Below are 241,293 nucleotides of genomic sequence, written 5' to 3' on the forward strand. Positions count from 1 at the left end.
TTTCAGTTGGCCCCTTGAGCTCACAGTTGAAACTCATTAGTGGAACAACTGTGATGTCGGAGGGCTAGAAAAGTAGCTCTGTACCCCAGAATTTCCACAGATTCCACATGAGCATAGGACCCTGCCTGCCTGAGAAGGGCTGCTTTGCTTCACTGGACTTTTTCATTTAAAATACCAGCAGTGTGCTAGCTGGCTATGGATGCTGCAGAAATTCTGCAAACCATATTTCCCCCTAGATGCCTGTCAGCAACCTCCTGCTGTTATGTGACAGAAGCAGTGTGGCCGGCTCAGAAGGACTTTGCAGATCCTTCCCAGATAAGGCAGTGGAGTACAGCTCATGTGCCAGTAGAAAGTATCCCCTCTACCAAATGAAGTGCAATAAGGCTATTGCTGTGCAGCTACACAGCTATCAGACTAGGAGATTCATTTACTCTCTTAAAATTTTGTAATAAAATTAGAAATATATTTCAGGCAGGGTACTGCTTATTGGACCCAGATCAGTAGGGGTATAGGAAAGCTACTGTGTAAACTCCAAGCCTGAACTTCTGCTGATGTAAACCAGGAGTACTTTGCTGAAGGAATGCAGGTACGGTGCAATGAAACCAGCATCCTGAACTGATACAACTCAGAATGGTAAGCCTAGGTGTCAACACTTGTCATGTCTGATTTTGCCATCTCCTGTGCATGCATGGAAGCATGGCCATCCAAGAGATCATTTTTATGACAATAACAGGAACTCTGACACCAGATTTTGCGTTCAGAACTCTCTGCCTGTTTCTCTGGGACAGCTGCAAGGTGTCACCAGCTACAAGAAAATAGAAGGGATGGGACAATGCAAGGGAGTCCCAGACTATCCATACTACGGTCAAGAGAGGGCAAGCCTTGTGCGAGTCTGTCCCTGGTACGTGACAGCACTTCAACCTGCCCCCAGGTAGAAAGTACCCTAGTATGATGGTAGCCAGAATCAGGCTGCAGCTGTTTGGGCTACCTTTGAGGCATGTCCATTTTGTCCAGTCTTTAAACAGGGCTTTGGTGAGTAAAGAACTGAGCTGTGTTACAGACTACGCATCTGTCAGAGGCAGGCATGGCCAATACTCATGGCTTGTGTAAAAGGAAGTATGACTGCATGTTAAAAGGTTTCTGTGTTGTCTCTGCAGCCTATTTGGATGGCAGTAGTTTTCCATTGTTTGAGAGATTGTCTAAACATAGTAAAAGCCCTAATAACTGGCAATGTGCCATCTGCTCTGTGTTGAGGGGGGCTGAGTCCCTGAACATGGCAGAAAAATACATTCCAAAGCCCTGTTCCTGCTTGGACAGAGGAGCATCCCATGACTTGTGCCGCACTGACAAGATGCCATTGTGCAGTGTCTGCTCTAGTGCCTGGCCACCAAGTGACAGCCATGAACAAGCTGCTTTGCACAACAAAGAAAATCCTGTGAAAACCATTTTAGAAGCCTGGAGCACAACTGAGACTAGAGATATAATGATTTCAGTGTGTACAACAGATGGAGACTTTAGAGCATGGAGCCACTAATCTATGGATTACAGACTCCCTAATTATAAACTGACACTTACCATTTCTGAGAGGCACTACCAGCTGAGGGAGGGATCTTGCAGATCAGTGCTCAACAACCGAATGCCATGTTAGGGATAACTAGGGAAGGAACAGAGACTGGAAAATGTAACTGTACCAACCTTTTGCTCATTTGTGTCTTGGAGTGCTGCATGGAGTTCTGGTCTGCTGCAGATCTTGAAAAGAGGATAGCAGTGCTGGAAAAGGTCTAGAAGAGTCTGGCATGTGTGCTCAGAGACACGGACCACAGCGGCACCCAAGCAGGCTCCTCAGCAACAGGGACTTCCTCGAGGGCAAACCGACCATCAGTCAGTCAGTCGCACGTTTCTCAACTTAAACAGGGGAGCCTGTAAGAACCAATAACAAAGTCAGATCTTCAGCACCTCCAAACATGAACCTTGATATTAACCATAATACTAATCCCAGTATGGTCCTATCTTATTAACTCCTGACCTTGGAGCAGATGAAAACTCATTATTCCTGCTACTTTGTACCTGATTCTATCCCAGTCAGTCATACAACAAATCATACACTGAGATCTACAGATCCCACAAAACTGGACCTTGGTATTTACTCTAGCAATGCACTTAACTGATACCTTTGAACCCTGGGACACAAGAACTAAAGCAATCAGCAGCCAAGCAGGTGATGCCGTTGTCATTGGCATGGGCCAAACACGGGTCATCTATAAACTAATGTCATCATCTCTTTTATTCCATCCAGATCCCTAACCCTAAGAACAATCCTAATCCAAGCTGTCAGCCTGTCCCTGTGACAGTTGTTATTTCCAGATTTAGCTACATGATAATGGCTGGGAGAGAAAACAGCTTCAGCACAGATGAAACTGGAGGGCTTACCTAGAACCAGTGGTGCTTTAAGTCTGGAGTCCTAACTGAGATGCAATCACCCACCCTGCTTCCCAGCTTACCCAAATTAATGCAAATTCATTTGTTTACTTCTGGCCTTATCCTATACCAATCTATCTAGTAAAATGCAGAAATTAACTGAGTTCCACAGCCATCGCTAAACTGAACACCAGCCGTAGCCTGGACCCTAATGCTGTACATTGCCTGAATTCCTCAACTGCCTCAGACACAGGAAAAACACCCGTGTTTGAGCCAAAAGAGCCTAGCAAGAGCAGGAAATGCAAGCTCTTCGACTTTATACTCCAGTACACCAGTATACTCATGCCTTGGAGGCATCTCTTACCCACAGAAGTAAATGTAAGGCAATTGCAGAGATTAATAACAAAACCCCGGGATCTGGCAAGATGCAGTCGTCAGATAGGTTTTCAGTGCCTCTGGTTAAAAATGCTGCCTTTAACAACCAGCCTGACTTAATTGCCTGTATGAGCTCTAGACTGCTAGGAAGCCAGTCGCTCTTGTACGTGCCAGGCCTCCTGCCACCACGCCAGCAACCTGCAGCAAGCCCGTGTTCCCAGGGTCCCTGGGCAGCCGAACCCCGTTTGTGCGCGCACTCTGAGGTCGCTCGCTCCCAGCTCACGGACACTGACTGCCATGTGGGGCCCGCCAGCTCCCCCCCGGCGCAGCCTTGGGTGCCAAACGCAGCACCCTTGGGCGTTCCGCCTGCCGCGCTCGGGTGACACTGCCGCTGTGCCGTGCCCACGCGCCATCGCTGCCGGCCCGTCCCCAGGCTAAAACTGGCCTGGCACGACTCGTGTGTGGCGGCACGCACAGAGCACGTCTCCCACGCTAAATACCGCAGGGGTTTGGGAGGAGAAGGGTCATCCTGCCTCTGGACCCGGACCAGGTTTGGTGTCAGAAGGGCTCTAAGCTCTGCCCTGGCAATATGGCAGCAGTGGTTTACATGTAAAATATTCTCTCATCTGGAGGAATCACAAAATTGTAATCTTACTGCTTACATTAATGCAGCTCTCATCCTGACTGATAACACGTGGAGTAACCATCTGGCCAGTGGAAGGATGTACCATACTCTCACCTCGCTGCAGGTGACAGAATGATTTATAAATACCAGTTCAACTGACAAATGCCACTGTGTTTCCTGTGGATGGGTTTTCCACAGGTGGCTGCTTGTCTTTGTTATTCAATAGCTCCACGAGTGTCTTCAGCAGATAATCCTGACCTGGAGCTTACTCATGAAATATTTATGGAAAATTGAAGTTGGACCTCTGTAGTAATTATAAATTCTATTACACAGATCACATATAATTTTTTATCTAGATGGAACACGTATAGCAAGCCAAAAGAAAGTTCAAATTTCAAACTGTGCATATGACTGTTATGTTATACTTTACCGTCCACAGATTAAAATTCACATAGGTATCAACTCTAAAAATGCTTTAGGTGGAAGTCTTAGGCCATTCAAGCTTATAATTCACTGTATATTAATACACGTTCTCCTCAATTTTTGAGAAAATCAAACAAAAAAGAACATCTTATATTAAAAGCAAGTCATCAGCATTTAATTATTAAAATAAATATATTACAGCATTTGCCTGGCTGTATGAAACAGGTTTTCGGGGCCTGGTAACTAATCTGCTGAAGTGAAAGCCAGCAATCATGAGATGGGGATCTCTAAGAGTATGGTATTTGAGGTGTGTGTGCCACTGAATGGGTGAAGATTATTGCATGCCGTAGCTACTGGGAAGAATCTTGGCAAGCTGGGTTAAAAGCTGAGACTTAGTAAGTGAATCTCACTCGGCTCATAAGACAGTGTTTGTTCTGCGAATAAAGAGCGTCCAGAGCTCTCATGCCAAGCCTAAACTAAAAATCATGCAAATATGCACATTTATTAGATTCTGATCCTCAGAGGACTCAGGCAGAATGGTTACTTATAAAACAAGGTGTCTTGCAGAAAGAATCTGGATATTGTAAAAAATTGCATAGCTTCATCTGGTTTCCTTTAGACTCCTAAAGCAGAGTTGCTGAGTTATTGCATTCTTGTTTGATGTCCTACATGAAATCATATTATTAAGGCCAGAGACACAGCTGACTGCTCCCGGGTTAGCATTTCACTGTTGCTACAGCAACAGCCACTAACAGCCTTGCAAACCTTGGAGAATGGGCTTGTTCCTATTGGGTATTCCTCCGTCCCCAGGCCTCCCAGCAAAGCACTGGAGCTCCTTCCAGTTATGGCTGGGACAATTTCAGCCACCCTTGGGCACTGACTCTTCAGGTGCCAGGAAGTGTGGGCTTGAGGAGGGCAGGAGAATACAAGAACGGTGAGAGAGCCAGACAGACAGTGAGCAGAGTAAGGAAAATCTTCAGCATAAACTCAAGTAGGGCATAACTGGACCAGCACAAACCCTTGCAACATCTTAGGCTGGAATATTTCCCAGAACAAGAATATTATCTGGTGATTAACCTCTCCCTAGGCTTGTTTGAAGCTGAACATCTAATACCAGCTGAGTACTTTGCCGTTGGTGGGTTTCAGCAAGCGTGCGGAACAAGTCACCAACAAGACTGTATTTTGATCGTGCTTAAACCAGCAGGAACAGCTTAGGTGAGTGTTGTTGCTCCTGATTTACGGAGGTGTAACAGAGCTAACAGCCTAGCCTGCGAGTCCAGAGAAGGTGGGTAGAAAACTGACAGTAAAGTATTGCTGCCTGAACCCTGTGGTGGTGTGCTGCAGACCCCTGAAGCCAGGGAGTGAAGGCCTGGATGGGAAGTGTCTGTGTCTATCATTTTAGTATTTGAGTGCAAAAAATGTGGCAGGAAAGCTGTGATTTTACAAATTTAGACCAATAATGGAACAGGAAAAATATACTCACCTCCTATACCCCTTTTAAAATAGGACCACAAGACTCAAAGAAATCTTAAGCTACTCTCATAAAAATCAGACCAAAACCTTTTTGATGAAAATTATAGCAGAAATATGAAGACTGACTGCCAAAACTGTGAAAGGCAAAACTTGCCCATGCTTGGCTTTAGCAATTGTAAAATGACTGAAATGCTAGAAATCTGACATGAGGTTGGGAACTGGAAGACAAATCACTAAAAATTGTTCTGGAATTGGTTTCCTAATAATTGTCTAAATAGATAGCTCAATTCATATCATAAAGAAATGTAACATAGTGAGTAGTAAAAGCAGTTAATGAAAAGCCTTCTCCATTCAGAAGAAACAAAAACATCAGTTAAAGTTAGCAGTCTCACCAGCGAATGGGACAGACCCTGTCTTATGCCAGTGATACGCAGAGCCCTGCCTGCTCTCTGCTTTTTGCACTGGAAGTGCATTAGCTGTGGTCTGCTGTATGGATGACATTTGAATCAGCCAGCAACAGAGGGAGGGAGTTCATGACCACGGCAGACACCAGTTTCCTTCCTGCAGTCAGCCACCCAGTGATGATCTAACTGCTCTAGAATGCCTTTAAACTGCAAATGTGCAGCCTGGTACCCACCCACAAAAGACATCTGTTGCAGAGAAAGCCGCCTTGCTCGGAGAACGTGCAATCCTTTGCGTGAACTGTTGTTCTGAAATGCTTCAACTCAGTATCCAGCAGCTACACCCAAAACTGGCTAAGGCCGCCTATCAGTACTTCTTGGAGGGGAAGATGCTTCTCTCGATTGTTAAAGACACAGCAGAAAGTCTTGGTGTGCTTTCTTGCTGTGGTCTTGATTCAGGCTCTACTGAAACTATACCCACAGGTCAGAGTGTCTCCTTGGCTGAGCTACACATCTGCTCAGCAGCCACTGCTGACTGCCAGATGCTGTAAAGGCTCAGGTCTTCAGCAGACTATTTCCTTTATGAACAAACTGTGATATAAATGCAGTAAGGATCATGTAATAGCGGCTCATTAATTTTTATTTCTTTATAATAGCCCTAATTAGGTTATGTGCATTCAGAGATTTGAATGGAGAAGCTTCTGGAACTGGAAGTCTTTTGTTTGTACATTCTTTGTATGTTTTCAGCCATCCCAGAAGTTCAGTAATGTTAACCTGACACAAAACATACTTTACAAAACAAGATTATTATTCTGCTTTGCGTGGTCCAGGGGAAACATAATGAGCTTCACTTCCTGGAGACAGATAAAGGAGGTCTGAAAGCACTGCCTTTCCCCCTCAGTGGGGAATTTACTGCCCTTCCAGAAACTTCGCTGGCAAAAGACAACATTTTTCAACAGCAGTTTCCAAGTTAGGGATCCGAACTCCTGTCCAGGCATGAAGAGAATACTTATGTTTTTTAGGATTAATAGAGAGCGTACACTGAAAAAGGAGGAGGGCAAATGGCAGATTTGGAAGTACTCAGCACACAAGAAAATCAGTCCATTTTCATTAGGTACCTAAAAATGATTTTTATGAATGAAACCTGAGCAAATTCTATATGATCATTCTGACAAGTAGCATTGACTCTTAGGTCCTGAGTTTGCAAGCTGTCATACTATCTTTAACTTAAAAACATGGAAACATTCTAAACTACATAAATAGCATTAATTATCAGTGCAGAACGTGTGAAACATTTTTTCAGGATGAGAAGCATAGTATCTTGTAATTGTCTCAGTCAGCATGTTTTAGGGCTTTCCTTGCCACGTTCCCAGAGACATGTTTCTTCAGTTGCAGTATACCTTGCTGACACCTACACTGTCCCCAGCACTCCACTTCTGGTTCTGCCATAGCTGTCCTTGTTAAACCTCTGCAGAGAAAATCTGGACCTCTCTGATCCTTTCCTCATTGTCCTGGAAAGTGCTTTGCAATCCTCAAAATAAATATGCTAATGAGTTAGAAACCATTACTGTGCAAGTCTAAGTAAATGAATTGCAGTTTCAAACAAAGGAAAGTACACACTCCTTAACAGGGTTAAGGCACATGTATTACGCATCTGTAAGACAAGCCAGAGAAAGGCAGTGGGCAGCTATGTGAGCTGGAGTTCAAGTACCCCTGAGCTATTATGAGTTCCAGAAGGTAGCTATTATGAGTTCCAGAAGTGATGCTCAGAAGGCACTTCGTGTAAATCTCTTCATCCAGAACCAACACACACTCTCAAACAAGATTTCTTTTTAGACACAGCTAGAAAGCATTCATGTTATGCTTTCCCTGTAACTTCAGAGAATGAAGACAAAGAAGGAGATAAGAATGGCAATATCCACCAAGTATTATAATAAAAAGACAACAACCTACAGCAGTTTCAATTCCTTTGTATATGAAACAGGGAACTTTTAAAGTGACCAGTTCCCCAAAGTGCCTTCAAGCCCCAGGTAAACCAGCTAGTACAGTTGCAGTTGCTTAACTGATAGGGGCTGTGATAAGAATTCAAACATTCCGGCTTGGCAGGAAAGACAAGCCTCTGTTTTTACATTCTCAGCACAGAAATTTCCAGAGGTCACTGTGGTATCCGTTACTTGGATTTTTATCAGCTAGCCTAGGCACTGAATGAAGGATGTGAATACTCTAATGATGCACGGTCGCTTATGGATATCGTACATAAAACTGTTTGACCGCCTGCACGTATGTGTGTGTGACACACACAGGTCCTCACTTCCATATCACAATGCATATGTCAGAAATAGTGGGAAGGTAAAAGGCAAACACAGTGAAGCAGAAGGGCCACACTGCAAAAGTAACCTGCCATGTTCTCTCTTACCCATTTTCTACGAAGAGAAATCTGTAGTAATGGGGCAAATACAGGGAAAAGGAAAAGGATTTTAGCTTCACAGACTAAGTGGTTCATTTGGCAGTTATGGGTCTGAAATTCTTACAATACTGTATGTTTTATGGGATGAGCGAAAGCTATATTGCAGTTAAGGCATTAGCACATCTGGGGTGCAGACTGATTTCAAGCTCAGACATTCGAAGTTTATCATGAACAGATACAACGTTCATATGCTTTCCTAGGGAAATGACTAATATGCTGCCTATCACAGTTTTCCAGTCCAAAACACGTCACTGTGTTTTCCAAGTTCACAGCCATTGATGTTCACAACTCACTCGTGCTCTATAAAGGGCCCACATCAAAATGCTGCAATTTGGACCCTGGGTTCTAGCCTCTCCAGCAAGAAAGCATCTGGCTCTTTCATCGGTGTCTCTCTCTTTGGTCTTTATTTTTTCATACTTAGTAAAATTCATAGAGTGGTGACACTCAGCACAATGGTATTTTGTGGTGCACAACTCCCTATTGAACAGGAACGAGCCTGCAGTGTGATGAGTCAGTTTAATTCCTTTCACTGCAGTCTCCCTGTGGTGTGGCACTCACAAGCCATTGGTTTAGAAGTAAAAGCAGCTGACATGAAAGAACCAAGCCAGAAGTTAGGAAAAGCCCCTTCAGCCTGAGCAAAGGTGTGCATGAGCATGTATTATAAAGACATTGATGTTAATTTAGTGTCTGTGCAACATGGTAATCCCATAAAGTCAGATAATCCCTACCCCCTCTAAACTAATCTTCCAAAACTGTTAGCAGTTAGGTGGCAGAATGAAGGCTGCAGTGCCCAGCTGCAAGCCACCACCCCTCCGCGGCAGGAGGCCCCAAGACCTCAATCCCATCGCATCTTTGCCTTGGTGCTGTCTGCGCAGCACAAGCATGTAATACACACTGGGCTGGAAAACCAAACCAAAGCGGACTACAAAACAGTAAGTGATTCTCTAACCCAAGAACTGACTACAGCGCTGATTGTTCACGTGTTCCACCGCGGTGTCCTTGGGAGCCCAGTGCCAAGGCTGGAGAGCAGCAGGTGAGCTGGAGCTATGCACACAGGGCAAGAAGACTCCGGTGAGGTTTTTCTGCATTGCTGTCACTGACTCCTGTCTGTACCGGTAGCACTTATTGGTCTCCTGAAACTTTGCAACTGTCAGATGAACTATGCTAATTAAATGAATGCAAATTATTTTCATAATGTGCTTTGGCCATTACTGACCTCGTTAGAATTACATAGGTATATTAAAGCTGAAAGCAAATGTACCTTATTATTAATCCTCAGAGCTGTCTGCTTACCTCAAAAAACATGCTTTGGAAAACTTCTAAAGGACCTTCAGCTGATCAGAAGGTGACATGTCTGATGTTTGAGGATCTTTTTGTTTGGGCCTTTTTTCTGTTCTCTTTGATGCATAAAACTTAGAAAGACACTGTTTCAGTTTAAGCAAAATCTACAAAACTTATCTTTTCATTGAGATACCTCCCTCCTGCAGTGTCTTCTTTCAACAAATAGACATTTCAGCCAGAACTTAGGTTCATCCTCTGGCCAACAAGGATAAATCTCTCTCTCGTGATTCCTCCCCCCCCCCCCCCCCCCCCCCCCCCCCCCCCCCCGCTTTCAAACAGATGGAGGACAAAACCTTAGCAGTTAGCACATGGCTCCCTGGTGTGGCTTGGAAAGAAACAGAACTACTTGCAGACTTTCTTCTGGACTAGCAGCGTTCTGACCTTTGTAGCTCTGTCCTTGCTCAGTATCCATCACCTCAGTACATTAAGTTCTCTTCAGCTAATCTACTGTGACAGGACGGAGCTTTCAGCTCTCAATCTGCCTTGCCATGTCCCATGCACAGCAAGTGACGCTCCCCAGTCTGCTGCCTGGGGCACTCCTCTGAGCATGGCCATGCTGCCTGAGAGATCCTCATCCTCATCACTACAGGGACTTCCCTGATGACACGAGTTCCTTCTGCAGCACCGGAGGGAGATGTCATGTCAGCACCCAGGAGCCCGTCACTCCGCTCGTCCGTGGCTGGTTCTCACCTGCTGATCATGTCGGAATGAGCTGCCTGGTAAGACTGCCTGCTGCACGTGCTCTGTACATCACTGGCCAGTCATTTCTGTCTCCAAATACAGTTTATCCTAGTAAACTCATGACTCGCCAAGGAAAAGCTGAGTCCTAAAGCAGTGCTAGAGCCAAGTCTTTTTTTCTCTTAGATAGTAAGGCTTTGCTGAACTATTGCCAGTGACTCACCTGTGGCTAACACTGAGCCAGGACTGCTGCTAGACAGCAAGCAGTGGACTCATCTCTATCGGCACAATAAGGACCATGATACCAAGTTAGCACAGTCTAGCTTTACGCATCATTAGAGAACAACCGTTTCCCAGCCCAGTTATTTTTCATCTGAATTAGTGAAAATGAAGAAGTAGTCCTGGCCACGGCAAGCACAGGTTCTAGTTCCTGCAGGACATCAGTCACTCCAGTTTAGAGCATATGGTTTTCCTCCAAAGTGATAGCAAATGGACTGACAGGCAAGCAGACAGCAATCTTTCAGTCACAGCCTGGTTCCTGTGGTATTTACACAGCTAAGATCCTTATGTCATGGGTTAGAGGGCCATGACAGAAAATGCACACAAATGGCAGCCCTGCCTACTTCACTAGCCTGGCCAAAACACATTTCACCACTTGCTTCCTCACAGTCACAAGAAACCATATAAACAAACAAACAAACATAGTACCTTTAAATCCACTACAATTCTACTCTGTTGACATCTAATTACTGATTATAGGCATGTAATCACTGCATGTAATCACTAATTATCTCTAGATACACCACCTGTTTTTGCTATAGAGCATCAGTGTACTCTCCTGAAGCTATAGGCAGGGAGGTTGAAGGCAGGACCACTTTAGGTCCGCAATGGTTGATTAGGTCAAGTGCAACACCATGGAAACAAGGAAATCTCAGCTTAGTCCTCAAAAGTCCTGTCTGGGAATAAAAGCAGGCACAGAGAGGAGTAGCTGGTGATCCCTGGGACAAGTTGGAATAAGAGGGAGTCACAACAGCAGACTGCCATTTGAAAGCAAGTCAGCATTTGCCATCACAGCAAAGGCCAAGGATGGAGCACTTGAATGAGAACAGCCAAGCCAGGCTTCACAGCCTGGGAGAAGATGCTGGATGATGTCATCCAGGAAGCAGTGAACAAACAGAACAGGTGGAAGGAGACTGATTTTGAGAGGCAGAGAAGTGGGCAGGGAGGCAGAACATGAACTCAGAGGAAATGGGCTGACTGCTCTTGAAGTGAATCTGGCACAAGTCTGGCAGAATATTTTGGGCTTCAAACTGATCCAGAATGGGTGTTTTCTTACGTAAAACCATCTCATCCAGGCCCTAACAGTCCACTCCACACCAAGCCAGACAGCTCTTCCAGTGGCTACAGTCTCACCCTTCCCCAAACTTTCATCCTGAAAATGCCCACTGACCTGCAACCTACAGAAGATATCTACAGGTTTACTTGGTAGTTCCTGGAAGTCTTGGAGTTGCATCTCTGGGCTGGTCTTGAACTATCTCCATCTTCAGGCAAGGTGCCTGGAGCTTACCTGATGTGCAGAACTGCCTGGGTCACCAGGTGTTCCTCCTCAGTAGTGTGAGCGGGTCCAGCTAGCTATGGAGACTCTACCCAGGTTGGAATATTTGGGGTTTCGTACTGATGCCAAACCTGTACTTCTGAACCTCTTAAAAACATTACTTCTGTTGCCTTGTGAGAGGTTTATCTCTGGCACCTTTTGTCTCCAACAACTTCATGACTGACTCAGTCTGCATCTGATGGTGATGCCTGCAGCACCACAAGAGTCCTTGGGCATTGAGGAAGAGGTAGTAGTCCTTCCTTAGAGGACAAGGAGAGGGAGACGGAAGGAGAGGCTAGATTCCTCACAGGGAAATTTTCAGAACTCCTGTTCCACAATTATTATTCGTTAACATTTTGACTATCAGCTCATTTCAGGAGGAAAAACCCACATATTGAAATGTTGGAATTTCCCATAGATTTTGCTCAGCACTAAACAAATCTGGGAGCAAAAAGCATTACTCCATTTCAGAAATATTTTTTGAATAACCCAGCACAGAAGATTGTAACTTCCAACTGCTCATTGGAGTTGTGATCTCTGTTAGCATGACAGACTCTGACAGCACACTGAGGTCAGTCTATATGTGTTGCTAGAAGTTATACCCTCCAACAATACAACAGCATTTTGCAAAAGAAATTAACATGCTATAAATGCACTTTCCTTGTGGCTTTGACATGAAATACTGAACAGGCTTTTGACAGTCTCAAGTCTTTTTTCTTTCTAGCTCTGCAGTGGTTTGACTTTCATAAAGGATTTCACGAAAGACTCCAGCCTGCTGTACAGCAACCCATCAGATGACATCTGTGCCTGCAGTGAAACCTTTCCCCAGTACCCGATATAAAGAGTTGTTTGCCCCCAACATTGTTTCTGTGTTAGACAACCATCCTGTTCCCATCTTTTCTAGTTTATGACAACATAAACTATGTATGTCCTTCCAGTCTCATCCGTTAACTTATCTCATCCAGCATAGCACATCCAGGCGGGTAGGGCAGCACACTGGCCACAGCATGGAAAGCTGGGACCAGTCACACAAAATGGCACATTCACAGGGTGACATAAACTTGTACGTCTAGGAACAAAGATATACCTGTCAGTGCTGGAAACTCTGTTCTGGTAAACAGTGATTTTAAATCACTGAACATCAGCTCCCAGCATGACCTTGTGGCCAAGACAATGCTAGTGCTTGGGTGTGTAAGTAGACATATCACATGGGAGTACATATGGATGTATTTAACATCGCTGTACTATTGCCACGCTGCCTTCAGTTCTAGCTGCCTGTGTTTCCAGAGGATGACAAAACTTCCACTCCCTCCAGCCACAATTGTAGCAAAAGGACTAGAAAACATGCCTTGTAGTTTATTCTCAAGGACAACAATACATTTGTCATGTCAAAGAGAAGGTTAAGCAGAACTTGATCACAGTCTGTAAGTGCCAATATAGGGATGCAGATACTTGATACAGGAGGCCCCCGAAGCTCATGGATGGATGTGTATGAGAGGTCTACTGCTGGAACCTGAAGTTGAGCACGTTTAGAGGAAATATGGGATGCCCATTTTTAACAGCAAGGGTAGGATTCTGATTTAGGCCCTTATTGTGTCTGTCACATACTCCCCAGCACTAAAAGTGTAAATCAAGATCAGATGGTTTTCTGAAAGATATACAGAGTTGAGATGGAGAACCCCTTGATGTGCAGAGCAGCCTGGAGGATTACAAAGGTCTATTCTGACCTTCTAAGCTACTATGTCCGAAAGTTTAGAACCTGGAGCATGGTGATGGAAGCATCAGCCACTGGCCTTCCCTGGTCGATGGAGGCAGCAGGGTCATCAGTCGCCTCCTCTTCATGAATGTGCCATTTCTTGGGGAATGAAAGAACCCCCCCCATCTCTGACCTCTGCCTCTAAATGTAAGTAGGACAAGCAGATTTTCTTGTCAAGTTTGGCCCTTTCACTTTTTCTTCTGTGTTTGTCCTTAGCCTGACTTTCCCTGAGGCACATGAAATGCAGTGCTAGAGGCTGTCCTGACATTGCTGCAAGAATGAATCAGCAAAACAATCCTGTTTATCTGGCAGTCTCCTAAAACAGGACACTCTAGTAAATCAGGACTGCAGAGTAAGAGAAGGCAGCTCTAACTTTGCATGAAACAAGATAACTCTGACTAATTTCATCATTGCTACTTATCATGCATGTAATAAAGGGATGCAGTTTTACCAAACCCTGTAGGAAGCAGATGGGGATGAAGAAATCAGCATTAACCTGTCACTACCACTGCCCTGCTGCTTCTCAGTGCTTCTCCAGCTGAACCTACAGACCTTAGAAGAAAATGAGCTATGAAACCAGATGTGCATTTATCATGCTAACAAAGTTATGCTGTCATTATGTCCCTTTCATGCGCAATTAAAGATCTGCTGCCTCCAGGCCCACAGGAAAACCAGTGTAAAACCATTTTGTATTGATTTGGCATCAAGGAAGGAAATGTCCTCACTCAGGACACAGCTCTCCTTTGCTTGAGCCTGTGAGCGTTAGTGAAGGAGGGGGTCAAATCTCACCTAATGTCAACAGCCCACTTCCTTCAAGTAACACGACGTTCTCCAAGTCTAATGAGCATTGTGGTCACAGCTATGGAGCCCGAGACGCTTCCCTCCCACCCCCTCAACTTTCTTTAAAGGGGCTGAGTAACTCCAGGAAAAGAAGCAAGAATAACAAGCTAAACACTAAATACTGTGAAATTCTGGCAGGACTTTCTTCCTGCCAAAGCCTTTGTGTTTCTCTGGGATGCAAGGGGAAGATCAGCTGACATGCAATGCTAGAAAGCACTAGAAGTCATCCCATTCCCGCAAAGTCAGCTTGGCTCCTGTGAGGATGTCTGGAGCTTGGCTGGTGCTCAGCTGCCCGAGGAACAGGCCTAGAGCATTGGTGGTGCAGGGGGTGCAGGGACAGCTGCGGAGAGCTGTACCCAGAGCCGCAGCCGTGGTCCCTGTGCAGGTGAGAGCCCCTTCTCAGCGGGCTGCAGAGGGCTGTGCAAAGTGCTGCAGCACTGGAGAGGGCTTTGCATAGAAACCCCGCAGGTGGAGATCTGTTGAGAAGAGGTGCTGACCCAGCCCCGCAGGCCCCAGTGGTGACCTGTGTCCCCCGTGGGGCTGCCTGGGTGCTGGGGGGCAGCACGGCCAAGGGAAAACACCCCCAGGTCTGCAGTGACCTCGTGTCAAATGTCCTCACCGGTCACCCAGGAGAGCACATCAGGTCATTTCTAACACAGACAGCGGACAACAAAAACTTCAATGTTAATAATGAAGGGCATTTAGTTTACCAAAATGGAGGTTGAAATGGGGATGTGATTGCTGCCCATGAGACCACTGAGGGGAAAGAACTGACAGCAGGTGAGCGCTGTGTGCCGGCTCCCCACACCGCTCCCTGCCGCATCTGCCATCATGCGCCCGAGGCCTCTGGCGTCTCACGAACACACATGTGCCTCCGCCGTGGAAGTCACTATCGTATCGTACACAGAGGGAGGTCCTTCCTCTTGGCAGTTTACCAGCTCATGCTTTGAAACATGGTATGTGATTTCTGTTTACCAATAGATGCCCATGAAAATCACCTGACTAAAGAACTCCAGGTATTTACCATTGATCCTGAAATCATCCATTCCTTGATAAAATCCAGCTGTAGTATTTAGTACTGTGATTCTGCTTCACTAGCAGTCTAAAACAAAAGCAACGGTCAGTGGATTTCACCTTGTTAGTGAGACAAGGGAAACACAACAAGATCTTAACCTCCTGGTGTAGTGAGCAACTTCCAGTGGCGCAGGCAACATTTTGTGAGCAAGAAGCCACAATCTGGGACATGCTTCACTTTTTTTTAATCCTTTTCTGTTTTTCTTATAGACAGAATGACGTTGTGTAGAGCATCTGGGAAGCGGGAACCAGCACAGAAGTTTGCCAACAGAGGATGCAGAGTTTTTCCAATTAAGAAACTGCCTGCCGGCCTGACAAACGGAAAATGAATTAGCAAAATCATCAGAAAATACCCAGCAGAGAACAGTGGAGCCTTGGCAGCAGCAGGCAGGATGACCTAATATGACTTCTCTGTCAATACCTTTGGTGTTTGAATGATTCAGTTGGCAATTTAAATTCCCCTTCAAACATTTAAAAGATAACACTTAGTAAGTAGGCAGCCTCACGTAGAAAATGCTTGTGAAAGTTATACCGCATGTTGTGCCTCTCACTGGTTACTCAGCAGATTGGGCAGTCATCGTTTGGAGCCCACGATTCCCCTGCATAGGTACTAATGGGAAACCCAGCTGTTGCTTTGGCAGCAGACGATGAGAACAACAAAGGAAACCAACATGGGGGCTGAGTGCACAGAATAAGAAAACGCTGACCCCAGACAGGGTGATTATGTCCCATCTTATTAACTAATCCTTTTGCAGAAAGGGATTTGCCTAAAGACCATTTCCAAGAAGGCTGCACCACTCCCCCCATTCATAACTAGTGTGGTTCACCCTGTAACATGACTGATTTCCATTTCTGGGTGCTGCCTAATAAAAATAGTTCTTACTCAACTAGAAAGACATGGTCTAGTCAGACGTAAATTAGAAGCTTGCCACTACAAAATGTAATTTCCCATAAAATAAATTCTGTTCCCTAAATCAGAATACTAGCCTATTTATTTTCTTTCAAGATATGACCAGCAGTGCCCATCTGGCAGGCTTAGCTCAGACTCCTGAACCACAATGGACAGGCACCCTCATTCTGGGGTCAAGACATGAACACAGTCCTCGAGCCGAGGAAACGCTCTGCAGGGCTGACGTGTTGGTTCTGGTAGGTCCTGCGGCAGCACCCAAGTACATGAGTTCAAATGCCTGCCATGTCCATCCTCCCTGGGCTCAGGCTGGGAAGACAACCTTTCCGCGGGATCCCCTCCCTGATCTGTATCTCTCATCTGCTTTGCACAGGCAAGCGAGAGGAGATCTGGTTTGCCAGCAGGATTTGAAAATGCACCACTCATGACTATTTGCCTCAACAGCATTTTTGTCAACTAGCATATAAACATGTGATTTAAAGAAAAGAAAATGTGCTTAATTACAGGGGACAGACATTTTGTCATTGTATAATTAAAAGCTTCAAATCTAATCTGACATACATATACAGAAATATAAATAATGCATTCTGCTGGCCTCAAAAGCAAGGCTATTGCAGTGAACACACACCGAACCCAAACTTCAGTTTTCATGGTATTCTTGAACTAGAGGCCTTACAACACCCAAAAAAAAGAATCTTAAAAGCCAATGGCAATTTGAGAAATAAAATAAAGAACTGTCTTTTAAACAGATAATAATTTCCATTAAAGGTCAGATTTTAAAGCCTTCACTTCTTAGAAGAGCCTCCATATTCCTTTACTGGTGCAGATAACTTCAGTGCAACAATTTATGCAGCACGGCACCAGGAAAGATAAACATCAGAATCAGGATTTGAATAAATATTGCTATTAAAGTACAATGCTGAAACTTTTGCACATTTGCAGAACCAGACAAAGGCCAGGCCCTGTTCCAAGGAATTTTAATTCCCCATAAAGCTACACAACCATATGGAGAGGTCCCAACCAAAACAAGGGGTTCACTCTAACTTCACCGTGGTCAGTGCACAAAGCCATGAGGCTGTCTGCGGCTTCATCCCAAGAAAGGCTCACTTCAAGTGCTATTACTTGGCAACTAGAAGGCAGGGGCTCTGCTCACTGACTAAAGCATTCTGGCCACCGGCTCTGAAATCAGCAGATGTATGAATTTTTCCCCTTGGTAGGGGCAGAAGCTGGCTCTGAGATGGTTTTCAGGCTCTGCTCAGTGGGTCCAACTTGCAGTGGGAGGAGGGTAAATTCATTCAGGGTAAGGCAGTCCCTTAGGAAGTTAAAGACCTGGTGGGCAGCTGCTTTGTGCGCATCTATTTGGAGAGTACTGGTGGTCTCACTGCTAAGCATCCAGTTACAGAGAGATGTAAAACAAACAAACTCATTCTTGGCTATTTGAAGGAATACTTCCTCCGTTAGCTGCCAGGCTCTGCTGCCCCTGCACCTGAAACATGACAGCAAGCATCACCCAGGCAGCAGCACAGGGCTCTCCTCCCAGTGCGCATCCCTGGTCGGGCAAGCAGCGGGGCTCTGGCCCAGGCACGAACCCTGTGGTGGTAAATTCTGTGAAGCCACAAAACTGGGGCAGCTGCATATTAAAGCTTGTGCAAGATTGTGAGAACAACCAAATTTAACCCTCTCTGGTGTTGCTTTAGAGAAAGCAAGGTTAGACACTGACCAGTGTTTTACTCTGCTGTGTAACACAATGCTGTTAAAGTAACTCATCCCAGTTTGCTGACACACTTCGTTTACATTTAGTGCATCCTCTCTTCTCCTAACCCTTCAGACCTGAATAATTAGTCAAAAATTCAAGGTCAAGGGGACAGAGTTAATGACACTGGTACAAGTCCAGTGACAAAAGCAGACTGCTTCCCAAGTGCAAAAGGAAGGAAACAATCCCAAACCGTTTCCTCCCTTGTAACTTCAAGCCTCTATCAGCCAGTGCCCACAGACTCCCTCTCCAGGCATAATCACAGGGTCATTGTTCTCCATGATGGGTCAGGCTCCATGCGATTTTTTTCCGTGAGAACCACCAGCCCTCGGAGGACTGGCAGAGACAATGGCACTGCTTTGTTTTCACAAAAAAGGTTGGAAAAAGCGTAACTGACAACATCTTGTAACACAAGTATGTGGTGTGAGAAATTACTTGACAGGATGCTGAGCCCAGGTACTATGTACACTTGTTCTATATAAAGACATGACCACTCGGGAAAAGAATTCTAAGTCAAAACTCTAGCTTCGGTGCTGCGTAATAGATTTCACAGGCTGCTGCGCAGCTACATAGCTGTTAGCGTATTTAAGACTCAGCCTTGGCTGTCCCTCTGCCCTTCAGGCCTCCTGTACTTTTGAAATGAAGTTGCAACGGAGTTCTCAGAGCAACGCCTTCCATCAGCCAATACGTGGAGCTTGCTTGCGCAGTTGCGCCTGGCGGTGTTTGCGTGACAGGAACACGCATGCACACGCATGTGAACAGTCACGCCTTCATGCAGCCGACATTGCCGGTGTCTCGCTGTAGCGCGTGCCTGACCAAAGTGCCTACCCAGGGACTGTGGCCCAAGCACAATGACATGCAGCCTCGTGCCTGGGAACGAACGCCTGTTCGCAGGCAGCACCCGGTTCCCCGCAAGAGCAAAAGCCGAGGAGTGTGCCGAGCCAGCCGCCGGTGGGTTCACGCTCCAGCCCGGTTGCTGAGCGCAAGCGGCGGCGAGCCGCTCTCCGGGTCTCCCTGCCGAGCCCCCGCTCTCCGTCCCCGAGCGGCTGGCGAACGCGGCTGGTGGCATCTCACCGCGGCAGCCCCTCGGGGGCCGGCGGCGGCACCGGGGCAGCGCACCGGCACCCCGCCCTGCCCCGGGGCATCCGCCGCCCTGGGGGGCCGGGCCGGGAGGCGGCTGCTCGTGTCCCGCCCGCCGCCGGGGGCCCGCGTGGCTGGTCCCAGCCGGCGCTCGGGGCTTCAGCTCCCGGGCGCGCCGGGATCGGGCTCCGCCAGACCGGGGGCGGGAGCGCTCTCCCCGCGCCGGCAGCTGAACGCGACCGGCCGCGCCGCCGCCGCCCCGCAGCCCAGCTCCGCGCTGCTCCCGAAGGCGCCGCCGGTGAGCGGGCCCGCCCCGCCCCGCCCCGCCCCGCCCCGCCCGGCCCGGCCCGGCCCGGCGCAGCTGCCTCCCCCGCCGAGCCCGCCCCGCCCCGCCCCGCCGAGGAGGCCCCGCCAGCCCCGCCCCGCACGGAGCCGCCCGCGCCCGCGGCCTCATCCGATCCCATCCCGCCCCGTCCCGTCCCGGCGGCGCGGTGCGGTGCGGCGGGCATGGCGGCGGGCGGGCGGCGCGGCGGCGAGGAGCTGCCGGTGTACCTGGCGCGGCCCGGCACGGCGGCGGTGCCCCGGCAGAAGCGCGGCGGGCTCTTCTGCAGCGTCGAGGGCGCCTTCGAGAGCAAGACCCTGGACTTCGGCGCGCTGCGGGTTGGGCAGCGTCGCGCCCCGCCGCCCGCTCGCCCCGGCCCCGAGCCCGGCCCCGAGCCCGGCTCGGCCCCTGGCCCCGACTCGGACGCCGGAGAGCTCCGCGCCGCCGCCGGGGAGGAGCGGCTCCAGGACCTGGCCCCCCGCGGACGACACGGTAGGGGCCGGGCGCGGGCGCCGGGGCCGGGGCCGGTGCGGGACGCGGGGCGGCGGTGGGGCGGCTCCGGCCGCGGGGCGAGGGGCCGCGGGGCCGCGGGCGGGGTTCGGCCGCCGCTCGCCGCGGGGCTGGTGCCGGAGGAGCCGCAGGCGGCGCGGGCAGCGCTGTGGAGCCGGCGGTGGGCTTCCCCGCCCCGGCTTCGGCTGTCCGCAGGGTCCTCCTGCGTTTCCCGACGGGAAGGAAGGTTTGCCGTCATCCGCCGGTGTGCGGGTCGACCTCACCGACTGGTTACCGGGAGTGGTCCGGCTGAGCGTTAGACTGGCTGATTCGGTTCACTACAGTTGCTCTTTTTATACTTGTATGAAAGAATACTGGTGTGTCGCCCCCCGCCCCGAAAAAACCCGGGGGATCTTGGAGTTGTTACTCCAAACCAGGCTGATCCTTATCTCACATTGACACACATCAGAAGTGAGGGACATGATGTTGATCTGGAAGTGACATCCCGGAAGGTATCGTCAGGCACAAAGTTTCTCAACTTATGCCAAATTGAAGGTAATAATCAGATTCATCCAGCTCCGCAGTATAGATCCGTCTGCCAGAGATTGCGCTGGCTTGCTCTCTTGGTTCTGGTCTCACCAGCGTGAGTTTGGCAGAAAGATGATTAAGTTACCAGTGTTGAGTGAACGCCTCAGTTGGCATTCCAGTGAGCCTGTTGCTCATTTACATAGGAGGAAAGTAAGGCCACAAGCTGGCCTGTTGGTCAATGAGTTCATTTGGGGCTGAACTTTTTAGTAAATAGTCATCTTAAGGGCACTGGTTTTCACCAGTGAACAGGGCAAATTAATAAAGCCCATTTTTAAAAATGGAAGCAAAAATCACTGAAGTAGTAAGTAGTGAGTGAGTAAGAAGTGGTGTGGTTGTCTCGGGGCTCTGCAGAAACCTCAGCTTATGTCCAGAGTGCAAACCTTGATAAACAGCAGACGTTTGTGATTTGGAGGACTAACCTTACCAGCTAGAGCCTGATGGGAGCGGAAGCAGTGAAGTGCAATGGCTTGGCCTGTTTTGGTTTTGGGGAAAAGCATCAGGCTGTCCTTAATGTCTGCTATCTTGTGTAGGAACTTCAGCTAAGCAGTGGGTTGCTTTCAGGTTTCTTCATTGAATTTTAATTTCTTCAGCCTCTGCATTTTGGTTTCTTATTGGCACACTTTGGTTCCTGTTCTTGGGCTTTGTTCCTTTACAGCCCGATTTACAGAGTCAGGAACAAAATTGACATTATTCCTATCAGTACCAACCTTGTCCATATGGTTTGAATAGCAGCTGCAGAACTGACCACTGCATTAGCAATTTTATGCTGCTGCTTGTTGGAAAAGAAACAGAAACTCAGGATGGCCTGTCTGCAGACTTTGCTATGAGCTTTTCTTTATTAGTCTTACCAAAAATTTGAAACAGTCTTATTCCCTTTTAAGGTCTTGTGTAGACCCTTATCTCTGGAGTTTTGTAGCTGAGGTTTTCCTTCAACAGCTCCTCTCTCCCTGATGGTTTCTACTCCTAGATTTATTCCTCTGAGGCCTTCCACCTGATAAGCATCAGCAACCAAACCCTTTTTATCTGCACACGTCTTGCCTAAGAAGGTGGGAAGCTTCATAGATGTGTTCTTTCTTGTGCGTACATGGCTAGAAGGAATCATATGACTTGGTACTACAGCTTTCAAGCCCAGGAGCATCCCAGAGTGTGACGGTCCCGATGGGAAATGCCCGTCGTGCATACTGAGCCACACTCTGTGCCTGCACAGCCACAGAGAGTTTGCTTCTGTTGAACTCTGCAGATTCAGAGCACACAAAGGCTCTTTTGTCAAGGCAAATCGAACTTCTTTGAATAATTTCACAGATTAAGAAACAGAGAGAGGGGGATAAGTCATCTACCCTTGACCAAGCAAGTTGTTTATTAGGAAAGCTGAAAGTAAGAAACTTGCCTGTGCACAGGGCAGCAGACAAGACAAGAGATGTATCTCCTAATTTTTGCAGTGAACAGTTTCTTGGAAGTAAAGCAGACCAACACAACACACCTTTTTTTTTTTTTTTTTTTTTTTAATGATGGCATTAATTACAATTAAAGCACCAGCATTTCTACAGGAAGACAACTGCAATGTGTAACTGCCCAGTGATAATGTGATGTCTTACAACCTGCCAGTGTAATAGTACAGGCCCAGGTAGATGTTTCAACCTCACTTTGCTTTATCACAAAGTCTATTGGAAGGACAAAAACCGAGCTGTGCATTCAGGCACAGGGAAGCCATAGTTACACTACAGCGAGGGATAGGGCTAAGAGCAGTTAGGTGCCGTGCCTTTGCTTCATCAGTGGGAATTTGAGCTTTGCCGGTTGATTCAGGGACAGGGAGAGTGACCGGTTGTTGGGGTGGGGGGCTGGGGGTGCCTGCTAGAGGAGGCCCTGGCTACCGAGGCTGCTGCCTGCCTGTGTGGGAGGATGGGCTTTCTGGCCTCAGCCATATCCTGGTGCTCAGTCCTGGTGCAGGGCTCGCCCGAACAAGAGACAAGCCTTTCGGGTGCTCTTTGCTAAAAGCAGGAGGTTGCTTTCCCTGGTATGAGGATCTGCTGCAGCAAGGGTTGTTGTTGCAGAACACATAAGATTTAGAGGGGCAATGTTGGGGGCCAGATTCTGCTCTGACCTAAACTAATTGCGGAGACCTTATTTAACAAGAGCAATTTAACTTGGTGCAGGTTTCCGTCAGTAATAGCCTATGTGGACTCTACCCTCGTGAAGTTTCCTGCAGTTTTCCTCAAGAGCTGCCATGCCTTTTGTCTAACCAGAGTGGATTGCAATGCTTACTTTACTATAATGAAGTCAAAGGGAGTTTCTCTGTAGGTCACAGACAACACCCTCTGAATTCCTGTGGTAAAAATGTTCACTGAGGGCTTCTAACGTGTAAATAGGTACTGGAGAGCTGCACCACTGGGCATCTGCGGAGGTGACGTGGCTTTGAGGAGCGGGGAAGGAGCTTTACACTCTGTGCTCAGTGCCTGGGAAGAAGGTAAACCAGAAGTCTGTGCTAGCCTCCTCCATGTACCTCCCTGCTGCTTAGCCGTGCAGAGACCCCGCTTTTCCATCCTCCTGTTCAGTAGTAACACAGGCAGGAACACTAGGCTGGTTACGCTCACCCCCAGACATTTCGTCCTGTCCTGCTGCGTGGTTCTGCAGTGAAGTCGTCATTTCCAAGGCAACTGGCTGTGGTCCCACAAATACGGGATTGCAGCTTCACCACAGGCTGGGGCAGCTCCATCAGCCTGGCGGCTGGGAGGAGGAGGAGGAGGGGGCTCCCGCCCTTTGCAGGAGCCAGGAGTGTGAGGGAAACTACTGGGCAGCAAAAGCAGGCGAGGGGTCCGTCCCTTCCAGAAGACCTGCTGGAGCCAGTCCTTGGCTTTCTGCTGGAGGTAGCCAGTGTCACATGTGCCTCGCCATGTCCAGTTGTGTGACACCGCTCAGATTCAGTTTGTGATAAACCCTGGAAAGACATGCGGGGCTGCCTCAAAGGGAGAAGGAAACTTGAACTAACTCGATTCTCTCTTAGTTTTTCTTTTTCTGACACTTGTAAAGTGTGTTATGACTTCAGCATTCAGCTTTTTTGTTTCCATTGCCAGTAATTTATAGCAGAAACACCAAGCCAACTGCAGTCTTTTTCTTACCAGTGAAGTTAGCGTGATCTAAAAGTTGCTGTTGGGCACTGCCTTTTAGCACTGGTTAAAATCTTGCATTTGCGGAAGGGATCATAAAGCACTTTGATAGCATTAATTCATCAACTCAGTATCACCCCATTCAGCAGAGAGCTCAGGTTTTTGTTTTGGTTTTACTTTTCTTAAGAAACAGATTTGGAGTTACATTATTTCTGGTATTTCTACTAACAATAGGAACAAACCCAAGCCACTGAACTAGTACCCACAATGCAAATACAACAGTGAAACCTGTAATATAATTCATGGAGTTTGATGCTAAATACTCTGATCTTTACTGAAAAAAATCCCACACATTCTTGTTTGTGTTTTTTAAGAAATCTGATGCCTGAAGCACAACAATAAGAGGTCAGTTCTTTGGCTGTTCATGCTGGGATACAGATTATTACCAGCAGTTATGCAAAACTGCAAAGTTTGATAACACACACACCCCCCCCCCCCCCCCCCCCCGTGTAAGAAGACTCAGATTTCATGCGAGTTACGCAGTAGGGCTAGTTTTCTAAAGAAATTAGGGATTCAGTTGAAGAGTTCCAGCTTGCTGCAAAGAGCTTTCGTTTTACCAAAAAACTCACCCTAACATGGAAATAGTTGATTTATCACGCTACCTTGTGGCAACAGTGCTTGGTTTCCTCTGTCCTCATTCTCAGCTCTGGGTGGTCAAGGCTTTTTGCAAGCTCGCTGGCCCCGGTGTTGCGGGTGGTGCAGTCGGAGCAGGGAACTGGCTGGCAGACGTGGGCACCGGGCTTATCTGGCCACCCAATCCCTAAGGCACCACAACAGCATGCCGAGCTCACGCTGCTGGGGCGTTGGAAGGATGCTGCAATTGTTATTCTGGGTGATGTGTTCTTGAAATCCTCATGCTTTTCCTGGGAGAGTGTAGGTCTTTATGGAACTTTTATGTAGAAAGGAAACTAGGTTTTGCAGCCAGGTGTAAAAAAAGATGGGTTGTCTGATCACTCAGTCCTGCATTGATCCAGCCTTTTCTCAGCCTTCTTGAAGCAGATCTCTCTCCTCTGAAAAGGCAGGGGCACTGGGTGGGCTGGCTGGCGTGACCTGCAAGATGAGTATTTCTGCTGGTGCCTTTCTTTTGTGTCGTGACCCCGGGACGCGCACTGTTTAGAGGGATTCTGGCCTGGTGGTTTAGGAGAGGCTCATGTGCAGGGCAAGGAGTTCTTTTTATGTCCATGATATATGGTTTATAATGCTCTTTACCTTTGCAAAGTGATACCCCAAAAGACTTTATTTAAAATAAAAAGACAGTGATATTTTTTTCTCCACATTTAACAACTAATAGTAGATCCTAGCCATGGCACATTTTATGGGAGCAATGGGGCATCACCAAGCATGCCATGAAGTACACCGGATACAAGATGCTCTAGCAGTAGCCCATTGCAGCAGGTAGAAGAGGTGACGCTTCTTTTAATACTGTATATTTTTTCTGAGGTTATCAGAAAACACAGCAAGACCTGCACCTGCTGCCGCATCAGGAAAAGTCTGTTTTCATGAGTAGCTTCCAGAGTAGCTGAGATTGCTTCTCCCTTGACCACTGACCAGCAGTGGGCTTGTGCAGTGCTCTGGTGGGGGATGCCACAAGAAAAACACCTTCAGCAGGACACGGCATCGGTGATGCAGCAGCTTCTCTCCTTTGAAGTGGTTCTGGCCGATGAAGCCCAGCAGGGTACGAGGGGCCTCTGTCCCTGCCAAGCTGCTGGCTTTAGGGTGAGGTGCAGAAACGAAGGGCTGGTTCCCAGGTGTCTGTGGTCCTGACAGAGGTGTCACGGAGGTGTCGCAGGGAGCCTCCTGGCAGGCAGCATTCTGCCGACAAACATACTTTGGGAGCCAAACAAACTACATGAGCCACGTGGACTTTTCTTGTTCTTCTCACAGATTTGTGTGACTTTTGAGATGCCCATTTTAGGAAAGAAAGGAAAACAATGACAAATTCTGAGAAGCAGCTAAACATTTTGAGATTTGCAAGGCAAGACTCGCTGCTTTCTTACTTGGAAGGGGCTTTGTTGTGTTGGAAACTCTCTAAGCATTTTTTATGAACATAGTTGAAAGTGTCAAACACAAACTTCAGTAGGTTTAAATTGAAATGAAACATTGTGGTTTGGCTGCAGCAAAATAGTTGGCTCTGTCCAAAATAATCCTTTTCTTTCCTTTTTATCTAAGATGTCAGTACCTCCAACAGGCCAGAAAAACCACAGCTCTGCCTGCCCACTGGCTGGGAGGAGTGTTTGTCTCCAATATGTGCCAGGCGTGCCACCAGCAAGGTAGACTAGGCTTTTGGGGGCTTTTGTTTCCTAACGGACAGTGTCTCTCCGGCAGACAGGCAGCTGCCAAGACACGGGTCTTCCAGGAGGATTCAGCGGAGTCCCAGGACTGTGGCTCAGCAGCTTTTCGGTGTCACTCAGCTGCTGTGCTGCTCTGCTCTTCTTGTGCCACGTGCCCAGCAGCAGCCTCACCCCGGGCAGGGTGGGCAGGGTGAGCAGGGTGCTTGTTGGGCTCTCAGGCCACTTTGCTTTTGCAGAAAGGTTTTGCTTGCAGTCCCGCCAGAGCAGCCGAAGTCCCACAGCAGTTGGGCTCGTGGGGGCTGCTGGCACCCTCCATGCCTGACGTGGGGATCAAGGCAGCCTGGAAGAAGCTGAGCTCTCGTGTGTGAAGGGAAGGGACCTCGAAATGGCCTGACCCTGTGCGCACCCTGTCAGCTGGGCTGCCAGCACCGCAGCGTGAGCTTGCAAACTGACTAGGCGGATACAGCTCCATAGGAAAGTTGTATGGGGCTTAAAGGGAGGTTGTATGAATGGTTTAGTGGGAAGCTGTATGCATCTCAGTTAGAAGCGACTCTTCTCTGGTATCACTAGTGACCTGGAAGGAGAGCTACAGCATGTGTGCAATGACAGTGATGTTGTGAATGCCAGCTGGGGAGGAACGATCCCCACGTGGTCTTGGGAACCCAGAGGCACAAGCTGGGAATGACAAAAAGAGATTCAGCTCTGGAAAGTACAAGCAAACAGACCTAGAGAAAGACTGTAAAATGTAGAAGCCATTGCAAATGGCATCAAAACAAGGAGGTTTTGTGACGAGACCCAGAAAAGTCATTTCATATGTGTGGCCTGTTCTTCAGAGATGGTCTGGGTGAGTGCAAAGCTGGTCACTGACAGTTAGCCCTAATCCCTAGGAAAACCATGGCAGAGACCAGCTAGAACTGTGTTTGCTCTGTCACTTTACTTCGCAAAAGCAAAAGCTTTCCCTGCATGGACCCCTTTCATCGTCACCCCTGTGAAGAGGTGGAAGGCAGAGAAGGTTGATTTTTCTGCTGGGGAGCAGTTGCTATGGATGGCTGGAGGAAATGGGAGGAAGAAACAAAAAACAAACATGCCGGCAGCCTTCCTGGAGACAGGGCTGAGAAGCTGGAAAGTATAGCTGGACCTTGGCTTGTTCAGCTGGGCTGGCTCTCAGCTGTGGGTCAGATCCAGCAGCATCTTTCCCATTGCTCTGCTGGGAACAGCTGAGCTCCATTTTACAACACACGGATTTGGATCCTGTAACGGGCGTTTCCATTCAGCTGAGGGGGAGAAAGAAGTGATGCTGAGCAGAGAGCTCAGACCTTTCCAGTCTTTGCTCCGCACGCACGTTAAAGGGGGCGAGACGGGTGCCTATATTTCACAGGCTCAGGCTGGCCCATCCATGCTCTGAGGGAATTGAGTTATTTCAGCGGAAATCCAGGTGCTCTTGTGTAGCCAAAGCTCACTCCCTGCAGGGAGCTAAGTGTGAAGTGGAAGCCATCTCCCTCCAGGCTTGGCATTAGTGTTTCACCAGGGTTACGTTTTGGGGTGAGCGGTCTCCTTTAGCCCAGGCGCAGCAGGAAGGAGGGAGGGACGCAGCTGCCTGCAGCGGGAGCAGGCATCCCCAGTGGGTCAGTGCTGGGTGCCGTTGTCCCCGTTGCTACAGGCAGCACAACATCCAGATATCTCGCTGCCCCGTCCCAGGTGCTGGTGTGGCTGCAGGCGTGGTTGTGGAGGCTGCGGGATGTGTCCTAAAGAACAGGTTTGTCAGCTTGTGCCATGAAAGCCTGCATCCCCAGCCATGCTGCTATGGGTCGGGCCTCAAGAACACTGACATTGGATTAAAGATTGTGAGATGACAAAGCAGCCAGGCACGCTGTGCTTGCTTTGTTTACAGCAGCTGTGATTGCTAATAGTGTCCTGCTTTGCTGGTGCCTGTGACTATCACAGGACTCTGGGGTGGCACGCCAGGGAGAGCTTTAAGGCATCCCTGTGCCTGTCGTGGATGCACAGGGATGTCCGCTGTGTCACAGCAGTGACCCGAGATCCTTGTTGTGTGCTTGGGCACCTGCCAAGACCCTGTCCCAGCCATGGTCCAGCGGTGTTGGTAGCTGGTGTGCCTGGAAATGCTTGGGTAGCTGCTGGCAGTCATCCCCGGAGAGCTGCCTGCAGGCTGCCACATGTTGCACAGAGAGTGGGTCACAATGCCTATGGTTTTGCTAGGATGAGGTAAAGTGAGTTCATATTGCACAAAAAAGCTTCACAGAAGTTTTGTGTCAGTGGAGAAAGGAAGCAACAGGTAGCACCTTTCACATCATGGTGAAATAACTGAACCTAGTAAAAATCCTGTTTCTCAACGTACACGTTAAAGAAGTGAGGAAGGATCTGAATTTGGCTCAAACCTTCCCATCATGTCAGACTGATGTGTGAGGGAGTGGGCAGTGAGGCAGAAGGGACTGAGCTACCATCAACTGATGCAGCACATGCTCTGATCCCATGTGGGAGAAGAGCTGTGCCACCATCGCAGCTGCACTTACCCTGCACGTGGCACGAGTCTGGATCTGTTCGTGGGTGGGGTTTGGGTCCTTCTGTGGTTTACAGCATCTGGTTTTCTCTGGGATGTGAAATAGATGATGGTTCCAGTGAGCTGAGCCAGCCTGCTGGTGGGAGCCAACAGCAGCCGGGTACCTTCAGTTTTAGAGATGCCTGTGGAGCAGGGAGCTCTTGTTACCCTGGCTTTCGCCAATTAGAGAAGGGGTGCCTGTGTGCCCCCCGTCTCTGCTGGTTGGGGGTATCAGACCTCCCGCAGGGGATGCAGCGAGGTCTTGCTGTCCCTGGACTTTCTTTTTTCAGGGGGTTCTTTGCCGCGACAGCACAGCAGCCTGCAGCAGGGCCTCTGCTGGCGGCTGAGGACTGAAGAGTTATTTTTGAGCCCCGGATCGCCACCCGCTTGGCCAAGAGCCTCCTCGTCTTAGCGTTCCTGGGAGGATGCTGTCCAGGTTGGGTGTCTCATGTCCGTGGGGCTGTCGGGTGGGAGAAGGGCTGCAGGGAGGGACAGGGAGGGTGGCAGCGGCACCCTCCAGCGGCGGGTCCCAGAGGGCCTGGCCCTGTGCTCTGGTGACGTCCTGTGGCAGGAGCCCCATCACCGGCCCTGCGCTGCTGGCACCGGACGTCTCTGCCAGGCTGGGGGCCGGACGGGGGGAAGAACAGTTCTCCTGACTGGGGATGAAAAGTCTCTCGGGGCACCCCTCATTTTTTCCTGCAAGCCTGGCTGTATGCTCCGCTACGTCTGCTTGTTTACCGTACTGCTGCTTTAATTTGGACCCTACTTCTGCACTCGGGCTTTAAGCCCTTGAGCACCCGAGGCCATTTACAGATTCAGTTTTTGCTGCCACTTACCCTTGAGTTCTGCGAGCCCAGCGCCGCCATCTTCTTGCTCCTGCGTTTCTCTCCCCTCCTGTCTTTTCCTGGTGTAATTTCTGCGGTGAGCTTTCTGCTCCCCTCTGGCCTGTGTGGTTTCCCCAGCCCTTCCTTCCCCACCGGCTGCCGGGAGCACCACATCCTTCCCGCAGCTCATCCTGCAGCGCCTGCGGTGGGGCTGGGGGCTGCAGGGGGGAGCAGCTTCAGCCCCCCTGAGAGGCAGCGGTTCCCGCTACCAGCCTGCCCGGGGGGAGAGCGGCTCCCTTCATGCTAACCCTGCAGCTGCGGGTTCGGGGAGCCCCTGCCCCAACAGAGGCCACCTCTGCCGCCTGCTCCGGGAGAGGAGGGCGATTCGACATCCCCCGGGCGCCTGCGCTGGCTCCCAGCAAGCCTCACCCCGGGAGCGCTGCTGCGTGTCCTCAGCTCGGTTCTGCTTTTCAGCCTAGGTTGGCTCTTCCGAGGCTTGCGAGGCAAGCAGTGCAGAGAAGGAAGATGTCAGCTGGGAAGGGAGCCGGGGAGCAGAAACCCAGGGGCTTGGGTCAGGGGGAGTGTGAGAGAAAGGCAGGGAATCGTTAATGTACCTAATCAGTGACAAAACTGGGGCATACGTGCTGCTCTGCTGGGCTCTCTGCATTTCCATCGTGCCTTTGAAGGGAGGAACGGAACAGAGGTGCTATCCACCCAAGCTGGCAGGGGTGAAACCTCTCACCTGGTCGTTGCTGACACTGGCAGCGGTGCTGAGCAGAGGGACAGGGGTCTTGGCGGTGCCTGGTCCCGCAGCCTGCTGGGCCAGCCTCTGTGGCTGGCAGCTCCCTCCCAGCCTCAGCCTCCTGTGGGTCGCTGAGCGGACCCAGCCCCAGGAAAGGAGAAGCACTTGTTGAGCCACCCAACTCAAGGGCACTTCGTTGCTCCGCAGGATCAGGCTGTAATTGAATTAATTGGCCTTGAAGCAGCAGTCACTCGTGTACACATATTCGCATATTCCGGTTGACATGTTTGGTTTCAACATCATTTATTTCCGGCAAAGAGAAGAAACATCTTGTCCCTTGCCTGGACACCTTCTCTGCGTGCATGCAGGGTGCAGGAGCTGTTCTCCGGGGGCAAGGCTCCCCTGCTTTGGTGCAGGTTTGGGTCAGTCTGTTGCAGTCTGGGGTTGGTCAGCTCTCGGAGGCCCTGCAGTGCTCTTCGGACTGTGGGAATCCCGGGGGACGTTTGCAAAAGCACCGATGTCCTCTTGTCTGAAGGAGAGGCAGCCGCGAGCCGAAGGCAGGCTTGCGCCAGCACGGCTGGGTCCTGAAGGATGTAGGCATGAGGTTACCAACTGTGTTCCCACAGGCAGTTAGCCACATAAGTATGTCCATGCCCAGGAGTTCAGGTCTCTTTTGAAGGCAGCAGTTAGGTCCTGCTGTCATTAGATATTTTTTGAAATGTAAGTTTTTGTCACCATCCAACAGAAATTCAAGGTGCTCTTTTTTTTTTCCTTTCTTATTTTTCTTCCTTTTTTTTTTTTTTCTTCTCTTTTCTTTTAAGGGTAAGTAACTAAAGCTTGGCTGGCTTTTCCAGCTGAAACGTAGTTATGCATTGGGTGTCCATTTAATTGCTCTGTGAGGGGGCTGCTCACAGTCTGTGAGAATGAGCCTTGCCTGCAGGCAGATGTCCTGGGAGAAGCAGTATTGGGGTGGCGGTCTTGAATCCCCTTCCTGCAGCAGGCTTGGAGCAGGCAGGGGCAGGGCATGCTTTCTGGAGCTGAGTCCCCATTGTGCCTCCAAACACTGGCTATCCAGAGGTGGGCTTGCTCCAGAGAAATGAGGGATCTGGTCACTCACGAAGCCTGTTGAGTGCTGGGCCTCTCAGCTGCAACTGGTAGCACAAGCCTATGATGAATGCTGTGTCAACACCACCAGCTGCCCCTTCCCACCTTCCTCTCCCTCTCTGGCCACTGTCACACTTCAGCGTAGGTGGAAGTTAGGAGTCTTGTACAGCGGACTAAAGCACTCTGGTGTTAGGCCTGTTCTTAGTCGCCTCGTGTGGACAGCGTAGGGTAGTCCACAAACCTCAAGGTGTCCCAAAGCCACGGGGTGGAAGCTGGTATTTTGATAGAGACATTGTCTCGGCGTTTGCTCTGGGCACGCTGCAGTTGCTGTGGGCTCCTGACAGTCAAGGACAATCCCTTCTGGGGACTTGTGTTTTTCCAGAGCCTTTGTTCCGTGAAGCATCAATCTCAGATGAGGATTTTGTAGGTGGCATCACGTGTCACCTCAGTCCAAAGGAGAAAGAAAGGAATGGTCCTGAAATTGCTCTGACTTTAGTCCTTAAGAAGGCTGCAAATAAATTTTGGCTTGAACAATTACCCACCCTAATGTCAGTTTGGGCAGGTGATTGAAATCATGCAGTAATCCAGCTGGAGTGGCAGTAACACCTTACTGCTTTTAACATAATGGTTCCCTGAAAACATTAAATGCTGACCTAGAAGTTTAGTTTGTTTCAGGCCATACATCTGCTGATTTCCCACCTTGTTTCCGCTGCCAAAGCCTCAATTCTAGCCAGGAGAAAACTAAGCAGAGTTTCTCCACTGCGGAAAAACTTGTGTCACTGCCTGCCACCTGCCTTGTACAACGCGTGTCTCCTGCTGCCTCCTGGCAGACCTCACGTGTGTCCAGCACAAGCAGCTGAGTTTCAGATTCCTTCCCATTCATGTCTGCTGCAGAGTGGGAGTTTGAAGGGCTGCAGAGCTCCATGCTGCCTCTGGGAGATGGTGTGGGTGGTGGGAATGGTGCGAAAGCCAGTGTAGTTTTGAGTGTTTCTCAGTAACAGAGCCAGTGGGCTCTCTTCCCAGTTTCCTCCAGCTCTGGCTCTCAAGTTGAACATCAGAGATTGGGAGAGCTGGAGCCAACAGCACCAGATAGCATGATTGTCAAACGCTTGTGAGCGCTCATCACTTGGAGTTGCACTCTCCCACAGAAGTAAGGGTGACCCCATGGATCTCAATGGGAAGGGGTCAAAGAGTGTGGAGGGAGAGCCACAGCTCTGGGTCAGCAGCCCCCTTCCTCCAGGGATGGCATGCATAAGCACAAGAAAAGCTTCTCTGGAGTTCGTGTGTGGTGGAAGTTCCTCATGCACTGGGGTAGGAGTGCGTGACCAACCTCTTGAGATACCGTGTCCTGCCAGAGGTTCCATCTGGAGAGGGTGCACCAGCTGTGGTGTTTCTGTCCCTTGGATTCACTGTGCCCCGAGGTAGCTCAGCCCCTGATAACTCATCTGCTAGGAGAGAAGAAGGGATGGTTTTATGCAAAGAATACATGTGGGGAGGAGGAGACTGCATGCATGGGGATGGGCTGTCCTGACAGGTCTGCTGAACATTATGACATTTGAGCCCTGATTATTCCATGACTGGTTATATTCACTGTCCCTCGGTTGTGCCTATCTGCAAGAGCCATTGATCACAGACATGTAGGGCTGGTGGGATCTGATGGGTCAGCAGCATCCTGGTCTTTATGGATAGGTGTTGAGCCTGGCTGCTGAGCATTGGCAGACCACAGTCAGAGCTGGGTTTGTTTTGGTGACAAAGTCCTTGCAGCAGCGTGTGCCTTCTACTCTGTGGCTATTAACAAACATCTAGTGCCATATTATCCCTGTAGGTGTTTCCGAGGAGGTTATGAGGTATTGCTTATGAGCTGTAAGGGTATTGCCACTTTTAAATAACTTTCAAATTGACCATGCTGCTTGTTTTGAAGCATGTGAGTAACACCTTGCTGACTGCACCTGGAAGAGGTCCTATGGAAGAAAAAAATCTTTTTCCATTTTGAATGTTCTGGGCCCAGGGCAGCATGTTTTACTGTGTATTTGTGTGAGTATCACATAGCAACCAGGAGGAAAGCACATCTCTTCAAAAGAAGGGTCTGAAGTCACCGTGGTTGGCCAGCATCCAGGGGGCTGATGCAAGCTTGGCTCTTGAAACTGTCCAAGTGCTCAAGTCAGCAGCATCTGTCTGCATAGTCATTTATCTATTATTAACTAATTAACTGCTACTCCAGACAAGGTAACATGGTAGCCCCCGGCACAGGGCTACTTTTAACTTTCTGGAAAGTGGGTGAGTGACGTGTCAGGAGGTTTGGCAATAGGGGTCAAGGGTCTTTCTCACGTCCAGCCCCAGCCAGTCTAATTTCGGTAGAGACCAGGACCTCTTCTTGAAGCATCGCAGCGTCGTGGCAAGAACAGTACGGTCTGGTACCTTATCTCTTCCCCACACCCTCCCTGGTTGCTGAGGCTCCGGTACAGCACTGCTCCCCGTTCCTTTCCTGGTGCTTGCAGACACCTCCCTGCCCATGGGCCCACCAGGGAGGGGGAAGGCTTTCAGCTTGTCTCCGGCCGAGTGCTGGGGTGCACCAGCTCGCAGGCAGCAGCAGGGGAGCTACGGGAACAGAGGCAGGAGGCAGTGGTCCAGCTGGGCCAAGCAGCCCATGCAGATGCCCTCCTAGTCCTGGCAGTAATAAGGAGGTTATTGAGAAGCTGCTGACTTTCACTTTAAGCTGGTGAAAGCCTTTTTGGTTTAGAATAAATATGTATCCAGTAAAACTTTCTAAGAGCTTCAGCGGAAGCACACACAGAATAACAGACTCAGTGAGTAATAAAAGCTTTGGGCTGGGTTACTGAGCTAGTGGAGACATCAAAGTTTGTGGTAAGGGAGGGCTGCCATACCAATCTATGTGCTTAAACCCTTCAGCAAGGAGAACGTGTAATTAACACTATTGAGTGTGACCCTCCACTGAACCCCAGCAGCAGAGTACACGGTCCAGACAGTCCGCACTGCGATCACCCACTTCCCCAGAGCTTTGTAGCAGTCAAAGTTGGCTGCAGCGTCAGGGGTTGTGTTACAACGATTGCTTTGCTCATGCACGTAGTGCTGGGCAGGGTGTTCTTCGGGCTGCTGCAGCCATTGCAAACCATAGTTAGGTTCTAATTCGGAAAGCAAACTGAAAGGACAGTTGGGTGTTGATCATCCAGGTCAGATGGCTTGTTTTTCTAGCAGGAGCTAGAAATCAGATTTACAGCAATGCCTGTGCCAGGTGTGGCTGTAAGATTCGGGTAGCGGAGGACACGCCATTAGCTGCTGGCTGGCAGCAGGATCTGTAGGGAGGTCTCGCTGATGGTGTTCAGGGCTCTGCACATGAGAGGAGTCACAGCTGGCCTGGGAGTGAAAGAGAGATTCAGGCCTGGCCATGGCTCTGCAGGGCAGTGGACCTGCTGGCAGCATCGTGGATCGTGTCAGACAGGAGAGGGCAGACAAGTTCTTCCCATCACAGCACAACTCCAGCTGGCCCAGTCCTGGCTGTCAGTGGGGGTCCCAGGCCCAGCATCATCTGTCTCAGCACATGCTGAATACTTGTAACCAATTCCACAGTTTAAACCTTCCTACCAAGATCACAGCTGAGGAAATACAGCAGTCCTTAACACTGCCAGCACTCATAGTGTTTACACAGGACACGGAGCCAGATGCGTAGGGCATTTTATTTTTTTTAAATGTTTCCAATTCTTGTGCTTGCGCAGGAAAGTTTAAGGTGATCCAGATGCGCTCCAGCAGTACCAAAATACCCATTCTTTTAGAAATCTCTTTCACTTTTACTCACTAATATTACATGGAAAAGTTTCAGCTTAAAAGACCCCTGTTTGTGGCTTGTTCCCCTGGCTGCCCTCTCTGTAGGCTGGACCGGGGTGCAGACTGGGGCCCCTCCGCAGCCACCCCAAGCCCAGGGCTTCCCCGGCAGAGGGGCACGGGCCTGGAGGCTGGGCTCTGCCCGGGGCCAGCTGCCTGGTGGGTGATGCCGGGTGCCCGGCACCTGGCGTGCGGAGGGTGGCGAGCCCCGCTCGCTGCACAGGGAGTTGTGTGCGGGGAGTGGTGCGTGGTGCCCACTACGGGATACCCGGTGCGCTGGGAACAGTGTCCGGAGCCCAGTACCCAATACCCGGTGCGCGGGCAGTGGTGCCCGGAGTGCAGTATGGGATACCCGTTGCGCAGGGAGCGGTGCGTGGTGCCCGGTACCCGATACCTGGTGCACAGGGAGCGGGGTGCCCAGAGCGCAGTACGGGATACCCGGTGCACGGGGAGCGGTGCCCGGAGCGCAGTACGGGATACCCGTTGCGCGGGGAGCGGTGTCCAGAGCCCAGTAGCCGATACCCGGTGCGCGGGGAGCGGTGCCCGGAGCGCAGTACGGGATACCCATTGCGCGGGGAGCGGTGCCGGGAGCCCAGTACCCGATACCCGGTGGACGGGGAGTGGTGCGTAGTGCCCGGTGCGCGGGGACTGGTGTCCGGAGCCCAGTACCCGATACCCAGTGCACGGGCAGTCGTGCCCGGAGCGCAGTACGGGATACCCGTTGCGCGGGGAGCGGTACCCGGTACCCGGTGGCGGAGCGCCCCCTGGCGGCCGCGGGCGGCGCCGTGGGCGGGGCGGGGCGGGCGGCCGTCCCCGGTGGCGGCTGGCACGGCGGGCGCGGGCTCGGGCTCGCCTTTGTGCGGAGCCGGCGCGGAGGGCAGCGCAGGCGGCGGCGGCGGGTCGGGGCGGGCGGCGCCATGTCGTACCAGGGCAAGAAGAACATCCCGCGCATCACGGTGGGCGCCGCGGGGCGGGGCGGGCTGTGCGGGGGGCCGCTGCCGGTGCCGGGCGCCCCGCGGGGCGGGCGGGGAGCGCGGGGCGGGCGGCGGTGCCCGGGGCGGGCGGGGAGCGCGGTGCCGGTGCCCGACGCCGCGGGCCGGACCGGGGCGGCGGCGGCGCGCAGACAAAGAGCCGCGGCCCGGCCCGCCGCCCGCGCAGGTGTCCCGGCGCCGCCGGTGAGCCCGGGCTGGGCAGAGCCGCGCCCCGGCGGGCTGAGCCCTGGCTGGAGCTGCTGCGGCGGCCGGTGCCCGGCGGCACCCGCTCCCCGGGCACTGCCCGCGTCCCCCCCTGGAGCAACCCGGCAGCGGCTCGGGCGGCCCCCCTCCCGCAGAGCCGGCTCGCCGGGCGGGCGCGGAGACCCGCCCGGGCGCAGACTCGTCCGCCCAGCCCATCGTGCGGGCGGGCCTACCCTTCGAGCGGGGCCGGGGGCGCCGGCGGGGAGCGGGCTGCCGCGGGCGGCCGTTCCCGGTGCGCGGCGGGGCCGGGAGCGCGGGTCCCCGCCGCCCCGGAGCGCGGGCGGGGGCGCAGCCCGGCGAACGCCTGGGCTGGCCCGCAGGGCGTTCCCCGCGCTCGCTGCCCCCGCCGCATCCCGAGCCGTTCCCCTGCCTTGCCGCATCAGGTGCGGCGGGGCCGGTGGCTGGCGCGGCGGCGCGGGGACCACACCTCCCGCCGGCCGCCAGAAGAAAGAGGCTGGCCGACATGTTTTCTTGGACGGTGCGGGCAGCCCCGCTCCCCGGGGTCCCACCGATGCCTCTCTCTGCTGAGCTCGCCCCGGGGCTTTCATGCTCCGATCCAGCTTGTGGCCTCGCTCTGCTTTCCCCGGGCCCTCCCTAGAGCAGGCTGCGCGGGGCTCTCTTCTGGTAGAGCCGTCAGGTCTTTCATCTTGTTGATGGCTTTTTGCTGGCTTCCTATAGCTCTTGTTTTCACTCCTGAGGACAGCTTTGGCGCCTTGAAGAAAAAGGAAAAACAAAGCACTTGGGTTTCATTATTCCTTTTAATGTACAGGTGGGAGCAAAATCCTCCCAAAGAAGCACAAAGATCGTTACCACTGCAAAGAGAAATTCCTTTGTCAACCCAGATTCAATTGCTTTAATAAGCAATATCACCGCTTTACACGTCTTGCCTTTTCTGTATCCTTAGACCACCATGGTGACAGCGTTACTCCTGCAGGTGGGATTTCTCCTGTTCTCTGGGGCTTTTTCTACAAGGACCTTTATGATACGCTTTACTGATATGCAGGGCTTGTTCCTGCTCCTCTGGGATCTGGCAGGAACTTTCTCACCTCCATGGTAACAAAATCTCACAAGTTGCTTTCTTTCTCCCAATTAAATCCTTTCCTCAGCCTGCTGAAGCTGAAAATGCTGTGGGTGAGTGGTGTCTGCATAGCTGACACAGGTATTGCAGGTAGCTCTCTTCTGACTTCTGCAGCTTGGTGACGGCCCTCCAGGACTCACTTGCCCTGTTCTGCAGCATTATTGTGTCCTGGTCGGGGTGGAGGAGATTGCTCTGGAGTTCTGGTCAAATGACCCTTATGTCCTGAACCCATGTTTTGACACCCATGGGAAGCAATGAAGTGAAGTCAGGTTTCAGGTGGTCTTCTCTATTTTTATAGAATGGCAGAATGAAAATCTCAGCTATGGTGTCTCCCCTAGAACAAAGCCTCTTCTGTCCCTTTCCGCAGATTGTGTCCCCCTCGAGCATTGTTTTGATTGTTTATTCCTCCTTCCTAGATTTTCGCCCCAGAATCTGTTCTTGCATGTCAGGACACATAGCAACTTCTGGGGATGGCAGATTGTTCAGCTAAGCTGCGCTTGTTGTTAGAGATTTTTGGGACTGTGTTGCACCATTAGGATATAAGATATCTCAGAGAGCTTTAAAGCATCTAAAGCATCACAGCTGGGGGGAGGTCTGGAGTATGAGAGTATACAGAGAATTATAGGAGCCACCTTGTGCTGGCAGGTAACTCACCTATAGATCTCAAAGCTAATAGCACTGAAGCAATGACTGAGCCTGCAAATGAAGGGAGTGGTGCCTTCCTCGCTTCTGTCACCCAAGCAAGCAGCAGGTTTGGCTTTTTTTTGTGAAGTATGTATTGGAAATCTGAGTATTTTTACTTCCTGACAGCTATTGTTTGAACTGTCTAGTGTGATTCTGGAGATGCACAAACACTCCTTCCTGGTTCATCTCATACTCAACAGTGCTGCAGTCAGAATTCGTAGTTAGTTTCTGACAATAACATATGAAAACCCACAGTTTGCATGTTGTATCTGTTTGCAGCAATTTCTGGGCTTTTCTAGGACAGCTATTTCAGTGGAGAAGCCAAGAGCATGAGTGAAGGGTGCATGTGTTTGTGTGAGATGAATTGCTGTGGGAATTATTCCCAACCTGAATTGTAAAATTGACAACAAAAAAATGTTGTCAAAAGCTACATGTGACAGTGTGACAGGCAAGACTGTAGCCATTGAAGGAAGATTGAGAAGTATGGGCATATCTGTTGGTTGTGATGTGGAGAAAGCATGGAGAGGGGAGGTTAACTGTGTCTTTTGGCTTTCTCAGTGATTGCTTCATCAGCTTGGTATGGAAGTGTTGCTCTTCACTGTGCCTTAGGTTGTGCACAGTCCATCAGAGACAAGTAAATGCAGTATTACTTTCCAGGTGTGTGCTGATGCTGGAATGTCCAGCTCAGGAGAATAGTAATTTCAAACCTTGTGTGTCTATTGAGAGACTTTTTATTAGTTCCTTTTCTTTGGTTGTTTGGAGATATAATCAAAATACTTCCCCTCCTGCTGTCCACAGTATGTTTTCCTATCCCTAAGGAAAGAGAGGTGGAAGACTAAAGTGGTGAAATGCCTTGCCCTGGTTTCACAAAATAACTGTTAACAGAGCTGTTGGTTGAATCAAAATTGTGCAGTCTTTGTGCTTTGGTGACAAAAACCGTTCCTATCCCAGGTAGACTGGAGTTCCCGTATTTTTTCTTGGTGTGAGCCATGCCCATCCTGTTCAACCATCCTGTCACAGCCCACAAGCACCATCTCTGTGATGTCTCTGGCACCTCTAAAAAGAATGAGGTCTGCCTGGGGATTGCAGTTCTATTTTGTATCAGGTGCAAGTGGGGAGAAAAGCCTCAGTTACTGACTAGACAGATTTTGATAAACTGGCAGCTGTCAGGATGGCATTTCTTACCATGCCGACAGACCATGGGGAATCACTGACTGTAGCTGGTGGCTGGCCATCTATCCCTGTGATTCCAGCCAGGGGTTGTTCCGTGCTGTTGTGTGGTACGTTAGTAAGGAGGGGACATCAGCTACTGATGAAATGCCATTGCAATTAGTGTCTCTTCTTTTACAAGGGAAAGAGCAGTAAAGCCATACACCTGCTTCCATGCTACCCTAATTATGCCCTTGTGCTTTGTAAACAAGGTGAGCACTATTCTTGGCTGGATTCAGGAGCCTTCTGGAAGCTGCTGCCTCTCTTTCCTTCTGCAGCATCACACTGAGAAATGTTAAGAGACCCCCTGATATTTTTGGATCTCAAAAGGCCAGGTGATGCTTAAGAGCATCAGGAGCAGAGTGTGTGCATGAGGGAATGGGTAATGGTTTTGAAAGCTTGATCCCAAATGCCAACAGGCAGAGAGACAGGGAGTGTTCCACAAAAAGGCTTGCCAGCATGGCAGGGGTGTTGGGGGCCGGTGGTGATCCCACTGGGTTTTGGCAGAGCTGTGCTGGAAGGATGCTTCCAGGCGTGTCCTTGTGGGGCAGCACCTGTGTCTGCAGAAATGGGTGCTCACAAAAGGTACCACAGCAGTGACAAATGGGCTGTTGCCGGCTGCATGGAGACTTGTTGAGACACAGTCGGTGGTGGAGATCAGGCTTGCAAGCGTGACAGGTCTGTGCCAGCGGTCAGGTAGAGCCGTGTGCGTGCAGCCATGGTCTGCGTGGCACCTTTCACTCACGCTGTCGCTTCGGCCCTTTGCACAGAGGCTGGCCCCCGTTTGCCACCCGGAGCCAGGGGCTGAGCTGGGCAGCAGAGGCGGCCGGGGTTTGGGCCCTGGGCACGCTCGCCCAGTCCTGCAGCGCTTCTGCCGCGCTGGGAGGAAAGGTGCTCCCCGCGGTGCCTCCGCGGCTCCTGGTGCAGGAGGGTTTTTCCATCGGCTAACAATGGCTGATGACACAGCCTGACACTGGCTGGTGTGGAGACGTGGTGGGTGTGGAGATGCACAAATGAGCCCTGGCAGGGGAAACAGTGCATTTATTGTAATCTGAGGCTGCTCTGGCAGCGTGTGCTGCAGAAGCCTGTCTATTAAGTCAGGCTTGTTTCCTCGTAACTGCTTCATTCTCTTCCATTCTTGTTCCCCTGCCTCTTAACATCTGGGTGCACTCTGGAACGATGCCAGAGCCTGTAGATGTGGTGTCATTTGAATGTTACTTATTTTACTTTATTATATTTTTTCCTTGTAGCTGGTGGGTAGGCGCCGATGCAGCCCTTCTCTCTCCTGCAGGCGTGGGGGGTGTCTGGCAGCCGGGCTCGGGGCAGGCCCTGAGGCAGCGCCCGATCCCCTGAATGAGCGCCTTGTTTGTGCTCCAGCCATTATGGACCTCACAATTTTGTGTACTAACAGAGTTAGCACTGAGCAGCCCTTCACATCTGCCACAGAATGACCATTTGTGTTTGTGGCCAGGCATATTTTCTGAGTTCATATTAACAGTTTATTCAGTAATTGTCAAGTGCTGCAGTCTCCTGCCCCCATGCTGCCTGTGCCTGTCTCCCTTTGCTTTCTCTTGTCTGATGCGCAGGGAGAGGCAGGCCAGCATCAGTATTTGCTGGCACTCCTGTGCTCTAGTGAGAGCGAGCTCCAGGGGCTTCGGGAAAGCAAGTTGGGAAGGTTTAAAGGGTATGGGCAAAACAAAAAATACTGGAGGCCCAGTTGTGTTATTGGATCTGGGCAGGTAGACTCTTTTTTTCTCATCGTGTAGGCTAGGTAAAGCCAAGGAGGATCTGCCACGGCACAGGGGACTGGTTATGTGGGAGAAACTCTGTACAGTTGACTGAAATATAAAACAGGAATCTTCCTCACTGTGTTTCTAACTGTGGCCCTGATTCTTCCATAGCTGACACCTGATACTGTTGCTTGGTAGTTTCTATCTGCATTTCTTGTACCGTTACCTAAATACTCATCATTTGCATCCACAGGAGCCACAGCTCAACTGCTTGCCCTGTGTGACCGACAGGCAATAAGCAACTGGTTGTGGTCACACTTTGCTCTTTTAGGGGTTTCTGAATTTAAAATTACAGTATTGTTAGTGAGGTGACAACTGGATAGACACAAAAAGAAGGACAAGCGCCCTGTGCCAGGGGAGGAGGAGAATCAGTGGCTAGTCCACAGCATTTGTTTGTGCACAGGGTCCTCAGCCCCGAAGCCGAGCATCGCCTGGCGTGTGTCCATCGGGGAGAGACGCGGCACAGGCTGAGAGCTGGCCCGAGGACCCAGGACTCCTGGGCCAGCACGCACCCAGCTATCCTCCAGCCTTGGCTGTCCCTGAGGAAAAGGGCTGCAAGTGAGAGGTGGTAGTGGTCCCCCAGGTTGCCAGTCAAGGCCAGTATCTTCGTGTGCTAGTTGTAATCTGTTAAAGCTAGCTGTTTAAGGGAGCTGTGCGGGGAGGTCTGTGACCAGCAATGTGCCCTTGCTTCCAGACCCCCCGGAGACAGCAAAGTTCTGCTAGACCTCTGTGCCGATGTGTTAGCTTAGGTCAGGGGAGAAGGGGAGCTGACCCCGGGTCTGCTTGTCAGCGAGGACGGTGGGTGGGAGGGAAACAGAGGAACAACTCAGCTGTGTGCTTTTCTCGGTGGGAGGCAAGGCTCCTGATCGGCATTAAGGTGCGCTGAGTGGGGAAGGTAGATCCCCGTTGCTGGAACTCGGGTTGCTGGTCATCGGTATAGCCGTGGGAAGGCCCTGGTCTGGGAAGCAAGGAGAGACTGTGGCTCTTCCCCCTGCGTCAGCGCTGAGCTGCAGCCGGGGTTGAGAGCGCCGTGCATTCTGATCCTTTCCCCACCCAGTTTCTTTGTCTTGACTGTCTGTGGATGAGATTGCCGTAAAAACGCACATGGGTCTCAGGGCTTTGGCTGCTGCAAGCTGCAGGGACACGGGGGGATTCTCTTGCATCCTTCTGTTGCCAGGGAGGAAGCTGCAAATTAGCACCGCTGTGGTGATACTTCCAGAAATCACCCCAGGGGCGGCAGATGAAGAACAAACCCAGTTCCCTGTAGAGGACTTAAATGTGCAAGAGCTTCACAGGGTGAGGCTGGCCTGTGAGCCCTGCTGAAGGCTCCGGTCAGCCGTGGTCCAGGCTCAGACTATGGAAGGGGGGTGTACTTGTGTGCCAAAACCTGGGCACCGGCGGGGAGCAGAGAGGAAAATAAGGGGAGCTTGAGAGCTGGAGGGTTGTTGGAGCTGTTTTAAGCAGTCAGGAAGACTGCATATTCTCTGGAACAGTGCAGTCAGCTTATGTCACCTGAATACATGGTAGCCATGTGTGAGATCGGGCTGTTTGCCCCTGTACTGCCTGCAGCTGGTGTTTGGACTTGTGCAGGTGGAGGTAGAAGAGCAGGACCTCAGCCTTCCCAGTTCCTCAGGACAGGGTCTGTTCCCCACAGGACAGTGTCCATTCTCTCCCATCAGTGTATGCTGGGTTGTCCAGGTCCAGAAGCATGAATACAGGAAGAGCATAAGAGTTCTGGTCGGGGTGCTGCTCCACTGTCTGGCTGTGCTCCTTCAGAGAAGGCTGCTGGCCACTTAGGTCAATAGAAAGGAGAACAGAGGAGGTGGTAAACGGTGAGACGGTAACACAGTTCAGTGTCTCCTGGGTCGTGTGTAGACCTGTAACGTTGTGAAATACCTCAGAAGGACTACCCTGAGCATTGTAGGGGAGGGACGGGTTCCATCATCTTCAGGGTTGCCTCTCCTGTTGGTGGTCTTTGCAAGGTAGTAACAGTTGAGAGAGATTTAAATTGTCTTCTTTAATGCAACTTATTTTGCATGGTATTTGGATAAGATTTAAGGATATGCCCTTAGTAACAGACTTGCTGCAAATACTGGTGTGTGGCTTGTGCTGCCTGCAGATTTATGTGCGTAATGACCTGGTGTAGGAAGCTTTTGACTTGTCTCTGTATATTTTATGGAAGCATATTTGCTGTGTCCCCAGTGACTCTCCTTTGTACTCATTCTGCCTCAGTGGAGTTTCTGGCAGCACCTGTTCCATTCAGAAACAGCCCTACGAATACGATTTTGTCAATCCTTTCCTCTTGTCCTGTTGTTTCAAGTATTGGTACAGATGTGAACTTTCTGCAGTATCGGCTATTGGGGTGATCTGTCTGATGCGGTAGGAGAGCACCCAAGAAGGGCGCTGAACTGGCTGCTGAGGAGCACGTGTATTGCCTGCTGCTGACAACTGCTGTGTTCTTCCCTTCACAGAGTGATCGTCTCCTTATTAAAGGAGGGAGAATAGTCAATGATGACCAGTCATTCTATGCTGACATTTACATGGAGGATGGCCTCATAAAGTAAGTATGGGACTTCTATTATCTCTGTCTCCCTTAAATCAGCTTCAGGTTGGATGGTTATTGGCTTTTTGTCGATGTGGTCTGTTGCCAACTTGCCAGCCAGTAAAACTTGATAGCCCACTCTGGTTAGAGGGTCAGCTCTCTGCAGTGTGTGTGAGCACATATGTGATTGCCTGACGTGTTTCCATAGTAACTCCAGTGACTGAATTGCAGTCAGGCTGGTGACTTCGTGATACAGCATGCATTGTACAACAAAGCTACATCTAATTGCACCAGGAACAAGATTTATCTTTGACTCCTGTTTTGCCCTGTGTTAACAGTATTAGTATGAATGACCCCACACAAGATCCCATTTGTTAGCCCTAACAAGGACAGTGCTGTGCTGCAGGTCATCTGCCTCCTTGAGATTTTCAGGAATTGCAGGCAAACCTCTGGGGCCCCCCAGCTTCTTCGTGTGTGTTTCAGAGGTGCAGTAATAACTCCATTGTTCAAAGGCTGCAGTTCGAATGTGGCAAGTGTATCACGTTGGGACCAGCTCCAAGCTGGGTGAATTGAAAGAACCATGATAGTTTATAGCAGAGAGACTTGAAAAGCCGTTGCTTGCTCTATGGTAGGAGGAAAATATCCAGCCTTCCCAGGATGGTATATTTTAAAAGTCTAGCAGCAGAGAAGTACGTCAGGAAGTATTTTTATGAGGCTGTTTTTAGCTGGCGGACAAGAGCATTCATGATTGACTAGTACTTGTACCCAGGCAGGGATCAGAGCCAGCTTCAGGTCTTGCTATGGCACAGACTTTCTGGGTATCCTTGGGCAAATCACTTAGCCTCGTCTGCAGCCTGGAGGTCACAGAATTTCATTGCCTTAGAAGCATTGTTCTCGCAAGTGAATTCTGGTGAGAATACAGTAGGCAGTTTAAATCCTTTGCTGATGGATTCATCTCAATAAAAGCGATGGAAAGAGCTGCTGGTTTATTGCTGTGAGGACACTGGAGTGAGCAGTTCTGTCCACAGAACTTTTGTTACGCTAAGGAAAGAAACCTGCAAAATGACTAAGGTTGAATGAAATGCAAAAATGGAATTTGCTCCTCTTTTACCCCCCTAGCGTGCCAAGGAAACCAGAAATTTTCCACTAAAACCAACTTGTCTTTCATCTTGATTTATCAGGGAAGACTGAGGAAGGTTTGATGAAAATAGGATTTCTGAAAGAAGAGATTTGAAGGCTGAGTGCTACATATGGACAGATAAAGGGATTGAGGGGGCGGGAGCCTGAGTGAAGGGAGTCCTAAGGTTCAGGTGACCTGGCCTGCAGGAGGGCTGGGTATGTCTAGGGAGGACAATGTCGTGTGCTAGAACAGCACAAACTCCAGAGGACTATAATAGTATTTTAGGTTGTGAATAGATGTATACTGGAACTTTTTACATTTCCTGTTTTCAGAAGATATTTTTAGGTACTTGGGATTTTAGCTGCCTTCACTACAGCATGGCCCTGCTGATAGCAAAGATGTCCTTCAGGAGCATGAAGGAGACAATGTGAGAAGGGAGGTCCTGGGGACGGGAGGACTCTGTACTCCTTGGGAAGAGAGTGAGCCCAGTGCTTCCAGGCTGTGCCGTGAACCCAGCCAGGCTGCAGCCAGCCATGCTGTGAGCTTTGTGAGCTCCTCCCCAGCTCTCTGGAGGGAGGCTTCCCTTTACCCTTGGGACTTCGTGCTGTGAGCAGCATTACAAGTCCCTGACAAGCCCTGAGCTGGCCTAGCAGCTGTGGCATTACAGTGGGAAATCATCTTTCTCTGTAAGTAAGCCTCAGGCTTGAGCCTTACTTAAGGTGGGCAGAAGGATGGGGGAGAGGAGAGATTAGGGGTGCAGCTTACTGGAAGCAGGGCTGGTGTCGGGTTTTGTGAGCATGCACCCTGGGTGTACAGGTAGGACTGCTACACTGGAAACGCTTGCAGGAGTCTGACTCACGAGTCTGTGGGCTATGAAGTGTCCTAGGCAGCTTCTCACCATACACTGCAGAGATCTGTGTGCCCATCAGACCATACTCTTCAGCTGCCCCAACCCAGTGCCTGCCCCAGACAGCAGGTGCCATCATAGACACCACTAGAGCAGTCAGACAGATGGCAGCCACCCCTGGACTATGCAAATCGCAGGCTTAAGCAAGCCAGACAATCCTGCATTTTGCTGCAGTTAGGTGGCTTCACTCTGCTGGCTCCTGCAAGCCCAGGTGTGGGAGTGGGGCATTTCTGCCGTAGGCGGGAGTTGACCTGGCTGCTCCCTAACTGAACTGTTCGTTGATTATGTTGTGGCTGGTTTTCCTTTGTACCATCTTGGTATCATCTCATCAGGCAGATTGGAGACAATCTGATTGTCCCTGGAGGGGTCAAAACCATAGAAGCCAATGGGAAGATGGTGATCCCTGGAGGAATTGATGTCCACACTCGCCTGCAGATGCCATACAAGGGGATGACAGCTGTGGATGATTTCTTCCAAGGAACGAAAGCAGCCCTGGCTGGTGGAACCACCATGATCAGTGAGTGCAGCAGGCAGGTCCTGTACATGACAGTAGCCAGCACTCTTGGAACATTGCCCAGTTACCTGTTTTTCTCTTTGCTTTTCTCAGTCATCTTTGTTTTAAAGGTCCATGACAGTGTGCTCATCTTTTCTGTGATCTGTCAGTTTAGGCTAGAGAGTGAGGATTGGGATGAATCTTTGGCGTCCCTAGTCATAATGAAGTGGTGGGATGGGAGATTTGCATAGGACCCCTTGCCCTTGCAGATCCCATATTCTGCAGTGCTTCTTTGTCTACAGCCACTGGTGCCCCTGGGACCCTCAAAAAGGAATAACGGCATAACTTTTTTTCCCTGTTAAATAAAAATAGGGCAGCATGATGCTTAGAGGATTCTGAGCAGAGGATCAGAGCAATGTCCTGGCATCCTGCACTGCTTGGAAATAAACAGCGTTAATGGAAAAGGAAAGGGAATTCTCAGATCGTTCCCTGGGGAGGGCCATGGCTGTGTGCTGGTTTGAGGTCCAGGTTTTACTGCTGTGCAGTGGTCACAGCTGTGTACACTGCAGGGTTCCTTGGCATGCAGGAGCAACTGTTGATCCTTCCAGTAAAGGACTGGGTTTCTTGTCCTCCCCCCACTGTTTCTCCTTCCTCCGGGCCAAAAAAATAAGTTGTGTGAAATGGACTGCGGCAAGGCATGGGGATTACATGGTGGGCAATAAAAGGTGCATTAGTATGGCAGCGTGGGAGGAGGCTATGTGTTAATGGGATGGAAGTGTGGGTGAGGAAGGACGAGGCCCTTCAGCTTTCAGCTGATTTCTCGGCAGAAGCCTGTAAAAGCCCCTGGTCCTATGCCAAGGGCTGTTAAGCAAAGGCTCTGTGTGCTTCCCCGCTGATAAGTGCACTTGGAGGAGCCCAGGCACATGGCAGAGGTGGTGGGGGCCTCTTCGGAGCTGCCCTGAAGCTGCCGAGGAGACAAGCCTGGGATCGCGGAGATGCCCGGCAGCGTGCAGGGCCGCGGTGGGGTGGTCCGGGAGGGGAGCCCTCGCCCACCCCTTGCCCCCACTGTGCCGCTGCAGTGGACCACGTGGTGCCGGACCCCGAGTCCAGCCTGGCGGAGGCGTTGGAGCGGTGGCGGGAGCGGGCCGACGGGAAGGCCTGCTGCGACTACGCGCTGCACGTGGACATCCCCCGCTGGAGCGACCGCATCCGGCAGGAGCTGCACACCATGGTTCAAGAGAAAGGTTTGTTGCCCTCGGCTCCCCGCGCGCGGGCCGTGGCGAGCCGCGTCCCCTCGCCAAGGAGGGCAAGGGGCGACCGTGCTGTCGTCCGTCCTCTCGCTGTCGAGCGCCGGCTGGGGTCCTGCGCAGCCGTGGGTGGGAGTTGTGCCCTGCGGATGAGCTGGTGGGGAAGGCAGGCCAGAGCAGGCAGCCTGACCAGGCCGTCTGGGAGGGAGAGCCCCCGGCTCACCCCTCTCTCCTCTCTGCTCTGCCCCTAGGAGTTAACTCCTTCATGGTGTACATGGCCTACAAGGATTTGTACCAGATGTCGAACACCGAGGTGAGACCCCCTTCGCCGCCTTGGTTGTGTCGATGCGAGGGGCAGCGGGGGACGCAGCAGCCGTGCTGGGCGTGGGGAGGCTGGGGCGGCAGGCGGCCGGGCCTCGAGGTTCCTCTCCTCTGCCCTCGCTGCCTTCGGAGGGCTGCCCCCAGGCTGTGGCCATGGTGTGCCAGCCGCGGGCTGGCCAGACCCCCGCGCTGCAGGTGGGGGCAGAGGTCTGGCGTGGAGATCACTAAGAGCATGCGCCGGCGGCCATGGCCTTCGGAGAGCACCGTCCGGCACGGCCAGAGCCGGTCCCGGCGCACCCATGCCGGGCCCTGCCGCTGCCAGGGCCTTCGGCTGAAGGGCCGTGTGGGGTGCCGAGGCCGTACGCAGGCTGGGGCAGTCTGTCTGCTTGGTAATCGTTTTTTCTTGTCTCTGTTTTAGCTGTATGAGATATTCAGCTGCCTGGCAGAGCTGGGTGCCATAGCTCAAGTTCATGCTGAAAATGGGGACATAATTGCACAGGTAACTAACTACTCTTCTGGTATGCAGGGACTGAAAGTCTATCCCAGGCAGATTTGGCGTGGGGCATTAGCAAAATGGCTCTAAAGCTGCATGGACATCTTTTGCAAGGTGATCTCTTTGCTGCTCAGCAGCAATATCAAATTTACGAAGACTTTCTGCTGTGACTATGTGGTTCATAAGCGAATCTGAAATAGTGTATTAGCCATTATCTAAATGGAAGAGAGTGGGCCATCAAGTACGGTATGTTCATTCCAACCACAGCTCTTTTTCAGTGTGGAGAGGCAGAGACCTTTGCCTTGCACATAATCAGCTGAGAGTTAAAGTGTATTGAAAAGTGCCATGGCAAGAGAGGAATCTTCTCCCTGCTGCAAGTGAGCAGCTGGCTAATGGAGCTGGATTTGCAAGGGAATTGTTATGAGGGATGCGGTTTGGTGTTCAAGTGGGTAGTCTGTATTGGCCCGCTGTGTTGTAATTGGTGCTGGATGAGAGAAAGTCCAAATGTTTTGATTTTCATTAAGACAGAGAACACATTGCTCAGTTACGCTCTGCAACTAGTTTTTTCCTGTCTGTCTCATTCTTGGGAGTTGAAGAAATGTGAACTAAGAGGTCATTCTTTGAACATCCTCTCAGACTGCAACAATCAGTTTTTCTTTGGACTTTTTAGAGCTGCAGTGCACAATTGGATAGCTCTTTCACATGAAAACAAAGAGTGATCAGAGGAATTGTATTGGCTGGAGTTTCTCTACTTCAGCACCAGTCTAACCACAAAATGCCCCAAAACTATTAGTTGGTAGCACTTCACAGCCCTGGGAATTGCTTCCTTCTGTCAGGATTGATTGAAAAATCCCATGCTGGTGTGGGGCTCAGCATGTTGTTAGCACAGAGAATGATGCTTGTGGTCATCTGCTGGTGGTGGTTCCCAGGAAGAAGGCAGAGGATTTGTCCTCTCCATTCGCCATTTCAGTCCATTTTATTTCAGTGGTCCTGGCAACTGTGTGTTTCTCCAGTTTGGTCAACATAGGAGAGGAGGTTGCAGGGGAAGAGATGTGATGCATGGCCTGAACAGAAATAGACATGAGCAGAGCTCCTGACTTCAGACTCTGACATGCTGTAGGTGGTGGGAGAGTGCTTCGTGGTGGGTGAAGGGCAAGACGCGAGTATTGTCAAGTCTTTGCTTGGCACTATCACTTGGCAGAGAATGTGTCAGAGGAGGTGACACACAGCACTTACCTGCTGTGCAGCCTCATCCTTTGATACACTCCTCCAACAGCTGTGAACACATCTGTTATCATTGCAGGAGTTACACAGTCTTGACACAGATTAGTGGCATTATTTAATGCCCATAATATGCTCAGTACTCTACAAGGCACGAGAAAAAGTGCATAAAACTGCTTGCTTACAGGCTTAATGTTACTGCTGTTGTGCATCCACTTCATGCCCCACAACACCTCTTGGAGAAATGTTGCCTGTTGTGCAACTGCATGTGGTTTCTGCAAGTCAAGGGCAGGTGTTGGGTGAGAGCAAACACGTGCATTGCCACAGGCAGCGACAGCATGTGGATAAAGGTGTGAGGGTCGCATCAGAAAGATCCCCGAGTGCCTTGGTCAGGGAAGACCATGAAGTCCCCCTGCATGTTTCCTTTGAGCTCTGTCAAAGGGAGACGTTTGAAACGAGGGAATACAAGAGAAGTCTCTAGGGTACAGACAGGAGATAGGCAGGCCAGCACATGTGGTGCACACACACACAATTATCCATGGTCCTTAATTGTAACAGCAAAATATTTGGGATAATGTTAATATTGGAACTAACACCCTACACCACCAGCTTCTATAGAAATCGATACAGGACATGATTTAGCATTTGCTGATTTCCAAATGATTAAATAACAGCCCTGGGGACCCAGGAGTAACCTTGGGAGGAGAAGTTTTTATTGGCTTTAATGATTGTTTTCTCAATAGTTTCTACTCGGACTACTTGCTTTTCAGAAGGGAAGCCAGGGAGGGCCTTAGAAAGGGACTGTAAACATCAAGTGCTGTACACGGAGCTGGGGGGTTTTGTACCCTTTTTCCCTCCACACTGTGCTTGTTTCATTGAAGAGGTTTCAGTCAGTGTCTATGCTCCCTCCAAGCCCTCCTGTTTCCCCATCCTCCCTCTTTCTCTCTCAGACTCCTTGAGGGTGCAGCAGCCTCTCACTGTGCGCGGTGGCCCCACAGGATGCAGGGTGGTAGCAGTCCCGAGGGAAGGGCTTGACACGGGAGGGGTCTGCTTTTCTGTGTGGTTGATGGTTTCACAGCCCTGTAACATCCCTCTGTCCTTTCAATGTCCTAGGAGCAAACCAGGATGTTGGAGATGGGAATAACCGGCCCCGAGGGCCATGTGCTGAGCAGACCTGAGGAGGTAAGGTGCAAAGGACAGTACCAGCCTTGCTGCACTGAAGAGCTATCCCCACAAGTCACAGTAGGGCTTAGTGTATGTAGTGGGGCCAAGCAAGCATCGGGGTTGTGTGTGTGTGTATGCATCCATGGGTATCCATTTATACAGGCAATACTGTCTTGTTCATCATCAGCTCAGGAAAGAGTGAGGTGCATGTTTGTGACATTTTTCAGTCTTGCTGGAGTCTCCTAGCAGAGACAAGGGCTTCTGAGTCTCTCAGAGATTAATCGATCAACAAAAAGGTCTATATGGCTGTAGCAGTATTTGGGGCTGGTTTGGGGATATTTGTCTTATATAGGTGACTCCATGGGTGTGAGAGGCCTGAGGAGAATCAAATGGTGAGTTTTAGTTCCTCTGAAAATTCACTGTTCGTGTCTGTCTGAGTGCAGACAGATTCCAGCCTCTTCCTGCTTAATCTCTGTTTAGGGTCTAAAGTGCGTTTCAAAATCAGACAGGCAAAGCCATTGGTGGAAGGAGTGGGAGGGAAGGAGAGGGGGAATTCCCTGGTTACAAATCATTGTCAAGACACTAATTAGATTACTTCTAATTTTAGCTTGCAGGGTATTTTTCTGTTTGGTCCATTAATCTGAGTTGAGTCTAATTTTAGACAGGTTTTCTTGAGATAGCTCCCTGCTGAGAGGTGCTTTTAACTTTCCACAGCATGTGAAAGAAGAGAACAATAGGAATTTGGTACAATAGCAAAGCTGAGCAGGGGAACACTGGGACAGATTTGTACTTCAGGGTCTGCTGGAAATAAAATCAGTTGGCTTAAATTAAAAGTGTAGGAAGTTGACTGTATTATAGCTGGTAGCAACATATATAGCCTAGTGTAATACAGTGCTTATTGTCTCTGAAGTATGAGAGTGTAAAGCATTTACCTGTACAGGGAAGAGACTCAATGTCAAATACAATAGATCAGAGGCCCTCTATGTGTAAACTGCCATTTATTTTTATGGCTCTAGACCCATTGCCACTAGTTGGCAAGCTAACCCACGATTACGGGATGCTGTGGTTGTGCCAGGATTTGGGAACTGTCTTATTATCATAAGACAGCACTGCGGTTCTTCTCGTCCAAAGCTGGTAAAACGTTGTTGAGTGTTTGATCTTGAAATGCCATTAAAGCATAATGCAACTGAGAACAGTGCAAGAAGGCTCTAGATATCATCTGTCCAGCCAAATCCAGATCTCATTGCCTTTGAAAATAAACAGTGTCCCTCTTCCAGAACGTACTCTACCTGGGAAAATGTTAGGTAGAGCACAGATGACCCTGCTACCCCCCATAAAGCCTGCAGGTTGATGGCAAAGCGTTGGGAGAGTGGTCCATAGCTCCGTGGGTCTGCTTTGTCCCAGAGGGACCTCAGTGGGGGTTAAAGACATGCTCTTCTATCAGGTGATGGTGGTGACCTGGTGGGGCAGGATGGTGCTGCTCCAGATTGTAACCTGCTGTGAAGCGTATTCAGGGATGGCTCTGTTTGCTCCTATCCACATGTTAAACCCCGTCAACTACTTGAAGTCCATAAGTGGGCTGATAGAAATGTTTTCTGTTTAAATTTCTGTTTAAGGAGTCTTGAAGCAGAAGAGAAAAACCTCTTTTCACTGTGCAGCAAATAGGCCTGCAGAAGTATAAGAGGTGTACGAGTGCATGTGTGTCTGGGTGCAGTGGTCTGCTTCTCCTGCTACTGGGAGAATTAAGCTTGCACAGCCAGCTGCCTGGCCTGCAGGCAGTTACTGCGTTCCCTGCAGCTGGCAGTCCTGGCCTCCCCCGGGAGCTAGCTGATTGGTACATTGTCTTTTTAAGGCTTCTGTTTTGAACTTTCTCATGCTGAAGCTTGAAGCCAAACTGTAGAGCAAACACTTGGAGAACCTCGGGGGTTGAGCTCAGGCTGAGCACGGGCTGATGTAATAGTCCAAAGATATCCCTCGTGATTGAAATCCACCCTCTGCTAACAGCAGGACAGTGAAACATGGGGCGGGTGTCAGCAGGCTGGGATGAGCAGCAGCTGCATCACAGGACAGCCAGACCCTGATGCAAACAGCCTGCCAGCGCATAGCTAGTTGCACCCCAGCCACAGGCAGGGTGACGTCTGGTTAAACCAAACACAGCCGCAGGAGAGCCTGGATCCGTGAGCGGTCTGAAGGGGCAGACCCTTTCGCTGTCTGGTGTCAGCCAGTGAGCCATGCTGTCAGCCGCGGGCAGCAGTCCCTGGCCTTCTCTGGCTGTCAGGAGAGCTGGAACTAGACAGTGGAAAAAACAGCCGATGCAGCTCTGCGCTCGACCCCGAGCACAGTCCAGACAGCACTCCGCTGCTGAGCATTGTGTGGCTGTAGGCTGCGATTTGGGCCAGGCCCTAGGGAGACTGAAGCTTCACCCCTCAGGTCTCCCTGATTAACCTGTCCCTGGGGAGTCCAGGGTAAGAGCGAGGGCACAGAGTGTCAGCAGCAATCTGTGGTGTGCCGAGAGGAACAGGGGCTCCTCCCTGCTCACCCAGTGCTCCTCTGCAGCCCTGCACTGTTCTCTTTTCCAGCTGGAAGCAGAAGCTGTCTTCCGGGCCATCACTATTGCCAGCCAGACCAACTGTCCTCTCTATGTGACTAAAGTGATGAGCAAAAGTGCTGCTGACCTCATCTCGCAAGCCAGAAAAAAAGGTGAGTGGCAGCTGCTGCTGCACACAGCCTTGCTGTTGCTGCTGGGATCCTGGACAGCTGGATTAAGTGGTGCCCATGTCCTCATGGTTGTTTTGCCAAGACCGCCACTGTGCCTTGAGTGCAAGTCCAGTGCTTCCCCTTCTGCTGGGGAGCAGTTAGTTCAGGGATTTACCTGACTTGTGAAGGGCATGGGGACACTGCATCAGGCCACATGGAGCCACCTCCTGTTGTCACATCAGGTAACATCAACAACTGCAGGTAGGAGCAGTGCTTTAAACACCAAAGTTTGTCTGTGGCTGTGAAGGGCTCTCTGAGGAGACTTGTCTGATCCACATGCAAGTGGTTTGAGCTGCTGCATATAGCTCTGGCCTCCCTTTGAAATCCTGGCCCCTCAGAGGTTCCTGGGTGCCTTTTCATGTGGCTGGGGGCTCCATTTGTCACTGGTGGTGGAGCGCAGGGAATCCCCACATGCATGTGGGCACGTCAGATTGCCTGACCCCTGCCAGGTGTGCCTGCGCTGCTGGTCAGCTCTGAGATGTGGCTGTCACCAAAGTCAGCGGGGTGAAATGCCCCTGCTACAGCGTGGGACACCAGTGCTTGCAGGAGGGCCTGGAGGGACCGGGGGCCTCGATTCCCAGGAGCATGGCTGGGGCAGAGCAGGTTGGGAAGCAGCCATGTGCTGGGGCAGGAGGCCAGGTTTCCAGCATTGTTTGTCTCTCTGCGGTGTCTTCTGGGGAGCACAGCTCTGTGGACGTGCCTTCCTGTGCCATGCTCCAGCCAGGCTTGCTGTGCCAGCAGGATCTGTGCCCTTGAGCAGGAGGGCTCTATGGTGATGGTGGGCAGGTCTCGCCCTTAATGTGAGCCTTGCTGTCCCTCCTGCCTGCCCCAGCACCTGAGGTCCACGCAGGCAGCGTGGGACAGCCCAATGTGGGTCTGGCTGTCCTCTGCGCATGGCAGACTGTTGGTAGTGTTGTGGAACAGAGAATGTCTCCAGGCTCCATCAAACCAGCATCCTTTCTGTCCTCCTTTCCAGGCAATGTGGTGTTTGGTGAGCCAATCACAGCCAGTCTTGGGACCGACGGGACGCACTACTGGAGCAAGAACTGGGCCAAGGCTGCGGCATTTGTGGTCTCTCCGCCTCTGAGCCCAGATCCAACAACTCCTGACTACATCAACTCCCTGCTGGCCAGGTGAGTGACAGCTCTGCTGGGTGATGCTGCTAGCAGGATGAAGCAGACTCTGGCCTTGGATAGGGGAGGAAGAGGTTAGGGAGTGCCCAGGCAGCGTAGACCTTAGTCCAACCTGAACCACTTCACTGTAGGTATTTAATGAGCTGACTGATGAAATGGCTTTGGTTCAGAGCTGTGGTGGCTTATCTCTGAGAGCAGAGGAAGGACTGGGGAGGCACTATAAGCTTAACATCAGTAATGAGAAAAATACCAGGGCAAGTAGTCATGAACCATTTTAAATGCCCTGAAGAAGGCAAAGAAATGAGGACCAGCTAACACAGACTTGTCAATGAAAGCATTCACCAAGCTGGAGAAGCCCTTCTGCATGTGTGGGGTGGGGAATGGCTGCCTCGGTTGCAATGGTGCAGGAGAAGGTGGAGGGGTTACAGGTGTCACAAGCTGGTGGGGGCTCACCAGTCGAATACAAAGCAGACGTTTTCTCATGCCTGTACAGGTGAGCAGTAGTACAGCCTGCAGAGTGCAGGAGGCCTTTAAGAGCAGCTCGTGCACATCTGACAGGGATGGTAGGTCGTTTTTGCACCCTGAAGGCAAGGGGGTGGGGAGGGGATTTGTTGAAAATAGAGAGCAAACAATACAAGCACTTCAGCAATTTGCTTTGACCTTTCACAGTTAGACTCCATCCTCTCACTGGCAAGGCATGCGCAGCAGCTAGGGACGCAGAGCTCATTGCTGGCCCTGTCCACGCGCCGCGTGTGAATCACACGCCCCTCTCACCCTGTGTTTGTATGTCTAACTGTGCGCCTGGTGGCTGGTCTGTGTTAGCCAGGGAATGGCTGACACTGAGGGGGTTGTAAATGGAAATGACCTTTGAGGTAATGCTGTAAACATCTCTGACTAGATGAGCAAGGGATTGCTGGTCAGTAAGAGGTGTCTCGGCAGAGCGGCACATTAGGATAAACCTGCGTTGTGCCATGGCTGGCGTAAGAGAGGTGCCAGTGCGTTTGGGGCCTGAATATGCAGCTCACCCTGGATTTTGCTTGGTCAAGGAGCAAGAGATGCCTCTGCTCAGTCTGGATGTATGAAATAGGTGCAGGTCTTAGGGACTGGCAGGGAAAAGTGAGCCCAGCTCCTGAACTGGCTTTCTAATCCTTCCCTTCCACTTCAAATTTACCCCAGACCTCAGAGGAGAGGCCAGAGCACTTCTCAGTCCCTGCAGCCCACAGGCATCTGTTCTGACCCCTTTCCCATGCCATTTTCTGTGAGGCTTCAGCAGGAGCAGAGGCTGCGAGGCTCCAGCTGGGCTGGATGGCTTGTTTTCTTCCACCGGGATAAATCTGGTGGAGATTAGGAAGCATGTTGTGTCATCAGCCTGGGCCTCTGGCTGCGCAGTCAGTCAGACATATGGCAGAAATTATCAGAGGAAGATGGAGATTACCAGTGGATTAGGGCTGATTCGCAGCCCCGAGCAGAGCCGTTGTGTCCTCACCATCCTGGGTTCAGGCACAGCCTGTCTGGGAGCCAGGTGCTCAAGGCCACTTGCCTCATGCAGGCAGAATTTGGCCTGCTTCCTTTCGCCCAGCGGCAATGACTTCCCAGCTGCTGCCTATCCACTGCTCCCTGAGGACCCAGCAGCAGCCAGGTGACTTTCAGGGAGCCATGGGCAGCTCCTTGCCCTGCTTTGCCTGTTGGCAGCTTGAAGGCTCTGCCTGTTCCTGCCCTCTGCCATCTTTGTCAGGATCAGGATGGGTCAGGGCATGTCATCCGACCAGTGAGCCCTTCTGGGCAGAGGAGTCTGGATAACAGCACTGGGCAGCACCTGCTGTAGAGTGCTGCAGGGAAGCTTTTCTGGGCCTCCTGGAGAGAGCTGCTTCTGGGGAGTCCTGCCTCTCTTCATCCCACTGTCAGATTTACACGTGGCCATGGGGGGGCGTTTGCTTTTGTAGCAGTGATGTGGCAGAGATGCTGTAGCTTGGGCCAGAGGCTGCAGCTTGGGCCAGCCTGCACTTGCAAGCACACCTTCTTGGTCTGCACTGCTGGCTGCTGCAGCTCATGCTGCGAGTGTCCATGTGGGGCTGAGAGGAGCTTCTGCCAGACAAAATGTCTCAGGCCAGAGCCCTGGAGCCAGGCTGAGGTGCTCTCCTTGCTGGGGAAGGTTGGCAGTGCGAGTGGCGGGCAGCCCACAGGCTCAGCTCCCCATAAGCCCCCTCCTGCAGCTGTGTCCCCTCTCCCAGAGAGAGGGTGACATCTGCCCACAGCAGGCTTCCTGTGGGGCAGGGGAGGGCTGCGCTTGCCCCTCGGGGTACAGGAGCTGGCAGTACACAACGAAAGGACTGGCTCTGGGTACAGTCCTCGGGTGGAAAGGCCTCTTTCTCCCTGTGTGGCAGAAAGGCTGCTCTCCCAAGCAGACCTGACAAATTGCCAGAAATGATTTTTCTGACTCACACTGGGATGGTTTTTTCTCTTTGTGTTAGTTCAAATGATGGAGTCCGGTATGGAAGGACATCTTTTGGCTTGACACAAAGGCCACCCTGTTCCCCGGGAGCTGAGCTGTTGGCTCCTCTTGTGTGCAGGATGCTGTCCATGTCCCAGGCAGGCAGCGCAGTGTGGCGGAGCTCTCTTGCCCCCATGCCCCCAGGTGACGTGGCTGTCACAGGAGATGAGTCAGGTGGAAGGCTTCAGACTGAGGAGCCATTGAAATGAGGGTGCAGAGTAAAATAGAACTGAACCAGGGGCCACCCGTGCCCAGAGGAGATCCGTGTCCCTCGTGTCCCTGCTGTTGACTAACCACAAAACAACTGATGATGCTTTTGTTACCACCACCCCTCAGTGGTGACCTGCAGGTTTCAGGAAGTGCCCACTGTACGTTCAGCACCGCACAGAAAGCAATTGGAAAAGACAATTTCACGGCGATCCCAGAAGGGACCAACGGCATAGAGGAACGAATGTCTGTCATCTGGGACAAGGCAGTGGTAAGAGTCATGCCAGGGAGAGGGCAAGAGTGGGCAGGGTTGACGGACACTTCAGACACCCATGTTCTTGCCCCCACAGAGCTGGACACCCAGCTGCCTGTCTCCTCTCTGGCTTTGAGAGTCAAAACAAGCCAGAGCGGGAGAGGCAGCTGTCGCGGGTTCTGGCTGAACAGCCAGGAGCTGTGACTATGCCCCCAGTTTTCGGTCTGTCTCATGCCAATAGTAAGATTAGCTGCAGCGGTCTGGGCCCAGCCAGCCAGCAGCTTGTGTGGGAGTGAGTCTGGAGCTTCCTGGGGCTCTTAGCTCTCCCTTTCCCCAAAAGAGTGCTTAGTTCTCTTTGTGTCTGAGCAGGCCACAGGAAAGATGGATGAAAACCAGTTTGTGGCTGTGACGAGCACTAATGCTGCAAAAATCTTCAACCTGTACCCACGGAAAGGGAGAATAGCAGTGGGCTCAGACAGTGATCTGGTTATATGGGATCCTGATGCAGTGAAGATCGTCACGGCAAAAACCCATCAATCTGTAAGCCCTCTGCTCATCTGTGGCAATGCTGGAGGGTGGGGTGCGAGTAGCACTGTATAAAGGCTACCTGGCTGCTGGGAGCTTGGTGCTGCCCTGCCATGCTGGGCTCTGAGGAGGAGGACTGAGTCTGGGTGCTGGGTGATGCCAGCTGTGACTGTGGGGTAGGATGTCTGTGAGCCCTGGGCTCTGCACACAGGGCTTTTCTCACCCTGCTGTGTTGCTCTTCTGAGCCTGGCCCACGCAGGTGTAAGGACACGCATTTCTCCTTATCTGGGTTCCTCTTCCTGGTACAGATTTTTCCTGAGTTTGCCAGCATGCTTTGTTCATGCCTTACCTCAAGCCTAGGCCCTGCCCTCCTCTGTTGCTGGAGTCCTTGCTCACACTGAGCTCCGAAGCAGCAGGTCCTGGTTCATGTTGAGAGCTCTGGTGGGTTCTTAGTGTGATGGACTAGTGAACTAAAGGAGGCCTCTGGGGCAGGCGAGGCTGTTAGAGGTGTCTTCTCCCTGCACTGGTGACTTCAGCAGCGAGGGGGGACTAAACAGCCCTGAGTGGGCAGGCAGTGCTCACGTCCCTCCTGACCATCATCCCCTGGTTGCTGCAGGCGGCTGAATACAACATCTTTGAAGGGATGGAGCTACGTGGGGCCCCGCTGGTTGTCATATGCCAGGGGAAGATCATGCTGGAGGATGGCAACCTGCATGTGACCCAGGGGACTGGACGATTCCTGCCCAGCAGCCCTTTCCCTGACTATGTCTACAAGCGCATCAAAGCCAGGAGGAAGGTGAGGAGACAGGGACACCAGGAGAGACAGTTGGGACACTGTTAGCCCAAATTGCCCTTTTCCCTAATAACTGATAGGTTTTCCCTGGCTGTTCTCTGTGGACCCTGGAAACAGTACTGCAGACTGGTGTATTTTGAACCTACAGGTGGGATAGCTAAGGCCTGGGTAGAGAGCTTTGACCTTAGTGTTGATGGTGTGCCACCACTGGAGGCAGATGCTCATCTGGGTCAACAGCGGGTGATGCCTGCCCTTGTTGCTGTCCTGCTGCAGCAGGAGTCTGGAGGGAAGTGCTGAGTTAAAAATGAGGAGACTGGGCAAAATGGCCTTCTCCTCCATCCACACAGCACAAACCCATGCTGAGGGATTGCCTGTTGCACCAGGCTCTGCACACTTTGCAGGGCAGGAGTGAAGGGAGGCTGTCACACGGGAGGTGGGTGGTGGGGCTGTGCCAGGCCTCAATGCTGCAGGAAGGTCTCGGGCATGCAGGACAGAGGGGCACAGCGGTGGCAGCGTGAATTGCCTCTGCGGTGGGACTGGAGAGCCAAGGATCGCTGCAGCCTGACACTGCCATGGCAGGATGCTCCCTGGGAGCAGAGAAGCATCACTGTCCTCTTCTCTCCGGTGACAGATGGCGGAGATGCATGCCGTGCCCCGGGGCATGTATGATGGACCCGTGTTTGACCTGACCACCACGCCCAAGGGGGGCACCCCTGCAGGGTCAACCAGGGGGTCCCCCACGCGGCAGACACCCCCCGTCAGGAACCTCCATCAGTCTGGATTCAGCCTGTCAGGTGAACAAACGTGGCGGCTGGGCTGGGAGAATGCAGAGCCACTGGCCATGCTGTCCCAGCCCCTGGCCTGGGGCAGGGGGCAGCTGGGGATAGCCTGGGGCAAGCTGAGCACAAGAGTGGAGCATGGCAATGTGAGACCCTGTGTGTCCCTTAAAGGACATGGCCAGAGCTGGCCCTCCGCCCCTCTGCACCTTGCAGTAGAAGCAAGAAGGACTGTGGCCACGGAGGTGCCAGTGCAGCATCGGACCTTGCTCTTGCAGCATGGGTCTGTTCACGGAGGAGCATCTACAGTGACATTCAAGCCACTGCTGCTCTCGGGGTCTTTCCTGGAGTCAGAGAGGGAGCAGGTTGCTGTAGACAGCCTCAGGAGGCCCTTTGGCAAGACCCCAGGCTGCCTGACTGCTCAGTGCTGTGAAGAAAATGCTTTTAACTTCGCTTTCCCCCTTCACTTTGTGCTTTCTTGTCCACTCCCAGGTACCCAGATTGATGAAGGCGTTCGCTCAGCGAGCAAGCGCATCGTTGCGCCCCCGGGAGGCCGCTCCAACATAACCTCCCTGAGTTAAATGTCTCTGCCGAAAAGGAAACAAAATCCCTGTTCAAGCGAAGGAAGAAAAATGGTACATTGGTGTTTAAGAAGGAAAAGCAAATAAACCTGTTCTGAAGAATAAATAAGCCTCAAGCCTTATGTTTCACAAATGCTACTTGCTACCTAGCTTTAAGATATTGCTTCATTTTTTTTTATGCATAGCCTTAAAATTCTGTTGTTGTTGTTGTGGGTTTGGTCAGGTTGTGTTTTTACTCTTCCTTTCTGTATGCATGCCGCTCAGACAGGTCACTTGGTTCAGTGTGTTATTCGTGTTGAACACGTGTGGGATGCCGTGGTGTGGGACAGTGGGAACAACCCGGCGTGGGCGAACCGGCCAGGCAGGTGAAGTGACAGGGGCCGGCCAGAGGTGCAGTGTGGGATGGGGAGGGCAGGTTCACGGACGCTGGTGGGGGCAGGTGGGTCTGTGTCGTGTTCATGTCCGTCTCCACTCAGCGCTCGTTGGCGTTTCACCATGAGGGCCATGGTGGAGCCCAGATCATCTCTGTAACAGCTGTCACAGCGCCTCGTGTAAGGAGTTTTACTACTTTGTACTCTTTATTAAAAAAAAAAGTTGTTCCTTCAAACAACTCGTGTTGCTGGTTGGCTTTTTTCTTCCTCAGGCTGCTGCTGCTGGGCAGGGGTGATGCGAAGCTGTGCCCTCTGGGCGAGCTGGGCTCCAGGAGGGGCTTTGGACTGTGTTTGAGCTACAGTGCAGGGACAGGCTGTCAGATGGAAATGGTGTGGTGCTCGGTGCTGTAGGTGTTGGGGTATAGGTGTAGCTTTCAGGCAAAAGCAAAGGTATTGGCAAAACAGCGTGTTGCAAGTGTTTGTAAAAGCCTGTTCAGTTTGTCCGTGTGGACTCTGGCTGTAGCTGGACCTGGCCATCACAGGCTGTTAACACCTGGCAAGAGCTGTGCCTGTCATCTGTGTGGTGACAGAGACCAGCTCCACATGGCACTGCCTGGGCATGGTGTTTGGGTCTTCCCAGCTGGGGCTGGCTTGGAGGCTGTTTTCTGTGAGTACCTGTGAGTTAAATGCTCCCTTTCTATCAAGCAGTGTTTATCAAACTGAGGGTCACAGCCTTCTAAAGCTTGCAAAGCATGCAAAAAAAAAAAAAAAATTGTTTTTTAAGTATTACAAAAATTAAGTGTCAATTTAGGCTGTGCTAAATAAATACACTTTTTTTTTTCTTTCTTAAGTATTTGACCTTGAAATATTTATTTTTACATGCCTGCAACGCAGACAGGACAAGTTGTCCATGCAGCAGTCCTTAAGGGGCCATGCCAGAATAGTTGTGCCAGGGGTGGGGAAGGCTGTTCATATTTAGAAGTTTTGTGAAGTTCTGCTATCAAGTAATTAAAGATTTTTCCCTGTTGCCTGGTAGTGATTAAGCTGAGACTCTGCCTCTGTTTACAGAGGAAGAGGGGAAAGGAGAGATGGTTTTAGAAGTCTTTGGGGAATTTTTAAAGATGCGATGTTCTTACCATTTAAGTTCTTAAGGGTTTGTTTTTTCTTGTCAGCCACTACAACGGTATTTATGCAGCAACAGATTTTTCCCCAGCGAGGAGCAGGTCTAGTTTCCTTGTCTGGGGCCCCAGATAAACATATTTATGGTGTACGAACTTCTCCACTACGCACACCAGAGCGAGGCGATGGTAGCTGTGCGCTGAGTGGGGGGTTGGCACAGTCCCTCTTGACTGCGCCTGGCCCCAGACCCAGTGTAGGACTGTGCGAAGAACAGAGGATCAATGGAAAACACTGCAGGTGCTCTGGCTAAGCTTCCCTGGGAATGATAAGTCTGGAGGCAGAGACATGGAGAACCCTACTCTGCTCAGAGGTCTTACTGCTTGAAAGCAAGCGTTGCTGGGGAAGGGGAGAGCAAAAACAGTGATACTAATTTGGTTGTGCTGTGAAAGGTGGCTTTCCCATTGCAATGACCCTCTCTGAGGACTCTGATAACCACTTACTGGTGATCTAATTCCACTGCAGCTTTGCAGCTCCCTGAACAGAAGGGTTACGCTTTCCCGGTTGGTCGTTTCCACCCTAGCAGCACACAGCGATGCTGCTGCCCTCCGTTCTCCCCAGCCCTGCACACACACACTGTGCTGCAACTATGCCAAAAGCCTGACCTGAGCAAAAAAAAAAACCAGGCTACCAGGCACAGTGTGTGGAGGAAGGTGGTGGTACTAAAGTACATCAACCCGTGTGCCTGCTGGGTACGTGCCAGCTGTGCAGGGGAAACCAGGGCATGCTGCTCAGTGAGTCCTGCAGCCCTCAGTCCCTGCAGCCTTCGCCCAGAACGAGCTTCCCCTTACCCCAGCACCTTCATGTGATGGCAGCAAAGAAACTACTATAGTCCTCTAAAGCTGGGGGGCTGCTTATCTTTATTGTACAGAGGTGAAGGTACGTAGGGCCATGGCACCATGTCAGGAAGAGGATGCACAGTGCAAGTCAGAACAGGGCCCCTTTGAGTCTGGGGAGGTGGTTGCATTGCTGTGCCAGCATCCTCCCTGTACCCTATCTGTTAGCAAAGATATCGGGACCTACAACCACATTCGGTGCCACTCGCATCTCTCTCAGAAATTACTGCAAAAAAAGCCAGATAGGTGAAGGCAGTGCAGAAGCTGTCCCATGGGGATTGCAGCCGGCAGGGTGGAGGCACAGAGGCAAACACCAGACCTCTCTTAGCACAGTGGGAGCGGAGCAGGGGATCCCCCAGCATCACCCACCGCAAACTGCCCAGAGCATCCGTCCCCCAGAGGCGGTGGGACAGGGCCTGGTCGGGACCCTGTACAGACCCATTGTGACCGCACTGGACTGCCCTGCTCGGCCTTTCTGCAGCACAGATGTGCTCCGCTGCATCCCCTAAGAGACACTGCCAGCACAGAGGGGAGACCCAGCCATCTAACGCAGCCCACAGGAAGGCTCATGATCTGGTCTGAGCAGGGGAAGATGTGGCTGCTGCGTGCCGGCAGTAAACCCAGTAAGGTCGTATGCTAGCTAGGGAGCAGCTGGCAGTGGGACACCCCACCAGCACTGTTGTAGGAGGGACCAGAAAGTGGAAGACACCTTACTAAAGCTTATTTTTAGGGGCGAACTATGACTGAGGTGCTCAGTGCTGGGATGCCCGCTACCTGCTGCTGCAGAGGTGGAACAGGCAGACAGGAGACAGGCAATCCCCTGCCTTGGATTCAGGCTTGCTCAGGGGAACGGAGATGTTCCTCTCCCAGCAGTCACAGGGATGGCCGCTTGCCTGTGCACATGCATAAATCACACATTTCCCAAAGCATACCAGCCAGCCATCATCAGATCAATGAGAGAGGGATTCTTTGTGTGTCAGTCCATCAGAAGCAGCTATGAAGACCACGGGGAAATCTACTGCACACAGTCTGTGTCAGTAATGGACTGAATCCACAGCTCCATAGGCAGAGGGTGTCTGAAATCAGTCTTCAGCTGGGGAAAAGCAGATTTAAACTGAGACTCCAGTAAAGTCCTAGTGGGCTCTAGGCAGGAGGAACACCCATTCTAACTTGCTGTGCAAGTGACCTCAGAAGTAACATTGATTTTGGATCATCTGGGAGGGAGCCTTTCATTTGCTGTTGGTTTTATTCAGATTTTTTTTGAGTTGATCAGACTTAGCCAGAGAGAAAGATAGGAAGACACAGGGGATACAAAGAACACCTTTAGGTAACTGGGAGGCAAATGGTTCATCACACATTCATTATATTGCTGAGAATAGGAAAAACATCAAATAAGTAGGTGAAACCTCAGGTCTGCCAAAGCATTTAAATAATAGCATCGTTCCTAGCATTACTGTAATAGAAATGCTTTGGCCAGTCTCAGTCTTGGCAAAGACCACACCAGGAGTACAGCCATTCCTGCAAACAGTAGCTGCTTAAATCGAGCGTGATTTCAATGGTAGAGAGATTAAAAAATACACATTCAAATTCATCTCTGGTATTGGAAGCCAAAACCCATCAGACTCAGTGAACTGCAGCAGTTTAATGTGATGGTGAATGGGTTTTTCAGGCTGTCCTGGAAAAGCATCTGGACGCTGGTTATTCACCAGTGCCCGGTTGTTACCTTTTCATTTCCACATCTGTCTGCATGCTTTGACCACGCACCATGCCAGCCCCGCTCTCCAAGAAATGGGTACAGGAACCAGCATGGACAGAGGGGGGGGCGGACGGGAAACCTTTGCTGCCTCCTCCCAGCTAAGGAAGGAGCTCATCACCACTTCCAGCCCTCCATGCCCACACTCCTGAAACATTCCCAGGAGCGTCTGTAAGCAAAGGCCACCTCTGTTGCTATGCACTGGTGGAGATCCTGCAGCTGAGAGCAGCCTCTTCCATCTGGAGCAACCAGCTGTGAGCCCATGCGGGAGTCCCGACCTCCACAGAGCCTGGAGCCACAGTGCTGTTGCAGACCTGCCACTAAGACTGATACTAGTGATGACACCTCTGCAAATGATGCATGCTCAACCCTTCGGTTACGCTGCTGGCAGTTGCCTGGCAGGCAGCACTAAGGGCTGTGATGCTGGCTAGCCAAGCCAAAAGGGTGAATACTGGGTGGCGTCTCATCCATTTTCACACAGTCACGTTCCTGCCACCAAGAAAGGCAAAATAATAGGATCTGAGTCTAACTGACTGTGGCAAATTGCAGAGGCAGCACCCACAGCCTCTCCCCCGATGCGCAGGGTCTGCCGGCTGTGGGGTGGAAGGCAGAGGGAGCGGGTGCCCCAGCTCCCGCCCGGCCGCCCTGCCCTGGGCTATCGGCAGTGTCCTGGCAGCAGTGGACAAGTCCGGTGGCCCAGCATCGTGAGGGTGGGTGGGTGGGTGTGCGCTGGCCCCACGAGGAAAGCTCCAGCAGGGGCTGTGCTGCTCTCAGAGGCTGTTGTTCTGGTTGTCCTCCTTGTGCACACCTCTGCTTTTTGCCAGTGTTATGGTCTCCTGGGCGTGGTGGTGGTGTCTCACCCTTAGGGAGAGAAAGGGATGGTTGAGCTGTGATGGAAAGCCCAGGCAGTGCCAAGGCCCACGCCATGGTGCGGCTGCCTGGGAGCATCCCCTTCCCCAGCATGAGCTGCCACTCGCCCCACAGGGGCTGCGCTGAGCCCCCGCAGCCCCAGGCACCCGCAGCCCCAAGAGCCTGCCTGCACAAACGGGGCAATTACTGCAGTTCTTGGCTGTGGGACCAGCGCTCCACCTCAAGAACAGAAATGCCACGTCAGTCCCTGGCAGATGACAGATCAACCAGCATTCACGAGTACCTGCTCTCCTCAGCCACCTCGTTAGTAAGCTCCTAAATCTCCATCTGCAGCATTCACCAAGATGGCCCAAACCCCAAGTCTGTCAAAGGCTTTGACAAGGGCCAGAGTCTCTTAGGCTGCCTCTGTACCAGGACTTACTTTTCTCTGTTGAAAACAATGAAGTCCCTCTGGAGCATCTCTAGGTGCTTTTGAAGATGGCAGGCCTTTCACATTCAAATAGAAAAATAAAGAGAGAGGGAATAAATTCACAGTTGACACAGAAGGACATTACAAGGACAATTTCAAGGAGGTTTCTCTCTATCTTTAGGTACAGAGCATCTTTAGCACTGCAGTGGGGAGAATGGCGTTAAGACTCTCCTCTCCTAGAAAACTGGTGCATATACATGCTGCCTTCCATGAAAGGGAAGATGCGGAAGAGTTTTGAGAATAAAGTTGGTCACAAGGGAAAACATGGTCTGTTTAAACAGTTTGCTGTTCTAGCAGCATCTAGCTGGTCTTGCTAGATGGCAAACAGCTTGCTTGGAAAATGAGAGAATTCCTTGACCACATGCTTGTACCTGCTTGCTCTCACCTGGGAGGAATTGCTGTTGCTGTTGCCTTTCTCCTTCTTAGCCAAGCGCTTTTTTTTCTTATGAAGAGGTTTGGATTCCAGGATCATTTCTTCCAGTTCAAAGGTTGGGTCACAGTTCAGTCTGCCTTTCTGGAGGGGAGAGAGAGGTGGCCTTAAGTGATCAGAGCCTGTCTTGAAGAATCTCTCATAAATTGGACTGCATCTGGGAGCTGAATTTTGTAAAAAATAACTACAACTGCACACATAGCCAGAACACCTGCTGTACTTCTTATATATTTTATCAGTTCCTTCAGCCAGGGGACATTGTCATGGTGTGACAACTGCTCTTTTTGTGCTCACTGCTTCTACTCTGCCCTTTGGCTGCTTCGAAGTAACAGCGAGGACGGTGTGTCTTGGCGGGGCTGCACCTTTGCTGGGAGGAGCACAGCAGTCTGCAAAACTGGTTTTGAAGCAATATATGTACACCCACCACAAAGAAAACCAGCAACAGAGGGGGAAAATACATACAACTGACAAATATTCATAGTTTAGCCCAACTTCTGTTTGGCTGAAAAACAGTCAGAGTAACACTGCACACAACAGTCCTTGGATTATTTTCTGTAAGTGTTATGTTACATCTGTGCTGTTTTAATCCAATTAAAAAAGGATCAGGAACACTAATCTACTGTATGTGTTATTTTACTATGAACAATGGGCTTGTTAGGGAGAGTCATTACAGGAAGAAACAATTATCATAAAATGGCAGGTGACCTCCAGGCTGCTAATGAGCCTATGTCTGTTCATCCTTTTTTTGCATTCGAAGAGATGCTTTCAGCCTGGTCTGAAGCCAGGCTGCTAAGAAAGGCAGTTCAGTGCAGGACAGCTCATAAGCACTGTCTGCATGTGTTTCATCTACCATGCCACAGACAGTCCAGAGTGTGTAAGACCAGTTCTGCACCCAGAAATTCTGGGAATATTATAAACAGAGCAGATCAATTTTGAGGCACCCACACTCTGTAGTCATCCCCCACTACTCTTTATTACACCCACAGGAAAGTGAAAATTTTGCCCTTGCCTGTCTCTTTCCCTGTCCCTTATGACATCTGATGCTCTTGTGGAAATTTGTAAGAACTTCCCATGATCTGCTGCGAGGTGCGAGGGCAAGCTGCAGCGTGTCACACTTGGGCACATTGAGAACCTTTCAAAATCAAATTGCCTTACCGTGGGAATGAATTCTGGCATTATCCTTTTCTGGAGAACAGCATCCCAGTTCACATCTGACAGATACGGAAAGTCCTGGATATCTTTCAGCTGAGAAAAACGCTTCTCGGGGTTCAGCTCAAGCAACTGCAGCGCGAGTTAAATGGAAGAGGTGAGAAAGTGAGACTCTGAGATGTGAAATCAGAGATTAGGTACATACAGACATGTCTGTGGCAGAGTTACACCAGGTAACGGCTGGGGCAGGAAAACGACCGTCAGACTTTCCAATGTCTATCTGTCCGTAGCTGCTTTTTGAAAAGGAGCCAGAATTGCCCGTGGCGGGTGGAACTATCAGAGGGTGCCGGGGACCCGCCGAGGGCTGTGGTGATGGCTGCGGTGATGGCGTGCGGTTGGAGACCCCCTGGAGACAGAGCTCCAGGACAACTTTGCCTGTCACCGCCAAGCGTGAGGCCGAGGCAGGTTTCCAGTTTGGGCTGGACCGCAGGGTCAGCCCAGCCGCACCCTGTGACAAGGAGCAGCTGCTGGGGACACCGCGGCCACTGTCTCCATCGCCGGGGTCAAGCACGCATCCTGCAGACACCCCAGCGAGCGCAGCGCCTGGGGCCAGCCGCCCCGCACCATCCGCCATCCCTGCGGGCGGACGTGCCGCTGGACGGGGCTCAGGACACGCAGCGCTGGTGACACGCTGCATTAATGCTGGCACTTCGACCGGGTGCCTCTCATCCCTTGCTCAGGCTCAGATTCCCTTCACCAGCATAAGCAAGGGGCTCACAATCTTTATTTATTCTCATTTTTATGAACAACTTTTATCCCCGTTTTAGGAGCAAGTGACGAGGCAGCACAGTGATATTAAACAATTTGTCCAAGGTTAAAAATAAGCATTATTTCAGAATGGGGAGTTACACTCATGCCTTTGTGTTCTCAATTTAATACCTTATCAGTAAAACAGCCACTGTTTTCTCACTCTAGTAATGGAATGGTCATAAGTATAATTCCAGTGTGAAAAAATGTATTCATTTCCATTGCTGCTTATTTCCAGCATTTTGTTAACATTGCCGTAGGAATTACTTGTGTGGAGGGAAATGATTGAGGTTTGTCTCTGAACTTCAAGGATTCAACATTGCATAAACTCCTGACAGTATGCCCTCCAAAAATCTAGCAGGAAAACCAGATGATCCAAACCCTCCGGGAAGGGGTGGATAAGGTGACCCCCCTCAGCTCCCACCTCGTGCCAGCGTGCAACTGGCTGTGGGCAGCAAGGGCTGTGCAGAGTGCATCACCCACAGTTCGTTTCCTTCGGTGGAGCTCTGTGCTCCAGCCCTAATGTGAGCGATGCGGCTCTGCTATGAATGATAATTTGCCTTGAACATTAATAAATACAAAAAGTCACAAGAGATGTTTGAGCCAGGACAGAACCACAGTTGGCCTCATATATAATACATCTGGCTGTTAAACCAGATGCGAAGGGGCACTTGGAAATCTAAATAATTGTGACATTGCATTATTTATTCACAAGGGAGCCTATATGGCTTGCGGCATGTTGTGGTCCAGGGAAAAACTTCCAACATAACACCACAGAGGACATCCGCAGTCCTATATTACTGTTAGGCTTAATGAAATATTAGCTCCATTTAATTTTAAGCAAATGGAGATATTCTTCAATTTTCTTCTTGGAAAATATGCCATGATTCTGTCTCAGCAAAGAATTGATGTCTCATTTTTATTAAAAAGTTTGAGAGCATTTCATTAGAGATGACAAAATACTTCTACATACTATTTGGAACAAAAAATAGATGAAAGCTACATTAAGAACTACTTTACTGCCTACACTTAATTGAAAATTAGAAAACTACTTACATACTTCCCCAAATCTGCAGCTAGTGCTGTTATACAGGGTTCAGTATTTCAGCTTTGCTGCCACTGTATGCAAACAGTGTCTGACACTGGCAAGCAATAGTTTTGTTTACTGAAGAAGACAGGACTTCACTTCAAACATGACTTCAGCTTCAAAATTATTCCAGTAATGATTTTGAAGCAATTTTGATAACAGCTTTATTAAAAAATAATTACAGTGGTGCATAAACCACATGGCATCAAAGGATTTCAATAGTATCGGCACCTCTTGCAAATCTTTTCATGATTGGGAAAAATGTTTTTTAAAAATAAAAAAAAATTTGCATTTTTTTTGCCAAATTTATTGACACATATATTAATATCTACTTCTGTCATTCCAGAGAGACAAAGTCACAGGAGAAACTCTGGAAGCAAAGACTGCATGTGTCCTTAGAAGAGATGCATTAGCAGCAGCTGCTCTTGCCAACACAAACTTCATTCCCATCAGTCCAGGATGCAGTACTGCTAGCTGGTTATTACATTAGTGCAGCTACAACATTAAAAGCTGGATATTTATCATATGGTACCATCTGAAGGTCACTAACACTGCGTCTGGACACAATTTGCAATGAATCCCCACAATTTACTGCAAAGGCTACAAGGCATGATGGAAGCACTCAGCTGCTTTCAGCAGGCGCCCAGATACAATACATCCCAGACCCTAAGCCACCCACTTCCACGGCTGCCCTCACCTTTTTTATTAGCGACACCATGTCCGTGGACCAAGCAGCAGGGTACATCACTGTAGCTGTCTTGAACACGTGAGCGATTTCATTTGTAGAAGTGTTGGAGCGAATATGATATGGCCTCTGAAAAATGCCACAAGGAAAGCATTTTAATTTATCTATTATTTCAGACTCCTTGGGAAATCTTTTTAGAGAAAAGAAGCTTCAAACAAAGTCTGTTTGTACATTCCCCAAGCCTCCCATTGAAAAGTCTCTGCCTGTGTGATCGTAGCTCAGTCAAAATAATCATGTCAGCAAGAACAACGATAATACCTAGATATTTAAACAGCATGACAGACAGGAGACAAAACCCGAAAGTTAGAGTCATTAGCCAGCTCGTTTTGGTTGGCCTTTTCAATATTTGTATCTTAAAGGGCTACCAAAAGGATTTTATATATATAGTGCTGTGGTTGGAACATTCCCAATATTCCCTGTAAAATGTGTCACTGTTTTCAGTTCTTCACTCATGTTGGAGATGACACAAGTAAAAAGGAGCAGGATTTCTCCCACCTATCCAATCAGCTGAAAAAACGATGTCCCAGGAAGGGTTGCAAGTCCCGGGGGGGACATCAGGCTGCAGGATGACCCATCCCTTCTGCCCCCGACCAGTGCCATGGCAGACGGGTGGCTGAGCCGTCTCTGAGGAGCACTTGGCCACACACTGCCAGCCGGAGCAGAGCCAGGCCAGCCCGGCGCCGCTGAGCACCGGGGAACTCAGTCTAAGATGATGTGCAACGTACAGTCAGTGTTACTGCGCAGGTACTCACGTCCATGTTTAACTCCCAACTACAACAATACTACTGCCTTACTTAGAAAGAGAATTTACAATGGTAGAGTGTTTCCATTTTGAAAGATTCTCGATTCCCAGATTTTTACAGTATTTTGGGGAGATGAGGGTGTTAAACATGTGTTTAAAAAACAGCAGCTATAAATTGTGAGATCAAATCAGGTCTGTTGTGCTTAATGTTCTTAATGTGTACTGACACTAGATGGACCTTAAGGTCTCCCTTCACTTCCCCCGTATGATAACCACCTCTGGTGCCACCATCTTACCATGGCTGTGCCATCAGGTTTGAACACCTAACAGTGTTTCTGCTCCCATCTTTGGAAATGGTGCCATCAAGTCAAAAGTCAATGTGATGAACAGTCCTGCCATTCATTTAACATTACAAGTAGAAAACTCAAATATTACATTAATATGTTTACAGGGGGCACACAGCTCCAATTACCCAACAGGTCGGACAACCACGTCCCCTTCATGTGTACTAACTTGATCACTCACAATTTGAGAGACGCAAATTCATTTGAAAATATGTTCTTTAAAATATATTCATCAAAACATTTTTTCAGGCATTCTGCAAAGACCGATGATAGAAGATCTTAAAAATGTGTTTTGCATACTCATACTGAAAGAAGAGGTTTCCTAGCCTCACAAGATTTTAAACAACCTTTTGCTTAGTAGAATGTAATTTAAATAATTTTGTCCCACTTTTTTTACACAACACTTCCAAAATACTAATGTAATCATCTGTCTACAAGGCCCCCAACCTTACCTGAGTTAGAAGCAGCACACTGACGTGACAGGCAGGGATTGTGCTTTATTAATAATTTACACATTGCAGTTTGCTTTTGCTCAAACTGCTCAATTGTATTACAACAGCAATGAGATTTTTTTTTCAAGTTTTCTTTTTTCCTTGCCGGATGGGAGCTCAAAGTAAATGATATTGCAGCCCAAAGTTCAGGAGTTGTCGCTCATTTGCCTTGCCCAGCTTACACCAACCCAGAGGCCCTTGGGCGCAGCGGGGAACTGTCATGACATGCTATTTTGTATTGTGACAGCTTCTCTGAGCCCTTAGCTGTGATCACAAGAACACTGGTGAAGATGTGGTTTCTGCTTCTTATGCTGTAATAACCCTTAAAGCCTTGAACTTGACTCGGCCCTTTCACCCCTGGTACAAGGCATTAACCTTTCCAACAGAGTGTTTAATGAAAGAGACGGACGGAGACCGGAGCCGCGCGCACAGTACCCGTGTCCTGAGCAGCTCATAGGCGGTGATTCCCAATGACCACCAGTCCACAGCGAAGGAATAGCCGGTGGGTTTTGTGGAGTTAAACATTTCAGGTGCTGTGAAACACAGAAAAAGGAAAGTTTGCCTTGCTGCAATCTCGAGTGGAAATGAGCAACACAGAATGCTTGATCCATGCCACAGAGAGCATCCCTGTTATTCTGCCTAGGACACAAATTAGCATATTACCCATCACCACGTCTTCGATAATTTCTGCTTTTTTCTTCAGAACAATGGCATATGGCTGGTAGATTGGGCCTTTACCAAAACACTGCTGAGGTGGACATGAATCAGAATGCATGGGTTTCCTTGCAGCAATTCATCTTTTGGTCTTTGTTAGGTTCCTCGACTGCTGTCTCAGCCTTGCAGTGCAGAAACATCCCACACCGAGAAGCCTCAGCACGGAAGGAAGAGCAAACACCCGTGTGTGCAAACCACCCTGACGAGCACGGTGCAGCCCGCTGTTGCTGCTCCCTGCAGCTGCATGGCAGGACCTGCCGACCTCATGTCCTGCTCGGCATGGAGCGCCGTCTCGGTGTGAGCCAGACCTGACCCGGTTCCCAGCACGCCAACTTAGCCCAGATATTTGCCTGCCCTGGGAACAGATACACCTTGAAACCTTGACCCTGCTGACTAACTACATGCGCAATTAGCACAGTACGAAACTTCTTCTACTGTGTTAAAAACCAAACAAGTGTCTCAGCTCCTCTGTGCCTTACTCTCCCCACCGGTGAAATGGGACTGTCAATAATTTCTACTTCAATGGACTGTTACAAAACTTAATTGATTAATGTGTGTAAATGATGGGATGGCCTTGAGAAACAGGTATGCTATCACCTTTGTAACTGGAATGTTTAATGTTCAATAAACACAATCCAATTCATTTGGATTATAGAATGTTTTATACAACTCCTGTAATTACTAAGAGATTCACCAATTAATTTCCTACATTGTACAAAGCACTAAAAATCCAACTGGTGTAGAGCCCTTCCAGCGCAGCCATGCTCCTGCTCCTGGGGCACCCGAGAGCCCCACGGTCCCCTCCACATGCATCTCCCAGTGTTCCTCTGCCCTCAAAGCCCAAAAAGAATAAAACTCCTTTTGCTGACACAGGACTTGCCTGTTATCCCACAGTAAATGTTCTTTGGAATAAGGACTAACCCTAATTCACTGAATCTAGGCATAAAATTGGCCTGAGTTAACTCCTCACGTCCCCCAGAAAGCCTCTCTGCCCTCAGCTAGTGCTCAGTAGATCTTCACATTGGAAAGCTGTTCCCGGTCCACTCATATCTCTTTGTTCATATTTAAAGTACTTCAATCTGGCAGAGCCTAAATACAGCCTCACACAGTGAATGAAAGCAGCTCCTTAGAAACATTAATATGCGGCGTAAATGTAGACATAGTGCCAACTGCACCCTTGGCAGGGAAAAGTAAATTTTAACTGAACGAAGCCTGAGACCACAGCTTTTTAGGAGGTTACCAGGCTAATAGGAAGTGGGTGGAGGCACAGACTGAAATGCTCTTTCTTAACCAATAAATTTCCCTTTTGAGAGTAAGGAAAAAAAATAGTGTAGGATTTTTGTGTGAGCTGGGAGGCAAGAATTGCTCTAAAAAAACAAAACAGGGAGCGATGCTTTCTTTTTGTGCATGTTTTCCTTTTTAAAAGGATTGCACCGGTGATGCAAAGGTGAAAGGTCAACTTGGTCATCTTGATAAAAAGGAGATTCCCAGGGGATCGCTCTAAGGGATTTGGCTATGCAACAGCTGTAGGGAGGCTCATTATTTAGGGCTGAGAGACAGTGTTACTGCATATGAAAGTATGTATTTTGTGTGGGAGGGGTTGTGTTAGCTGTATAGAAATGCTTTTGGGTGTTTTGCTTCAGTTAGGAAAGTTGAATTTATGGTTACAAAGACTTTTCTGTGTCATGTTTGCACAGGAGTTCTTTTAGCATTAGCTCAGGATATTTGTCTCTGGTTCATTACCTGCATGCTCTGGCCCCAATTCCTCCCAGGTATGTCAGTGTTATTTTGCTTTATGTTTATTAACTGTGCTTGTGTGGTAAGTATCAAGTGGGTCTCTTACTGTCTAGAAGTCAGCTGCTTCACTGATTTGGACAGTAAGCGAACAGAAGTAAGTTTTCTGTACTCCCCTTATAAAGCAGAAAAGAAGCAAATCTTTTTGAGTACTAGGGAAACAAGGTCTGCACAGGGAGCAATGACTGTGTGTCTTCCTTCCATGTGTGCATGTTGATTTGCTGATGAAAACTGTTCCTCCAGCTGACCCAAGGCTGCTGTGGAGTCATCCACCCACCCCAGAGTCACTTTGCCACTGGAGAACAGCCCCCCATGCACTCCTACAGCTGCCTGACAAGTGTTCTTGCCTGGGACTAGTCCCATACCATTGCCTGGAGATAAAAACCTTCCTAAAAACTGCATTTTTGTGAACTGAAGAAAGAAGGGGAAGGGGATGGTATGCAACCAGCCCAGATACTCAGCTCCATGGGCACCTGGAGGCTGGTACCATACTGCGATAGCACCAACAGTGTACTCCATATGGCACCAGCATGCAGATGGGCTGAGCACTGGGGAACCGACTCAACAGCCCTCCAGAGCCTGGCTGTGGCTTTCCCTTCCGTACACCTCCGTTTCCAGGGCTGCACATGGCTGGTTTTCACTTGTTGGCAGAAATAGCCATGTCTAATCTACTGGCAATGTAGGTACAATATCAGGGCTTTTCAGAAAGACTGAAAAATAGGCTCAGCATTTATCTTCCAATTGTGGCGGCCACTTCTGCACCAGCTGTGCCTCGCTTTCCTACGGGCAATGCACATCTGTCACCACTGTGCTCTGCAGACCACAGTTACAATAAATTGCCCTCCTGTCCTGCTGTTTGAAGACAGGACACTGTCCTCAGTGGTAGAGATCAGACCTAAAGCCTCACTTGTCTTTTTCTGTGTCAGCCTGACACTAGAATATGGGCTCTTCCCTACTGCACCAAACGGATGCTGCAGCCCAGGAAAACAGTGAGCCTTAAGTCCACTCACTTGGTGTAAACACAGAGTGATGCTAGCCTTTAAAGCAGCCGGTTTTATAAAAATTCAAATTATTGCTAGTGATGCAGCAGTGTAAGACTTGTGCTAATGTACTGAGGGACCAAATACAAGCCTTTGTGCTTCATTTTCCTTCTCAAGAGTAGGGTAGCAAGAACAATTCATCATTGCTACATGGCTTGACTGCTGCTTGTGAAATGCTCTGAGATCCCAAGAGTGCAACTATCTTATTTTATAATCAAAAACATGCTGTACAGTATGGCATAATGGCACTAAAATCTGCATTTGCAGTATGCTTGCTTTCGTCTGGTGTGTGAAATCAGTAGACGGATGCACATTTTCCAGCTGCATCAGGGTGCTACTGGGGAGGGACTCCCGCCACGCTCCCCCACAGCACCTCTCGAGGTTGTTCCTCATATCAAACAAATGCATGTGTTTTGTTACATACCAGGAAGAAAAGAGTTCAAACTCTCATCCAAAAGGACCTCATCTATATCCCACCACAGCTGGCAAATCAAGCCTATAAAATGGTAATTCAAGAATAGATAATTGTCATTGGTTCTTACCCATATACGGCTTTGTGCCAGCAATGGTGGTGACTTGTATTTCTTTAGTCATCATCGTGGCAATATTGAAATCGGTGATGTGCACGTGTCCTGAAAGACAGAGGTTAATATGTAACTTGATTTGCTTTAATTTTGCATGAGAAGCAGCTTTGAATCAGAAACTTAAACTAAAATACTCTATGGAAAGGAGTTTCCAGGAAGAAAATATTCTGGTGGGAGAACTGATAGAAAATAGTTCAGCTTGCAGGCTGCTTACAGATGGATCTTGTTACATCAAATATTCCCTTATTTACCCTTTGGGGAGCAAAAAAACCCGGAGTTCTCCAGGAAGTAATTTAATGATGATTGTTTTGAGTCTTCCTAAATTTGGGGGGGGAGGAGAACTGAACTTTTCTCAGAGAAAAAATTCCACTATGTTTTTGGGGAAAAAAAATCCTTGATATTTTTGGCTTTCTAGCTACTTGCCCTTTGGTGTTCCCAGGCACTAAGGACTCTCTCCATTTTCCTCTTTAGAGGATGTCTCTAGAATGGAAAAAAATACCTTTGGCAGCAAGCAAAAAAGCCTTGCACAAGAAATTTAAACATCATGAAAACAGCCTTGGGGGGTCAGAATGGTTTCTGCTGTCACTGCTACAATATGCACAACTGCTGCCTGCAAACTGGAAAGGAAATAAGAGAGATGGATGTGATTTGCAAGATTGAGAAAGGAAATGCTTCCACCTAGCTCTTGCCTGCGCTTTTACTCGCACTTTTTTTTCTTTTTTTGCAAGCTCTTAATTTATTATTCTTTATTCACTAAACTCATATCAGTGAGCAGACCAGCCATGTACAGCAGTACAGGTGATCAATACAAGGCTGGCTTCACTGAAGGGAATTTCTTTGAAACTTGTGGGTTAGTTCAGCCCAATTCTTCTAATTAAATGCCGGCAGTCTTTTCTTCTTCCTGACCTCATGCATCTTCTCCTAAGGCACTGAACTTGCTTGTCCCTGACAAAGGTAGGCTCATTATCAAAAGCATCAGATGTTTTGTATGTTGTGTTCTGCAGACTCATCACCCTCCTCTGCAATAATAGAGGGTGGCTGAATTGCTGTTGTTTCCTCTAACCACAGAGATCAAATCAAAGTGCTCTCTACTGATGGAGATGCTATGACAATACTTCCCTCAGTCATTAGCTTCAACAGCTAGAAATTCACTGCTGCTTTAGTTCATGAGTTAAGGTAGAGTAAGATCACCTTTCTATATCTTGAGCTTGAAGGAAGAAAGGAAAACTTGAGATCCCTCTGGTGAGCCGTGGGCACTGCTGGGAGAGCATGAGCGAGGTGTCAGAGCTCACCTCTCACATGGCACCCAACTGATCTCTTAAGAGCACGTGTCCCTCCTTGCAGCTTAGCCTGCTTTACAGAATCAGCCGGGCCCTCTCTTCTTCGGTCTGCCCACTAAAGAATAGGCGTCAAATTGCTGGAGAGTACTCGAGAGAAAAGAATGACACACAACTGTCTTCTCTGGATATGTCCTCTACATCCTTGCATTGTTTTTTCTTTCATCTCCAGCTCTCTTTCCACTTTGCAGGGAGCTGTTTTCATAAATATGAATCATAAAGACTTATCAAGAATTTGATATTCCAAGCACAAACATGCCTTTCCCTGGCTGCACCTTTTAAATTATTCACTTCAAATACATCACAAGTTTTGTAAACTAGCCCACTTGGGAAATTACCAAATCAAGCCAATGAGGCTGAGGAAGGCAGCTCCGGATGGTGCGATGAGGCTGAACAGCGACGGCAGTGTTACAGAATGGGGTGGACTGGGCTGCAAGGGATGGCACCTACTGGTAACCAAGAGGGATGTGCTGGGTTTTGCTGCTGGCCTTTAGGGTCAAACTTTAAGGCAATCTCCTGATTGCTCAGCATCTCTAACTGCAGTCAGTTTCAAAACAGCACAGCCAGAGCTGTACTCTGGGCACCGTGTCCTTCCCAAAGCTCATCCTGTCTGCCTGAAATTGGCACTTTCAGACCAAGCCTTTGGTTCTGCATTAAGGCAAAGAATTTTCTTATTATATTCAGCACTTCTGTTACTACATAATTCCTTCACCTTTGGTGCAAAAAATATAATGCTTCTGCAGATTCAACTAAGATATAACATTTTAAAGAATATGAAACTAGAGACATTAGGAGCTGTGGAGTATGGAGGCTCTTGGACAGACTGTGCCGTAACTTTCTGATCTGAGATAAGAAAGCAAATGGGCTATGCATGCAGTGCCTGCATTGGCATTAACTCACCCATTTTTAGCAGTGCCCTCAAGAACCTTTTGGCAGTGGTACAAGAAATAATACTGAGCAAAGCCATTACAGGGCTCTTGCAAAAAACCTCTCAGTTTTACTAGAGATAAAACTGAGCTTTTCTTCAATTTTATTAGACAAATGACCTGGCCAAAAACTCCTGATGAATTAGTCACAATTCCTGGAAACTGCCATCTGTTATATCCTTTTATTCCCAGGTGAGCTGTGCTGTCATTGAGCCAAATCGATAAACTTACCATTAAAGAAGGAAATCACTTTGTGCTTGGAATGACTGTTGAAGGTGGTCATCTGCTGAGGATTTTTTCATTTTGGGACCTGATCCCAATCTCTGATATTGAACAACAACTGCTTTATTTATTGTACAGAAAGACATTTGCCTGATATTCCACTTTATTTATGGCTCACTTTAATTTCTTAGCTGAAACTGATATGGTAATACAGAATGTCACCAACCAGGGTGACAGAGGCAAACGCATGAGGTGTGTACGAAGTTCAAGACAGTCAGCAGTAGAACAACACATTTCAACACGTAGCATCAAGAGAGGCATTTGTACTATCAAAAACTTGAACCAGCCTCCTACGCAAAGATCAGATGGCGTGCACAAGGGCTCCCACAGCCTCGTCAGTGATTAACACCAGCAAAAAGGGTGCTGAGGTTTGTAACAGACATGAGCGCCTTTTGATATGTAAATCTGAAAGGGTGAAGGAGTCACAGCTGGAAAGGAAGATGGGCCAAAGGGCAGAATTATGGGGCAAGAGTCTGAAAAATGAAGGACTGAAGTCTGATTGCTGAAGGTCTTCAGGTGCTTCATACTCTCAGGGGACTGGTCTCAATCAAGAACATTATAAAAAAGTTGATGTTAGCAAACAGCATATATTTTGTGATCACAGTTGTGAAAGCCCGGTAAAGGGAGAGGAGAGAGAATGGGGAGCGGCAGCTCCGTTCCATGGGGAAAGAGATACTGAAGAACAAGCACAATCTACTAGGCTAAATATAGATAAACATGCTACAATAACAGTTGCTCTGGGGACAAGAAGAAGTTGAACTGTGTGTGCACAAAGCTTTCTGTAGGCATGAGAGGACACACCTTTGCTGCCATGGATGAAGAAAAGAAATACTACAAGTCATAGTCAGAAGGACACTGAAGTCAAGGGTACATCCACAGAAAATAACTGAAACCTCTGCAACAGACAGTTAAAACATCACAGCGAGCAGAGAATAGGCTCAAAAATCAACCTAAATTGCAGTGTCATTACAGAAGTTTGCAGGTTACCTCCTGCTGAGCTGAATGCAACTGCAGAGGCAAGCAGAGCTTTTTCCTGTCTGTTTTTTTCCCCTCTTTGGGGAATGCTGACCTACATTTCCATGGCTCTAGTGCTCCCAGCTCCCTCCCGGGTGGCCATGTCACCCCATTCCTACAGGGCGCAGAGGTTCTTGGAAGATGGTGGGAGGTCACCCAAGAGGGTCTGCTGGTGAGGACCGACTGAACGCGGCACCATGCAGCGCTGGCTGGCAGGGCAGCCCTGGAGCCACGGCAGTGCCGGGAGCCTGGCCCTGGCCGGCCGAGCAGGTCCGCGGCACATCGGTGGACACGGTGGGACAGAGGAGGGAGGAGGACAGGTCTCCGCATCCGTCTGTGCATGGGGCAACAGCAGGAGAAGCACTGGGAAAGGCAGGAGAGAGGCTACTGCACTTGGAGGCAGAAGCAGCTTTGCTGACAGCTCCTAAATAAATAATTAGCTAGCACTTTGAAATTAGAGGTCATATGCAAAACTGGTAGAGTCTGGGCTCTGGTGCTGCCAGGCAACCCTAGTCACACACAAGAGCCACGGCAATTCCTCAGGAGCTTCAGCATCTCTATTACAGCCTCTGAAATGATAATGAATTCAGATATGCCTTGTCCCTGCACTGACTTTTTCTCTTCGAGTGCCTTGCTGTAGTTGCTAATGAAGATTTCTCACAACAAACCAGTTACATGGATTTTTCAAAAAAAATGAAATGACAAAGTGTTTTTCTAATGAGGTAAAAGCTAATAAATATCAGACAATGCTTCACTGTGAGAGCTTTGCCAGGACAAAAAAATGTGTCTAGAGAGTAATGCAAGAACACAGTTAGAGTTTTGCCTGAGAAAAAGACTAAAGAAAAAATTATAGTAACACCTATAATATACCCAGCCCCAAATCCTCTTTGGAGCTCCCTCCCAATGTCAAATACTCAAGGAAAAAGAAAATACCTGAATGAAGATTATCTATTCAACTATAATTCATTCTGTTTGCGAGCATACATTACACACAGCCTGCAATTACATGAGCATTTCCAGTCAAATGATTACATTTTGAGTAAGTTTTAAGCAAGAGCCAAGAAGGTCTTAAAATAAGGTCTGCTAGGCAACTGACCACAAGCAGCACAAAATGTGTCATCCCTGCCAATGCCTTCTAGGGACACCGTGAGGTCAGTCAGTCAGAGGAGGTGTTGATCAAACACTAATACACCCCCAGAAATACCGCAGCATCACAGGGTGCCCAGTGCCCTGAAGGTACAAGACACCACTGCTCAAAAAGCAAAAGACAGCAACCAAAGCACAAAAGGATGGTCCCATTCCCAAAGGAACTGAGGGATAGAAAGCAACACAAAATGAGGAGAATAGCAGGCACCTAAACTTTAACTTGGATGTCCCATTTCTGACTCTGCTTTTATGCATATGCATGACCACAAAGCAACTGGCACTTACCATGCTCATCCAGTAAAATGTTGTCAGGCTTGATGTCTCTAAGAGAAAAGGCAGAGAAGGGGAGACAGCCATTAGCCTAGAAAAATGGCATGAAACAAGGCTGCAAAGACTTTAGGAAAGCCCAGGCTCTGGAGGACACACTTCCAGAGACATCATGCCCTAGAAGGTATCTCTGCTGGGGCATTGTCTCTGATATGCCTAAATTAAACCCTGCAGGAACAAGAGAATGACTAATCAAACAACAGAAGCAGAAGTGGTGGTACAGGGCTATGGCTGTGAAGGCTGCTGTGGTTTGGACTATCAGCACTCAGGTAGTCCACCTACAATGTTAGAGCTTCTTTTTATCTTTTTCCTCCTTTTACTTCTTAATCTGTTTCAATAGTATATTGAGAGCTGTTCCCCATTTACTCAATAAAAATAAAATTATTTTAACACCTTTGTTGTAGAAACAAATGGGTTTCCCACAGTGTTTGTTCCTGAAAAAAAAAAACCAACAACAACCCCAAAATGATAATACCTATAGCAATGCTGTAGGGAAATGTTTTCTGTTGAAGGGAGAAAGCATACACCTGATACACCTACTGTATTCACCTGAGCAACTTTACAAGACATTACCTGGTTTTAATGAGCTCATTACATCAGCCCCCATTCACCTGCTATCAGCCTGAGCCAGGCACCTGGCAATTTAATGCCCCATAAGGACACTGTCACATACACAAGGCAGGCACACATCCAACAACTCTTCACTGTCCTGATGCTTCCCACCAGGCCCTGGGGTTCAAAGCAAAGAAATGAGCAGGTTTAGGATGTTATCTTTAAAAATGCCATCACTAAGTTAAAGTTTGAATTCACCTAGCCACCTGGAATCAAGAAAAGACAATATATCTAATTATCATATAATAGCTTACGGTTCTCCAGCATCTTCTCAGCCAAACTACTTCCAGTGGGTTATAAATACCAGTTACCTTCCTTGTGCCATCCCCTATCACACAGGTAAGCACAGAGACAGGCATCTTTATCAAGAGAGTACGGGGCAGCTTCAGGTAAGTGGCTGTAAGTTTTCCCTGTAAGCACAGCAAAACTGTGCCACAGGTGAGAGCCAAACAGTCCAGATGGTCAGAAACACTGTATTTGATAGCAAAAATGGTGATGCCACACTTGGTATTTTTGAGAAAACACTAATTTAAACAAAAACGTTAAGAAATGTTTCAGCAAAAAGAGTTTGAAAAAAATGGATTCTTTGAATCCCTTGATACAAAAATATTTTCAGAGTTTTGAAATGAACCACAAAGACAGGGTTTTGTTTCTCATCCAGTTTTCAACCTTTTTTTAATTATTATTTTTTTAATTTCCACTGGGGCCTTTTCTGATCTCACTCAGTCTCCTATGCAGCCTATGGAATTACACCAGCACAGTGAGATCACTCCCAGGATACAAACAATGAACAGGGATAATTTTGTTTATTGATTATTTGTATATTTATTTTTATAAACTGGTTATACTGTTTCCTAGCCTGAAAAAATTAACAAATATTTCCTACTCTTCTACATGTAGGTAGGAAATAATTCCAGCCATCAGTCTGTGTTTGCTGTCTCTGCACAGCTTTGTTCAGACAAAATAAGCAATCGCTCGCCTGTTTCCTGGTGTTCCCAATTACAGATGTTGCAGTGTAATTGACTCAGCTCAGTCATTTTATCAATCTAATACTGTCCCACTGGGTTACAGTGTTAATTAAACAACTTGCAAATTTTACAGACCACCATACATGTTTTGTCGTACTCGGTTCACCTTAAACACGTATAGCTGCTTGAAATACACATTGCAGCCTAAACTTTAGCTTCTCCCAGCTATATTTACAAATAACTCTCTGGGAAATCCCAGAGTTTTGCCCTTTGGCTGTCCTCTTCGTGCCTGCCCTTAGGCTGCAGCCGTAGTGGGACGCCAGCCCACCCCTCGGCGATGCCGACGCCACGCGACTCAGAACGGGGACCGCAGCCCCTGGGCACCCTGCGCTCCCGTAGCTATCGCGTCTTTCCTCATTACGAGGAACAGTCTCCTTCTCGTGCAGACTTGTTCTTGCAGCATCGAATTGTGAAGAACCTCTAGCCCCTTAGTCCTACAAACACTACTACTAATCGTAATACCTTACTAATAGAGAAGGATTTCTTCCCTGTGCTTCCCTTACGCCTGTGCCCCACTCAGTTTGTTCAGGCCAAGCCGAGAGCGTGAGGATTTACCCCTCGCTGCCCAGGACAGCGACAGCTGACTCTGCATTTCACAATATTTAATTCGTGCTCATCCATTATTTGGTGCCGGCGAGCAGGTGCTGGGCGGAGAGGGCCAGCGCAATGCCCCCATCACCGCACACCAGCTTTGAGTCCCAGACCACAGCAGTGCCCACCGGAGCCTGAACGGGGCAGCTGGGATGGCCTGCCTGCCAAGATCAGGTGCATCAGAGTAGAAATCTATGCAGGTATAAAACAAAACAAGCAGCATGAAAGGTGAGACTCCTGAGAAAGTGGGAGCTATCCCCAAGGAGGTCTGGCTCCAACCGCAGTAGAGCAAAACCGCTCTGGGGCTCTCTACAGCTGCAGCGGACATGCTACGGGCATGGCAAGCATCAGCCTTTCTGCTTTCACATCTTGGAAACGGCAGCCAAATGCTACAGACATGAACAGGTATTAATCTTCATCAGCCCTTCAACAGCATGTTCCTTCCCCTACTAACAACCAGGATCATTTCAATTTTAAATTTTGTACCATGCTTTACTGTTACATGTCACAAGAATGCTCTTCTGGAGTGATGTTTATAAATGAGATAACCTCCTCCCCACCTTTATTAACCCTTTGCTAGTCCCTCCCTGTTCATAGCCCCTGTTAGCAGCTACTAAGTCAAGACCCTTGGACCCCCGAGGTTTGCATTGCCCAGTACCGCAGTGGGAAACAGCTGCAGATCCATCCGTCCGGAACCAAACCTGCCTCTCCAACCAGGGAAAAGCTCTACCTTCTCTGTTATTTTGCAGGTCTTCAAATGTGTGGGACAAGCTCAAATATTTTTTCACTGGCCATGAAAAATCTTGGTGGCCAAAAAGAAACTCCCACTACTTCTAGAAAGTGATTTAACCTCATACAGAAGAGAGCCATGTTTGGTCCCATTCCTTGTCTTTCAGGGCAGTACAGAGAGAGGAGCAAAAGAGAGACACCTTCAAGTGTGACAGCAGGGGAATTCTGAATGCTGATGCCTACCCTCCCTGGATCAGGACGGATACTAATGAGCTACAGCTAATTAAACCTATTAGAGACAGCTTTCTGCAGGATCAGCAAACAAATCAAACATGCTATATCATAGCTATCTCAGAGGGAGAAATAAGATGCTCTCTGTTGTATATGAAATGCTTTTCTTTGGGAAGCCTAGTGTTTTACATAAAAGCAAACACATGTGGGAGAATATTTTGCTTAGCTCTTAAGCTTCTATTTGTTCTTTCATGTCAAAGAGGAACAAGTCCCGCCCCTACCGCAGTCTACAAGCATCAGTCCACCTGTGAGGTCCCCAGCTGACCTGTGGATGATGTGTCTGCTCTGGAGATAGTCAAGGGCCAGCACCAGCTCACAGATGAAGAGTTTCACGGTGCCTTCTTGGAACCGCACGTTTTGCTGGAGATGGTAACGCAGGTCCCCTCCAAGCAACAGGTCTACAACCATGAACATATCTTCTTCATCCTGGAATGAGTACCTAAAATGGCATAAGAGTGGTTCAAGGATGACAATATTGAAAAAAGACAGGTTGTAAAGGGTCATATGGTACCTCTGGGAATACTCATAATTTCCTGGAACTTTTTCACTTGGGAAATAATAATTTCCTGACCTTCCCATGCTCCATTTCCCGCTGCGACTAAATTCGTATTGTCATACTTGAGATGAAAATAATTTAGCTTCAAATCCATAACAGAGTCAGAGCAGCTTGTATGAACAACTACCAGCAGGCCCACTAGAAGAACAGGAACCCAACGTTTTTATGTTGAACTTGTTACTACCAGCCACTTCAAAAACAAAGCCACATCCAATCCCTCCCAAACCCATTACTCTAACACAGCTTGCTGCCGATTTCGTCCCCCTAAGCGTTGTGAAGGGAGATGGACAGGAGTCTGGCAGGCGGGCACAGCTCTCAGGCGTGTTTATCACGGGGTGGGAGAGCCAGCGACTGACAGCACAGACCAGTAAGGGCCCAGGAGGTGTGGACCATGCATTTTTATTTTGGGGAGGACCTCACCCTAATGCTTGTTTATTGCTTGCTTCCCAAGTCGCCGGGCAGCGTACAGCACGCACCAGCTTCGTCTGCTCCGCAGTTAACAGCTGGTGCCAGCAGCTGCGAGCTAATGAAAGTGGTCCTCTTAGGGCGCGCGAGGAGGGAGACGGCACCCCCAGCACACCGCCAGGAGAGGCCGGCCGCAGGCTGGAACTAAACCAGCCGCCACTCAACTGCGGAGCGGTGCAGCTCCAGAAATCACCCACGGCACGTCTGTGCTGGCACTCTGTGAAAATCGTCCGCAAAGCCTACGCTGCCCCAGCCAACACTCACGTACGTGAGATCCCTCCAAGGAATCTCGGAAGATCCCTTCACTTGCTGCGAAGTCCCAGCTGGCCGAGCAATCGGTAACTCAATACAGCAGTGGAAATCCAGCTTGGAGCTCTGGATGAACGCTGTCTGTTCCCCTTGGGGTTCACACTCAGCTCTTCACGGTGGACATTTCGTCTTCTCTGAGCACCCAAGGGAACTGGCCATAGGAGCAATGTAGAGAGGAGCCCTAAACCAGCAGGCACAGCCCTGCCCAGACTCACAGCCAGTAGATTGTGCACCGGAGGCACTCATAACCAGGCTCTGCATCTCCTGGCAGCAGCCTGTTAATAAACCCATTTGCTCAACACAACAGGGGATGCAGCTGCTATCTGCTGTTTCTCTTTAAGTGACCTCATTTGATGCAATTGTTTACCAAGTGTCCCTTTGAGACAGTCTAACAATCAGCTATGAGCTTTTTTCTCATGGATTTTTTCTTACTGATACACCGGCTTCTTGATGTGACGAGCAGCACCATGAACCAGAATAATACTCCACAAGAAGCTTATAGTCTGTGTATCATTCAGAGTGCCAGAAAGTTAAAGGCTATACCCGAGGCCAGGGATGACATGATAAGAACAGAAGTAGGGAAACTCAGATGATTTGCTCTGTACAGGTCTATACATAGGCTGTTTAGTTCTCAGCTGCTGAGTGAGTTTTGCCTGGAATTGCTTGTGCAAGTAGAAGAGCAGTTTGGAGATCTGTCCAAAGCTTTGGGAGGTCTAGATGCATGTTCTCATTCATACCCTAGTTAGAACAACACTGAATGGCAATACCATCAAAGTCATGAGAGTTCACCTAACAGCATTCAAGTTACAGGAGACTTCGAAAAGGAACACAAAGTTATTCAAAGATTTGTGATCTTCAATGTGTTTTAGCCTCATTTTTTTGTGTTTAGCATTGATAAGTTCTACCTCATTCTAAAAATAAATCCAATATCCAATAAATGTAATTACTCACCATCCCAGAGGAATCCTGTAACTACAGGATATTGGCCACTGCATCACGTGGTGCATGAGACCACACCACTTGAAATGTTACTGATGTCCTAACAAAATTAACCTGGCAGACTCTAACAGTAATAGTCTTATTTAAAATTCCTTTCTACTGCCCCACTGCAGGAAAACATGCTGAATCAAACAAAGGGGGAAGAATTAATGCATCTTTTATCACTCAGCTGGTCAACCCCATTGCTAATGGTTGAAAAAGGACTATAACCTTGAGCACGTATGTTGCATTTATCAGGTAATCTTAAAGGAAAGAGACTCTTTTATGTACACATTCCCCAATAGATATATGGGTTGCTCTAATAAAATTTGAATGGTATTATTTTTCTGTCAGTAAATTCAACGATAAATTGCTTTTATCTTTGCTGATTAGCATCAATTCAGTCAAATAGCAATAAGGTATTACGGCAGGCTGTTTAAAATACAAAATAAATCACAAAAATCAGAATCAGGAGGTGATGAGAAGAAAGCACTGCCAAGGCAAACCCTGCAAACAGAGCACTGCTTGGGTATCGATCCTGTGCTGTTGCTGTGTGGTTCTGGGAGCTGCTGTTTGTTGCCAAAAGAGTACTATTAAATAAAACTGGGTTATGGCAACGAGCAATACCTGCCTAGGAAGAAACCACAAGGGAACACACGAATAAACTCTCTTGTGCTCATCTGTGGGGGACAAGGGAGATGATAGCTGCTTGTTTAATTAAACAAGATTCCCCTGAAACCAGAGCCCGGCTCAGGGGAACAGACGAGGAGTCCCACAGGACCGGTCCACCATGCACACACGTGCATTCTCCAGAGCAGTCACGGGCGACAGCTGCCACTCTCCCTGCAGACAGTGCCTCGGGCAGCCCACCCACCGCCAGCAAGACACGCGTGCCCGGCTCGGTGGGCAGCATGACACCCGTCACCCTGCGGATGGCAACACACCAGCTGCTCCCGAAACTGGCTTGCAGCAGGGAAGTGGGCAAGTCTGGTCTCAAAGATGTCTCTAACTGATGATGCTGACTTAGTCAGTAAGCAAAGGTGCAATGTCTTACCATAAATTAACTAAGAAGGGGTGTTCCAGGCCCTGCATAATCTGCAGCTCCTTGAAAACGTTTCTCACTTCATTACGCTCCACGCACTTTTGTTTATTCATGTATTTCATGGCATACATCTTCTTGGTGTCGTTCTTTTGCACAACGCAGACCTAAGTGAGCAAATCAAGGGATGAATCAGAGATGATTTGTCAGCAAATTTAGGCAGGGAAAACATGGTCACACGAGTGTTCTCCAGCGGCTTTAGCAAAGTGCACACTGCCAAGTCACCACTCCAGGCACTGACGCTGCAACACTGGACATCGCCAGTAAATCTCTGGCCCAGCTTTCAGCCAAAGAAGAAATTTTGCTGGGGGGAAGGTGAGGGGAAGGAATTTATCACCACAAAGATAGCAGATAGGGAATCACACAGAAGTCAACATTTTATTTAATAGCACTGACTAATCTTGGTCACGTCCAACCCTCCCGCATCAGTTACTGTTTGGAAGAGTCCTTTCCACCACAGAACTACAGGTTAGAAACTAGGGAGCAGCACCTGACCTCCCCCTTCTTGATAAGTTTCATTCATCTCACAATGAACCTTGTGCTTTGTTTGAGGGGTATTGGGGGTTGAATTTTAACCTTTCTTATATTTCATCAAATCTAGAAAGAAACGTGGCTTCAATGACAGACTCAGAGTTTGTAAGAGCACAAAACAAAACAGGCTGGTTTTTCAGATTTGTTTCCACAACAGTTTATGAGCTTGGGATGAATTTGCAAAGTTTCAGTCAACTTTTTTTGTTTCACCATCAAATAAATCTCTTTGTCTAGAGGTTTTTGTCACACTGCACCTAAGGCACGGCTCATTTCTGGCATGAATGTGCCTTTACGTGAAGGGGCAAATGACCTTCTAGAATTCTGTTAGCATATACATGCAGGGAATTCCATAACAGCATAAAAATAAAACGTATGACCATAACCTGATGCTTAATAACAAACACTGTGTTTCACAGATAAATATCCTCTTTAAAAAATTGCCAGGCCTTTCTTGTTGATTGTAGTTCTTTAATAAAGATGCATTATGATGGTCAACGTTGATTTGCTGGGAAATCTTAGAAAATGCTTATCCAGAAACATAATGAAATTCAGCTCATTTGATTTATCAGTTTCTCATTTTAATCTCCAGTAATATAATTTGTGGCTACGGGATGGATGAGGAATCAGGCTCCAATTTCTTCTTGATTACCAGGAGTTGAAGCTCAGGTCAAAGCTCACTGACAATGCAGGGGTTTATTTCTTTACTCTCATGTGAGCCTCTACTTCACCCATTTCTCAATCAGTTACATTTCCAGCTGTCCAAATGGTGATTAGTTCACAAAATACTTACTTTTCCAAAGCTGCCCTTCCCAATAGCTCGCAAAATTTCAAAATGGTCGAAGGTGACTGCAAGAAAGAGCAAACATTCAAATATTAGATGGCTGAGCAAACATTTGATATCACATTATTTCTGCTTTTTCTCCATAAGGTAAGAGCTGAGAAAAACAAGGGATACCCTAGCAACTTTCTGTTGCTTTTGGACGTTTGGGTGCTCCTTAAAACTTGGTGTTTAACAGGCTTTTTTTCTTAGCAGCTCAGCTGCAAAAGCAAGTTCCCTGGGTCAGCCTGTGTCAATGGCAGATCAGGCAAGGAACCCTCAAGTGAATGTTCTCGCTCTGCCCTGCCTGTTAAACATGAAAGCCTCATCTTGTTCCTGCTGAAACCAAACGCAAAGAAGTTCAGTCCATCGAACGCTTATACCATGTGAAGACATAAATGGGCAGCTGGATCTTCATAACGTTGTGGTATTCTAGATAACCGTTTGATAACTGTGCGAGATAAACAGAGCAACCCTGGACACAAGCTTCGCTGCCACTCAGCATCCAGAGGGCTGTTTCTGCTCAGAAGGGAAACAGAAGAGCAGCAGTTTTGCAGACCGTGCATTGGAACAGGGAGCGAGGAACATGAACACACATTTCACTTCACCTTCTGGCCTCCAGGTGGAAATGGAGCTGGGAGGTGGACATCTGCACTGCAAGGGAGAATGTTTTGTAAGTGCTAATCTGAAGGACCCTACATATCAAGTGTTCCTGATCAGCCAGGATGAAGCTGCCTGTGTTTCGTCTCAGGCAATAAACAGATCCAGAGAAACAGCAAATCAAATTACTGTACAGCAAACACAGATTAACTGCGCTGGGATCAAACCCTGCTGCCAATTGCTGGGTAAGACACCATAGCAATGATTGCCGAGTTGAACGCTCTGAATCCTGCTAACGCTCCCCCAAGATGCTGGTGCAGCAGGGCTGTGCCCAGCAGCCGTCAGCCAAGGGAAGCTCACGCTCAGGGATACGCTCCTTAACCAGCCACTGCCAGCTGAACCAAACTGCACCAGAGAAAGGCCTCTGATAGATTTATAATAACTCATCAGCTTTAATTAGTGTGACCCCTGGAACGGAGAAATACCACCGATGTGATGGGCTTGAAATTGCAGAGTTCATTTGCCTCGTGCCCCTCTTATTTCGCCGCTGGCAGGAGTCAGGGCTGCCTGCAGCCAGCACGGGGCCGCAAGGGAGGGATGTCCCTGGCACGGGGACCACGGGAACCGGTGAACACCGAGTCCACCTCTGCCTTGCGGCACCCCCATTCCTTGCTGAGGCTGACCACCACCAGCTCCTTTAATGACCATGGCCGAAGGCAGCCAGCTGCACTGCTCTCGGGGCTGGTGCCCGGGTCTGGCGGGCAGGTTCGCCTCTGGGAAACACCCGTCCTTTGTGACCCCCAACCTCCCAGCCTTGGGGCTGTTACTGCCATTACCCTGCATGAGCACAAACAGCGGGATGTTCTGCCACCAGACAAGACTTCACACCACCTCCAGCACTTCGCGAAACAAGACAAAAATCTCAAGGCCTCTTCCCCTTCCAGCTTCAAGTGAAATGAGAACGAAGGCACTTGCTGTACAAAGAAACACGGCTCTGCCTGCACGTGTCTGCTGACAGCAGCCTCAGGCACACTCACCCGTAGGTGCCTTTCCAGCCGCAGTCGGCAGCTCCAGGCTGGGAAACCACAGGCTGGGCTGGGCTGGGCTGGGCTACCAAAGCCGACCTGGAGCTCCCTGCGGGCTGCTGACGGCGTCTTTCTGAGGCGCAGGCTCCAAGCGGATGTCTGGCACGAAAGCGCTGCCCAGTAGCTCCATCAGGTGCGCTGGTGTTGCCCTCCCAGGCTGACCTGAAATACTTCAATTACATTCGCACCATCCCCAAGCAGACAGGTCTGAGCGTGCCGAGCCCCCGGCCCCCTCGCTCTGCCACGGCCCACCGCTCCGGCTCCAGGCTCCGGCTCCAGCAGAGCTGGAGGACTGGGCTGTAGCCTGGTCAAATCTTCCCAGACACAACCGTAACGTAACAGAGAGCTCGGACGCACGCGGGCTCTGGCCATGCCAGGCGCCAAAGCCAGTACTGGACCCGTGCACCGAGCATCTGGGGAGCGAACGAACAGGCGCAGTCAGTTTGAAGTCCTGTTTTCACAGAAACACTGGCATGTGAGCAGCTTGTGCTTCAGGCTACAGAATTTTCCTTCTCTGGGCTTTCTGACACCACAGGTTGTCTTGAAAAGTGCAGCTCTCAACATAATTGTCATCTGCTGCTTTCTTCATTAACTGAACTGAATGGCACAGAAACCAAGAGGCATTTGTCCCCAAAGCTTTTTATCAGATGGGACTGCCAGCAAGGAAGCTGTTGTTTATCACTCTGCCACAGCAATAGACGAATCCTCCATGTTACAGACTTGTGCACGATACTGGTCAGAAATAAACCCCTTTTCCTCGGGACACATCCTGCCTCTAAGCTAATGGCAGGATAACAGGACAGACACTTGCTAGATTCTTGCCATCACACAGCTATAGGGAAGTGCACTCATACTTTGCTAGTGGATTTTTTTTTTTTTTTAACGTAACGCATGTATTTTCCAAAGAAATTAAGCAGGTAGACCGGGTTTCATTCAACATAAACATGAGGGTCACCAAACTGCCTCAGCCATATGGTACACTGAGCCTGCCCAAACTTCCTCCCCCAAAAAGGTGAAAACAGCCACTGCATAGCTGGCCAAGAGTGTAATACCCACTCGGTAACCCATTCTCAGAATAATTTTTTAAAACAGGCACACTAAATTTATAAAATTTGTCCTTTTCGTTGCCATTATCTTTTCAGGTAGAATGCCACAATCTAACCAAAGCAAAGTTTATATTTTCCAGCTATAGCACTGGAAAAAAGACCAGCTTTTAGGCACAAAAGCCCTTTTTCAAACCTGGAATAACAGCTGCAAACATCAGAGCTAAATACAAGTTGATAATGATGGAGTTTAACTAGATTTGTTTACCAGTTAGTTAGACCATCTGATAGAAGGGTAGTGGATACCTGCAGAATAAAAAGGGAGAGTGAAGATGCTTATCACCTGCAGGGAAAAATGAGAGGGGAAAGAAACCCTCTGTGCCCACTACGGAGAGGTTAGCTGCAGGAGCTACGTGCTGTACAATGCAGCCCATGACAGCGGGGAAAGGGGAGTCTCAGGTCCCAGGTGCTTGGATTCCATGTGAGGCTCTGCAAGAGCGGGGCAGACCACAAAACGCAGGGGTCCAGCCAGACGTTAACATCTGGAACAGCTGCAAATCCAGAGGAGTTAAGCCGGCAGCCAGATTTTGCATGTTAACACCCTCTATCCCTATTGTCTTTTAATAGGAATGCTTTCGTGAACATGTTAACACCCTCTACCTCCTCGTCTTATGTCTTAAAAAACATATTAATGTTTTCATTATTTTAAACACGGGTCTATAACTGAGCTGGTGGTAAGAAAGCTAAATTGCATACTTTTTATTTAAGACTCTCTAACTAGGTACGATCACATTTTAACCCCTCTCTGTTTTGGCTTTCCTACCATCCCCAATTTTCACAGTGAGCCCATCCAGAGTCTCGCTTCCAAAGAGTACGGAAATCCGTGGTGTCCAAATCAGGAACCAAACACATGCTCTTCATCCTGAATCCACATCTACAGATTTGACAAGCCTCATTTCACTGCCTGATGGCATCTAAAACAATGAAAAAGCCAAAGCATTTGCCCTTCAGAGACAAAATTCATGTGATATGCCAAGTCAGACAAATTATGTTTAAGAGATGTCAAGGAAGATAATACAATTGCTATAAAGAAGCAACTGAAGCATAAGCATGAAATACCATTTTGAAAGCAGGGGCTGTATTTCTAAACAGGTTCAAGGAACAGTATTTAGATAAAAAAATACAAAACCTAACCAGCCACAGAAAACATCCTTATCAGAGACAAGTCAACGCTGCCAAAGCCCCCAGACTCCATCTGCCAAGTGGAATTCAATGCTTCGGGGGGCTCAGGTCCTCCCATCCCCATCGCCCACCCCAGTACAGCTAGCACAACACTGCACGGTCTGTTATGACTCGTCTTCCTTTTGTCACTGTAATTTCCCCCATTTTCAGTATATTTCCTCCTTCCCTTCCTTCTCTGCTCTGCAGCCTCAGGAAAACAAGTGCTACCACAGGATCAGGAATGATAACGCAAGTCCCTCTGTATCAGGGAGCTGAACTTGGTGCAGATCCAGGCAGAGGAACAAAGATACGTCTAACACTCTTCTCAGTCCCGGGGCAATTTAAAGACAGAACAGCTGATGGTGGGCTAGAGAGGACACTGGAAAAGGACCACAGAATGATGTATGTCCATCTCACCCAGCCATTGTCCTCACCTACTATCTATTTCTGCTTTACCTTCCCACAGTTTTGGCCAGCTGGGGAGAACATCTGGCTGCCATCCTCTGGGATGCTTTCCACACCCTTTTGCCCAGAAGCAGCACAAACAAAATCCAGCTTTTAACATGGTCTCATCCTGACTACACTGGGAGTTGAGATCACCTTGCAGCACTGAACCTTCTGTCTGGTTATTACATTTTCTTTTCATCTCACTAGCTTATTATCCACCACTGTGCCTACTCAGAGGAAACGCTGAGAGAAAAATAATACTGTCATCCCACTTCTGCCGAAGGCAAATAAAGCCCCTTTGAGAAGTCCATCTTAAAAAAAAAATAATAATAAAATCATGGTGCCACAGAAAATAGTCAAATTATAGCAACAGCAATTTGGAAAAATATGAAAAAGGCATTATATGTGCATATCAAAGGACGCCGCGAGCTCAAGCGAGGCGTAAGCCCTACTGTCCTGTTGCGTGCCACCTGTGTCTGCATGGCAGAAGGTGGCCCAAGCTCCGCAGAGTGAACGGCCGAGGTGTGGGAGGAGAAGGGAGCCCACTGCTGAAGGAGGAGGCACAGGAAAGTGAAGTAATTTGCCCAAGACTATTCAGAAAACTATGGCACACTGTAAATCCAGGTGTTTTCACCCTTGAGTTAGCTCCTTAACAACCCTGTTTTGCAAAACGTTTCACCTTGTTGCCCGAGTATTCTCCAAGACTTTTTTTTATTTTTAAGTAGTAAAAGAAGTACATTCTCAATTACATTGAGACGTAATGAGAGAAATGAAATCACTGAATGTTACAGCACAGTTCTCTGAGAAGCAGACCCAATTCTTGGGTACAATGGCAAAACACTCCTTAGACTGGGATGTTTCCTCATCCCCCGGCAGTGGGTCCCAGCGATGCCCCCAGGGAGCAGCATCTGGCAGCTGTAGCACTGAACTGCCAGAGGTGCAATTTGGGCTGTGAAGAATCGGGTGCCTTCCTGGCACCGGAGCACTTATACCACTCACACTGTTGCTGTTTATATTTACGCTGGTCCCAAAGGAAAAGTCTCTCTATGGCACAGCCCAAGAGCTGGGACCGCTCTCCACCAGCCGCAGCCCAGTGAAGTGACCTGCCAGTGTCACGGAGCCAAAGAGCCTCTGTGCTGCTTCCTGCTGTACCCAGCAGCTCTTAATTCATTTCAGTTGAAATTAGAATAAGGAGAAGATTGTGACATCTAAGGTGATACAGTCTCTGGTCACAGATTTGCCAAGGTAATGGAAAAGTTAATAGAGGACATCCCCACTTCAGCTAGGTTTCTCTTCCCCCAGTACATTAAACTACGACTAATTAGAGAAAAAAAATGTGCTACCACTTTTTAAATTTGGGCAGGGCCATGAAAGCACAACTGCACTGGTCTGGACACTGTATCTGGGTGCAGGGGTGACCCCTGAGCCTATCGAAACTCAACAGAGCAACACTGAACCCCTTGAGATGGTCAGGACTGGGCCCCTCCCTTGACTTGCCAGCACGACACGGGGTATGACATTTCATACTGGGAAAGCCCAGTGCCCTTTCCCACGGAGCTAACAAACAGGGGCTTCACACGCTGTCAGGTTTTGTTTGCTGAAACCAAGCCCTTCCCAAGCACAGAACTGGCTCTCATTAAGAAATCACCTGTCCGAGAAGATTTACTGCCCCAAGGACAGTCACCCTGCGCAGGTCACTGCATTGCTCGGGGTGTTATTTATTTCTCAGTCACAGGAGCTGATACCACACGAAGCATGTCGAACCCAGAGAAAGACAGCAGAGAGACCAGCCACCCCGAGGAAAATTCAATTTGTTACAGTCAATCTCACAGCCCGGACATATCACCCCAAGGAAGGTGATCAGGAATGTGAAAAGTACTAGTCATCCTGAGCTAGCACAAGCAGTTATTCATGAGAGATGCCAATACTGAGCATTTAGATGCACCAGGAATAAAATCTCCAGGAAAACCTCACAGCACGGACCTCTTTTGCACTAAAGTAACTGGAAAAAAAATATGAAAAACAAAGAAAATTCACAAGCAGTTGCATTCATAATTTGGGAACCACAGCCAATTTAGCCCAACAGCCACACACATGCAGCTGGCATTGCATTGCAGGCACAGCAGCGCGGAGCGCGAGGACGGAGCGATTCGCCAGCTCCCTTTGCGCCTGGAGGGTGACAACAGCGAACGCAGACCCCAAAGTGCGAAATCTTCTCTGCGGGATGACAAACCAAGGCGCACAGGGAAGGGCCGGATCACAGCAGGGTGGTTCAGGACAGCGAGGGGAACACGCTGCTGTGCAGAATGACTCTTCCCTTCCCCAAGCAGCTGTGCACATCGGTAGCTGCGCACAGAGACCAGACTGCGGGCAGGAGGCTTTCGTCCCACGAGCACTAACGGCACTGCTTGGGATACAATCACTGCATTTCCAGAATGAAAGTGCGTTCCTCCAAGACCTCTTTCCTAAAGGAGCTGAGTGAGAAAGACCAGGTTTCAGCCAACGTCCCCTCCTTTTCCCCTGACTTCCCCAGTAATCAGGATTACGTCCTCCCTGACTGGAGTTCTTACCTTTGGGACAGCAGTTTATGAGTCATCTAGGTTCTTGTATATTTTACTTTTATTCATATGTATTTGTATTTATCTATATATGCATTTTATGATTGTACTCAGGTGAAAGCCCATATGGCAGTTAGCAAGCTGACTCAGGCAACAGGAAATAGATTTATGGAACAATCTTTTAATGACTGTCTCTATAATCTTGGCAGCATAGTGACACTGGCCTCCGACACTGCTCTCAGCAATGTATTCTCCTTTTCCAGCCGAGCAAGCCTGTGTGCTGGTCTCCCAGTGCCAACGGGTAGAGCTGCCCAGCTGGGCAGTCACTAGGACCCTCCACCTCTGCTGCTGCCCAAAAGCAGGGATGGGAGCATGCATCGCTCAAGCTATCTTCCCACCACACATGATACCAGCCCTTCTTGTGTTGTGATCTCCAGAACAAGCCTCCCCTGCCGCCAGAACAGCAGCGTTTCTTCCCTGCCTTTGAAGCGCCCAGCAGTGTCCCAGAGACATCTCAAAGCCAAACCTCTGCCAACAGTCATTCTCCCAGTGCCCGGCCGCAGAGAGGGGAGGCAAAAGGACCATCTGACACCTGACCACAGCTCTGCAGGAGAGCAAAGGCTCGCTGCTGCTGCAGACCTTGACACACCTTTGCTTAACCAAGATGTCTGGGTGTTTGCAAGCCCAGCACGGGAGCTGGTGGCGACGCTCCGAGTCACGGTTTCTGCACTGGTGGACTCTGCAGTCCCAGACAACAACTAGGAAAAGCTCTTACCGTCTTCATTTTCATTGAAGGGTGGTGACTTGCTGGAGGTGTTTGCTCCCATGGTGCGTTCAGCCCCAGCTCAGCTCTCCCCACTTCTCTCAGTTACGTTACCACCCTCGAAGCTGGTGCCTCCAGGATGGTGTTACCCACAGATCGCTCCCAGTAGACCTGGGCAATGTTCTGCTGGTACACCCTGGAGAAGGCAGGAGGCAAAAAAATCATCATCATTCAGGATTAAGAAGCATTTTGCAGCTTGCAGATTTCTCACTGGAGGTTCACTGCTCTGGAGGCAAAACTGAGTATCAGGGAAAGAGCACATTATAATGGAGTTTACTAAGGAAACCCAGTAACATCATAACCTTGTAAGCTAGACCAGGACTGCTGCCCACTAAGGGAAGTGCAGAAACAGACCAAAAGATGGGAGGATCTGGATCATGTTTGCTGTATCATCCAACACATTATATTTTGTAGCTCCAATGATGACTAATTTTAGTGAGGTCAATATCCAAAATAAACGGACATAGTGACTTGGCTAGATAAAATCAGAAAGGCACTTTTGACTACTAAGGTCATGTGGAAGTGTAAAAGCTATTTAAGAAGAAATTCAGTGTTGACCTTTTGATTTAAGCTGTTACAGAAGTCTTTTATTTGGGACAAAATCATACCTTTTTTTCTTAAATGAAAAATTTCATGGAAAAATCAAGGTGTGGTTACCATTCAGTTTCTTCAAAAAAATTTTTAGATATGAACTATGAGCAAAAAAGAAAACCTTCTGATTTATGGTTCAGTGCTGGCTGCAGTGACTGGTTTTCCTCTTACCCTGCGGAAAGACAGGTCTGTTCATTAGCAGACAACACAGGTTTTAATTTTCCAATTCTCCCCCGAACATGTATGTGTATACTGGAGCATATGATTCTATATAGTTTAGTGGCACTCAAGATAGCTTGAATGATCTTATATGGGTACAGTAACAATTTTATTTTTAATGAGTTTACATGGAAAGCACCTTTATATGCTTATTTTGATACTGACACCCCTGTGAAACACACATTTATTTCCTGTTGGAAGTACAAAGCCTCAAAAGAATAAAATGAGGGAGCAACAGTGCAGCACAGTCTGGACTTTGCCCAGCCTGGAGTGTTCTTCAGGCATTTGTATTTTCATTGAACGTTTAAGGATGCAATGTAGCCTTACTCATTTTTCTCAGATCTACACTCTGGAAACACAGCTACTGAGTAGCTTCACTTTTTTACTTTAAGGTAATAAAATCATGTTATTGAAGCAGAAAAGGGAGGAATCATAAAAAAAAAAAAAAAGTTGGAGAAAAGAGAACTACTGGGACAGCCTTGGGAACCGGGACTGCCCTGGGATGCTGTGGGTTCCCTGCACCAGCACATGCAGCTCCTTCTCTCCAGTTACCTTTATCTCCACTACTCAGTCAAGAACTCAGCTCTAACCTCCTGCCCTGGGTCAGGATGATTACCTTAAAGCAACTGCCAAAGCTTGCCTGAAGTTTCAAAGCAACCCCTACATTTGGGTGTCTTCCTGAATTGGGCTGCAGTGATGCAAAATTCATCTCCAATACGACAATCCTGGGAATCCAACTGTGGATCAAACTGCAGCAACTGCCAAAGCGATGTATGGCTGACTGCAATGATACCCATTCTCCCCACATCAGCTGGAGTTGAGAGGTCTCCCAGCACTCCCCAGAACCTCTCCCAGCACTACCAAGAGGCATCCAGAACGGATCAGAGGCAGCACACAAGGCACTCACCCTCCAAGGCGTTTTACAATCTCAACTGCAACCCACCCATGCTGCTGCTGTGGTTCACATAGATCTCACTATTCCCAGCAAAGAGCAGGGGAGTTTGCAATTCTCAAAAGGCCAAAAAACCACAGTGCAAACTATTAAAAAAACTAAAATCTTGATTTCTCATCTCAGAGAACTGAAACAAGATCCAACAATAAAACAAATGAAACAGCAAATGTTTGCGATCCCTACCGGTGCCTCTGAAGGGAACAGAAAGAGCCTTCAGTTGGAAACAAAGCCACACCAGCACCTCTTTTCAAACCCCAAAACCTATTCTTCAGAGGAAAAATACACCTTCAGATGTAATAGCCATAAGCAAGGTTTGCATACTGATGCTTCTACATCACAGTGATCTTATTGGTGTCAACCAAGGTCAGCTGCTCAAGGAAATTTTCTTGTATAGGAGTCTGTAGCTTAATTTATTTTTAACAACACGTCAATACATAAAAGCTATGGGGAAGGAGCACGGATATTGCTTGAAGTTAAGCTAGTCTGAGTGATAATTACTAGGATTTGTATCTTTATAAAGCGTACCCAGGGTACCGTAATGATACATCTTTCCCTGTTTCACACTGCAAAGTCACAAAATTATTAAAATCAATTCTTTCCCTCGGGCCAAGACGACTAACGCTTCCACATTAACTTCATGCTCGGTCGGACCACTCGTTGTTCCACGAGCAGCGTGGCAGCAGCTCCACTCGTCAGTGGTCCTGGGGTCTCATCAGCCAGCCTGGCAGCCCCAGCAGAAATTTTCTACGGGCGTGAGAAAGCAGCTGCTTGGGAATGCCCAGGCTCCCACCTATAGCACACCTTCACATTGCCAAGCGTATTTTTTCCTCAACAGATGAACGCAAAACCAAAGCAAAGCGGAGGAAATGTAACCACTGGAGTGCCATCGCCGGGGTTTTACACTTACCCTGCAAGCAGGCTGTGCTCTCTGATGAGGAAAAGAGCTCAGCAGGACCAAGGAGAGAGTTAGACGTTTCGACAAAAGGCCAGCAGCCAGTTGCACTGTTAGAATTATCACTGATGGGCGACTACCGTGCTTCCTCGGAAGAGGACCACTAACTCGGAGGGGTTCACGAACAATTTCTCTTACCACCTCTTCGTTGCTTCAGCACTGCTCAGGGGCGGGGTGCCGCTGCTGTTGCGTTGAACAACCGAACCCGGGCAGTAATACGGCAATGCAGGACATTATCCCAGCACTCCTCTCCCAGAGAAACCAGAGCCTTGTTCCGAACTCTTCCGCAGCCCCAGGGAAGCTCAGGAAGGACGACGGCAGGTACTAGCGGTGCCACCTTCGGTTCTGGCCCCGCGGGAGCCCTTCCTCTGCCAGCGCGGCCGGGCGGCTTCCCAGCCCGAAAACGCTCGCCCTGCTGCAGGCAGGGACCAAGGCATTGCCTGCAAACCCCGCGGACTCCAAGCGGCCGCCAACGGCGAGCAAGCCCCCCCCCGCCCCGCCCCGCCCGGCCCGCCCAAGCCGCGGGGGAAGCCGACGAACCCGGGGCCGATGCAGCCCCCGCTCGGGGGAGCACGCCCGAGGAAGGCACCTACCTCGGGCCGGGCAGGGCGCACCGGGCACCCGCCTGGCCCGGGCGGCAGCAACCTGCGGCGGGAGGAGAGGAGGAGCCCAGGGGCCGGGAGGAGCCCGGGGGCCGGAGCGGAGCCGGAGGAGCCGCACGCCCCCGCGGGGTCCGGGCCGGGGCGGCTGGGGACGCGCCCCGACCCCGCTGCCGCCCCCACGGGGCCGCGGCGCGGTGAAGGCGGTGAGGACGGTGAGATCGGTGAGGACGGTGTGTCCCCCCCTCCACCTCCGCTCCCCCCCCGGCGTAGGCGGCAGCCGCTCCCGGCTGCAGAAGCGGCGGCGGCGGCGGGCGCTCCGGGGCTCGGCCCTGGCACGGCCCCCGCGGGCTCTGCCGCTCCCTGCGGCTCCCGGCCGACCCCCCCGCCGCGGCAGAGAGAAGCGCTCTGCCGTTTCGCCCTGTGCTCCCGAACCGTTCCCTTTGCCGCGGGCCAGCCTGGGCTTTGTTCCTTCTTTTTAACGCCCGTCATGCCACAGATTTTTATGGCTCTTGGTAAGGGAGGGGTCGGGCTCTGCCCGGTGAGCCCCAGGCGTGCCCCGGCTCAGAGAGAGGACCGCTGCTGGAAGGGGTCAGTCCCGCAGGGTGCTGAGCACTCTGCCCCCAGCTCAGCTAATAAGTCCCTGACTCTAACGGCTGCCAGCCCCCCTGCCTTCGGGGGCACAGCTCCCACCCTGAGTGCGGCGAGGTCCCGTCTGAGCACAGCCCCAGTTAATCCGCTCTTTGTAAGGCCGAGTCCCAGTGGGCACGCCGTCCCCTCTTGCCCGGACATATTCCTATTTGAAAGGATCCCGTAGAAAGGCAGACACCACATTTCCCGTCCCGTTGTCCGTGTTCTTTGGACACTGGCTTTTCCTCTCCCATTCTTGAGTGCTTGGAGCAGGCTCAGATGCCTGGGACTCCTACGGAGAGCAGTCCTTGCCCCAGGACAGCTAGAAGTCAGAGTAATTATCCAATTTTAGCCATATTCATGTGTTAATCGGAGAAGAACCAAAGAGCCGAAACACACCTATCTGAATTTTAGTCAAATGCACCAAATCAAATTGCCTGAAAAATAAACACATGGGCTGCGGAAGGAGAAAGAGGCTGGATTCACTGCAGAGCTGAACCAGGGGACACTCATCCTCCCCCCCAGCCTGGAGGTAAGAACACTTACCAGGGCTCAGGAGACAGGCCAGCTCTCCATCAGAAGGACCCCAACACCCATCCCTGAGAGACAACCTGCACACCCCTACAACGAGGATGGGCATCCAGCAGTTGCTGCACAGAAATAAAATGACAAAGTGGCTGAAGTAAAAGCATCTCTGGTGGGTAGAATAACAAGTTCATGCTGCAGGGAATGTTTAATGATTTATCTACAGCTCCAGCAACAGGAGAGGCCTGAGATTCCCTTCCCTGCCCAAGGTCAGACTTCACCTTTCAGAGCATCCACCTGCAGTCTTTTGCATGTCCAAAGCACCTTTTCCTGAAGGCACTAAAATTTGCTGAATTGAGGATCCTTTCTATTTGATCTTTCACATTAGCGATTTAAACAAAATTTGAAAATTTTTACCTTAAGTCATATTAGAATTCTTTTCTAAACGTTATTCTTAAGATTTTCTTTTCAACAAAAGCTAGAACCCAGGACAAAACCAGTACCGTTAGTGGCATCAGAAGTGAAAATGTTACAAAAGTATTAATTCAGAGTTGTTCTCTGCAGAGTGGGTCATCTGGAAAGTTTCAGCAGCTCTGTATGTTGACAGAAATAAAATGTTAAAGCCGAATTCCAGAGCAGGCCAAGGAAACAGCAAATGAGAGGGCAGAAGGCAGCTCTCCTGCAACAGCTTCTGAGGAACAGCCACCCTCTGCCCCCCAGACGAGCAGTGCCGCACGCTCCAGCCCAGCTGCGGCTGCCTGGCCACCGCTGGGAAACGGGAAAACACCGTTAGGCTCAGTGCTGGCCGAAAGCTGGCATGGGATTCATTTTCCATGGTAAACTGAGAGCCTCATCTCCTTCAGCTGGGGCTTTGTTTGGTCTGCAATAAAAAGAGGGCACACTTAAAAAAAAAAAAATTCAGTAGAACATTTCCCCCAGTTTTCTGAAAAATGGAGCTTTCCTACTCTGTCAGCTCAGAAACAGGAGGCATGTCCCAAGTAGAGGAATTTTTTCAGTGGGAATAGGAAAAGGGACTTTGTTCCATTTACTGAATTAATTCACTTACCTGTGTAACATGCTACCAATCTACTGCACAAAATAGGGGCATTGTATACAGATGGGTTAGGGAATAATGAACTGCAGTTCTCTTTTCTGCTACCCACAGTCACACTCGCACAGCCTGCCTTCATTTCTACTGACACCCATTTGTCCAACTTCAAAATTTAGGGGAAGTGCTGGAAATTTCCTCATGTATGCAATATACGGCATACAGAACTGTTGCAGCTGAATCCAGAGAACTACCTGCCTGAAAGGAAAATGAAGCTACCTCCTGGCCTACGTGTACCTGTGAGCTACATATGTCCAAAATATGCTTTAAAGTCTACATCAGAGCCATTTGTATAGATTTTCCTCAGGTTTCTTCCAACAAAACCAACACTTCCTAGCAGGTAGACCCAAGAGCAGCAAGACCAAGAGGAGGTCAGGATCCAGGCATGCGGCAGCAGCAGGTACCCTGTCCCACCACAGAGTCCCACTGCGCAAGGGCATCTCTGGGCAACAGATGAAGATGTGCACCTGGTGACAGATCAGAGCTGGGAAGCAGAAGTGGAATTCCTAGGTGCAGCAGAGTTCACTGAAGAGAAGAGGCGGCAGTGGGGCATGCCTGCATCAAAACATGCCAAGCAGAAACTCGGGGAAGAGAAGTGGGCTCACCAAGGCACCCGTCATGCGGAACAGCCACCTCCAGCTTTCCCCGGCTGGTGACACAGGAGAACCACGGTAGATCTCTGGTGCCTTCTAACGGAGAAGAGGCAAGGCTGATCCCTCTCCTCCGAGAGGCTCCTGCGACAAATCAAACGCTCTCTGTGCCTCCACCCGCACACCGAAATCCTTCCTTCCCACCCCAGCCCGTGTGTGCAGGACAACCCCCCCCCCCCCCCCCCAGGCTCTGCAAAGGGCAGAGGGAGCAAAGCACCTAATTGCTGCCACTGAATTTAAAAAAAAACCAAACAGTTTTACTCTCTTTTACTCTTTTACAATTTTAACTATTCAGCCAACTCTATTTTTGTTTCACGCACCAAACTAATTTTTAGCAATGGCTTACAAAAATAGAGAAGTTTAGCCATATTTGTGGTACATATTTCCCGGAACCTTAAACCCTAAAAGAAGTGAAATTATACTTAGCAGCCGTATCTCGGCTGTAACCCTCTGGTGAACTGTGACTTTATGGTATGTCTCCCATGTGTCAGATTTTAATATCGATTGCTGGTATCTCTTGTGGTTAAAGTGGGCTCACTTTCACAGGAGTGCCCAAAACTTCTACTGAATTAGATGTATTTGGTATGCTGTGCAGGTGGATGCTTGTTCAAGAGCATAGGTATCGATATATGTATTTAATCGAGCTTAAAACTGGTATGTTGAATATTTTAATCTAGTTCATTTAGTTTCCCCAGTGCTTTCAGCCCACCAAAAACTCCTGCAGCTGCGTGTCCAATGCTGGAGGGACGAGGTCTCCACCCGGAGACAGCAATTCTGCCGTGAGCCACAGAGGGTCACTGCTGAGTGCTGCTCTCCTGTGAGGGCTAACACGGAGAGCAACGTCTTGGTTCAGGTACCCACACCCAGAGCCATCTCTGGAAGGTGAAGTCTGCTCGTGGGGAGCCGATGGCTCACGCTTCCTTCAGGATTTATCCCCAGCAGCGGCAGCTCCTGGAGCCTGTTTTCGCTGCGCAGGGCGCTGCGCGGAGGCTTGGACCACCCGAGGCATCCCCCAGCAGCACTGTCTCTCCCACAAGTAGGGAGCCAGGTTTTTCTGGATGGGCAAATCTGCCCCTGGTGTCAGTTGACCTGTGTAACCCATATAGAAGCAAGGACTCATTTATTCCAGCTGAGGATCAAACTACTGTCTATTAATAAACAGACTGCAAAGCTCCCGGGGAGCGGGGAGGAACGATATTATTCCTCTGAAGGGACCTTAAAAGTCATGAAAGATGAGATTTGCTTAAGAAAAATCACAAGAGCAGACTCCTTGTCCAAGGACACAACTTCAAGTGTGACAGTGCACAAAAAGATCGTTGTCTTCAGCAGATCATGTGAAACAGTCCCAATATCATACATTTGCTTGAATGAAAGGCTTTGGAAAGCTCTAGGCAGAGATGGATAAGCTAAACAATGAAAAGTCCTGTTAGGGTTTGGAGGGTTTTTTTAGTTTATATTTGACAGATGTAACTGCTACCTTTATCCTCAAGAATCAAAATGGTCCACCCTAGGGAGATGTAAAGTCCAAATTCCTCCCACAGACAAGGGGACTTGGGTATGGGTATTTCCTCTCTATTCTGGGTCTTAGCTTTAACCAGAAAAGAAGAAATCATTAAACAATTTGGGAGATGGGGAAGTCAATGTAGCAGAAGTTTTGCTGCTGGCATCATGGCATCTAGGATGTCAGCTGTATCCCCTGGGACTTCTTGTGTCTCTGGCCCTGGGTCAGTAATATGTCATCCAATTCGTGTACCAGGACTGTGTTGCAAAGTGCTCCTTTACCTCACCAGTGTGCCAGAGGAATCCAGGGCCCACGAAAGAAGGGACTTTCACACCACCGGTTGCTACTGCCAAAAGTAGAAACCATTTGGCTTCTGTTCACCATATGCACAGCTCGCTCACAGCTCTTCTAAACCCTGTGCAAACGTCTCTTTCAGGCCTTCAGAGAGACAGCACAGAAGAAGAAAGGAGACACTCAAGGATTCGCCCTGCCACGGAAGGAACTGAACCAACCCCTGCTGACTGCAGCACAGAGCTGGAGATACTGGTTAGACAGTATTCTGCATACTTCTTATTTTTAGACAAATGTTTCCTTTAAGGTGAGAAAGGTGCACTTTCAAAGCGAGCAATCTGGAGCAGGGTCTTCCCTGGAAGAGTGTGGGGCCCATACACATGCTGGTCAGCTGGTCTCATTCGCCTTCACAAAAGAAAACAATCTGTTCTTGTTAATTTTTTTTCATAATCACCTTGCATTACAGCTTGATCTTTTTCCTTCTTTAATCCATTGTTCAGCTTCCTGAGTTCATACAAATGCAACTTAATTATTCCCTAGATTTTTTAGCAGGAAAGGCTCCTCACTGGCTTTTAGGAACTGTACTTTGAAGCAGCAATGACATGTCTCTGCTCCCAGCTCCTTATGCACTATACACAATAGGGATTCTTTAAAAATGCTGTTAGAGTAACACTAAGTAAGGGACCACGTGGCATTTCATCAGTGACCACGGAAGAACCACTAAGACGTGCCTGGGCTTTTCCGCATGCAACACTTTATGCTGCACATGTTCATATTAGAGTTCAGCTAAGTAAAATATCAAATAGCTGTTACGTACTGGAATAAAGCATACCTCTGGGAAAGCTCCTTAAACAGGCACAAGGCTTCATCCTCAGTGATACCCTGCATTCTCCATCTGGTTTCTGTAATAATGGTCCAAGTAAACTGAGCTCGCTTTTTGACAGGCATCATACCGTATCAGCCTCAAGCTGGTTTGCTCTGGATGGCTTCGGTCATCCTCCACCCTTTCAGGCTAGGACTGACCCTTCTCCACTGCGCATTACGCTTAGAGCATGCTGTTAGCTGGATTTGGTTGACAAGTACCAGGTTCTGTCCCTGGGCTGACTGCTTAACTGCAGGTCTGAAAGGCAAAGGAGGACATTGTTGGGGTTAAACTAATCTCCTCCCGCACCGTCTCAGCTTTTGACATGTTAACGAATGCAGTTAGAGCCCATTAGCAGTACCTTTAAAAACCTAAACCATCTGCTAAATCATCATCAGAGCACAGCCACGTTCTCCCCTTTAAGTTAAACTGCCTTTAGAAAAAAACAACCCCAAAATAACCCCAAAACCCTAAAAAAACAAGAAAAGATCTGGCAAACTCTTTTGAGCAAAAGACAATTATGTCACTTAAAAGCTGCCGAAGGTGAAACTGGCTCTTTTGTAGACAGCCCAATTCACTTCAGGGGTTAGATCTCATTTACGCTCGTTTAAGCAGCAAAGTATAACTGACAGTGGGACTGTTAGCTGGTCCCCTGCATAGGGATGAATTTCTCCCTGAAGCAGGACAGCAACTCAGGCATGCTTTTTCAAAACATCAATAAAATAAAAAAAATCCACTCCTGAAACCTTCTTTTATTGCACACTCAGAGGTACAGGAAAAGAAATTGAAGCAGGCTGGATGCTCGTAAGCAGAATTTCAGCATCTCAGGTGTCCAAAATGTCATTATGTGGATCAGTCCAACAAGGACAGAAGCCATGGCTAGAGATTCAGTTGCTTCATCTGGTTTTCCCAACTGACATACATCCCACCACATTTGCATATTGTCATTTAAGTGCTTTCCTGTGGCAACTGAATTAAGCGCTCAAGCTCTCTGTGCAAGATTCCCTTTATTTCACAAAAGGATCAAACTTATATATGTTTCAACAAAGATCTAGAAAGAACTAGCGGCATACAGCCAATACTACTAACACAGGAGGGCATATCTGGCTCAGCTGGGACGTTTGCCAGTCCTCGGAACAGTTCAAGATAAAAATATTCCATACACGTACTCGTGACTGTCTTCAGCCACATCTTCCCAGGCCTACACAAGGCCATCCTCCAACCTGACCTTGTAAAACTAGTTCTTCAAAGGCTCGGCAAAGATGCAGCACAACAAATTCTAACGGTCACTCTTGGAAACAAATGCCAGGTGTTCCGAGGTGCTCCCACACTTTCCTCCTGAGAAGAACTAGAGATTCAGGTCACGCTGGGTTTAACTCCTGGCTCATGTGTCCCTGGTACCAAATGTGGCTGCTGAACTGACCTACCCAAGACACCATATTTCTCCCATACACCGCCCAGCCAGTGCTGCTGGTCAGTGAAGCAGCAGACCAATGAAGAACCAATGTTATCTCCTGCCTCTGAAGTATTTGTGGCGAATGGAGATAAACCCAGTTGGCAGCCGGTCACAAGTGGTGTTCCCCAGGGCTTAGTATTGGGGCCAGTTCTGTTTAATATCTTTATCAATGATCTGGACGAGGGGATCGAGTGCACCCTCAGTAAGTTTGCAGCTGACACCAAGTTGGGCGGGAGTGTTGATCTGCTGGAGGGCAGAAAGGCTCTGCGGAGGGATCTGGACAGGCTGGATCGATGGGCCAAGGCCAATTGTATGAGGTTCAACAAGGCTCGGTGTCAGGCTCACAACAACCCCATGCAGCGCTACAGGCTTGGGGAAGAGTGGCTGGAAAGCTGCCCGGCAGAGAAAGACCTGGCAGTGCTGGTCGACAGCCGGCTGAATATGAGCCAGCAGTGTGCCCAGGTGGCCAAGAAGGCCAATGGCATCCTGGCTTGTATCAGAAATAGTGTGGCCAGCAGGACTAGGGCAGTGATCATCCCTTTGTACATGGCACTGGTGAGTCTGCACCTCGAATACCGTGTTCAGTTTTGGGCCCCTCACCCCAAGAAAGACATGGAGGTGCTGGAGCGTTTCCAGAGAAGGGCAATGAAGCTGGTGAGGGGCCTGGAGCACAAGTCTGATGAGGAGTGGCTGAGGGAACTGGGGTTGTTTAGTCTGGAGAAAAGGAGGCTGAGGGGAGACCTCATCACTCTCTACGACTACCTGAAAGGAGGGTGTAGCGAGGTGGGGGTTGGTCTCTTCTCCCAAGCATCAAGGGATAGGACGAGAGAAGATGGCCTCAGGTTGCACCAGGGGAGGTTTAGGTTGGATATTAGGAGGAATGTCTTCACCCAAAGGGTTGTCAGACATTGGAACAGGCTGCCCAGGGAAGTGGTTGAGTCACCATCCCTGAAGGTATTTAAAAGACGTGTAGATGTGGCACTTAGGGACATGGTTTAGTGGTGGACTTGGCAGTGTTAGGTTTACTTGATGATCTTAAAGGTCTTTTCCAACCTAAACAATTCTGATTCTGTTTCCAGAGCTCTTCTTCACACCAGCACTCAATAACACCCAAGTTATAACTTTAAGCCACAAGATTTGCCTATGGCTGACAGGGTCAAGAACATTGTCCATCCAGACACAGCACATCTCTGGCCTTTCTCTTCTGAAGACAGCAGAATGAAGAACACCATCTACTTGCTTGTAAGAGAATCAGTAGGATGCAGCTGTACACTCTCATGAAGGGATGTAACTGTGCCTCCAACAAATTACGTACCTTGCCTGTAGTTTGTTAAATTGCAACAATTATACCTGTACTAATGAAGTAACTGGCAGAGGTGGGGAAAAAAAAAGCATGGCCAACTCTGTCATACTGAAGCATTCCTACACAAAGTTCATCAATGTAGCAGAAAGCATTCCTGGGTCGAGCTAAGGTTTCAGCCACCAAACAACACAAAACATCTAAAGCAATGCACAATTGCTGATACCCTGGCAGTATCATAGGTTCATGTGATTTTAAAATTGCTACTATCAAACAGATTCAGCTTAAAAAAGGAAAGTGTGTGTGCATGTGTGCAAACCACAGTATCCGCGAGCCCGAATTAAAAGAGAATTCTTAGACACACTAATCCCTGCGAGATTTCTGTTAGGGTCTGAGCTCCAGTTTGGAAAACACGCTGAATAATGGCTTTTCATGGCTGCAGTATGTGAAGTGCTATGACTCTTCAGCTAGGGGTCACTAGAATTTAAGGCAGAACAGGATTTCAGACCAAAGTTACTCCTAGAGGGAGGACATGCTCTACAGACAAGACTACTGGATAAAAGCTTTTCTACATTAATGGCAGGATTAACTGAAGCTCCATATTCCTTCTATAATACTGCTGCTGGCAAAGAGATTGAAAAATCATACCACTTTTCACGAATCCACTGGCAATGCAGTGTCCTTGTCCCTGTCTTGCTATGACATATAGTCAAAGCACCAGGCTCTGTACATTACCCATTCACCTTCTGCTAACATGCCATTAGGGTACAGAGCGTGCTGCATTTTGCTTTGAAAGGGTCAACACTGAATCTCAAATACATACAAATATACCCAGACCTGAAGGACAAAAAATGTTTCATGGAGGGCTGATCAGTACGTTACAGTTCAATAAATCAGTTTACATTATAAGTTAAATTTATAAGGATAAAATGTGCATCTCGTGCTGCATGCGTTACTTCACAACATTAAAGAATGCTGCCAGCAGAAGAACAAAGTTCTGGAAACTCCTTTCCTACGCAAGACAATAGACGACAACCTAAGCAGTTTAAAATACAACTTTATAAATCTATAAACAGGATTATACAAGTGGGATGCACTGAAAGCATCTGGTTTTTGCTGACCAGAGTCAGAGAGTACTACTTGTCAGGGAGAGGAGTACTTGTCAGGGAGAGAAACGTCTGCTTAGTGCTCTTGCTGCAGGGCAGCAGCTTGGGGCAGGAAGGACAGAGATGGGACCCGGTATCAAACACACACATGCATCACACGTCCTTGTTGACAGCCAGAACCTCAAAAAGCAAAAGCACAGCTATGTGTTTGCCAGTGCTGTCCCCTTTGCACTCAAGCAACAGTCACACAGACCGGCACCTAGATTTCTCCTATTTTAATTCACAGAGGAAAGAAAGCAAAAAAGTAACTCATGTGGATACTACTGAGACATGTCCTGGAGTTCTCTCTCCATCCTTTGCAGAACAACTTGAAACTTCAAGGAGAATGTTTGCTGAACTTGCTTCTCAGCACATATTTATGTACCAGCATTATCCAGGTCCTCCCCGTTTCCTGCTCCACACTCACTGAAAGTACAAAGCCAGCACAAAGATTTTAGTCCCCAAAAGCAATAACTCTGTGGCTACTGGACAAAAATTAGTTTTTCATAGATGGAATTTATTTCACTAACCTGAGCTTTGCCAGCGGCAGCTTTTGGAGGATTCACTGTGGGGCAGTGGTCTGTACAAACACACAGTAAAATTCACTCTGCCTTTCTGTTTGTCTGCAAGGTTAAAAGGTCTGCAACTCTAAAGGCTTCAGTTTTCCGCCCAAATTATCACAAGACTCCCTTTGTTATTCTCACATCTCCCCATTCTTCTCAACCTATTGTCAACTGGTTCCAACTTCTGGAGTACTGGAATAGAAAGAACTCTGAAGAGAAATCTTGAGACGCAGACCTGAGGTTCCCAACTACCCTTCAATAAATAGGTCCTCCTTACACAGAAGTCTCTATACTATGCTGGTAACTGCAATTTTAAACTAGTGAGATGAGGTATTGACACTTCTGCAAAGTCGGCTGCAAAAATCCATGCAAAGAACAGGGTGTATCAGCTTCTGTCAAACTCATTTCCCTTCCAGCTCAGTTCTCTCTACATATTATTGCACTCACAGCTACAAATGCACTGAAGACATTTAAGAGCTGTAGATGAAGTAGAGTGGGAAGGGGAGAAATAAGGAGCAGACCATAGTGGTTTATGGAGGCTGTTCCCCCTCCAGTGCTTCCCACCCCATGTCCCTCCTTGAAAAGCTGTGCTCTGTTTGGTGCCGGGGATCCTCACCAGCCCTTTCACACTGCCATGGCTTGTGCTCCCAGTACCGAGGAGTTTCCCTTAACTTCAGCCTTGCTTTCACATTTGGTTACGCTCCACACATTCCCTTCCTCCAGCTCTACTTACACCTGGAGTAAGGGGAGTCTATTTTCTGACATAGACAGATACAAAAGGAAATCCACTTCACGTCACTTACATGTTTCTCTTCTTTTGCCACAATGAAGACCACCCAATCTTCATTTTCTTGATTTTTTTAAAACTTTCCCATAATATTTACATTGTGAAAAACAACTAGGGGAAAATCATAGTGTGGAAACAAAAGTTTTAAGTATGTTTCTGCAGAAACAAATGCTTTATTAATAGCTTTGTGCACAAAAATAAATAGCGAGAGTGTCACAGCTCTCCTCCAGGGAACTGGAATGTTAACAATAACTCTAACAACTAATGAGCTCAGTTTTACAGCAGTGCGAACAGGTGCACATAGAAGTTAACTCTGTTTTATGGTCACCCAATGTGTCAATAGGTGGGCTGGGAAGTAAAATGTATTCCTACTCCCACTCCTTTTAACTAGTACATATCATAACCTCACACACCAGGAAGTGTTCTCTGTGTACATCACCCAGTCCCACCAATATTAATAGACTGTCATATGCAACTCAAACAGATGTTCTCCCGCCGCTATACAGCATTCATGACTCATTTCATTTCAGGACTGAATGCAATGCAGTTAGCAGCAGACATCATAAAACTAATCAATATCCATGTGCAGCCTTTCCCCAGGCGTATTTGATTTTTAAAAGAGTTCTCAAAATTCTTGGAATAAAACAGCATTTAATTTGCATGCAGGGAAGAGAGAGACCAAGCTTGCAGGCAAACTCTTTTTATACATCAATATCGCAAGACATGTACTTCATTAGTGAAATCCTATCCTTATAGCAAGAACTGGAGTTTTGAAAGAAACAAGTCTAAGAATTACAGGTGATGTCTACATGGTCCACAGAGAATTTGCAGGTGTGAAGTCAGCAATAAAACTTAAAAAACACAACAGCATTCTTTAAATCAATCCTCTCCAACATATCAAATGGGGGGTCAGCTACTACAGGCTTTTTGTCCAACCTGGTTCCTATGATACTGCAGTATTCATGCTCTAGAGGTCAGGAGGTACCAAGGGCCAAGAAACCCTGTCTGCTGCTCTCAGCACTTCCAGCGCAAAGCAGGAATAAACAATCCCTGGCATAAATGTGAGAACTACAGTAGTGAGGACAGGAACAAATCCTGTCAAAGCCTGCTGGGCGAAAAATTTACTGAACAACGTTTATGACAGTGAAGATCCGAGGCAGAACCCTGCAAACTGCCCAGATGTTGAAGAGACTCACTGCCACTCTTACGCAAGCTTCAGTCTGATCTCCAACAAGCATGACAGAGCCTCTGGAAAACATCAATCTTTTCATGGCCCGTATGCGGATATTTTGTCCTCAGCCTCTCCCTTTCCCCCACGAACAGCTTTCCCTTGAATTTATTTCCTTCCATACAAACTCCCTTTCTGTGATCACAGTCAGACATTAGTAACTACAGCCGGCTGCTGTCACGAGCCCCGACAGAGACTGCACCGCACCACTGCCGGGCTCACGGGCACCGGATAGGCACAACCATCGCTGGCACAGCATCTGGCATGGGACTGAGGACTGCCATGCCCTCTCCAGCATGGGCTACCTGGGCACGACCAGGTTTCAGGGGTACTCTTTGACAAGAGAGAATACAGGTTTTTTTCCAAGACACTGTTGTGGATTAAGGGAAGTAGTTCTTGGAAGTGATTAATAAAGCTTTGCTGGTACGTCTTTAACCAGCTCTCGTATTATTTCTAGGCCCACAGCGAAATTCCTAGCAAGCTTACACCCAGCCATAAAGGATTGCTTGAATTCAAACTAAGAAGATGCTGATGCTGTTATTCAGGGCACTTGTAATGTATCTGTCTGGACTCAACTATTAGAGAAGACAGGAGGCCATGCCACAGCAGACAGAGATTAAAATTGGAAATCAGGGGTTCTGGATAATTTTTCTCAATGCCTTGGACACCTGTGAGACAGTTACATTTCAGCTGTAAAAACAGTGTGCGTAATCATGTGCTCATGACCATATATACACACACACCCCCCTTATAAATAACTGGCTTTTCTTTCGTAGGTGCTTAGTATTTCGAAGAGTTCAGATGTCCAACTTCACATTCCCAGTGCCAAAAACCCATGAGTGTCTTCAGCAGCAGCAGTTCCTGAGAAACGCTTTGAAAACATGGAGAAAATGTCCTCAAACCCGTGGTTGGTTGTGGCTTCTTCAAAACAATCATATGAAATGAGACGGATGTGTTTATAAGCGTAGAAATCTTTGCCAAACACTCGTAACTGAGCATCGTTAAAGCCATTAGCCCCCTATCACCCGCAGACGTCAACCTGACCCTAACCGAGCCGCAGCGTCCCGCCGCCGCAGCCGGCGCCCCGCCCCGGGCGCGCATGCGCAGCTCGCCGCTGGCCGCCGGGCCGGTGGGCTGGGGCGGGGCTGTGGGGCGGCCGTCGCCGCCAAGAGGCGGGAGCGTTCCAGTCAGCGGGGCTCTGTGGAGCGGAGGGCCGCTGCGCGCGAGCGGGGCCGTGTGAGGTGCTGCCTTTGTTCGTCCCCTGAGCCACAACGGGGCCTGAGGGGCCTGTGTCGGCAGCTGCCCCGACACACGGGCCGGGGGCTGGCGGGCGGCCGCCTGGCCTCACGGCAGCCCGGCCGGCACAGCGGCAAGGGTGGCTGGAGGGAGCTGGGAGTTACCAGTCACCCCTCTAAAACCTCGTGTTTGCCTCTCACGAGCCTCTCGTTTTGCCTGCTGCGGTACTGAGAAGCGTTTCTTAAACAAGAGCCGCAAACGACGCTGACTGGAGCGGGGCGAGCGAGGAGACCACCGCGGGGTTGTCGTGCTGTCTGTCCGTCCGCCTGTCCCCGTCCGCTCCTGTGAGCAGCCAAGGTACCTGAAAACACAAAAGTCCCTGTTTTCAGAAACCCGTTAGGCGTCATCAGGCTCCCAGACTAGGAGGAAGAATTTTAACTCGCAAATCCTTTTTCCTTTGAGGAGTTTATCTGAGTGGAATTACATAACAATAGAGAAGAGCTTTCTGGAAAGGGCATCATGATATCGCTCCTCTCAACCACCATGTTGTCTGCTTGCTTCTGAAACACTTCAGCAGAATTTATGAGACACTGAAGTTTATGCAATAATGTTAAGACCTGTTTTTGTAGATGTTGTTTTTTTCACATCTTCCTGTCATATTTTGTAGGTGTTCCCATTGTCCGGACATCTCAAGTTATGAATCTCACTAAACTTAATATTCTTTCATAGTCTTATCAAACTGTCTCATACCCTCAGATTCCAGATCTTTTCATACTCTCAAAGCTCCAGTTTTCCCTTGTATTTGGCTCGAAGTATGCAATAAAGCTCATTCTGGGCTTTGTATCTATTAAGTATTGAAGATGATTTTATTACTTTTAACATATATGATATATATGGACCTGTATTAACATACAAAAACCTATCATGATCTAAAAACCAGACAGAAATCTCACAAAGACGTTTGGGTAGGCCATGAGATAGTCCAGTTCACTCAGTTCTATCTCCAGCTATACATTATCTCGCAATCCCACGTTTTCCTTCTCTTTTGCAGGGAAGTAGCAAGTTTGAGTCTCCCATAGCACGACCCCTTGACTGAATCCCGTATCACACTTGCTGGCTGCGAAACAGTCACATTTTCTGTGCCACGTCTCAGCTGGGTGTAAAACGGGTAAGATGACATTCCCTGTCCTCATGGCTCCATTGTGCTGCTTTCTTCATGTCTGGAAATTGCTTTGAGATAAAATGTGTGTTAGGATAAAAGGAAGCAAGTTGTCCTTTGAGGCAGTGAATTTTTTGTGCTACAGTGAAAACCGCATTACAGAAAGGGAAATTCTGCTGAGCTGTCACGAAAAGGAGGAGCAGCAGTAGATAAAATCCTAATTTCTCTCAGAGTGGCTTAACACTACAGCAGCAAGCACAGTTGAGAGTGCTACAGCTTAATAATATGCCCTGTAATAGAAATGCCTGTAGTATTCTTTTAAAGCAACTACAGTGCACTTCTAATTCCACACAAATTTTGATTATAATATTACGATGTCCTGTAAAGCGGCTTCATTCTGCTTGGATTCATTGCCAAGCAGTTCACACCTATACTGACCACAAATTGGAAAAAAAATTATTGTGGTAGCAAGAGTAGTTCTCTTTTTCTCTATTTCACTCTCTCTTTAACAGTGCTGGAAATGATTGGGGGCATTAGTATTCTGATGAAGAGAGCCTGTGACAAAGACCGTGACTACAGGGCCTCCTGACTCTTCTGTGATGCTGCCAGTGATGTAGAGGGGACTGACTCCAATTGCACCGTTTTCAAAATAGCCCTACCATGGTACGGAGAAAACAAACAGACGGGCAATTCATAACGCGGGCATAATGTTTTCAGTTTTGCAGTGTTAGCTTTGCACTTTGTATGGAAGAATGATACCAGGTGAGCAAATATTTATCTTTGTGCAGGGACTGCAGGTATTTGTGTGCCAATTTGTATGTGCGTGTGTATGTGTTTGTTTTAAAAAGGACAAGCTATATACCAATGTGATCGTGTCTTATCTTTTTTCTGCATATGTTTCCCTGGCAGGATTTGGAAACCTCATGCAGGATGTGCTGTGGTGCTTTAGTCAAGTAAAAGGAACTATAGATATTGGGGTGACAGAAGGTAAGTTTATTTTTCCTTTTGTTGCTGTGATCAGAAATAACTTGTTTGTCATGTACATCTTGCCTAATCAGCGTGCAGGGGGGTTGTTCGCTTGTTGTTGGAAACTGCTGGCAAAGAGCTAAGTTGCACTCTTTTCGTTTCTGCCTTCATTATGTACTTACGCATTTGAAAGAGATGGGGCTCTAAAATTAGCTATTGATCCAAAAAAGTCATTTGAAGGCATTATGGCTTAATCATATCAATAATCTTTGAAATAGATTTCCTTTTGGTTTTCAGCTGTTATTTACAGAATTTTTCAGGGAATTACGAGACAGCCTCTCCCATTGTAACATCCTTTACTGGAATCAGTTGGATTCTGTTTCTGACTAACATAAGTGTAAGTTGGTGCTCATTCTTGTATATGGAGTTAAAATAAATTGCAGCGCATACACTTGTACAGATATGTATGTACCTGTGTGGGAGGGATTGATGCAGGCAGTTGGGGGATTTAGGAGCACAAGACATCCCCTCTCACACTCAGTAGCTTTCAGGGCGATTTGTGCTCCTCAATCACTTGGGCACTTCTCTCTCTGCAAGCGCATCTGTTTGGCATTTAGCCAACATGTGGACTGCAAAAACATGGACAACTGAAAAGAAATGCATTAATTTTCCTGACGTTAAGGTTGAATTTATTCATTCAGTTCTGTTCTTCCTATGATTGTTCTGGTTAAACTTCTCAACCGGGCATTTTCCTACATTTTCTTATTCTCATTTCACACTTTCCTTTCTCTTATTGCATTGCCCATTAATCCGTTAATTCCTTTCCCTTTCTATTTCACATTTTATTCCCTATATGTTCGTTATCCCTCAAAGATAACTGAAACCTTTATCACATCCCTCTTCTCTTAACCCTCCGAGTACAGGCAATGGTTTTGTGCCTTAGGGAGGCCAAACAAACAGTGATGAAATCCTGTCTTCCCCTGTGCAGAGCAGGTTGGTTTGTGTTACTACAGTGACCTTTTACATTTGCATGTAAATTTCTGTCATGTTTTGTTTGGAGCACCAGAGGACACAAGCTTTGTTCTCTGGGATCACACTGCTGATTGACTGCACGAGGGACAGGCTGATACCTGGAATATAGCATGTGAGGGTGCTGCCCAGCAAGACTTGGTTGCACTGGCAGAACTGTGCCAATGTTTTCTGCCTGAAACCAGAGTGTAGACACTACTAGTAGCATTTCATCCCTCCACCTGAATGGTTTTGGACATAAGAATAATGCTGGGGAAAAAGCATGCTAACAAGCGCAGCAATGCCTGGGAAAGTGTTGCTAAAATTGCAACTGCTTGCAGCTCCTTATGTGGAGATTAAGATAATAAATGCAGGAACTGAGTTGGCCTATTAGATATATTTCTTCTATTTTGTTATATTTCCAGAAGTGTGATGCTTTCTTTAAAAGCACAGTCTCGTAAGACTGAGAAGAGGACTCAGTCAGCCCAAGCCTCTGACAGCAGAGCTCTGACTTCTCCTGGTGGGAATGGGATTCTGCCTGGAGTACCGTCATCTGTTTCGGTTCAGTGGCAGTTCTCTGTTACACTGCTTTTGCAGAAGAGGGTTTCAGTCTGTAACCTCTAGAGACTACAGTGGGGGACAAAACTCAGGAGAATATTTAATGATTTGTTAAATCTCTAGGGAAAAAAAACACCATTGTGATTAAAGCCAAGATATTTTTTTTACTGAGGTGGTTTTTTTGCAAAAATGTTTACAAGTGTTTTAAGCTTTTACTGTAGAATCTGCAAATAATTTTAAATGGTCAAGAGTACTTGTTTGCTAGTTCAGGATTAATAAAACGGTAGGTTGCCTCTTCTTACTTACTATCCTTTTCTTAATGTAACCAGTTATCAGCTGAAGGCTATAAGCTATATTTTTTTTACATTTGAGATTCAATGCTGGAGGAATCCAGAGGCACGATGACAGGAAGGGCCCCCTGCGATTTTTGCTTGGGGTAACCTGGACTCGCAGAACAGTAAAGGCTGATAGATAATACTTAAAGGCTATATTCAGTGAAACCAGTAACAAAAAGGTGATCATGTTGGTCTGTTGAATCTGGTCAACATGTACAAACGGCCTCACCATGACTGAGCAGAAAGCTCAGGAGAGTATTTTAGGTACGGGATTGGGCTTTTGGTTGTTACGCTGTTTTTGTGTTTGTATGTGAATGTGTATGTGTGTGGATACAGATGTACACATACATGAATTACATGTCATAAAAGTGTTTTTCACAGATGCTTCACCTTCATCAGAGGTTTGTCCATAACTTGTTACTTTTATGCTAGTCTTTGTGGCACATTTTTGACCTTCAGAACTCTTGGTAACATTCAAGCATCATGAATTTACAAAATGTAATTTTATTAGTTATTGGAATGCATGCATTTGTGTATGGTCAGGTGAAAGGAGATGTTACTATTATGTTTAGAATGTTCTGCCTCTTTAAATGTAGAAGAGCCTGCCTCCTTCAGCAGGATGGATTGTCATTCTGGCTTTCAAATTATACTTAAAATGTTGCTGAGAAGAATTCTGTATTAATTCTCTGATAATATGCTTGCTCTTTTCAATGCACACGTAAAGCTGCACGAACAGAGATACACACAAACTTTTGCATTTTGTTCTTCCCTTGGTCATTGCTTTCCTTAAATTGGAATATGGTATTGTAGTGTGTGGTACTTGTCCTGATGAAACCAGTGGTGTAATGGATGCTTTAACTCTCTAATAACTGTGTGAATGAATGAGGTCTCTTGTGCGGAGATGGGAGGCCTGGGACATCTTTCAGCTGCTCAGACAAACACCGATTTCAATGTTAAATATGAAGTAAATGATGTTGCAGATTGCCATTGTGGTGCTACAGTGCTTTGAACTGTATTTCATTACTTGCTTTGAACTGTATTTCATTACTACTGAAAGGCAACAAATTTTAGAGATCTTGCCTTATTTTGGTATATTGATAATTAGCAGTCTAGTGTGGAAAACAGATCAGTGCAAATTTAAGAGGTGAAATTTCCTCTAGTCTTCTTGAGCCTCATGATGCACAGTGTAGAACTACCATGGTCATGGGAAGCTGCCTCAGCGCTTGCTGAAGGGCACATCACAAGGGAGTTACGCAGTGGCTGCACACCTTAGGAGGGCAAGGGCAGCCTTAGGAGATTTGGGGCTGCTGTGCATGTGGGCTGTGTGCTTCAGACTAGGAGTCCAGGCATTAAGCATTTAAATCTTGGTCATATTAAATTAGTCAGGTGTAAAGCACACATATAATGAAGTTATCAAATGGAGGAATATCACATAAATGTTAATGGCTAAATTAAAATGGTCCTAATGAAGTCAGATGTTCTGCCCCGTGTCTGGAATATTTTGCAATTGGAATGTCACCAGTTCGTAGCAAGCTCGATGAACAACAGTCATTTCCAGCAGGTCTGAGATTTTTATTATGTCTGCTTGCACATGCCTGTGTTTGCCACATCATCCAAATGTGTAACCAATAACTCCAACTCAAAGATTTCAGTGTTGAATGGTGGTCTGCAGGCTCACCAAGGTGGCTCAGAGCCTGGTTTGTGGTCTTGTACGTTGGTTTCCTTTTTGTGTTGCTAATTAAGCTCAAATATATATTCCGATCTTTGCATGTGAAGTGAAACTCAGTTTGTTAATGGAACATAAAAACTGAGTATAAATATTTAAATACATCCAAGCCACAATGAAGATAATTGGGGGGGGGGGGAATTGTACATTATTTTAATGAAGTGGAATTAATCTGTTTCTTAGGGAATGTTTGTGCCTATTTTTAAGTGGAAAAAGATATTTTTTCTGTCATGTACAATGGAATCTATTACATCCATGCAGATGGTGGAAGAGAGGCACAGTATTTGCAGATTTCAGTCCTACAGGTAGGTCTCAGATACGGCTTCTGTTTCAAGCTGACTCTGAGTTCCTGGGTAAACCTGAAGCAAGTTACTGCACAGCTCCGTGTGGATAATATTTATTCCAGAGGCTCACATAACCTCTGACTCTCTGTGATCTATATCTACATCCATAACATCCATAAGGAGGTGATAAAGACAGCCACAGAAACTAGAGGGGTGCCGTATAAACAGTTAAAAAGGCATAAAGGGAGGGGAGGCACAGGTTTACGAAGAAACACAGTCCTCCACCTGAAGCTGTAATGGTGATCTTTGTAAGCAGAACTGGGGCAAATGTCTTTCTGGGCTCTTAAGCACAGGACCAAAGAGTGAGTCCGGACAGCCGAGGGACTTGGACTGGTCTTGGAGCAGTCAGTTTTCCTCTCCTTTCCTTGAACAGCAGGCAGGTCAACACCTCTCAGTTTAGTTCATCCGTTCTGTTCCAGCAGTGAAATAAACTTCCAGTGCTCTGCTACCAGAGTGAGTTACACAAGCCCAGTACTGTGATCGTGAGAATCTGGGTTGCAGCGGGATGTGTTTGGCATGGAAATCCATGCTGGAGAATGAGCAGGTTGGTCTGTGCGCAGTGGATGACCATGCCTGAGGTGTGGCAGTGTGGCTCTGAAGATGCCGTCGTTGGGTACCACAGTGTGTGCTGCCTTCTCATGATATGCACCTGCATCGTGTAAGCCATGTGCTGAGAAAGGAAAGGTCGTAACTAGAACAGTAATATGCTCTCTTTTCCTTTGTATAAGGTGAATGGTTTCTCCAGAGCTGTTCTCAGCTGGCCTGACTTAGGGGTGGCCCTAGCCTTCTCTAAGGGCATCCTGGCTCCAGAATATTAGTTCATCTAGCTGCTTGGAAATTCACATTCTTTTCCAGGTTATGTTATGAAAGTGGTAACTGAGCCTGTGATCATTAGAGATACGTAGTTGCAGTTTTCACGTGTGTGATGTGGTTAATTATGCATACCGCACTTAACTTCCCTCTGTAATTTCAACTGGAGACGACATTCATCACTTTCTCAAGTAAACCTGAATGTAGTTTCTGGGTGCAGTTAAACAGCAGTGTTTGCTTCAGAGACAGTCGTTTACATTTCCAGGCTAGTATATGAAATAATCTCATTCTCTGAGTCATACATGAACACATAAAGTGACTTTCCATGAAGAGTGCTTTATAAAATACTGTCTCTTTATTTTGTATCTTGTTTCCTGGGATGGACTTGAGATACACAATAGTACTTGATCTTTAGCCTTCACTTGTTGTGATGCAATCAGAGTGAGCCGTCATCTCTGAGCAGGAAGGCTTTGCCATCTTGCAGCCCAGACCTGGATTTTTTTCCTTTCACATCCAGAGAGGGTGTTTTGAATAAAGAGAAAGATATTAAAGTGAAATGAAAAGCTTCTCTCTTCACTGGCACAGGTGCTTTGCACCTCTTTGGTACAAATGCAGTCATGCTGTCATCTGCCAATGACAGCAAAATTAGAAAGACTGCAGCCAGATGATGAAACCAAGCAGCAACATGACCCAGTGCTCCACACGAGGCAGCAACAGCAGGCACGAATGGTGAGTGGGTTTGGTCCTAAACCAAAAGCTTGTCCGTAGAGTAATTAAACAGCAGGAAAACAGGGGGTGTGAGCATCAGCAGCTTATCACATTATTTCCTTCCAACCTGTCCTCTTGCTACTGTGATGTTTTCCATTATGTGCAGCTGAGCAGGTCATGGCAGGGCAAGTTTGGAGCGCACTTATCGGTGAGAGATTTCTGCCGCAAAGAGTGAGTTGTGCTTGGAAAAGTGTTAGAAATACTGATGTAGATCTGCTCTGCTGCTTAAATGCTGCAGGTTCAACTGGGTATGGGAGAGTCCAAATTGAGAGCACTGCCTCGGAAGAATTCATAATACAGCAAAGTGTGTTTTTGTTCTGTGCTGTAATTTGCTGCAAGTTTGTAAGTGCCTTGCTGGGTCTTTTGGTTCCCCCCCTGCCTAAAGACGCTTTCTGAAGGCTTGAGGGAGCAGAGCTGTGCAGCCGCAGGCGCCCGGGCCGCCCTGGCCCACGGAGGCAGCACGGCTGCTCGGGGAGGGCAGCGAGACCTCGGGCACCTACCTGTCCTCTCCGTGCGGCACTCCGGAGGCTGGGCTGCGCCTTCGCCCTGGGAGAGCAGCAGAGTTTCCGAACACAAACCACCGCAAGCTCTTACCGTCCCGGCCCGGTGACGCGTGTCCCCCCCCGCACGGCCGAGACCCGCGGCTCTCCGGGCAGGGAAAGCGCTCTCCGCCGCGGCAGCGGCCGCCTCCGCCCCGCGGGGCGCCGGGAGCCGGCCCGCCGGCGCGGCGACGGCTGCGAAACGCCGTGGCTGCCGCGGAGCGGGCTGGGGCATCGCGCAGCCCGCCTGCCTGCGTTCCCGCCCGCCCGCCGGCGCCCTCGGCCGCGGGACTGCCTGCCTGCAGCCGGCTGGGCGGCGGGTCTGCGCCTGCCTGCGAGGACGGGCGGCCGAGGCGCCGTGCTCCGGGGGTGTGTTCGCGGGCAGGACGGGCTTAGTCAGCAAACCCGGCCGCGCCTCAGCCGATGCGGCGGCGGAGCCGGCCGGGCCGGAGCGCTCCGCTCCGCTCTGCCGCCGGGGCCGGGACCGGGACCGGTGCGGCCGGGCCGGCAGCATGGGGGCCGGCAGCACGGGGGCCGGCCGGCCGGCTGTCCCCGCCGGGCAGCCCCAGCAGCGAGCCCCCGCCGCCTCTGCCATGTAGGCTGCCTGGGCACCGGAAGGTTCTCATGGATTGAGGAGGGGCTGCGCTACCTTCTTTATTTTTTTTTAGCGTTGTTTTTTTTTTCCCCCTTTGTGTGGTTTTATTTCCCTCTTTTGTTTTTTTTTTAACCCCGGGTTTGGAAGATGAAATGCTTCTCGCGCTACCTGCCTTACATCTTCAGGCCGCCGAGCTCCATCCTCGCCTCCAGCTGCCACGCGGAAGGTACGCGCCGCGGGTGGGAGGGCGGGCAGGGGAGGGGAAGCGGCTGCTGCTTCTCACCGGAGAAGGCTGAGGAGGCAGCAGAAAGGCTGGGAGGGCGTTTGAGGGCTCAGGAGAAAATGACTTCGTTTATTCCCATCGGTGCTGCTTGGTTTACTGCTAACTCTGCACTAATAGTGCGACTAAGCAAGCAGGCTTAAGGAAGACTTCGTAGTTACGGTGCTGCACGTTTTTCAGCTTTATGTAGTTTGTAAACATGGCCTTTAATTCATCTGGGTATTCCCAAGAAAATGAAAAAATCATATCTAGTGCTGCCTGCATTTGGTTACCTGTGCCCTTTCCCTCATTCGGTAAAGCCTGTTTTCAGGTCTCGGCAAAACAGTTCTGCAGGTATTTGGGATAAATGAAATATTCTCAGCAGCGCTTGAACTTTGTATTTTCTGGGTAGGAATGCAAAGTATCAGGTCTGTGTTCACTGAGACTTCAGTGGGACTTCTCCCATAGGGAGTGCTTGTTCATTCTGATTTATAACCCTGTGTGATACGACTGTGTGCACATTTGCTGTGTGTGAACCATCACACAGCTTTGCGAATCATCCGCAGTCGTCCAAACAGCTCCGCAGGATCAAAATTTCACACCACTGCTACTCCCCTATGTGGAACCACAGCGATTTGCCTCATGCGCCCTAACCAGAGTTAGTTAATGAGGAAAAACACACTTCCTGTCACCCAGCTTTCTACGGACTCATTCATATAACTTGAGTCTGTGTGCATAAACTGAAGTAGCAACCTCATCCGTGAGCAAGGGGAAAATCCAGACAAACACTGTAGGGATGTATGCTTAACGGCTGGTTTTGAGATGACTGGCTTCAGTCTCTGCCCACTGCATGTATCTAGTGAAAAAGGAACACGGTGGGGAGTACCTTGCCATGGCTCCTGATGCCTTGACCAAGAATGTTGCAAGGCTGAAGATACGGAGTGGAAAGGTCAAGCAGGAAGGACTGGGCAGTAGATGATGACACTCCAGGCTAAATACTTAGGTTGCTATATTTTAGTCCAAGCAGACAGTGTGAACTTATTATTTTCTCTGAAGTTCTAAGCAGATAAAATTATCCCAATAGATAACTCAGATTAACTCTGGAGTTCTTTCTTTGAAAATTTCTCTGAAGATTTCTTTTGTTTTCGTGTTGACTTTGTCCAAAGGCACATCTCCTTAAGATATTCTGAATAACTTTTGGATTGTTCTACTGGAATAAGTAATTGCAGGGAGAAGCAGACCTCACTGTTTTAGGGGAGGTCATATGAGACTACTGAGAGAAAAAAAAAAAGGATTAAAGAATGCCACACCAGTGTGCTATCTGTTCTTCTCCATTGCAAACAATATATGAAGAATGAAACTTGTACAGAACTGTTTCGCAGACCAATTATCAGATGCATATAATTAACTTGGGGTGAAACTGAGGTCTGGAGAGTTTACATGACTCTGTTGCAGGCTAAATCACTAGCAGAACTGAGAAGACAACCCAGGTAAGAGCCTGACTCCTGCCTCAGTCCTCTTGGAATTGCTAAAAAGGCCAGTGTAGCATACAAGAACCCTTAATATACGATGCGCAGCAGGAGCAGGATCTAGTGCTCGTACCTCCATGTTTTGAAGTGATGAAGTTGCGATTTGGTATCTCTGGTTCACTCTTGATGGAGTGTAGACTCGCAAATGGACAGCACTATTCAGGGGGTGAAGCTGCGAAGCCTCAGGGACCAGATTCAGTCAGAAGCTGCCCTGGCCAGTCTTTCAGCCAGGCTTTACTCCGCAGACAGACAGAAGGCGCAGGACGGCTAAGCCTGTCAAAGAGAAAAGGCTCCTCTCCTCCCCCAGCCTGGCAGAGGTGTCCTCCTTAACCAGAGGAGAAACTCCTTTGTGCCCCTGCACCACCCTCTGTACTCACCCCTTCCTGGCAAAGGTGTTCCTCCAAAGACCCTTCAGAGCTCGGCTCTGTCCAGACCGGGACGTGAAATCCGGATGTATTCTTTATTACCTCACTGTAAGAATTCTCTCCTTCGTTCATCCGAGGTTCCCAGAGTTGTAAACGAGAGATCTAGGTCAGCAAAGAGCCTGGAACAAAGGCTGTGCACCAAGCTGTAATAAACCTGAAATTCAAGTATGCTTGTTTATCCTCTCTGGCACTGCCTGTGAAATGGTTTTAGAAAGTTGCAGCTGAGGTCTCATTTATTTCGTCACAGCCTGGTTTGTTGCTCGGCTCTGCTTTGCTGTGAAGTTACCGTGCTTGAATGGCAGTGCCCATGGAAATGATCCAGCGTTGTTATCATTACTGTGGAGGTGCGGGATTATGGTAATGAATGGGAAGGAGAGGGTGCATCTGGAGAAAGCTGGTGCAAGTGAAGTGCCTTAGGCGGTGGACGTGGTATGGCTGAGCAGGTGACATGCTGGCTTCTCTTGTGTGACCTGTTGTTGCCATCATACTCCTGGTGCTTTTTGTCATCCAGAAACACCAATCCTCCTTGTACCAAGGCGTGTGGCTTAGGATGCAGTATAGCACGTGTGTTTTGAGATCTTTTGAAAATATTGACTACTTGGGCCTTAATAGCACAGCTCAGTGATGCATTCAGGTGTGGGGTTAGTGTCGCATGTTGGAATTCAGTCCCACTCAGCAGCACGTAAGAACACACGCTTGTGTCCCATTGACCTTAAAGGTATGCCTGTAGCTTGGCTGAATAATAGCAGTTTGGCAGAATTTGAGCCCACAATACTATTCTTTGGACCTTGATTGCTACTCCTGAACTGTATTTGAATGAGGAATATTACTATAGAAAAGCATTTCTTGATCTATTACTTAAGATGCAAAGGAGGTATTTGGTCTGCCTTGTTCTCGCAGTGGTGTGTGCACTGAAAATCGATCCAAATATATCTTTTGATGTGGAATGAGCACTGTGGGCTTTCTATCATTTATTATTTGCTGAAAAAGAGTTAAATGACAGCAGGACCGATGCCTTAACAGAAGTATGTATGTGTAAGCATCGGATTTCCTGAGAACTGTGGATAGGCTGCAGCAGCTGGCAGACTTGGGATGTGTGTTTACAAAATAAAACACTTCAGAATGGTTACATATATACTGATCAAAATAACTGCCTGTTTTTTTAAATGCGAACATATTTTAATTTGTGCAACATGTCCAACTCAAGGATTTCAAAGATCATTTAAACCCTTAGCAAAGTAACCTTCAGAAAAAAAAGCCTTTGAATTAAGAAAACAATATCCTTTCCTGCAGACGAGGAAGCAAGCACAAAGATGGGAAGTGGGCTCTCTGAGGTCATACAATTACCAAACTTTGAGTCATGCATATGTTTTTCTTCCAGAATTTAAACAGAAATGTATTTTTGTGAGCTTTTCTGAGAAGGGTTTGAAATGTTGGCTGTTCTGCAGAAGTATTAATTCTTTTGGGTACTTTAATTGATGTTTAGACATGTAAGAGTTATTTCCTATCCTTAAAATCTGTTATTGTGCTTAGAAGATCCTTAACTGCATTATTAATTTGACAGGCCAACAACTCAAATACATTTTCAGTAACTTCCAAATTTTTCCAAATTTGGTTGACATTGAGTTAGGCCTAAGGTCTTGAATCACTTTGTATTTCATGCTGGTAAGTGTAGCCATTCATCGCTGCAGCTGTGGGATCTGTGTGCAATAGTATGTTAGCTTGGTGCAGATACAAAACCGCAAACAATGCAAATGCGTCTGCTTTTAGTTCACTCACTAACATTGGAAATGATAATTAAATTAAATATTAAATATTAATTAAATATTATTAATATAATAACATAATAATTAAATATTAATCTTTATTTAATATTAAATACTTTATCCAATATCTGAATTTACTGCTAAGGTCTAGATACAGGTTTTTAATTGTAACAGAAAAATAATGATGCACATTTGATATTGCAATGCTAAAAATCTGGACAATACAATGAAAACACGTTTAGGAGGCATACGTCAAAGAAGCACTGCTACTTTCATGCTAGGGTCAAAACAAATGTATGCTGTAGGTTTTCTACTATTTTATTAACTCTAATCACTATAACAATGTAATAAGAAACTTTAGCACTTCTTTTGCACTTCCTGTGCACTTCTGTGAAGGACCAAAAGAAAGTGTCCATTGAGTGTAAGTCACATTAGGCCAAAGGTTTGGAGTTCAGTCATTGCTCTGAGTAGGCTCAAATAGTACCGAAATAAGCAATAAACTCACTGTCTGTCCTGCACCAACAAGTCTTGATATTTCTTGCTTTGAAGAGTCCACCAGGAGCTTGGTATTACGCTGTAGCTCATTCCTGCACATTCTTTATTCATGCAAATAATTTAGAATGACTAAATCAGTAGCTTATAGAAAGTTATGGCAGTAGTGCATTACAAGTAGTAGTAGGCCAAGCACAAGGTTGTAATCATGGGTGTGGAATTCTGATGCTGGATGGTTTTCTTTCTCATGGGTGAAGAAACAGCTTCACACTGTACTGTGAATAGATTTCTGTTTGTTTGGGAAATAGAAAACATAGAAATAAAAGAAAACTTCCTACATCCAACATACCCAAAACTGAGACAGTACACAACAGGTACCGCAGGTCTGTGTGTGCGACACCAATGGGGAGGAGCCGCGGCTGGTGATGAAGGGCTTTGAAACCAGCCATACTTCATCCTAGCTGCTGTCAGATGCAGATGTGAAAGCAACACTGCTCAAATGTGACTTATGTTGGAGAACAACAAGGGGTGGGGGGAGCATGGGAAGGTCTTGAATCGCAGCTGCAGAAGTGAAGAACAATGGACTGGCTGTACAATTACCACCAGCCATGAACTGGGTTTAAGTCTCGTTAGTTAACATCTCAACTGTCTTTATCACGTTATTGTCGTGGCTGCACTCGCTGCCCACCTGGCCGTGCATCTGGTATTTCTACTGGGAACCCTGGCCTTCCTGGGAGATGTTGATATTTTACCTACTCTGATCTGTGCTCAGTGAGACTGCTGGCACAGCAGTCTGGGATTTCACACATTCCTCCAAAATGAGAGTATTGGGTCAAGGCTGGAAGAAAACATAGGTAGATTTCTTAGCAGCATTTTGGAAGGAATAAAAAAATAGCACTGACAAATCCCTTGGGAGTCATCTAGCAGGATTAACTGTACTTATTGGTAGTATTGACATAGTACAGGAATTCTTGTAAAAGATCTTCATCCATGCCAGATTTGGTCTGGAATTTTACTCCCATCCAGCTGGTCTCTAGGTTCTTCTAAATCAGCAATTAATGAATTAATAAATCGACTTAAGATTTTTGAATGGGAGGAGATATACAGGAGAAAACCATCATGCTGTATTGCTTCTCCCAAGATTTAAATGACAATGTTTAAGTGATTTTAAGTGATAATTATTACAGTTAGCATGGAAACATACAGTCAGAGAAGTGATGAGAGGCTGGAGGGCTGATAAAAGCTAAGGAGGTCTCTTAGAGCACCTTTCCATTTGCAGCAGGCTCTAATAAAGCAGCTACTTAACAGGTTCTTGTCAAACATGTCTCAATCCTTAAAGGATGCCACATTGCTGTCTTTGCTGGTAATCGGTTCTAGGGCTGAGCTGTCTTCATGGTTTGTGTTCATTTATCTCTAACAAAACTGTCTGCAAGTTAAAATGATTCCCAGTCTCCACTATGTAGCCTGTGGAAGAATTGCTCAGCATTAGCTTCATTGTGATGTTGTATCTAGTCTCGTTCAGTTAAATTCCCTGTCTGAGCCTGTCCTTACAGGTGAAGGTTTCTGAACTTATTACTCTTGTTGGGCCCTTTTATTTTCCCTTAATGTGGGATAGCCAGGAAGGGAACTGGTACTGTGACTAAGAAAATCATCCACCGTTAGTAGAGAATGTGTTTTGTGTATTTACTGTATGGCAGCCTGCTGATCTGTTGGTGTCTGTGTGGCCTTTGGGCCAATGGTGCTGTTAACTTAAATTCAGTTTGTGCTCTTTAGTGTATCTGTATCCTCCGCTGCAATGAGTTTTCTACGCACAGCAGAGGAATTCTGGCTGAAGTCATGAGTTTCTGTATTGCTGAAGATAGTCGGTCATGGCTGGGTCAGGTAATGCCCTACATCGTGAAAAATGAAGGTATGTTATGGGTTAAGCTGTCAGCCTTCCTCACCTCCACCCTCCTGAAAACTTTATTTTAAAGCCAAGCTGTTGTCATTTCCCCTACTATCTTTTCCTCTGGGGAGAATCTTCAATCCTCAGTACGCCTTTTACCGTTAACATGTAGGGTAAGATTAATTAAGAAGCATGCCCAGGACAAGGAATTCTCTCTGATGTGGCTGGGTCAGCTCCGTGAGTATGTACAGCTGCTGCAGCTGCAGGCAGTCGGTGGAGCCGGTCCAGGTTTCCCGGTGGGAGCGGAGCTGAGCCCGGTGGTGCCCGTGCAGGCTGGGCTCCCGGGGACACGCTCGGGGCTCCCAAAAGGGCTGGGCAGGCGCAGCCTTCGTGCCGAGCCAGCGTGCTGGGACCTCCTGAGACGCCTGCAGAGCCGCTGGCTGGGAGGCAGGTTATCTGCCTTCGAAGGGCCTCCCTGGGTGCTCCGCGTGTTGTGCTGTCAGCGCTGTGAACCGGCGGCAGCTGCCCTGGTGACACTGCTCACACCTTCCCTGCTTCGGCCGGCCGGCCTGGCCTGGGCGTACTGCTGTTTGTCCTTCTGGACAGCTACCTGGGGGAGCTGTGCCGAGTGCAGAGCAGCCCTATTGCTGAGCAGAGGAAAAGAAATGAAAAGGCAGTTTAATAAATAGATTTTTAAACATCAGTGGGGTAAATATTACGTATTTGAAAATGAATGTTTTCTTTCAACGCCTCTGAAGAATGGCTGGCGCCCGTCCCGGTGAGGGGGGCTCTGCCTGAGCTGCAGCTGCAGCAGAGGCACAGGGCAGTCACTGTCTACGGTGAGGGTGGGCACCAGCCCGTGGTGCAGCCCCGCTCCACCCTGCTGCCGGGCACAGAAAGCCCTTGTCCCCGATCCCCGTAATCCCCTGAGAGAGGGCAGAGCCTGCCGGAGTTATCCCGAGGGGATGCCAGGATGACCCACGGCTGTCAGCCCAGTCCCAGCGTGGTGCCCGCTGCTGCTGCTGTACCAGATGTGAATCTGCGGGGAGCTCGGTCAGCAGCAGTGACCTCTCCTCCCGCCAGCAGTTTAGGTCTTTCCTGCGGGGAGTTTTAACAGAAAGCGTTACCTACATTTGATCTTTAGAAATTACGTGTACTTCCAAATGACAGACTGCGTGTGCAGAGAGCAAGGGAGGGCACAGACTAGTTCTGATCTCTGCTGCTTGATAAGTCACAGCAACTCCTCTGTCTTCTGTTAAGTAGTTCCTATGTCTCCCTGACCCCGGGGCATCTCAGACTTGGCTTCATTGCCTCTGTGGGCAGTGGGAGTCATGCAAAAAGCACGACTGCCCGTTATGAGCCTGTTGCTGAATGCGTTAGCACTGTGATGCTGCTGGAGTCTGCCAGACTTGCCTGGAGGACGTGGCAAGTCCTTGCGTGTCCTTGTAAACCTCCTTGTGCTTGGGTGTGTGTGGGCTCTGCTCCTCATTCAAGTTTGTACAAACGTATGCAAATACATTTTACAAACGTGGATCCTGTGCCCTCTATTTGGTACCAGTATTTTGACAAAGACTAAGCTAGAGAAGGTCATACAGCGTCTGCTTTGGTATGTGAGGCCTGGAGCTAACTTGGTTCATTTAATGTCATTACTCGAAGGAAGTTAATCTATTGCTTTAGGAATACCTTCACCTTTAATTTATTAATACTAAGTGTTCAGACTGCCCGGTTCCTGATTTATAAATTTCTCGATGGCAAGGTAAGCAACAAGCACCACTCAGGTAATTGGTGCTGTTAGTGAAACTGACTTTTAGCTCAAAATTAAATACTGTTTTAGTGGAAAAAATACACTAAATTAATGAAACCTGTCTTTAAGCAGACTGATTATTTCCTGAATAGCTTGATACTCACAGGATTTGGGGTCCTTGAAAGACCAAAATGTGACTTTCCTTTAAAATAAAGGATTTTGAAGTTATAATTCCCGGAGTATTTGTATGAATAGTTCCCTGGCTAAGAAAGGCTACCAAAGAGTGGAGCAATTCCTGTGTTGAAGTAGCCCTGAGGTAACAATCTTTTTGTTTTCTCTGAAGCCTTTCACAGTTTTCTGGTTTTCTGCATTCCTCAGTTTGTGCCCAGGCTTTGCACTAGCATTTTTGGAGGTTCCAGCAGAGGTGACAGGAAGGCCAGGATGTTTAATCACTTAGGTTTGAGCCAGTTTTAAAGCTTAGCTCAAAGGGGCCTTAAGCTAGAGGGTTAGCTTTTTAGGGGTCTCTTAACATGAAAGCTCAGCCAGAGGCACCTTAAAACTAAGCTCTTTACCTTAGGGGTACTCTAGGCTAAGCTTTTGGCCTTTGGAATACTTTTGAGTGATGCATGTAAAAAATAAAAATAATTATTTCCTCATACGCTCCAGACAGCAGATTCCTCTATGGAATCACAGAACCACAGAAAGTATGTTCAGGTTTTACCTTTTACCATATTTAGATCAGTGGAACAGGGTAATTAACAAAGTGAAGAAAAGTCTGATTGGGAACTGTTTAAAACGTATCTTAAAGTTCCTGATCCCAGACGTTAAACCATCAGTGGTATAGAGCAGTCGCAGAGACCAGCTGGCTGGTGGCTAACTTGCTCCTCTGGCTGTGGTCGGTCTCTGCACCATCCTTTGCAGAGCAAACCCCGGTCTGGATGCTGGAGGACACTCAGGATGGCAGGACCCCACAGCCAAAATCCTTGGCCTGGAGTGAACCTAAAACAGCCAGTTTTCTGTTCGTTCTTTTTTGAAGACTTTAACTTTGTTATTATGATGACCCTTATACTTACCATCAGCCTGTCAGTTTTGTCCCCGCTGTGTTGACCATAAGTGGGTTTATTTTTCTGGTGAGTCATTCTGATGGCTTTGACCTGAGTTAATCAGGCACCAGCAGTTGGGAGCTTCACTGAAGTCCTGAATTACCCTGGAGTAAAACCCACATAAATTAAATTTGAAGCAGCATTAATACTACAGAATGGTATGTGCATTAGAGGTACAGTAAGATGCCGCGATTGAGAGACGGAGACCCGGCTTGATGCAAGTCAGGATCTGATTTATTGATTACAACAGTCATTTTTATATCTTTAGACGAACAATGAGCAGTATGCGTCTTAAGTTGATTGGTACAACAGCTAATCACCTAATACATATTACAAAAGCTGAGCTCATGATTGGTTAGCAGTTAAGCAACAAGATTTATTACTACTTCCCCTTTCTCTCGGCCCCTTCCGCGTATCCCTTGGCCACTGCATCCTGTTACTGTGCAACTGACAAGGGCTCGCTGGCCTTGTCCCTTATCAGTACAGAGCCTTTTATGTTGAGTTGTTTATATCTTGTGCAGCTCTCGGCTTGCAAGGTCTAGCACATCCTTCCTTATCAGTTGAAACTCACTAGGAGTCCTTTTAAGAGAGATTGAGTCACCCCCGTCATCTCCCCCTTCTTGTTGCACAATAAGGACTTTCTTCACCTAGTTGGCTATTAGGTTCTGCATACACTGCAGGAAACAGGGTAAACAGAGTAACAAAAGGATAAAAACGACCAAAGCATACACAATCATTTTTACAAGGCTTCTTAACCATCCTGATAGGCCCCAACCTCCAAAAAGTTTGTCCAGCCAATCCCAGCTATTGTCTTGATGGAGTTTGGAAACCCCATCCTTGAGTTGCTGTATACTAGCGTGAATCGATTCAGAGCGTGAGGCTGTCGAGCAGGATTCAAAATGATCAAAAAGAAAGGCAACTCGGGGGCACATCGGTGTGCCTGTCTTAGGGTAATAGCTGTAGCAACCTTTTGTAGAGAATCAACAGCTGCAGAATTAAGAGCGCGGGGAGAACATAAATCCGTGCTCCCCTTAAGCAGGTCAAATAAGGGACTTAAATCTGTATTGGAAATTCCTAATAGAGGTCGGACCCAGTTAATTGTTCTCAACAGCTTTTGTACATCATGCAAATTCTTTATGTCCGCTTGAATTTGTAAAGGCTGTGGAACTATAGTTTGAGCTCGTATGCGCCAGCCTAGATATTTCCATGGTGGTATTTTCTGAACCTTTTCCGGCGCAATACAAAGACCTGTTGAGTTAACAGCAGTTATGACAAGGGCCACAGCTTCCTCCATGACCTCGTGACGTTGCGCTGCCACCAAAATATCATCCATATAGTGATACAGCAAAACGCAGGGCATTTTTGTTCTAACAGGGTTAAGGACCTTGGCTACATACCATTGGTATATTGTGGGGTTATTTTTCATTCCTTGTGGCAGCACAACCCACTGGTATCTTTGCAACGGGGCTTGCATGTTGACGCTTGGAACTGAAAAGGCAAATTTAGGAGCATCGTCTGGATGCAAGGGAATATTAAAAAAGTAATCCTTGAGGTCAATGACTGTCAGAGACCATTCCCGGGGGATCATTGTAGGAGAAGGGAGTCCTGGTTGTAGGGCCCCCATATCTTCCATAGTGTCATTAATTTTTCTGAGGTCATGGAGCAAGCGCCACTTGCCAGTTTGTTTTTTAATCACAAAAATAGGTGAATTCCAGGGGCTTACAGAGGGCACAACATGTCCCTTGGATAACTGTTCATTAACTAATTCTTCCAGGGCGCGAAGCTTTTCCAGTGGCAGGGGCCATTGATCCACCCAAACAGGGGTATTAGTTTTCCAGGTTAATTTCAGGGTGTTGCGCACCTCAATGGCCCCTCCTAAAAATGTGTTTGAATAGACATTCCCCATTGCGACAGCACATCACGTCCCCATAAGATCATAGGCACAGGTAGTACAAAGGGCTTAACAGAGGCCACATGTCCCTCCGGGCCCCGTATCTGAATGAGCTCTAGGCTCTGGTGACTACTTCCCGTACCTCCAATTCCTGCTAAGGTTTGAGAAACATTGGCCAAAGGCCATTGTGGAGGCCATTTAGCCTGGGAGATCACCGTGACATCGGTCCTTGTGTCAATGATCCCATTTAGTATCACTTGTTGTCCCCCGCGGGTAAGGGTACATTGACACATGGGTCGCTTCTGGGAGATAGACTGCACCCATAAAATCTGCGGGTCCCCTGTCGACCCGAAGCTCCCTTGTCTTTGTTGAGATTGGGTAAAAATGGGGGAGCCCGTTCCTTTAGGTATCAAAATTAACTGGGCTATACGGCTACCTTTAGGTATAGTACAGGGAGGGAACGGGGTCCATGCCATAATTTTAATTTCATTGGTACTATCAGAATCAATAACCCCTGGTAACACAAAGAGTCCCGACAGGGTCGTAGACGACCTTCCCAGTAATAACGCTTGCGTATTTAGGGGTAGAGGCCCCGAAACATTTGTTGACAATAGATGAACCGAGGAATCAAGTACCGTTACTGTGTGGCTGGTTGCCAAGTCCAACCCGGCGCTCCCGGCTGTGGCTGGGCGAAGATTTGAGACACTGCCGTATCCCTCTGCGGCATCGGGGGGTTTGGCTGCGGAACTTGTGTCTGCGCGCGCCGCTGTCCCGCGCTCCGTGACCGGTTTCCCTGTATCGGTTGTCCTAGGGAGTCATACTTAGAGCGACATTGGTTAGCATAGTGGCGCCCTTTTCGGCACCTAGGGCAAATCCCCGGTGCCTGGGGCTTGGCTCCGATGTTAGTAGCCACACAGTTCTTTTTTAAATGGCCAGGTTTGCCACAACCATAACAGATCCCGGGGCCCGCAGGGCCACGCATGGCAGCAAAGGCAGCGGCCATTGCTTCAAATTTATGATCTACAGTGCCAATTCTATTACAAGCTTCCACCATTTCCACGAGAGAGGGATTGGGGTTCGGAAGAGATTTCAATAATTTCTTACAATCCACATTGGCATTTTCCACAGCTAACTTCAATAACAGAATCTCCCGCGCCTCCGCATTATCTATCTGGCGCTCTAAGGCCTGCTTTAATCTGTCAATAAACTGCATGTAAGACTCTCGAGGTTCCTGAGTAATAGTAGTAAAAGCCTTTTGCGGCTTTTGTGAGTCAGGGACCTTAAACAGAGCCTTTTTCGCTTCCTCCCGTATCGCATCAAGCGCTTCCCGTGGGATATCCCTCGCCTGAGCCACCGGGTCCGTGTGTTGGCCAGTACCCGTGAGATGCTCAATAGTTAACGCGGCGATAACGGGATTATTGTGGCCCACATAGGTTAATAGAAGCGCCTGGAGTCCCCCTCTCCATTGCGATTCCCACAGCGAATACTGTGTGGGGGTTAACAACAACTGTGCAAGAGATTTGAGATCGTGCGGAGTCATTACATAAGTATCTAAGACAGAGGACAACAAACTCGCAAAATATGGGGAAGAGAGGCCATGCTCGGTGACAGTGCGGCGCAGTTTCTTCACCACAGGGAAGGATAGTGCCTCCCATTGAGCCCCCCTCCCTTGATAAATAACAGGAGCAACTATTTTCTTTGCAATTTGTAAGTCTCCCTCTTTCAGAGCTTGTCGTCTAATATTTGCCCACACATCATGAGGATCGGGAGGATAAAGCTGCGGCTCCTCCTCTGGGTCCACTGGTCCTGGATCAAAAGGATCATCCTCTGGGGGGTACCCCGCGGCACACACCTCTAGCGGCGCAATGGATTTTTGACCCTCCGATGATAACGGAGGTATCGCAGAAGAGTCTTCCTCTCTTTCTGCTTTGTCTTTGTGACTTTTTTCCTGGGCTTTTAAAGTCTCAAAAATACCTCTCCACCATGGAAGCATGCGCTGTGCCTCGGCATTCCCCGTAGTCGCCGCATCCCATAGTTTCACCCCCACATCATTCCAAAGCTCCCGCGTGAAAATAGTAGATGCAGTTACAGTGGGCATTTTTACTTGTACCCATTTAAGCATTGTCTTAAGATCATGCCCGGAAATATTCTTTCCATGCTTTTGAAGAAGAGCTTTCATAAGCTCATATACGTCTCTCTCGGGGGAAGACGCTTGATTCCCCATGTTTCCCACAGCTCACCTCTCTACTCCGGAGGGATTTCAGGCTGGCCGGCTCCTGCTTCCTTTCAGCAGCTCATTCAACGTTCTGTGGGACTCGCAGCATGCCACGCAGATAGGTGGTTCTTAATCCCAAATCACGTCGGGGTCACCAATTTGCCGCGATTGAGAGACGGAGACCCGGCTTGATGCAAGTCAGGATCTGATTTATTGATTACAACAGTCATTTTTATATCTTTAGACGAACAATGAGCAGTATGCGTCTTAAGTTGATTGGTACAACAGCTAATCACCTAATACATATTACAAAAGCTGAGCTCATGATTGGTTAGCAGTTAAGCAACAAGATTTATTACTACTTCCCCTTTCTCTCGGCCCCTTCCGCGTATCCCTTGGCCACTGCATCCTGTTACTGTGCAACTGACAAGGGCTCGCTGGCCTTGTCCCTTATCAGTACAGAGCCTTTTATGTTGAGTTGTTTATATCTTGTGCAGCTCTCGGCTTGCAAGGTCTAGCACATCCTTCCTTATCAGTTGAAACTCACTAGGAGTCCTTTTAAGAGAGATTGAGTCACACCCCCCCCCCCCCCCCCCCCCCCCCGTCAGTAAGATTGTGTAAGTATGCAAATATGGTTTGGTGTAACTAATAGTCTATAATTACATGAAGAGAGGCCATTAGTTTAAGGCTGATGGAGGAGAACACCGAGTTAAGATTGAGCTTTCTACAGTAATTGCATTGCCTGATTTAGCTGTTCTTTAATTTCTCAGTCTGAATGCCATATCAACCCTTGCTTTTTAGTGAAGAACATCAGACTCACTCTAATCTCAGTTCTTACATTTATCAGAACTTGCACCATGTGCAGGAATCCAACTGCCTGGTCTGTTCTTTCCATAACAGTAAATGAGGTTAATTTTCTGCAGCCATGAAGAAAAGGATTGTTGCTAGGGGAAAAAGAGGCAAATTCCCTTTCCAAAATACTAGGGGTAATGTCAAAATGCAGCACAGTATGTGAAAACTATTTCTTTTCCCAGTGAGCTTAATGCCTTGTTTCTGCTACATCCATTTCTCTTAATTCATTCTTGTTTACTTGGAGGAGGTAAATCACACAGCACTGCCCAGCTCCTCCCACGGTGCCAGTCGTGCGGTGGGAGATGTGCTGCAGCTGGAGAGAAGGGAGGGCCGCAGGCACATCTCTGGACTTCTTTAATATGAGAAATGATAAACTTTGTCCTGACCAGGTATGGTGAGGGAGCTCCGATAGCAGGCGTGCTGCTCACAAAATGGCAAGATGCCCAGCTCTCCAGCTGCCAGATTCAGTTACGGGTAATTCAGGCATATCGGTGGTGCAGATGGATCGGTTTTCTCCATTAGGGATGAGTGGTGCACTTGCATTTTTGTTGTGGTAACTCAGGAGCTGGAAATACCTTTCCTTGGCTGCACTGATTGCATTTCCTTTGCATTTTTTCTTACTCTGTCCATTTCAAGGTCTTTTAGGAAAAAATAACGTTTGCATTATTCATGTATATACTTACAGGGTTTTATTTTGCTCCCTACTAGCTTCAGGAAATTTATAAAAGAGGAAGAAGGCTATTTCAGCTGTCACAGATACAGAGCTTTCTTCTTGCAATTATATTCCTTCAGTATAATTTTTTGCCACAGAATACAGTAACAGTAAGATCCATGTTTTTTGTCTGAATGGTGCACTTTCATTGGGGAAAAAGTGTACAAGCCACTTTGAAAGATGTTAGTGTTTCATTAAGAACTCAGCTTGAAGTCTCTCTTCTTAATGATACGTTAATTTTTGCCTTTTAAGGAGCAGAGTGTCAACGATGAGAGGGGAAACTCGCTCTGGATGATTCCTCTGTGCTTTGTTATTTGATCACATGCTCCAGCTCTTGGTGTCCCTGGGAGGGATGACTGGCTCTGGGGAGCCGCAGCTCTTTCCCCACGGTGGAGAGGGAAGAAGCAGAGATCCCTCCCCGAGCCTTCCCACTGTGTCACCTAAAGCAGTGAGGATTGCCCAGGCAGGAGGGGACCCCCTGGCCCAGGCTGTGGGCGGATGGATGCCTGCAGGGGATGGATGCCTGACCAGAGGCTGCGGTGGGAGGAGGAGGCTGGGAAGAAGCCAGGAGAAGGAGCGTGGCACCTCACAGCCCAGGGGCAGGGGAGCATGCTGTGGCTTTCTACCACTCAGTGCTCAGGCATTTGGAAAACCAGGAGCTGCTGCCATTGTCCTCAGCCTCTCCCTGCACTGAGAATCCCAACTGCAGCATCCTGGTGCAGGGTTAACCTCTGCTGCGGGAGGTGAGCTCTCGGGGCATGCTGGGGCTGATCTCATGTCTTGTGTTTCTAAATGATACCTACTCCACCGTCCAAGGAACATAGTGCTGTGGGCCCAGGAGACTGTAACAAAAAACAGACGTTGGAGAAAACAAAGATTTGCCTTTAGTGGTCTCAGCTCCAGGAGAGCCCAGATGCAGCCTGTGAGTCGGGGATGCTGCTTTGGCCATGGCCAGTTTGGGCTGACTTGGAAGGCAGCTGGCCAGCTGAGCAATGCTGGTTGTTGGGTTGGCAGCAGGCTGCCTCTTCCAGCCATGCTGACAGCCCCCAGCCGCACCGCATCGCCTTCCTCAGCTGCCCCACAGCTGGTCGTTCCTTGCTCTTGTCTCAGCTCTGCTGCAGTCGGGATTTGTCCAGGACCCCACAGATCCTTGCCACATCTTCTGTGTAAACACCTCTCTTGATATCCTGCAGATAATAACTACACCTTGACTGGGAGAGGTCCTCTGCCCGCTTCCCTCATGATGAGCTGCTGTCACTGAGCTCTGTGCTGGTTGCCTCAGTTGGAGGAGAAGGTTTTCCGCTCCCTGGTAAGAGCGGTTCTTGTCTCTGTGCGTATGCTGGGCTCTGAGCCGTTTGCTAATTGCAGGCCCTGCTGAAAGCCAGTATAAATGAGGACAGAGGTCTAAGCTGCACGCGATGCTCTCATCAGTTAGGGGTGGAATTTTTTAATTCTAGCCAGCAGCATTTCTAAACCTCTTAATGCAACATAAAAGTGCTTTGTATTTGTAAATAAGCTCTGATAGTATAAACATTTCTATATTGAGGCCATGATCATGATCTTACACTACTATAAGTTTACAACCATAAATTATATGACTATGCTGAAGTAGGTTTTTTTTTTTTTAAAACGAGGGGGGGAAAAAAAAAGCCTAGTAGCTCCTAGGCTCAGACAAGGCCCGAGTTGATCAGCTTTTATTATTACAAAAGTATATGCATTTGCACTAATTTCCCAGGCTGAAACATGACCTCATTTGTATTCTCTCAAAGCTATTGGGTAGAGAGTGGGATTGAATTTGGTTTTAAATTCTCATGGGTATGACATTGAGCTGCAATTTGAAATGAATTAATCTTCATATCCTACTGGGACTTCTGAGCTATCTGAATAAACACAGTTGAGGAGCTTGTTCAGGTTTTGCCTTTGGTTCCTTTTGGATGGGCTGTGGGCAGTCCCATGGGACTTGGATCGAGACCTTGGGGTTATCTTTGATCAGACTTTGGTGATTATTGACGTGGAGTAAGGGGTGCTGTGTGGGCTGGCTTGTGGGGCCATACACCTCAGGTGAAGTAAACTGGGACCAGTCTGTCCTAAGTTTTGCTTTTTAGCAACGCCCTCTTCATGCTGGAAGGCCAAGAATGGGAAAATCCCTGACCATGGAGTTCATTATATTGAGTGGGAACGAATGTTGAGCAGGAGACGATTCTGCTGAGTTTGGAGTTTTTGAAGTTTTAATTAAAATGCAGTGGAAACACTGGGTCTAGATTAGCACTGCCAGCCGAGGTGGTTATTGGAGTTGCGTGCTGTTTACTTAAACAGCTCATTAAGGGTGTTGCATACGATTTCTTCTGAAGCTTTGTTTCTAGGCTTTGATGCTGCATATTTTCTCTTAAAAAAAAAAAAGAGAGATTACTTGTTTGCTGGAGACAAACTAATTTATTTTTTTTCCCTACAAGTCTATATTCCCTCTATCATCTAGACCTTTTGTCTCTGAGCATTGCTGGTTCCATTCAGGTTATATTAGCAAATAACGACAGGGCTGGGGACTGGAGAAGCTGGGAAGAAACAGAAGCTCCCACGGGTGCTAGTAAGGGGCAGCACCCCGTTGTCCCTCTTGGTGTCTCTATGGTCTAACGAAGGATTCTAGGAGAGCACGCAGCTCTCCTGTGAAATCACCGAAGCACTGACGTGTTATAAAGTCCTCTCGTTTTATTGCAGCACAGGAAAACTTGCTAGGGAGATGTTACCGGCTGCAAGGTGAAGCGCAGTGGCCAGCCCTATTCGAAAGTAAGGCTGGAAGAACCTCCAGCTTGGAGTTCTGCCTGGCAGGTCTGCTGAGCTGCTACAGTCTGGAGAGGCCCTTGCTCAGAGAAGGGTGGGCACACGCACAGAGCCAGAGACCCGCTCGACAAAATCACGGCGGGGGTGCGGCCTGGGCCGCACGCCCGTCGGCCCGTCTGCGGCGCGGGCAGGCCGGCTTCGCCGGCTCGCGCTGCCGGTGTCGCCGAACCGCGTGCTGTCGGGAGAGCGCGCGGGGAAACGGCGTGAAACGCGCGGGCGGTAGGAAACCCGCCCCGGCGGCTGCGGACTGCTGCTGCCCGTTCTGCCGGCGAGAGCCGAGGAGAACCGGGAGGCCCGCTCTGGGCGGTGCCCGCCCCGCCCCGCCCTGTTCTGCCCCGCCCCGCCCTGTTCTGCCCCGCCCTGTTCTGCCCCGCCCCGGCCGCCGCGAGTCCCGCCGGCTCCCGGGGCGGGTGCGCTCCCGCCGGCCGCCGGGCGGGGGCGGTGCCGGTGCCGGTGCGCGCCCCGGCCCCGCGGGGGGGGCCGGGCGGTGTCCCCGGGGCAGGGTCCCCCCGCTGCGCCCTGCGGGCGGCGGCAGCGGCGCGTCTCGGGGCGCGCTGGGCGGTTTTGGGGGCACCGGGCGCTCTGACTCCTTCCTTTCGCCTCTCCCCCGCCAGGGAACCCCCGTCGCACCGCCGACGGGACGCCCGCCCGGCGGGGGTTGCTCGGGGCGATCCGGCTTTTGCTGGTGGCCTCAAGGCAGCCGGACCGCCGCTGCACCCCGCGGGAGGAGTGGACGGGGCGGGGGGGGCGAGACTGCCGCTGGCCGCCGGCCTCGGGGTGCCTTGCAGCGGGCAGCACGCCCTGCCCGGAACGGGTCCAGGCAAGGGCTCCGAGCGGCAGCACGGCGAGGACTCTTGCTCTCAGGTGGCACGGCAGGGCGGGAGCACAGGTAAGGGGACGGCGGTCAAGCTCTCCGCTGTCTCGGGAAAGCTGCCGCCTCTGTCGCAGCCCGAGCCGGCACGTGTTGAACTGGCAGGGTCGGGCATCGGCCGCCCGTCCCGGGAGGGGACGCGTGTGTGGCACTTCTGCGGCCGGGCTCCGGCGCTGGCCTCTCTGCACCCCGGGGCTGGGACGGGGCTGGGGACCGCGCTCCTGCCTTGCGCCGGCGGCACCACAGCATCCCTCTGCACCACGGGCAGCTGAAACAGCTCGCTTCGTTCATACAAAAAGTGTTGCTGAGGGTTTTTTTTATTACCAAAAATACTTCTAATTGTCGATGTTCCACCCTATCATCATTGGATTTTGAAGATGATTTTTCTTCTCCCCCAGTTTGTGTTGGGAAGTTGCTCCCCATCCCGCTCCTGTGCTGAGCGGCGACCCGGTGCGACCGTCGGTCTCCAGGCTGCCCAGTGCTATGGCTTCCTGCAATTTTGCATGTCAAACCAGCTCCAACAAAAGAAAGAGCCGAATTAAGAGCGTATTTCCAAGGCTCTAGAGATATTTCCGTGATGTGACTTATTTCACTCACTGCAGATGGGTTCAGCTGTAGCTTCCCAGTGTTCCCATGTCATCTATATTTAGTTAGTGCTTAAATCAGCACAAAGGTACCTTCTGTCATCCCTCCCACTCTGAAGAGACCTGATTGAGGTTGCAGGGTTGTACAGCTAGAAACGCTTCAGAGTGGGAGAGAGGGAGAGCAGCTGGCTGGGAGGATGAGCTTCAGAGCAGATCTCTCAGCCTGCGGCTGGCTTGAAATGGAGCTATTTTAAGCACTTCTGGGGAAGGCAGGAGGGTGAGTATCGTCAGGGTGACCTACCTGTAAGAAAAAAACAGGGAAATTGTCTCCGTTTATTGTCCCTGCCATGGACAGCTTTGCCCATGAGTCAGTGGGCTTGCCAAATCTGTTCTCCCGCCCGTGGCGAGGGCATGCGTTTCCTCCAGCGCTATGGGCTGTGTTGGGCACAAACCACAGGCACAGCTTGGTGCCTCTGATCAGACCTAGAGGCGTGTTTAGTTGCTGTCCTGGGTTGGCAGACCAGATGGTAAATAGCCAGCAGTAGCCTGCAGCTTCTCGATTTTTGTACACTCTCTCCACTGAACCCACCCAGGAACGCCACGAATTACCACGCTGGCAGAGGGCACGAAGGGCCACAAGTCCACCTGTGTTGACTCAACAAAAATGTTCACAAAAGCAATAGTGTGAGGTTTAACCTTTCTCTTCTCTGCAGGCAGCTTTGCTAAAGCAGGGTCACCAAAAAAGTCTCAGAAATTCCTTAAATGTTTTGATATTGTGGTGAAGCTGTGCAGGTGTATTTGCTATACACAAGACCCTATTCTTACCATGAAAGTCTGACAGCAAGCCAACAAACTGTGTTTGATACTATAAGTACTTTTCTAATGTGGATTATGAAAGAAAAACAGGCTGTCATAGGCTGATCTTGCTATATTTGGGAAATAAATGCACTATCAGCTTTGTGAAGCCATGTGGTGGATTTATTCACAATCAGCAGTTCCTTTCAAATGCAAGTTCATGGCATTTAGTAATACATTTTCCAGTATACAGCTCAGCACTCTTTTTTTTCTTTTTCCTTTTCCAGCATATGATTTGAGAGCGGTCAGCTGGCTGCGGCTGTAGGCCACCTCTTGTCTGGGCAACGCGTATTCAGCAATATAATTAATCACTTACATTAGTGAGTTCTTACAAACTCCTCTGTACTTCATCATCAGTTTTTGTCCCTGCACAGTTTCGTTTCCAGTGCTGCTGGCTGCTTTTTTTCCTTTCTATGCAGTGTTGCACAACAGTGTGACTTTTTGGCTAAGTTTCCTCTGGAAATGGGGCTTGTAAGACCACACTTGGAGTGTGTGTCTGTGTGGCCATCAGATTCGCTCTCCTCCATTGCTTCTGGCACTTGCTCCTACTCCACCAGATCTGGCTGAGGGCTGGGGGTCTTGGAGGTACCAGCTCTGTGGTAATGGGAACATGGGCAGAGGGAGATCCTCCTCGTGCCCTTTGGAGGGGGGTGGTCTTGTCCTGAGAGAGGGAGCTCTGCATCCAGAGCCGGTGCCAGGGATGCTGGGCGCTGGAGCCCTGGCACTGCTGAGCAGGCTCTGTGTGCAGACAGAGGTGTGCTCAGCACCTGGCCGAGGCACAGTCAATCCCCATCACGGACCTGGTGGGTTTAGAGGAGAGTGTGAGAGCGCGCGTGGCCACGAGCAGTGGGATGCAGTGCCGGTCAGAGATGGATGGACCTGAGATGTGACTCCTGGGTCTCCTCCTGATCCGACCTGCTCCCGGTGGAAGTAACCACTGACACCCACACGTGACTTCTGCTGTGGGCTGCTCTGGTCTCTACGGGCTGGGTCCGTGTGAGTACTGCGAATCACAATTATCCCTGGTGACCACCTGCGACCTCACTGGCTGTGCAGGGAGCAGAGGGTGCTCAGCTCCTCTTCCTTACAGGACTCAGTCCTTACCTGTGTATTCCCTTGGGATTGTTGCCGCGTATCAGAGCTCAGCAGATCCCAGCCTGCTTCTCTCGCTGTATTGTGGCTGATCTTGGCCACAAATCTTTCCCTTGTGCCTATTCCAGCTGCTCTGCCCACCTGTATAATGACAGCACTTAGCAGTAAATAGCTTCAAAAAGGCCTTTTAAACATTAACTAATGAATCTGCTCAACATCTTTGTGAAGGAGCTATGCATTATTTAAGGAACTCAAGGAGAGAACAAAAGAGGGACTGCAGGTGGGGGCTGAGTTCAGGACTTGGTGCCTCTGATGTAGGCGTGCTTTGTACCTAAATGCTGAGCTGCTCTACTGGCCTATTTATTCCTTTTGTTGTCTTAGTCTGGAATGGAATATTTATTTTCATAATAATGCATTATAAAATCCCAGCTTTCTAAAACATAAGCAAGGGGCTTACCAGTTCTTAATCTCTGTTCTCACTAACCAGAGAACACAAGTTTACTCCTTTGATTTGTAACAGGGCGGGACCCTTTATTGGGCTCAAAAGCTTCTTATTCTGTCTCTTAACACACCTTCTGCCCAGAGACACAGCACACTGGATTGCCATCCACAGCTGAAACGGGAGGCTGGCAGTGGTTCGGGGATCTGTGTTTTTAGGTATTTCTGTGATGCACAGGTACCCGAAAACTTCCATGACTGCATATGCAAGCAAAACAGATCAGTCCCATGTCTTCGTATGTGTCTTTACCCTTGTGCAATCTTGCACCCTTTCATACCTGCATCTCCCGGTGCTGGTAAGCTGCTTCTTGTGCAGTGAAGCCTTAGGTGGACTTTGGAGCTCTTGGTAAGTGTGTTCCCTACAACCGGATCCTACAGCAGAAAAACAGGATCCCCAAGACCTGCATGGGCCAACCTGCTGGGTCGTGCCCTCTGCTGTTCCTGGAGCTCACGTGCTGTGCGTCCCCTACCATCTGGCGTCTAATGCTTGCTGGTGTTTTGGCAACATATACATGAGCAGGAGGAGAGGGGGAGGAGGCTGAAGATGGCCCTTGCTGTGGAGCCCTCATTCCCTTGGGGAACCTGGTGCATGACGATTAGCCAGACATCTCTCCTTGCTCTCTCTTGGGCACAGTAGGAGATGCTTTCTGGCAGCTGCAATCCTGGGAAGTGCTGCATACAGAGGGGCAGGAGTCAGCATAAAACCATGCTGCTTATATCCCAGTTTTTCACAGAGGAACATATTTGGCTGTTGGGATCATTTGTTTAAAAACATTTAGTAATGGGTACATCCAATTGCCTCTGCTTTTCCCTAGAAATTGGTGAGAAAGTGACATGAACAGTCAAGAGAATGATAGGGCAGCAGTTCACCATCACTGTGCATTTGTTTGGCAGCATGACACCACCAAATGTGGCTTCCCGCTGGTTTGGAGCAGTTGCTCCACGTCCATGGCAGCAGTGCGGAGGTCGCAGCTGTGCCCTGTGCCCTGGTCTGAGAACTGCCACCCTGCACGCATCCGAGCTGCTCCCACGGTGTGTACCTAGGTGTAACTCATCCCTTAACCCAGAGTGACGTGCAACTGCAGTGTACGGTTTGAGGAGGAAATTAAGCATGTGCTGGATGGCGTTGCAATGATTCGTCTGCGGAGTGTAATCATCAAATTATACAGCTGGCTTGGAGCCCAGCTGGAGAGGTCATTCAGGTGACTGAAAAAGAAGCACACTAGATATGACTTAGGCCACCCTTGACAAAGCATCGCTGTCTAGTGCAGATATTGCAGTGGACGTTTTTGTGCAGTGAGTGTGTCCCCATTAGAAACTTGGTGAAAACCCACAAACCCTACCTCCCAGGAGTTACTATAAAAGAGCCACAAGATGAAAATAACATCTTATCTCCTGCTGTGCTGGGCATGAACTTTTCATCTTGGGGAAGGAAACCTCTATCACCTGGCCCTCTGTGAGTATACTGGTACGTGTTTCCGATGTGTGGGAGGATGAAAGATTGGCTGTCTTAGAAAAGTGCAGTAAGGAGCTGGCATGGGAGTGAAGCACCTCCAGGAGGTGTGATGGATGAGGGAATTACTGTTAGTCAGGCTGTCCATCCTTTAAGCGTTAAGAGACAGTCTTGGGTTTCTGAGGAGTTTCTTGATTTTAAATACTTTTCTTCTTTTGGCTAGCTGCAAATTCTCTCCTGAATTCTTCTAACAATTAATGAAATCAATCTAATTTCTTCTTTCTTCCGCTTGGGGACCCCACTGCCTCAGTTACCTGGATACCTGGTCTGTGGGTCTGGGCTGCTGTGATGTAGCTGCGGAAGCATCTTGCTTTTTGTATATAAGTAGAAACCAGTCAATACCATGATCCTATTAAACCAGTGACTGTCTGAGCAAGGTTTATACTGTAAGGTTTGAACGGTGGTTTGTTTTTATTGGGAGCTATGAAAACTGAAATGACTTTGGGCTGTCATTGAGGACTGATTAATGGCAGCACACAGCGGCAATGCGAAAGGCATCGACGCCGAAGGAGGTTTGGGTGTGCTGAGCACTGAGGATGCACCGCAGGCAGCGTGGCTGCTCCAAGGTCCGGCAGAGGCTGGGGGTGAGTGCTCACCTTTGTGGCTCATTCCTGTGTTTTGTGCCTCCCTGCCCAAGGGGAGACAGCTGCTGTTATCACCGGCACGGCGTCTGCTGGCATTGGGTGTGATCCGGGTCACTGAGCTAGAGTGGTGGCAGTGCCGCTCTGCGAGGCAGGCACAGGCCAGGCGTGAGGCTGGGCAGGGTCTCACAGCCGCCTCTGTGTGAGCCCCTGGGCGGGTGGAATATGCCCTGCCTGTCTGCCCAGCAGTGTTCTCCAGGTGTCAGGAAGCAGCAAGTCAAGAAGCGTCTTGGTCCAAGAGAGATGTTGGTGTTCATCGCAGGCAGAGCTCAGCTTACACGTTTTTTTCATTGGCTGCTCCTTCTCAGAGCTGTGGGATATCCGTGCACATGCACATCCACACAGACAGGCAGACACACGTATGCAGATCCTGTCCGTACCAGCTTGCACGGTGGTGTTATTTCTCTTTAATCTGGTTTCTTAGTAACTCGCCTGAAGTGGAAATTTCACAACAAAACCAATGCATTCAAAGCAGGAGCTGATGAGAAGGCTTCCCTTTTATTTTTGCCTTGATTCTGCCTTTAAAGTCAACGTTCCTCAGCTGAAATGAAAGAGTAAGCAACTCACAAGCAGATGGCAACAAACCCACCATGCTAACCCATGAAGAAAAACCATCAAGGTGTGTTTTTTGACCCGCTGCCACATAGTTAGATGTTATTCTGTTGAAAGAGGCTAATTGACTTGACTGTTTAACCTAATAGCAGCTTAGGCTTCTCTCCATCCACACTGTTAATCTGAAGTCTTAGGTGACAGAATAATTGGAGAAGAAAACAAATAATCCAATTGATTAAAAACAGGAGTAGCCTAAGAGCAAGAGGCAAAAGTGTTTGTCGCTTGGTGAAACAAGAGGCAGTCGTGTCCCCTGTACAGTTCTTGTCCGCAGTGTCCCCGTGGGCACAGGCACTACCACGGGCCATCGCTCTCCGTGGCTGGGGCAGCCTGTGTCCCCAGGATGGGGCCCTGGGCATGCTCCAGGGAGCCTCCCAGCCTGAGGGTCTGGGAGCCCTGCAGCTTGTGGGGGGAGAGGGTCAAGAGTCGCCGAGAGATGCTCGGACTGCAGTGACAATTCCTGGTGCGTGAGCAGGTCCAGACCCAAGGATGCCTGCTGCAGAGCCAGGAGCGAGGCTTGGCTCTGTGTGGGGGTGAGCAGGGGCTGCCCGCACCCACTTGGTGCGTGGCCCCCAGGGGTTCCTGTGCCTTCCCTGTCGTCCTCTCGCCGTGGAGGCAAACAGCTCTCTGTCTTCTTCTGGGGGTGCTGTATCCTGAATGTGAGCATAAACACAACTACACAGCAAACACATTGCCTGCAGATGAGTCCATTTACAGTCCTCCACTGCTCGGGCTGCCCTCAAATCTTTATCTTCTCTTTTTTGTGCTGGCTTTGTAATTTTTCAAGGGTAGTTGTCCTTGAGAGGAAAGGCATTGCAGGTTTGCTGTGCTTGACATCAGTCTCTGTGTTGCCTGAACTTAAAAGCCATAAAATTCACACTGATGAAATTTCACATGTGTAAGACCGGGAAGACGACGGAGAATGTTTCTGATGGGATGTCACGGCCATATTTTTCTGACACAGATTATTTGAGGGCAGGAGTGAGGGGAACATTGCCATTACGCCCTTGACATTGACATTTTGTTCCCATAAATTTGGGTCTCGGGAAAATGGAGCACTGCAACCTCTTTGCCATAGTCTGTTGGCAGAAGTTATGTATGATGGTGTGTGGATAGATCTAAAATAGACTCTGCAGTCAGCACGAGTATAAATGACTCTCTGGTCGGATGTGGCAAGTTGGAGTGGAAGGGCTAAGAGAGATAAAGCGTGGGAAGTGCTTGGGACAAGGTGGTGGGGACCAAGAGCTGCAGGTGCTAATGTCTGCGGTTCATTTGGGGAGGAGCTGGGTGTGCAGTCTCTTATCCCAGGACATCCTTCTGCAGCAGTACGGGTGAGTATTGCTACAGAGTAGGTGGAGTGAGTTGCTAATGGGTGTGAACTCAGGATAATCACGTGAAATATACTATTCACATGCCTTTTTTTGATTAGCACAATTACTTGTTTTAGGTGAGTAATCATGGTAAGACTCCATACAAGTTGGCATCCAGTTTTGCATATATATTGCATGAAGAATGGGGTGTTCAGTGTTTCATGCCTCAGTACTACGCTGAATGTCCAGGGAACGTACTGATGGATTGATGATGCTCATGCTAATGAATCAATTACCCTCCGTGCGTGAATGTTTCTTCCTTTAAATGTTCAGAAATAATTCAAAAACATGACAAGAATGAAATCAGTTTTGTTTATTAAATTGGATTAAAGTAACTGGATTCCCATGTGGACAGGGACAATTGGATTTGATGTTACTTTGCATATTGTTCCAGTCTCATCTTGGTGGGGATAGTTATCTGTTTTAGGAAGTAATTTGTTTTAAAGGACAATAAAATCTTAATGATCACATCATCACATTTCAATGTAGACTTTTATACATAATGTCATGCTGACCTCATTGCTTATATTGTTATTATATGTAATTCAGAAAAAGGCTTTGGGAAAGGCAGGTATGTGTGTGAGCACATGCATGTGTTTATGTTCACGTGTAACCCATGTGCTAGACTGGGCTGCTGCTTGATTCATGATTTGGTCAGGGCTATTAGATTTCCTTCCCTCAGGCATTTTATAATCTATTTAACATAACACAGTCGTTTGTCTTGTTTGCTGACTGCTTAACAGATGGATTTGTGGTTTTCATAATTACTATATGAACGTTAATAAGACGTGATATCTTTTATTAATTAACAGTTTTCCAGGTTTGTTTTTCCAAATGACATGAGGTAGATTATATGTAAATATTAGTGACATACAAATATTAGTTTTACAACATTAGTGTTTTGAGAAGTCGTGCAAACTTTTAAGGCTCCCCATGGTGTCTTTTTTTTTTCCTCAACCCTAAGCTATACTTCATAATTATTCTCTAGTAGCACAACTGGTTTTATGTTTTGTTAAAGGTTGGTCTCTCCTTAGTGTAAGGAAAGCATAGACCTGGCCGATGTCCTAAACCATTCTCTATATTTATCCTGCCTATCTGGTGTTCTTCCATCCCATTTATATCCTTGTAAGGTACTCACATCCTATCTTTCCTCTTGGACATTTCCAAAAGTGGAAATCAGTGTAAACGAGTACAAAGACTGCATACCACACAGGAGAGAAAACTTCTCCCACCCTGGGATGCAGCCATTTCTGGGAGCTATTACTGTAAAACGGTTGAAGAGAAGAATAGAAAAATGAGCTCTGTTGTCCTGGGAAATAGCGAGAGGCTGGCAGGGCAGGGCAGGGCACTGCAAGGTCCATTTTCATGGGTGAGACCTCAGTCACGCCCAGCCCTCGTGCTGGGACTCTGAAAATGGGGACAGAGTCCCCTTTGTGATGGAGCAGCCCCTTCTGTTACCCAGGAGGGGACCAGCCGGGTACCAGGGCACACAGAAGGGTTGGGGACCCTGGCCAGTCCCAATGCCGCATTTCCCCAAGCTGCCATTTTTATTGGAGGCACCTGGAGGTCATGTGGAGGAGGAGGCATAGCCCCAGGAGCGATCGGTCAAATTTGAATGCTGAATTTCAGGCATTCACAGAGAATGAATGAAATGGGAATGACGTGGGAGGGAAGGGCTGTACCGGGGGCAGTGCCTGCCCGCAGGGCTGGAGCCGCAGATACTCCATTTGCTGTCATCTGCCGCTCCCTGTTTGTGGCTCAGAGTCACGGAGAAGCAGCATTACCAACTGAATTTAGGACCATGTGCACGTAAGAAATGTTGAATGGGAAAAACATAACACTCTCTGACCCTCCGTTAATGCTTAGATGCTTTGAACACAAACACAATTTAAGCTGAAAGGTTCCCTTCTAAAGGGATGATAACGTGTAATGTATTATATCATCATATAATGACAATATGCAAACACAGATGTGACGTGAGCGTGGTGCAGCGTCACCCCACCGGTGTGCAGCCCCGGGGTGCGCAGCCGCCTGCCTCCGAGTGCTCCTGTTCTGGTCTGTGGGCTCAGCCAGGTCTTGGCAAGAGGCTCACGTGCACCCTCAGTGCCACGGCTGCCATCTCTTGTGGCAGCTCATCCGTGCTTGTGGGACGTGTGACCATAAAATACCAAAGAGGAGGGTGTGATCAGAGCGTGTTGTGATGAATTCTAGTGATTTTTCCCATACCAAAATAGTTTCATGCTTAAAATACGTTCTGCGTTAACCAAAGTGTGCATGAGGCTGGGCTGGCTTTCCAGCACTCGCCTAAATTTCAGATTTAGGTTATTGCAATGCACTGCCAACAGACTGTATCCTTCTGCCAAGGCAGCTGAGGAAGAAATACAGTTATCAGGGGGCAGGCCCTTCGCCTGTGTTGGTTGTTGCTTTGTGAAGTATTACTAAAAATTCACAAACCCCTGTGAATGTTGAAACAGTCAGCAAGTAGATCAGGCTTACAGGCTCTCTTGGTTGTCCAGCTTTCAGCATTGCAGCCAACAACTGCTTTATTTTGCCTTACCCAGTTTTGCGTTATCCACCAGCCTGGTTTTGAGACCCCATCCATCCTTCTGATACTTGCGAAACTTCAACTGATCCTGGTACAGGTTGAGATTGCTGCTCTGCCAGACATGCAGTTTCCTTTTCTTCAGGGAATTAATCCTGTCTGACTGATTAGCCTTTGTGCTTTCCATTTTACAAGGATTGCCAAGCTGCATCTGGGTGTTCTCTTCTCTTCTGCTGCTAGATGACATTTGAGGACAAGCAGAATGATTTTTATAAAGTAAAAATCCCAGCGCCAAGTTTGCAATGCTGTAGAACTTACTGTGCTTGTGTTACAAGATGTGGGCAGCCCCAGTTGAATTTATACCGTGATTTCATTACTTTTTGATGTAGTCCATGTTCAAATTAAATGAAGGCAGTGGAGTAATTGCCGTTTAGGATATACAATTCAAAATGACCTAGATGTGTTGGTGTCTCATATTGGCATACATCCTTTCAAATAAAATCCACCTTTGGGGCCATACAAAATTTTCCATATTTAATGCTAATTTAACAGAAATAAATGCTAAATAGTCATTCTCACAAATGATATCTCATCCCAGGATACGTGGGGAAGCATCTGAGTGCTCAGTATAAATACATTATGTGACAAACTTGGCTTTTTTCTGCACTCAAACTGATCCCAGTTTCTCCTTTTGTTGCTTCTTCTGATCATGCAGCTGATGGATAAACAGTTTGCAGACTATTGGTTGTTTGATAGCTTTCCAGGTTTTTTTGTTTTTATTACAGTGGTGTGCGATTGTCATCTTTGCTCCATGGAATTGTTTTTTGCCTTTGGCTTGATGACTGAAATTTTTTAAGCAGGAGAGTGATGAATGAGAAACAGTTTTTGGAAGCCAGTTCTCACACACATACACGCCAGCAGCAGCCAGTCCGTGAAGCTGATGTAAAGAGCCCAGCCTGTGTACGTTACGTTTTGTGAACAGCACATAAAAAGGGGTGTGCACGGCTGAGGTGTGCAGCCAGCTGAAGATAAGCAGATGACCTTCAGTATAATTTTACAATATCTGTTCCACTCAGATGCATGTGCGAGTTCACATGTTCCCCTCCTATATGGTGACCAAACCTGATATAAAACATCTGGGGAGCTGTATCTCTGTATGAAATAGTGGAATTAACATGGTGATTGTCTTCATAACTGAAAATAAATCAACAGGGAAATCCAAGAAACAAAATATTGCCTTTATTTTTCCATTCTGCACTCACTAGATTTAGTTACTCAGCCTTAGACTTCCTATAATGGTTATCTCATGAACAATGTTCCAGTGTCATCTTGCATCTTCTTTATCCCTTGTATCACATTTCGCTGGAGCAGACTGTAAGCACTTTGGAGCAAGGAGCCAGTATTTATGTATTACACGGCGCCGTGTACATCGGCTGTGTGCTCTATATATAGGGCTCCAAGTCCCCAGGAGACCTTCTGCATTGGTGTCTCACGATGGTGTTTCAGACACCCAGCCAACACCCGTCAGGTTTTGGCTTTCCACTGTCCTGTGTGGTGGAGTTTGTAACTCCAGTTAAAAACCAAAACCAAAGGAACAAACAAAACCCCAACACTGACAGAAGACCTCATTTGCAGCACTGCTCGGAGTAGCTGTTTTCAAGCAAAAACTTACTCCTTAGCGTAGACTGTGCTCAACTGGTTCAGATGCACTGGTGCTGTAATGTGTGGCCTTAATCTTAAGAAATGGCAAATCCTATTTACTGTGTAAGTATTTAAGCTAATTATATCTCTGATGTGAGGAACATGTGACAAACAGTTCACACTGTATTCTTTAAAGGACACTGAAGTCTTGGACCCTCATTAAATATTCTGTGCCTCATTCCATTTTGGGGGTATTGTATGTGTTCTGCAGTGTATTTAGCAATAATATAATGTAGTAATAATATAGAGAAAAAGAGTATGTTATGGCTAGATCGTCCATAGTGTAAATGAAGAAATAATTAATAACAGTTTTTTCCTGGAAGCACCGTGTTTGCATTGCAGTTGCACAGTTATGGTATCTGTTGCATTATAGGAGTGATTTCGTAAACAGAAAGATGTTTTGGCTTTTCAAGAGCTGCATTTGAAATCAAACTCCTGTGCTGATGCCTTAAACGAGAACAATGTTGTTTCTCAGGTGAGACTGCTGTATGAAGCTCTAAACAGGCTTTGCAGTAGCTGCAGAGACGCTGGGAGATGAGAAGGCTTGTGCCCATGGAGGAGCAATCTGCAGCCGCGGAGGATTGGCCCGTTGGCAGCAGGACCCGATGCCATGGCAGGAACGTGGCGCGGGCCGGCGCAGCGGCGGTTGTGAGCTGCCTCCGGCTGCAGCAGCGCGGCCCAAGCCAGCCGAGCCGTCAGCGGGGATGCTCCACTGGCACTGGAGGGAAAAGCCCAGCTGGCTCTTCACGAGGCGTCGATGCGTCCCCCGAGGCTTCCCGGGCACAGTGTGGGGCTTTGTGCGGTGCTGGGCCCTCAGCCTCCCACACGAAAGGCTGCCCCGTCGCCTTGGTTTTCAGCGCTGTTCAGCGCTGGGGCAAGGATCCTGCGGTTAAAGTATGACCGCAGAGAGCGGGATGCCTGATTCCCACAGACACTTACTTGGCTTCGGGAGCATTTCTGCAGGCTTTCACAGACATAGGCGAGATCAGAGCCAGGCCCCTTACCTCCGTACTGGTTTTGGCCAAAGTCAAAACACTAGTAAGGGGAACATTTGTGTATGGCGAACTGGATGGGTGCTGGTACCCTGAGTGGCTCTGAGTACAGGGTGGCATCTGTCTGGATGGGTGATCAAACTGAAAAAGTCACTTTCTTAGTGGTGGGTTCGTCCCTGCCCTCACGAACCCTGGCTGGGGGAGCGAACGTGGGTGCGCGTGTGCTGCTGAGCAGTCGGGTTGCTGAGGCTGCGGGCCGCGCACCGGGCTTGGAGCAGGTCGCTGCATCTGAGGCACCCGCAAATCCAGCTGGAGCCCCGAAAAACCACGGCACCGGCGGTGGGGTTACTGCAGTGCTCTGCAGCGTCACCGCGCTCTCAGGAGAATGGCAGGGTGATGAACTGCAGAAAAATAAATCAACTTGCTGAGGAATAGCCAGTAGATAATCCACGTCTACTGCTTAAGAGACATAGAAATAAGACTCTTCTCTTTCTAATTTCAATGTAGTCCATTGTTATTTCTCCCTAATTTGTCACCTTTGTAATCCATAAGATAAATATGTATTTTCTTATATATATAAAGTCTTATATATATAAAAGCACCAGTAAACAGTATATCCAAAGTACGTGATGAGATAATACAAAGGAAATACCTGAAAACATGATTGAGAAAAGTTATTTCTTACCTTATATATATCTCTATATGTCTATATCTCTCACAGTGTGAACTTGCGGGAGGAGTTCCCACTGATTATTAGCCCTGATAATGCAATGGTTGTCAGTTATCACTGGTCTCAGAAGAGCAGAGAACAAATTGTGAAACCTTGATCATCTAGCACAAAAATGTTTCTTCTTCCAAATGGTTCTGATGCGATCAGAGGTGCCGAGACTTGATGGTTGCACTTGATGATGTGGAAGTGCCTGGCACTGTTTGGTGCATTGAGAGCTCTGTGCTCACACGACCTTTCCGTACCACATGTGCAGTGTGTGCACAGGCACACACAGGCACACTTACACGTGCAAAATCTGACACTACCTGAGCAAAATCTGTAGTTTTGCATGGAAAAACATGTCCCATTAGCTCAGTTGTAGCTATTGGGGTATGTAATGAACGGAGAGCAAAGTTTTGGCTCAGAAGAAAACGAGCGAGAAGCACTGGCAATGGGCTCAGTAGGGGAAGAGTAGAAATGAAGAAAGGCCTGCTAAAATGCCACAGAAGCACGTCAGTCTAATTGAAGATAGGAGAGAAAGCACTTGGAGAGCAGCTATTCCCAGAGCCGGGCTGGGTGTGTGGCAGTGCTTGTTCCTGGTGTGCTGTTAATCATGTACAGCTTGTACCAGTACCAGTAACAGTGCGTAGCAGGGGTGAAGGCCAAGTAGATCAATTTATCATAAGACCTTTGGGAGGCAGAAGTCTTCGCCTACTTTGCATTCGATGAACTGATTCTTCCCTTTTCTGCCCCGAGGTCCTGACCCTTGTTCTCTGTCATTCATGAAGGAGAAGGCTGCAGCTTGCCCTCTGCATGTGACCTGACTTCCCAATTTTCTTGATCTTGGTTTAATCCAGTAAATTACTGGTCTTCCTGGAGTCATGTTAATTAAGGTTCATGTCACTGGAACTCCATCCTGGATATGGGTTACAGCTTCCCCAGTTTTATTATGTGACTTATAGTTGAAAACGTGAGAAACAAACTGACAGTATAGTGAAATCACAGTCGACTCTTTTGGTGTGCTACAGGAGAAACACAAGGCTACGATTCCAGACCATGGGCTGGGGGATGTGCAGGGGGCTCAGCGAGCCTGTTAACTTGCGCTGGGATTCACAGATGTTCCCCGCAACAGCCCAGCCCTCCATCTGTGGGTCGAGAGGATGGGCCCATACAAGGTGTTCACCAGGAGGATGTTCATCCAGAGCATGTTCATCTGCACTCTGTGTCCCTTGATGGCTGGATGGGAATGGTCTTTGTTGGCCAGCACAAGCTGGCGCCCTCCCCGAGCCTTCCCCAGGCTCCCGGGGCTGTAAACAAGCAGCATTGGTCTCTCTGGGTGCTCAGCTATGCAGCGGGGATAATATTTATCCACCCGCTGTGAAGCGCTTGAGTGTCCGTGGTCCTCTGGAAAGAAAGGTCCCTGACTGGTGTCTGTGTCTCTGGTTCTGGATTGAACTACCAGCATGCTGGACGAGGCACTGCTTTCAGAAGGCGTCGGGAGTGTTGGGCAGCACAGGTCCCGGCATGCCCGGGACAAGCACGGGGTTCCAGGGTGTGTGTGGGAGTGGGGGTCGGAAGCACTGAGCGAGTGATAAAGTCCCCAAAGGCTGCTGAAGGAGGCTGTTTCTCTGGAGGCCATGCAGCATACTCGGCTGCAGGGTGACTGGTGTAATTGTCCAGTTACTGTTGGCGATATATTTCCAGCAAAAGGCCTTAATCCCTGATTCACTTCTGTTTTCCCACTGGTGCCTGAGACAAGGACTCGCCCTGCCAGGTTATGTTCCCCTTGCGTTGCTGGAAACAGTGTGTGTTTTGGTGCAGGGGGTACACGCTGCCTGAGCCCTCCAGCTGGGCGTGCGTGGCACGTGCAAGGGCTGAGGGTCAGTGATGCCCATGGGTTTGGGGCTGTGTCTGAAGGCAGGACCACACGCAGTCAGTTCTTCCCAACGCGCTGCTGGGCAATGGATGCTGCCAATCCCACGCTGAATGCCCCAGGCAGTCCCACATTTGCACCTCTGGAGGGAAGCCTGGCTTGCAGCTCAGCTCTGTCTTAGAGGAGGGAGCCACCAGCACCCAGACCCCTGGTTTCAGCAGGAGGCAGACACCTGAATGTCTGCTGGGGTCGCTTAGAGGTGCTGCTCCCGGCGGCAGCGGCCAGGGCTTCCCACCAGCCGTGGCCGTCCCAGGGACACCTTGCCTATGGTGTTGGATGTGTTCAGCACTGGGGATCACAAGAAGCTCTGGGTTCTTATAATGTGGCTCTTCCAGTGTGTGTAGCATGGGGGTCTCTGCTCTGGGACAGCCCCTTTCCCTTTGGGGTCATCCCTTAAATATGGGCCAGCCAGCCCCCAACCCGATTGGCTGACACCAATTACATGTGGGATAAGAGGAGTATAATTACCCCATTTTTGCTGCTTAATTAGCTTCTCAGATTTGAAGTGCTCTGTCTACTGGAATCTGCGAGCCAAAGGACTGGGAGCACATTTATAAATGCATTGGGAACTGTACATGATGAGAGAAATTGTACAAGAGCTTTTAAGTGCTCTCCCTCTAAGAATATTAATTTTATGACATGACCTTCACCCAGATCAAAAATTAGGTGCTGACTTTGGTGTGAGCTGCACAGTGCTGTCATGCTGGCACTGGTTTCCCTTCCTGTGCAGAGATGGGCTTTCAGTTAAGGCATGCTCTCTGACACTGAAGTTACGCAAACCTGGTTAGTGCAGATAGTGGTGGGCACCGATTGTTTTGTGTCCTTAGTTTGATAAGTCTACAGGCACTCCGTGGGAGAAAACTTCTTTCCCACATAAGAAAACAACAATGTGGAGTCAGCTGTGTTTTCAGAGTGACAGTGGCCTTTCAAAAGCCAATACTGGTCCAAGGGATTGCATCACTTTATGAAGTAATGATTGGCATGAATGTCATGAATTCCAATTAATTTACATATGCATTAAAGTGCCCCATCAAGAAAGATGGTATTTCAAACATATGCAATTAAATATTTATCCTCGTTGCTATCTCCTCTAGGCACAGTTAGTGCCTCTTCCCAGCACCCCTGCTCCCACCACGTGCCGGGTTTCTCGGGGAGCATCTGCAATGCGCCAAAGCAGCATTGGCTCCAGTGCTCACCAAGAACAGTGCGGAGAAACAGCCCACCTCGCTGTGCCCTCTGATGTGTCCATTTCCATAAAACACAGATCACAGCATGCGGGGAGGTTGCTCAGCAGCTCAGTCTCCAGAGAGCCATCTTCCTCCATGTGGCAACAGCAGTCGAAGATGCTGCAGGGTGGGAGCTCGTGCTGCTCCCGGGGAGCATTTCCCCATCCCGCCCCAGAGAAGGAGGGTGTTCCACCCGCGTGAAGGGGCAGAGCAAGGCAGCAGCATCGGCCCGCGGCCTCAGGCGGCTGTGCTGCCCACACGTCCTGCAGCTGGGGCAGAGTGGAGGGGATGCGGGGATGCCCACTGCCAGCTCTGTCCCCTGAATTGGGGCAGTGGAGCTGTGTGCACGTGCTGTCACCAGAGCTTCTCCACGCAGGCTGACCTCCCGGCATCGTCCAGCAAGCCAGCGCCTCAGTGACCACACTGCGCTAACGATCAGTTAATCAATAGAAATCATTCTTACAAGTTTAAGAGAAATTTTGTTATCTAATAATATATTTAACAGTTAAAAAAATGATGCTAGGGTTCTAACTCAGACCAGTAATTCGGAAAATAGATTTAGTGCTCATGGATGTGAAAGTAAAATAAATGAGGTGAAGGAAGTTTTGTGCTGAGCATAAAATCGGAGGTTTGATTCAATTATTCTTAACACACTGCCTAGGTCCCACAGAAACCTATGCACGGGAGCTCTTAAACCTATTCTAATTGAAGCAAAAATCAGTGGAGTGGAAAGTGTCCTGGCTCTTCAAGAGATGTCAAAGTATATAACATGGTAGACACCTGGGGGTTTGGAAAACAGTGACGGCTACAAGCTGACCTTTGGTGAATTTAATCTGCAAATGGATTCCTGCTTAGGACAGCTAATGCTTTTAGTTATTGTAAAGGCTTGTTCTTGGATTTTAAAAAGCTGAGAATAAATGGATTTCATGATGCAGCTCCTATGCACGTTGCATAACAAATGGGTGGCTTGTGGATGTATTTAAATGATACGGTGTATTGAAAAACTTTGCAGGACTTATGAATATATAATTATAATTCATGCACAATGGGGAGAATGATTTTTCCAGTTAATAAAGGAGAAAGGACTTGGCACTTGTTAAAATGGAAATACACTGAAGACAGACCCTGCTGAAAAGAAAGGGAAAGAGGTTGCTGACTTGTATTTATGTTTCTTAAATAATATTCATGAGCATTGCAGGGGCTTGTTATTCAGCAGGGCATTGCCTTTTGACTGAGGCAATCAGATCTGAAGGGAGGATGCGATACAGTAATGTTTACTTGTTAAAAACCTGTGTTTATTTTTCTTTTCTGGAGTTGGGATTGTTTAAGCTAGATCACGCCCATGTCTTACACGGCATACACAAGCGCACACCTGCAGGCAAACGCACATCATAGGTAGAGGTAATCTGATTCCTGGGTGTAGCGTATTGGTTTGGTTTTAACCTTTCTTTTCCTTCGCTCTTTTCCTATGGGAGGTCCGTACCCTTCCCTGTGGAGAGAGCAGGCTACAAGCAGGGAGGCGTCAGTTGCCTTGCCCAGAGGCAGGAGCAGGTCTGAGTCCTGCCATGCCGTGCTCGGTCCCGTCCCTTGCGCTGTAGCGTGTACAAGGAGCTACCAGCCACACAGAAGTTACTTTTAAAGCACGATGTTACTGCTGTGACTCTTCTTGACCTGCAAGAGAGCTTTGGTAAACACATCTCTGCACTTTGCCATGAAACCATGGCCAGGTCCTGTGCCTTGTCACAGTGAGTGAATTCAGACTAACTTGTGGATCTTGCCCACTGCAACTGAGAGGAGCATCAGCCACAAATATAATGTGTTTGCTTAACTTAAACGTGTGCCTGGTGATTATAGCAAGGAACTCACACTCCAGAATAATTCAGTGAAGGCTCTGGGCATAGAGACTTCAGGCTCATGCCTGTCTGATGAATGCTTCTGGCTTGTCACAACAGTAATCCCCGTATTAATGAATGGCCTGTGATGTGGTTGACTGACAAATCCTTGAAGTTATATATGCGTATGAGTAAGTGCCAGAGTTCTCCAAGGTGCAGTTTTACAATGCCTTATATCAACCTCCACATGACAGCATGTCAGAAAGTGTCCTGGAGAGGCAGGCAGCTGAGAGCCTGGGAATTCACCTTTCCTCACAAGGTCACGGCACGGAGCAGAAAGAGCTTTCCTTCTCTCTTGCCCCTTGCCTGAGAGGATCCACACGCTCCTCCAAATGGTGTGCGGCAGTGCTGTGGTGCTGTGGTGGCAAGGAGCGCCCTGTCCACAAGATGTGTATACTGGACATACTGGAGTCCTTGAGCCTTCTTGCTCAGACATGCTATCTCCTGCGCTTCCCCTGGAATAAGCAGCTCCCGAGGAGGCAGTGTGATCTCAGCAGAATAATAACATAGGCTGTAAAATCTTGCACCTTCCCAATGAGATTTTAATTATGATACTACAGTTAGGAGAGGAAATGGAGCTGCAGTGCACCACTGTATTTACAATGTTATCCAGCATCTTTGTCCGTTCCCTCTGCATCCCGGGTATTTCCCCTCCAGTCCCAGTAGCAGTAACATTCCTCACTGGTGTGGCACCGGGCTGTCAAGACAGCTGAGGTGGGCACCGAGCTCCGCGGTTCCTGTGGCTGATGCCAGCCCTGCAATGTGGGGGGCTCGAGGGACATGAGGCTGACGGTGCTGGCGGGTGGGTACACAGCGCAGAGGTGCTGCAGGGCCTGTGCCCCTGCATGCCCGGCTCCCCTGCTGCACCCAGCCAGTGCCCAGCACCAGTGACAATCCTGGACAGAGCGAGGGCTCTGCTGCTCCCGAGGGTGCTGGTGAGGTGGGTCTGGGCTGCGGGGCAGGGGTGCACCCTGGGGTGCAGGCCCGGGTCGGACCCCAGGCTGTGTCCGTGCACCCATTTCCCTTCAGCAGCCATCTGGGCAGAGGAGAGTGGGGACAGAGGGGGCACTGCAGGTCGGTTGTGGCACTGGTGTGAGAGCATGGAGTCGTGCCTGTACCCCCCCTGCTGCTGGCCAGGGCGCACATCGCTGCCTGGCTGGGGACGTCTTGTGTCCTGACACTGTGGTTGGGTTTTACCTCCAACTTCAGGTGCAAGGGCTAACAGAAGCGGAGTCGGGGGAGCCTGCCCCCTGTGAGTTTCTTCCCTGTGTCTGCCTGTGGCTCACTCAGTGCCAAGGATTATTTTTTTCCTGGACCGTATCAAGACACAAAACCCTCCCAAGGAGCAGTTGTTTCCCTTTGGCATGCACCAGATGACACGACCAGAATATGGCCTGTCCTTTCCGAGGTGTGCTCTGAAAAGGAGAGCCCTCCCTTCCCCCATTAGCTCCTGTGCTCCTGCACTTCCCTGGATGTCACCGATCCCCTTGCCTGCACTGACCTTCACAGTCATAACCACCGAGCATCCCAATCCCCTTCCACAGCTGAGATGGGCCGAGCCAGGGCGAGGCACCCATGGGCGCACGCCTCCTTATTGCTGCAGGCATGGCTACCCCCGCGGCCCTTGCTGCATCCCCGTCCCGGGACACCCGGCGTTTACACGCTGTGGCTCTTTCTGCCAAAAAAGGGCCTGGTGTCAGTCCCCGGCTCCGTGCTTGTGTTTGGGGCGGGCGGGTCAGGGAGCAGCACTCCTTCGGGCAGGAGCTTCGTCAGGGGCAGGGGGGTCCCCCGGAGGCAGGAGCATCCCCCGGGCAGGAGCGTCTCCAAGCAGGAACGTCCCCCGCGGTCAGGTGCGTCCCGGGGCAGGGGCAGGGGCAAGCGGCAGCGCCGCGCTCCGCCCGCCCGGGACGCGCCGTGCCCGACGGGGCGGGCGGAGCGCGGCGGCGGCGCCGAGCCGTGCCGAGCCGTGCCGTGCCGTATGGGAGGAGCCAGCGGGCTCCGCCGCCCCTGCGCCCCCCCCCACCGCCGCCGCATTTCGCGGCCGGCCGCCGCGGAGCAGGGCGCGGGGGGGGGATGATGGATCCGCGGCTGCGGCTGCTGACGCCCCGCGCCCGCCAGCCCGCCGTCAATGGAGGAGGACGTTGAGACCCGCAAGATCAGCAGCAGTTTCCTGCGAGACCACAGCTATGCCACGGAAGGTGAGCGAGTGCCGCGGGGGCGGTGGCAGCAGCCCCTGCCCGCCCGCAGCAGGTGGGGGCCGCCCCGCGCCAGCCTGCGGCCGCCGGCCCCCCGCCCGCATCGCCCCGCATCTTCCCCCGCGGCCCCGGCCGCGCCGGCGGGGCCGCCGCTGGAGCCGGGGCCGGGCACCGCTCCCCGCCGGCCGGGCCCGGCCGGGCCGGGCCGGGCCGGGCCGGGCAAGCCCCGCGGCGGCGGGCGCCGGGGAGGGTCGCGGAGGGTCCGTGCCGGCTGCGCCGTTGCGGCTGACCCGCTCCGGTGACTCAGCAGCGCCGGACCCGCTGGATTCCCACCGCCCTCCCGCCGGGGTGGGCTCCCCCGAACCGGGCTTGCGGGGGTCCGGCCCCCCGCACGCCGGAGTCGCGGCGCTCAGCCGGGCTGGCCCCTCGGTGGGCGCGGGGGCAGTCGGGGATCCGAGAGCCGCCCGCCCGCGGCAGCGCCCTGGGTGCAGCCCGGCCGCCCCCCCCCAATCCCCCCCAAACCCGGGGCGCCCGGGGAGCCGAAGCGGGCCGGGGCCGAAGCCCCCCCCCAGCCCCGCCTGGCTCCGCGCCTTCGCCCCTCGCCGGGCTCCTCCGACGCCGGGGGCGGCCGGCGGGCGCGGGGAGAGCCCAGGCCCGTCCACAGCCCCTTCCCCGCCGGAGCGGAGCCCGCGGGGCCGCGGCCGCTGCCCTGCCAGGGCCGGGCGCTGCTGGTGGCTGCTGGGCGCATGGGGAGCCGGGGGGCTGCGGGCGGCCGCGACTTCGAGATGTGCTTCATCAGCTTATGGCTGCATTAGTGGCTTCCACAGGCAGCCTGTGACTGTAGCTGTGTTTGTGAGGTTGGGAAATAACGGCAAGTGCTAGTGCAATTCTTGTTACAGAAATTAAATAGTTGTCTCAGGGCTGGTTTTTCTACAAGCCTCTGCAGGAAGAAATACGTACTCTGACTCGCGTGTTGCAGAGGCGAGGAGATGCCAGAACTGTTAGACGTGGATAATGTCATAGCCCCGGCTAAGCTTACGGGTGCATTTGAAGCCGATTTCCCGTAATGGCTCGGGGAGTGGAGGAGATGGTGTGGCCATGTTCAGTTCGGGCATCGGAAAGTGAGCTGCAGACTGCACATGACGCTGCAGCCTGCCACAAAGAGGCAGGCTCCACCAGCGGAGGTGGTGAAGGAGGGACAGGGACAGAGCAGCGGCTGCCTCTCCTGTCCTTCCTGACAGCCGAAGAGCTGTTGACTTCACATCAGCTCCATCACAACCTCCTTCTGCTCCTTCACTTCAGGAGGAAAATGCAGCTGCTGAAAAGCAAAACCAAATGGCCCCCATACCTCCCGGTAGCACTGACTCCTTACAGGAAACTTCAAAAAACAGTCTCCACGCCAGAGAGCCTCAACAAGCTTATTAATAGCTTAATTAGTAGCCAAAGAGGCTTTCCCTTACTGTTTCATTCTCCTAAGGCTCTAGAGGAAGCCAACGTAGGACCAGACTTTGGGAATTTTATGACTGCAGCACATGGCTAAAGGAGGGTTTTTCTAGTGGGAAAATCTTCAGCTTCGTGTAGTAATGGAAAGCTTTGGATACCTGATGAACCACAGAAAATGATCATATCCAAGTTTGTGTTGCTTGTGTGTAGCTGCAACATGAGTGCTCAGCGTTGACAAGCCCCAGAGGCAGGGGAGGTGATGCGCCGGGGCATCCCTGGCCCTGCTGCTCGGGGCTGGGCGGCAGGCGGAGGCCGCGCTGGCCTCCTCACGGCCAGTTTGCCAGCACAGGGGTGGAGGGACGTTTCTGCTGGGAGGGATGGCATGAGCCGGTGCTTCCAAGGGGGTGGTGCGGCCACGATGGGGCTGAGCTCCCGTACTTCCCAGTCGCCTGGCTCGCATCACCTTGTGCTGTGGTCCGTGGAAGGATGAATTTGCCGTTGCTGCATTATAAAAGGCAGCTGCAGCAGCCAGCAAATAGAAAATGGGACTGTAGCTGCCCTGTTGTGACCTGCTGAGAACCCGGTTTTCCTGGTCGGGAAGGATGGAGGGTTGAGGTGAGTCTGCAGTGATTTCAGCCCCTGACACCGGGAGGTCTGGGGATTTTCCAACCCAAGGTTTCAGTGATAAGATCCAGTCCATCTAGTAAGCCTTGGTGAATTTCCCCAAGCTGTATGCTGGTGTTTTCAGAAGAAGAGCCTTCTGCGTCGTACTAGAAAACTATAGCAAACCTTGCCATAGAAATGAAATAGCCAGAAGTCTTTGTGCAGTAGGTAGCTGACTAAGCCAGGGTGATCCCCGCTGCTGTGGCGGGGCTGGAGGAGGTACGTGAGAGTGTTTAATGGCTGCGTATCAGCTGGGAGTTTCTCTTCACCTCGTGCTGTTTAGGACTTCTGATTCTCCATGCAGTTGTTCTGCTAGAGGAGGGCTGAAAGCACTTTGAAATGGTAGGTCTTGCTAGTGTGGAAAAAAATAAAGGAAGGTAATTCACTTTTTTTTTTTTTTTACATGTGAAAGCAGCATATGCCTAAAATGATGTCGCTGGTAACCTGTCTTCTGTTTAAAAAAAATAATCTTTCCAAATCCTGTTCAGAAGGTGAAGACTTGCTTTGGAAATGAAGGTGTCTGGGGTGTGTCAACTGGGGGAACAAATGGGGTTATGTAATTTGGTTTAGTGAAGTGTTGTTGTCACTTAAATAGGTCTGGTATTTTTATGCAAATGTGGGGTGAGGATGGTATTTCAAAAGCACACACTTGAGTGCCTTGTTCTTGTGTGGTGCTCAGAAGTACTGCTAATGAAGGAACTGCAGCTATTGTGCTAATTCGACTTTAGTTGCCAGGGAATATTAAGTTGCTGAGATGCAGTGCACATTCCCGGGGGTGGTGTCTCACAAGGAGCCGGGTGAGCTGGTTCCAGGGCGATGCCAGCAAGGTTGTGTGCTGGCTCAGACCTCACAGCACTGCTCCAGAACGGCAGGTCTCACGTGAAAAATGTTCAGAAAATACGCTTGGTTTGTTCTGCTGCATAAATACATCTTCATTCGCAATTCTGCTGAGCGCCCAGCCAAAAGTAGGACAAATTGAGACTATTTGAATACAAACAAGCCGTTTGAGTAGCTTCCACTTTTAGACGTGCTTGCTAGAGATGTTGAAGGGCCCTTCACGCCCCCCCAAAGCTGGCCCGTTTCCAGTAGCTTGACCCAAAACGCCCATCTCCTGAAGTCTTCAAGCTGTGGGTGTCACCTTTTTTGTGTAGCATCGCCGTCCACATGGCAAGTCTCTGAGTCCTCTTGGTGGCTTATAGTTGGGTAAACACCTCCAAACAAAGGAGGAATGGCATGAATGCCCCTTTCTACGCTCCCTGCCTTGATGAGAGTGACAGTCATGACCGAGCCCGTGTGCTCAGTGGGTTCGGGTAGGACAGGAGCGGTGGCCATCATGGCTCAGCCCAACAGGACAACGCCTAATGAACGAGGGTGTTTCATGTCCGTAGACACACGCCCTGTTGCAGGGCAGGGTCTTTGATGGAGGAGGGATGCTGAGCACTGTGTTAGCCTGGGGGAGGTGGGTCCCTGCTGGGGTGGGTGGGTATGGCGGCAGGGCTGGCTTGGGGACGGGGCCAGGCTGGCACTGCCTGTCCACCACCTGCAAGCGTGGCCGGGAGCGTGGCCGCTGTGCGTGTCTCCCCTCGGGCGCCTGGCTGATGGGGACGGGATTCTCCTCTCCAGCTCAGTCCCTACCCACTTCTGATGCTGCAGGATGTCCTGGGCTCCATGTGGAGAGCCTGCAGGGCCTGGCCCCGCAATAGCCATGGTTGGGTGACCCTTTTGCATGGAGACATATCCCTTCCTGCTGGTATCTCATGGGGCGTGATGGGTGCCCTGTGCCCCAGGCACCACGGACCTGCTCTGGGGAGGGCTGCTCCCGCCCTGCGGCAGGCACCAGAAGGAGTCTCTGGGTGGGGTGTGCATTTTGGGGTGTGCATTTCGGCTGTAAAGGTAGTGCAAATGGCCCGAGGCCCACCGATGGGTGTAGGTGATACAGGCGTGGGTGCTTCCCTGGCACCTGCGGTTCCCAGCAACGCACTTGGAGGAGGAGGAGCGGTCGTCTTGCCTCGGGGCTGCTTGAGGGAGGTGGCCTGTGGCCAGGTGGTTGTGCTGTTGGAGGAGGACCCTTGGGAGGACCCTCATCCCACGGCCATGGTGTGGGCCTGCTGTAGGGCCAGCTGTGTCCTGGGGCCATCCTGGCACCCCCAGAGGGATGTTCCTGTCTCCTGACGGCTCTGCCAAGGGAGCGTCTCCCCTGCGGGCACGGGGTCGACCCTGCTGGGTCTGCGTGGTCTCAGGGATGTGCCGGCTGCTGCTGGGCAGGAAGGCCATGACACCCTGCAGCCGCTCCCCGGCCACCGCTCAGCTGCTCCCCACACTCCTTTTCCCGGGGCGCTGGCTGATGCCCCAGAGTCTTTAATCTCCTTGAGGAGTGTTTCCCAACTCGAATAGATTTTACCGTTGAGAAATCTTTCATTAAGCCTTCATTTCCTTTTCCTAGTTTAATCTTGTTACTTCCAGCTCTAACCCCCTTGCCTCTCTCTGTCATTCCCATCCCTCCTTTATCCCTGCCCCGCTGTCGTGCTGCAGGAAGGAGCCCTGATGCCGGTCCCCCTCCACTTTGATGCCGGGGACGTGGCCTCATGAGTCCCCCCACCGGCATCTCGACAGGGCCTTTGGGTACCCCGGAGCCCTTGGATGTGTAAACAGCCTCCACGTACGGCAGAGGACAAGTTCAGGCTCTTTTGTTCTGTTTTGGGGAGAGGGAAGCAATCTATGCGATTAAAACCTAACCAGTTGGTCACCGATTTCCTCAGGTAGCTGGGTGTGTGTCTGTTCCCCAGGGGTTTTCCCATCCCTCCCTCCCTCTGCCTGCCTGGGCTGTGGGGGTCCGGGCTGGGCTGTGCAGCCCCACAGCTCTTGCAGGCGTTCTGTGGGAGCACATTCCTGCCTCGTCCTTACGTGGGCAGAGTTTCAGAAAAAGCTTGGGGCCCTACCTGGTCTACAGCCTAGGCTGTGCTGCGCTGGGTGCCTAAAAGCTTTTTCATTTTCTGGGTCAGTTTGCTAAGAGGTCTTTGTGGCAGCTACAGCGACTTTTTAAAAAATCTATGTGTAGTCCCCAGAAAAGCATGAAGTGAGGTGTTTTTCCACCAGTGCTGGGTTCAAGGCGAGAGCTGTTGAGTATTTTTGTTGTCCCAAATGCTGTGAGTTGCTGTTTGGAGATCGTCTGGATTGGGATTTAATTAATCCGGGAACCTCCTTGAAGTTGTTGTTTTATCACATAAGTACTTTGATTACGAAACACAATCCCATCCTTTATGCTTTTTATTTATATACATGTACTGTGTTTAGACCTCCCTTCCTCTCCCTGAGCCTGTGCTCTAGCTGGGTCAGAAGGACCCACGGACATGTCTCCTTCTGTCTAATCTGGGGATCAATGCAAGCAGAGCAGTATAACTCAGCTGTTTGTAGTGCACTGCGTCAAAGCCGACTTGGGGATGCTTTAATCCACAGATTAATGACAGAATAGATGTGCCTGGGGACTCTGTAATCTAGGGATTACGGAGAGGACTGGGAGCAGGTAATGATGTGGCTTCAACCCACCCCAGATGGGCCTTGAGAGTGCCCAGTCACTGGTGACAGCATCTGCGGGGCTCGCACCCATCTGCAGGGGACGGGGCTCAGCGTCTCCCCCTCCCCATCTCTGTGCAAGGACTAGGTCAGGAGCTGCTCCCTCTGCAATGCTGGGGAAAGACGGGTTGCTCCCAGCAGGCACTGACAGCAATGTGGAGTGGTCTGGCCTTAAAACCCAGCGTCGCCCAAGTCTCTGTTGCTGTAGGGGTCTGTCTGCTCTGGGGACCAGCTGCATTCGAAACCCAACACGGGTCTTTCCCTCAAGCCTGGGGCCCTGTGACATGCTGTGGGTGCTCATACGGTGAGCCTCGGGGTGCCAGCACAGGACAGCTCGATCCTCAGGTTTCCAAATGGGATTGTGGGAATTGGTGAAGTGGTGGTGGAGGCCCTGGGGTTAATGCAGTGGCTTTCCCCATGCCCCTCCCGTCCGATCCCCTCTGTGCCTACCTCTGTTTTGTGCCTCCTTTTGGACATCCTCGCTCCTTAGCCACCTCCCACAGTGATGTATAGTCTCTATAGACCACTGGTGTCTCATCAGAGGTCTCGTTGGACACTTGGGGTGATCTTTCTGGGTCTGTTGCACTTGTGCTATCAGCTGCGAGGAGATTGGCAGGTGATGCAAAGAATTTTGCGCTCCTGCTCTGCCCTGCAGCCATCGGCGTGTGCGTGGGGCTGTGTGTCATGGCAGGGGTCTCCCTTGGACCACGCAGGGCAGAGGCACAGGGAGCTCCGGTGGGGAAACCTGCGAAGGTCTAGTGGAGCAGCAGTCACATGAAGGGGAGCAGATCTGGGAAGCTTTCCCATGGGATAGTCAACCCTTGTGATCTTTTAGCAGCTGCAAGAAGAGACTGGACAAGGTCATGAAAGCTGTCAAGGTTTACTAAACACAGAGGGACCACCTCTGGCTCAGGAGGCCCCTGAGCTGCATGTTGTTACGGGGTGGGAGAATATTAGTGGAAACATGTTAGGTGGTTGCCCTGTTTGTGTGCATCTCCTGTTGTCTGCTGGAGACGGGTTACTGGGCTGGATGTGCTTTTGATTTGACCCAGTATAGCCTTGCTCCTGGACAAGGTTCTTGTGGTCGCTTGTGTGAGCAAGAGTTTGCAGGGCTCTGCCAAACTCCTAATGCCTCCTCCCCAAAGAGCTGGTGAGATCTTATGCCTGGAAAGTCAGTGGGCGGTAGGGCTTACTGGCAAATGCCGTGGCAGACCAGGTAATCATCAGCTACCCTAAACTCTGGGAGTTAGAGCAGAGGCGTACCCCTGCCAGGGCTTGGTGGTGGTCGGCTGTGGGAATAAAGGTTCGTGGAAGAGATCCTTTGGGAACATAAGTCCCAGCTGCTGGGGTTGCTGGAAATGCCACTGGTGTGGGCTGGTGACTCCTGTAACCGCCGTGAGACGTGTGTGCTGGCTCGCGCAGAGGTGAGGCCCGCAGAGCCGTGCACACGTAGCAGAGCTGAGGCGTGTTGATATGGCAGGATGCTGATCAGGCAGGTTAAAAATAGCAGCTGCTTCCTCCCTGCTCCTCCCGATCTCGGCTGCGCGGCTGTGACCAGGAGCTGGAAGCGCTTACGCCCATGTGCTGAGCAGGCACAAAGCCCCAGCTGCAGTCGGGGCCGGCGCAGAGCTCAGGTACCGCAGGGAGCGCGCCGGGCAGTGCCACGCAGGTGCCCGCCGCCGCGGGGCTGGAACGGGGATCCGGGGGGTGCAGCGATAGCGGAGCTGCTGCACGGCAGGTCTTTCTGGAGCTGGTGGGTAAACACCAAAACACTCGCTGACTTCTCCTCTCGGCATCTCTGTGTAGTGCTGCCGTGACTCCCGGATACCCGGCAGCCCTGTGCAGTGGCACCTGAGCTCCTCGCGGCCCTCCCAAAGTCCCCATGAGTTAGGGGACTGGTGAGTGCCCTGCCCTGGAGCTGGGGAGCCGAGGCAGAGCAAACCTGGGGCCAGCCCGGGCACGCTGTGCCTGGCCCCAGCACTCCTGGAAAGGGTGAGGTGCAACCGTGGCCATCCTGCCCCGATGCCGGGGCACTGGAGCCCAGATGTGGAGACACTCGGTGTGTTGTTCGTACGTTGTCAGAAATGCTGTGCACAGCTTGCATCCCTGCCGCCCTCCCCAATAAAGGCGTAATTGAGCCATTAGAGTCAATGTCTCCATTCAGAACAGTTGTTCCAGCACTGGTTGTTATTTTTCTCCTGATGCATTGTGAGCCTGATTTCTTGAGGGGAAACATTTGAAGAGTCTTTGATTGAGCGGTTTTGTTCTCCCGTAGCAGCTGCAGTCATGGACGGAGTGGGGAATGGTACTGCTCCTCTTGCACCGTGCCGCTGGCCTTTGAGTCATTCTGGAAGCGCAGGCACAGATAGCAGGACCTTGCTCAGCAGTGAGCAAAGGGAGTCCTGGGCACTGTTGTTATCCTTGACATCCTTGTGTCATTCCCCGTCAGGTTTGCAGTTGCATGCGGCAGTTAACTGAGTTGGGGTGATTTTTCGTGTTGCCCTCGACAATCCAATTTGGCAGACGGTTCCTGACCTGAATGAGCTGCAGCCCCTCTGCCTGCTAGGCACAGCATGGGCGAGCATGGTAGGGTGACAGGTAGGTGAAACAATAGGAGGTGGTGCTCTTCATGGTAGCTTTGCGTTTTTGTTGAGGCTTTTCTATAACCTGGGTGTTTTCTATGAGCAGTGCAGACTTTATGCTTTCCCTGTGTCAAGTTCAAACCTGTCCTGAGCTGTTTGGTTCTCTGAATCCATCCGGTAGCACGGTGTTGCCCAGGCAGGGCTCGCCCATCGCAGAGCTGGGTTTCTGTCGCAAGTGCTCATGCTGGCTGGCAGAGGAGCACGCTGCCTGTCCCTGCCCACGCTGGAGGATGTCCCAGGAAGTCGCCCGCACCTTGCCTCGGGGATGGAGGCTCTGCTGAATTTGTGAGAGGAGCCACTTGGCCCCTGCCCAGAGCCCAGCCGGGCATGTGTGAAGGAAACGCCAAAGCAGCTTCCCCTCCTCGGTGTCGTACCCGCTCCGGGTCGGCGTGAGACCTCCCGAGAACCGCTCGACTGGGAGGGTTTGGAGGTGGAGCAGCCCTCGAGCAGGAATACAGCTGCCTGCTGAGGGGTGGCCCACGATGCTTCTGTTGCCTTTTAGTGTGCAGTGAACGCGAGTGACAGTTGCTGGGAGGGAGGGACGGGGCTGTGACCCCCAGGGTGTTTCTGTGTGGGAGGCGACTCTTTTTGGGAGTGGGAAGCGTAGCTGTCCCTGGCACAGCGGGTCCTGGGACCAGGCAGGTGGCTGTGCAATTTGTGTGGCTTTTCTGTTTTTTCAGTCTTTAACTGCTTAAGCCTCCTGCAATCAAGCCCTCACTGCAGCTTCAGCTCACTTTGTTTCGGGGTCAGCGAGGTGCGATATGTACCTTGGGAAGAAAGAAAAATGCCGAACAGGTTAGGAGCTTTGTATTGCAGCCCCGGAGTCCAGGCAGCAGGGCTGGGGTAGGGAGTGGAGAGTCGTTTCCAGGCGGCTGGCATATCCAGAAAGATCCTGCCTCTGTTGCAATGCTGTTTGTCTGCATTGCACAGAATTGTTCTGCAGCCTTTTTGTTTCCTTTAAAAACTGTTTCCTCACTTGCTCGTGTGCAGCGAGTCAGCTGTTCAACAGTGCGCGATGGACCATCTCTCCTAATGCTGCACTAAAGCAGATCCTGTGAATGGAAAGGTAACCAGAATAGAAACCAGGAACCAAAATAGACAACTAATCTCCCATTTCGATCTTCTCTGTCCTGCATTTCAGTTGATTCCCTAGTGCAGTCATAAAACACAACCATTATCTCAGCTTCCCGAGTATGCAAACAAATTGCTGTGATTTTCCTACCCTTGGATCAGTCCGTATCCATATTCTCTGAATAACAATAAAACGTTAATGGAGATAAAGACTGTTATCTCCCTCATGTCTATTTTGTCATTGGAATAACAACTTTAAATGTTAAGAGTGCTGAGATTTATAGATGCCAAGCCTGCTCAGCAAAAATAAATCATGTTCCATAGTGCACATTACCATTTATTGCTGCTATATTAGCTGAAGCCAGAATGGGTGTTAACCCTGTGATAACATCCTCAAAGGGGATTTTAAATAATTTTGTAGTTTAATTTAAAAATTCTGTTGGCTGCCTGGTTTGATCTGCAACTCATTTTAGTGCAGGGTTATCGAAGTGGAAACTGTCCAAAATGCTGATAACAAGCTCCCCAAGAAGTACGGCAACGGGAGAAGCCCCGGATCCTGAAACAGCCACTGTTTCAGCTGCAGCTTCAGTGAACCCAGCCCCACACACGTAGCTTCCCAAATATGGTCTTTTCCAAGGTTTTGTAGACTTTGGAAGACCACTGTGTTTTTTTTTAAGCTTCATCTTGGTGTTTTCATTCTTGATATAAAAGTCTTCAGTGACATACACATTGATAGCAAGATATGGGTGACCTGAGCCGGTGTGGCCCTGCAGTCAGCACCTCTTTGGGTAATGCCCTGCCCTTGCCCAGTCCTGGCACTCTGACCTCCCTCAGGGATGGAGCAATGCCCCGCTGCAGCAGCGCGCGGTGACAGCCAGCTTCGGACTGGCATTCCGTGCCCAGAGCCGGATGCTCCAGGTGTCCCTTGGTCAGCCCCCCAGCGGCGTTGGTGCTGCCTGCCATGCCAGCCGTGGTGGAGCCGAGGGCAGCGTTCAGGACCCTTCCCATGTGCTGCTGTGTCACCAGGCAGCCCCAAAATGAGCAGTGTAGCCTTGGTGGTGAGTCATTAGGCATTTCCTTGCATTCCCTTTGTTAGCTCTGTGAGTAAAGGAAAAGCAATCTGACTCTGATGAAAAGCAACCTGTCTGATGAGCACAGGCATTGGACCAAATACTGAGCACCAGCTATTGACAATTCATTTCTGCCACCAGTCTCGTAGCAGTTAGCAGCTGATGAGCAACATTAGCTGGGATGACAGATTGCTTCACTTGCAGGCTGAGTAAATTTTACCAAGTGAGAAGGGGAGGGAGGTCAGGGGAGTGCAGAGGAGCCAGTCCTTCCACCTTGCGTTGTTTACAGCGCACACTGATGAATCTGTCTCACCGCAGAGCTTAGGCTGATGGGTGCCAGATGCTGACCGGCATCGGGGGGGGGGGGGGGGGAGGCTGTAGCTTGTTCAACACCTGGCTCCTACCCATTAAACTTGCTCAGATGCATGGTGCAGAGCACTAAGTGCTTGTACTCTAGTGTGCGTGGTGCAGCTCCTGCAAAAACCTACTGCCAGGAAGAGCGCCCATCTCTAAGCATGGCATTTCAGGGGCATGGCAGCCCTACCGAAAATGCCTCGAGTGTGCAGGTGTGGGGCTGTTCAGCCAGCATGAAACTGCCTGCAAGAAAATGAGCTTTGCTTCCTTGGCACCCCTGCTCTGTTGCTGCCTGACATGGTGTCCTGAAAGTCGGGTGCGTGGCATGACCCTTGAGGCAGGAGGGGAGCACCAGTGATGGCTCTCCCACCGTACACTTGCCTCCAGACAGGGCATGTCCCTGCTGCTCCCAGTCTCACTGGAAACCTCTGCAGCAGCTGGGGGGGCTACTTGGAGAGCCCAGCTCCCTCTTTACTTGGTTTTATCACCATCTTGCTTTCTGGGTGCTATTGAGAGGTCATGCTGCTGGTGTCCAGCTTTGGCTATTACTCTGGTTTAAAAGTTGTAATAAAACTGTGATAGAGCAGTGAACAATCCAGGTGCCGCTTCAGGCCTTCACACATGTCTCCAACTCCTTTGTGCGGGGCTCAGAGAATTTTTTTTCTCTTTTTTAGCCACTTCATTTTAAGGGAAGCGCTTCATGATGTTCTGTCGTAAAATACTGTTGTGGGTCCTAGGTGCTGGGCTATCTGCATGAGCTCTCTGAATGTCAGGATGAGAGCTCTGCCCTGAGAAAATGAGGCACACTTGATGTTTCCTGAGCGAGTGAAATGGCTCTCGTGACCGTTGTTGGTCTTTGTTCCACTGAGACAACAGGGTTGTCCAGGGGAGGGGGAAGGTTGTCACCCAACCACCTGCAGCAGGAGATGATCTTAAGCAGAGTGTTTTAGTGGGGCGCATAATTCACATGAGATGTAGCAAAAGGGAGCTAAACATTTCACTTTTAATCTGAATTTTCTGAACACTTACAGAATACATATAAAATAAATATAAAATGAATTCCATTCTGAATCTATGTGTATCAACCGATTTCCACCTGTCTGGCAGGTAGAGGAAGCCTCTGTTATGAGCAGATTATTTTGTGACTCCTGACTCAGGACCCTTGCACTTGCTGTTTCAGAGCAGGAGGATGTGGTCAGCTGCTGGATGTTAGACGTCAGCAGAGGTGAAAGCATGGCAAGGTGTCCGTGGAAATGTGCATCTGTGTGGGATCGGGAGAATGGAGGATGGAGAACTAGAGAGGTGATTTCTGAGAGCCCTCCCTCACAATCCCTAAATAAACTTGGCCTTGGTTGCAGTAGGCTGACAGACCCTTAATTATAATAACAGCATGAGCAGTGTTGCATTGTAACTGGTTCCCCACTGAAAATTTCTGGCTAGCAGGAGTGGTATGCCAGATGTCTGCTTGTGATTGCCTCTGGTTGTGAAGATCAGTTTGGGGTAACGCTCTCAGCTGGAGGATACAAATAATGCAGGTATCCAGGGGTAGCTTGGTTTGTTTGCCTGGTTTCTTGGCAAAAGCCAGAGTCCCATCGCATAGGTCCATCAAAATCTTCACAAGCGTCTCTGCAGCAATTACCTTCTGCAAAAAGTCATTACGTTAGAAGACACTGGAGTGAGTGGGGATCTGTGCATCTCCAAACAGTGATGTACTGCTGAATTTTGGCTAAGTTTTGGAGAAGATGTCCCACCACCCCAGCCTTAGTTGTGATCTCTGGGCTGGGGGTTTGTGCAGCCACCAGACCAGTGTGATTTCAGTCTACTGAGAAATGGCCACATGAGGAGCATGGCTGGAGTCATGCACTGATGGGGTCCTGACCACCCCTGGCAATGCCTGTGAGTCCCAGGAGTTTTGCTAGGCTGGAAAACGCACTGAATGATGCTCTGAGGACTGTGCTTTTTGCATCTGCTATGCTCTTTGTGTCGGCGTAGAAAGCAGCCTGGTGGCTGGGCGGTGGGAGAGAGTTGGAGGCACAGTTGTGGTGAGGAGTCTCCGGACTGTTGCTAGCACATGTGTTAGGCTGTGGTGAGTGAGAAAGCCAGAGAGAAGCCACCTCTCAGCCAGCCTGGCCCAACAGCGGGCGGGCTGTCACGCTGCTGGCACCCTGAAGGTATCTACTGGTTTGTCACATCCAGCAAAGTGCAGCTGGAAGCCGCTCTCCCACAGTACCAGCTAGGTCTGAGTTTCCCTGCAGCCAGAGTGTTTTGGTTATGGAACTTGTTTCATACTGTTGTTTGACACCTTGATGTAATATTTTCATTAGGAGTCCTGCAAAATACAGCAGCTTGGTGTTACAGACAAAGCGCCTCCAGCTAATAACAGGTTATTAAGCTTTTTTCAGCAATGGAAGTAATGAAGAAGCATCCTTTATTAGTCATTGGGCATAAAAATAGTCAAAGGTCAATACTTGTGGCGCTAACTCGTTTAATTCACCTAAGACTGTGTTCGCGATGCCATGCAGAGATCACCTCGTAGTCAGGGCTGTCTCTGGTGTCAGTGGAGCCAGATCTATTTCTCCCCACAGGTCTCGAGATGATCAGAGTTCAGCGTTCACTGTCGGTGCGGTGCCCGTCAGGTGGCAATACCGTCTGCGGGGAGACTGGTATGGGGATCCAGCCCAAGTCAGGCACTTGGGAATCCGCATCCAGCTGTAATGTCGACAAGATAATAGCGGCTCCTGGTTCTCATCTAGCACTCCTTCACTAGCAGGTCTCAAAGCACTTCGTAAATGAGATGAAGCTTCTTGCTCGTATGTTACAGATGTATTTACCGATTCTTACCCGTTAGCGTGCTTCCAGGCTGGGTGCTGATCCTGGCGATGCTGCTTTGAAGCCAGAGCTGAAGTCTGTGGTGTTACCTTGTCTGTACAGGGCTCTTCAGAGGAGACAGTGAAGTCTTGTCATATTTGGACATTTGATCTAACGTAAGAACTTTATAATTAGGATGTTTATGAGTTAATCACGTGTGACACTTTGTTTGCTCCCTGCTGAAAGCCTGAGATCTGTGTGAGGATGTGGGGAAGTGGATCATCCTTTTTTTGGCTTTGTGTCACCCTAATGCATTATCTCCATCTGGTTGTCTCCTCCCCCCTCGTGTCCCTCAGCTGGAAGTAAGTGTGTACCAGTGGCTATTAATAGCTGAATCCTGCAACAGTCTGCTCTTGCAGATGGGATTCTCAGCTTCTGAAGCCTAAAACCCATTACAAATAAAGCAGTACGCTGTGTGGTCCTTAATACAATTAGGCTTGCTATAAGTTAGGTTCTCAGGGCCAAATGCTGCCCTCAGTTTCTGTGTGAAGGTTGCCCATTAGTGTCCTGGCCTGCAGATCCCAACCAGCACATCCCCTTGTCACTCGTGTAGCTAACGATAAGGACGCAGCCGCAGTGCTTCGTCACCAGCACTGTCTGTTAATACAGATGCGAGATCCTGGTCCCGATGCCTCTGGCTGTGCAGTCCTGATGTCCTGTGTCATTTACGGCACCAGGGCGGGAGAATTGTTGCTCTACAGCTTGTCTGTGTTGCTCGAGGATGCTGGCTGTTGAGGGCTTCGCCTTTCCTACCCTCTCCTTGAACAGCTAGAACCAGTCAAAGTGCAAGTTGCCCCCTTTGCATGAGGGTTTTCTATGTGGCAGGTAGAAGCAGTCTCTCCCTTTCTGATGGAGGTATTTCACCTGCGGGAGGAGGCAGAAGGGCAGAGCATTTCTGGGACCCCCTTTCTCAAGGAACAAGCAGCTGCGAATCCAACAGCCCATGCAGCTAAAGGCAGTTGGTTGTGTCTTCACTTGCCACCTTGCATACCCATCTGCTTGACTGCACGCACATAACACTTGTCATTACTGCTAGTAAACCTTCTCCTGCTTGCCAGGCTTGGCACTTATTAGGAGGAAAAAGGGAGAGAAAGGATAAACTGCCTTGGCCTGGGAGCGGTTGGGCGGCTGTGTTAAGTCTGTGTAGGACCGCTGAGGTGAAGCAGGTAGAACTCCCGTGGCAGGTTCCCGGGCAGGAGACCGTCCCCGTGGTTGGGTGCGCTGCCACAGGCAGCGCTGGGCGGCCTCACGAGGGGCACGTGGAGGGCATGGTGGGACAGCAGCGCTGCATCAATTTCAAACGCCAGTGGCTGATAATGTGACAGATTCAAAGCTGTGGACTTCTGCATTTGTCTTTGCTCTGCTTGGAGTCTTGGGAACTCTAGTTAATTTTATTCCCCAAACTGCATTTTGCCTCGTCTTTCCGTAACTGTGTCAATCTGTTGCTAAAGTTACAAACCCGTGACATTATACTACAGATCATTCATAGATCCCTTGCTTGAATTTCACACCTCCCTGAGCTGTTCGGGAGCCTGGAGGGCACCCTTGCCCCGCTCACACAAAGGCAGCTCCATCACTGTTTCTTCTCAGGGAGCTCTGGCCCACCCAAGGCAGCAGTGAACATCTCCTCAACTGACTGACAGCAGGATTAGGCCATTTGCTTCCACAGTACCATCAAGTGGAGCAAACAATGATGTGACTCTGTCCTCAATGTCTGTGGCTAGGGTCTGTCCTCACATAGACTGCCAGGCAGCACCCCCAACCCTCCTCCTCCTCCTCCTTTGTTCATTTGCAAAACAGAAAAAACCAGTATTTCTCTGCCTGGTGTATAACAAGTACGAGGTTCCAGTCCTGAGCTGCAAAACCGGGAGAGGTAGGGCTCTTGTGAATGTGTTCCTTAAAGTTATTCTATGAAAAGACAGAAAAATCTGTGAAACCTATGGAAATCCTTCCTGAAGGGGAGTCAGAAACATTGCAAAGTAACCGATAATGCATATTTCGAGAGAACTTCACCCACTGGGCCTGTAAGCTTCACAGAGTTTCTGTGGTGTAATATTCATTGCAAACAGGAATAGCTCAAAACACAAATGTGATCTGGGCAGAAGAAAGAAAGTCAATTTGTGGTTTGGGCAGCTGTCCCGCAGGGGTTGATGTGTCTAATCCCAGAGTGAGAACTGAGAATTTTGCTAAAATTTCTGTCGAAACCAGGACATCTGTCTTCTCAAATGGCAACCTGTATATTTTACTACTTCCCTAACCAAAATAGCAAGCTTCTCTTCTGCCATGTGTTAGAATAAAATCTTCTGTAGATATGGGAACAATGTAAACCAAAATTAGTTTTGTTTTGAAATGAATAGCAGAGGGCTGGCTGAGCCCATCGCCTGTGTTTGACTCGGCAAAACCTCCCAGCGCGGAGCTGGTGTGAAACCTCCAGGTTTGTGCGAATCCTCCCGGGTCTCAGGGGTGCTGGCCACCTGGACGAGGCCATGGTTTGGGCGCTCGGAGCTCGAGCACGGCGGGCTCCGTCCCACCACAGGCCCTCACCTCATCCACCAGCGCAAGCCCCTGCCTTTGCGGTCATGGCCGCGCCGGCTGGCGTGAGAGCTGGCGCCTGCGGTGACCCCGCGGTGCCGGGTGTGCGGATGGCGCAGCGGGCACCAGGGGAGCCTGGCAGCAGCCTGAACCGCAGGGGCACGGGGGGGCTGGCCCCGCGCCCTTCAGCCCCTGCCTGATGGCCGTAGGGTGAGTGCCAGGAGGGGCCGTGGGGAGAGGCGGCAGACGGGGCGGAGGAGACGGGAGGTGCGATGGCACCTCGACACCACGCGCCCAAATCGTGGGCTCTCGGTGTTGTGTCCTCGGAGAGCGCAGCCTAGACCGGCCCGGTGGGGTGGTGGCAGCCGGGCTGGCTCCGGCCCCGCGGGAGCGTGGCGGTGCTGGCTGCAGCCTTCCTCTGGCCGAGAGCCGGCCATCCTGTGGGAGGGCAGACGCCGGCCCCTGCGGTGGAGCGTTGTTTAAAGCAAACTCTGCAGGCTTGCTGACCTGTGCGTCCTCCCAGTTCATCTGTCTGACTTTCTCTGAGGGGCCAAGTCCTGTCCCCGGCAGAAAGGTGGGGGCAGTTTCTGTTGCTGGGGCACCAAACCTTACTCTTGGCCTTTTCCTTCACTCAAACTTGCCCTTTCCCGGCACTCCAGCTCCTCGCAGGGCAGGTGCATCCAGCAGTGGATCTGCTGATGATGGAGCAGCGGGAGAGCGGTGCAGGGTGAGACAGAGACCTCCTTCAGAGGCAGGAGGAGGGACTCTGCACAAAGCCGTATTTAGAGAAAAACTGCCAGAAATTGCTCCAAATTGTGCTCACGTCTGGTGTGCTTCCCCTTGCCAGGGACCTACACAGCCTTGGGAACCAGCGAGGCTTTGGAGTTTTATTCTTAAAGGCTTTGTTTCTTTAAATAAGAGAGAGCTCTGCTTTCTCTTAAGAGAGAAACCTGCTGTTAAAACTGCGAGGTTGGTTTTTTAGGTTCATTTTACCTCTCCTTGTACTTTTTGGAGGGAGGCATCTCCTTAGGGATGCTTATGTCCCCATGCGCAGGAGGCATCTGTCCCTATCGGGCTGAGAGTCCTGCCCTGTCTCTGCACTTGCTGGGGATGGGTGAAGCATCCTGCCCAAAGTCTTTGGTGTGTTTATATACTGCGGCTTGGCCGCAGGGAGCGATTACTGCAGTGAATATGGCCAGTGCCAGTGTTCTTCTCCTAACAGGGACACCACAGCTGCATGCTCTGCTTCGTGGCTTTTCCGTTTGCAAGGTGATAATGCGGCTAGGCTGAAGAATATGTAGCTGTTCACTTTGCTGGCTAGAAATGATTGTCATGACTCCAGACAGGAGACGTGCCCTGGTTTGAAGTACCACCTTACAGCACTTCGTTCTCTATCTTTCGAGAGCTACTGCCTCACTAAACCTCCTTCTTTCCTTGCAATCTGTTTCTGACAATGTGCGAAGTTACTGACAATGTGATGAAATCTGGTGGACTAGGATTTGCCAGAAAAAGAAGGCTTTTTTCCTCTGCATACGCAGTCTCAGGTCTTCAAATGAAACCATTCCCCCTGTAAAACCCATGTGCCGCTGCACGGCGTACTGGGTTCAGAGCAGCGGCTGCAGGCAGTGACCACCGGGCTGGCGGCCTTGTGGCCCATGGGTCCAGTGGTACCCTCTCAGTGCATGTGCAGGCCTCGGAAGAGATGCGGGTGATAATTAGCACAAGAAAAATACACTGTGATATTGTGCTTGGGGGTTCTCCTCCATTGGGTGCTGGATACTGCTCACTAAAACCTGTCCCTTCTGCCTGGTTAGGATAAACCTGCAGCAATTTTAGCACCTGGAAAGAGGAGTAATTATCAGTGCTGTTTTACAAAGTTAGTCTCAAGATGCATCTCTCTCATACCTGCCCGGCATCCAGGAGCTTTGTGTCGTGGTAGATGGTATGGGCAGGAGTCCCTGCGGTGTTCAGGGATGGTAACACAGACACACCTGTGGAAGTTAGTACTGATGCGGACTCTGCAAATGCTTTGCCATCCGCTGATGGACTTGACTTCTTCAGGGAGGTTACCATGAGAGAATATGAATATGGTCAGATGCATTAAATGGGAAGACGCTCCCAATGGATGATGATACTAACTCATCCAGATGAAGCTTTTGGGAATAGTTTGTTGGGAAAAATCCTGTCTTGGCAGAGTGCTCGGAAAGACTTCAGTTCTGGGAAGTTAATGTTTGGGTTTAGGTGGCATTTATTCTTGGCTGTTCTGTTGCCTTCAGTTGTCCTTGCAGAGATGCCTTACTGGGAGGCAGGGCTGAAACACCCGGTCGCTCTGCGGGCACTTGGGTCTGTGGGTCGCCTAGCCCTGGCCAGCCCAGCCCGGTGAGGAGCTGCAGAGGCGGCTCCTTCTCCAGGCTCTTCAATAGAAACAGGGGCTGCATTTTCCTGGTACGGTTTAAATAGTTTCTCTGCATGACAGTACATTAAAATAGAAGCTTGTTTTAACCATTGCACTCGCTTACCTCCAGTGTGAGAATGCTAATAGGCAGCTTGGCTAGATTGTCAGATTTAGCTTTTGTTACGTTCTTGGCAGTGCTATTTGGAGGCTGGAAGGCTATTTTAGGTATATTTAATTACAGTTTTTTCTTGCTTGGCGAATAGCTGCTGGTACAATTATTAACCTGTAGGGAGAAATGTTAAAGCAGATGGGAAGTATTCAAGGCATTCTTTTGTCCCATCCACCTCCAAAAGATGGGGAAAACAATATTTATATTTATTGGCAAGCATTGTTTTCTGGCTAGCAGGGTTTGCAAGCAGTTTACTGTGTGCGCTTCTTCTACTTTCCAAAAGCCATTGATTTTTGCAGCGTTGCAATTAGAAAACAAGAAGCCTATAAAATGATGTTATTCCTGTATTTTAAAATGGAGTTTCAGTCTCCTGCTGTCTTTTTATTGGTTTCCCCCCTTTCCAGGCCTGCTGAACGTTGCTTGAGTCAGCATGTTATAATTGGCCTGTGGAGATCCAGGTCTTGCTGGTATCACTTAAAACCCAAATGGCTCCGCTATGATTTCGCCATTCTTGTGCTTCCCATGTAATAGAAAGCACACACCCTCCTGAGCGGCTTGTACTGCAGCTGTATTGACTGGGAGCACTTGGCTGATCACTTCCTGTAATTAAATTCTTCACTAGGAATAAAGTTAATCTTCTCAGAGCATGTAAAACCTGACCCGCAGCCTGAGCAGGCAGAAACGCTGTTGTTTATAGGCACCTTTATCCAAGTATAAAGGGTCTGTTCCCAAACCAGAAGCAATTAGTATAATTAGATATTCCTTGTCCTGAGCCAAGGATATATGATAATAAACTGTAACTGATATGGCAGCTTCCCACTGAAGATTTCATAGACTTTCAAGGTCGGAAGGGACCATTTTGCCTGTTCCCTTTGACCTCTGGTAAGACACAGCTCTGCTGAAGCCCCATCCATCTGATGGGGTCAGTTCTGCCTGTCAGGGTGCTTGGGACTGATGGGGCAGGGGAGGCTGTTGTTTTTTTAAGATTTTTTTTTAGATTAACATTTTCTCAGCCCAACGGTGCTCAATAAGTTTGGCAGAGAGAAATCAAGGAGACTTTCCCCAACTCTTTTTCTCTGTGTTTGCATAAACACATTAATAAACTAATTGACCAAATCCTTGCTGACTGGTGGAAGCATTAAGCTTGCTATGGGTAGCTGACTTGAACCATATGGTTTGGTCCCAAGGCTTCTTTGGGTTTTTAGAAGAGGTTAAAAAAGTGGCTATTTGCATCATCTTGAAACATTGGCATTCCAAGCACAAATAGTTTTGCATAATTTATTACTCTCACTGTAGCTTTTCATACTCCTAAGTTCAACTTCAAAGTACTGCATCCTCACTCGTAATTATTTATGTGCAGCAAAACAAAACAACATTAAGTGCCATCCAGGCATTGGTGTGTTTCATTTGATGGAGAAGCTCAAAGTTCTTCCGTAGTCATAAAATTTCTTGTTCATGTATTAAGAGCCAAAGTCAGAATAAAAATAACAATTCCAGCAGCCATTAACATTTGCCTTTCCTGGAACTTAGACCGATCAAAATCAAGTGCTTATGGAAAGTAAATACGTGTTACCTGGATGATGCCAGGTACTCACCATCAGCTGTTTAATTTGGACAATTAAAGTGTATTTGTCAGTTCCACTTTCATTTAGAGTGAGATCCACTTGCCAGTTCTCACACACTGCCTCAGTGCAGCAATATTTCAGCTGCAAACAATGTCAGGGAGTGTTCGGATACAACAAGACTATTATTTGCTTCCCCCAATTTATTTGCACTACAGCACTGGAAAGATACTATTCACCTTTAGAGACTCATAGCTAGAAGGGTCAGCTTCTGCCTCGCTTTATGTTTGGGAGACTGCCTGTCGCTCTGGGATCCTCGTTGCTTGTGCGGCTCATTAGCAAAGACAAAGCTGCTGCTGGGTGTGTTGGGTAGCGAGCAGGCAGCGGTGACGGGCTCCCACTGCATGGGACAAGCCGTGCCGGCAGCGCAGTTGGGAGTGGTCCCATGGAGCAAGCGGTGGGGTAGTAAAGAAAATGCTTTGTTATCTTTGCAGCAAATATTATTATATCTAAAATCAGAAATGTAGGTGAAACATGCAAAAATGCCCCACTAAGCAGAGTGCTAGGGAAGCCCTGAAAGCAGGACTTCACCAAACCTGCTTTACTTGTGAAACCTGGTTTGCCAGTTGTTACGTTCCCCTCATCATGATCTTGGGTTTGCTGCCTATCGATTCTGCCCTAGCTAATGGACTATCATGGAGAGCAATGGGGACTTCCTCTCATGATCTGCATCTCTCCCATCGTTGTGTGGATGCTAATGAAGGGTACCAGGGAGATGTCAACCATTACAATAGACAGGGTCTGAATAAATCAGTGTGCATGGATCATTGAACATCTTTGTTGTAAAACAAATGGCCTGTGGTCAGTTAATCATATAAAGAAACATCTCCCAGACCTCATGGCATTATTCGTAAGTCCTAAATCCTCTTGCAGTTTCATAAACAGAACATCTGTTAAAATATGGAGAAATTACAGTCTGGAACAGTTGTTAGAAATGTGGCTGCTGCAGATTGCGGGGGAAAAGGAGTGAGAGATTTTTTTTTGCAAAAGGCTCCTCTCTCCAGTATTATTTGAACTGTCCTTTTCTCTTTAGCTTGCAGGTCTCCTTATACTGAGTCTCCCTTTCTCGCGGTGCTCACACAGCCCTGCTCGGGTGCCGCAGGAGCCCTTGGGCCCTGCAGAGCCCACATGGCTGTGGCTGAGACCCTGCTTGCTCGGGTATCCCTGCAATGGGCAGCGCATGCCCTGGGCTGCTTATCCAGCGTGCTGTTGTACATGGCCCATGTCGGTCCCTCAGTGTCACAGCTGATGGAGCGGGCTGCCTGCCGCTGCGGCGTGAACGAGGGCTGGCAGCAGCCCAGGGCCCCGCGCGGTCTGGTACATCTTGGCATTGCCCCTTCCATGTAAACAGAGCAGTCTTGAGACAGATGAATTGTCCTTGTTTCGTGCCCTCGTTTCTCCCCCACTGGAAGGGGAATAAGCGTGCTGGAAGGTCGCCTGCTCTGACGGTAACTCCCAAAAGTGTGTCCACCCTCCGCTTAAGTGCCCTCCCGCTGCTCCTGCTGTGAACGCTGGACAAGCAGCAGCGGCCGCTGCTGATGGGGCAGCGGGAGCTGTTCTTCCCCGGCGTGAGTGGCTGCAGAGACCTCGCTCGCTGGGGCTGCCGGTGGGTTCCCTGACCGGCTGTAAGCCTCTTCCCCTGCTCTTTCTGGACTAGAGGTGGGAGCCCCAGTTTGTGCCAGCGAGGCTCTCGCCCATGGTGAGCCGTGGGGTGCCAGCAGCAGCGCGATGCCGGCGCTCGGGTGCTCTCCCGCTGCTGGGTGTGGATGGGCTGGGGGTGAGCGGGGAGAGGTGGGGGCCTGGCAGGAGGGCAGGCAGCCCCCCTAGAAAGGTGGGGCAAATCAGGCAGTGAAGGAGTGAATTTGTGTGTGGAAGCAGCGTAAAAGGAATCAGAGAGGGTGAAGGCCAATTAGCAGATCAAAGGCAGAGAAACCAAGCCCCAAAGAAAGGGTTTGGTAAAGCAGAGCGCTCTGGAGAGGATTAAAAATAGGTGTTAATAAACCAGGGCTGGGCTGTTCAGCCATAAAGTGGAAAAGGAAAAGAAAATGCTTGAGGGTGACTGGAGAGCTTCCTCATCCCAAGCCCCCTTGTCTCGGCAGTTCACGCCCGGCAGCAGCACCCAGGGGTGCCCGGTGCAGAGGGCTTGCCCCCACCCGGCTGCAGTGCACAAGCCGTAGCCCTTCCACCCTTCCGAAAGGAGCTGCTTGGGGACGGCACTTCCTCTGTTACCTGCACCGCAGCTCTTCACACCCTTAAGATCAAGTGACATTTTGGAGGGTCTCCACCGCCTGGCCTGCTGGAAGGGCGATGCTGTGCAGCGGGGAGCGCTGGGCAGGGGTGCCAGTGGCAGCGGGGGCAGCTCCAGCTTTCCCAAAGTGCTCCCAGGTTTCACAGTGTTTTGTGGACCAGCTTGCAGGTCTGAGGCCCAAGGTGTTAGATGGATCTCCTCTCTGCCTGTGCGTATGGCAGAAGCCCTCCCAGGGACTGACAGGCCATTAATTACTAGTAGCAACTGATCCATGGGGGAAGCCTGGACAGTCAGTGTCGCAGTCCGTTTTGCTGTTGCAAAAACGAGGGGTGTGCATTAGAGCAACCGGACCTTCTGACACAGGCTGGTTTGGCACAGACCTTACACACTAAGTCCCTCATTAACTGGAGAATGTGTACACCTTTTTGGTAGAAAGTCACAGATTCACTGTGTTGTTTTCACCTAGATTTATCTAATTTTGCGTTAAACTGCTTTGAAGTAGCTCCTAGCCATGTAAAACTGGGTGCTCTGGGCCATGTTACAGCCTCACTCCAGAGGTGAAGCTGCCTTTCCATAGCAGCTCTCTACTTGGTCCTTGGTCCCTGAAAATCAGTTGCTTCTGTTGAAGGCCTAGAATTGATGTCTGTTGCTTTTCCATCATGATTTAAAAAAAAAAAATCTAACTGGCGGTCCCAATTTACAGTTCGTGTTTCAAGAAAGTGGCTCTTATGTCTTGCCAACCCTCAGCACGTTCACTTGTTAAATTATGCATATGCTAATGAAGTGTGAAAATCAGCCAAATAACAACTCTCTGTAATCGCTTAATGTCCCCAGAGCATTGTGGCTTTTTTATTATTATTATTTTATGATTTGTGACCCATTCTGAGTCACGTTTCTGCAGGGCATTCTTCCAACAACTGAGGTTAATTAGTATTTTCACTTTTTCCCCTTCTGAAAGAAGCCCAAACATGTGCTCACAACCCACAGTGCAGTTTTTGTTTTCTGTTTTGAATTAAGTAACCCCCAGATCTTCCTTAGAGTGGGGAGCAGCGTCCCAGCACAATTGCTAAAATCCACATCATTACCCTCGGCTTGCACCTGGGCGTGTTGGAAGGGACAACATCAGCCCTTGGGTGTCCTGTGGTCACTTTTGCTGCGATGGCCATTTTGGGGGAGTGATGCTGCTCCTCGTCCCCCCCTTGACAGTGTCCCCCATCCCCGGGATAAAGCACTGTCTCACCTTGCATGCAGAGAGCTGCAGCGGCAGCCTGCTGATCTGCCCAGAGCATTGCTCCAGAATATTAAAACATTTGTTGATTCCCCAGCTCTCCCGTCACTGCCACAGTGGAAGCCTACACAAACAATTACAACTGATGCAGGCTGTACCAGGCAGGCAACAAAACAGTGTAAGGAGGATGTTGCATTGACAGCATGTCATCTGTCACTAGAAACTGCTGTTCCTCCTTCCTGGCATGAAGCGATGTCGAGTGCCGTGTTTGGACGCTGCATCATCCTACCCGAGGCAGGCGTGTGTGAGCTTTCATGGTACCGATCCCTCTTTGTAGCAGAGATTGTCCCAAATTCATTAGCATTACAGGGCACCGCCAGACTTGAAAAGGCTTGACTGGGCTGGCAGCGATGCTCCGAGTCACCGGAGGTGGGTGACGCTGCTGTGTTTGGGCGGGGAGCTCTGAACTAAAGCTGGCTGTGATTCAGACTTAAAGCAGGGTTTAAACCTGTTCTACGTGCTATATGGCCTTACTCAAAAAATGTAATTCACTTCTTGGTGAACCTCAGCAGGCAGCAATGTGAGGAGAGGGAAACCCAATGCCTTGTCTTCGGATAAGCATTGGGCAGGCCACGGATGGCATATAAAAGCAATATTGCCTAACATCTGGTAACATCTGGTAACCTGCTTTCTCATTGACAACACGGGGAGGAATAGAGACGGGGTACCTAGCTCTTATCTCACAGAGGTGTGGTGGTGATTAATATTTACAAAACCTTGAAATCATTTCTAGAAGATGGTCTGTAAGAGAACATATTGTTTATCACTGTGGGTTTTCAGTGGAAATTGTTGGATGTTGTATGATTACGTCTATTTGGTGTTGACCATGGGCGCTTGAGACACTCTCGATAACCCTTCTCCTGCTGGATCAGAGCCATTTTTCACACTCACCCTGTTCCTCTTGTGTCAGTAACTGGCTTGTGTTCAAGACCTTTATACCCGTGGTGCCACACTGTTCACCTATGATATATGCGGAGTCGCGCTCTTCACCACTAACCAGGGCTTTGTTCAGACAAAGTGTGGACGATAGAAGAAAAATAGTTCTCCACCTTCTTTTGTGACAAGGTCCTAACTCTTGGGAAATTACATAGTTGTAAAAAAAACCCCAGACGTATGTAAAGCCCAATGTTTTCAGTGGCGGTGCTGCGGAAGACTGTTTAAATCCAGGCGATTTTGCCTTGCAGCCTGCGCCGTAAATCAGAGGTTGGTGTGAGCCTGTGGCCGGCCAAGGTCTGAAACGTCCCTGAGCCGTAGGTCACCGTGGGGAACAGCAAGGGACGTACTCGTAATAGGCTCTGGCCTCCCTGGAAATCATTAATTAAATCTTATCTTCTGCACGCCTGAACACCACCGGTGTGACCCTGCAGACCTGAGCAGCCCATTGGGCAGCGGGAACGGGTGCTGACCCCGGGGGCAGCCGCTGTGATCTGCCCCGGCCCGGGCCGAGGCGGTGAGGGGGGATGTGGGGGTGAGGAGGACGGAGGTGGGCGGTGGGTGACGCTGCTGCCCACAGGGAAGAGGTGCCCGGCAGCGCTGCTGGCCCTGGCCCCGTGTGGCAGCCCATAAATGTGGAGGAGGGGGGTTTCTGCCATGTAGCGGGGTCCCTGCGGAGCGATTTGGGAGGGAGTCAGATGAGAGTCGGGAGGGGCCCCCCGCGCCTGGCGTGGGGCTGAGATGTGACATTTGGGGGGATTTCCCCCATCTTCTGGCTGGTGCCGACACCCCCATCCCACCCATCCCAGCTCCTGCAGGCCACCGTGTCCCTCTGCCAAGGTGACGCTCTCAGTGGCTCGTTGGGGCAGGACAGGCCTGTTCCCTGCACCGGCTTCGGCCAGCCTCGGCCTCGGCCAGAGCTGTCGGCTCTGGTGTTTTCCCATGATGGCCGTGCCCCCAGCCCAGCACCTCATCCGCAGCCTCCTGGGAGCTGCTGTGCTCCCGGCGCAGGAGCTGAGAGCCCCCGTTCCCCATGGACCCGCGTGGCAAGACCGGGCAGGCCATTTGTTTAAGCAGAATTACTCACAGTCTGATAGAAAATCAGTGGACCTGAGAATGGGATGTTTTGCTAAAAGCGCAGCGGTGCTGCTGTTCGATGGCATGTGGTTCTTGTGAAATAGCAGTCGCCATGTCTAGACGAGTGATAGCTTTCTGCAACTGCTTGGCCGTATTGTGTTGTGGGATCATTTTCTGTATTTGTCTCTGCATTTGTCGCTAGTTTTAGAATAAACAAATCAGTTTTCCATGCAGTCTGATTAACTTTGCTGTGTTAACTGTGTTAACAATAAGACCTCACTAGGAACAGCCAGGTTCGGCACCAACTCTGGTTCCTGCACTGTGGCAGATGAACAGTGTCAAGATTATCTCAGTCTAACGATTTTGTCCAAAATATTTTGTACTAATAGTGCCTTGGAAAGTACTATGTTTAGCTTCAATGATACAGCCCTGACACCAGAAACCAAGCTCCCAGCAAAGACCTTTAATTCCCTGTCAGAATCAACTTAATTAAATCTCATCTGACTGGGAGAGGGTTTTCATTTGATCTAATGAATGTCCGTGCTTCCATTTGGAAGCGTATTACATCCTGGAGTTTATTCCCTGGTAACAAGCAAGGTTTGTCTGCCTGTTTCCACTAAAGATAGGTTAAAATAAATCCGAATGAATTTTCTTTCCAAGAGGACAAAATCCATGGTAAAATGATTAATTAAAAATGGAAAACAAGGGGACTGTAGTTGAATTTGCCAGCGTGCAAGACACGGCTACGTGGCTACCCCAGGCTGGCAGTGGACAGACCAGTGGGCTGGGGTGCTGGCATGGTGAGATGCCTTGCAGCCTGTTTACTCTGCCTGGAGGAGTTGGTCTGAACTGGTCACCTGGAGAATGGACACGAGCGTGTTTGTGTTGGGACGTCCTCAAATGCACATCGAGCCAATGGGTCAGTTGGGTGCTTTGGGGACAGTCTCCTGGGGTAGGAGCTCAGCCACCAAGGGTGGTGGGAGTTCAGGTCCCCATGCAGGGGTGATACCGCTCACACAGCACCTACCCTGGCCATAACCCTGAGATAAGTTCTCGTGATGCACATCAGCAGAAAAGCAGAGGAACTTTCTGAGCTCTCCAAACTGCTCCAGAGGATCTTTACTCTTTTAGCTCACTGAAATCCTGAGCGTTTGCACGCTTAACTCACAGTAAAAATTAACAGACTGGTTTGTGCTAATGAAAAGGCTTTGCTGGAGAGTGATCAGCAGGTACCTGTTGCCTCATATTGTTGAAGGGTCCTTCAGTGTTCCGCTATATATATTTCTTACAGATGATGGTGATGATTAGCAGCCTAGCTAGATGTGGACATCTTTAAGCTTAAAGATATTAGTTCTCCCATGTTAAAGATGAATTCTTGTTATCACAACCTAGCAGATCCTAAAAATAGCATGACCATGACCTCTCCATTTCAGATACAGATTGAGTAGTGATTTATCACCCAGGGAAGTAAGCAAGGTTATTTCTTTTTTGGGCAGACAGGAGGAGGTAATTCCAGCAGTGTATTAGTTTTTTATCTGAGTTGGGAGAAGAGCAGTACAGCCAGGTGTGTATGTGAAATTCCTGATTGGTTTCAAAAAGAAATATTTGTTATTTACACTTGCAATTTGTAAACCATGTATTTTTTACTCTGTTACTTACCAGCAAGAGACAGAATGCTTTCTTACTCAGACAGATCATAGGCCATCTCCAGGGTGAAGGCAGCACATGCAACACTAGAGTGCTTTCTGCAGCACGGCTTCAGGTTTTGCCATGTGGTGCTGTGCCGGTGAGCACCACGAGGGCAGGTTCCTCATTTGGTCAGCTGCTGCCTGCTTCACATTGAAATTGGGCAGGACTTTGCAGAGGCTGATGCCTGTTACATTTTCTGAACCATTACATCAAATGATGCTGAATGCTACTATGTACAGAAATGTACATACATACACTGCAAACTGACACCAGCAAAAACCGCAAAGTTCAAAAGATGGACTCATTTATAATCTCCTCCTTCAGCTGCTGCACAAATTACTTTTAAGCAATTCATTTCAGTGGCTCAGAACACCACTTAATGAACCTAACACTAAATTGAAAGAAAGAAGGTTTAATTAAAATACTGCATGGAAAATGTCTTGAGACAAGCTCTTCCAGGGGCAGATTGAAAGTGATGGCATGGACATCCAGCTTCCGTTGGAAGAAATGTTAAAGCAGGCAGAAAAATCTGGTTTATAATCAGTTTTGAACTGAGCAGACAAAATTTGTGTTGTGGACTGGCCCTATGCAGGTGCTCTGTCAAGCTTTTCCTGGGTTAGCGTGAGTTTTTGCACTGCTTCGTGAGGGCTTTGTGCCCCTGGGTGCGGAGCGGTGGAGCTGTGGCAGGCATCATCGTTGAGCCCTGCACGGTGGCAGAGCCCGAGCAGCCCTATGGCGGCTGCCTGCCACGGATGCAGCGCCTTTGCACGCCTGCGGGCACGGGTCACGTCCTGGAGGGAGGACCCCAGGTGGCACCGGTCCCCGAAGGCAGCGGGGAGGGCAGTGGTGGGTGCTGACGGGCCACACCGCCTCCTGGGGAGGGGGGCATGGGGTGGAGGATGAGTGCGAGGACCTACAGGCGATGGGACTTCACTGGGACAGACGCAGGAGGAATGCTCTTGGCCGAGCACTGTGGTGGCCGGTGTCAAATTGAAATGCCCTGTTTGCTTGGACATGGGGTGGCTCCAATGGAGTAGGTACAGGGTAGCATCACCCGGCACCGCTGGGCTGCAGCTGCTTGAGCCCAACATGAAAGAAATCCTTTTGTGATGCCTTCCTAGTTGATATAGCCCCAGATGTTGGATTAAGCCATCTTTAGCTGATTAAATTCAAATCTATGCAACAAATGCCGGGGACTGTCTGTACATAGCTTTAGTGTGTTTGCTTTCCCCTAAATATAGAATTGGGATATTAAGCACATTTTTTCAAGTATCGGCACTCTCTGAGGGCTGTGGCTTCCATGTATGCTTTCTTTAAAGGTAGATTATGGCTGAGAAGGCTCAGCTGCTCCATGCGGAAGGTGCTTATCTCCCGTCGGCTGCATTCCCTGTTTGCCTCCTCCCATTCCCCAGTGTGCACCAGGCCCACCCGCAGCTCACCACTGATCCACTGGTGTTTCTCCCTCTGCGCTGCCTCCCTGGCTGCCCCCGCACATAGGCTGCCCCAGGAGATGCTCTTGTTTTCAGGTGTCTTTATGAAAACTCTGTAATGGGTCCACTCTATTTACACAAGATATCCCCTTGCAATAGACTATCCTTTTCCCATTTTGTTGTTTGCTCTATTAGCTTTCTAAAGCATATTCTAAGCTGTGTCACGCTCATTAGGGCTTTTCAGCTTTAGAGAGGGAGTATCCTGGGGCCGTACTCGATGTGGGCCATGAGGGCTGCAATCTCCAGTTCATAGCTGAAGTGCTGGTGAAAAGCAAGCGTGTGTGTCTGGCCAGCAGTGGTATTTTGGTGAGGAGATGTCTGATCCCAGGAGCTTCAGAGGAGATGAAAGTGAAGCATCTCACCTCAGAGCTGGAGAGAAAGTGAACAGTTGTGATGTCCATCCTGTAAGTGCCTAACCTGGGGGTGCTGAGATCTGAAACGTGCCTGTGTGAGCACTCGAGGGCTGCTCCGTGTCCGGCACTGCACTGCCTGGTGCCTGTGACAGTATTACAGAAATGTCTGTAGAGCTGGAAGCACTAGAAGAGCTGACTGGCCAGAAGGTCTTTGGACCTTATGGCCAGGGGAACCCCGTTCTGGCAGACTTCGAGGGGAGCTGCAGGCAGGCAGAGTCCTTGGCTGGCAAGGGAGGACCCTGTGAGAAACCTCATGGGAGCTGCCCAACTCCTGGCTGCAGGCTCTCGACTTTACTCGGGTGTCAGAAAACTGGGAAGGGGGAGAAAACAGAAAAATTCTGAGCCAAGTAGCCCAGACGGCACTTATGGCTTAGGGGATTCAGGCAGCTCATTTAGTCATCCCGTGCCCGAGTTTGCCCACTGGTAAAATTGTTACTGTGAATCTCCATGTTTGTAAAGTACTTTATGATCCTTTAGGGAATAAGCCTCTATCAGTGGTGCTCGTTATTGAACGCTCAGTATCAATGTCCTGTTAGAAACTCCACTTGCAGGAGGAAATCTCTGTAGTCACTGCATGTTGTACCGCCTGTGTTCAGCCTAGGTGCTTGTTCCAGGGGCACTAAACTGGAATAATGAGACAGAGAATGACATCGGTGCAAGATGATAACAAATTTTGGTCATAAGCTGAAAACAGCTGCTATACATGAGAGGAAAGCTTTGCTGCTTCCAAATTTTACTTGCTTAGCTGACATTTGGATACTTCTAATTAAAATTTTTAAAAAATCAATAGGTTTTGCTGATAAGCTAACAGATGGCTTCAGCAAGATGACCAGAAAGACAGAATGCATGGCACACTGAGCGCTTTGGCAAAACATCCATCCTGGTGTCTGTACATGGACCCTTTTGCTGTAATAATTTAACAGTGGTGTACATGTATTAGGGTTTCCTGAGTTTGCAAGGCAACATCTTGAGAATACATGTATGTACTGATGGTCAGAACTGGTCAGCACGATGTTGATCTTGCTAGAAAAGCAGTCTGTATTGCTGCTGCTGATAAAGATCTTTAAATACAAAGAGCTAGGTATTGTTAATATCTATGAATTTGTGTTTCCTATGTCAGCTGTTCAGGTTTCAGCAACTAGTGATGTCACTGGAAACTACAGGTTTTTGGAAGGTATTTGGAAACCAGACCACTTTCTGGGTTGCTTATTCCTATATGCCCAGGAATGAGAATTGCCCAGATGGTCTTGTGGCAGACCCGGTAGAGAGCCCGAGGTTTGTAGAAAGCCTTAGAGTTTTTAAAGGTGTTAGTGTGGAAGGGGTGAAGTGGAGGACTTGATCGATGCTCAGGTGCTTTTTACAAAGTCTGATTTATTTTAAGAGTATATTTTTGCAGGTGGACTTGGATCTTCCATTACTATTCCTAAGCCCAGAGCAGCCATATTGAGGAGGTTTTCTGTCTAGTGTGCCTTTAGAGGCAAAAGGATGACAATGTAAATTCTGCAGCGAGCCAAGGTGCAGCATCCAGCCATGAGCAGAGGGGCTGGGGGGGAGAGGCATGGTCTGCGGGCAGGGGCTGGCACCGGGGAGTGGCGTTGGGTGCGGACAAACTGCTCTCGGATCAGATCGCTTCCCAAGCGCTGGTCCTCTGATCCCCTTTAACAGTAGAAACATCAGCATCTAATGGAAGGCTGTACTTCTGTGTGTGTGTGTGAATGCAGGAGGAATAATGTAGAAAGGAACAGTAAAAAGAGAAGAAAACTAATACAGGAAATGATGTAGAGCATGTTTTGTCATTATTTTAAGCATACTTACAGTGTGTCTGTCCTGCCACAATCAGGATTATTAAGGCAGCATCTTTAAATCTTTTCCATCATGCGTAGAGCTGTGTGCACATTTGCTTTCCATGAGTGGGTAGCGCAGCCTCCTCCCCTACTTATGTGTGTATTTAAGTTCGTATCTCAGAGGATGATGGTGTTCAAGCCTGGTGCCAAGCAGACAGGCCCCAGAAACTGCTCTCGCTATTTCCAGGTGCCAGGAGGGGCTGCGGGCACTCTCGTGGGGCACAGCCTGTCCTGCTGTTCAGCCGGAGGCCGGGGGTCTTCATGGGGGCGAGACCTGGTCCCCGCAGCAGAGGCTGTGCCATCCTGGCCGGGGAGCACCCACTTGCCTGGCGGAGGGCTGATCCAGGTCTCCTGCAAAGCGAGGTGCTCTGCGACACCGTAAAGCAGCTGTTAATTTTCCTCTCAAAGTGAGAAGGATTATGTGTGCTGGTAGAGAGATTCTCTGGGTCCCACGCTAATTGTCTTGATTAACATGCTGTTCAGCCATCACAGGTGTAATGTATAACAGCTCTATAAGGTTTTCATAGCCTGACCAATTAAAAATTGTAATTAATCCAAGAGCTAACGAGTTACACATCCTAATGCTGAAAGAGGAGTTTTGTGTTGCACATGCAAATCCACAACCAGCAAGAATTCATAGTGCACACGCAGGCATTTTGGGGCTGGCTGGGCTGCCCCTCCGTGGGCACTGCTGGGGCCGGGGGAGCCAGGGCAGCCTAGTTGGAAACCAGCCCTGTAGCTTTGCCCCCTGCTCTGTTAACCTCCTCATCTGCTTGCAGCAAGCCTGTCTGGTTAATGAAGGGACTCGTGTCTGGTTGGGAGAAGGGGGTCGCAAGAGCCCAGCGCAGGGGGTTTCACTGTATGCCAGCCTTCGCCTTGCTGCTTTCAGCCCTTGGCCTCTGCCTTTTCTATTTCTTCCCCAGAGCTACCATCTAAAAGCACCACCATTTTCTGAAGCATGCTCTTCTGCCCTGAGAGCGGTGACTACCGCATACCCCGTGGGACATGGCCCATGGCTGCTGCAGCACAATGTCTGCAGTCTGCTCCGGTGCAGCACCAAAGCTGTGAGCGGCTCCTTGGCGGCCGGAGGGCCACGTCCTTCCCCGCAGGATGGGTTTTCCCTGGGCAGGTCAGGATCTGGGTGTTCCTGCCCGAAGCACGAGAGATCTTTCCCACCATGTGGCACATGGGTATCCTGGTAGGGGTAGGAGGTTTGGCCCAGCCTGTCATGTAGACCGATCCCCCTGTACCTCTCTGCTTCGCCTCCTCTCTTCCCTCTCTGCTGTGCTCCTTGCTCGTCCCTGCAGGGCTTCGAGGGCAAGGGACAGCTGAGCTCCAGGACGTACTGTCACCTTCCAGCCATAGCTCTTTCCCCCTCTCCCTGTGCTTCCCGGGGAGTTGTCTGTAACCGCAAGGCAGAAGGTGCAGTTTGTCACTCCCGGATGCAAGTGTCACGAATGAGTGGTTTGGCCCGCTTAAAGAATCACTGTCAAAGGTATTAGCAAAAGTGATTTAACAGGAATTTATAAAAGTGCAACTTCACAATGGCAAGGTTCACTCTATTACTTAAGACATGGATGAAGTATACAAAGAAAACTCAAGTTAGAATCAAACTAGATTGATTTATCCAGAGACTGAAGACACAAAAGGGTGAGGGAGAAACATACAAAGGAAAATCAAGTTAGAATTGATTTTTTTCATGGTTTGCATGGAGATTGGAGATGTAGAAAGGTAGGGGAGACCCTCCTGTTGAGTCACGAGGTTCAGAGAAGACCCCCTTGCTTTCTGAACTCCTGATGGAACCTAGGTGCGGCTGAGATCCACTCCTAGTCCCAGACGTGGGCAACCGTTTATGTCTAAAGGGATTATGTGTGCAGCAGCAGTCTGAGGTTCATTCACAGTTTGAGGTGAATCACAAGATTTAGCAGAATTTGATCATTGTAACATTTACAAAGTGATTCAATAGAATTTACTACAATCACAACAGTGAGTTAGTTATAGATTTGAAAGGGCAGTATTTGTATTATACTTGCTATTGGATAACTGGCTCAATTCACACGCACCTGCGCAGACACTAAGATACATATATATATAAACAAACATATACCTGTTAAAAATTTCCCTCGAGTTCAGTGAAATATTAACGTCAAATGTCTTGGCATTTCTCAATGGTCGAAGGGTTGAGCCTTGAGGAGCGAAGGGTATCAGCCCAGTTCCTGTCGTTGGCTTTCAGCGACGGTCCTCTGATTTTCACAAACTGAAGAGTTTGCGAGCTCTGAGAGGCGTCTCATTCAGAGGGATATGCTGGTCGCAGCCCGCTGCAGCCCAGGAGAGCTCAAAGGGTCTCACTTGGTACCACTGTTCATAGGTTCATGAGATGATTGGCTTTAGTCATCAGCAAATTACTGGAATTCTAGTAACACTGGTACCATTTCACTCAAGCTACGATCCAGGTAAGGGATGTTCCAAGGCTGTCAGGGGATGACTAATTATTCCCGCTCTCGTTCCCCACCTCAGCCAGGCAACAGGAATTCTTGGTACAGTCAGTGCTGCTCCCCACCTTAGCCATGCAGACGTTCCTGGTATGGTCAAGGGATGCTTAACTGCCCAACTCATTACACAAAGGCCAAGGCCTAATGGGAATTCTGAGATCATAGAGCAGCCCAGGAGGTTGGGGGGGGGAAATGCACCACCACAGCAGGGTAATGGCCACGCTGTGTGGCCGGGCAGGAGGGGCCGGAGCCTTACATCTCCTGGGTCCCACGTTCGGTAGGGAGGATGAGAGCGAACACATTTCCGCTCCGTGCTGGGAGAGGTCCCTTGAGATGGAGGCTCCTGCCCTTTGGTTCACCACACCAGTCTGTTACAATCAGCTGCAATGGGACCTTCTAAAGTCAAGACATGTTGGGGTGAAAAAGAAGTGTCTCTGTCAAGTGCCGTAGTAAGTTTTGGTTCTGTCTGAAAGCTGTTGTTGGCTTTCTTTTCCACTTTATTACTCTGCTTCTGTTAATGAACCAACCCATCACATTTCAAAGCTGCATGGTTTCTGCTGATTGCATTCAGCTTTGGAGGAGTGTTTGATCGCAGCTGCCATGTGACGGGGACAGAGCGCGGCCCCGTGCACCCAGGCATCTGGGACCACAAGAGCCGCTGCTCTCCATGCGCCTTCATGCTAAACACTTCCATGACATTATTTCCTCCTGAACTCTCATTTCCAGCAGTTACAGTGACTTAAACCTTGCGAGGATGATGGGAGAGATGTAAATTCACATTCTTTCATGTAGGCACTCTGAAACAGGTGCTGCAGTGGGGGATGCTGCAGAGATGCACTGGGGGAGCTACCAGATGGAATTTTCTTTCGTCGAGGTTGGTAGCACTAAATTATTCTTTGCTGTAACAAGGGCAAAGAAATTTTGAATGTGCCAGTATTTTTAGCACTTAAATCTAGGAGAGTTATTGCATTTTGGGGAAGAGTAGCAGCTGCTGCTAGGTCTGCAGCATCACATCGTCGCGATGAGAAGCCGTACCCGGACGGCAGAGCTCAGCAGCACGTCCAGCCCTCCCCAAAGCTGCTGGGAGGTCCAACTCCAAGCTGCGACTCCAGGCCGATCCCTTTAGGAAACAGGACTTGCGATGGCGCAGAGGAATGGGCCTGGGCTTTCCCCAGGGCTTGGAGGTGCTCAGGCATGGTGGTTTTCTGCAAAGCCTGTCCTCCCTCCTTCGCCGCAGCCCTGGCCCAGCTGGGACGGAGGGGTCGGGCAGGCGCAGGTGCCGTGCCGTGCTGCGCCGCGCTTTGTGGTGTGGGCAAGTCATGGTGTTTCAGGCCGTTTTGCTGATGATACCAGATCCTTACTGGGCTTAATGCAGTGGAATTGATTTCTGTTTGCCAGGCTGTCATTCACCTCAGCAGGGAAAAATCAATGCAGATCAATCACATGTGATTTTGCATGCCATTAGATCCCAGTTTAACCTCTGCTGTCCTCTTCCCTTCCCGCCCCACTCCCCCCCTGCCGTGGACCACACAGTTTGGGGGAGGATTGATGGCCCTGGCTCAGCCTGGTGTCACCCTGCAAATCACACTTTGCCCTGTTCTGGTGGGACTTGGATGGCGCTTCCCTGTCCCCTTCCAGCTCCATAGCTTTGCCCAGGCTTTCCTCTTTAGCCTGTCTTTTCTGTAGCTGAGGGGCCCTGAAGTCCTCCTCATTTTGGTTCCTCGCTAACACTTTTTCACAGGCAGGGAAGAAAGCTGCATTCATGTCTTTGGATGAGCTTTTTGCTCTGCCTGTTGGGGTGGAAACTGGGAGGTCTGGCTCTGCCGTGGGCTGCCGGCTGTGCTGGGGGGGCACGGGACTGGGTCCCGCTCCTCCTGCAGCCAGCACTGCCAGTGCTGCTCTTGGAGCTGCTGGGGTGCTTCATTTCATGGCAAGTGTTTCCAAGGTGCCCTGGCTGTCTACCCAGGAGGTGAACCTGTAAAGCGTCCAAGTCCCTGAAGTGGCCAGGACAACTCCTCGGCTGCCTTCCTGATGCAGAGGTCCCTGTTGTGTGCAGATCAGGAGGGACTGGCCCCAGAAGCATTCTCCATTTGATGGCCAGTCAGCACCCACAGCAGAAAGGCACAGTTGGCCTGTCTGCATTTGGGACTGCGGTTTGGTTGGTTTGGGTTTGGTTTGGGTTTTTTCTTTTGTAAATCTGAACTTACAAAAGTGAGAGCAGGTCATGGCTCCTTTTAAAACGTCTTGCAGTGTTCAAGCCTGCACATTGGTATTTTCACAACTCTCCGTCAAAACTCCACAAGTCTGCATTTAAAGCTCTGACATGCAGCGTGAATTCCTCATTGCTGACAGCGTGTGCATTTCAGAGTTATTAAAAAAACCCCCGCTCACTCTCTTTTTTTTTTTTTTTTTTTTTTTTTTGAGAGGCAGACAGAAAGGGAAACCAAAGGGTTCTCTTTTAAACAGTGAAATGCTAAGAGTCTCAATTTCCTGAGCAAGATAAGACCCACAGGCTGTCACTGAGGTTCAGAGCCAGGAGTCCTCCTCGGGAGGCTGTGGCTGAGGACTGTGCTGCATTATTCAGTGGAAACTCAAAAGTTTGCATCCTCCTTGAAACCCCTCTCTGAGCTTGGGGTCCACCTCCTGCCATGGAGTGCTGGGATGCAGAGACCTGTACCGAGACCCCTGCAGAGGATCCATGGGTGGGCTTGTGATCTGGCTCTCCCATTACCAGACGTGGCTGTGTCCTTCATTTCCCTCCCTAAGTCCTTTAATTTTTCATGACCTCCTCGTGCTTTCTTCATGCACCTGAATGGTTTCAGATGTAGATTTTGTTCTCCAATTAACAGGACCCATTGGCGTCCCATTTGCTTTCTCCATCGCAGCTGAGCAGCAGGCTGGGCAGGGGGATAACCACAGCTCGGTTATGTTCCTGGTCGGGGCCAGCATCCCCGTCCGCTCAGCAAATCCCCCTCTGCCCTCGCTCTGTTTGAGGGACTGATGTGAGGGGGAGGAGAGACGTGTTTGCAGTGAGTTATTATCCCACACTTATCAGCATTAAACGGGATTTGACAACTCATAGCCTGGGATTTGAATATCTAAATCCTTCTTCATTTGGCAGCCTGGTTTGCCGTTATTTATGGTGCTTCCCAATTTATTATCATCTGCAGAGTTGGAGGCTTTGTGTGCGGTGCCATCCACCAAGTGATTTATACAAATAATAAAAAGAATGGGGCATCTGGAGCCAAGCTGTGGTCACGAGTCCCCTCCGCAGCCTTCCCGGGGCCCACGGCGCCAGGCCCCGGCTGGCAGGGCTGAGCAGGCAGGAGCATGCCGGCGAGCTGGGGACAGTCTGGTGTAGTTAAGAGGTCCGGAGCTGCCTGAGAAAGGCAGAGCTCCACCCTTGAGGAATTAGGGAAGGAACTGGCCTGATGGTGTCATCTGCACAGCTCCTGGACCTGTGTGTGGGTATGGGACCGTGGGCCTGCCCACCCTACCCACCCCAAAAGGGACCTGTCCCACTGAGAAAGCAGCCAGAGGGGAAGGAGATGCAGGAATAAGTGACAAGGGGCCGGTCATTCTTGGTCCTCCTTCCTGGACTCCCAGTGTTTGCGGATTGCCCTCAGCTGCAGAAAAAGTGCAGGTCTTGGGGACTGTCAGGTCTGAGGTCCGGAGCAGAGCTGCGAGGGCTGAAGCATTCCCCTCTGCTCTGTCCCAGGTGTCAGGGCTGAGGAGAGCCTCCCTGTCACTCTGGGACAGGGCTTGCCCAAGAAAAGCTGATGTTTTCATTCTGGGGAAGAACCGGTATCACCTTTTCAGTAGGTACATAAAAAAGTAAAGAGAGAGAAATAAGAGCAAAGCTCTGCATGGCTGGAAGGAACCAGATTGCCAGGGCTGGTGAAGAGGCAAATCCCTTCTGGGTTGCCCCTAAGTGTCCCTGTGGGATGGACCGTGGCTGTGACCCCTTCCAAGGAGCAGGGAGGCAGGGGCTAGTTCCTTGGAACTGAAGCTTGTCAAAATTTGAGGCTTTTGTTGGATTTTTGTCAACATTTTGGCAGGAACAAGAATAATCCTAAAAATAATTGAAAATTTTGCAGATTTACTTTCTACCTTTTTCTCTGCTGATTATTGCTACATGATGCACTTCTCTTAGATATTGCGAGACTGTAAATAGACATATCCTCTTGCATTCAGCAGGGCTCCACCAGCTTGGTGTCTGCCCTACAAAGTAGCAGCAAGAACACCTACTTGTCACTTGTTTTGGGGGAGTGAAAATCTAGGGTCGTTTTATGCATGAGGGGCTGAGCAATGGTGATCGAGCAGCAGGACTTGGAGAACACACCGGCTCTCCAATACCAGTGCCTGGGGCAAACGAGCAGGCTGTACGAGATGTTTATAGGAACAGACGAGCTTTAGGGTGAAACCTTGCATAGCAATGTGGAGATGTCAGCTCTGTGTCTTGTTGGGTTGGAAATTGCTAATTTTGCAGCTGTATGACTGACTCATTTGTGGACCTCAGACACAAAGTTTGCTGTTTGTGATCTTCTCACTGTACCCAATTTATCATAATGATGCTTACAGTAATGCTCTTCCTGCCTCTAAAGGGTTTTCTCTGGGGCTTGCAGAGAGCGAAGCTTTGCAGAAATGGAAAGGAGATAGTGCTCAGAAAGGCTGCGTGACTCTCGTGGGTGCGGAAGGCATGGGAGCAGAGGCAACCAGGGAAGACGCTGTCATGCGGTGACTCATGCGTTCCCTGCTTTAAGCTGACAGTGCTCTGGGCACACCTTCTGGCAGTTAGCATGAGGCCAGTGCCAGTGCCGTGCTGCAAGCCCTTGAAATGAGCCTCTGCCGACACCCCTCCCGGCATCGGCAGCAGAGCTGGTCTGGGCAGCAGCTGGGTCCCACAGGCAGTACGTGGGAGTGCCCACGCTGCCGCGCTGGGCAGCACCTCGCAGCCGGAACCCGCCAGCCTGCCCGGCCACGTCACCCAACGTGTTCTGTAGTCATTGTAAGCACAGTGCAAGTACGTTTCTGAAAAGCTAATAAAAATTGTGGATTTTTAAGCTCTGGATGTTAAACGTTGTCTAACACGTACCTCAGCTGGAAAGGGTATTCTCACCTGCAGACAGATTTTTCCGTGGCTTTCCCTACTTTGAACCTCTTTCTGGCTTGCTGTGCTTCTTCACAGCTGTTTTAGACTGTTGGATCAGTCCTGCAGTGCGATCCGGCAACGTGCAGTGGGCTGCACCATCCCGCCCCAGGTGAAATCGTTCTGCCCTCCTGGAAACTGGTCAACTTTGGAAGAAAGGGCAAAAACCCAGCACTTCTGTGCAAGGCAGGCCCTGGAAAACTGTGCCAGTCAGGAGGAGGCATGGGCTGTCCTGGACTGTGCCGGGTGTGAGCCATTGCCCTGCGCCAGCCGCACTGGCTGATGTGACGTGGGGGCACACAGCAGCGGGCAGAGCCCCCGGGACGACTGGGGGACACCCCTCTGCCCTGTGGGTTTGAGCCCAGGGATGCCCCTGCCACCGGGCTAATGGCTGTCCTGCTGCGGCTGCGACCTCACAGGCTGGACCATGGGTGTCATCCTGTGCGAATCGGGGGCGTGTGCTCCTGGTACGTTTGGTGGGACACGCGTAGCGTCCCCATGGCCTCCCTGCTGGGACAGGCAGTATCAGGGCCCTTCTTCTTGGAGCTGATGATGATGCTGGGGCAGACGGGATGTGCCGGGAGTGGGGACGAGGTGCCTGGGATGCACTGGGAGCAGGGACGAGGTGCCTGGGATGCGCCGGGAGCGGGTACAGGGCACCCGGTCAGGCCCCTGCACTGGTGGGCAGGAGGAGAGGGGCAGCAGCACGGGCAGCTCCCCGCTCCGGTCAGCCTGCTCTGGGGATGCAGGTCTCAGCACCGACTGCAGCTCCCCTGATTTTGTGTTCTCTCTTTTTAATAACGGGTTCATTTTACTGTTCCTCGTGGAGAGCATGCCTTCCCTCCACACCGGGAGAGGGGGAGGGGGGGTGTGTGTATTATAAATTTCCTATTTTTCTGATAAAACTGTAATGCTACGGCGGAAATCAAATCCCATCTTCGATATTTTTAGCATGAAAGCGTGAAGGAGCACTGATGCTGAGGGAAGGGAGGATGGGCGGGTGCTGGTGGAGGGGAGGGTCTCCATGGAAACTGTTTTCTTTAAATTCCCGCATTCTGGGCACTGAGCGTGTAGGAGGTGGTGAAGGAAATGAAAAAGCAAAAAAAAAGAGAAGCTTTTTTCCTTTCTGTTGTCACAAAACTGCTGTAGGAACCTTAGGAGAAATGGGCATAAATTATTGATCATTTCAATGTGAATACATGTGAATTTTAATTAATAATCGCCCTCTCATGTCTCTCAAGTGCAGCGGGTGGGGATGAGCAGGCAGCAGCCCGTGACAGACCAGCCTGTGCTGGAGGGGCCCAAGTTTGTCGAGAGACATCTTTGAAAAGGATCTGATGCTGCCCTGTGCTCCTGAATTGTAACCTCTTGAAGCCTCCTCCATTTTACCCCTCGGGGATGTTTTCCTGTGCAATGCCAGACTGTTGTTACTACCCAGAGATGTCAGAGAAGAGCCAGAGCCCAGCCCACGGGTGCCTGGGGTGATGCTCCTGTAGACAGTGGTGGGTTTTGGGCTGGGTTGAATACTTCCACTCATGAGAGAGGTTTTTTTAATTGTTAGGTTTTTCTAAGATATGAAAGCGTGTTGTTAGCCAGGCTCTGTTGTTATTCTTGTCTGAAATCCTGATGACAGGCATGAGCAAACGGTCAGTCTGGGAGGTCCTGTGGACCTGCATCCCCCTTCCCCGCAGGCGCAGAATAAACGGGTGGCAGGGCCGGGGTGGCATGAGGATCCTCGTGGTGCCCAGCCCCGGTGTTTCAGATGATAGCTCTGCTGACAAGGTGATGCATTAGGTAGCAGGCGCTGTCTGAAAAATGTCTCACTGCAGCACAGGAAGTTATTTTTAATTCATTGAAAAGTGAATGACCTAAAACCAGCAGCTGGTGATGGAGAAGATTAAATAGTGCAAAACAGATACATTTTCAACCGAGTAATTTTAGAAGGAAAAAATACCACTTAGTGTGAGGTGCACATTAACACTGCCTGGCCATGGCCTCTGCAGTTCCTTGGCTACTGCTGCAGCTTCTGTGCCAAGTCCGTCCCTGGCGCGTTCTCCGCATGACACCTCTGCTGATGCCAGGCTCAGCCGAGGACATCGCAGCGACGCTCACCGGAGTGGAGGTCACCCGCTACAGGAATGAAAACCTCTGCTTGAGCTGGGGCTTAGCTCAAGCTGCTGAGCCAGATTTGGTTCCAAACACAAAGTTTCTCAGTGCTTGAGCATGTTGGATTTTGGCTGTGGTATCTGTCTGCAGCTGTGGATGTAATTACCTGTGAGAATGGAAGATGGCTTTTGGCTTAACTTTTCAGGGATATGTTTTTTCTTCTATTTGTTAGATCCAATGTCCTTTCCTTGAAATGGCGAATTGGTTTCTGATTCTGCAGGATGCTTAAATGTTGTAGCAAGTCTGGCAGGTTCGCAGCAGCATGGGTGGGATTTGCCCTGTCTAGGTGTTCCTTGCCAGCCTTTATCAGGTGTTTAAAAATACCTGTCCTGCCCTTTGGGAGGCATTCACTGAACATGGTGATTGTACAAAACAGAACTATATCAGGTGGATGTTTTGTTCACTGATGTTTTGCTAATTTAATTTCTGAGGTTCTAACTTCAGTGTGGCATCTTTGCAAAGGTTTCCCTCATGCAAGGGTCTTCATGGGTCCTTGCTGTTCTGGCCCATCAGTCGAGCAAATCCAAGGTTAAAGAACTGGGTGGGTATGAGAGAGATCTGTTTTTCATAGTAGATGCTTGTTTAACAGCAACATCAAAAATGTGTCTGTACCGTGGGAGCAGGTTGTTGATCTCCTTTTTCGTTCTGCCAAAACTAAGGAACTTACTAGCTTCGTGTTACAGCTTAGTTCAGGAGCTGTGCGGAGGAGGGCAGCCCCTTGCGCACAGTGCGGGGAAGTCTTGGGCACACCAGGGATGGTGCCTGGTTGCCTCCAGTCCGTGTTGGATGTGAAATGGTAATCTAGAGGTCAGAGGCTGTGCATCACGTTATCTGATGCATTAATGGATTGTAAACCTATTGGCAGAGAGGTGATCTGTTAAAAGAGGTTTTAAAGAGTGTGCAAGAACAGCAGAAGCAACCAAGAAGTATGTGTAGATTACATTGCCTAAGGGAAACCAGAAAAAAACCAACCCTGAAAACCTTCCATGACCCGTCTTCCCAGCTGCTAAATGGGAATGATACTTAACCAATAGTTCAAAGCCAGCCAAGAGAGGAAGAACAGGTGATCTGAAGAAGTTCAAGATCCATCCAGTAACTTTAACCCCAAAAGACTGAAATCCCTAACAGTTGCTGTCTGTGCCCAGTGCTGCAGCCAGCTCTGCTGGAGTTAGCCTTGCTCTTCACTGGTGTAAGCAAGAGCAGAGCTCAGCCCTTGTGCATCTCTTTTCAGCCTTTTTATTAATGTTAGTAGCAGATGGTTAAAACCTGTCTGGCAGACTCCGCTGCCCACAGAGGCAGTCTGAGGCAGAAGGGCTCCATGCAAAGGAATAAAGCGCTTCGCCTTAGAGTTTTCCAGCTCAGTGCCAGCCGGTCCGGCCCTCGGCACACCCCCCCCTTTCTGCTTGCTCTGCAGGACGGAGGTGTTACCATTAGCCTCTTGGGTTTTGCTTCTGCAGCGCCATCTCCGTCTGTGGTGAAATCACCTCCCTAAATCTATTCACAGCAACCAAGTGTTCTAAGTGAATTAAGATGAACTTCTGAATGCATTCATGTGTCACTACAAATGTGCTTCATGCTGGAGAGGTGGGACAATATGGGGAAGATGCACGAATATTAATAGGAGCAGCCCAGAGTTCATCACTCACCTGCCTGCAGCCATCTGGGTTTTCACAACTCAGCAGATGTGGTGGGCTCCTTCCACACCATCGGGGACAGAGAAGATCCAGAGAGTGAGCGGGGAAGTCCCCTTGAAGACACAGAGCCGTGGGCAGTGTGAATAAATTTGGGGTGCTCTTGTGTCCCAGGTTTCTCTGTGCTGGAGGGTTGGTTCCCCCCTGGCATGGCTCAGAAGACACAACCCACCCACATGGGCAGCAGGAGAGGCAAAGCCTGTGTGAACTGAGGCTCGGCAGCCATCTGCCTGAGTGGGTATGCTTGAGGTCGGGGTGCTGCTGTGGGTGTGCTGGTGAGCACCGGTGTGTGCTGGTGAGCAGCGGTGTATGCTGGTGGTGTGTCCCCCACACCACTGGGACGAGGTGGCTGCCCGGGCGCTGCTGGCTGATGGTGGCTGTTCTGACTCCCAGACCCTCATGGAGTCACTCGCTCGGCTGTGGGAGCATCCTGCGGCGGAGGTGTGTTGTTTTGGGGGAGCCCGCGGCTGTGGAAGGGGCTCTGAGACGCCTCGTCTGGGAGACGCCGCGGCATGGGGCGTGCATTTGGTGGGTGCTATCTTGGCTGACATCCTGGGAGACAGACCATTAGAAGTGTTCCCAGCAGCTGCAGAAGTCTGTGCCACTCTCTGAATTTGGGTTGATGGCCTTTTCTTCCTTGTCTTTTCTAATTTGCTGTGGTAACTTTCTAGTAGGTGTCCGAGATGGATAAAAATCATAGGAAGGAGAAGGGACAATTCAGGTTATGTGGTTCAGATGTTTTCTCCGCTGGCACATGACAGAGCTAATAAGCAAGAGAAATCATCGCGGTGCTCAGGGGGCTCCAAGGGTGCCAGTGCCCACAGTCCGGCTGGTGCTGGTGGCCTGAGTGCCCAGCCGGTGTTTGCAGCCGCAGCTGGCACAGGGATCTGCCCCTTGCCAGAGCTGCAGAGGCTGCAGCCATGGGCTCTACAACCCTGTTAGTACAGGTGGACTGCAGAAATGAGAGGGAAAAGAAATGCAAATGCTGTCAGCCGTCATAGCAGGAATGAGCTGGTTGTTATCATAGCTAAGTGCTGTTTATTGCAAAATCAATCTTGTACCCAGCACTGGGTCTCTGAGGCTGCGTTCATTCTTCCCCTTCCCCAGCTTCGTGCTGGTGGAGAGCTGCACTCCAGGCAGTGGGTGAACACCAGTTGGGCAGTAATTGCCGTGGAATTAACCTCTGACATTCTTCTAAAAATAGGCCCAATAAATCCAATCATTAGCAGCTCTCCTGCTTTCTTTGCCTCAAGGGTAAACAGTGCAGATTAAAGCGCTTACAAGTTACAGGTCCATGCGCGTTTCCTCACTTCTCCCCGTTACTGCAGCCGAGCACCAGTCCCTGCTCAGGGGTTTTCCCTCCTGGTGATGGCACTTTGGTTTGTGGGGAAGGGGAGCAGTGCGAGCATGGTGGCTTTTGGGGTGACAGAGGGCTGAAAGGCATCACTTTAATTTACCTTGATAGACGATGGGAGATAGAGCAATGGGCAGAGAAAAGTGGCAGAGTTGGTGTGGTCACCCAGCCTGCTTGGCCTGGTGTGTTTGGGTGGAGAATACAAAAGTGTCTTCATCCATCTGCTCTCTGTCCTCCAAGGGTGAAGGCAAACCACCTCCCCAAGTGTCGGAGGGGGAGTGAGGAAGCAGAAGAGCCGGGCAGGAGCAAAGCCTGCCCCTTGCACAGGCGCCATTGGCAGGTGCTGGGGCGAGGTGCTGGGGTGCCAGGTGGCACAGAGCCCTCCCCAGGTCCCAGGAATCAATCGCATCACCCAAAGTGGTGGGGGCAGCTCCCTGGGGTGCGAGGGGAGCGTGCCGTGCTATGCCGTGCCGTGCTATGCCGTGCCGTGCTGTGCTGTGCCGTGCCGTGCCGTGCCGTGCCATGCCGTGCCGTGTTGCGCCGCCCAGCTCTGCACCCCCGCTGCCAGCAGCAGTCCCTGGGCTCTGGTCAGCACAGGCACAGCGCAGAGATGGAAGTACCCCTGAATTCGGCTGTTGGGGTGCAGGCCAGGACAAGGTGGCCGGCGTGCCAAGCAGGTCTTGGTTCACGACAGCAAAATTCCAAAATGCTGTGGCCATTATTATCATCGACAATAGAAAAACGGAGATTTATGGAGATCCCACAGGGGACGAAGCACTGACAAGGCATGTAGCTGTACAGGGAATGGTGCTTTCTAGATGCCTGTGAAAGCCAGTCTGCGGTTACTTAAATTGTCTTTGTCTTCTTCTTTCCAGCTGACATCATCTCTACAGTAGAATTCAACCACACTGGAGAATTACTAGCAACAGGGGACAAGGGGGGCCGTGTTGTAATATTTCAACGTGAGCAGGAGGTAAGTGCCAGTGAATGCAAAATGCCCATTTTATCCTTTTAAGAGAAGCTTCCTGCTGTTTCCTAATCCGTCTGTGTCACTCCTAACCTCAGGTCTCTTCTGGCAGACTCCAAACTGAAAAGCGACTATTAACATAAGCAGGACCAGATTTCATCTTGTAAAACACCCTCCAAAAACACGTTGCGTTTCCTGCATCCTTATGCTCTGGCTGCAGCTCTCTGCAGCTGTGTGTAACTTGGATCAGGCTGACGCATTTGAGCATGCCATGGGTGTCCATCTCATCACTAACACCTCCCTTCAAAAACTCTCTCACACCACCAAAATGTCCGGAAAGCATAGACGGGTGAAACAATCATGTTTCCCTTCCAAAACACTTTGCCCCAGGAAATTTTAACAAGCTCTTTGTTGAAAACTTGAGGTCATGGTCTGCCCAGCCTTCTGCAGGAGTGGCGAGTGCCCAGTCCTCAGCACGGGCGCCTGCGCTGGCGGGCACAAAGCGGGCCTGGCCGGGGGCAGCTGCGTGGGCCCCCGCCACCTGGGAGATTCCCTGCCATTTCCGAAGCCATCCCGGTTAGCTGGTCTGGCATGGTGCATGCGGTGTTGCATGGTCTGAGCCGGCGGGAGACGTTCTCCCCTGTGGGTGTGTTTGCTGACAGCGGAAGGGATGAGTCAGGCCTGGCCATGAAAAATGTCACAGTCCAATGGTGCTTTTAAATTTTTCTCAAAGTTATAGCCTCAAAATTATTTCTACATATGCTGGAGAGAACCGATCAGTTAAAGGTTACATGCATAGACGCTTCATCAACCTTTCCAGCACTATTTCATTTCTCATTTCCCTCTCATTTTATTATTCTACTGCTTTACTTGAATTTTAAGCTTCCTAGCATCACACCGGATGTATTCTGTTCAGCTCCTACTTTGGAGCAGTGCTGCACGCCAGGGGACAAGTGGGGCTTCACCGACCCAAACGCTTCATTTGCATGCGGGAAGTTCATCTCCACGATAGTTTTCATTTAATTACCTCAGCCCCATTCAGAGCCTGGTGCTGGGTGGCTCACCATGTGGGATTTGCAGATACATAGTACCTTACAAGCCTGAGCGCTGAGCCATGGCACGCAGCGTCAATTCCTACAGAGCTTGTGTCCTTTTCTTTGTTGCATTATTCTTGCTTTATATTTGTGCACCTGTGGGGCAAATGCTGCTTATCCCGTGCTGGCGGCATGCTGCCAGTGGCTCCTCTGGGGCTGGTTTTGGCACCCGGCAGGAGCTGGTGCTTGGTCCCAGCCATTCACCAGGGACGGCCGGCGTGGTGGGGTGCGTTCCCTCTCCATTCCCACTCTGTTCCCGCTCCATTCCTGCTGAGAACACCAGCGTGCGGGAGCTGGCACGCCAGAAGAGGCCGTGCCTTGGCTTTCAGACCTGCGCTGCGTCACCATGACCAGGCGCTCGCTGTCACTTAACAAACCTTAGAGAACCAAAGAGCCGACAGAAAATGTTCTCTCACTCTGTGCCTTAGACTCTTCTCTGTTCCCCTTCCTGCAGAGCAAAAACCAGCCCCATCGCCGGGGAGAGTACAATGTCTACAGCACCTTCCAGAGCCACGAGCCAGAGTTCGATTACCTGAAGAGTTTGGAGATAGAGGAGAAGATCAACAAGATACGATGGCTCCCGCAGCAGAACGCAGCCTATTTTCTGCTCTCCACCAACGGTACGTGGCCGCGGCCGTGGGCAGCCTGGACCGGCTGGGCACACACCGGCGCTGCTGTCCCACCGCCTCGGAACCCTGGGCCCCGACAGCCAGGCAGGGCCTTCTTTGTGGTGTTTCTTTGGGAAAAATCTATGTTAAAAAAATGTCAACTCCCTTCAGGGTAACACAGGTGTCACAGGGGAGCAGGAATGGGTCCAAACCTGTCTGGCAGAGCTCAATTCCTGTGCACGAGGTTTTGTCCTTATTTCACGGCAGCCGTTCCCTGCAAGGGAGGGAATCTTCCCCCTGCTGACAACTTTTATTTTTTATTTGTTGGATCCTGGGAACTCTTTTTTTTTTTCACTCTTTTTTTTTAAAGAAAAACTGCAGCTGATTTGTTTCAATTTGCAGCTGCGTTCAGCTCAGCAGTTCCATGTTATGTTCAGATAAATATCAGGAGGATCCAGGAATATTACTTGGGATGAATGGGACCTTAAGATGGATGTGACTTAATTACTTTAGGGAAAAAGGAGGGGTCTAATTATCTTCCGTAACCAACTTACTTTGTATTATAGAATTGACTCTATTGATCATTGTAATAAAATTCAAAGACTTATTAAACTCATTTGGGGGGAGAATCATTGAAATGCAATGAAGATTAATTATAGAGCATAATGTTCTGTTAATTGAGTTTTTAAATAGTTTTTTGATTAACAGGGATATTATCTTTCCATTTGGGATGGTGTTTCATATGCTAGCAGGTTATCAAAATGATTCTTTTAGAAACACTCCCGTGTTATGCTGTTTCTTTTTGTTCTTACTGTTAAACTAACATTATGTATAGAAACCCCCTGAAGTAAAGCAGGTTAATAAAAACAAAATTAATGGCACTCTATTGGAATTGCTGTGTAAAGGAGAAAATTAAGATGGATGATATGGTTGTGTATGAAACCTGGTGGAAGTGATGGTAAACTACTGATAAGAGTCTCTGCCAGGAGAGAGGAAAGAAAACACCATTGTTCAGAATAAAACCACGTGTTCCTGGGGCTCCTTCCCCTGGGCACAGGGGGCACAGGGTGGGTAGGATGCCAGGAGGGGACAGGGAACTGGGGAGGGGGAGTTCGGAGCTGCCTTCAGTCTGTGGTAAATGCTGGGCTTTGCGCAGTTTCTGGGTGGGGAAGGTCAAGATGACTTTTGAGTGAATTACAGGCACCATTTCACCTCCTTTGGGGAGCTTCCAGGGACAGCTTACCTCTGCATGTGCTTTGCTCCTTCACAGTGCCGTTGTACCAGCCAGCTTGCTGGAACCTCGAATCGCCCATTGCTCTGTTCCACTTGTTGCACACTGGATTTCTGCATGAACTCCACTGGAAGCAAAATGGTTTACCTTGTGGCACCCTGTGCCTGATGAGCTTTAAAGCCGTGCAGAGCTCCCAGCGCCTGCTGGCAGCACGGGCGCTGCTGCAGCTGCCTCCCCAGCACCCCAACACCTGCAGGGTGATACCCAGCTAGAGCCACCCCCAGGCATCCCCATCCCTCCTTTTGTGTTCCCAAAGAAGCCGGCGAGGCCGGCATGGGGCTGGGGCGTGGAAGGCCAGCACCCCAGTGCTGGGGGTCAGCAGGGATGGCCGAGGGGTGTTCGCAGCATGAGGGTCAAAGAGGAGGAGAAATATTGCAGCTAGCGGGGACAGAATTAGGAGAGCTGGTGCATCCTGGCTATTTAACACATTTCCAATTACTAGAAGCTAAATTAATTTGGAAATTACTCTTGAAAAGTAACCGTTGGCCCCTGGATAACTGCCATATGAGCTAGGAAACATAGGAGGAAAAATCTTATGTGGGAGTCTGCTCTCGGCTGGCTTTCCAGTGGGTGTGCACCTGTGGGGAAGGGGTGGTGGGGTGTCTGTGTATGTGCACAAGCATGCAACACGTGCATGTCGGTGGCAGGGAGGAGCAGAGCAGCCATGTGTGGCGCTGGTCCATTGCTGGGACATCGGTTTCAGCCTCCCTGTGCTGCCTGAGCTGCCCCATCCTGGTGCCAATGCCTCATCATCTCCTCTGGGGGTAACTCGGTCCCATCACTCAAAATAACAAATGCTAACATTCAGGGCATGACCTCTGAGGCTCTGAGCCCTGGGAAATCACTTCTATTATTTCTCCATTAATCCAATAGTTCTGTTGTTCAACCATCTCCCTATGTCTGGGATAAACGCACCGGTAGTTGTCCAGCAAGAACAGCAAAACCAGGGCTCTGGGGATAAAGTGCTGTGGTGACAGGTACATCTTCTGAGAAGGCTTTTCCCCTGGAACCATGTTGCTTCCAGGAAGCTGCAGGTGGGGACGCAGCAGGCTTTTCACTGTGAAACCAACCGGCATGGCCTTGGCGTGTCTGTCAGCAGACGGCTCAGGGAGCAGCCAGCCGTAATGCTCTCCTCTCTCCTGCCCCCCAGATAAGACTGTGAAGCTATGGAAGGTCAGCGAGCGGGACAAGAGACCGGAGGGATACAATCTCAAGGATGAGGATGGCCGGCTCCGAGACCCCTCCATGATCACCATGCTACGGGTGAGTGCGGGGAGACCAAGGCTGTCAAGGAGCTTTTCTTTTCAGGGTCTTGGATAAAAATTGCTGCTGGTGTCACCTGTGTGCCACAGTACTGGTAGCGCCATCCTGATGTGGTAGGTCAATGTCAGAGGGCAGGGAGGTGCTCCTTGTTTTGGAGGCTGGTGCTTTGGCTGGTGTGTGGGTATGGGAGTGGAGGAGGGAGCTGCCGCTGGAGCAGTGCCCGGGCTATGCCAGCGCTGGGCAGGCGTGCTGTGAAATGCTGCGTTTCATCTCATGTCAGGTACCCCAGTGTCCCAGCGCTGCTGCTGCACTGCCCTGCCCTGCATGCCTGTCCTGGCGAGGAGGCAGTTAACTAGCTCTCCCTTCTTAGTGCCTTTGCAAGCGCAACTTCTGCTTCGGGAGCATAAGTACTTTCTCTAAATGAGTTTTCCTCCCAGCCTGAGGAGATTAAAACCGGCCTCTTGAATCAAATGTAAACACCTAAGGCTACATTTTCCATTTAGTGCAAGGGGGATGGATGCACAGACCCCATTAAAGCAGCCGCCCCTGCGCCCCAGGAGTGCGTCTGTTGCTGCAGGGAAGCCTGGCAAGGGGAGGCACATGGGCACAGCAGCGCCCGTCTGCTGGGCATCGCTTTGCCTCCCTGGGAGCTGCCTGCACCTGGCCAGCAGCACGGGCAAATTTGCTCTTCCCCAAGTGCTGCCCTGGGATAGCTGTTTATGAACTTCAATTTGCATATAAAGAGCCAGCTCCGGCCCGAGGCGGTGCACGCCCTGTTAATTCAATCAGAGCTCACCCCGCACCCCCGAGGAGCTCCGGCAGCTCCGGTAGTGGGTACAGGCAGCGGGTACAGGCAGTGCTGGAGACCCCGAGCATGTGGGCTCCAGCAGTGAGCAGGGTGCCCCTCTGCAAATGGAGAGAAGCCATGCTCCCCCCTGCTTGATATTAGAGCAGAAACAGACAATAACTCCTTTAACCTGTAGGCCGAGAAATGCCAAGTATGCAGTCAGTTTGTCATTACATTAATCAGACCAGACCAGCTTGTAATTTATTAGCGTCCTGTCAGAATTTGCATTTTGAGTACTTCGGGGTTTTATGTTTATGTATATGAAATTGTTGCTATGATTACCCTTGGCTCACTTTTATGGGTTCCAATTCCATTGCAGATGAAGCCATTGAGAACCCCAAACAGGTAGTTAATTCTCGCCTCCAGACTGAGTTGCTTCTTGGTGGCTGGCAGGCATTTTTCTTTACTGAACAAGAAAACATTTTATTTCATGTATATATGTATCTGCTGTCATGTTTCAGGCAGCGTTTCCAGCCTAATATGCTGTTACCTAGACAGCCTGTTGGAGGAGTTTGCTTGGGATCTGGATGTTGGAGCTGGGGTTATCTATCCTCTGCAGGGCTGGGAGGCAGGTTTTAAAAAGACAGCAGTGCTCAGGGGTATACTGTAGTTAGTGCTTCCTTCTCTGGCTAAACACACTGGAAAAGCCCTGGGCTTACTGAGGAAACGCAGGTCACAGTTTTGCCTAGATCTGCTAGGCAAAATCTAGGTGCCCGTGACAAGCTCTGCTGCAGGAGGCTGTCAGTGTCAGTCCCGTGCCTGGTGGCCTCCTGAGCACCCCAGCACACTGCTGGAAACCTTGCAAAACAGCAAATGCAAGGTCAGCATTCTCAAAGGAGCAATTTTTGAATATTGATTTATTTTTATTGCTAGTGTATTCTTTAAGAACATTGAATTTCTGGGGGAGGTGAAGCAACTCAAGAGTCCAGGATAAATGTGATGCGTATTTCTTTTCTTTTCCAACACAAACTGTATTAAAACTGCCAAAGCATCAATGTAAGCTTTTAAGCAAAGCATTTCCTTATGGGAACACTGAGTTTTGACATTTTGAAATGGAACTTTTTAACCTTTGGAAAATGCATTTTTGTCTTTGAGGTTGACCTGGCTATCAGCTCTGTAGGTGTCACAAGATCCATCTCGCCTGCGGTGGCTGCCAGCCGGCCAGCCCTGCGCTGGCAGGCATGGGGAACGTGGGGGGATGTGTGCCACAGCCCCGTCTGCCCAGACATGCTGGTGGGTTCCCCCTTGCCCGGGCAAGTGGTGGCCACGAGGAGCACGGCGGGTGGCCCTGGCCATGTGGCACTGTCCTCTCCTGCGCGCGGTGCCAGCTCTGCTGCCCTCCCCGCAGCACTGCTCACGTTGGCTTTGCAGTGCTGTGTGTGCCCGGGGGCTTAACGCTATCGCTATCGCTATCGTTTAGCTGCTCCTCCTCCTTCTCTTACCTGGGGTACAGACACTCGGGTGGGAAGAACAGGCAGCCCGTGTGTGTTTGCTTGTGGGGGGGTACAGGGTGGATGCAGGAGTGCTGAGCTGGTGGGTCGGGCTCCCACCCCCGACCTGCCTCTGTGCTCCTTGTCTGCTCCCGCTGCACCGGCGGGAAGCGACTGTTGATCGATTGGAGCCCGCAATGAGGGTAATGACGCCTCGGCAGGGTGCACGGGTGAAGTGGTTATGAAAATAAATAAATAATTGTTGTGCTTATCTTTGCTATTGATTGTTGGTGTGAGCTGATTGCATTTGACCACATCCTGGTGCTAGAATTGGCAACCACAGGGCTGAAGCAGAGCTGAAAATCAGCATGGGTGTTCTTGCAAGCACTCGACCCGAAGTTGTGCCATCCAGCCCATCCATCACTGCTAGTGCCCAGCGGGGCGCCCCAAGGAGTGCAGGGATGCAGAGATGCTGCCAGCATGGCCGGTGCTGGGTCCAGCCCTGGGCAGTGCAGTGCCGGGAATTTCCCGAGGACGTGGGCCAGCCCCACAGCATACAGGGGCCATGTTTGGGGTGGGGGCAGCCAGCCCATCCCACCAGGCACCCACCTGCCCCATCCCTGCTCACCCCAGGAGCACCCCTGCACTGCTGGGGTGGATGGAGGTGGCAGCGGTCGCTGGAGTTTGTCAGGGAAGGAGGGAATTGTGATTTTTTTTTTCCCTGTAGAAAGTCATACTGAAATATCAGAGAACTGGATGGTATTTATTGGAGTCCGCTGTCTGCCTCGAAAGTTTCAGCCTTCGTTTTACTTTCAGTCCATTTATTCCTGGTAGCAGCTTGATGCTGTATGGCTGGAGGAGTTTGCTACTTGGGTGTCTTCCCTTGCACTATGAGATAAGGTGCTGTGATTTCCCACTCTGCAGCGAGCAGCCTGGCGGGAACATACGGCTCCTGCTTCATGGCAACAGGAAGAGGTAAAACATGATGTAAGTGCTCAGTATTATGGTTATGAGTATCTGCCTATGCAACGCCTGCTGTCCCTGAGGACGGAAGATTGAGGGCTCTTCCACCAGCACCAGTTTGATCTAATGTTTTGATGATTTTACTTAGACAGATATTTACATAGCTGTAACCATTTTGCTGCAGCTTCGTGTATCTTTGATGTTTAATTGTCCTGTGATGCTTGCGCTTTGGAGTAAAGCCGCATCCATCCACAGTTTAATTTTCAACCACAGACAAGCGAAAAATGGTTTTAAAACCAGCTTGCTGCAATCATCTCTTACCCATTTGTCGTAATGGTTTAAATGTACTTGATAAGCATTGTTCTCTGAGGAGTTTCTAACCCACATAGTGCAAAAGGAATATTTAACTCTGCTCAGACTGTAAAGTAAGGCTTTTGCTGTCATTAAAAGAGCTCTGCTTATTTGGATAGCCTCCAGTCTAATAGCTACAGCCCTTCAGCCTCATTTAACAGCCTCCACAAGCTCTTGAGTGCCACTCGATGTACAGCCGTACCTACGCCGTGGGATGTGTGCAGGAAATAATTAACACAAATAATATCCAGGGCTTAAATCTTTTTAAATAGAGAATGTGTTTGCTTTGATCCCTCACAGCGCAAGTCAGACTGCAGTGAAACACTGGTGTGTGTCCTGCCACCAGTCCCATCCCTCCCACAGGAGGAAGATGCTGCAGGCATCTGGGTGCTGTGTGTAGCAAGATGCTGTCTGTGCCTCTGATGAGCAAAACTGGGGGAACCAGCCGGGAGAGACAGCTCCTGGGCCTCCCTTTCCTATAGAGATGGTCTGATCTTTACATTGCTTGTTTAATGAGAAGCAGCAGCATGCTGTGCTGCCAGCGCTGCCTTGGAACGTAAGGCCTGAGCTCCAAGTGCCACAGGGACGGCCTTCTGCCTCCCCGATGTGCCGGGTGGAGGCTGCTGCTGAAGGATGTTCTTGTAACAGGCCACTGTGTGTTCTCAAGCCAGGCTGGGATTTCTTACTCCACCAAGTCCCCTGCTCCTGAGCTACATCCGCAGCAGGGAGAGCAGCTGGGGCTGGCGGGGGCTCTGGTCGGGGGCTCTCGGGAGGGGATGCTGCTGCCTGCCCTCCTCTGTCCCAGGGAAACCCAGGGGAGCTCAGATACCATCTGGGAACAACTTTCCCTGCTCCAGGCAGCTGATCTCTGCCCGAGCACTTTAAAATGTTGGTAAGTAAGGAAACACCCTGTAAACTCACTGGTGTGACCCTAATGAGCCCAGGGACCAATTGCTCTGGGCAGCAGGGTTTTGTCTCACGCAGGTTATTAAGGACTCGTAGATTGCCATGGTACGGAGGGTATTTTTTTGTGGTCTCCACTGGACACCTCCCTGGGTGAGGAAGCACCCTCCCAGGCCAAGTGCGACGTGGGTGCAATGAGCAGGTGCATTGATGTGCCCTGTTCTTGGTGTTTGTAGCTGTCACAAAGCTTGCTCTGATTAAGAGCTACCACTTCACTCTCTCAATTCCAGCAAAATCCATCATAAATTCTGTTTTATATCTCCCATTTTGCCAAAGCAGTCAGGTTTCTTGGCCTGTGGGCACAGTTTCCTGGGGAGGCTGTGCTGTGTTCCCGCTGCATCCAGTGCACCCGACAGGCAGCCCCAGAGCAGGGCTGTGTGATGGGAGAGGGAAGGGGATGGGGGATGCTTCGGAGGACTGCCGTGCTGCTGCATTTCTGCCCCAGCAAAGAGATTTGTCTGTCTTTTCCTTGTATACATTCTCCAAAGCATTATCATGTAAATGACAAGGTAATGTGAAACATTTGGCTTTTTTTGGCTATAAAACGCATATGGCAGAACTAATCAATTTCAAATGATCGTCATCAAACCATTGCCACAGAAATGGAAAAAAAAAAGGATTTTCCCGTTTTCATTAGTTGCTTACATTGCTCTAAAGCAGCTCAATGTGTAACGTTTGCATGCCCGGCTGCCCTTTGGTAGCCTGGCCCCTCTGCCCGAGCAGGGCACCAGTGGGCTCACCGCCATGCAGTGCCATCTCTGGGAAGCAGCTGTGCTGGTCTGGGACGTGCTGGGGACCTGTGGTGTGTACTCCCTTGGAGGTGCTTGATTTTTGTCACTCTTGAAGCAATGCCCTGCGTGAAGAAGGAAGGGCTTGGCTCGGTCTCCCGGTGAGGCACGGCCAGTCTGCAGGGCTCCGGCTCTGAAGTCACTGTGCAGGTAACGGTGGTTCTCCCAGGGACGGGCAGTGCCAGCACCTCGTGCCACGGCTGCGGGGCACGGGGGGCCTGGCTGGGCGTGGGGACGGGGCGCTCGTGGCACGGCCGTGGCAGGTCTGCGGAGCGGGATCTTCCCTCTGGCAAAGCCAGCGGCAGCAGCCAACCCGGCAGCGTGCACTGCCTGCACGTCTGCCTGCTGCATTCTGCAGGTACTTGAAAAGAAATGAAGGAGCCTGTTTTGCCGCTGCTTTTCTTGTTTTTTTTGTTTTTCCCAGGTCATGAGTTGAATTCTTTCTTTTCTGGTGAAAACTCATTATTCATCCTTTTGATATTTGTAAACTCGCCTTGAAATGCCAGTGACCAGAATTGACCTTTCAGATATTTTTTTTTCATTTCTTTTTCCACAGCAATTACACTGCTGGTATCTGTGTCTAGACATACTGTAAAAACAATGTGCCGAGCAGAATTACCAAATGGGTTTGGATTGCTTTGAATGTGTGTTTGGTAACATGGCTATGTTTCTACACACTCCTCCCAGGAAAAGTAGGAAAATTGTAAGCTGCCTGCTGGGATTTTGCTGACACTGGGTCTTTTTCAGCGGGAGAAAGAAGTTAAAAAATACGTTTTCAAACAATCACAACTTTAAGGAAATGCAATTCAAACAAGATTGGCATGCAGAGTTCAGGATTTTTAACTTCAGATAGGAAAAATGTACTGCTTGTTCTTTAAGGTTTCTGCAAACTTATTTCAGAATTTAGGTGCTGATAGTGAAAGTAATCCTGGAGTGTAATAACTGAACTAGGACAAAATCTCAGTTACAAACAAAAAAAAATCCTATCATGCTATAAAAATATACAAAGAACGGGAAATCTGGGAAGGTTTGGGCTCTCTGTGGAACAACACTTGCAGTCAATTCTCAGCCTTGCACTAAAAACCCTTCATGAACTGGCCCTGTTTTTTGCAGGGTGTGTATTTGTGTTGATGGCTCGAACAGTTGGGCCCTAGGGACTAAGTTCAGGCTTCGAACTCTGCACCTCGGTGCTGGTGGAGCTGAGCCCAGCAGATGCTCCCGTGACTCGGCCCCCGTTGTGGCTGGGACCTGCTGCCCACAAATGGCTCTCATCCTTCTGCTGGGACATGCAAGTGGGGTCAGAGGGATGATAGCCCCACTTCTGTCCTCCCACAGGGCTGGGGGCTCTGGGAGGGGGCATGGCGCAGGCGGTGCAGGGACCTGCTGCCTGCTCCTGCGGCCCCACGGCCCCTGCCCGTCCCCACGCATGCAGCCAGCTACATGCCACACCTTCTCCCCCTCCAGCTCCGACTCCTGCAGCTGCAGGCATGCACTGAGTGCCTGCTGGTACCGATGCCGGCGCCCTGCGGTGTGCCAGCAGCCTCCTCCATGACGGAGCAGTCATTGAGAAGCTAGACGCGGCTCCGGCTGGCAGGTCTGCTGGGCAGCACACGCTCCCGCTCCGGTGCCACAGCGCTGGCTGCACCATCCTCCCTGCAGACCTGGTGTCCATGGTCTTCCCCCTCCTCCTGGCCCCCCAGCTGGGACCCAGACCCTGTTGGGGCAGCCTGCACCTTTTGGACCTGCGCACGTGAAGGTGGATCTTCAGTTGGCAGCAAGTTTATGCCTGCATTTGACTGTATGAAAAAAGGCTCAAACAGGCGGCAGAAGAAACTGCGTTAGTGTGATGCTTAGCAAGGAGGGACGCGTCTAGGGAAAAGAGATGAAACCAGAAGCTCTATCAGCTACATGGACTGGTAATGAGATAGCAGGTTTATCCTCCCATGGGAAGGTACCTTCCACACTTCACAGGGAAGGTCCAATAAGACGACATCCTGAAAAGCATGAAATTGTCAGTCTGCCATGAAAATAGTGTTTGAAGCACATTTCATCTGCAAAATATTAATCTGCAGGCAGCATTGGCCAGTTACAGAATATGCCTTTTGTAGGTAAGTAATAAACATCGGGGAGCACATTCAGAGGAGCTCAGCTGCTGGAGCAGGTGCAGAACCTTGCCGGATTTATCCCTGAGCAGCTAGCTCTGCTCTCTGATTTGCCAGGAGCTGGATTACATTTTCCTTCTTGCAAACCCAAGGCTAGGGTTAATCTGGGCTTTGGCTGTGACTTAATCCCACTCGGCCAAATCCTGCCAGCTTGCCGGGGCTGCGCGAGGCTGCAGAGCAAACTGCGCGCCAGGCAGCACTTGTGTGGAGCTGGGGCAGGTGGGCTGGTGGGAGCGGGACTACGCCTGGGCATCCGCACTGGTCTGGCACCACCGCCGCTCATCTCGTGCCAGCAAGGGCAGGTTGTCCTGCAGTAAATGCAGAAGGAGAGAGGAAAGGTCTGCCCCGTCTGCTGGTTTACAGCATCACCGGTGAGACGTGAGCGGTGCCGTACGCGCCGAGCGGGCCGCAGTGGGAGTTGCTCTGCAGTCGGCATTACAGCCGCTGCGCTGCCGGGCTGACCTGCTGCCGGTCCCGCTGCATGTAGCAGGTAATTGAAGAGCTTCAACTGCAGTTAGTGCTGAGGCTTGGTAACCCCTGACGAGGCAGGGACTGGATAGCCATCTAAATGGATTATTTATTGATTTTTTTTTTAACTGCTACTACTCTGGGTCAGATTTGGATCTCGGTGTAAGTAAGTCCAGTGTGGCTCCATTGTGCCAAGAGGATTTCCATGGAGGTAACTGAGAGCAGACCCTCCTTCTCCATTACACAGAAACGGGTGTGTGGTCCCAACACTGACGAGTCTGCGGTTGCCCTCGGTCCCGTCTGCCTGTGGCCGGGAGCGCTGTGCAGGGGCGAGTGCAGGACCCGCACTGGGGCGATGCTGGGGTGCTGCAGCAGCTTTCTGGGCCAGAGGCGGTATTACTGTCTTGCTTGTCTGTGCTGGGCTTTCTGTTCATGAGCCAGCCCTGTCATATTCACACCCTTTAGGAATTTTTGGCCTCCAGCATGTCCCATGAGAAGGTTTCCCAGCAGTGCTTTCACCTCGCGTGTAGGTGGTTGAGTCCCATCTTGGTGCGGGGCTGTGCTGGGGGTTTCATGTCACTGGTCTGACCCCCAGTAACGGGCGGCTCAAACCCGGCACACGTTGGACTTGTGCTAGTGAGAGGTTATGTGACCATGCCATCCTGGGAGCTGAGGCCTTAATCGTCTTCCCATGTATATTGACTTGTGTTTTGAAAATGCAACATGCCATATAGCACCTCTGGGCAGAGGATGAGGTTTTCCCGAGAAACACCGAATCTCTGCATCTCTTCAGGCCACGTCCATCACAGCGGCATAAACGACAAGGAGAAGCTCTGCCACGCGAAGCTTTTCTCCCCGGGAGCAGGGAGCATTTGGTGACAGTTGACATGACAGACAATGAAAGGGGGAAACCTGATGGGAACAGGGGGCAAAGTAGTGAAGCGGCAGCAATTACTGCCATCGCATTACCTGTGCCGTGGTCCTTCACTCAGCGGCTGGAGGTGGCAGAAGGACACGCACCAGCAGCAGTGGGAAGGGGCCAGAGCACGCCGGCTCCCTCCACCCTCAACCACCGAGAAAATGAATTTTACAGCTCAAGGGAGGATTAGTGCCTCATTAACTCAGGAAAGGGGAAGCCTTCACCAGACAAGGAGAGAGGAATCGAGTGTCATGTGCGCTTTGAATGAGTGGGACCAGCTTTTTTGCGGGGGTGCCTGCTAAAGGCAGAAAGAAAAATTAAGACATATTTTGTTTTAAATTAAAAATGACTGGCATTCCCCCCACTTCCTGAAAACAGAAAGTAATTTAATTTATTAGTGGTTTATTTTATTTGACAGCCTTTCTATGTACTTGATGCGGTTTGTTACACTGAATTACCCTTTAATAATGGGTATATATAATACCAGAGCCTGCCCTGCAGGTTGGCTCTGTAATTGAAGAAGGGATGCACTGAGGAGGTCTCTGTGCTGTAGAGGATTGCCATGGCAATGCTGGTGGGAGCCGAGTGGTTTAGGCAGACACTGGCTTGGACTCTGCATGCTTCAAAAAAAAAAAAAAGACAAAGTTTCAGTTGCTGTCGCATTGCCCCATTTGTTGGGCGCTTTCTCTTCACCGTCACTGACCATTGCTGTCCTGAGCCGCTCCCTGCCTGCCCAGCTGGGCTCTGGATGGCGTGGCTGTGGCACCCAGAGCAGTCTGCGGGGTCTTCCCTGAGACCACCCTTTCTTTTCCTTTATTGTACGTTAAGCAGAAATGTAATGCGGGTGTCTGTCAGCTGCTGGAATGGGTCCCTGGGGCGCTGGGAGTTACATTGCTGGAGACCAGGCAGGGCACTAGGAAAGATGCAGCCAAGAACAGTCCCGTGGTGGCGAGCGGGATGAGGGAGATGGACGGCTCTTCTCTGCCTGTGGTTTGCGTGTTGGCGAGGGCGCGCGTCGGTGCCGGCACCGGGGTCGAGCCGTCGGCACGGACTCGTGTCGGCCTCCCCCGTGGTGGTGGTGTTCCCAGCCGGCTTCAGGGCAGACTTCAGCGGAGCAGAGACTAAGCCCAGGCGAGGGCCCAGCCTGCGCTGGGCAGCTGCTCCCCTTGGCCGTCCTGAGACGGGGTTTGCCATCTGCTGCAAGATTTCTGCTGTCGTGGGACAAGATTCCCAAGCCGGTGTGTGCTTCCAGCGCATTCCTGGCTGCTCCTGCCTCAAAACATCAGTGTTTTCAGGTTTAAATACTTACTGTTGATACCCTTAAGCAAAAGCTCGCAGCACATGGTGAGAAGGGACATGGACACTTGCTGTTTTCCATAGTCCAGTGCAGATTCTTGCCACTGTAGCAGATAAAAAATCCTGCCTTAACCAAATACTCACAGATGACCAGGTCTGTTCCTCTTGTGGGGTTTTACCTGGTGACGGACCAAGTTCCAGAGATAAAAAACTCCTCAGAATTTGGCTCTGAAGTAACGTCTGGAGAATTTTCTTAGCTGAAGAGTTTATATCTTAGCTCTGTGGTTGTGAGTAGCTGCCATATGAGAATTGGGTAAGGAATTGTGCTGGGGCACTGGAAGTTGCAGATGGCCACGCTGCTCTGGCTCAGACCCGGACTGCCCTGGTTGCTGCGCACTGCAATGCGTGCTGCTGAGCTCCTGCCGGGGACGGGGACTGGCCTGGGGTTTGACCGCGAGGTGCCGTCGGGCCGCACAGCATCATCTCGCTGAGTGAAGTCCTCTGCCAAAGTCTTTGCTGTACTTATTTTTGTGCCCAGGGAGGCCTGGTGTAACCATTGAACCCTTTCCCTTTGCACAACCGTTGTGTTTCTGACAGTCTGAATGACAACTCGGTTCCTGTAATCCCTGAGCAAAATGCGAGCCTCCATCCCCAGATGGCTGAGCAGAGTCCTTCAGCGGCAAACGATGCATCATTGACTATGTCAGACTGAATTAGCAGGCAGGCTCGTCACATTAAGCTCAGGCTCTGAGCTGGCAGTCCCTGTGCTCTAGTGTCACTCGAGCTGGCTGTCACACTCCTGTCCCCACCTCTGCAGCCATGGGAAATCTCTTTGGGCAGCACACAGATAATACACACAGTAATGAAGTAGCTTGAGGGAATAGCTTGCTGGCAAACGGGAGCACAGACTGACACCTTTCTAGTGTATTAAGTTGCCTTAAGAGCGTTATGCTTGAAGTTATTACACTGCTCCTTGCATACACTGTTCTTACTGCATCTCTCCATCCCCTGATGTTTACATGAGTTTTGCTTATTAATCTAAAGGCAAAAATGCGTGTAGCTCTGTTTCTAGTCCCTCCATCTGTCCCTTCCCTGTGCGTTCCCTTTCCTGTCTCTTTTCATCTCTTTTACCTCCTTCACTTCACTGTGAAGCAAATGCAAGAAAGTTAAAAGAAAAATCTGTGCTGACCTGGCTCTCTCAAGAAATATATTTCTGTCAGAAATACTCCAGGAATTTCAGACTCCAGTTAACAGTGACAAAACAAGGCAGAAGTGGGTTTTATTTTTTTTTCAAAGAAGGAACGGCTGCTGCAGCAGAGATCCAAGCCTGGTTTACTGGGCTCTCGCTCCCTTGCTGCAATCTAACCGTACTGGTGCCTCTTTCAAAAGTAAAAGGCTTTTGTGTCTGCTTGTCCTTCTGTTCATACACTTAGAAAGGCGTTAGGTTTCCTTGGTGAGAGCGTGGAGAGTGGGACGGAGCACTGCCAGCCGGAGCTGCGCGGGTGCCCACTGTGTCTGTGGGGACACCCCCCCCCCCAGTGCTGGATGCTGGCATGGGTCGGGTGGGACAGCCAGACCCTGCCCCTGGGTGATGACGCTCTGCTTCCCATCCCACAGGTACCCGTGCTCCGGCCCATGGACCTGATGGTGGAGGCCACCCCCCGGAGGGTGTTTGCCAACGCACATACCTACCACATCAACTCCATCTCCGTCAACAGTGACTACGAGACCTACATGTCAGCAGACGACCTGAGGATAAACCTGTGGAACTTTGAAATCACAAATCAAAGTTTTAGTATCCTTTGGCGCACGCCGCCCTGCGGCCCCTGGGATGGTCCCAGCCCAGCCAAGAGCAGGAATAAGGGAGGTGCCTCATCTGGCAAGTGGGATGTAAGAGCCCTGGGACCCCAGACGTGCAAATGTCAGTGGGAGAATGAAAAAGCTGGACAGGGAGACAAGTCCACGGCAGAGGGGGGACCTGCGAGGTCAGGCTCCGCGGGACGCAGCAGAGCCATGCCTGTGTCTGCTGTGTTGGTGACCGAGCAGATAGTGCAGCATCTTGCCCGGCCCCCGTCCCCGCACCCTGATCACAGTTCCTCAGTACAGGAGCTTCACCCTCTGGCAAAGGCTCGCAGGGGCTCAGGAGCACAAAATAGTGCTGTCTGCCATGCATCCAACTACAGAACTTCTGAAATCCCCAGTCCCCAGGTGTCATTACCAAGGTGCTTCCCTCTCATCTCTGCCTGTGCTGCCGGGCTGAGCCGTGCCGCCGGCGGGACACCGGGATGTCTCTGGCGGGCACATTCGGCCATCACACCCAAGCCGCTCCCTCTGCGGCGCAGGGCTCAGCTGGCATCGTCGCGACTGCTGCCTCCCAGTGTGGGTGACACGTTTTTGAATTTTGCCTGCAGCGTCTGCGTGGGGCAGGCGGGGGGGTTGGGGTCCGCGGGTGATGGAGAAGACAGATGCCTTGGGGATGACGGAGAGAGGAAATATTAATCGTGCAGTCTCCATTATACCCTGCAGCAGGGTGACAGGCTGCCAGTCACAGTTGTACAAATGAGGTCGTGCCAGTCACCCTTGTAACAGCCACATCAGAAATAATAACAACGGGGCAGTAATCATCGGTGATATTTATATAGTGTTTCCTACTGCGAAATCCCCAGGGCATGTGGCAAATTTAGGTAGCTGGAGAGGATTTCAGCAGTCACAGGCATGTGGCTGGTGGGAGCTCGAAGTGGGTATGGTTGAGCAGAGCTTCAATGTGTGTTGCGTTTCAGGAAGAAGGTAAGGAGTACTAAGTTTGGATAAAACCTCAGGGAGTTTAGATGGCCCAAGGGAGTTTGGCTAAGGTGCAAGTGCAGCACCCAAAATGCTTGCTAAGAATTGATGGAGAAACATCACCACCAGAGAGATGTCCCATTCCACCAGCCACCCCTGGGCTGTGGTAGTTTTCTGTTGGTTGTCATGCTCTGGCTTTTGTTTCCCCCCATATTGTTTTCAGTGCGGTTACTCACCGTGCCCTGATGCTGCAGTAAAAGACGTTTACTCTGGCCCAGGACAAATGGGCAGAGTCAGGTCTCGTGCCACGCTCCAGGCTGCGGCACCTGAGCTGCGGTCCCTGGCTGAACAGAAAACGTGACGGACGTTAGCTTTCCTCTGCACTAGCACTGGCTGGTCCTGGCTCAGCACTGCGGTTCTGCCCCAGGACGGTGCTGCTCTCCTGGGAACACCTGGTTTGCACAGGGCGAGGGGAGGCCCAGGTGCCCAGAGACATCAGCAGGAGGGGCAGCGAGAGGAGACCCCACGGGAGGAGCGGGGTCTGGGCCAGACTGCGTGGGGCTCCTTGACTTGCCCTGCCAGACATTGTGGACATCAAGCCAGCCAACATGGAGGAGCTGACGGAGGTGATCACGGCCGCTGAGTTCCACCCGCACCACTGCAACACCTTTGTCTACAGCAGCAGCAAAGGCACCATCCGGCTGTGCGACATGCGCACCTCTGCCCTCTGCGACCGCCACGCCAAGTGTGAGTACAGCCCCTGCCAGTGGGACAGCCGGGAGGGGGTCCCCTTTGGGTTAAAAGAGCCCAAAAAAGGGGGTGAGGAGACTGACCTGGGCTCAGGTCTGCCCTCCCACCTTGCCCCATCCTCCCTCTGGGTGTGCTGGGCTATGGTCCTGTCTGCCCCTGGGCATTCCCATGGCCACCTGCCCTCTGTCCTGCCTGTCCCCAAAAGGAGCAGCTTTCCCTGAGTCCCAGCCCCGTGCCCTTTGGGGGAGCATGTTAAAAACCACACGGTGATGTTTTGGCAGCAGTGGATCCGAGGGCTCACTGGAATGTCGGTGCACAGCGACTATGGAGCTGCCAATGCTCCAAGATAGGGAGTGCTGTGTTTCTTCAAGCTGTTTGTTCTGTTGTCAACTGTGGTTGATGCTGCAGTGGTCAGGATGTGCAGAAAAGCCCCCTCAAAATTTGGAGTAAGCTGGGCAGCTAGGGAGCTTGTCGTTGGTCCTCCCCAGGCTGAAGCGATGAGTGAGCTGCTGCTGAGGCAGCCAGCTAAGCTTGCTTTCTGCTCAGCCTATACGTGGCAGGAGGTCATTACTGGAAATATTCGCCCTATCAGCAACTGCTCAGTAAAATACCAGCACAAACACCTACAGCATTTATGGGTGGGCTGGTGAATACCTGTTGCTGTTCTTTGTGGCCTAGCAGTGCCTGGAAGGCAGCTCCGTGCTGAGCGCAGTGTTGTAACTAAGACACAAAGATGGTACAGACCTAAAGGAGTTCGGTATCTCCCTTAAAGACAGTGAAGTATGGCAGAAACAAGGGCTGCTGTGCTGTGTGACTGGACAGCTGAACCCCTGTGTCTCCTGTTCTTGTTAGAGTTTTCTTCAGAAAATGGCCAATACCTTGTGGGAAGTTAAATCTACATCCAGAGAGCACTTGGGTGTGTTTCAGATTTAGGTTTCCTAGAGGTGATAGGGAATTACATGCCAGCTATTGCTTCTGGGCTTTTGAGCTGCGGTTGCAGTCTGATACCTGTTTTTAAAGTGGAGTAAAGTGGGTGGAGAGGAAAGCTTACATTGCTGACTGGAGATTTGGAAAGATTGAATGGCAGTTTTCCCAAATTCTGAGCAAAACACACCTTTCTATTCTTGCATTTCCCAACTGTGTCTCGCCATCCTACAGTGACGGCTCCCAGCTGAGAATCAGAATACAATTAAGGAGCAAACAAAATTCATTTTCCTGACACTTCAGCAGCAGAACTGCCCCCCACCCAAGCCCCGGCATTTCCCTTTGTTTGGGTACTGCTGCGTCTCTCCAGCCCTTGGCGAGCACACCGGCCAGCGGTGAATCCCGGCTTGGTTTGACCTCTCCCGTGACATTTCCTTATTGATTTCCCTCCATCCCTCAGAAGCATCAGCCTCAGTCAATTGCAGTCAGCAGATGTGTGAGTCGAAATTGAGACGGTTCATCAAAGTTCAAAATGAAAAGCAACATTGGCTTTTGGAGGCGAATCCTCCAACGGAGACATTTAATAACTGTCAATATTTAATAAAAATGCAGAAGATAGCACTGCACATCCCAGTCATGTTTATTTAGATAGATGCAGTTTGCTGCTCGGGGCCAGCTTTTACTTATGTGCTTCTCTTATTAAATTTTGTTTGCCCATTTTATTTGAGGCTGTTGCGATCTGTGACATTGTGTGTGTTACCTCCAGCTGTGTAGCTGGCCTAAGAGAGAACATCAGCTGCTATATAGAAATGCCTGCTCCGCAGGGATGTGAAGATGCATGTGCTACAACACTAAGAGGGGCAGTGGTCCTGCGAGGGGCACACCATGCGCAAAGAAGTCGCATGCGTTGTCCGAAGCACCACAGGAGATCAGGATTCCTGCAGCAGCTGGCAACACCAGCAAAAGTAATCCTGTTTGAAAAGCATATGGGAAAGGGAGGAAAAACCCTGTTGGGGGTTACTACAGTTATTTCCCCGTAGCAAAAGGCATTGGGCTTTCCACTTTTTTTTTTAAGGAGCCACTTGTGATTGTACCTACCAAACTCCTGAAACAAAAGGCTCAAAGTACAGCCTGTTTCCCAAAGGGGGACCTTTGCCGCCTTGTCTTTTCACTGCTGACTGCCTTACAGCAACACTACCAAGCATTTATTCTTTGCTGAAAAAAGTTTCAGCTTTGGTTAGAAATAAGAAGCACACAAAGCAGCTTTGATAAGGTAACCGACAGCGTAAAGGTTTTACCCTCCAATATTGCAGTATTTCTAAAACAGACCTTGTATTTGGGCAGGCACTGCTGCCTTTTGGGGGAGCCCCAGTGAGGAAGACCCAGCCAGACTCTGCATCGCTGCGGCTTTCCAAGCACATGGTGGAAAGGCTGCCGGTCTCCCTGAGGAGCAGGATCACCCCGTGGGCCGTGCAGCCCTTCTTGGCCATCTCGGGGTTTTGTTTGGTCTGTGTCCTCATGGGGATGGGCTGCTGGGGAAGGAGGGCTGGCAGGGGGAGCCAGCGCGGGGAGGGCAGCTCCTGCTCAGTGTCAAGGGAAAATAGATTTGTTGTGTAACAGAGAATTAGTGCTCAGAAATCCTTTCCGTAAGCTCAGCAGCCCAGATCTGCTTCTGTGGCAGGAGCAAAGCCACACAAAAGCCTTCAGCCGGGAAGCAAAAATAGCTCTCCCAAGCCCCTGCCCTGCCCAGCTGCGCGCGTTGGTTCTCAGACCCGCTCCACTCCGCTGTTGGGGACTGGGGGGCACTGCCTGTGTGCTGTGACCCCAGTCCTGGCAGAGCCCTGCTGCTCCCAGCGCCAGGACCGGAGAGAGTCCAGGCATCCCATGGAGGAGCGGGCGGCTGTGGTCGTGCTGCCTGGAGGCTGTGGGGACGGTGCTGGCAGGGTCTGGGGACAGCAGGGTCCAGCCGCTCCGCAGACGGCAGCCTTGGGGCTGCCAGGGCCCGAGTTGGTGCTCAGAGCACGCTGCCAAAAGCACTTTGTTAATCTGTACCTCATCTGTGAGGAAGAGGAACACGTTTTGTTGCCTCACTACAGATAGGAAGAATGAGGCAGAAAAGCGAATCACTCAAGTTCATGGGGAAAATTGGCACCGGACTAGTAATTTCTGCTCCTTAGCCCATGGTTGCAAGGCTCCTGCACCTCTGGGCTGAAAGCAGGTTGCAGAGTTGATTTTTTCCAATATAAAGCAAAGCTCAGTTCTCTGCTTGTGCTAGCTTAGCTTTTTTCCTCAGTGATGATAGTGATTAATTTTGTGCTTAGGTGAACTATCAGTGGAGTTTTGACTTTTTATTTGAAGCAAGAGAAGAAGCAGACGGCTAATGTATTTGCCTATGCAAGCAGGGCTCCACTGTGCTTCCAGGTTTCCACTGGGGCCCTGTTTATTACCAGATTAACTGGAGCCTCGGCTGAAATCCAGAGGGGTCAGATGCCTTGCCTGGGGCTTACACGCTAAGTGACTCCATCACTTTTAGTGCACAGGGCAGACGGGCCACCTTGCACACGTGAGTGATATGCAGCCCCCGGGCCAGAGTCCCCCTCGCTCCCTGACCCGCAGGTGCTGCCCGAGGGTGGGCACCGTGCGGGGTGTGCGAGGGACCCCGCGGCACAGGCAGCAGCACGCAGGAGGCAGCGCAGGCGAGCCAGAGCCCAGCAGAGATGGCGATGCGGCTTTGCCCATGCCGGTGCTCTGTCAGAGGAGATCTGTCTCATACGGGTTAATACGGACCCGTGCTGAAACACAGCCACCAGTTAAACCCATAGCATGCTTGCTGGTGGCCAGTCCTGGTAACACCCCAAAAGCTCAGCAGGGAGTAACTACCGTGTAGGACTCGCCTGCTCAAGCAGAGCTTGGATTGATTGATCCAAAGTCCTTTTATCTGGCAGGTCACTTAATGCAGCTGGTCATCTGGTGCAACCTGAAACTCAGGATGCACAGAAGAGGGGGAGAGGAGGAGGAGGAGGAGAAGAGAGAGGGGAGCTGGGCTTTGCTAGCTCTGTCTTTCCAGAGAGGAGAGTACAGGGGGAAAATAGCCACATCTGGACTAAACTAACTTCTCCGACCTAGGCGTGTGGGTCTGGGGAGATGCTCCCAGTGCTGCTGTTGTCTGCAGAGTGCTGTGGCTGAGCAGAGGGTTTTCCCGCAGCAGCTGCCTGCCCTGACTTGAGATGCTCAACGTCCCGCCAGGTGATGGTCTGGCCTTGCCAGTAGGTGACCCTGCCGCTTGGCTAGCCGCTGTTCTCTAAACACCTGGAGAGGCTTGGCCTCTTCCCCTGGAAATCACCGTTGCCAGCTCGGAGGAGAGGCTCTGAGCCATGTATCCTGGGCTGCTGCACACCATTGGGACAGACAGGGTTGAAACTAAAGAGTGCCAACTCTGCAAAGCCAAACCAGGCTCCAGCAAAACACATCTATTCCAGTGTTCCTGCTAACATCATGTTCTTTTTACCTATTTTTTCAGCTAAGCCTTTTATAGAGGAAAAAGGTTATAGAAGTAGAGCACGGAGATCTGATTCCCTGTTAGAAAACTCACTTCTTTGTGTAGACAAAGCCAGCACTGGGAATCTGCGGGGTGAGCTGAGCTCTCATTGTCCCAAGTTTTGGCTGGAGCAGAGTTGAGCTGGTAGTGTCACCCACAGAAACTAATCATCTCCTTCCTCCAACCCCTCGCAGGAGTTAAGGGTGTCCTGATGCACAGAATAATAGGCCTGGCAAGACCTCAAGCTATGAATTAACTAGTCGGTTGTGCAAAATCTCCAGGGGAGTGAAGAACAAGCCTCTTGTGCCACCCTGAGCTCATTTAGCAAAGCAGGAAACTTCTTTGCCTTTGCAACACTCTCCTGTCTTCATCTGAAATCAAAACTTCCACCTGCTGAATCATTTGCTTCTAACAGGGTGAGTGTTGGGGCTGAGCTGAGAGGTGACACTGAGCCCAGAGAGGGACCTGAGTGACAGCCACGGCCCCAGCCTGGGCTTGGTGATGGTGCAGTGCAGCTTTGCTGTGCTTTCATTTTCCAGTCTACATTGCTAATTGTCATGATTAGAGTTTAAATGAGGAGCAAGAAAAGACAGAACTTGAATTGGTGTTAAATTTATTGATGAGTGGTTGAATTTATTGATGAGTAAAAAAAAGCAATTTGCTTTGAAGCTGCCCCTACAGAGGATCCCTCTGGCCGAGGGGTGCTCCAGTGCAGGGCGAGTGCGGAGGCTGCAGCTTGGGAAGATCACCTCCAGAAGTGTCGTTTGAACGATTGCTCTCTGCATTGGTTGGTCTGGTTTTTGCTTTCCAGTATCAAAGCCCTAGTATGGCCAGCAAGGTGACCAGTGCAGGGAAAATGCAGTTAACTCCTGCCAGACTTCACCTCTTAGCTGCTCTGAATTTTAAGTCATCGACGGCTCCTCTGCACTGGACGGCATACGGGACTGGATCCTGCACTGGACTCTGTTGTGCACGGCTGGATCCTGCACTAGACTCGGTGCAGGGCTGGATCCTGCCTTCTCGCCCTGTGCACAAGTTCCTCGGCACAGAGGAGGTGCTGCACGGGACCCCCTTGCTCTCCCGCTGGGCTGGGGCTGATGCTTCAACCCTGCCCCAGTCCTTTCCTGGGCATTGCTGCAGCCTGCGCTCCTCGGTGCCAGCTCCCCCACAGGCACGAGGGGACGGATGAGCCCTCGCTCCACTGCTGCTCAGGCAGGACCCGGAGGACGGGGAATTGCCGGAGGAGGGAGCAGCAGGGTGCTGGTGGGGAGCAGATGTGATGCCGTGCCAGGGGAACGTTCCCAGGGGGATGCGGTACCTGGCGTCAGAGAGCTGTTCCTGCCCCTCTTCCTACCGCAGTCATCTCACCCTTGCTGACTTGTCTCGGTGCTGCCTCAGCTCTTGGGTTCATTCTCTGAGGCCTTTCCTGTTTGATAGTTGATCTGTAATTTAGCATTTTCTACTTCTATGGTATCAGCAACAATTTCCTCTTGCCCCTGTACTATAAACTGAACACCTCCAGCCTTGACATAAGCTCACATACATGCATCCGTGACGGAAATGATGCAGCCATTAAAACAAGCCTCATGAAGCCAGCCAACCTGGTGTGAGCAAACCTGTGATGATTACAGCGAAGACAAGTCGTGGCATTCAGATGCTCTCCACAGACTGCCTCAGATCTTTATTTTCTCTTGTCGCTGTCACTTTTCTTATTTAAAAAACCTGATGTGTCATCAGATTTCCTGGTGGTGATTAAAGGACCCAGAGGTGGGTCCTGCTGTGGGCAATGCCATTTCTGATTTGTAGAGAGATCATTTATCCTGGCACTTCAGGCATTTTTTCCGCCGTACTCAGGAGTTCAGGCGCTGGTACCACAGGGCTCAGCGAGGGGATGATAAACCTGAGCAAACACCGTGCTTGGTGCGGCACTGTGCAGGGCACGCTGCCTCTGGGACGTGGAGCGGCCAGGCCGGCTGCTGGCACATTCCGTGTTCTGGTCACCGGTGGGTCGGAGCCAACAGCCGCTGCGGTGGAGGGTTTGTAGCAGAGCCTCAGCACTGGGGACAAGGGTCGGACAAATGCAGCTGGCGACTGGATTTTTCTCCAGTAAAGGAGTGGAGCAATGCGAGCTTCTCCATGTTACCCAGCAGTATCCTTTAATGCTGCACTGGAGAGCTGTCTGTAGAAGTGGGAAGAGGAGGCTGGACAGATGTCCCTGCATCGGCAGCATCTCTCTCGATGCATCTCTGTTTTTTAAAGCCATACTTGCCCAGCTGATGTTACTTTGAAATCAAATTTGTAAATACATTTGATTTGGAACTTCATCGGTCTCCCTCAAACTGTTCAAACTGTGATTTATTCAAAGACTGATCAGATTAAAACTGTAGGTTGCAGTGGCTATAAAATATTTACATTGACGTTCAGTTACACTGCACATTGATTTTTGGAGAGCAGAAGTGACGTGCAAGGCTCTAAATCTTCTGGGCTTCTGTGGTGCTGTTGCTTATTGCACGCTTTAAAAACAAAGGAGCTTCAGTTGTGCCAGGTCCTTAAAATACAGGCATTTGTCCGGTCTGGACCCAACCCAGAAGTGGGGAGCATTCACCCAGCCTGCTGTGGGGACGCAGGTGCCTCTGCTCGGCGCAGCGGGGCAGGTGGCCCTGGGGCCGGAGAGCATTTGGGTGTTGGCGGTGGCTGCCCCAGGACACTGGCTTGGTGCTGCCTGTAGGTCTCCACAGCCAAACTGGAGCCTCCTTTGCCGTGCAGCAGTGTGGCTGCGGGGATGCCCACTCTCCTCCCAGGAGCATCCTGCAGTGCTGGGGCAGCCTGCCCATCAGCTGATGCCGGGGCTTGTCTCTTCCTCTTCTGCAGTTTTTGAAGAGCCCGAAGACCCAAGTAACCGGTCGTTTTTTTCCGAGATCATCTCCTCAATCTCCGATGTCAAATTCAGCCACAGTGGGAGGTATATCATGACCCGGGACTATCTCACTGTCAAGGTGTGGGACCTGAACATGGAGAACCGGCCCATCGAGACCTACCAGGTGAGTGTGGCACGGCCGGGCACCTGCAGCAGTTGGGCACCCACAGTGCTCCTGCCCAAGCTGTGCTCCCAGGCCGGTGGCAGGGGGGATGGGTACAAACCTGATGGATGGGAGCGTCGTGCCATTAAATCACAGAAAGCAAACGAAGAACTGTTAAATGTGGGCTCGAGTGGCCTGGTGAATTGTAACCCCTATCCCCAGGTTGGGTGTCGGTGAGGAGGGGAAGCTCAGGTGCCGGCAGCCAGCGTGAGAGGCAAGCGTCAGGGCAGACCAGCAGTCCTTGCCACCCTCTGCCAGGGGACGTGCCCTGGTGCTGGCCGGTGCTGCCCGAGCCACACGTGGAGCGGTGCTGGTGCTGGTGCTTACAGTGAAAAGGTGGCCGTGGGCAAGGGCATGCAATAACGGGCCGTGCCAACACTGCCTGGCCTGGCTGTGAAGAGCACGGGGCTGGGCTGGGTCCTTCAGCCACCGGCAAGCACTGGGCTGGCGTTTGCCGGCCACTGGGCTGTGCCAGTTGGTGTTGTGGCCTCATGCCCCATCCCTCCCTGCCGGCAGGTTCACGACTACCTGCGGAGCAAGCTCTGCTCGCTCTACGAGAACGACTGCATCTTCGACAAGTTCGAGTGCGTCTGGAACGGGTCTGACAGGTGAGCAGTTCGGCAGCGCGGCTCCACCCCAGCACCCAGCCCTGCGGGTGCTGAGTTTGGCCCAGAGGGTGCACGCTTTGGGATGGCCCGGTGAGTCCCATGTCCCCCCTGTGGTCCCTTCCCCGGCCTTTGGCTGGGTGCCGGGTCTGGAGAGTTTCCTGTGGGTACAACAGGGATCACCTGAACCCACAGCCCCATACCCAAGCGCTGCTGAGGGTGTCTGATGGGGTCCCGTCTCTCCCCTGGACGGGTTTGGTTCCTTTCTCCATTTCACCCACACCTGGAGGAGGGTGGTGATGCGTTTGGCTCCTGATTGCCCAAATCTGGGGCTCCTGATTGCCCAAATCTGGGGATGACAACTACCCACGCATCAAGCACACTGAACCAGGTGGCAGAAAGCATGCAAAGACCAGTTGATGTGGCAGGATTGCCACATTTCTTCCTCTGAACCATCAGAGCAAGTTAATGAGGCACAACTGGGCCTGAAGCCGAAATTCCAAATCTAATCATGCTTCTGGATATTCAGTCTGCCTCTAGTCACAAGGCAGTTTGCCCCTAAAAAGGTGTGAAAAATCATTCAGTTCAGGTCAGCTAAATAGTCACCATAAAGACTGATCTCTGTACGCATTGTTATCCTGAAAGGAATTGCCTCTCCCATGCACGTTCCCTGGGTTAAGGAGAAGGACACAGCGACATGGCTTCACTGGCAGAGCCTGAGCCTTTTTGTGCAGGACGGGGCACGAGCTGCCTGGCATCTTGGTTGTGCCCCCACGTCCTGTGGGGCCCGTGCTGGGCAGGTCTGGGGTATCACAGCTGGGTGGGTGGCAGGGGCCGGGGCCACGCACGGTGACCTGTCCTTCCCTCCTCGCAGCGTCATCATGACCGGCTCCTACAACAACTTCTTCCGCATGTTCGACCGCAACACCAAGCGCGACGTGACGCTGGAGGCCTCGCGGGAGAACAGCAAACCCCGCGCCATCCTCAAGCCCCGCAAGGTCTGCGTGGGCGGCAAGCGGAGGAAAGACGAAATTAGCGTGGACAGTCTGGACTTTAGCAAAAAGATCCTGCATACAGCTTGGCACCCCTCCGAGAATATCATTGCTGTGGCAGCAACAAATAACCTGTATATATTCCAGGACAAGGTTAACTAGGAGGACAAGTTGTTCTTTAGGAATCTCATGTACTGAATACTAGTAAACACAAGATTTCAAATGTTTCTTTTCTTTCTTTCTTTTTTTTTTTCCTTTTCCTTCCTATTCCTTTGTTCAGTTATGCTCTGCAGATAGCGGTTGTGCAGAGGCGAGCACTCCTGCACCCCCCGGCACCTGGGGCAGTGGGGGGCACAGCCAGCAGACACGAGATTTCTCTTTATTTACGTGTTGAGAGCTAAGACGTAACGTGGGGCAGCTGGGGAGGTGTTAGGTTTTTGCTATCCCGGTGTCCCCAGGCGGCACTGGGGTGGCTGTAGCTGTCTGCCGATGGATGAGCGTGGCGATGCAGCAGTGTGGGCTGTCAGCAGTCGGCTGGGGAGGAGATGGGGAGGGTGGCATGTGGTGTGTGCGGGGGCACATGCTGTGTGCCCTTCGGGGGCTCTAGTTACAGCAGTCCTGCTCTGATTGCTTTAAACTTGATCCTAGAAATATTCCACCTGTTACGTTGCAAGATCAGAATGTTGTCCCCTCTGCCATTTTTCACCTTTGTCTTTTTATTATTATTATGTGTTTTTACCAACAGAGACAGCAAAACCAAATGGAAAATGGAAAAGTTCAGATTTGCAATGGACAAGCTTATAGGGGGGGATCTGCTGCACACCGAGACGTGTCTGCTGTAGCCAGGCTCCTACCTTCCCCCCCCCCACCCCACAGAAACTCTCCTGAGGATTTGGCTTTGTAGATACTGTGGTGCCTTTTTTGGTATATGAAATACCTTTGTAAATGATGCTTCCAAACTGCATTGATTGCAAACCAAATTGAACCTGGGCTTTTCTTCTGCATTTCTTGTCTTTTGCTTTGGTCATTTTTACTTGTTTTGTTTGTTGTAAGCTCTTGCATGTTGTGACTGTCTCTCTCTCTCTCTCTGTCTCTCTCTCTCTTTCTCTTTCTCTCTTTATTTATTTATTTATTTGATTTTTTTTAAAGATAAAGTATAAGTTGCTAATTTATGACCTTCTAAAAAAGAATCCAACCATATATTGCTGTTATCACCTGACTGCTTCAGAGAGAGGCTGTCATCCTACATTATAATAATAATAATAAAAACAATAACTCTTCCTCTTTGCATGGCAAGGCTGCCCCTTTCTACTCTAAAGATTGTTCAGGGCCCTCTTTTACCTGAGCAACTGTTCCATGAAAAAAAAAAAGAGCTACTTAATTTTCAGTCAATCTGAAAACTGCTCCTGCAACGAAAAGCAAATGAACAAATAGTCAATTAAAAAATTGAACACTGTCACTTTAGAAGTGGCTCTGTAAGGGTGGCCCTGCTGTGCATCCCTTCCTCTGGGGCAGCGGGCATCCTACCAGCGCCTGCATCCTTGCAGGGATGTTTACACGACTCTCTAAGGGCAAAGTGCTCTCTTGGGACAGCCTCTCTGCGAGGCACCATGAGGATTCCCAGCGTGTCCCGCGATGGCCTCCCAGCTCCTACACCCGACAAGGGAGACGAACTGCTGATTACTAAAGAAGCACAGGGACCGTGCGGAAAACCAGGAGCTGTGCAGCGGTGGGGACCCCGGCTGGGCCCCAGGCCAGGGGAGGCTGCCGCCCCAGCCCCTGGGACGGATCCTTGGGGTGCTGACCTGCTGGGACGCCCCATCCCCGCCTCGCATGCCTGCGCAGGGCAGCAGCGGGGAGAGCTTGCTGCCTTCAGAGGAGTGAACACAAGGGAAAAAACAAAGTGCACTGGCTTATAAATTTATTACAAGTGATGGCTTTCAGGAGTAACTTTTTTTTTTTAAAATGAAATGGTAAAAAAAAAAATAGCAAGAGTAAATGAACCATTTTTTAAAAAAAAAAAAAAATGTTCTTTTTTGGTTCCTGTAAAGAAAGCCTGCACTCTGGTATCAGAAGTAAAATTGTCCCAAATGTGTCTTTGTGTGGAGTCGCTGCTTGTGCCTCTCACATGGTGAGTGACCCAGATGGTGTCTGAAGAAGGTCCCTGGTCAGAGGTTGGCTGCCAGGTCTGTGCTGATGCAGGATGGCTGAGGGGGTCCCCGAGACCCCAGGGATTCTGCATCCCTGCTGAGGCTAGAGGACATCAGGGCAGTGGATAATTTGGAGACCAGTGAGTGGGAATACAGCCTCCCCATCCAGCTGGACACACCGTGGCGAGGGTCAATCCTTGGGCCGTGGTGGGGCTGAGCAAACGTCCCGTCAGTCCCACATCTGCCACTGGGAGGGGGTGTGGGAACCCAGGGATGCATAAAGTGGAATGTCCCCTCCTTGTCCAGTGGTTGCGGAAGGCAGGTATTGCTGTGGCTTTGTCACCCACGGCCCTGTCCCGCTTAGGATGCATTTGTGCATGGGTGGGGAGGGTTAGCGCTGGTGCTGGTGCAGGGCTGGGCATGGCATAGGCCGTAGTGCTGGGGAGGTCGCAGCCATGCTGGAGCGACTGCCACCAGCCTCAGCCAGGAAGAATATCTGCTTTTGGAAACCACGCTGTCCAATGGCATCCTGCACCCACTTACCCAGAAATCACGTCTACGAAATTCACAGTGATCGTCCATACGGAGGGATGTTTGGTGTTGTGCCTATCTGTTGTAGGTGGTTTCTGTTCTCCCCGGTGCAGCCACGCACACAGAGCCCTGCTCACAGCCCAGCAGGGTCGGTGGCCTTTCCCACGGGGGGAAGGTGCCGTTTGCCTCATTTCTGCACAGGCGCCGTGTTGCCCTGTGGGAGAGTGCAGTAGCTCCCGAAGATGTCGGGGTGAAGGCAAGGGAAGCGGGGTGCACGCCATGGCTGGTGCCGGTGCTGTGCTGGGGAGGAGCCACCATGGCTGGCCATGCCTGTGCTTCGTCCCGGGGGGGCTGCCTGGTGCGGCAGCCGCCATCAGCACAATGCTGCGAGTGGCGCAGCTCCCACCGTGCGCTCAGATGCCAGGGAGGCATTAATTCCCTTTTCACAGCTTGGCGAAGTGCAGTGGGGTGGATAGGTTTGGGGTGTTGCTGTCTTTTAAAACAGTCCCTTCTGCTCATCTGCAGCCTGCAGCAGCAAGGCAAAAGTGACAGGGACCTTGAGGGGCACCGAGGAGGGGAGATGCCCATAACCGGGCTGGGAACCAGTTATATTCAGTAGCTGCAATTGAGCCCTACATCGGCCAGTGAAGCAGTCACTCACCATGGTACTTCAGCTGGCCCTTGATGTGCAGAAAGCAAAAATCCTGAACGCTTTCTGCAGCAGTAGAGGGGCATTTGAGAGTACTAAGGGATGCTGTATTGAGGGGCAGCGTGCATGCCATGCGAGCGGTGTTGGATGATGCTGTGTGCGGGGTGCTGCGCGGTGCAGGCAGTGTCTGAGGGGCAAGCTGCCGCCTGACAGCCCGCAATCGATGTCCTGCTCACTCATGCAGGGAGCAACATTATCACATCCCAGATATTAGCCCCGTGGCCCAACCTCAGCACTAAATATCTCCAATAACAGGGCTATATGGAGTGACAAGGGATATTATTCTTACCTTGCAGCCTGGCCTCTGGAAAATGGAGCTGCTGGACCTTCTGTCCGGTGACAGTGCCTGGGGAACGAGTTGGACCCCGTTGAAACTCCACCTGGCATTGGGCTGGCTCAGCAGAGCGAGGCAGGAGATGAGCGCTTCCATTTATCCAGGGTCTCTCCGCCACAAGCCAGAGCCACTGGCTAACAGGAGCTGGACTCCCCTTTGCATGACATTTGCAGGAATGGATCGTGGGTGATTGCGTGGGGACATTCATGCCCATAAAGGAGCTGCTCTGGGTGGATTGTTGAGCCCTCACCCTCAGCAGTCTCATCAAACACTGTATCTCACAGAAACCAAACACAGCTTTAGCTCCACACACAGGCTTGGCAGTAAATACACACATATTTACTGATCCTAGCATCCACCTGTCCTTGAGCAGCATTTCAGCTGAAGCCAACAGGTCAGTGATAGGAGGTGTGGGCTGAGCTCTTCTCCCTGCCCCAGCCAGGGCTCAGGTGAGATGCTGCAGGTCCCTGCTGGCATCCCGGTGGCTGCAGAGCTCGTTGCCTTGTTGCCTCCATACAGACACTGACAGCCAATTAGTCATGATGAGGATGGGCAGTTTCACTGAAACTTCCCCCCACGCATTCGGGGAGCGCTGCAGAGGAGCTGGGGAGGACACAGGGCAGCTGGGGCTCCTCTCGCTCCCTCCTGCTCCGGTGCAGGTTGGGCAACTCCCTGCCGCAGTGAAGAGCAGTGCCTGGACCCCACACCAACAGCTCCGACCCATCACAGAGACCGAGGTCATGGCTCACCCTCTACCACCCGGCGTGGGGAACAGCGGATCCTGCAGTGCTTTTCAGGAAGAATCTGGTTTTATTTTCCATTTGAAATCACTGCTGATAGCTGTTAGCTTTACAATAAACCTAACGCAGGATCTGAGGCAGAAAAGCTTGCCCACGTGAGCCGCAGGTTAGCAGTTATCGTTGTACTGTCTGCCCTGACCTGTGCAAAGATCTGCTGCACTGTGCGTGGCACGGTGTGAGGATGGGCACGGCAAAGGTGAGCCCTGTTCTGCCTGTGCCGCGTTGTGCCCTGCCGTGCTGTGCCATGCCGGCCCTACGTGCCACACTGGACAGGAAGGGGCACATGGAGTGAATGTGGGAGGGCTGTTGTCAATGGTAAATCATTGTGAGCGTCTAACAAGTCACCCTCTTCAGCAGGACAAATCCCATTATTCAATAAAGCATTAAAAGGACCTGTCAGTTCCTCTGCAGTCCGTGTGCTGGTTCTCTGCTCTTCTTGGTGATGAATTTAAACAGCGGCACCTAATTAGAAGCTGCAGGGCATGGATTATACTGTCAAGGAAATGTTATTCAAACAGACACTCATTTACCTTCACATTAACTGTGTGACCTTAATCTACTAAAATGTGCACGGATTCAAGCCCTGGCTTTATTCCTCGGTGTGCAGTGCACATCCAAGCGGGGCAGCTGAGGGCGGCACTGTGAGCATTTTCTTCCAAAGAGCCTCTGGGTAAGTCCTGGATACCCAGAGAGCTCTTCAAAATTTCCAGCAAGGCTTCTGACATTTAAAACAGCCACATTTGTTTTTACCTCTGTGGAAAACAAGTTATGTGTAGAGCACCAGAGACTCAGCTCACGGAAGGACCAGTCACTGCTGAGGCCGTGCCGCTGTCAATGGGGTTATAAGGAGTGGGAGGGGATGCCCGAAACACAGAGCTCTCATTTCCAAGCGTTTTAAAAGGTTGTGGCATTGCCCCTTCAGGTGCTGAGATCAAAGCTGAGCCCGGCTGCTCTACAAGGCACGAAGGTGCTGGACTCCTGGTGCGGGGCACGAGGTCTCCTGCAGCTGCATCTATGATGCTTCTCTTCATGACAGCTGGAGTCCCCCATGTCCTTCCAGCACCTCTGTGTCCTTTGGGACAGTATTCAAAAGGTCCCGTGTCAGAGTCCCACTGAACGCATCTTCCCTTTCCCATCACAGCTCTTTTCTGCGTTGCTGCAGAGCCTGCTCAGGGCCACGTCTGAGCTGGGTCCTGTCCCCCCGCGGCCATGGTCACCCCTCTGTGCAGCCCAGTCTGCTGCCGGCATGCCTGTGCCAAGGAAGAAATGGCATATCAGTGAAGTATCATCAGAAGACCAGTGCATATCAGCTCAAAATTAAATTTTAAACAGATTATTTGGGACTGGAAGTTCTTATTCACTCCCACAAGTGATGGTGAGATGTGATAAAATTAGACTTCTGTGACTGTCATTAGCCACTGACCATAATCATTGCTCAGCAACAGCCACGCTCCCACAGCACAGTGAGCCGTGGCATCGAAGTAAAATCACAAAGTTCATAATAAATAGTCTTTTCTTCCCAGTTTTCTGGAAGGACCTATTGCACCATCACTTTCTTTGCTGTGAATCCCTGGCTTGCTCCCACACACCTCGGTTCGTGCCAGGCTGGGCACCTGAGCACAGCTCAGCTTCGGCAGGGTAGGAGGGCGAAACGCCGTCGTGAAGGCACCCGCTCACCCGGTGTGCATGGCGGGCCGGCAGCCACACATCACACACAGGAAAAATAACTTTTTTCTAAAGGTTGTGGAATGAACGTGAAGAAAGCAACAAGGAATAGCGCTGCTGAGTTGATACCTGCTTACTGTTGAAAACTACAGCGGGAGTTGGGTGTCCTACCACGGTTCATCACGGCTGTGGGGGCAGCTGAAAGTGGTGCGGGCAGAGGGCAGGGCAGACACCAGCTGGGAACGTCCCCAACAGCTGGGAATGTCCCCAGGAGCCGTGAGAGGTGCAGGTTGCATCAGCTGCGTGGGTGGCACAGCCCCAGTGCTGCCAGCCCCTCGTCTGGGGAATGGGCAGGGTTAGGGGGCCCGTTTACTGCTGCTTGCAAGAGCAGCCGAGATCCCTCGGGAAGCCTTGGGTTCAGTGCTGCCTCCTGAAGCAGGAGAGTGAAGAAGAAACTGTCAAGTGGTGCCAGGTCTGTGCTTAGCAGCTGGAAACAGCAACACGGCCCCAAAAGAAACTGAAGCCCGAGACTGGGACTGGCCCTCCCACCGGTGACGGACTGCAGCTCCTTATCCCAGAAATGACTCCAGCTTTTCAAAATCTGAATTTCTTTCCCTTTCCTAAGCATTCTTACATTTAAATCTTGCTCTGCCAGCCTATTGTGAGCACTCAGCCACAGCAGCAGCCTGATGGCAGGGCTGTGACAGGGAAGGTGCTAGAAAAGTTGTCAGCATCCCTTATACCCAGCCTCCTCTCTGGAAGAGGATCCCATGGACTGTCCCTGCTGCTGGGGGACACAGGGGACCATGCTGCAGGCGCAAGGGACCAGCTCCACAATGTCATGGTGACAGCATCGCCAGCGCGTCCTCCAGCAGCATCACTGCGGCTGCAACAGCAGCACCCCCCCTACCAGGGGCCCGGTACGTTAGGCGTAATTGCTTTATCCACAGAATAAGCAGATAAATAAATGTTAATGAACATCTGGTCTCCATAAACAAGATAAATTAAAATTAATAGCAATCTTATCCATTTAATGAACAAGTCAACCATATTTTAAAACAGCCATAAAAAATGCATGGCTTCCTGCAGGGACGCATTAAGCTGAGTGAAAAATTCATTTACTGGCAGAGCGGGGCTACATCACGCTGTCACAGGGAGGGGACGCATTGCCACAATTCCCACCACCAGCATCCTACCCTGGGCACCTTCTGCATCCCAGACGTGGCCACAGAGTTGTTTCCCAGAGGGCACTCGAAGAGACACGAGGGCACCGCGCAGGCTGGTGGGCACGGACGGGCCCTGCTGGGTGCAGGGATGGCTGTGGGGTCCCCCTGTGTCCCAGGGGTTCAGAGGACTCCGTGCTGTCGGCAGCTGACCACCGAAATGAGCTGACCTGTCTGTTAGCATCACTGCTGTCTGCTGGAGTAGTTTGACCCTTCACTGCCAAAACCTTCCCGTGCTGCAGCTTAGTAGACTCTTTGTTTTTATGGACAAACTAAGATTTTAAAGAAGTTTAAATTAAAAATGACTCTTGCTGTTCTGTTTGTCCAGTAGTGATCCGGCTGGTGACAGGCATGCCCAGTGGCTGCAGCGGAGCAGGGCAGCCGTGGGGTTTGCATCCGGCACCCGCACGGTGCCAGCGCGCAGCGTTGGCTGGTGAAAGCAAAGGCCGCCCTGCCTGCCCACCCTGCCCACCACCCCCACCACGGGCAGGAGCCTGTGAAGGACAGGTCCGGCTTCGGGCAGCTCAGTGCAGAACCAACACATTTTTTCTGAATTGATGTTATCGCAGCAAAAACTTTGATGTTTTGTCCTTGGCAAAACCCTATCTGCTCACCTTGTACTGTGTTCCTGCACCAGTTCCTTGTGTCCCCCGGCGTCCCTCACTCCTGTTCCGAGATGTGAATAAATAAATATGAAACCCATCTGCCTGAAGCAGGCAATCCAAAACTCTTAAGACATCTGGCATTCAAGTACATGAAGAATTCGTTAAAAATTAAGAAAACCATGCTGAGGGTCTAACTTGCCAACACAAGTTCATCGGCAGCAGCCGCTGGGTGGGATTTCTCCAGGTCCGACAGTGACTGC

General features: G+C 49.9%; 3 protein-coding genes across 8 annotated transcripts; 2 read left to right on the forward strand and 1 right to left on the reverse strand.

Moving 5' to 3' along the window:
* The first annotated feature begins 19,669 nt into the window (after window positions 1-19,669).
* Window positions 19,670-60,756, forward strand: DPYSL3 (dihydropyrimidinase like 3). Its single transcript, XM_052771942.1, is given in 15 exon segments — window positions 19,670-20,003; window positions 20,005-20,019; window positions 43,594-43,682; window positions 46,024-46,208; window positions 47,264-47,428; window positions 47,683-47,744; window positions 48,171-48,251; window positions 50,580-50,648; window positions 53,210-53,330; window positions 54,364-54,520; window positions 57,348-57,489; window positions 57,841-58,011; window positions 58,613-58,792; window positions 59,421-59,583; window positions 60,058-60,756. Coding segments are annotated over 15 exon segments (1,980 nt in total). The 5' UTR covers window positions 19,670-19,712; the 3' UTR covers window positions 60,147-60,756.
* Window positions 60,757-63,756: 3,000 nt separating this feature from the next.
* On the reverse strand, window positions 63,757-100,082 carry STK32A (serine/threonine kinase 32A). 3 transcript variants are annotated; one of them, XM_052772095.1, is made up of 13 exons: window positions 99,671-100,082; window positions 96,316-96,499; window positions 88,560-88,615; window positions 87,194-87,345; window positions 84,097-84,270; window positions 80,539-80,576; window positions 75,507-75,596; window positions 71,852-71,949; window positions 69,792-69,908; window positions 67,207-67,332; window positions 66,007-66,135; window positions 65,574-65,638; window positions 63,757-65,143 (listed from the first exon to the last, which is right to left on the reverse strand). In XM_052772095.1, the coding sequence occupies exons 2-13, from the start codon at window positions 96,365-96,367 to the stop codon at window positions 65,053-65,055; spliced, it is 1,188 nt and encodes a 395-aa protein (XP_052628055.1). In that variant the 5' UTR covers window positions 96,368-96,499; window positions 99,671-100,082; the 3' UTR covers window positions 63,757-65,052. The 3 variants fall into 3 exon arrangements, with proteins under 3 accessions (XP_052628055.1, XP_052628054.1, XP_052628053.1); XM_052772094.1 differs by lacking the exon at window positions 99,671-100,082 and adding an exon at window positions 99,216-99,585; XM_052772093.1 differs by lacking the exon at window positions 99,671-100,082 and adding an exon at window positions 99,033-99,585.
* Window positions 100,083-114,674: 14,592 nt separating this feature from the next.
* On the forward strand, window positions 114,675-235,111 carry PPP2R2B (protein phosphatase 2 regulatory subunit Bbeta). 4 transcript variants are annotated; one of them, XM_052816391.1, is made up of 10 exons: window positions 114,675-114,780; window positions 115,027-115,104; window positions 205,812-205,909; window positions 207,452-207,617; window positions 210,047-210,159; window positions 221,964-222,141; window positions 223,710-223,874; window positions 231,211-231,380; window positions 231,936-232,027; window positions 232,899-235,111. In XM_052816391.1, exons 2-10 carry the CDS (start codon window positions 115,041-115,043, stop codon window positions 233,176-233,178), a joined length of 1,326 nt encoding a protein of 441 aa, XP_052672351.1. In that variant the 5' UTR covers window positions 114,675-114,780; window positions 115,027-115,040; the 3' UTR covers window positions 233,179-235,111. The 4 variants fall into 4 exon arrangements, with proteins under 4 accessions (XP_052672351.1, XP_052672348.1, XP_052672349.1 ...); XM_052816388.1 differs by lacking the exon at window positions 114,675-114,780 and adding an exon at window positions 114,855-114,879; XM_052816389.1 differs by lacking the exons at window positions 114,675-114,780; window positions 115,027-115,104 and adding an exon at window positions 121,867-121,992.
* The last annotated feature ends 6,182 nt before the right edge of the window (window positions 235,112-241,293 follow it).

The sequence above is a fragment of the Harpia harpyja genome, chromosome 20, assembly GCF_026419915.1.
Source record: "Harpia harpyja isolate bHarHar1 chromosome 20, bHarHar1 primary haplotype, whole genome shotgun sequence".
Taxonomy (NCBI): Eukaryota; Metazoa; Chordata; class Aves; order Accipitriformes; family Accipitridae; genus Harpia; species Harpia harpyja.

Excerpts from the sequence above, each read along its gene's own strand:
- PPP2R2B (XM_052816388.1), top strand. Across the intron at positions 205,910-207,451 it reads TATTTCAACGTGAGCAGGAG|AGCAAAAACCAGCCCCATCG; the intron begins GTAAGTGCCAGT and ends CCCTTCCTGCAG. Across the intron at positions 232,028-232,898 it reads GTCTGGAACGGGTCTGACAG|CGTCATCATGACCGGCTCCT; the intron begins GTGAGCAGTTCG and ends CCCTCCTCGCAG.
- STK32A (XM_052772095.1), bottom strand. The coding sequence starts at position 96,367 with ATGGGAGCAAACACCTCCAGCAAGTCACCACCCTTCAATGAAAATGAA. Across the intron at positions 84,271-87,193 it reads CCCTTCTTAGTTAATTTATG|GTACTCATTCCAGGATGAAG; the intron begins GTAAGACATTGC and ends ATGCCATTTTAG. Across the intron at positions 80,577-84,096 it reads AGCAGACACATCATCCACAG|AGACATCAAGCCTGACAACA; the intron begins GTCAGCTGGGGA and ends CTTTTCTCTTAG.